Source organism: Thunnus maccoyii, chromosome 18 (genome assembly GCF_910596095.1).
Source record: "Thunnus maccoyii chromosome 18, fThuMac1.1, whole genome shotgun sequence".
NCBI classification, from domain to species: Eukaryota; Metazoa; Chordata; class Actinopteri; order Scombriformes; family Scombridae; genus Thunnus; species Thunnus maccoyii.
Genome location: NC_056550.1, coordinates 20685748 through 20929540, shown reverse-complemented (window position 1 = coordinate 20929540; position 243793 = coordinate 20685748). Strand labels below are relative to the sequence as shown.

Here is a 243793-nt window from a genome sequence, read left to right as displayed (position 1 = left end):
GGGGAAGGTATAGGCTCATGAGTTGCCCATCATTCTTCTCGCTATTTCCGTTTGTTAGGTTGACAGGTTGCAGAAGCAGTTTTATCAAACTCCATCTATGAGAATCTTTTTTATGAAACCTCTCACTCGTTATGGTTTTGATTTGTCGTAAAAAAAAGAAAAAGGGGGCAACTCATGTTTCTCAAGACTGTGAATACAAGATTCATACTGCACTAGATGTCTTCCTGATGCCTTTAAACACATACATTCATTAGGAAACTATGTTTCCTCTGCATTTCTTAGCAGAATAAGAGTTAAGAAATATGAACAGTCAGCAGATGCTGTATTTATGTACCATTACACAATCAGAAAGTGATCTTTCTTAAACATTTAACTGCTCAAACCAATGCAACTTTTCATCTCTGCCGTGGTGTGGGTTGAGGTAATCCAATTGCAGCCAAGGAGTCATTGATGAGCTGAAGTGAGTGTAAATACTGTGGTATGGCCTGAGGCTGATTGAAGTTTTTACTCCACCCTGAGAGGCCAGAGCAAGCCCAAAGTCAATTTCTGGAAGTTCAGTCCAGAGGTTGCAATAGATCAATAAAGCTGACCATTGAGCTGCCGGAGCACTCCAACAACAAACTCCCTCAGCGTCTAGTAAAGAACAAAAGAAGCACACAAATTATAATTACCTCAACATCAAGAACTCAATAGTGTCTGATCTGCTGACCACAATAAATCAAATATATTCCTTACTTGGGGCTTGCAGTGCTCCTCAATCCAGCTGAAAACACAGGCTGAGAGTTCTTGGAAGCTGCTCACTGAAACAGAACTGCTGAAAGACTGGAACAGGGAGTCCATGATGCTCTGAAAGATGTTGAACTTGACCTGGTCAGACACCTGATCCTCTCCCTGCTGCGGGTTGTTCTGGTGGGCCTTCACTATGTGCTCATAGTTCCTGTTAAGAAAAACAAACACCATTTATTAAGATGGTGCAAAATATACAATTAATCAATGGCCATGACTCATTCAGGAAGAAATAATGAACTTGAGCTATTCTTTCCGTACTGTGGATGGATTGATTTACCTTCACACTTGCACTTCCTTAAATTTCTTGATTTAAGATGCGAGTTTAGAATTGAGATAAGAGTTTTCTCTCTTTGTCTGTGATCAATATTTCTTTTAAAATCCTGCTTTCAATTTGTTTGGATGCAAAACATTCATGACTTTAGAATGCAAATGAAGGAAACATCTTGACAGGGTTTGCCCTAAATGTAGGAAGATATTGGTTTGCTAACAAGTGGGACTGTGGAGTAAATTATGGGGGGGAAAAAACGCTTGGCTGAAAAAGTTTTTCGACCACTATCTCACGTTTTCATGATCTTCAGGGCCATCACTTCTTTCCTTAGTACGGAAACTTCCTCCTCTTGCTTCTTCTTTTCTTTATGAAGAAAATGAATGTAGTCAATTGCTGGAAAAAATAAAATACAGAAATGCATCAGTCAGGGATTCAATGCACACAGATTACAGACGGTTTTAAGTTTCCATATATATAGATATCCCACAACAACCATCTACCATAATGCTGAAACTCTGCAAGTTCCTCTTTTTCCCCTTGTAAAGAAACAAAGTGTAGATATCTCTGTGCTGTGTGACAGTTTGTCTCCAACATCTTTCTGTTGAACTCTGGTGATCTGAATATATATGTAAATATATATTTATGTAATTCATGTCTTTTGTTCTTTTCCATTATGGTCTTTATTCTTGGCTCACTTTTCATAATGTGAGCATGTGAGACTGTTACCTGTGATTGGGCGCTGACATGTGGCACAAGTGAGAGATAAACCAGTGACCCTGCCAGTTTTTGTGCCATGTTCAATCAGGACTCTATTGGATACTCTGTTTAGATAACTAGATTATAATGCCAGTGTTGGAAGTTGGACAGAATAACCTGACCTTTACTGATTTCCTCCTATTTACTCTGTTATGTCCTGACAGACATGTTGAGATGTCAAATGATGTTCGAACTATTCCGAATACATTCATTAGCATGTGTGGCCTTTAAGTGTTCATCCACAATGACAAAACGGTTTACTCCAAAATACACTCACTGGCCACTTTATTAGGTACACTGTTCAACTGCTCCTTAATGCTAATATCTAAATCAGCCAATCATGTGTCCACGTGATTGGCTGATTAGTCCATTCACACTTAGCGTTACTGTAATACTAGTATCGGTGACACTACTGCAGCTCTGTTGTAGTTCCTGTTTGAATATGAATACTGTCAACAGCCCTCAGTCTTTTGTGTTGCGGTCATTTAATCTCGCATTTTATCACAGCCAGAAGTCACACTCAATTCTGGAGTGGGGTGTGGGGAGCAGCAGCTCATTTGAGTAGAAACAGAAACAGCCCATAGAGAAAAGGACTGAAACAGAGGGGTATAGAGGCTAGAATCCATAATCTCAGTGGCACTTTCAGCAAAAAACTCCGAATACATGTTTTAGGGACCTCAGAGATCTATTTTAACTTGTTGAAAATGAGTATAATATGTGACCTGTCAGGTTAAAGCTGAATAAATATATTTAAAATGTAATGTAAGCTATAGCCTAATACACAGTCAGATTCCATTTTATCGTTCATTAAGGAAGTATGAGTCTGGTAAATGATGAATTAATGGACAACACTGAATAAAACTTTATTGTGCATTAATATCTCTACATCCAATAGATTAAAATGGAGGCTCTGCCTTTTATTTACCTGTTGCCATGGTGACTCATAGTATCAGAGCTCCACTGATAATGTCTTTTTTTTATATTCACCATGCACAAGCTTAACTCAGAGTGAACATGCTCAGAATTGACTGAACTGACTCTGATCAGCTAAACTCTGAGTTTCCCATCTCAGAGTTCAGAGTTTGGGCTCAGTGTTTGTCTGCTTTCTGGAATAGACCCCAGCTGTCAGACTAAAAACTGCTCTATTTAAAGTTCTATTTAAATTATAAATAGTGGGGAGAGGCGGGTGAAGCTCGCCTTGGACACCAAATGTGCTAGAGCCGACCCTGGGTGGAACGGGAGATTTGAATTGTGGATGTGCAGCCGACAAATCTGCAGCAACTGCATGATGCTATCATGTCAATATGGACCAAAATCTCTGACGAATGTTTTCAGCACCTTGCTGAATCTATGCCACAAAGAATTAAGGCAGTTCTGAAGGCAAAAGTGGGTCCAACCAGGTACTAGCAAGGTGTACCTAATAAAGTGGCCAGTGAGTGTAAATCTGAAAGATTTCACTCTAACCTTAAAGTCAAAGTTATTTGAATAACGATGGTAATCCTTGTGTTTACAAAACTGCCTTTATGCAGAGAGCAACTGTAGATCACGTCTTACTTTTCTGCAGTATAGTAGCCTTGCTGATCTTCTGTGCTCCCACTGCAAATTCAGACTGCTGCTGGCAGGTCGGTACTATTGACTGGAGGTCATCATAGCCTTTCTGCAGTTAAAAAAAAAAAGAAAGTTGTTATTAACAAGTGAAAAAAATAAAAATCTAAAAATAATTCTCAGAGACCTACATCCTACTGCAGTCTACTATATAACAGTCTTACCTTGATAGCATCCCTACGCTTCTGCTCAGCCTGTGTGTGCGCTTGTCTCCGCCGATCTTTATATGAGTCCTTATATGACGTCTCATGCCTGTAGTCACTGTCTTCATCATCTATTTGAGAATATATTAAGACTCTGATGAAGAAACATGCCTTTAACAGTGACAGAGTACCTTTAAATAAGATTTATAACCATGGAGACTGTCTTTATCCAACCCTGGGCCACTTTTTCATCTCAGCGGGACGCAGAAAAGCTGATTCATGCTTCTGTCAAGTCATGTCGACTGCTGTAATACACTTAAAAATGCGGAAACAATTATAACAGTATATGGTCCTGTTAATTTTTTTAAAGCCCTCCATTAGAATTATTGTCCTTTTATATCCTATTAGAGAAACCTGTTTTCCTGTGAGCCTCTACTGAATCCGACCAAAAGTACAGTAACTCACATGAGTAGAAAGACATGAAAGGTAATATAATATTCTATAAATTCCAAATATTCTATTATATATTCTACAGAATTAAGACTACAAATATATGCATTTCAGGAAAGTCATTCAATGAGAGGCACAGTTAAAGAAGCATAAATTCTCTCTTTAACCTCGTCAGCAATGTCAGATCCCATCTGCTAGAAACAACAATACCTGTATTTGGTACTGAAGAGGCACTTGTCGAGCCGATGCTGTTAGCCCTGGACACAACGGTACCCTTTCTGGCAGTTTCAGCAAAGAAACCTGCGGAGCAAGACAGCAGACATAAAATATCTTTCACTGCAAGAGCAGAAATAGATTGACATACTAATCTCAAAGACCAGAAACAAAACTTCACCATCACATAGCCTGAATATCAGGACAAACAACGGGATATGAACTGACTGAATACTCACTGGGGTCAAAGCCACTGTCGCTGAAAGCCCCGTCTGTCTGCCGAGCCATCACCAAACAACAGAAGATGGAGAAATGAGAAAATAGAGGCTGAGAGGCTGGAATGACAGGGGGGAAAATTGTGCTGCCCCAAATACGCTGACAATGGGCCAACAGCTTGCCTGCTTGATAGATAGTCTACACCCCCACTGAGCATTGCCCTTATTTGTCCAATTCATGTATGCAGGAGGATAAAGAGCTGCACCAAATTAGTACTTCCATCACAGATCCACTGTTTGATCTAGGGCACCACGACCCAATTATTACTTAAAGTTGTGGCTCCAAAGTTGGGTCCAGTTATCTCTGGGGGTCTGTAAGTGGTTCGACCTGTAAAAACTCTTAAAACTGTGTTTAATTTCAGCACTGAGTCGTGATAGATGTTTAGTATTTGACAATGTCTATTCTGACCAAATGTTTTATTCTCTCCACCTGGAGCAGAAACATATATTTATAAATGAGGATTTCTGATAACAACTATATCAGATGCTGCCCTCCTAAAAGAGTTTGATATGTTTCAACAGCTTTATTTAGGAGTCCCTGATATGAGGAAGATTGAGACCTATATCTTTGTTGATAACTTTTTATCACAAACGTATTCACACGCAGCTTTGGCATGATTGACAGCTAAGTAAATCATAATCAGATGCAACATTAAGACATTTATTCACCGTTTTGAGGAGCAGTCAATACTTCTGACAATGGAATGTGGACCAAGTCATTTCTTAATCACATACAGTATATATACAATGTTGTGAAGCAGTGTTTCTCACAGGTTCAATTATCATGTGATTGTGATGCAAACAGAAATGAACACAAGCTTGGTAACTTAATGGCACATTCTGGCAGACTCTTCAACAAATTTAAACTTTGCTTTCGCATGGAAGTTTAAAATAAATGCACAAACAGAAACATAATATATTTTCCACACAAACAAATTCTATTTGGGGAACATGATTTTGTTTACTTAACCAGCCAACCGCTATAGCTCTGCAACGTTACCATACGTCAGCTAGCTAACGTTAGCAGTCGAGCTAACAATGCACAGCTAAACTGTAATGTTAGCAAAACGTCATCTTTTAGACGAAAACGAGGTTCGTTAGTCAACTATGGTGTCACACAGCAGAGGTGCAAATCAATTTCACACAAAAAGGTTGACGTTAGCTAACATCAGTTAAACATACTTACTTTCCAGTGGTCCTCTGGCGACGTTGTCGGGTCCGTCATTTTGGAATGCTAAATAACTGATAGCGCTGCTGCCTTCGCGTACTTGTCGTAAATTTGTAATTTCTTCTTTTAAAAAGTTGCAGCAGATTAAACGTTTACTTCCAGATATCCAAATCCGCAAAAAGACCCAGCTGGATCAGGCGTAAAAATTTTAGTAATTCGTGAACCCTCGAATTACACACTTGCGTCCACAACTAACTCGATAATCATTTTCCTAAAGTGAACTAATTCGTATGTAAGATTTACCAAAAGCAAGTAGGCTTCGCACGACGACAACTGGTGATAATTTTTATATATTTATTATCATACATACATATAAATATATTGAACCAAATTGTATTACAGGGTCCGTGTCCACCGTTCTCATTTAGCCTCAAAATCTCGAACGTAGCTATGTTTTCTGAAGGTTATTGATAAGTTTCCGGGGACACGCGAATGCAGCAGCGATGTATGCAGTAATTGGCTTCAAGCACAGAGGGTCGCTGTTGGACAATCATCACTACCTTGTCACACTGGATCCCCCTTTACCTGAGTGCCACAAACAATCTGGACTCAGGTGAAGGGAAATGACCAAAAAAAATGTAATCCTGATGTAACCCCTGACCCATGCAGGTTTAGCTGGCATCAAGAGAATGACTGTCTGCCCTGTAGTACAGGTGGATTCATGGTAAAGTGGGAGAAAGTGTCTGGTTAATTGCTCGTTAATTTTACATCTTCACCTGCCTGGTTAGCATTTGGTTACTCATCTTTGGACATTGTGCTTTTTGTAATTCCTGCACTACCTTATCTTCAATTCATCAATCACCCTCTGACTTTATGATGTGCCTAACGGTTACCATATCCTCCACCCCTATGTTCTGCTGCTGTCATACACAGGAAGTTACTCTGCTGCTTCTGCTTTTGATGCTTCTGCGGTTTCTGTCTGTGTTAGAATGTGTCACACACTCCCCTCTCCTTCCTCTCACACGCAGTCCTATACCAAACTCACCAGAGGAGTTTTCGATCAACTAGCGTAGAGAATAGTGAGTAATAGATAGGTGCTACTTTCTTGGTGCCCTAACAAGCCCAATCAAGGCTTGTTGCCTTATCCTCAAAGATACTTGTAGACAGAGAGAGACAGGTTGAAGAGAAGACAGACATGAGGACGAACTGCCTTCTTTCATCATCCACCCTGTCCTCAGGACCAAGACGGATGCAGTAAACAAGTGGCTTGATGTTCCTCTCGCTGAAGGCCCAAAGACTCAGTTTGATATAGGCCTGCTTGATCTTGTCATTTGGAGTGAGCGCCTTTTGTCACTCTGTGGAATATACTGATTTTTCAGCAAAAATAGTGTTTGTGTAAAGCTTTCCTCCTGGATTACTTGTGGAGATTAGTGATGGGGAATGCGGCTGCAGGGGGCTTGGAGCAGGAACCGGCTGAGGGGCGAGAGGCCAGGAACTCAGTTGGGGCAGCTACAGGTATGAGTGACCCCACACCAGCCTTGCAGAAGAAGCAGCCGGCTCCCCCCAAACTGCCCATGCCTCCAGAGGAGGAGCTGGAGGCACGCTTCAACGTGGTGCTGGTGAGTGGCTGCACAGGAGAAGGGAAGGCAACACCCTTACTACACATGAAAACACAGATATTATGCATTTGCTGTATTTCCAGTGTAATAATGCCAGTTAGATTTTTAGATATATATGAAAAGGCTGGGAGAACTATGCAGATACATATGATTCAGAGGCACAGAAAAAAACAAATCACACTAATTTATCAGAGAATTTAAAGTTTTTATAAGTTGCAAGTGTTTTGAGTCTTGTTTTGAGCAGTTACACTCTGTCTAATGTGTGCTGCTAAAAACAATTTAAGCTGTATACAGACTTGATGTGTCTGATGTTGATGTTGCAAAGTATCTGCTTCAAATTTGATCTAGCAAAGCATCATTTGACCTGTCCATTTTGTCCAGTAATAATACCACAAAGGTTAACAGCAAATTACTGGTTTATCACAAATAAACCAGTGCCATTAACAAGTGTTCAGACTGATCAGTACTTATTTCCTTTACTGTGTGATTTGAAAATGGCAGGCTAGGAACAGGGTGATTAGTGCATGCATGGGCAGCTGGCCCCAAGGGGAAGTTGAGAAACACATTTACATGAGAGAGACCATAAGACCGGAAAGCAACTGTTTCACCATTCTTTCAACAGTCTTACAAGACCTTGGAAAACATAAAATCTCATGATGAATATTTAAAGTGTTTGGGACATAATAAAACCATAAGACATCAAAACAAGGGACAGTAAAGCAACTGTATCTTTGATTAGTTTTGCTATATATTTGTAGCAGAAAAAAACAAACAAATATCAAATGAAAGATACAAAGATATAACTCAGTTTAAAGCTCTGATTTGAATTTCTTGGGCAGGTCTATGTTAATAAACATCAAAAGCTTCAAAAGTGAACAGAAGAGATGTCATGCTGACACACAGCAGCCTGCAGTGTGTCCATTAACATCAATAAGGAGTTTGACTTTGTCAACCTGTACGGGTTGTCTCAAGTTTTCTACCTTTTTTTAAAAAAGAAACTTCTTGACTACTTTTTTCCCCTTTTTTGTTTTTTCCCCTCTCTGTTTGTGCATGTTTATTAGTAATGCTTTATATACAGTATATAGTTGTCCATGGCTATATGTATATACAGATGGGTGACAAATTAAAGGAAAAACCAACATAAAGTGTTAGTGTTAGTAAGGTTTTGGGTCACCACATGCTGCCAGAACAGCTTCAATGCACCTTGGCATAGATTGTACAAGTCTCTGAACTCTTCTGGAGGGATGAACAAATGGTAAATGGATTGTACTTGTGTTGCATCTTTCTAGTCTTCCGACCACTCAAAACAATTTTAACACTACAAGTCACATTCACCCTTTCACACACTTATTGCAGGGGCTACCATGCAAGGTCCCAACCTGCACATCAGAGGAAATCTAATCATTCACACACATGCACACAGCCATCAGGAGCAATTTGGGGTTCAGTATCTTGCCCAAGGACACTTCCACATGTGGACTGGAGGAGCCGGGAATTGAACCGCTGATCTTCTGATTAGTAGACAACCCGCTCTACCCCCTGAGCCTCAGCCGCCCCGACACCATTCTTCCAAAAGATATTCCCTCATTTGGTGTTTTGATGATGGTGGTGGAGAACGCTGCCTAACACGTCGGTCCAAAATCTCCCATAGGTGCTCAATTATGTTGAGATCTGGTGACTGTGAAGGCAATACCATATGATTCACATCATTTTCATACTCATCAAACCATTCAGTGACCTCTCATGCCCTGTGAATTGGGGCATTGTCATCCTGGAAGAGACCACTCCCATCAGGATGGAAATGTTTCATCAAGATCAAGATAAAGGTGATCACTCTAAACAACTTTGTATTGATTTGCAGTGATCCTTCCCTCTAAGGGGACAAGTGGACCCAAACCATGCCAGCAAAATGCCCCCCACAGCATAACGGAGCCATCAGATCCCCTCACTGTAGGGATCAAGCATTCAGACCTTTACCGGTTTTTCTTTTAATTTGTCACCCATCTGTATATGTGTGTAAACATAATTTTAAGAAATAGAAAAAAAAGTTTTACACCATAATGGTTAAAGTTTTGGTCTCTGCTCCCCAAAATATTTTTTATTTTTCTTCTTATGATGCTCCACATATGTGTGACATCATGTGTTAAGTGATGGGCCAAAATCTTTTCTTTTGCCTCTGGATGAACAGCATCCAGGTACTCTGTGGATGTGTAAAGAGATGAGTAAAAACTCACGTTGGAAAGTCAAACTATGTATCTAAGGAATCTTTTTTTTTTCACTTGAAACCAGTTTACTTGTTTTATTCAAGGCACAGGTGAAGCGCCGCCTATATTATTATATGTAACTTTATTTATTTATGCATTATACTGATATTTATTTTAAAATTCACATATGATTATTTCACATAAGTTGACAAAACGTCTTGTTAGAATTCCAATGTCGTCATACTTGAAGATACAACAAAGCATGAAGACGTTGTGTGGCTTTAGGGTTAACCATTTCACAATGTCTGTGTGACATATTTTGCTCACTCGGAAAAATTAACAAAGGAGGCAATAAAAGAGAGAATGACCTCACTTCCTCTTTCAGCAAAATACTTCCTAAGTAAACTTTAGAGAGACGCCATTCTGTACCTTCCTTAAGTGTGTGTAACTAAATCTACAAGGAAATGAGAAGTGGGCCTTCTTCTTCTTTTCTGCACAGTTTCTAAACTTGGGGGAATTTATACTTGTTGTGTGTGTACGTTCAGGCACACAAACGCTTATATGTGTCATTAAAAAGTGTTTTGATGTAAGTATTTTGCCACAAAACCCACAGTGAGACCCCTCCCTTTACCCTGCCAGAAACAAACCGCCAACTCCCCGGCAAAACAGCGGGGCATTTTCGATTTTGCTTCTCTTTTTTTTTTTGGGGTGTGGAAAAGAAACTACTAGGCACCGTTTGAATGTACAAACTGGTATATTCTAGATCACCACCCAGTTTCAACTGAAATGTTTAGTCTAGTAAGTCATTATTGTGTCTGGAGTCTTGGGTCAGGTGCACAACAAGTGATGGGGTTGGTGTAGATTGATGCAGTGTTGTGAAACTAAAAGAGAATTGTGCAAAAAGAGAAATGTAATTAATCACTGACCAAAGACAGGCTTTGCAACTCTCCAATTCTTTAGATCTGTTCAGGCATCTTGCCCTTTAAAACTGTCCTTTTTTTTCTACACAAACTCCCTTATTTGGTTTTGTCATAAAAGTTAATTTGGGATGAGGTCTGGTGACTTGGACATTCGTGTCACAGTCATTCATTAAACCTTTCAGTTCTTCTGTCATCTAAATGTCAGACATTTCACTGTAGACTGGGGGTGATAACTCAAATTGAAACGGCACTTTTTAGGCACCAATATGTCAACTCCGTATATGGTTGAGTCAACGTTACTGAAATGTTGTGGAGGTGGGGGGGGGTTCTTGATTTATGTGAAACTTCTCCGTGAGGTTGGGAAGATTATAGACATATTATACACAGTTTCTGACAGGAAGGCATCTAAATAATGATCTAATCATGTCTATATATAAACAGCTGACACAGATCATATTTTAAATCTGGTCATATAAATAAATAAGTAAATAAACAAAGAAATAAATAAAATTGGGAAGTGGAGTGGGTTTTCTTAAATGAGGATGATGAGGACAAACATCTTTTGTACAGGTTGCATTGTAGTGCAAAACTAGTGTAAAATTTTACTTTCTCTGACGTACATGTAACCTGACAACCATCAATACATACACATGTAAACACTGAGTCATCCGGCATTCAGTGTACACCCTTCCGTTTTACACTGAAAGTGCACCTGTGGTTTTATAAATTTGAAAATGGTTGCATAAGCAGGCAGGGTGAAGAAATCACAAAATGTAAAATTTGCGTGCTAAATTATCGTGCAGTTGTTATGATGAACTGACTTGTTCTCACTCTCTTCCAGAGCTACATGAATCTGCCCCCAGATAAACTGAAGCTTTTGAGTAATTACGATAACGAAAAGAAGTGGGAGCTAGTCTGTGATCAGGTAAGAGCTTTTTTTTTTCTATCCACACATTGAAAGATTGACAACAAGTTACTTCCACAATTACACCTCAACATAGAAGACATCAAACATAGCAAACTTCTTGCACCAGCGGCTTCACTAAGACAGTGAGTTGACACGCAGTGCATAAACACCCAGAGTGGATATGTGGTAAAGAGCAGAGTGCAGTGTATAAACCTTGCAGCACAGTTTCTGTGGTGGCAAGTGATAAAGGCGTCGGCATGGAAACAGAGAGCGGTTTGTGTCTGTTGTGTTTACCAGTGCGAGCAATTATAGCTTCAGATGCTGCACTCTGGTGAATGTGTGTCCAGACATCTTTTGCGGTTGTTGATAAAATTACTGTAAAAAGCTCATTTTCACTCAGCTCTCTGTGATCCCTTCTCTCCCAGGAGCGTTTCCAAGTAAAGAGCCCCCCATCCACCTACCTGACTAAGATCAAGAGCTTCTACCAAGATCAAGGAGGGGTGACTCGCAGGGTCAGTGTGAAGCATCATCTTCTTTTCATATTTGACGCATCTTTAGTTTTTATACCTGTACAGTGGTGTCTTGACTGTCACCTCTACTGCTTCTTTAGCAGAAGAAACGGATCCAAGAAGCCACCCAGGTCCTTAAAGATTTGGAGATTTCCCTTCGCACCAATCACATTGGGTGAGTATGTTAACTTTAACTTTCCTACCTGATGTTTATTGATTATTTGTGTAATGTGATTTATTATAGCTTTTTGTCGGGGCCCTTTTATTAATTTTCAAATATTTCATCTTATAATTTGTCATATTTTAGCACATTCCGTCTAAAACTCTTTGTGGAAGCATTCATTAAGATAGATAAAGTTAACAATTATAATGATTAGTGGTCAGTTGGAGTCCACTGAGCACCAATCTGAACGCAGAATCTGTGGCTCATAATTATTAAATATTATTCTTTGACTGTTTTCTGCCTGTGCTCTGTTAATTTTACACTTTTTTTTACTTTGGGTCTTTTTGTAGATGGGCACAAGAGTTTCTCAATGATGATAACAAAGGTTTGGATATCTTGGTGGAATACCTGTCCCATGCACAGTGTGACGTCTCGTGAGTACCGGCAGGCTGTGAAAACTCTCTCAGAAACTGATGGTGCAAGACAATGAAGTAATTTATCATCACAGATGCTTATTTTGTATCTCTAAACTGTGAAGGTTTGATGTGGAGAGTGTTGAAAATGGCAGCCTCGCATCAGACAAAGGAAAGCCAGCAGAGAGGTCAATGGAAGACTTGACCAAGAGCTCCAGCAGCTCCCACTCGCATGGGATGACCAGAGCTGCTCGAGCGCTGACTGTAAGGTAAGAAGCTAAGGATGTGAAAGAAGCAGAGTCTCAAACCCTGAGATGTTCTACAAATTATATGATCGGATTTTTATTAAAGAGGAACTTTCAGCGTATCTAGTTGCACATATAGTCAGAAAATAGAATCATGAAGGGAGTTGGTGTGATAGTGGCATATGGATGACCAGATGACATTTTCTCAGAAGGGCTGAGCTGTCTCAAACTAAACCTTATCTGTTTTTTCGTGAAATGATTTGCATATCTAGGTTTCGAATGCTCTCATAAATATTAACAACCCTGGTTGATTAACCAATTGCAGAAGATTTTTGTCTCTGTAAAATATGAAACAACTAAATGTCTTTTTAACTGAATCAATATGCCTTTTGGTGTGGTTCAGTATTGGGGATATTAAGTGTATAACACAGTGTTTTTTGCTGCCCATCTCATTAAATTTCATGGCTTTTTTATTGCTAGACAGAAGTTCCTCTTGAAGCTGATTTACCAACCATGACGGATACCTCACATTTCTCATATACTCATTCATTCATTTCCTTTGCTCTTTAGTTGAGTATTTTATTTATTTCTCTCACCTGATGCAACATTTCACTTGTCACACAGACACAGTGAGTGTCCAAAACACTGCCTGAAGTCTTGTTATAATTGGCCCGCTGCTAAGGGTGCACAAATCCTATTTGCATGTCAGTTCTGGTCCCTCGACTTCAAACCATTTGGACACAGCTCTCCTTCTCTTTAAGTATTTGTTCATGTGTCCATACACTTGTTATCACTTTACAGAATAAGCAACACTCTGGGAAACAAGATGCATAAAAAGTCCCACTCATCCAGCCAGAGAGATGATGTACATGTGTGCATAATGTGCCTGCGGGCCATCATGAACTACCAGGTAGAGTCTCAATATACTCTGCTTCCCTTACAGTGCAGAAACAGTTCATATTCTGTCATAAAATGTGTTCTCAAAGTAAGAAATGTTTGCCAGTGATATACGTAATTCCACTTGTTTCCATTGCTGTTTGTTTAGTGCTCTGCTTGTTGGATGAAAAACAGTGTTATTTAATATTTAATATTTAATATTCTGCAATGTGGTTTCCTCTCTTAAACACAAACACATTTCCTGCAACTTTTGGGGGCAGCTGTTTATGTTTTCCTTCTGCTTTCAGTCTGGTTTTAACCTGGTGATGACTCACCCACGCTGTGTGAATGCGATCACCCTCAGTCTCAACAGCAAGAATCCCAGGTGAGTGCCTTTGTATGTGAGAGAACACATGTGTTATCTGTCTGCCTGCATCCATATCTAACTCCTCCTCTGCTGCGACAGGACCAAAGCCCTTGTGTTGGAGTTGCTGGCTGCAGTGTGTCTTGTCAGGGGAGGACATGACATCATTCTCTCTGCTTTTGACAACTTCAAAGAGGTTAATGAATTTTGTATTATTAATTTCCCCATAATACAATGGCCTCATTTGACCTTGACTGTTGCTCATTCAGTCACGCCATTGTTCATGACTTCCTTTCTTTGATTACTCATCTTGTGACTGACACAAGCACTGTGGGGTTTTTAGCACATGTAGAACAGTCACACATGTGTTTATACTGGTACTTTTAAGTGGAAGTACAATGCAAGATTAAGAAATACATCCTACTTATGTTGACTGAGATAAGCTACTGCATGTCATGATATATGTGACCTTTCAGAAAAAGACTCATTTTGCTTTTATGCCCCCTTACGCCCCCGTGTGGGGAAGAGTTATAATGCATATTCCTGTGCACATCCAGATCAGGTTTTTTTTTTTTTTTTCCTCAGGTGAGCAAAGAAAGGAACCGCTTTGAGAAGTTGATGGAGTACTTCATCAATGATGACAGCAACATTGACTTCATGGTGGGTCCACAAATGTTTACCTATACCACAGGATGACTATTCAACAAATATTCCAAGAAACTGTGGATGTATTTGAGATCTAACTGTCCTTGTGTCTGTGTCCAGGTGGCATGCATGCAGTTCATAAACATCGTGGTCCACTCAGTGGAGAACATGAACTTCCGTGTCCATCTACAGTATGAGTTCACTCACCTCGGATTAGACAAGTATTTGGAGGTGAGTTGGATTTTTTGATATGTAGTTTTGGGTTAGGGATCAGTGTAGTCCACTGGAAAAACAAAAAAACCCCCCAAAAAAACAAATGATCAAATATAATCAACATCTATCATTTTTCAATGAGTCATGTGAAAAATGAAAAAACAAAGTGAAAGAAATTATTCCCCTTGGACTGCTTTCAGACAACTTAGAAACAGATGTACATCCATGGTGAGGAAAGACAGATCTGAGTATTTTCCTGATTAATCTTTAGCTATTACTCAACTCTGTAAAGTCCAATAAAATAACAACTTTCCCTCAGTTCCTACAAGGTCAAGGTCAATGACTGTTTATTGTCTGACCATAAAGAGATTAGTTTAGCTTTTAGTAAACATTTTGTAGCTGCCAGAAGTCCTTGAATCTCTAGTTAATGCTCAATTGAAGGTATTTCTGTCCAGAACTTCCATCTTGAACCCATTTCAGCCTGGTTTTAGAGTGGGGTATAGTACTGTAACTGCTGTTACTTTGGTCCTAAATAACATTGTATCAGCTTTGGATTAAAAAAAAGCACTGTGCAGCACTTTTTGTTGATTTAACCAAAGCATCTGATACTTTAGACCATTGCCTCCTCTTGCAGAGGCTACATAATATTGGATTTGATATTAATGCATGTAATTGGTTCAGGAACTACCTATCAGAGAGACAACAATCTGTTAAATTGGGAGGCTATCGTTCTGAGTTATTATCAATAACAAAAGGTGTTCCACAGGGTTCAATTTCAGATCCAGTTCTTTTCACTATTTACATCAACAATATCGTTTCACCTTTGACAAACTGTCATACCCATCTGTATGCGGATGACACAGTACTGTATTATGTTGCTGATTCTGTACATCGACAGCAGTCGAAAAACAGTGTTCCTTTAGTGTTCTGCAAGGTGCTCTCAAAGACCTAAGACTTGTACTGAATGCTGATAAAACAAAGTTCATGCTATTTTCCAGAGTCAGAGCTATAGACTATGATGACCTTAATATTTCTACTATGAACAGATTTATGATTGAGAGTCACAGAATATAAATATCTTGGCGTCTGGATCAATGAAAAACTCACACTGAAATTTGGTGAGGCAGTTTTGGACTAAAGTGACGTGATTTATAGACACACATACTCCTCCACTCTTAAACCTCTGAACACTGTCTATCACTCTGCCTTGAGATTTATTACTGGTGATGTCTATGAAACACATCCTTGTATTTTATATGATAAGGTTGGGTGGTCTTCTCTCCAAGGGAGACATGATACTCACTGGTACTTTTTTATCTATAAAAGCCCTTATTGGAAAATTACCATATTACCTTTCAGAACTGCTTTGTTACTCAGATGGGCTCTATCAGACCCTCTCTACTGACTGGCTCTTGCTTCATGTTCCACGAGTCAGGTCTGAACTTGGAAAGACTGCTTTTGATTCCTGGAACAAAATACAGCACCTCCTCAAAATGAATACACTCATACCTTTTAGACACTTAAGAAACTTGATCTTTAACCTCCTATCCTCTACTTGCAATTGTTTTACATAACTGAATTATCTTATTTTATCTTAAGCTATCAAATTATCTTCCCTAATCGGTATGTTTTAATGGCTTTTTATGAGCTAATTGTGGTATTACCTTTTCTCTGTTAGTGTATTTCTTTGTTGTTGTTTTCCTTTTCTTTGTTTTTGTAATTGACTCAATGTAAATGAGGGTCTCTTGAGTATAAATAAAGATTGAATGAATGAATGAATGAATTTGACAAAACAATTTCCTTTTAATCATTATAGTACAGAAGGATTTGCATTGGTATACTATGTGCCTATGTACATTATCACTTTAAACATGCCATGGATACTTATCACTTAAACTGCATGTCGTAGCTCATTACTATATGTGTTTTGTGTGTTAGAGCCTGAAGCAAACAGAGAGCGAGAAGCTGCAGGTCCAGATACAGGCCTACCTGGACAATGTCTTAGATGTAGGAGCACTGCTGGAGGATGCTGAGAACAGAGGAGGGGTGCTGGAGCATGTGGATGAACTGCAAGAGCATAACACACAGGTAAGTCGCAAAAATAAAGAAAAAGAGGAATCATGGTGAATAAAAGGAGACTTTGATGTTGGAAAGTATTGTATAAGGTGATATTAAAGTAACGTTGTCTACATGTTGTGTTGCAGCTGAGTGCCCGGCTTCAGGAAATTGACAGTCAGGCCACAGAGAGAATATCCGAACTCGAGACTCAGCTCATGCAGGCCACCAAGGAGACTGAGCTGCTCAAAGTAAGTGCTGCTCCATTACATGTACAATGTTTAATAAGATTAATTAGCCAAGTAAGGTGTGCCATCTTCACAGTTATTAGGTAGAATAAGGTCACGAGTGGCAGTTCACTTTAATGATACTTTTAATAATCCTCATTGTACTTATCAAATAAACCTGAATAAACTTGCATTTTTAAGCATATATGTGCTTAACATATATACACATGTAAAGCCTGAAGAAAGATTCTATATGCTCTTTGTGGTGATAAGTTGTGTGTCTATATTTGTGTTTGTATCTTATAGGAAAGTCTGCGAGAGTCCTGTTCCCAGGTTAGTGGCTTGCAGCAAAGAGAAAGGGAGCGGGAGCTGGACAGGGAGAGGGAGAAGGATAGGGAGCGTCTGAGCACCTCCACCCCACAGACGACTTCAGAGTTGGAGCAGAAGATCCAGGAGTTGCAGGACAAGGGGCTGATCCGACTGGGACGCAGTGCCTCGGGTGGTCTGGACATCCAGGTTGTGCCTGTCAAAGTGGTCGAATATGTTCAAGTCCCAGCCCCAGCCGCCCAGCCCAGCACTCCGGACTCTGTCAGTGATTCTCCCTCCCCAGCATCTAGCGGCCCTGACTCTGCCGTTCCGCCCCCTCCTCCTCCTCCCCCTCCTCCTCCTGGTGGTCCAGGTGCCTCTCCTCCACCGCCTCCTCCACCTCCACCTCCACCCATAGCTGGAGGTAGTGCTGTGCCCCCTCCTCCTCCACCACCTCCTCCTGCTCCTGGAGGAGGCCCACCACCTCCTCCTCCCCCACCTGGTGCTGGACCCCCGCCCCCGCCTCCCCCACCTGGTGGTGGACCCCCACCCCCTCCTGGAGCACCAAACACTCAATCTGGTAAGGACGTTGTCTCAGAGGTAAACGCTTGACAGTAGGATTTGAAAAATACTGAAAACTGTCATAAATTAGAAGGGATGGAACAGTAAATATCTAACCTGTTTGATTATTCCTCTTCTTTTCCTCACTCTGACTGACTCTTCCTCTGCATCACGGCATGTTTCACAGGGCTTAAGGGTAAGAAGACCATTCAGACCAAGTTCAGGATGCCGTTGCTTAACTGGCAGGCTTTAAAACCAAACCAGGTGAAAGGCACCGTCTTTAATGACCTGGATGATGAGCAGGTCTTAGAGGTAAGAAGTGCAGATTTTCCACATACACTGTACAGGATAATCTGACAGATAACTGCAGTTTTATGTGAGTTTTAAAAAAAAAAAAAAATCATCACCTTCTCTGCTTCCTATCTCTGCCTCTCGTTCCGTCCTCAGGAGTTGAACATGGAGATGTTTGAGGAGCACTTTAAGACTAAGGCCCAGGGTAATCCTACAGACCTGTCGGCTGTGAAGAAGAAGGTTCAGAAGGCCCCCAGCAAGACGTCCCTGATTGACCCCAACAAGGCAAAGAATCTGGCTATCACTCTACGCAAGGGGGGAATGAGCCCATCTAAAATCTGCACCGCCATAGAGACGTATGTCCTTTAGTGACCTGTTTGAACTATCTTCCTCATAAACAGACTCATCCTGCCCTTCCAGTACCCTTCCTCTCCTACACTAACTGTTACTACTATTTTGTGCAGGTATGACCAGGAGTCTTTGTCCATAGACTTCCTTGAATTGCTCGAGCACTTCATACCATCAGATTTTGAGATGAAGCTGCTGCTTAACTACGAGAAGGACGGCCGCCCGCTCGATGATCTGACTGACGAAGACCAATTTATTTTACGCTTTGGGAAGATTCCTCGTCTGAGCCAGCGAATTAACACTCTCACTTTCATGGGCAACTTCCCGGAGACTGTGAAACGTCTGCAGCCGGTCAGTGTATAAAGTTCATTATATTTTGGACTAGAAGAGAATTGGAAATAACTTTCCTCAACAGATGTATTGAGTTTGTTTTTTATTTCATCCACAGCAACTGAACTCGATCATTGCTGCGTCCATGTCCATCAAGTCTTCAACCAAATTGAAAAAGATCTTAGAAGTAAGTAAAAGAGAAAACAACACATTGATGTAGCTTTCCAAATGTGTGTTTTTGCATAAGTCATCTCATATGTTCCCCTTTAGATTGTTCTCGCCTTTGGCAACTATATGAACAGCAGTAAGAGGGGCTCAGCTTACGGTTTTCGGCTGCAGAGTCTGGACCTTGTAAGTAGCTTTTGTTCGTACATTTACTTTTTCACTGCAAGAAAACTTTATTAAACTAATCAACTATATCACTGTCTTTACTTTTCAGCTGTTGGAGACCAAGTCCACTGACCGCTCACAGACTCTGCTTCACTTCATCACCAACATCATCCTGGAAAAATATGCCGACTTGGCCAACTTCCACACCGAGCTACACTTTGTGGACAAGGCAGCACTTGGTACGTTCACACAAACGCCTATCAGCCTATCCAGTTTTGTAACTGGTTATATAAATCAGGAATGGTAATAAACTAATTTCTGTTTCTTCGCCAGTGTCTCTGGATGGTATTCTTCAAGATATCCGCTCATTAGAACGAGGAATGGAGATGACCAAGAAGGAGTTCCTGGTGCAGGATGACAGCCCAGTGTTGAAGGAATTCATCAAAAAAAACAGCGAGCAGCTGGATTCTTTGATCAAAGACAGCAAGACAGCACAGGTTTGCCTATAATTCATGTAACACTTTCACACAATTGGAAACCCACCTCATCATATGCATTTACACGTACGCTTCATGTTGTTCTCTCGCTCTGTCTGGCTCCCTCCAGGAGGCTTACTGCTCTGTGGTGGAGTATTTTGGAGAGAACTCAAAAACCACACAGCCTTCAATGTTTTTCCCGATGTTTGGACGCTTCATAAAGGCCTATAAGGTGAGGATGTGTGGTAGGTTTCTGATATTTATCAATTATGATGTGTTGCATTGCAAGTTAATTCTTTTTGTCCTTGATTGAACACAGAAAGCAGAGGAAGAGATTCAGCAGAAAAAGAAAATGGAGAGTCAGGCCAACGATGTAAGAGACTCTCCATCTCCCAACAAGGCTGGAGCACAAAAGGTAAGAAATTTAAGGTCCAATGATATGAAATTATATTTCAGAAATTTGTATTGACTGTTAATCTGTTTTAATGTATTTTGTGTTATTTTAAAGATGCAGTTTTCTCAGAAATACTCCATTCAGCATAAACGATCATATATTTCATTTTATTTTTAACTTTTTCTAGGGGCCTATGATGCCCAAGATGCCTCAGATGGACCTGATAGCGGAGCTGAAGAAAAGGCAGGTGAAACCCCAAGTACGTGAGGGGAAAGACGGTGCTTTGGAGGACATCATCACAGGTACAGTAACATAATGCCTCCTGGAGGAGTCACACAGGGATATTTCAACATGTACGTGCTGTTGAAATTCTACCTTCATCTCATTATGCCTGTCTTTCCTCTGCCTCAGATTTGAGGAACACACCATACAGGCGGACAGATGGTCGACGGCCAGCTCAGCGCCAGGAGACTTGAGCCATTTCTGGACCAAGACATTTTGCAAATGTAACTGGAATCACACTCAGGCATACACACAAAAGAACCTGCTTCAAAATGTTCTGTATATAATCTATGTCAAAGTACATGTTCATGTACATGTTCAAAATAGCCACATGGTAGTGTGTGTTTGCCTACATTTTAGTATGAATTTGCTCTGTACATAGAATTAAGTTTGAATTATTTGTATTTTTTAATTAAATGAATTTGGTTCCAAATATCACTGAACATTTTTCTGTAGGTCCTCATGGATTTGTATGTTTCAAACTTGTACTGTTATTACCTATTACATATCGAGAAATAAAAAAAAAATCATGAACATTTTAAAATAAGCCTGTTTTTTAACCATTGTTCCTGTAATTTTAATTTTTCTACAAAACAAGAGCTTTGACCTGATGTCGGATGCAACATCCAGGTTGTATCCACGTTTTCTGATGCTAAAGAAATGCAGTCGTTTTCTGACAGGACGACACACAGTGAGTCAGTATAAAGCAAGATCAGACGCCACGACTGTACAAGAGAGCTGCACTTTATTGGACACACAATCACAGCAAATTATGTACAAAAGAAGGCAGGTTCAACTGCCTACTGTCTTCTCACAGGAAAAACACACACATTTCTCACAGAATATCATGGCATCCACACTGATAAATTAGTATCTCCAGTATCAGTAGGCTTTAAAATTTATATATCATTGTATTATAGATCTATTTTCTGTATTATTTTTGTTCTTATATCACACTACTCTACAAATGGGAGAATCACTCTGTGGAAAGAGTACACCATCACTGGTGACTATTCTGGTTGGGGTGCGTTCAAGCATTCTGAATCCTTCTGGACATTCAATACTCTCAGCCACTACATCATCATCATCATCATCATCATCTTCATTGCCACATAACGTCACAGTAAGACTGAACATGCCTGTGTCACAGATACCAAAATAATGTCTCATTCTTCGTGTTTGTAAACCTCTAACATGGAACTGTCTCCTATTTCTCTCTTTCTCATTTTTTTGAGAAAACATGTAGACAACATTTTTTCGACTGCACCGTGCGATTGCTTGAGACTATACATGCATTGTTTTTGTATATACCTTTGTACCCATCATCATAGTTAATCATATTAATAAAACATTTTCTTTTGGACATAACAATTTGTTGAACTCGCTAGGAATGACTCGGCCTATTTACAAGTCAATTTTGTTTTTCTACGTTTGATGCCAAGATTTTTGAACATCCACACATTCATGTAAAAATCTCATATACAGTACATACTATAGAATGTAGGTTCATTATAAAAAAAAGATACAATGACAAAGAAAGAGTTAAAACTTTAAATCCATACGACTCCACACAGTTCCCTTATTGTTCCATCTTGGTGGTTTTACTTAACTTTCGTGGTTTAGCTTAACTGCTACTTAAAGCTACTCAACAACTGGAGTAGAATAAGCAACAAGATTTACTTCCACCTGTCGTGATGATTAAGAGCCTCTGAATGCTTTTGCACATTCACATTGCTACCATTCCTGTTAACATGCAAACATGACACAGAGGAATATTAAAGCCATGTAACTTCATTTTTTGTCAAAGCAGCAAGGCTCTATATGAAGCCTTTGGGCCCATAAACTGACCTTTCACAGTAGTTACCACAATATCTGTGTTTCTCATCTCCAACAGCACTAATACCAGCTGAATCACAAATACAGGATGGGGTGAAACCAAAAAAAAAAAACAACAGACCACAGGTACAGAAAACAACCCCCCCCAAAAAACAAAATAAAAAAAGATAGTAGCAAAATAAGCCCCTAAGCACAGGCACTGGTCCAGCCTCTTACACCTTGAAGTGACCTTTCACGTAAGGAGGCAAAGGTGCAGATGAGCTGGACAAGCGTTTTCAGGGACAAGCTTTTCATAAATGAAAATTACATAAAATCTGACCAAGTGTTCATAAAGAAAATCCTAGAATTTAAAAATGAACTTCAGTGTATATTACAGAGGCTAACTGTTATCTATACAGATATTCTTAAACAAATATAAAAATGTTCTGCATATGAATAAATAATCTCAGTGTGAAATGTAATATCTCTCTCAATGAATTAAAAAAGAAAAATCTGTACAAAATGATCACTAATATATAAAACTGAAGAGATGATGACATTTTACAGTATATAATTTAATCTAGGCCTATATATATCACACTTTTCTTCACAATTATAATATCATACACAAACATCTCACTTAGATATATTTATATATGTATATTTCTTCTATGTTTGATTTCAAGTTTGCATGAGTTTTTCTGATTGCCAGGGGCATCCACTGTGAGTGTCTTCGACATGCCCTCTAAGCCTCCAGCCATGTTGAAATCACAGTCCACTAACACTTGTCTTAAAAATCATTCCAGAGAGCACTGTCACGCGATTCTGGGGGGTTTCATCTCAGACTTAACTTGGGGAAAGCAGCCAAGCATGAATACTTCCTCCCCAACGCTCACCAGACGCAAATGCAGCAAATTTAACTCGGAGAGTTATGGATTTGAGTGTGGAACAGCATGAGTAAGTGAATTTCTTTCATTTGACTTCACTCAATATGAAACCCAGGGCTTGAACCTGCCTGGCAGAGCTACAGAGCACCCAGGGTGAGGCTTAATTCGCTGTGCTGTGAGCCTGCAGTTTTACACATTGTTAGAGCTGGGGGAGTGTTTAGTCAAATGCCACTGCTGCAACCTGACACACTCTGCATTTCAAGTGCGATTTTTCTTTTTTTTTTTTCTGCGAAAAATGGGAACATGCCAAATTTCGCAGCCTCTTCTTTGGGTAAACGTGCTTTTCTGTCATTGTTGCTGATCTAATACTGTAATACAAGATCAACCGGGGATTTTCTGGAAAGTCTTAGAGGCACTGGGAAAAAACATGGTTACAGATCCTTGCAGACAAACAGGCAGGAGTATCTCAAAGGCAAAGAGCACTGCCTTGGTAAAATTGCCAGAGTGCTAATTACATATTGCACACATTGTTCATAATAGAGGCCCATTAACGTTTGTCCTGGGATAACATCAAATGAGTGGCTTTTAATTCACAGATGCACCACCCCAAAGACAAAGCAAAGTGAAAGGGGCAGGGAAAGAAGAGCCGCTTAACGGCTCTCTCTCTGTCAAACCCTTCCTCTCATCTCTATGAGTCTTTTATATCACAAGCACTCTCGACAGAGACAAGGCAAGTCAAAGCTGACCTTATTAAAGTAGCCTTCACATGTCCCCAAACTAATCCCCTCTCCTCAAGCTGCCTACTCTTTGACACGAGCCTCCTTTGCACATGTTTTAATCTCAATGCCACAAAGAATCGATTTCACACAGTCGTTCTGGTGAACAACTGAAAAAAAAAAATAAAAAAAAAATCACTTTGTCTATGACTGTCCGTTCGCCCTCGTCACCTCCCCAGTGAGCAGCCTTGAGGCAACAACACAGGACAGGGAGCTTCAAAATGGTTCCTTGTGCAGGGTTCGCATTTAAGGAATCACTGGCAGGCCTTTGATGTGCTTTAAAAGATCATTTCAACCACTGTCATTGAGGCACACCAAAGGCCTAACATTCATAAATGTTTCTTATTTCAACATGCAGGTAATAAAATCAAATGAGGCAACATTAATATTGGTAATCTAATGTCCATTATTTTAAAAATGCAGGTATGAGGGGGATTTTTTTTTTTGCCTGCAAGAAACATTTGTAGCATTGTGCTTGTCATAGTTTCAGATTCAAAAAGTCGAAATTAGAAGAAAGGGTCATGTGTTTGAGAGGAAACTGTGCTCGCTTTATATTTATAAATTCTCCTCTCAGTCCATTCAAGGGTCAAACTGTAGTTGAAGTCTCTAAATATGTGCTGGTTAACATTCTTTCTCTTTTAAACACTGCTCAGAGTTGAGACACTGTCATAGATGTTGAAGTGTGATCAACTCTCTGCAGTGAGAAGACGCATTTCTTTTTTTTTTTTCTTTTTCAAAGAAGGTATTATGTTCTACAATAAGGCCAGCAAATTGCTGAAACTTTGGAAGCTGCTTCCCAGCAGATTAACTTTGAAGTTCAAAAGAAACAAGTCTCCCAAAGGAAAATCTATCATTCTGCAGATCAGATTCCTTAAAGGGTAAAATCATGTTCTGGTTGATATGGCATATTTTACCAGTAGTGCTCATAATCAGCGGTGCAACAGATGTGACTGAAAAATGAAGCATCACACAAGATTGCTGAAACAAAAAAAAAAAATTGGCAGAGTCTGTGCTTCTGCAAACAGCTTGGCTTTACAAGTGCATGTGTGACAGAACGTGTATGTGTAATGTATTATTCATCACTGTGTGTGCTCGAGTCTTTGGGAAGGTTTGTGATGTCAGGCGCCACAATGCCGGAGCAACCTGTAAGATGCTACTGCAGAAACATCCTGATTGTCATAATTAACTAGTTCATACACATATACAGAAATTCAACATTTGTACACAATTCATCATACGTATTTTCCCTTCTGTCTGGGTAATCTTACCTCATATTTTAAATAGAGATGTGCTGTTGTAAGACCGCTCCCTACAATGTGCTTTTGTCAATATATACTGTCATCTTCAAATGAAATTGAAATTTAAAATTGTCTGTAATTGTTCTTAATTTTAGATGCACTGATTTCTTTTTGTAGGGATGCATATAAACATTTAAATATTGTGACATGAAATCAATGCAGACTGTCAGTGCAGTGGAATGTACAGTTAAAACAAAGCACAGGTTTAAGATCGGGGAGTGAGGACAATCATGTAAACTCTTTACACAGTGTGTACGAACAGAGGGGAAAATATAGCACCAGTTCAGAGTTTAAAACACAGGTGATGCAAAAAAAAATAAGAGCCACAAATGTCCTTTTAACACAAAACAGCTTGAAATCACAATCATCACCTTGATCTTCTGCATGTTTTTTTTTTTTTTTTTCTCTTCTGAGCAGACTCACATTCTGCCAGGTGATGCAGGTAAGTGAGAGCAATATTATCCTGAACACACACAACTACTGGACTCACTTGGTGATTATTGCAGCTCTATCTTCTATGATAAAAGTCACAGTCTAGATATTATTATCTACTCCACTAACAGCCCATTGAGTGAGGGTAAATATGAGACTGGTATCGTCCGGTAAATCCATCCAGACCACATCAGCTTATAACAGGCAGCTTGTGGGAGGGGGAGGCCCATTTGTGTACTCTCTATCTGGGAAACTGGCAGTATGACTGTGTGGGAGATCTGCAGAGGAACTATGGAACCAGATCAGACTAGGAAAATTGTCCAAGAAGAAGATTGTGACTCCGTTTACAGTCAGTAGTTCTTGCCATGGAAACATGAAGATTGCGCACACTGGACTGAGGCCAAAAGTAGAGAGGAAAAAGAAGAAAAAGTTGCGAAAGAAAATATGAAACTAAAAAAAATGCTGGATTTTTCCATAATGAAGCGGTTTTCTTTTAATGTTTTTTCATTGGGTGATGGTGCTTGCATTCTCCCATGTTCCTCTTCCTCCTCTTCATCACTGAGAGTTGCCAGGGGTGAGGTCTTTATTCACAGGCTCATTGCCACCCTCCTTGCAGTTGTTGAGGCTGGAGCTATCAAGGCTACGACCGCCGGGCTTAACAACCACAGAGGAGAGGGTGTGGGGATTCGAAGGAGTGGGAGAAGAGGGAGACAGGGAAGGAGCAGGGGTGGTGGGTGAAGAGGAAGAGGAGGAGGTAGCAGTGGGAGTAGGGGAGGAGGACTCGCTGCTGGGCAAGGGCAAGGAGGAGGCTCGCTGCTCACGTAGACGCCGGTGATGACGGAGGGTAGAGGAGAGGAGCAGGGCCTCTGCGCTCAAGCCAGAGGCAGACAGGCTTGCCAGCAGGGCCTTCGCTTGGCTGGGGGAGGCTGTCAGGGAGGGTATTGCCCCCTCCTGGGGGTACTTCCTCAGGCCAGGGGCAAACGCTGCTGCAGGAGAGGGCACTCGGCCTGACAAAATGCCTGTTTTGATACCAGAGAGGTATGGCTCAATACTGCCACTGAAGCTGTTGGTCCCCGAGGTCTTCAGGAAGAGCAGGGACACAGAAGACAGGAAGGTGGGGAGGAACGCAAAGAGATGAGGTTTTCAGGGATCAAAGGGGAAATAATGAAAAATTAAAGACTTAAAAATTGGTTGTGGCTGGGCACTGTCCCCTGCAGCACCTTCCCTTACCATTACAGTCAACCGTGCATCTGTGCACGCATGCTTGTGCGCACACACACACAAACACACACACTCACACACATCAACAAATGCACACAGATTGGTGTTCAGAGTAGATTTTGCAGTAAACACCAGAGATGTGAAGGTCTCAGCCTGATCCTTACAGGGACAGAATGAGGGACTGATTATATAAGGGGGCAGACAGATGTGTGTAGCTCTCTAGTCAGGTGATGCTGAACAGGAGGAGAAGGAAGAAGCTGAAGAGGCTGGACATGGACAGGTCGCTCACTGCTGCAGGGTCACAGAGGCACAGGGAGAGTCAGGGAGAGTAGGTGCGCAGGCCAGGAGGTGCAGGTTTTCACACAGGGTGACGGGGTGGGTGAGGTTGCGCCGCAGGAACAAGTGCCAGACGAAACATGTAGTGGAAGGGTAAGGGGGAGTGAGGGTGAGGGAAAGGTAAAAAAAATAGAACAAGAGACAAACACAGGAGACCATTATTCAAGTTGATATCAGCATGTGTGATGCAAGCCGTGAGACAGGCAGCCATCTCCACATGATGACCAACACCACTGAAACACACCTTCTGTCATAGGGCGCAACACTAAGTGTGAATTACACCTTTATTTTGACACTTGTTTTAATGACTGTTACTCATTAAAAAATGCAAAATAATCAAATTGACAGACAGCATCACACCTTTAGTCCCTTTTGTGTAATGCTGGGATGAGTCACTAGATGGCACTGTTCCAGCAGTATGAAACTTATGGGTAACATTCATAACATGTATTTGTCTCCGTTTCAAAGGTGGAGCCTGGGTGAAAAAATCTAAGTAAAAACAGTCACTGCATGTTTGATGTGCAGGAGATACCAGAGTGATGAAAAGGTTTATTCTTACATGGAGTTTTATTTAAGCTTTTACTGAAAAGCAACAGGAGAAAAGTTTTGCTGTGGCACTAAAAGTTTTAAAAGACATTTGTTTAGAGATTACGGGGATTAGTTCTATATGAAAGGAGAGCAGGTGTGCTAGTCTAGACTGCGCTGCTGGGAGGCTTTCACCTGCTCTGTTGCAGCTCCAGAGCCTGTGCTGCCAACCGTCCCCAGAGAGCGGGGCTGTTCCTTCTGCTCGAGGAACTCCTCTCAAGCCTGGCCGACACATTTATTCTGGTCTGTGAGTGCGGCAGAGCAGCCTCCCTTCATCTCACGCGCTCAAAGCTGCCTGCCAAACGACAGCCTCCCAGGATAGGTCTTCACAACCCCCACCTCTTGCCCAGCACCTTTAACTAGCCTGTTTTACTGCCAGAAGTAATAAGCGGCCAAATGGGAAATGGAAACAGGGTTTTGCAGTGTGAAAGTGATTCACATTGTCATGCCCTCCTTGATCTGTGCCAAAGCAAACGGAGCGAAATTGTGGCTTTGAACTGTCTGTTCTTATCCAGCACACTGATTTGAAGGATTCTCATGCCTGGAATGCCCTAATACCTCTGAGTAGTGAGCAGACAGCCCGAGCACAGCGGCACAGAGCACCATCAGAAAGGCTCTGTTAATTATTACACCTGCAACTAACACACACGCAGATAATATCAGAGGCGAAACTAAGAAAGAACCTGATGCTCTGCAAAAACCCTAATACTGATGCAACCACATCATTTGCATGGGCATGGCCAGGAAGGAGGCAGGGGTAGCATGAGAAAACCCCTGAAATCTGATCGACCTTTTCAGGTGCTTGAAGGCCACAATAGAGTATAGAGGAGATAGATCATAGCTCATTCAACCAGCATATTTTATCTTGATGAGAAAAAAACACTGAAATTGGCAGGACCCCCATAAAACCAAAAAGTGGTGCCAGTGCATCTTGTTTTAGTTGATTGCAGATGGTACACAGTTATGTCTTAAAAATGTTAAACTGTCCCTCCATCTGGCTTTCATGACATGTTAATATGCACCAACTGCCTTTCATCTGAACTGGTGGGATTTGTCATTGTGTGTATAGTGTCACTGATTCCTAAGGTATTTATAGATTCAGATCTTTTCATGGATTAGCTAGGGGTGGGGGGTATTAGACCACTGGGAGACTGCCAAAGTGCCGCGCTCATTCCTCGTGTTGGTGCCCCATTCGAAATGCCCCAGAAATGTCACTTATCATTTGGCCAGAGAAAAGAAAATAGAACATCTAAACATCAAATGGGAAATGGAAGAAGGGTAAAAGTTTGGGGTCACATTCAGGGAGTTATGCCCAGGAAAGGTTTAAGAGAAGAAACACCTTTACCTTTAGCTGTGGGGCAAGAAGAGAAGTCACCCAAGGTGGGCACGTCTAATTGTCAAAACAACAACATCAGTCAAAAGTGTGACCGGCGAGTGTGAGTTGGAGGGTGAAATGTGGGTGAGAGGAATGACTGTGGTCATTTTTAGGTTACAAATCAATTGTAAGGCATAATATGGGAATCCTGGAAATACAGACACTGGAAGACAGTGACTGTTTTGCACTTGACATATTCTGCACAAATATATTCTTCTAAAAGCACCTGCTTATGTTTTAGTTGTCAAAAAGTAGCACGATGCATCACCTTTTATTCTTAAGTGGCTATAATTAGGATTTCTCTTGAGAAAGATCATGAGCCAAAAGTCAGTGACAGGTAAAAAAAAAAAAAAAACACCGGGTAAAGTAAACATAGAGCAGGCAAAAGTTCTTAATTAGCTCTTAAAGGCTGTTATGCAAATCAGCCAGCCGCCTTGATAATTTGATGAGATGAGCTGCAGATAATCAGCGTGTTTTTCAGCATAGTCCATGCTCAGCTGTTTCATTATACTGAATTTAAAATGATTTAGTAGACAGATTTTTCTCCATCCATCTGGGAGTGTACTTGCCAGGATCTGTGCCGTGTTTTCTTGGTTTGACATAAAAGACACCAAGATATCCGACCAAAGAGAAGTCATTTCAAAATGTAACAGCTTGTGGAATCCAACAACACTATGCTAGACTCTCAGCATCGTGGCTTCATCACAGTTTAAAAAAGGGTGTTAAAATATTTGTTGTTGTTTTCACCCAACCTAATGCTACTACTGTACATGGCACTGCACGGTTAGCGGAGTTAGCATTTAAAGTTTGGATTGTGTATCTGCTTATATAGTACTATTTAGGCAAGTGGGACCACATTGTTTGGCAGTTGGCAGTTTTTCTCTACCTACTGGTGTACTAATGGAGGACATGACCTCTCATTAACTGGCTGCACATCATATGTCAAAATGCCACAAATTCCGGGTTATTAGCCATTGTGAACACTGCCACAGCTGACAGACTATTTATTCTCTTGGTATAAGTCAGCTGGTTCTTTGTTTCCTTTTGTTATTTGTCATGCAGTTGTGGTATATTGCCACCCTAAACGGCTTGGCACCGACTTCCCACGCTGACAATTAGCTTTGAGTATCCACTGTCCCTCTGAGGATAGCGCTTTCACACATACAGCTTTTCACAATGACTGTTTTGAAGTTTGTGGACAAAGAGCGTACTGTGTGCGAGTGTCATACTGAAATAATGGGATTAATTTTGCTTTCATTAGACAAGTGTAGGAATGCACTTTAGCTTCCGAATCACAGGGAATGAAAGAGACTGACAGGGAAAGAGCAAAAAGGAGAAAGGGGCATCGCGCCTAAATTGCAGAGTATAGAAAGCGGAAGAGGGAAAGAAAGGAAACGTGAAAGACTAAATGGTGGGGAAAGATAACTGCCCTCCTCATATTGAATCATCAGTGATTGCCAGTGTGACTCAAGGGGCGATTATTACACAGCACTGCAGAGATTCCTCCCAATCTTCTCTCAGTCTGAGGCGACCAAAGTATCATTACTCTTGCGATCTCGCCAATCTCTCTCTCTCTCTCTCTAACACATTCATTTTTTCTGCAATCCTCAAGACTGAATGTGTGTCTGAAAGCTCTGTCAAATTCTGTGGGGTATAGCGGTTTAGGTGCACTTCACTGCTCCTGTTATTTTTGAAATGACATTGACATTAAGCTTTTTTTTTTTTTTTTTCTCCTGTGCACAGGCAAGGTGCAAAAATCTTCATTTGGCTTTACTAGACTGACATGCTTCAGCAGTTCAATTTCCTTGCCTTCAGAGGCCATTTAGCATCTAGTTTAGCGTCTAGTCCCTCGCATTACTTTAAGACACCAAAATGCAAACTAATTAAACCTGCAAAAATGTAGAGCCGGCTATCAGTCAAGTGTATAACAATAAATATATAGAAAGAAGCTCCAGTAAGGTTTAGTAAGTTTTATAAAAATCAAAAGTTTTTTTATGCTTGTTAGAAATAAATATAATAGGTTCCAGACTTCATTCTACAGACAAGACCATTAAAACAGAATTTGAGACTTAAACTGGTATATCATGGTAATACATAACACTAAATGAAGGTGTTTTCTACTTTTTAATGAATTTTGCTACTATAATTAGAGATAGCTTAAGAATTTCAAACATAAAAACACTGTTTAGGTAATTGAAGCGCTAACCCTCCACTAATTTAACCTGCCTAACACACATCTCTCTGTGGGACACAGAGCACGCAGAGGATTCTTTGATCTATTTCAACAAACCCACGATAATGAGACTGTGACAATAATTTGACTTTGCCATCAAAGAATTTTTGATCATTAGCTAAACTGTTTTCAAATTCAATTAATCATTGCAGTTGTCTCTCTAAAAACAGAAAAAAAATGAGGTAATGTCTCGAATGTTAGAAAGAGTGCCACACATAGTGTGATGAATGTAAGCTACGCAGGGGGGGCAATGATGGGAACATGCAATAATGCTGCGGGACCAGGAGAGGACTGAGTGGAGGTGAGGCGTGTCGGAGTTGGAGGCGCTTGATTTGGTGTGTAAAATACAGAGGGGCTGCATGGCAATTCTGGATATTGTGCTTTGAAGGGGTTGCTCGAGACAGATTATGTTTCTATATGAAGAGCAAGGTCATCCTAGCATAGCTTGTATATGTGGAAACATTTTTAATACTGTTCCACATCCAAAGAATTCTCTGTCCCATCTGTATTGATTTATAGCAGGCACAGATCATTGCCTCTCTTTGCCCCAATTTCAGACTGAAGGCATAGTAAAATACAATATGTTTTCATAAAGATCATCATCCTCACTTTTATGATATGTTATGATGAAAATATATTAAAAAAATGGTTATGGCCTAGGTCATCACCACCAGAAAAGACAACCATTATTGAGAGAATCCGGAAAGTACCACACAGTCCGTCTGCACAGATGCTGCCAGGTCAAGCGTGCCTTGACAGAGCTAAATATAAAAGATGATACTGCACCTGCTGCTGGCCCTGGATCTTCAGGAAGTCATCTCTTTTGCCACTTTTATACTTGTCTGTGCTGTTCTGCTGCAGGTGCTTCAGTTTGGAGGCAGCTGAGGAGTGGAGAACCTTACCAACAGTGGAACTATTCCCTCCCTGCGAGGAAAGGAGAGGAGAGAGTGTGAATAAGACCTTGGACACGCGGTACACGGTTGTACATGTCATTTCTCCTCTTCAGTGCCTTTAGTGTATACGTCTCAGACACACATCAACTCGGTACAGTCTTATTTCGGCAAGCAAGTCTATCTCCTGAGACCACTGAGGTTTTTTTAAGATCATAGCATGTAGCTGATGTAACTGAACTATCCACTTCACAGAGTTCCACATCAATAGAAAATGACAAAGAGAAGAATATAGAAATGGGGCATCAAAATTGACGTTGCGTAGCCTCGCTTCTCCGTAGGATCCACGAGACAGTGTGCTTAATGATCTTTCCCGCTGAGTTACACTGTCGGCTGTCTCAAATACGCACAAAAAACAAATACAGATTCATTCAAATCTCCATCAAACTGTGCTTCCTCTGCACACAGAGACATTAGCTGACAGGAAAACTAATAAAAGATTAACTGTAAAAGTGTCAAAGAGCCAAGGCAAAAAGACTGGCAACTGCTCGTCTTCCCTCTTAGCCCACCCTTCTCTTGATATGAAGCAGACATAAAATATACAGTATACTTGGTGCTTGATGGATAAACCCTTATTCTAATGTGCTAATTAAAATCTGAACTGCAGTGGGGCTAGAAAGGGGATGTGTCAATGTGAATTTGGTTAGTACTTTAGCAAACGTTGGACAAGATTAGGAAGAAGGGTCATGTAGAAATGATGAACATGGTTGAAGTTGTGAGTGATGAAATAATGTGTGAAGACTCTGTAATCCTCAGCCATGCCCATGGGAATGCTCCCTGGCTCTATATCAGAGGGCTGAAACTCACCGTGACAGTGTGACTGTCAAGTATTGCAGCCCTGCCCTGAGTGGGAGGCTACACGCTACAGGGAATACTACGCGAGCTGTCAAGACACCTCACTATAGTGGCAGTTGACACGGGAACGCAGTAAGTCTTCTGATAATTACTAATCTTTGCTGTGTTGCGGTCAACTGGAGGTGAGTTGAAAGCAGGCTACTCGCAATGTCTGGTAATAGAGTTCAACATGTGGTCATTAGTGCATTTGAAGTGATATTTGTCTTGTTTATTGTCTGTACTAATACTACTTTTTTGTACTTATTTGCTTTTTTACTCTTTTTTTTGCTTTTTCTGTTTGACATTTTGTGCTTTTGTGTAAGTACAGCACAAGTAACGGTGTACATAAAACCATTATTACTTTGTTTAAAACAATTTCTGAAGGAAAGAGAGCTGATTTCAAGGCAGGGCAAAGATGAGAAGACAGATTCATCTGATCGAGCTGACAAGTGAAGAAGAGAAAAAAATAAGAAATTAGAAATGTTGTATTATCTATGCATTTATTTTTTTTTTTATTGTATGCTCAGAGTAACAAAAGGTGAAATTGGCTAGATTTAATGACAAAAAAACAGATGCCAGGACAGATTGATAAAGAAACAATTAACAACACAGCTCAGCAGGATAGCAGCTCCAGCACTAATCACAGAGCATACATGTCTGCTGTCTGTCCCCTTTGCATGTTTTCAATTTCAAATACAATTAGATGCCAATTTCATCAGGGAGCAGACATCAGAAGAATTTGAAAAGCAAATTCCAACAGTCACCCAGAAAAAAGTGAAGAAAGAAAATAGAGCATGCTGCTTCAGAGCAGGAATCTGCACAGCAGGTGTAAGTAATGAACCTGGATCGATGCTGGGCTCACAGAGGATGGCTTGGGTGGGACTGGAGGCTTCTTGGTCTCTGAGGTCGGACTGCCAGTCATCTGTACAGGAGAGCTTTTGGAGATTGTCTCAGTGTAGAACTGCTCCGAAGTGGGATGGCCACCGATCTCTATCAAGGTGTTCTCCAGCTCACGAATGGTCTCCTCCAAACTATTTAGCCTGTTGTAGGTGCTGTGTCGAACATCTTCTCTTGCTTTCCTCTCGCTCTGTTCGGCTTGACTGTCCACAGAGCGAGTTGATCCACTGGACTCGGGAGTAGTGTTTACTGAACTCTGCTGTACCTCGGGAGTCATCTTAATTTCAGTGTTGTGCTGAAGTGTTAGTATCCTCTCCCCTGTCTCGATCCCTCTCCTCAGAACCTTCACCAGAGAGCTCTGCTGGCCCAGATGGAGGGAGGATTTCATTCTGGGTTTGGGCACCGGCTTAGACAACTCCAAAAGAGAATACAGCAGCCTGTAGGCCTCTCTGACTGTTTTTTCCTCCCTGAAAAACACTAGGAGTGGCCTGTCGCTCAGCTGGACGTCAGAGACTTCTTTAGTGTGTGGTGAGATGGTCAGAGTCTGCAGAATCCCTCCCATAGTCCTGCTGAGCTCGTGGGCCTCAAGGGGAGACAACACCCTCACCTCCAGCTCTGTCAACAGCAGGACCAACTCTTCTTTTATTTCTATATCCTCCTCAAAACAATGCTGAGACCTCAACTCTCGCTGTGCAGAGCTTCCAAATGAATCCCTTCCAGTCCAGTCATGTGATGGACTCTCCTCTACGGAGTCATTTGCTGTATCTCTGACAGGATCCTCAGAGGCAGTAGGTGAAACTGGCAAACACTCTGTCAACACAATGTGGGGGACAGGAGACAAGCGCCTTCCCTATAAATGAGGAAAGCACTTGAAGTTTAAATTTAAACACTTTGCTTTAGCACAATCCAACAACTTTCTGCGTGAAATTGAAGATTGCTGCATAAAAAGTTTTTTTTTAAAAAAAGCACAACTAAGAAATACAACAAGATACATTGTGATTAAGTGATGTTATTGACTTGTAATGTATTTCTAGATTAACTTCCTCTTTACGTATGTATCAGTAAACATGTGTGGGCTTCTTACTGTTGCATCTGATTTCAAAATGCTGCCTGTGTGGTCTGTCTCATGCAGCTCCCTCTAAAGTATAGAGCAGTCCAGTAAGGCACAGCTGGACAGCTGTTTCATACAGTGTTTAAGTTGCTGGTCACACGTACAAATTGGCTCCCACACACACAAAAAACACTGCAACATCAACCGTAAACCCACTGCAACAACACTCACAGAATGTTCTTTATGTGGTTGTGAAGGGGTGATGCATTCATTATGTGTATAAAGGAACTAATTGTGTGAGTGGGTTTGTGTCCAAAATGTAATACCCATGTGCCGAGGAGGGTTATAGAGAAGGTAGCTAATTAAAACTGTGGTTCATTACTTTCTGTGAAGTGAAACTTGTATTAATCAGTATGTTTGGTGTTCACATTGACTCAAATGACTTTGATGAGAAAAGTTTATTGCTCACAGAGTCAAAACCACAGAAAATTCTCTGCGGAGCCTTTTTTAAAGCCTCTTTTTTCCATTTGCTATAAGGCTCAATCACCATCATCAACACAGGCAGCTGCATTCACAGCAAAAAAATTCTGTACCCTACCTGCCTAGTGACAGACACAAATAGCAATTAACTAGTGAATAAACTTGAACAGCTGCAACAACAACAGCAGCGACAAATATTAATCTTAGACTCCAGATGCTTAATTTGTTCCTTTTCTCTGCTGGATGTGTACTTAGGTAATTGTTTGCTAACATGTTTGCCAGAACAACTAAATGGTAGTGTTGATATGGTAGTGTCTGTTGTATGTGTGTCGGGTGATTTCAATGTTTTTCTGCCGCTGAGTGGCAAAAAAAAAGTTAATTCCATTGTATATGGTAACACAGTCCCCGAGCCAGTTTAAGCCACAGAATGCAATCAAATAACTGCATAAATTGTGTGAAAATAAGACCTTGCTTTGGTTTATTCTGCCTATTTGTGGTTGGGATTCTTTCAACACAGCATGCATGCACATCAGCAACAAAAAGAGACACTGGTGAGCATTAATATCTGCCGAAGGGAGACTTTGTATTAATTTCAGCTTGAGGAGACGAGAGGAGTGCATGAGCGGATGTGGCTAGTGGCCGAGCAGTAGCTGGTGATTTCTGTGTGTGTGATAGAGGGGTTAAAGGAATAGACACAGAGGCCTAATAGGGCAGCAATCCACAGCACTCAGGTTCAACCAGAGTGTTACCTCACTGCCTGGGGCCTCAGAGGGCCACAGGTCCAGTCTGCGGGGGGGTGCGCCTTTCCTGGTGTGAGGGCTAACAGGCAGGGAAAGGGGAGAGGGCAGAGCGAGCCTGAGCGGGGCTCTCTCAAATAGCTGGGAGGGGAAAAGGGAGGTTCAAAAATGGTTGTAAATGTTTGGACAAAAACACAACAGCCACTGAATAATCAAAATCTGCTTTTGTTGTCTCTGTGTTCCATCAAATTTCAGGCAAGCCATCTCAAACACAGTCCAAGCTGCCATTAGGGTCCATCTGTCTGGCTGTGATCTGTGAGCCCTGGGTGATGATGTGTGTGACTGAGCAGTATGTGATCTTTGGGCTCTCCCAGTGCCAGGGGCAGGAGGACATATGGCACCTGCTGCTTGAACATGTGGTAATGATGGTGAGCATCTCTGCTCGTGAGTATGTGTGCGCACAAAACCCAGTGGCAGATTGTAGTTGTAACATAAATAATAAAAAGGGTGCAGTTTTCCCGCTCATTGAACATCTTATTGAGGATATACTCAATGTAATGCACAATCAATGTTTTAGTTTACCTCCAATTCAGCAGCAATTTTCTCCTCCTCTCCTTCTTCCTTGTCCCCAGATGCTAGTGTGGGAGGTGTTGATGCAGGACGAGGGTTTTCAGACACTGTCCTCCTCAGTTTTACATGAGGCTTCTGCCCTTCAGTCTCTTCAGATTCAGTCTTCTGCAAATACAAAATGTTAACGATTCTGAAGCCATGTCCGAAGAGAATATTCTTTAGGTCTACAAAAGGTCTACAAAAGAGCTTAGCTTCCATTACCGCCTCTCTATAAGGTTGGATAAAGATGTTGTCAATTTGTCAATAAAATGTTTTAATAGCAGAATACTTACTTTATACAATGCGGCGAACATGTGAAAACTGCATGACTGTGTTACCTTTATGCATTTTCCGGGAATAAGGGTCTCTCCACTGCGGGTGGTCAGGCCTGGAGAAGATGGGAAACTGCGTCTAGGTGGTGGAGGAGGAGGAGACTTGGAGGGTTTCTCTGTGCGATATCGAGGGACTGTAAGCTCGTCTGGAAAGGGAAGTATTACGATCTTAGAAAGGAGTCAGTAATACGTTAACAGTGATTTTAGAACAAGCAAAAAGGCATTTATGAGTAGTGTGGGAAACCTACTTTACTCAATACTGAATGCTGATATTGAGTGACTTATTTCATTTACTTTTTTTTTAAAATTCCTACAGTATCTACTCACTTTTGATGTTTTTCATAATTTATCTAAGTTTTATCTAACATCTGTTCTTGAGAAAATCTGATGACCTGCAGGGCTTGTAAAGATATTTTAAAACCAACTGGATTAAATAAAAAATACATGGCGGTTACCATGGTAACCAAGGTTTTTTTTTTTAGTTCTTGAAAAGTTGACAATTTGAAGAAGCTTTTTTTTTTTTTGCTTGACAATGATGCATGATAATGCTGTAGACTGAGGACCTGAACTCTCCATCTTACCAGAGCCACGCCTCGATCCTCCCTCTTTCCCAGAAATCTTGTTGTGCTGAGGCTTGTTGACACGGTGCTCTGGGGTTGCCACCCCAGTCTGGGGGTTCTGGGGGGATGGTGTGTTGGAGGAGGGCTTGATCTGTTTGGCAGCAAACTCCAGGTCTGGAATAGCCTTCATTAGCTCGGCCTGGGTCTCCTGCAGCAGCCGGTTGATGTCCTGGGCGCTGTACTGGGTCAAACTGGCCCGCTTCTCCTCCCAGTCCCGTTCTGCTGCCTGAGGAGTGAAGAGATAAACACTTTATGAAAACACAGCCACTGTGGTGTTGCAGTACTGTTGTGATATGATTCGTAATCCAGACCACGCACATGTTGAAAAGAGAGAAGAAAAAATGTGAAGAGTAGCACAAATCATTCCTACCAGTCGGACTTCCACGGACAAAGCTTTGTCAGCAGCAGCACGGCGTTCCAGCTCCTCCAGGGCTTTGCCCTTGTGGGGAACAGGTGGGTGATTGTCCTTGTGCGGGCCGGATGGATTCCCATGGCTACGGCTGAGGCTGGAGTGAGGGCTCCAGTTGGACAGGCTGTTTCCTCCACCAAGGTCATTGATGGTGAGGGGTGGACTGGTGGGGATGTCAAAGTCTGCAAACTTTCGCAAATCCTCATTGTGCTTTGATGTAGGACTAGAAAAGTCCTCCTGCTTCTTCCACACGCCCTCATTTGCTTGCCTTGGTAAGAGATGGGAGATTAATTAATTAATCAACTCTGTGAAACTATTGTAAAATATGACTAATCCATGACTTGAAGTGAAAACAGTTACACTCTAAACAGTGCAAACCTCCACCAAAACTGAATAAATCTCCAATTTGCTACTTGCTAACTTACAAAATATGAGAGTAAAAGCATAATTTGATGAGCTCTTTTGATCATTGAGGTTAATTAAACCAGAATGTGAGATGCTTTTTGGACAAAAGGCTGATGATGAGATGGAAGACAGAATGCTGAAAGGCACATTTTAAGTTCAAGTCTGTACTCACTATACAATTAAAAAACCTTTATTCTTGTGACTGAAATGAGTCACTTTCATCAGGGTGTCACCAATAATGACATTTGGTCATATTAACTGCTTGAATGCACTTTTCAGGACTTTTCTACATACACTAAGTTGATCATCTTTGCTAGTTTCAGAGCTTTCGGCTTAAAAACAATAAACATTTAATGGCGGAAATCTCTGATCTGGATCAACAACAACATCCAATCAATTTTCCTCAGTCCACGGCCAGTCTGCCCCCCACATTTTATAAAAATCCATAATGTTCTGCTGACACACAAACAAAGAGGGGTGAAAACATAATCTCTTTGGCCGAGGTACAAATGGAAAAGCCTTCCTCAAATTGAATACAAATGGGTAAGCTGTTATTATTTTTCGTGTCAGCTAATGTTGGACATATTTCTCTACACGTGTCACTATGTAAGAATTTATTGGACAAATGCTGTTCCATCAGTATTTACAGGATTATTAAAATTGTATAATAGACTAAGTCTCTGTAAGGACAGCTCATCAGTATTTTCTTTACATTTAGCTCTTTTAATTCAACACATACAGGGCTGTAAGATTAAAGCAGGTACTCATATACTGTTGCTGTCAGTCAGAGCAGGTTCATACTTGCGCATGGTTGCGAGGGTGTCTGTTATAGTCTTGCAGCGTTTTAACAGGGCATCGAGCCTGTGTGGCTCCTCTTTCAGGAATTTGACGGCTTCCACTTCCACCCTGAGCACCACTCGCATCTTACTCTGCAGGCCTGGGAACTGATCTGCAGGAGAAAGCGGAGGAGTATCACAGGAAGCAACAAGGCAACTGGTCAAAGATGTTGAAAGCCTTTTGTGGTAATCAAACAAAACATTTTTGAACTACAGTAAATGGTCAGGGAGTTCATTAAGACAATGTGCAATCTGAGCAATTTGAGACTGATTAAATGTTTTACAGACTGGCTGCGGGTGACTAAAAGATAATCAATGCCTTGGTGAGTAATTAAAGCATTATAAACTGTCTGCCAGAGTAAAAGACTGTGTTTTCTGTTTTTTTGCCTGTGCACATAATATGAAATGCGCCAGCATGACTCACTTTTCAGCTCTGTGAGGGTTTCTCCCAGTTTTCTCAGAACAGTAGCCTTCTCCTCCAGCTCCTGCACTGTCACCAGTTTGTGGTTGACAGACGACTCCTTCTGGATCTCCTCCACTGACTTCTCCAGGTCGCTGAAATGGAACAGACACCAGGCTTTCCTCTGTTACAATTAAATTTGACTGAATATTTATCTCAGATTTATGCTATTCAAGTTCAGTAGAACCTCTGCCAATAAACTGTCTCAATCATCTGGTAGCTAGCTCAACAGCTCTAGACAGCTGAGCTGGAGGAGTGTGGGTGGGTATTTAAAGGTTTCATGCAACAACTGAGGTAAAAGTGGTACTTTTAGAGTAGCTGTATATAACATTTTCAGGAGCATGGACAGTAACAGAAAATCTTTACAAATATAAGTTTGCTCAGCCCCAATGTGTATCTGGTCTGTTCAAACTTAGGTCAAATAAATCTGCTTTAAGTTATGAAATGAATCAAAGTTCTATGTATAATTAACAAAAATAAATTGGCCATTAGCCAGGCAGAATAACACACATTGATTAGCAGAGATCATCTAACAGTTCAACCAATTAGTCTGCAATCAAAATGCCGCTTAGAGTGAGATTCAGGAGCTGTTATGCTGCTCACAGAGAGACTCAGGAATTACTGAAGCAAGTTATCTGATTATTAAATGTCAAGGTAGCTCTCTGCTCTGGTTCTGCAGTCACTTCAATTAGATGCTGGACCGTCTCATACCTCAGATCTTAATAAGCATCTTGCTCTATGCCGGGCTTAATTACAGTTACAATTCCATCCTATCACTGTGTTACAGTGTGAGTCATCTAATTATAAAGCAGATACGAACTTTGTCATGTTTGAAGCAATTATGAAATATGTGATAAAAAAAACTCCCCTTAAAGCGTATAACTATGTAATGAATACACTAATCAAAAACCACTCATACTAGTACTAATTGGAGCTGAACACATTTTGGTTATTACTCATTAAAAAAACTAAAGATTTACTGAGAGATTGGGGATTTCAACAACCATGTACTCCTCTACAGTAACTCTAAAGCCATCTCATTATTGCTCAATACTCTTAATACTTTTATCCTGTTACTGACTGGAGCTGTTGGATGATCAGTTCCTCCTCATTTAGGTACTTGAGTCTCTCCTCCTCCACCAGGAGGCGCTGTCTCTGCAGAGGATCCTCCTGCTTCCTCAAAGCATCAGCCACGCGCACGTTCAACTCTGCTTCTGTCCGCTTCAACAGAGTTCGCACCGAGTCCTGGTTATCCATCTGTGCACACACACATTCAAACAGAACGTTACAGTAACATATATTGCTCTTACGAAGCAGGGGCATGTTGTTCACTTGTAAATGTATTTGATCAATGTTAGCCCTTCTGGCCTCAAGAGAATAGCCTTTTGAAGTCATGAAATCTCCCATTGCTGCCACTGCAACATAACAGCTGGACAACGAGGAGGAGAAATGGAGCCAAGACTTTTCAAAATAGATCTCAGTGATTTATAGATATTGCACATTTTGTTTTGCCACATCCTTGAGGGGTTCAGCCTGTGGCCTCTTGTTTTACAGAGCGACCTTCTCTGCTTTGTTAAGCGAGAAGAACATTTCGCTCTGTCCTTGACTGCTTAGGTGTTCTTTCAGTCACTGCTTTTCAGTTTTAGCCTTCATACCGAACGCTTTGTTCTTGAAGGTAATGCAAAATGCAGCAAGTAGTTTAGTTGTGAAGATTAGGAGCTGTCTGTGGTCTCCCTGTGTGCATTAGCATGAGCAAATAATATTTCCCCTAACATTCAAAGCCGGGATGCCCTAAGGAGAACCAAGGATGTCCATGACAGAAGCACTGAGCGTGAACTCAGCTCCCTCTCAGTGTTATGAAAGGAATATTCTACAGGAGTGCGCCATGTAATACAACTCCCTGAGATGAAAGCACCTGGTAAGCAAGAAAAATTAATAATTGATTAGCCTTATGTTCCAGGAAGTAAAACAAGACAACAATATGACTAACATTTAAAATTACCCAGTATTCCCCATTATACTGCCATGAATGATGATGCAGCTGGCCAAACACAGAGATTATTACAACATATTAAAAATATACATTATTTATATCTAGAAAAACACATTTTTAGATTTTTTTTTAAAAATCTTACAGCGCTGTTCTCTCCAAGCTGCTTGTCTCTCCTGCACGCTGCCTGTATAATTTATGAGCCACATGTAAAATTTAAGCTGCCGGCCATCGCCATGGGCAACAACACTGTCCAGGTGCAAGGGTCACACTTGGGCACACAGGCAGGTAAACAGCAAACTGTCCTCTATGGGTTTGCCTCTCCGTCTCACTACTTTGCCAGTTCAAGAAGCCCTCGTGACTGCTGTTATGGAACGAATAAAAGCTCTGCATACCTATCCTTTGTCACTCCCATTACTCCTTTCTCTTTTTCAGCTGCAAGAGACATGAATCCTCTCCTCTGCCACTGAAAGCATCCAACTTGTCATCGCTACCTGACTCCTCCTACAGTAACCATGGCACCACTCGCATCAGAGATAAATGGAATAAATGAGGACCTCATCTCTCCATTTCTGTTAACCCTTCCTTCTGACATTTCATTTTATTCTGAATCCATTATGACTTTCCATATCTTCATAAAATAACAGGTGACGTGAACTGAACCTGAGCTTTTTATCTTTCATACATTCTGTTTCATTATTAATCCTCAAAGGATACAATGCCCTCAATGTGTCACGCATCACTGCTATATGAACCTACAGGTGTTATTTACAGTAGATACGTCATTGAAGTCGAGATCAAATAAACAACAAAATCAGTGCTCCTGTGTACATGTGTGTTGAAATATAGCATACATTCTACATCATAAACGTATGTGGAAATACTTCAAATACTAGAGACTAATTTAGCCATTTCCTACAACTCCAAGGCAATCTGTGGACCTCTGCGCCAAAAGGAGATCACATGTAAGCTGCATAATGTGGTTTCACATTGTGTATGACTTGCATGTCATCTACAGAGAGAGAGGAGGGAGCATGCAAAGAATTTAGTGCATCATTCAGACAAATCGAGATAATGACATTTGTATGTTTTTGCTCATAATTTGCGAGAAAGGACTGTTTAAGAATCATCAGAACAATGTTTTTATGATGGATAAAATATACCTGTATCTTGCGCAGCTGGGTGAGCTGTTTGCGCAGGTCGGTGGCGTTTTGCTGCAGACCGTGCAGGTGGAGCTGCATCTGCAAGCGGCCGACGCTGTTCACCGGGGTCGTGTTAGAAGGTGGCGGCGGCATGAGAGCTAGAGGTGCCGACGGTGTATGAGCTGCCAATCACAGAGCAGGACATGGGGGTCACCGGGAGGTCGTTGGGAAACAAATTAGTTAGTTTGCTGGGCTGCGCTCCGGTGAGATTTGCAGTCAGCCTGCATGACACACAATACAAACAGTAACACACACACACACACACACACAGCATACAGGCCCAAACAAATGTACATACACACACACAAAAAAAATCTGGACACACACTCATATGTGCACACACTGGATCAAGTAAGTGTGTGAATGCAAAAAAAGCCATATTCACAAAACTCTAATGGCCCACTAGGGGAAATGGGTACTCATGCTATTAGTAACCCATACAGAAGTGCAATTTGTCAGTTCAGTAGTGACACATGGGGGGATAACCATGCTCTTATCACATAGGGCTTTGTGAGTATGGCCATTAACTCTCCCGGTCATTGTCACACACACATATGCCTCCTCAACACACACACACAATCTCATACACACTCACAAAGGAGTGCCTTATCTATGACAAAACAACCCTTTGAAATTTCCAAAAGCATAAAGAAGCAGAAATTCAAAAAGTAGAGACAGGGACAGGACGAGGGAAGGGGCGGTCCGCACTCCGGGAAACCAACCAGTAGAAAGACGGGAGGATAGACAACGCCAGCTACCCAGCAACACCACACACCCATACAGAGGGCAGAGAGCCATGAGAGATGTCTGACAGGAGAAATAAAAAAGGGCGATAAGAGTAGGAGATGGCAACTACCTTTCTTCTTCAGCCGTCCAGCTAGAATATAGAAAGAGTGCGCTTGTTACCGAGAAATTAATGAGAGGGCGATACAGAGACAAAGAGGGAGAGGAAAGGAAGGTCTTAAAGGTTCATATTTACAGAATGATGATCCTGGAGAACATTTTTATTGACTACTGCAGAGAAAATGACTCCTTAGTCTTTTGGCAGTGCAGACAAAGACAACTATATCCTTGTATTGGCCCTGTGAAGGTTTGCCTTTGTGAGCCAAAACTGCGCTAAAAAATATCAACAGCGTAGAACAAAAAAGAGAACAGAAACAGGGAAAAGAAAGAAGATATCAAAGGGTTGTTCAGTATACTGTATATACAGTTTTGAAAAATGATTCCTTCCTAAGTTTCATATCAGTATTTCAAAAATTCTGTCCTTAAAAAAACATTTGTTTTGTAAGTTAAAGTAACAGTTGGATATTTTGAGAAATACACTTATGTAAAGAAATCCAATCTCTGTGTATCCAGAATTATTGCAAAGCTGTCTGTCTTATTACTTTGCCAAGGAGGTTATGTTTACAGTCTTGTATGTTTGTTTGTTTAACACCTTTCAACAGCTCTGAGGCTGTTGGAGGGTATCAGTTCTCTTCTCTTGACAGAGCTTTACCAGCGTTTTCCCCTGGCTTCCTGTATTTGTGCTTAGTGAGGATAAAGACTTCTCTACACTGGAAAAATTCAGATGAAATTAACACTGAATTTATCATCTGGGTAGAGCAATTATCAAGTATCTTTAACAAAAACTTAATCTGTCCCTTTAAAAGCCTCTACCTTGAGCAATTTAATAAAGCCATAAAAGCCTATAAAGCCAGCCATCATTTTTATTATCAGCGTTTTTCAAATTTGGAATGAAACACTTCAATGTTAACAGAGAGAGACAAAGAAAGTGAAACTCAGAAAAGGAGCCAGAAAAGTCAGAAAAAGAGATGAATGAGGTAAAAATCTCCCTTAATTCCAGGGCTGATGTCCTCCCTCCCATTGTTAAATCAGACTTAAACCACAAGGTCATCATCATTGCTCGTTTGTGTCCATCATCCTTGGCTAAATTCTGGGGCATTGTTAGTAGGAAAATAAAACATCAACGGTGTTAGTAACAAGTAGACTATTGCGTTAACAGTTCAGTACACAAGTCACCATTACGCTGCTGTACTCACTTCCAGTGGCGGAGCCGTCGCTGTTGGTTTCGGTCTTCTCGCTGGAAGAGAAAGGTAATGGCCGTGAGAACTCCGTCCCTTGGTCCGGAGGGCAGCCCGCCATCATGCAGAGACGCAGCAGGCCGCATCTGAGGATCAACGGCCACAGGGCAAGGCAATTACAGTGCTAACGCTAACAGCACCACTACTGGACACTATCAGACTGATTACATCAACAAGTTATCTTCTTGTTAATGAGCCCCTGTTGTGTTCATAAGGGTAAAGTGCCGTGATAACAATGTACGATATGAATGAGGAACTCAAAATCTAGAGAAAGGCTATCTTACACATCTCTATGTATCAATGTATAAATCAATAGCACTGTGCCTTGCGGCTAATGTTTAGTGCTCTTTACTTGTGCTGTGCTCACACAAAGTAGTGTACCACTTCACTGCTATGGAGCTGATAATGGCCCTGATAATAGCACGCTGCCGTTCCTGTCGATAATCCTGCCTATGTGTTCAAGCTGAAGCTGTATCTGTGACTTTTAGAGGGTTAATGGGGTATAATGGAGAGTCTTACGTGCTATCACTGTCTGGTGCTCTGGTCAGTACACTCTGGACTAGGCCAGTCAGGCTGGCTATTTGCTTCTCCATGGCCTCCATGCGCTCCAGACGATGGTCCCTAGAATAGTAAACACCACAACTGTATCACAAAACACTGAATGCACTAACGCAGATGTGTGTTTTTTTAAACTGTAATGTAAGCTGTAAAACTTTTCAAAGCTTCAAATTAAGTATTTTTCTATAATATTAAGTATTTGTGACAAAATAAGCAACAATCAAAGTTGAAGTTACAAAAAAAGTATATTCAGATATGAATTAATCCTTAAAGCTCTTGTGTGAATTGTACAATAGGACAACCGGATACCTCAATAAACCTAATCACACAGACTCATACTGACCTGCTACTGTCAGGGTCTGGTCCAGATAATGAAGAACCAAAACCAGGCGTGGCCCTGCCACCCTCCCCAGGCCCAGCTGTCAGACACAGAGGCTCTGAACTGGAGCTAGGCCTTGACTTTGGGCTCTCCACAAACACAGAGGAGGAGGCCGAGTCCTTGCGGAAGGTCTGTCTGACCGGAGAGGCTCTGCTGGGTGAGCTGGAATATGAGTCCCTGTCCCTCAGCTGCATGTCAGGGATTTTCTGTGGGGATGAGGGTGGCATGCGAAAACCCATGCCCAGGGTGGCTGAGGAATATGTGTCAGAGTAGAGCGAACCTCCAGGCTTGTAGAGAGAGTCCTCCAGGTCCCCCTGAAGAGCAGCTGCTGAATATGTGCTGAGGGATCGCACAGAGCCCCGGCGGTACAGGCCAGTGGAAACGGGGAAGCTAAAGGGGTCTCCGATGGTAGCTAACGACTGCGTGGAGGCAATGCTGAGGCGGCCCTCGTGCATCAAGCTGTAGGGATCTGCGTACAGCCCCTCGTTCTTCATCAGTGCCATGTTTTTCGCAGAAACCTCTTCGTCAGGCTTGACGTCGCGGCGCTCCAGGATGGCGCTGGGTGAGGGAGACAGGCCTGCGTTGGCGCCATGGCCGGCTGAGGGATGGTGGGGATGTCGCGGCTGTTCATGCTGGGGGTGGGACCCGGCGAAGGATGGAGGACGGCCCCCACTGTAGGAGAGACGTGAACGGGATGGAGAGCCAGAGGATGCTGAGGCCGTGGAGGAGGGGAGGGTATTGAGACGGCGAGTTGGGGAGGAATCGCGAGAGGAGTACACCATCTCCCTCTGAAATGAAAAAGCAGGGATGCAAGTTACCATGGAGACCTACAGATGAGAGCGCTGTGCTCCCCTTGTGTCAGTTTGACATGAAGACCACTGAGATCTGAGTGACACTGGACGGGCTGTCACAGTCTGAGGATGCCAACAGATTATGATGAAATTCAAAAGACCAATTAATCGTCCCACTGGCAGAATTTAGTCTCTAAATGTTTTCTTGATTTTTTAATCTGGCAGAATCAAAGAAAATGGATTGTGTCTGGCCAAAATGGAAATTTTTCAGTAGGTCACACACGCCCAATTCCAGCCTTGTTGTCCTGTATTCCTTTCTCTTCTGTCCTCTGCTAAAGCTTTTGGTACATCATGAAATTAATCTGATCAGGTATTCAGGGCAATCCTCTATCTGAAAATAAGAATTTATTCTCTGGAGTAGAATGGTGACAAAGCTACTTAATCATGTCCACCATTTTCAATTTAGCTTTCATTTTCTCTACCTGCTTTTTTTTGTACAGCATCGTTAAATATGCCCAGATGCGTTTTTCAAATCACTGCTGCCTGTTTTCATGCTGTGGATGTATTCCTGTTGTGATTTTTCTCATTTCTGCACCTTTCAAAAACTAAATACTCTCCTTTCCCTTGTCACAGAACTACTTTTGTTGCTTAACTCATCCCTGTTTTTCGTCTTTTCATTTGCTCCTCAGCATCCTAGCTAACCTTGTCATGTGGCACAGTGTAATACACAGAAAATATTGGAGCGTGACAAAGGAATTTGTGCCGCTGAGCCTTTATGCCTTGGGACAAATTCATATACATATATTCACACAGCTATATGAGGTAGTCTGGTTCGTACAAACTGTGTGGACACAGTTTAAACAAGCAATGAAATAGATAAAAAACACAGCTTAAACCTGAAATTGCTCGACAAATTAGCAGCAGTCGCAGGAGCAAAAAATGCTTGTTGAGATGCAGCCCATGTTTAGTCTCCAACAGTTATTAAAAGAGATGACTTGTGCATAGGTGGTAACTTGATGATGATTATCGTTTTTCTTTAATAACAGTCTTAAATCATTCCTGGTATCAAACTTAGCTTAAGGGTGTATTTAAATGTAGATATGCTTCTGCAGTTTATGGGTGCTGGTCAGCTGTCTCTTTACCACTTTTTCCTTTTCTGATTCTTATACACAAAGGCACAAACTCACATAAGCGTGAACAAACACGAGCACAACACATATGGTACAGCACAGTATATGCACACACAAGATACACAGGCACAGTTGTCATATATTCCCTGCCTGCTTGCATGGTTAATAGTTGTATTCTCAGAATTTTGTGAATAATGCAGATGGTAAGCAGGGTTTTGTAAAAAATAATTAAAAAAGGTTTCCCCCAGGCTTCCTTGATCTTCACTGAAGCAGAAATAGCTTTGGATGTTAAAATATGCTCATTTTACAGAGGAACATTGTTCTCTAGTGTCTGCATAGCAACAGATGGCCTACTTGAAGATAAGAAAATACACTTCCAGAAGGAATACCTGTTAAATTACTAACCCACATACACCGCAATAGCCTGTCAAAGTTACCATTGAAATATAAAAAAAACACTATTACCTTGCCAAAGAAGCACCTTTTTTTTGAGGCACAGAGCAGTTCTCACTGACGGCTCAGTTGTCATGCATCAGACTTACAGGAGATCAGACAGCATTCTTTGTCAAATAACTCAGTTTTCCCTCTTCAAATCCCCACTCCCACATCTCCCTTCTCCTCACCCTCAGGTCTCCGTTAGCCAGGTGTGCAGCAGCAGGGTAGGAGGCGTAGATGGGCTCTTTACGGTAAATCTTGATGATACTGCGGTCCTGGATGTCCCGGACGTCCTCCAGCTCATAGAAGACGTTGCGCGCCTCATCCTTGATCAATATGGCCGTGTTGGGTGACTTCAGCATACCTGCTGTCAACTTCTGAGGGAACATGTGCACGATGAGGGCGTGCAGCGTGTCCAGGCTGCTCAGCTCATGGGTTATGTGCACCCGACGTGTCTCATCCCCGTACTGCAGGAACAGCACGCCTACAAAAAAAAAAAAAAAGAGTGATATGAAGAGAAAAAAAGTTTAGTCAGAAGGCAACGGCTACAGTGGATGGAAAGAACAAGTAGCAAAGTAGTTCTGTCAATGTGTGGCGTGTTTTGCCATGTTGAACGTTACAGTTTTGTCAATTAAGATCAAAATGTTCTGCCTTTTGGTATACAAGATCCATATAATGATTTTTATCATCAGATGTCTGCATGAATAATCGGTGACAGATTAAACACCAGTTCTTTCTTTCTGAATGTAACAATAGGATTGCGGGAGCTGTGTGAGAATTCACAGCTAAGGTGCAAAGAGGCAGATTGAACTACTTTTTAAAAAAAAAAAAACTTTTCATCAATAATTTCATCTAGTAATACTAGATATTTAATGAATTACCCAATAAATTGCCACACTTCATAAAAAAACTTGCTCCAACCCTTGATTTTATAGGTAATAATGAGTCTGACGCCTGACTAACCTGAATATTCATCTTCTTACACCGGGGGACAAACAAAAAGAACACACAAAGCAAAGAAAGACCAGTGATTAAAAGTCAGGAAAAATAAATAAGATATTGTAGACGAGTTGTGGAGAGAAGAAAACAAAGACAGTGGTTAGTATAAAGACATGGAAAGGACAGATTGGCAGCTCCGCTGTTCTACTTCTGTCTGACCTCCTCTATAATGGCCCTCATCAGTCACTGCCTCTTTAGTTTTACAGCCACTTTTTCATCTCACCATACTTGACGAAACACTACACCTTGGTCTTTATGAGTCTGGACCAGTCTCACACTAAACTTGTTCTCTTACCATTCAAAAAAGCTGTGTTATCTCAAGACTGACTACTCTCCAGTTCTCTTATGCAGAGCAAATAGATTAAAATAAACCTGTTACAGTAAATGAGGTGAGAGTGTAACACTTTCTCCCATTCTGCTACCTCTGTAAACATTATTGTGCACATCACCGGCTTCATGAGGTTAAACAGACAGCTGCAAATCTGCTTCAAGTCCAACCAGCATGTTGTGACATATCCTGCCTGCAGTGCTTCAAATCTTAACCTGGAGATCGTAGCTTATTCTGGCTGGCAGAGCGGGACAGTGGCAAGCTCTGGCGAAATCGGTTCATCCGGTTGAATCCGAGGGGGATGTCGGCTTCTGACATGGTCTCCAAAGATTCAGCGGAGGCAAAGGAGAGCTTGGCGGCCTGGTCGGCAAGCCCAGACTGGGTAGACTGGGAATGCCTTGGACTGCGGCTCTGCAGGGGGTTAACACACATGGAGACACACAGTCATTTACTGAGAAGTGAAATCGAGGCAGAGAGAATGGATTGGACAGGGCCAATGGAGTAAGACCAACCAGAAAAGAGACAGTGAACACACAATGAGACAGAACACAATGAACCACATAACAAGATTAACAAGACCTTGACAATGGTTTAGCTACCAGCCATTCACTAAGTATTACTAGCGTCACAGTATCTGACATCAGCTCAATACTGCAGTACAACACAAAACACACACAGTACAGTTGTACTCAAGTGGCCCAGCACTCCGGGGCATCAACATACCTGAATCACCTATGGTGGGTAATGAGGAAAATTAAGGCAGAAACTGTGCTTCAGCTTAGCATAAGTTCAGTCATGTTTCCTTGACTTTGCACACCTCCCACATGCTCTTATCCAAACTCTCGTCCCTGCACTGCTATGAACTTTAAATGAGTGCTTGTGGGATGGGAGGAGAAGCTCATGTAAATCCCGGGCTGTCACTGTGGGTTTATCCTGCTGGCCTATGCCCAGGCGTTTCTCACTGAAAGACTGTTAGTGCAGCTGGGGCTGAGCTCAGTGAACTGGCTCCCTGATCCCCCTACGCTGTAGCGTCTCCTCCAGCTCAGAGGATGCTGTAATGAGCTCCCAGAATGCTGTCTGCTGATTGTTTGGACGGCAAAGGCAGAAACATCCTTAGCCACAGTACAGTAGCTGTGCCTGTCTCCTCCTCCTTGCACCATGACACTACAACAGTTTTTTTTCCTCACTTTTCCAGGACTTTGCCTTCTCTGCCTGAGTCAAACTGCTGCATAGATCTACTGTGGCTTTTATTAATGTGGTATTTAATTAATGTGAAACTCTGACAGAAGCTACACAGAGGGCCATCTCCGTGCTCATTGACTCTCAGCAGTGAGCTGTTTGAATTCATTCATAAACACACAATACTACACAGAGTACACTCAAACATCCATTAAGATTTTGTTAATTGGGCAATAAGCCAGGAGGTAATGCTGCACAGTAAACAAAGGCTGCCACTAATGATATATTTTTCGTGAAGTAATTGATTAATCATTCAATAAAATGTCAAAACATGTGCCTCAGAGCCCAAATTGCTGCTTTCAAATCGGTTGTTTTGTATAACCAATAGTCCAAAGGTTACCCAAATTTGTTCAATTTACAATTATTAATTAGAGAAAAGCAGCAAATTGTCACACTGGACAACCTAAAACTGGCAAATGTTTTACATTTTTCTTGATAAATGCGTATAAATTTAAATAAATATAAATTGTCTAACTCATTTATAAATTAGTTCATAGCAGCTAATTGTTGCTGCACTTAAGTCAACAGTAACTTAACTACAAGGGACGTAGCCACATGTAACTATTACCAATATTTGTCATTTGCTGTTCAAATGAACTGCTATGCTGTCACATGTGTGTTCACTTGGCGAATTACAAACCTTCATCACTGAGAACCAGAACAACCCTTTTTTATAATGTATGTTCCTTCTGTCACTATCATACATAATTCAGTCACACCCACACAGAATGATAGTGGTGGTGTCCAGTGATAGTGGTGGCAGACAGTGTCTGAGCACGCAGAGGGACAGCGATGCTGACAGATAACCCCCACCGTGTTTTCTAATAGGGTCATTTATCTAAACTGTGACCACACTGAACAACAACACAGCCAGCAGCACCACAGAGAAGCAGCACGTACTCCTGAAATAAAGTAGGAGGTTAATTCAAAATGAACATACTATACTATACTTAGTAGGGTTGGGGTTCCAAAGCATTTTATCTGATCTGAATCCAGTGCTGAATTCTCAATTAATTAGATTCCCTTTGAATCCCATAAATTTCATTTAGGTTTCAGCAATTTTAGGTAGCAAAAGTTATGGATGCAGTAACTTCATATTCAAAGGAATAGTTCAACACTTTGGGAAATATACTTATTCTCTTTCTTACCAAGAGTTAGACGAGAAGATTGATGCCACTTTGACTGTGGAGTAAATATGAAGCTACTGCTAGCAGACAGTTAGCTTAGCATAGCACACAGACTGGAAACTGAGGGAAATCGACTACATCTTGGCCCTGAGCAGTTGCCAGGCAACCAGCTTAGACTCCAGGAAGTTACTGGTCTCGACAAAGAAACAGTCTGGCACATAACCCACCGTGAGACAGCAAAGCTTTTTTGTATGGATTAAACAAACTAGACATGTTTATTAGGGACCTTTACATGTGCTGGTAAGTGGATTTTGTTACAGACAGAGCCATGCTAGCTGTTTCCCCCTGTTTTCAGTCGTTGTGCTAAGCTAAGCTAATGGCTGCTTGCAATAGCTTTATATTTACTATACAGACCTGTGAATGGTGTCAATCTTCTCATATAAAAATGTCAAACTATTCCTTTAAGAACAAAAAAAAAAAGTTATAGATAGTTTGTAGAGTAAATATCACTTCTCAGTCCTAATAAAAACAGGCAGCTGATGAAGGTTTTGATAAGACATGTATTACACTCTACACTTAACAAATACAGGTATTAAACCATCTGGGAACTGAATCTGTAATGTGTCACAACCTGGCTTGTAAGGCTGGTAAGGGTCGCCACAAATGGAACTAATTATCTGAAACCGACTCCATTTCGCAGTAAAAGTTACACCCAGCAATTGATTTGGCACAGTAATGCAATAACAGCTTTCAGGAGGAATCGGAACGACTGAGAAGACCACCACGTCTCAATCATGTCAAAGGGAATTTTTCCTGAGAGTATCTGTTCATTTTATTCTGCGCTGCTGAGAGTGAAAGACAGAGCACCTTTGTGTTTCGAACTCTTGCTGCATATGAGAATTTTATTTCAAGGCTAAATAACCTATTGGATCTTTCTATGAAAAGGGAAAAGGGAATTGAGACTACGGTGCTGGATGACTGAGCTCCCTTCTCACGATGTGTGCAGAGTCAAATTTCTGGACCAGCTGAAAAAAAAAAAAAAATCTGTGTAGGGTGAGTGAATGAGTAATGCTCCACTCTCTCAGCGACTACTATGAATGTACAACAACAAGACAATGAAACCCCATGTATGACTGTGTGTAAGCTCACCACAGCTGTTGTTATATATGCTCTTAGTCATCTTGCCTTGTTCCAACAGTCTCAAAACACTGACTTCCATATTGGTGGTTTATGTGATATGAAAACTGAAATCGTCTCACTGCGGTAATTTTACATTGTAAATATTATATGTGAATACACCATCTGGTCATGCATCTGGTCGTGCCAGACATGCCAATGCTATACATGATGGTGTTCAAAGTGTCCTTTGAGGGGAAACTGGTTCTACCTCCTTCTTATTTTCCTCAACAATCCTCCCTCTACCCCTCCCTCCATCCCTCCTTCCACCTAAACCTTTTCTTTTAGAGCGATCCAGACTTTTTCAATGGCACTCAATTACTGTCGAGAACTCTACACTGTTAGAAGGGCACGGCGAAAGAGGGGGAACAAGTAGGGAACAGGATGATCTTACACGGAACAGAAGCGAGTGGAGTGGAAAGCGGGACACGGCAGCCTGACAACAGACCTTAGGCTACAAACTGCATTAAACTCAACGCAACCTCCGACCACATCTTTTCTTGTTTCGTGTACTTGAACACACAAGCATAAGCGCATTCGCACACATATAAACACAAACACACACTCTTTTAAGGTCAAGGTAATGGAGGCCTTGGTGAATATATGACTTTTTATGTTTGGGAGAGCACATCCCAACACTTCAATGTTGTCTTACTTAGTCTGCAAACCTCGTAGCCTTGTACAATGGACTACAGAGATTTTTCAGTTGTTCTTCCATAAAATGTCAACTTTAAAAAAAAGAATGTTTTGACGGAAAAAAAGATGCAAAAAAATAAAAGGAAAACCAGGTTTTGACCAACTAAGTGTACATTTATCTGTAAATAGTCTAGAAAAGATCTTCTGTCATGTTCTAAGAGGAATGCATTTTGCCTGTGAGTAAGGGGAATTGAAGCTGCCAGATTCATGTGATATTGTGAAGATAAAGGCAGAATAGCAAATTCAATAGAATGATGTTGTCTTATAGTATACAACAAAGTCTGCTGTAACTGTGAAGGCTATGGACTAAAGAGAAAGCTTAACCCCAGAGATCTAGAGGTTGGCTCATCACACGGTGGCTGCTGCTAGGCTTTTCTTTCTTGCTCTTCTCCCCTGAGTGTAATAATTTTCCTGTTAAGTGATATGACATTCTCCCGGACTTGAGCGAGAGAATACATGCTAGCAACTGAAATGTCAGCTTGATGTGTGTGAAATGACAATGAATGAAGTGTTTGTCTCCAGGATAATACTCGAAAGACAGGTGTTAAATAGATAAAATCACAATCCTCGCACCTCATCCCTATTTCTTGATCCCTTCTTTTTTTCCTCCAGCTTCTCCATCATTTCTCCCGCTAATGATTTCTTTCTCTTGCTCAAAAGCTTGTGTCTGTCTTCCTCTCTTCACGTTTTATCCCCCCGTCACTCATTCGTCCTCTCCCACCAATCCCAAAGCTCACCTTTGATTCTGAGCTGCTTTATGTCAACATGTCTGCCTCTAACTCGGTCTCTCATGGCAGAGGCCAAAGCCGCATCCAGGTGCTTTTGCTGTTGCTGTCTGCATTTGAATCTGTATTTATTCCCCCCCCCCCCCCCCCTCCACCCATAACCTGGCTCTTTTTCCACACAAAAAAACAACTTCACACCTCTCATTTTCAGAAAATGGAAAGAGAAAACAGCTCCCTAAATCGATCCATCTCTCACATCTGTTTGTCTCTACTTGCTCTTCCCCCACTATCATTATTACTCTCCATCTTTTCCAACTCTCAGGACAATCTTCTGCTTGGGCACACAATCCCCAACCCCCACACCCCTCGAGTCCTGTCTCTTTATAATGCCAGGAGTCATCATGCATGGAACAAATTGCTTTGCCAAATTGCTGCGAATTGCACGAGTGTGCAATCGGTTTGCTCAGAAAGAAAGGAAGCAAAATGGCGTTCTCTTCGGGTGGGGAGATGATGCCTTAGAGTGCTGGTAGTGATTCTTTTTTTTTTTGATAGATAGGAGTGAAAGGAAGAACAGTGGCCTCAAAACATATTCCAGACAATCTCTCATTAGTTATCCATTTAACTGTGCATTGCTCGTTGTCCTATGTCTGTAATTGTAGCAAATAAGGTTTAAATGTCTGCTAAGATTGTGATAAGAGCTTTGATATAAATATTTTTTTTTAAAGGTAAAAGATGAGAGTAGTGTAGTAATAGATAGTAGCTGGATTTGGTGTTCATTTTCAGCAGGCAGGGGAATCCAGGGAGAGAGTTGAGCTTAGAGTAGAGCTAGTGGGATGAGGGAGTAGGATGGGGCTTTCAAAAGCTTTAGTGTGAAATTTGAGCAGGATGAGGTGTCAACATAAAAGGTGTCAACAGCAGTGTATATGCTGAAAGCAAATAGCTTTAGATCTGTTGCCACTTGGACCATTTGGTTGTTTCATTTTTCATTTTATTACCGATGTAGCACTTTGTGCAGCAAATAAATAAATTCTAACTCTCACTGTTCGGTGATATATCACTTAATGCATTTTTTAGCTGCTGCAAAGCAACATAGTGAGTGATTAACAGAACAGCAACTTACAGCAAAATAAGAAACACATTTTAAAGCTCAGCATTTAAAAGCCCATTATGTAACTTTTCCACATTAAAACGTCTAAAAATGACTAGACTTATGTTATATATTTTGTTGAGATGTGTACTTACATCACCCTAAATGTTTCCAACAATTTTCAAACCTACAGAAATCTGTAATTTAAGTCAAGATAATGATCTCTTTCATTTGGTTACCTGTCAATGGCATAATATCCCCTTTACCCCATCTTGTGTACATACGTGTGTTGTGGTTGTCCACCAGAAGGTCTGTGATAAATTGACTTTTTATCCAGTTTTAAGCCACATTTTTACGATTAGATCTCGGTCGTTTTTAACTATATATTTTAACTGTATGAAGGATTTCAGTCATCAGACATCTGGATCTTAAGTTATCAGAGAAGCAAGCTGAGCAAATGTTAGCTGCAGCTCGGCTCGCAGCCCCCCCAGTGTTTCGCTTTAATGAGAAACCGTGTTAACTGGAGACTTTCAGCAGGATGTGTCCGTGGTTGTCATACTGATGGCAGCTGAATGTTCAGTATATATTCATTTGCTCCTTTTTGTCTTACATTATGTAGATTAAAAGGTGTCGCCGACAAGAAGCATTCACATTTCTTCAGTTTTAAATGTTAGCTTGACAAGAGTAGTTAGAGAAAAGGCTGAATGTTGTTGCAGTATATTATTATTATTATTATTATGAATCCAAACTGATGGTCAAACCAGGTGACCACACAGTTTACACAATATCTAGCCACAAACTGAACATATTGTGTGCACACACTTTCCAATTGAGGATAACTGTATAAAATGCTATAGCTGCACTGCTATCTTATAGGCTACAGTTTGTTTCCAACATTATAAGAAAAGTTACAAAGTGAATGCTTCTTGCTGAGCACAATCTAACTTACCTAAATGGTTTACCTGGATAATAAACACAGATGTATATTGATTAATGTAAATTTGATAAGGCTTTCAGGAGCCAGCTGCCGTCACTATGAGCAACCAGCTGAGAGTCACCGGTTAACACGGTCACTAGTTATACCGAAACACTGGACGTCCTCTGTCCCCCGAACAGTGTCGGAGAAACAGATTTTTAACATGGAACTGCTTTATTCAGTGGTTTTACTGGTTTTAACCAGCTGACTGCAGCTGACTTCAGAGTACTGTCTGACAGAAGACTGGTGGTTGTTTAACAATGAAGACAACTCCCATGATCCCAGGCTACGTTATGAAATCATCAAACTCTGTCTTTTGTCACTGTTTTGATTGAAAGACCCCTAGCGGTACAATATTACATATTGTGTGTTAAATGTTTTGTAGTATTACTGGCAACATGACAGATTTTTTTCCCTCAAGATCTTTTATTAAAAAAACTCTAAAGAACTCTAAAAAGAATCTGTTTGTTTTGTGTTTGAAGCGTCATTTCTTCACATACCTACAAGGCCTTGCAACACACCTCAAAGTCCTCCAGGATTTAAAATCATTTGGTTGTGCGATGGATTTATGTGACAGGCAGGGCTCTAAATTCTATTTCATATCACTCTTGTTTGAGGTTAAAGTACTTGTGGGAGTGAGGGATAAATTGCTTAGCCTTCCCCATGGGTCAGGGCATATGGCTATTGATATTCAGTGATATTTCCACCCTGTCCAAATGATATTGTGAGCAGGGATTCAGGGAAGACTACACCACAGATATGCCCGGGGCTCTTTCCTCGTACACACGCCCGCCCACACACATCAATATGTTCTTTAACTTCCTGTTTAGATAGTATTGCTCCCTGCCAGCTGCTATGAGGTACAATGCCACACCAAAGTGATACACATTGCGAAGCATAACGGCGAACAAACATGATGCCGGCCTTCTCCAGTATACACAACCCGATTTTCCTCTATGCAACCTGTGGATAAAAACACATTCAGCAGCCCAGCCATGACTCAAGCCTCCGTGCTAATGTCACAGCATTATTTCAGTAATGTCTCAGCTGCACGTCTGAAATGTCTTCTTAATGTCTCAGTCAGTCTGAGTAATACATCACCAAGGTCACATGGCTTCTAGCCATTAATGCTAGCAGACTGAGGTATCATAAATCCCAAAAGAGCAGTCTTATGCAGATTAAATGGAGCTGGAGAAGTTTAAGCTGTCGCCACCCCTGACATCTCTGCCACCACAACGCGCGCACACACACACACACACACACACACACACACACATACACACATATATATACTTGAATAGCCTGGAGATGCCAAGTGAGTTAGGTGTTGCAGGAGCCAGCGGATCAGAGAGATAGGCTGGTGATGCCTGAGGAGTCTGACGTGATCCTACAGCACAGAACACATACACACACACACATATTCACACACACACACACACACAATAGATGGGGGAATGACAAACACACAGGGACACTTAGACACAGCACTGACCTTAAAGCTCCAGTAGTTAGGCTGTTGCTGTGGAGTTTCATGAAGGACAAAAGAGGGAAGAGAAGGAAACAATGGAACAAAGTTAGATATTGACCACTCTAATAATGGCTTATGTTTGCTGACAAAAAAATAAACCTTTGTAAAGAAGAATGGTGCATTGACCAAACTTGATTAAAGAGGAGGCAGAGTCTGACTGCAGGCCTTTCACACAAAATCCAATGCATCCTCCCAAAAAAGCATTATCAGCTGCATTTCCTGAATCGTTTTCGTGTGATGTGTTCCTTTTCTGACGGGCCATTTATGAAACTCATTAATATTGTTGACAGCTGCAACTAATGCAACTATCTAAACCAACAATCATTAAGTTTGATTGGAGTTAAGAGGGGGGGGGTGGCTGTGTTTTGCAGGCATCGGGTTACAGCACACCTGAAACAAGATTGCGCTGTTGGCTGTAACTAGTGAAGGGGAGGAAATGAAAAGAGTGAAATCGAATCACACAGCAGCCCACTCTGTTGTTCTGATGTTGGCCTCTCTCCCAGACTTCTCCACCACAGGCAAGGAACCGTTCTGTCTCGTCCCTTCGCTCTCTTCTGTCTCTTTCGCTCTCGATTCTCCTGCCGTGCTCTTTTCATCTGAACTCCACCACCTCGACTGCTTATTTTCAACATCTCGTGCTGTATCTCTCATTTGTTCCTTTGCTCTTCCCTCTGCTCTGCCATGTATGAAAAGGTGCTCACATGTTGGCCAAGGCCTCAGGAAGTGAGCTTTCCATTAAAACATAATCACCCCACAGTCAAAACCAGGCCAAGCTACTGATGGCCCAGAAATACCTCAAAATGACATGGAAAATTTAAAAAAGATTGGACAGAGTTCATGAATTTTAATTCTAATCCAAACTCTTATTTCAGTTCTTATTCTTATCTACAGGCAATTTTCAGTCTATTCAGCCTCCCTTCTGCAGAACCCATATTACTCTCCTGGCGCAGAAATAAAAAAAAACAGTGACAGGAAAGTTTTGATTTATGATAGTTGGAGGTTTTTCATTATCAGCCTTCCATTTTAATATGGTCTCAACAAAGACCTCGATTATTTCAGTAAACACTGGCATCAGAGAGAGCGTTTTCAACTGATTATTACCTTATTGTAATCTAATCTTTTACTTAATGTTCCCTCGTTTGGTCTTTTTCACTTGATGCTCCTCTCCCTCTCTCCATTTCTTGCTCTCTTTTCTTTCCGTATTTTTGGTGGAAATTCTTGCTTGGTCTTGATACAGTAATAAGTGTTATTATTCCAATAATCCTAAATCTCACAGAGTAACCATTTGCAGATTTTATACTGTATAGGCTAAATCTGTGTACCCATTCCAACATGTAGAATATACTAATTTACATATACTGCTATTCTTTGCAGTTAGTATGCAAGGAATCAATATAGGAAATTATACAAGGCATGTGCTGTCAATCAAACGATTTTCAGAACAAGACAGCAAATAAAACCTGGAGCTGTTTGACCACTCTCCTTAATTTGTTTAAATATTTTGTAGCTGTAAGTAGTCTTCTGTTTCTTTTGTACATTGAATTGTGGAGCAATAGTGTCCATCAAAAGCAGTCAAAAATCAAGCAGCTTTATTATGCATACTGGTGCTTTATCACTTGCTATGTTGTATGTGCTCTGCCCTGTAACGGGCTTCGCTACTGGGGGTAGCACCCTCTAAAGTGAGTGCTTCTTCATCAAGTGGGAACCTCCTGCGCTCCGTGCTGACCACCAGTGGCCGTTTCATGTCTCGTCAGCTGGCTATTATCTGCCATTCCACACTGCGTATGGCTCGAGTAGTGCATACGCGAGCTAACGGAAACCACCGCCATGTTGGCCCAGCTGCTTACATGTCTACATGTGAGGTCAGAGGTGGGAGCCGCGTACATGTTATCCCAACTAGCCTCGCAGCTCTGAGGAAAGATGGCGACCACCACAGGTGAGTGTTCTTTCTTCACTGAGTGTGCACACTGGACCTAAGCGAGAAGCGGGAGCTTTGCCTAGCCTCGAAAAGAAATCTTCCCCGCCGCCCCCCACAAGTGGCATGCTAGGGGATGAAGGAAGGGATGTAGCAGCATGTTTGTTAGCCATAGCCGCTTCCCGGCCCTTTCTGCCAGGGCCCCCCGTGTGCTCCCTCCAGAGATGGGAAGGTCGGGATGGGTAGGCCCGTTCTAGCTCTCCCCGCAGAGCCTGTCGCCCGGCCACTCACGGACTATCACTCGATGTGAATGTGGCTCTGTGGCCCTCTCTCTGCCTGGCTCTGTGGAGGGGCTATACTTTTCAGTTCTGCTGCCCTCTATTCAGCAGCATATTTCAGACCTCTCTCTCCATCCCTGCTGAGAGGGCGGCCTTGGAGGAGGAAATAGCCACACTCCTCCAAAAAGGAGCCATATCTTCAGTTCCCCACTTGGAGGTGCGGACAGGCTTCTTCCCCCCGTATTTCATGGTGCCGAAGAAATCAGGGGGCATGAGACCCATACTGGACCTGCACGTCCTCAATGACCACATTGTGCAGAGGCCCTTTTGCATGCTGATGGTCAGACAGCTTTTGAAGTGCAACCAGCAGGCGACTGGATGATATACATATACGTGACCAATGCGTACTTCCACATCCCCATTCTGCCGCACCACAAGAAGTACCTGCGCTTCACAGTGGGGGAATGGAGCTACCAATACTGCTGCCTCCTGTTCAGATACTCTCTGGCCCCATGCACATTCTCCAAATTCACCATCTTCACACTCTGTGTGTGGCTAACTCACTGGATCTGTGATGCGATCCGTAGAAGTTATGAGGCGATAGGCCGCCCTCTTCCAACAGGTCTGAAGGGGCACTCCACAAGGAGCATCATGCCCTCTATGGCGCTTTTCAGGGGTGTCTCAGTGGAAGAGATCTGTTTGGTCACCTCCTGGTCTTCCATTTTGACCTTTGTGCAGTCATATCTCTGGGACATGACTGCTGGTTCTGTGTCTTATTCAGTGCTTGGTGCACGGTCTGGGGGGACCTCATCTGGAGCAGAGGTGTTTTTTGATAAATTTTGATATCTTGCTGGTGTTTTTTCAATCCAGCACAAGACCCTCAGGCAAGCAGTGTGAGACCACTGGACTGCTGTTGTTTCTTGGTTGTGGCTGGATTTGGGTCCAGCTGGGGGTACATCTCATCCCTAACGGCCTTCACCTTAGGTGTTAACCAATAGCGAAGCCCATTAGAAGGTGGAGCATGCACAACATAGAAATAGTGGTTACCTGGATGTAACACCATTTCTATGATTAAATGCTTAGCCGTCTGACTACAAGCCCAGCTGGCCCCAGCTGTTTGTTGCTGAGTTTCAAAGGGAGAAGAGCGACAAGAGCACTGGGGCTTTATAGGGGTAGGGTGCTGCGTGTGTGCTGCCCCCCGATGAAGCAGTGAGTGCAAAGAAATTTTTATTAGGTACTGAAGCTGAGCCTCGTAGGTGTAAACCAATAGTGAAGCCAGTTATAGGGATACACATGTACTCATAGAACTGGAGTTACATCCAGGTAACTACTATTTATCTAGTGTTAACGCACTACATATTCAAACCCTGCTTAGAATTAATGGAAGTAGTCAGACACAATAACAGCAATGTCATGAAATCCATTACTCTGCAAACTATGACATCTTGTAAAAACAGTGTTGATAGAGTTCTCTGAATAAGAAAACTGAACATTATAACCTCAATTCTAAGAGGTAATAGTTATTGCAAGGCATTTTATTGTGCATTATTCTGTCCATCAAGTATTGTTTGGCTGGTGGAAAAGGGAAATGTGTTCTGTATAATTTCAAATGTTAGAAAACAGTGCCTATATCTGGAAGTGCCTAGCACTGGCACTGAGACAAGTGGGATTCAAAATGATGAGCATAATCGCAACCCACGCTTCCTTTTCCCCATAGCATATATATTTTCTACCAGCATATGTCAAAGCAGCTATTATTAAAGACAACTCTCTGATGTGTCGCTGAGCAGAATTTGTAATTCCTAGCTAGACTCAATATTGTCACTGTCCCATGAAGACCATGTATCCTCAAAGTCTGAAGGATTAAATGCTCCATTATGGGTTAATAAAAAAGAAACGCCTTTAAAAAACCTCTTGTATGATCTCAAAAAATGCATTATCACAAAGTTCAATACAAAGCTATTTGTCTTAGTTCATGAAGAGTTCATGTTTTCCACAGACCTCTGAAACTATAAACCATCTGCACCTCCTCTGGAGAAGAGCGGTCAGAGAGATGATTCTCAGTCAGGCTCAGGGGTGAGAGGTCATGGGTAAAGTGGGTCACTTTCAGGGAAAAGATAATACACAAGGTATTTTCAGTATTGGCCTTGACTATCTGATAATGTGTCAGTCACTCATTTAGTGTAACCAGCCAGTGAGCTTCGTCCTTGACGATCTGTTGAACTAACAGCAGCTCAGGAGCACTATTGGTGCTTCATAAATAATTCTGTTCACTTGTTCAGACATTAATGATTTTATTTTCCCACAAAGCTAAATGACTCTGAGGACTGGCTTTAATGGTGCAGAAGTGATTTGTGGTTTTGTGTGTCTTTCTCTGTCAGTGTTTTTCGGTTTGTTGCTTTAATGAGGCTTATTCACAGTTCTCAGGTAAACACATTCATTCTTCACCGCTTGGTGTTGTTTTAACTGTTGCTCCGCTGACAGTTGCAGAAATACTGAACTTGGACTTTGAGTTGCAAATATTGCACTGGGACGGTGTGAGAGCGAACTGAGGAGGGCCTATCTCAGTGTATGTTGTTTCCCATCCCCTTACCAATTCTCAATCCTGGTAATCATCACAGCAAGCTATGCAGAGAGCTTTGCTGAAATTATATGCAAGACATTGTTTTATACTGTCAATCTTTATAACACCAACTCCTTCAGCCCTGACAGACAAAACTCTTGACCCAGGCTCTACTACTTAGCTGAAATGTACATCTTGTCATTTTTAACCTCCTGTTGAATTAAATAAGCTTTAAGCCCCAAGAAGAAAGAGTTACTGATGTTTGAGATGTCAGATTAGAACTCTGAGCCGAAGGGATGAATGCATTCCTGACTGCTAAGTAAAGACACCCATATATGCATTTGCACACAGGCATGTGTATGTGCACTCACTTGATATGGCCACAGAGCTCCAACAGAAGGACGGAGCCTCGCTGAGTGGAGCGCTGTATTACCTGACCTGCATGTAAAGCAGGCTGTACTCACATCACCCCTCCTCCACCCCTGTCTCTTTTTCTGTCGTCATCCTCTTTGCACCCCCTCCCCATCTCAATCATTCTTACTCTTTTTCCCCTCTTACCTCCTCTTGTCCAGTTTGGCGTTTTAATGTTACCGCAGCATGTCCCCCTTTCTCTCTCTACTTACTAACACACTCTGGTCTGCACAGCAAATAAACGTTCACTCAGAGAGATGCACAAAAGGCTCTGTGTACAGTTTACAGTATCGTCCACTCAGCCTTCGTCTAGCCTGGGTTTCTGCCTGCTGAGCATATGCACAACGTCACCACAACAAACACAACAGGCGTGGAATCTAATCCCAGCTGGCACATCCTTATCCCACACATGCACACACACACACACACACACACACACACACACACACACCTCTCTACAACAGCCTCCAGCTTCCAGTTTCAAGCTTCCAGTCCCGTCTCACCTGCAGTGCACCTGTGCCTGTCCACAACTCCAGTCATCCCAGGCTGTCCGTCAGGTGCAGTGAATCCTCATCGCGTTTTTGCACGTCTCTCTCCCTCCCTTTGCTTCTCTAACCCTCCTCCCTCCCTCTCCCTCACTCAATCGCTCTCTGTCTCGCTCTCCAGTAGCACATGCGGCGGAAACTCTTTATTTAATTCATTACAACACCAGCCGATTAACTCATTCGCAGATTGGTGGCTGGCTCCTGCTGGTGCTGGCTAATTGAGCAGCGGGCTGCTTGACTGGCTGCTGCCCTACTCTCCAGCCCCTCCTTCTCCCCTCCCTCCTTCCTCGCTGTCCATGCTCTGCACATCCAGGAGATGACAAGAAATCCTGGGATTTGCTGCTTCCTCCCCCCATGCGCTGAAAATGCCCTGTCACTTCAGGATTTGTCCACTCTCCCGACTGCTGCTTACATTTTTTTTTTTAACTGTCTGCCTTCCACTCGTTATTTCTCTCTCCTTTCTTCTTCTTTATTATTGTACGATTCCTCCCTCTCTACACAACCTGACCTTTGCAATGCGATATCCCTACTTGCCATATATGGGAGAGGTTGCCACGGCAACTGCGGACTCCACCTGTCTTTCACCCACCCTCCCACGCTCACTGGCTCTCTCTCTCTCTCCCTTTCATTTTCTCCCATCTCCCCTGATGTGCTTTTCTGTCATGTCATTACACTGAATTTAACCTTTTTTAATTACACACACAGCAATGGTGTTGACACAAAAGAGAGCGTGTTTGTGTACAGCACAGTGTGCGCATGTGTTTGCATGTGTGTGAGAGACAGAGTGAAAAAGAGAAAGAGAGAAAGAGGTTGAGGCTGTGAAATTGGTCAAAGTATAAACTAGATTTGGAAGAAGCAAAAATTGTTGGAATTATGAAGAGCAAAAGAGAAACATACCCAAGTGTTACAAATTCCAGCAGAGAAACAAAGAAAAGCTTGGCTGTGATGGTTTAGTGAAGACCTCTAATAATAAAGATACAAAGACCACCTAACAGGCTTTTCTCATGTATTTTCTCTCCCTCAATGAGAAAAATGTTCAGCATTGTGCTGCTTTCACTCTGGATGCCATCTGTCAAGAGACTTTTTGTTGCCTGACGATACATATGACTCAACTCAACTCCACTGCACTGACGTCATCAGTATTGATCAGTTCGCTTGCCCAAAAAAACATAAACTGAGTAACAAATTAAATGCCAAACGTATTTCAAAATAATGTAGCAAGGCTAATAAAAATAATTTATTTGACAATGACATTAGTATGTTTATCTATAGCAATCACAATTTTGTTCAAGGGTAAGAAGGTGATGAACTGTGTACCTGTTCTCGTGCGGACCGCTCTGACGTGCCCCTCATGCTGGCGTGGGAGGGCGAGGGTGACGGTGGGTTGTGGTGTGGGCTGTGGTGTGGATGCTGCAGCTGCTGCTGCTGCTGCTGCTGGTACTTGCTCTTCAGATGATCCATGAAGGCGTCCCTCTTGCGTTCCATGTCAGCCTTGTGCAGGTTTGTAAGGGCCTCCAGACTCTGGGCGGCGCTGACGGTGTGGCGGTGCTCCGACGTGTGCACCAGGCCCACGTTGGAGAACCGCCGAGCGCTGTTCCCCAGTGTCCGGTACTCCCGTGGATACTCCAGATCATCTGTCGAGATCATGTGACTGCCACCACGCTCGGGATCTGAGGGACGATGACAGAAGAAGAGAGGAAGGGAGGATAAAGGAAAGAAAGGAAAGAAGGGAAGAAAGAAGGAAGGGGTGGAAAGTGTGCAAAGAGGAGGTGAATCACCACCCACACAAGCATGCAGAAAGATTTCAGGGTGGAGACGTACATACGCGCAGAGCAGGCACACATAGGTGGGAACAAATGAAGCAGAGAGAAGGAGAGTGGGAAAAATAAGGCGTAGAGGGGACAGGGGAGAGAGAGAGAGAGAGAGAGAAAGAAAGAAATGGGATGGGATGTTAGACTATTTGCCACCAGGACGGAACAGTTCCCTGCAGAAGTATTGATTTCAAGTTCTGAAGGGAAGAAAAATGAGAAAAGTAAAATGCTTCTGCAATAGATCAAAGGAAGACACTCAAACGGAATTTGTTTTGCTGGATATTCCATTGTGATATGTCTGCTTGTCATCTTAGGTGGCTTTCATAGTTTTCTATTGAAACAGAGTAAAAAAAAAAACTAAAAATTGAGGTTATTCAAGATCAGGTGGGAACACGAGGAAACAGTCCTGTTATTTCTGCCCTTGTTCTCGCTCTTTCTCACCAACTCTTGTCCATCTATCCGAGCTTTCCCCTCCATCCCTTGACACCCTCTGTCTCTTGTCTGGAGGTTACTGATTCTGATGTCCGTTTTTAAGGAGGCACATCACTTTGACAGCCCATGGCCTTTTTATCAGCGCTCTAACTGACAGACAACACAGCCTGAGGTGGAAGGCACACAGGACGGGAAGGGAGACAGCCAGGAGGAGACGGTATGGTTACACAAAAAATGTGTGACTGGAAAAACGAATGAACTTCAAGCGTGATAAAAGAGCAGGGAGGGAGCCGTTCGCCCGGTGAGTTACCTTGCTTGGGAAAACAGGCCCCGGCGTTGGCTAGAAGAAAAACATGCCAAGGGTTAATTAGTGTGTTTGTGCACAGATGTGCAAGCAAACACACCAGAGGAACATCAGATGACCATCAGAAAAGAGCTATCGTGAAATGATAGCACTTTCTCTGAATTACAATTAGTTAATGCATTATATATGCATTATAATGTATTCATAAGGGTTAACATACGTATGGGGAAATGAGTTGCTATGAATGCTAATAGTGTCTTACAATAACCTCCAGAATGGTAAATGTGCAATTTTACATAGAAATAGCTCATAACGATTCTTAAAATTGCTTAAAATCAGAACATATTTAATCATATTTGACCAAACTACTCATAAACCTCCCACTTTAAGCACGTAGAAAAAACAATCAATTTCAGAGATGGATAATAAATGAAAAGCACTAAACTAAAAGCATAAAAAGTAAAAAAGTGCCAAAGATTAATAGGGCTGAATGGATTGGACCATCTGTACATTAAAGGCTCATCAGCACCATTAAGATGAGCTGAGCAAGTGAGCGGCAGAGGAAGTCTCCTTGGGGCAGGAGCAACAAATGGACTGTTAACGAACACAGAGGAAGAGAGGAGAATGCCGGCCAGATGGAGGCCCAACAGAGCTGCAACGCTCTCCGCTGGACAAACCTTAACACAGAGGAAACCTGTTGAGGGCAGAAGGTCTGTGATCATTCCAACAGAGCTGCATTCAAACCGCGCACTCGTTGCGAACCCGTTTTTCACTCTATTCATTCTCTGAGAGATATCACACTCAAGTGTGATCAGCTGTTTCAACACCCTGCCCTTACGTCCAGCACATTATGAAGTGCTGATAAACTGAGCAGGGGTGAGGCGAAATGGACTGACCTCCTGGCTAATAGCATTAGCATTGAGCTCTCCGCTACACACCGGGGCCGCCGGCCATACTCATCTGGACCTCCTACCCTCCCAGATCTCTGGTTTACACTTCATTAGGCTGGCGCTTATTGTGCATCAGCTAACAAGGACCTGACTCAAGGGCCCCATTACAATGGCTGGCAAAGCCGGGCCTATGTACGATGGCTTATTATTGTGACTGAGCATCCACAACAGTGAAAAGCTGAGTAGGCTATGCTGTCTCTAGACAAAATGTGTAAAGAATACACTGTGCATCAACAAAACAATATTAATAACATTTATAGATATGACAGTTATCAGCTAAACAAGTTAATGGCTTGCAAAAATAATTTGACAAGGTTATTCTATTCAAAATTGCATCCCTCTGTATTCCACTGGCTTGGGATACAGCCCGGAAACTTTCCAAACTGCAGTTTGTGGATATACTTTGCAAAGCTGTCTATAAAGCCCTCATCTTGAACACAGCGAGAGTAAAAGTTGTGTGGGCAGGAGAGTAAGAATAGAAAATGGGAACAGGTTATTCATCTTTTCTTTCGTCATTCAGTGCCAATATATTTCCATATAAGCTGGCAGACAATACCCCTGACAGCCAAAACAATCTGTGCAAGCCCACGCAACGCCATCATCATTTAAACCTACATAAAAGAGCCATGATGGGGTGGGTTTCTGTTGAATGCTTTATCACAAGAAAGCAATGTCTGTCAGCAAGTCTGGGTCTGCAGCAGGCCAAATTGCAACTACAAAGATTCAGAGCCTTCTGGAAAAAGGTGCAGCGTGTTGGTCAAGTAAATAATAGACGTCCTGAATGACAGCGGGAGGACGCAATCAGAGCCGATACAATCTGTAAGCTCAGCCAATGAGGCCTGCGCTGCACTGCCTAAATAAAAAGAGCCTGCTGTTGTGGGCAATGAGAGATAAGACAAGACAAACAGGGGAGGAGAAATTACCTGTATGCAGAAAAAGATACTGCAAAGCAAAAAAAAAAAAAACTAGCTAGAAAACAAATTCTAACAAGCAATGCAGCCTGATTAGGCAGTCTGACTCCATTTGGTCTTTCTCTGCAAAAAAAGATCACGCCTAAAACCTCCTTTTAACAGAAAAGGTTGGTCCACAGATCACAGGAAGGATTTTTTTTATTTATTGTTTAATAGATTGTAATTAACAGTCATTTTTCCTCCACTTGACTGAGACATATTCTCATCAACTTTTCACTTTGAGTCACCAGTCTCCACCGCCTTCAGTATGTTATTTATACAGTATATGCAGGGAAATTCAGACCATGACATGAGGCATTAAGCCAACACACCCACAACAACTATCAACACACACGAACACAGAGAATATTATTATGCATCACCACAGCCAAAGCCTAGACCGCAAACTCCCAGAGTGGGAAAAGGAGTTTTCTTCTTTACAGCCACCTGCTGATTTGGACTTTCAACTCAGGGGAAAAGAAGGTGCTGCTCATTATATGCATGGACATATGGTATGGTAAGGAGAATCGGGAGGCGAGAGGGAAAAGTGGATTGGGTCTGCTTTTACGGATTTGCAAAAGGCAGGCGGTGTGGCTTTATATTTCGGGCATGTTAAACAAGTGGGTCAGAGGGAGCGGAGGGTGAAAGAGGCTTCGAGTCTCCCAGAATGATAAGAGGGTTGCAAACTGCACATATGCAAACACAGCTCTGGATTCTTTAAGACCTAAATTAAATCAAACATTTTGTAACAGCTTAAGGCTACATGAGTAACTCCTGTCTTAATGCTGTATTTACCCACGCATGTAAATATTATTTGGGTGGATACAAGTATAACTGTACTCCCTTCTCCTGCTATAAAAGGGGATGTGAGTTGGAAAATACAGTGTCAAATGTAATTAATGCATATATATATATATAAAAAACCCAACAAACTTCAAACGCTTTTGATAAAGTACTTTCCCAGATGCCAGACAGATTGTCTTTGTGGGCTCTGTAGCAGCGATATGTTAATTACTTATGTGTACTATTTGAAACGTAGCTCTTTGAATACTGTCTGTCTCACCTCGGTGGCACATACAAGGTCTTCTCTAGCTGTGATTTCAGTAGTGTTGATAGTGCACGGTTAGACAGCAGGGGAATTAAGTGACATGAGTTAATAAATAAGCAAGAGGGTAATAAATCCAAAACATGTCGTCAGTTTAAAGAAATCCCAGAAACAAAACTTTCTATCCAGAACATCGTGTCAAGACGACTTTGAAGTGTTTGCACTTTCACAGCTGCTAAAATTAATGATCTACAGTTGAAAATAGCACATTTGGTGTCATTTTACCAGTGAAACTATGTATTAATGAATGTGCTGAAACCTGCCACCAAAGTCCCACAGAAAGGCAGAATTATGTGTTTAGTGATCTGTGACTCACGGCTCTTTCAGAGTGGTTCTCATTACTCCTGGCAATATGCACTTCTTTACCTTTGCTTTTTAAACATATTGTTTGTCTCACTTGTAATGTATGTGTGCTAGAGATTGACATAAATAAAACATATTTATTCACATACTGTACAGGCAATATCCAGGGGAAATTGGTGTTTTATTTTTCTTCATTATCTCATATTCACATCTGTTTACCTTTTAATATTTCACTGTTTATTACACATGCAATTAAATCAAGCATTTGATCATCTTTGTGCCGTCAAATCTGTAGTTTTTCTGATGAAGGAAACATTACTTTTGGGGACTACTTTCTACTTTCCCATGTTGAATTATGTTATTAAAAAGGAGACAGTTTTTTCCAAGTTTCTCTGATAGTGCAGTGTCCTCCACAGAAGGTCTGTGGTTACGCAGATGGTCGGGGAAGGCAAGACAAGCTCTTCCCTCTGATACACAGGCTAATTTACTGCAAGCATGGCAGGGCTCCTTGTGGGATGCCGGCTGTGACAGCACAGGGCGGATAGGCTGGCTGAATATTAACCAGAGAAGAAGGAGGGAAGAGGTGAAACCAAGTAGAAGTAGGTGAAAACAGCAAACTGCAAATGCAGCACATCTCTTAAGTCTACAGGCAACAGGAAATAAGCCAATCAGCCAGGCCTACAGCTATTGGCAATTGTAACTCTATACGCTCCAGTGGGAACAGTTAACACAAATAACTAGAAGGAGAGAGAGGCATGGCAGGATTAAATATAACCTACCCACCAATCAGGTCTCTAAAAGCCTGCAGGTCACAACTCATGAACCAACTAAGGGGGTTGCAGTTCCACATGTACTAAACCTTAAAATGACAACTGAGGGCCATATAATCTGCCGAAACCAGCTCATCTACTGGCTGTTGAATTTCTATGACGTTGTTGCTACAATGACATCATTTCTAATCATTCAAATCTTAATGCTTGTCTTACTGATGGCGAGCTGTGACACAGACTTTGATATTTTCTACTGTGGATATATTAAGGCAGACATTTCAATGAATAGCCAGCAAAAAAGTGACTTTTGTTTCCATCTCTCTTATCTCTCTCTTTCAGCATCCTCCCTGGTTGTGCGTGCTATACAGTACGCTAAAAACAACAAGGCTCTGGGTAAAAAGACACATAACCCAGCAGGCATGTGCACTTCACTTTTTTCTCTCCATTAAGGTAATCTCCGAAAGCTCTGAAGCACTACTGTGTCAGGAGAGGAGAGTTAAAAGGGGTGAAATTGACGGCTAGGCAGCAAGAGCAAGCCATCAGAAGAATGTCAGCCGGCATGTCTGTGCTGCTGGACATAATAACGGGCCGAGACAATCAGAAGGCTCCAGGCAGCCTCGCGTAAAACTGACAGAGACAACTGCAATCTGTTGCTCCGCGCAAGGTGACGGGACCGCCCTCTAGATCATTAAAACACATACAATAAGAAGTGACGTGCCCATCTTTTCACCTATTGCTCCCCTCTGTCTATCCATCATCTGCTTCTTTACCCACCCACCAACCCTCCCACCTCCAAACTTTGTTTCCCTGGGCAACGATGGGGAGTACTGTGGAGACAGCCAAGTTAAAATTGCAGCAGTAATGTGTATCCACCAAAGCACCTGTTAATACACAGAGGCACGCATTCAAACAATTAGAGCATGCTTCAGCTCCACAGCAACATCTCTGGGGCCGTCTGTAACTGAAAACAACAAATGTGTGTGTATCCAACTGGAGGATGAATGCAAGAGATGATATGTAAGTGTGACAGAGAAACACAGGGGTAGGTGGGGACAAAGAGGTAGCATGCATAATGCACCTCTTTGTTTCACTTGTCATCCAGGTAAAAGCCAGCTGTTTTTTTTTTTTCCAGAAAAACAGGCAGTCCAGCAGCAGGTGAAAGACCCTCTTAATTACAGCCTGTTGTTGAACCACGGTAGCCAGCACACTGCTGCCACTGGGCACGAAGAAGAAGACACTCCAGCCACACCTCATTACATCAGTGCTGCTCAGTTTACCTCACTGGGGAGGTGGAAGCTACCTTCAATAAGAAGGTAGATGAAGACAGGCAGAGGTAATAGCATTTAAGTGATGGTAGATGGAAAATAAGGTGTTTGGAAAGCGAGGCTCCACGTCTACTTGCATACAGAGCTACTTCAAAGAGCTGCACCTCCACCTGACAGCGGTGCTTGGACCTCTGATCTCCGCAGGGCGCAACATTGAGTGGTAGTCACAGGTGGAGGGTACTCCAGTCAAAAACAACATAAATCAATCTTCAATGGATTTATGCATTGTAGCATGCCTGATCATTCATAACAAATCACATGTACTTTAAATCATTGCTGATGTCATTTCAAGTAATTTCATCATGTGATGAAAATCACTTTGCATGGACATGAATCTTTGAGATAGCTTATCCACCACAGTGAACATTGTTACGCAGTTGTATTGTTTGATTTGAAGTCTGCGCTCCATCATGCAAAATAAATGCAAACATGATGTTCCTTATAACAGACTACTGATCAAAACTAAGTTTCAGGGTTCTCATAGTAGATTCTCACACAATATCTGGAAACCAGCAGTCACTTGAAAAAAAGTCCTAAAACACTAAAGTATGATTTGGAATATGCAATCTAAAATATACATGTATCTTTGTGCTATAAATTCACATTACATATTCCACTAAGTAGCATGCAAATTTCTGAAAACATATGATGAAGAATGCAACCGAAATGAGCAAAAAAACAGAAAACACAGATTAACACTGAAATGGTAATATTATAGGCCCATAAAGTATTAAAGCGGGGACATTATACACTGCGAGTATGAATGACAGAGGCAGCAAACGTCAGGCCTGAGTCATCATAACATCACGACAAAGCTGTTGCTGACAATACAACCCATTTCAGTGAAATGTAATAAGCTTGGCCCACCGCCATCCAGTATGTACATAAATATCATGGATCATAAACACACTCGCACACAAAATGCATAAACATACAGAGCTTTGCAGACTGGAAGGAGGTGTAGAAATGTGCAAAGCACTCAAATATTTCCTTTAAACTACCTGCACATGAACATGCTAAATTACCACACATTATAATTATTGTTAATCTGATACCTTATTGATCCCCGTTTGAAATATCTCTTCCTGTCGGAGCCCTGTCCACATGCAGATCAGAGTGCAGTGTCAGTTACAGAACAGCCTCTGGTGCTGGTAAGTTATTAAGCGTCTTGCTCCAGACTTCAATACCGCAGATCCTTACTAAAGCAAAGGCTGAAATTGAAGAGCTATCTCACTCTACATAGTCTGCAGTATTTCTGTAACCACAGTGGAGCTACTGTATGCAGAGTGAAATGAAGCAAGGCTGAAAGAATAGCAACAGAAGGGCACACCAGACCTGGTTTGATAGAGGAGATGCTGCATTCATTTATCTCTACCTTATTTTCTCTTTTACTTTCCATCTACAAGTACCCCCTATAAACAAAAACTTTACTTGTTTCCTCTTCATATCCACAAAAAAATATTCACAGCACAACACACAGAAACAACAATCTGTAGCCACAAAGAAAGACAGAAAACACAGCAGTATCTTTCTGTACATGTTCTGCAGCTGTCGGAGATGGAGGCATTACTTCAATATGAAGTGCCCAGTGTGCTTTCAAGCTAATCTCAATGGATTCGGCAGAGCAGTACGATGCAGTGCACTGCTGAGCCACTGAGCTGAGTGATGAAAGCAGCAACAAAACAAAGCATAAAAAGCATAAAAGACTGATTTTGCAGTTGGGAAACAGCATCACCTATGTTACCATCCAACTGGCTTCTTGTCCTCACAAAATGACACACGAGACTCTGGCAAACAAAGACTTCTTTTAGGTATTTGTCTTGATTTGATACAATTTTGTAATTATCTGTACTGTGTTTTGAATTCCTTCACAATAGACCTCCATAAACAGTGGGCCAATAAATGACAATTAAATAACCAATTAAATAAAATTCAGAACAGTTTAGCAGTAGATTTCTCAAAAATAAAAACAGCAATTTATTTTGACTTAAAATGCAAAAACACCCAACAAGCAGATTTTTATTATAATTTAATAAGACTTTGGTAGAAAGACAGGGGACACAGAAATAGACCAAAGATAGAAAAGCCAGACTTTCCTGAGGCTTGGAACGTGACTGTTTATCATGCAAACAGGCCAGCTCTGGCTGATGCAGGTGGATGACAACATTCGCCCAATCAGAACCTGCCAGCTGTCCTTTTATCTTGCTCACACATCACCACATATCTTCCTCAGAACACACATGAACCACATGAAGGAACGCCCGGGAAGCACTGCAACTTGAAAGGAAAAGTGAACACATAAAAGGCCTTCCAGCTACTATACTGCACCATGTTGTCCAACAGACAGGGGGAGCCACTGGAAACAAGAAATTTGAAAAGAGGGCAGAAAAACACTCAAGTGGAGGTCACTGGTAATAGAGATACTCCTGTGATGGCTGCCAAGGACTCCATACTAACTGTCCCATAGCCCCTGTATTATTAACAGTAGAGCACATACATACCTGCACACACATGCACACACGCACACACACACAGATACATGTTGGTGCATATACTGCTGCAAAGCACCCGCTAACTGCAATATGACTGATGGGGTGAAATCTTGTCGAGTAGCTTAAGCGGCAAAGAAAATCTAAGGACATAAACGGAAGATTTAAGAAGCCGTCCCTATCAGTGCTGATACACAGAGCGTCTGCATATTCATGAGACGAGCACGGGTTATTATGAAGGAGGGAGCAACGCTGGAGGAAGAGGACGATAGGGGAGTTATAAATCTTTTCACACTTGTGCCTCTCTTTTGTGTGTGTAAAGCATAGGACTATGTTCCTGTGTGTCTAGCCTGAGATACATACTGTAGGCAATGGTGTAAAAAGTAATAAAAATGCATGCTTAAAGCCTCTCTTAAGTATGTTTTATATTAACAATGAATCAAATAACGATGGACCAAACAACCCTATGGCACTTATTAGCCACTATTAGTTTAGATTACTTCTTCATACGGCTGCTCCCATTAGGGGTCACCACAGCGGATCATCCATTTCCATATCTTCCTGTCCTCTGCATCTTCCTCTGTCGCACCAACCACCTGCATGTCCTCCCTCACCACATCCATAAACCTCTTTCTTTGGCCTTTCTCTTTTCCTGGCAGCTGCATCTTCAGCATCCTTCTCCCAATGTAACCAGCATCTCACCTCCGCACATGTCTAAACCATCTCAATCTCTCAACGTCTCTCACTTTGTCTCCAAACCGTCCAACCTGAGCTGTCCCTCTAATATACTCATTCCTAATCCTGTACATCCTCGTCACTCCCGATGAAAATCTTAGCATCTTCAACTGTGCCACCTCCAGCTCCGCCTCCTGTCTTTTCGTCAGTGCCACCGCCTCCAAACCGTACAGCACAGCTGGTCTCATTACCCTCTTGTAAACCTTTCCTTTCACTCTTGCTGGTACCTTTCTGTCGCAAATCACTCCTGACACACTTCTCCACCCACTCCACCCCTGCTCTCTCTTCTTCACCTGTCTTCTGCACTCCTTGTTACTCTGAACAGTGTATTTAAATTCATTCACCTTCGCCACCTCTACTCCTTTGCATCCTTACCATTCTGCTATCCTCCCTCCTGTTCACACATATGTATTCTGTCTTGCTCCTGCTGACTTTCATTCCTCTTCTCTCCAGTGCATGACCAACCTCACTATATAGATCACAATGTCATTCGCAAACATCATATTCCACGGAGACTCCTGCCTGATCTTGTCCGTCAACCTGTCCATCACCGTTGCAGACAAGAAAGGGCTCTGAGGCGGTCCTTAGTGTAATCCCACCTCCAACTTGAACCCGTCCTTCCCTCCAACCGCACACCTCACCACTGTCACACCACCCTCATACATATCCAGCACCACTCTTACATACTTCTGTACCACACATTCCTCATACAACACCACATCTCCTCTCTCGGCACCCTGTCATATGCTTTCTCTAGATCCACAAAGACACAATTCTTCTGACCTTCTCTATACTTCTCCATCAACATTCTCAAAGCATCTGTAGTGCTCTTTCCTGGCATGAAACTATACTGCTGCTCAGTAATCAGCTCTTAACCTAGCTTCCACTACTCTTTCCCTTAACTTCATGCTGTGGTTGATCAACTTTAAACCTCTGTAATTACTACAGCTCTGCACATCATCCTTATTCTTGAAAATTGGTACCGGTACACTACTTCTCCACTCCTCAGGCATCCTCTCACTTTCGAGGTCCAGTTAAGAACTCCACTGCTATCTCTCCTAAACATCTCCATGCCTCAACAAGTATGTCATATGGACCAACCACCTTTCCACTCTTCATCCTCTTCATAGCTGCCCTAACTTGCCAATCCACCGGACTTCCTGATTCACTATCCTCACATCATCCAACCTTCTCTCTCTCGTTTTCTTCATTCATCAGCCCCTAAGAGTACCTCCTTCCACCTTCTCAACACACTCGCCTTGCTAGTCAGTATATTTCCATCTCTATCCTTCATCACCCTAACCTGCTGCACATCCTTCCCAGCTTGGTCCCTCCGTCTAGCCAATCGGTACAAGTCCTTTTCTCCTTCATTAGTGTTCAACTTCTCATACAACTCACCATACGCCTTTTCCTCAGCCTTCGCCATCTCTCTCTTCGCCTTACGCTGCATCTCCTTGTACTCCTGTCTACTTTCTTTATCTCTCTGGCTATACCACTTCCTCTCCACCAACCTCTTCCTCTGTATACTTTCCTGTACTTCCTCATTCTTCCACCAAGTCTCCTTGTCTTCCTTCCTCTGTCCAGATGACACACCAAGTACCTTCCTAGCTGTCTCCCTCACCACTTCTGCAGTAGTTACCCAGCCATCCAGCAACTCTACACTACTACCTTTCCTCTCCTTGACACCATACCTACCCATTACCTCCTCACCACTTCTGGTCCGTTCACCAACACTGAAGGCACACAAATTGCTAAATATACTAAAAAAATATCAGTACAAGTAATCAGAGTACAAGTGATGAGAGAGGAATGACTAAGCAAAGAACAAATCCTTACAAATATATTTAAGTACAGTAAGACAGCATTTCCACTTTGTTACTGTACATCACTGACTGTAGGTTCATTAAACTTGCCTTGGACAGGTCAGGGCCTCTTTCTGTTTCTCTTCTACAGAGGCCAAAATACTGACAGCATCAGGCTGATTACACAACAGCCTTCTGCAGGCATGTTGCCAAGACTGTCGGCAGGAAATCCAAAGGTGTCAAAACAAACTGTATGTAGGAGAGTGAGAGCCAGGATGGCTTTTTAAAGATACTGCATGAACCAATGTTAGAGTTTTAAATCTCTTAAAATGCTCCTTTGGGTGAAACTAGCAAGTACATAATGAAACTAAAAGGAGACGTAACATGAAAAATCAAGACCTGTGTAAAGGGTGGAAGTGTTATGTGTTCCCTTCCCAGTGGTGGAAAGTAAATCATTGTACAGGGTAAATAATACATTAAATTAATTAGCAAGAGCTGAATCACTTTGTACGTTCAACTCCTACTCCAGCAAATACAACTCTGATCCTGTCAGATCTGTCAGGCCAGACAATAATCAGAGTATCTCTTAAGTAGATGACTACTGACATTAAAGACTTTACTAAATATGGGATTTTATCTATTTGTTTAATTATTACACCACTCAAACAGAAATAGAAGGTATTCAAACAGCATCTACTGTTGTTTTTTTTTGTTTTTCTTGTATCTAATTAAACACTTAGGCACCAAAATAATGCCTTTAACAAGATTATTATTATTCTAATATCATTTCGGTTGAATGAAAGCTGAAACTCTGATTTGTGCTGCGAAGATTGGGAGCCTAAGGTTTCTTAATGATCGTGTAATGATGTGTAATTTGCACTAAATCTTGTCATCGCTGCTGGTTAAATAAGGGGATCTCAGTTGCTGGTGGAGAAGCACCATTAACGTTACTTCTTTTACAGGGCAGGATTACTGAGCTGGCTCTGACATGTAGTTTGTTGCCTTCACTCCCTGCAGACCTGCTGACAAGCCTCTTGCAGTATTAGCACACTGCCATTCTCATTCTAGACAGAGCCAAGAGGCTAACCTAACAAGCACACTCCCACAGGAACACATCTGTTATCAGATTAGTTAGGCTCTGGCCATGGGTTATCAATCAAAGTGGTGAATTACATTACATACTGAAATTCATTCATCACTTACATCAGCTGATTAAATGATTTACCAGAACAGATGTAGGCAGGAGCGATGGAGAGGCACTGAAAGACAAGGGGAATGTTAAAGAGAGGTCGTATTCAGCTCCACGAGCCAAACAGAAGCAACTCTGTGAGCAGTGAAACAGAGAAAAATGAGTTTGGAGTTCATCTGCTGCTGTGACAAAAGCATGCCTGGCATCAAATTTGGCTGCATTTCTCTCATCAACATAATAATTTAATGGGCTTATGATATTAAATCTAAGCAGTAGCCTTGATATTTGACTTTTTAAACACCCAAATGTATAAAAGTTGCTGATTGCTGCCTTTGTAGCTGACCAATAAGGCATACAGAAAGGCTTTTGATGCACACAGTTGGTGCGTTTGTTGATGACAGGTGTGATGGGAAAGCTGGGCTGTAGAGGTAGCGGGCACCAGACGATTAAAACTCAAAACTATGCAGCACCAGCTGATGCCTTGGAAACAAAGCAACAGACGGGGACCTCAGGGAGAGTGGCAGAGGTTAAACAGAAGAGCATAAATTGGGGTGATACTTTGGTGAAACAGAGGCAATGAATGGCACTGACAGCCTCTGAACAAGCCCAAATTGCTAGAAGCAAAACATGAAGTTAACACCTCTGCTTTAGCACAGTCATTGTCAGGGTTTTTTAGCCCTTGGAGAAGAAGCTCTGTTCATATGATTAGTTTCTCCTGTCTGCTACCTAGAGTAGACGGGGAGACAAGGACAGCCACAGAAGTGCTTATTTTCTTCAAATCATAAAAATAACAGGACCAATTTTCCTCTTCGACCAGAATTACCCAGACAGTTTAATTGGAATGCGACTGCCAGAACTTTTTTTTTTAATTTCTTAAAAGAGCAGAAAGCAAAAAATTACCTCAAAAAAAAAAACTGAAAAAGAAATAAAAGGGATCAATCAAAACAGCCAGTCATTAGCTGAGACGAGTATGACTGCGGCTGTCACTGCAGATCGGTCGTCTTGGCAACAGGCCAGCTGTATCACAACACTAGTCTGCTGTTAGCTAGCCCCCACGTACACATGATACACACATTTCGCACACATTTGTCCGACACGCGTACAGTTTAAAAGGTTGCACACGCATGATGGTGAGAGACACAGCTAGTGACAGATGTGGCACAAGTAGGGCAGAGGAGATTACAAGTTGTCGAGTAAACATGGCACAGCTACCGTGTTATGATTCAAACAGTCATGTGTCATACTACAAACTGTTCTCTGTCGACCGGCATCAGAGAAAAGACAAATGGAGTATCAGAGGATAGGAGGTAGGTGGTGGGTTTTTAATACGACTGCCGTGCAGGAAACGGATTTTAAAAGGCTCAAGAATCAAAATTAGATACTCAGCTTTTATCTTCAAATCACATTTTCAAACCCGCTCTCTTTTGTGTTAAAGGAAAACTCTGATCTAAGAGTAAAGTTAGATCAGAAAAGACACATGTTGAAACGGTGTCACAAATACAAAGTTGCTGTCTATACTTGAAGTAGAGTAAAAACTGTGACACGGATCAAAGATGAAATCCCATATCTAGCATCCCAGCCCGTTTAGGAGGGTTTTGTCATGCCTGTTGTGATCCCAGAATGAGTGGGGGAGATGAGCGGCACACAGCAGTCCCTACTGGGGTGTTAGAGTAATTGCTTGTTTCACTACTCCCCAGAGGGTATCAGAAAGTGGGCTGCAGAGGAGCTTGGTAAAAAAAATTTTTAAAAAAATACCCTGCGAAACAGCTTCTGCCTCACATCTCCCATCATCCTCTGCTGCCTGCCTATATGTCTCTGTCACAGAAGAGAGGCCAAGAAAATGGCAATACCTGACAGACTAAGCTCTACCTTTGCTCTTTGCTACGTAGTGTCAGAATGACAGCCACTGAAAATAGATTTCTTATTATAATCATCGTCTGTTACAGTCATTATGAGAAACATGGTGCATGAAAACATTCAGTCATGTAGCCTATGTTTTGCAGTTTTTGTTTTCACACTCTTGGAGAATCCTGTATAAATATTTCAATTGCACACAGTTTTGTGATCCTTGTGGACACTGCCGTTTTTATATGTCTACATTTTTTCCTGAGTAGCAAAAATCAAACAAACAAACAGCAACAAAAAAAAAAAAAGCAAAAAGCTTTGCTTCATTACAACTCATGTATTTCAAGTTTGAAGTGTTTTGTTGCTGCAAGGATCCACATAGCAGCAGAGTAGCTTGTTTAGAGGGCATCTGGAACACATTTCCCATGATAAATAATTGCATCCTCTGTCGCTGGTGTTGCTTTTATTCAGTTTCACTTATAGTGTTGTGCTGAGATAATAGTATGCTGCATTTTCTGTATTCTGCACCATTATTTAATGTCCTTGTGCTTCTGAGATGCCTTTACATGCTAGATTTTACTGTTACCTTGACCCTGAGTGACTCGAATAAATACACAGTCTGCTCATACATCACTTCTTCCTCTTCTGTGTGTCATTGACTGGATGTCCTGTACACCACATTAGTCCAGACACTAATGGCCATGCGGTAATGTATGTCACATTGCAGAGTGTGCGCCTACGTTTGGATGCAAGTTTTTCCATCCACTGATCACACCTCCATTGATCTCGGCACACAAGCGTAAAGGGTATCAGCTGATTCTTCAGATGCTTAAAGCAACACTGTGTTTTTCTCCTTCTCCTCCCTGCAATGCCTGATTCTCTATCTATCTTGCCTTCACCGGTGCTCGGGATGAAGGGGCGGGGCAGCCGTACAGATGGATGCGTGGGTTTTTGTGGTGATGTACTGTAGGTGAGCGGGGAAGAGCAGCCAGTTGGCACGAAAGAGGAGGAGGAGATGACGAGTTAGACATTAACAAGCTGTCACTGCCAACACAACACAGCGCCCACTGCAGCAACAAAAACAACAAAGACAGCCCCCTGACAAGCCTGGTGTTATAAACAACAACCAAACAGCCGTACGCTCTGTTCCACCCACAGAGGAGAAGTACAAACTGCAGGTCAGTCTCAGACCAGTTAAATGAAAATGAATGTGTTTAGAGGAAAATGAAACCCAAGTATGTGTCAAAAGAGGGTTTTTTTTTTGCTGCAAATTGCAGTTACAGATGGTCAAAGAAAGAGCAGCAAAGTTTTCTGTCTCCTTTCAGACTAACCTTGATCCCTCAGCTCACTCAGAAATGGCTTACTGCAGCAGCCCAGGGATTAGCAAATGTTGCTGCCACCACAACAAAACTTTTCTTCAACTGCAGCAGTCAAAACCGATCAAACCAAATGAGAGAAGTTCGAATATATCCTGTGGCAATTTGGTTACTTTACTTTGTTTTTTTCACTTGAGCAATGTTGTTTTCAGCTTTTAAAAAATGCTTTCCTTTTCCTTTGGTTGATATAACTTACAGGAAACCAAATAGATGCATTCAAACATCAAGACAGGTTTGATCAAATGCACTACTTGATTCCAATGTTGTTAAATTTAAAATGATGTAACATTTTCAATCTCTGAATGAATACCATCTCCCCTGCAATCGTCCTGCTAGTTTATATTTAGTGTTACTGTATGGTATGATGGGATCAATAGCTGCGGGGCTTTGATGCAGACATGCTAACATTTCCCAATTCCCGACACTCAGAGCACCAAGTAACATTTAACTAAATAAAAGTGGCATTTGTGATGACTCCTGAGGGCAATCTGATTGGATGTTTTCCTTCATTCTTCGGGCCCCATGCTGCCAATCACACCCACAGGAAAGCTGCCTCTCTGGATACACAAACATAGACTGGCTATCACGCCTTTAGAGCTAAATGCTTTTGCACTACATGGAAAGGGAAATTGAAGCAGGACCCCTGTGGGGCCTAGCTCTTTAACAAGTGAGACTACCATTTATTATACATAGAGACATTGCAAAATGTCTCTATTTTAGTGATTGTTCCTCCCCTTTCTTTTTGCCACCTGCTGGCTGAATGAAACTGAAATCTGACAATTGCAAGTGTTCTGCCCCAGAGCCCCACAGCACTTGTCTAAGGAGCCCATAGCTAATCCAGTGAGCACTAGCACTGACTCACAAGTAGCTGAGAGACAGAGAGAGATTGAGATTGACAGAGAGGGAGACAGAGAGACAAAGGCAGCTAGTGGGAGAGCAAGGCTAAGAGTAGAGGTGGATGAAAACCCTAAAGAGCCACGGACGAGAATGGGTTTACAAGAAGTTGGTGAAGAGGAGACAGATTGATGGTTTGCGGAGAGTGCTGAAAGCAAGGTGAAAACTGGAGTAAAAACAGGAAGAAGTGAGCCAGGAGGAGGTTTGGACACAGGGAAGCAGGGTGAGAGAAAAACTAGAAATACCACCTCGCGGTTGTACGCCTCTGCCAACCAGTCGAGTTACTGTTTACATCCATGCCTGTCCAGACTCAAATAATATTTGTAGTGAAGACTTTGAAGGAATTTGATAAAAGGCATTAAGTGTATTTTCCTTGTATGTGTTCACATGCTTGGCCAATAAAGCTGTTTCTGATTGAACACAAAGTTGTTGCCATGACAACAGACAAAGCTTCAGATATGGATGTTGCTGCAAAGAAGCTACAAATTCTAAAACACGGATGGTTCACACACATCTTCAACCCGGCAGCACAGAATATCTATACAATAACCACAGCTTCAAGGTGGGAACTCAAGATTAGTGTCACTAATTCAGTATCCGACCAAATATGAAATATGATCACAATCTCCACTTCTGTTCCTGTTCTGTAATGGTGTTGAATTATGGCCAGAAAAGTGTTTTTTGTGGAACATTATGATTTCACAATGAAGGTGACCTTTGACCTTTTGGATATAAAACGTCATCACTTCATCATTTTATCCTATTAGACATTTGTTGTAATTAGCATATGAATTCTTGAGTTATGGCCAAAAACGTGCTTTGTGAGGTCATAGTGACCTTGACCTTTGACCACCAAATTCTAATCAGTTCATCCTTGAGTCCAAGTGGACGTTTGTGTCAAATTTGAAGAAATTCCCTCAAGGCATTCCTGAGATATCAAGCTCACGAGAATGGGACAGAGGGACAACCTGAAAACATAATGCCTCTGGCCACAGCTGTCGCAGGCGTGGAGGCATAAAAAAAACATTTAGGGAAGAAGCAGGCATTGGGGCCAGGGGCCAGATGTGGGATGGGAAAGGAGCGAGCAGAGAGGAGGAAGCAGAGGTGTGCAAGGTGTCCTCGAAATCCATTTCTCACCCAGAGACTCATTAGTGTTTGTGAGTGGGTGTCTGGTTATAAATAGGCTTTGGAGCGTGTGTTTGACAGGTGGGAGTCTAGGATTTGACGGTGGGACATTAATCTCACCGGAGAACTCCCGGAAGACAGATGGATAGACAACCAGAAGTGTCTCCCAAAAACAAGCGTGCTATTCTATCAGTCAGAAACTCCCAAAATCCTCTATCAACCTGTTTGACTGGCACATTTGCAACAATACTAGGTCGAAACCTAGTATATGGCTGGACCGTGTATGGTCAATGTGGCCAGTTTGTTACAGGCATAGTCAGTGGTAGTGTCTATAATGTGAATTCCTGGATATTAAATGTTCATCTGCAATGGTCTGTAGTGGTCCCGGTAATATTTCTACTGAAGTAGCAAAGTAGCATATCACATAATATGGTTAAGCTACGTTTGAGTTAAAAAAAAAAGGTTATAAATGTAGTTGCAAGAACAATACTGTCCACTCATAACTTAGGATATTTGAAAGAGATTAAAAGATTTGAAAGATAATTCATTTTAATTTTAATTATTCTAATTATCTTTTAACTCCCAATGCTTTTTCATCTGTTTCTATCTGTGGATGTCTGTAAACATATGGTCTCTTCCATAGGTTTACGTAGGATTAGCATGCTAGGCTAACAGTCTGTCAGCTATGTGACTTTATATCTGCACCGTGATGTCTTTCAGAGCACAAAAACCGTAAACACACCTGTCACCTGTCCAGCATGGTGATGTTAAACCGAAAACACTGCAGGTACACCTTATTTTTATACAGTCTATGGGCTACACACAGCATGGCACAGCTAACGATGCTAGCAATGCTGGTAAAATGGATCACGTCTCTTTATATTCGCGGGTTGGTGCTGCTGTCAGTGTCGGAGCCTCCGTTTGAGACAATTCGATCGAGCCAAAAATGACCTTGATTTGATTGATTCTGCAGAAGCAACTTTATCCTTTGACATTGCTGTTTTTTAACTTATCAAAAGCAAAACTTCCCTCCATTCTGTCTTATTGCACCCTCTTCTTTTTGGGAGCCTTTTCACTTTCCCTTTGAGTTCTGACTGTAGAGCTCTTCATGCTTCGCTTGATGCTTTTGAGATATTTCCAGTTCCCGCTTAAAAGCTTGTCAGTCACTAACGGCGTGCTCTCCAACTTCTTTGTCTCTCTTAGGCTGGCTTGGCTCTTATTTGCATCCCCTTCCTACAATCCCTTAGAATGCAACACTCTCACTGCCTTTAATTAAAAAAAAAATCTAACCACTCTCATCTCCTGCTTACATCTGAGTATATTCTGTTCGTGACCTGCTGTTCCTCTCACCCTCTGGCTAGTTGGAGCAGATGTGTACAAATGTTCCATTTTCTCTGTCTGTAGATGGTACCTCGCCCCCCCTCTACCAGCACCTCCTGTCAATTCAAGCTCCACAAATCCAGTCTCCCTAAGCATCGGCACGGATCATCCAAAACCTATGTCACGCAGGTGACCCCCCCGCTGACCTCAGCAAAGCCCTTTGGCCCCGCAACACTGTGGATCATCAGGACATAAAGCTGTCGCTGAGCCCAGGGAATGACGGAGGCCCAAAGCTACGGCTAAATCATGACCGGAAGCCATGGGTAAACAGCTAACACCAAGCTGATTTAAACAGACGGATCATTACTAATGAATGGTTTAATGATTCTGTCTGGTCCACTCATTCCTCACTGCCACCTTATCTTGTGATATCTGACTTCCCCTAGCAAGTGGCATAATCCATATAGACATAAAAATGTGCAATTTTCCATACAATAAACAAATACCAACAGTATCTTCAGTCTATAAAGTTACAGGCTGCAGATCGAGTTACTAAAGATCCTTGATACAATTGTATATAAATATTTATATAAATTTGATTTCATAAAGTAATGTAAAAGTCACTCTCACACCTCTGGTACAGTTCACCTGAAAAAGAGGCAGAAAAACGATATAATATTGCCATTTAGTTCTAGTCCGTTTCACACTCAAATCGATTTATCACAAACAAACCAACAAAGAAGAGTAAACATCATGTTATACAGGCCAATGACTGAAAGCAACTCATACTCCATTTTACTGCACTGTACATTTTCATTCACCCTCTCTGATGGTCACAAAGAGCGCATGACTAAATAATTATGAACATTATTAGTCAAGACTGCAACTAGACCTCATACAGTTTGTCACGAATAATGACAAAAAGGGCAGAAAAACATGACGGAGGTCATAAAAACATTGAGAAAGTCTCGGCAGGGTTCTTTTCTTCTTTGTTCTAATGAACAATTACCATGTCAAAATATTGGGTTTTTGCTTGTTTTGACAATACAGTCATGATTTTGTTGTAACTTTGAGAATAAAAGTCCTCAGATTCTATTATTGAGGCTAGCCAAACAGATTTTCACAATTCCCTGTTTTAGAAGGTTGGTAGATGTTTGTCTTTTTATATTGTATAATTTTTAGCAGCTTTTAGCAAGCAACTCCTTGTGTGGGTTCATGGAGTCACTATCAGCTCCAGTGATGGTCTTAATGCTGACCTTTGACCTTCTTTGCAAAGGAGTGGCAAGAGAAGAAAGCTTCCTGATAGAAATCAATGAAGTATCATATTTGTGTTACTATAATTAAATGAATATTGTATCATCACTACAGTACAGTATTCGGTTACATTATCATTTAACTCTAATGATGTTGTTTATGTGATTTTGTGCTGCAGTACATCCATTAGTGAGAACGTCGTACATTAGAATGCATGCGAGTGAGGCAGCAGAGGTAAAACAATTTTTCAATAAGATTGCTATTGCTGATAGACTGTAAATATAGTCTGAACACTTGTGGTGAGAACACAGGGAGCTGTGCCAGAGGTCCACTGTTGATGTCCTATCGATGTGAGTGCACAGGAAAAAGAAAATATATCAAAAGGAAACACCACTTTGAGTGTAAGATAGAGCTCTCAGAAATGCTGCCACAGCCCTTCATCATCTCCTCTCGCTTCACGACCAATTTCACTCTCACATCTCACTTCTCTTCTCTATGATAGTGACAAACAGTGCAGATCCTGAGTTTGAAGTTCAAACCGTGCATGGAGAAAAGTGAGGCTGAGGAAAACTGCATCTTTCAAAGTGCCTCACAGCTTGCTACCACACATATAACAATGCAAACTTCGATTTAGTGCACAACAATCTTTTAAGCTGAAATACTGTAAAGTGAATATCTTTGGATTTTGGAGTCTTGGTCGGACAAAAAAAGCAATCTGAAGATGTCACCTTTGGCTCTGGGAAACTGTGATAGTCATTTTCAAATATTTTCTGTAGACTATAGACCAACTATAATCAAAAATAGCTCTAGAGTCTGCATTTGAATCAAAAGTAGGTGGGGAGGTAGTAGTAAATTCAGCCACACAAGCTTCCTCACACACACACCAATTTACATACTGTCAATGATCCATCACAGTGATACACGCCTCCACTCCACAGACGTAAGAAATCCCAGCACAAACACAAATGTCAGCAGCTCACTTTTGATCTCCCACAGCCTATTCTCTAGCCGCCTTGCGTTCGGTAAACTCATTTGTGTGGGTGTGTTTAGAAGAGGTGGATGAGGAGAGTCATTTACGCAGGAAGAGTTCACCTTGTTTTAATCTCTGAAGCTGCTGCTTTGCTAAAAGTATGCACCTGCAAGCGTATGTCTGTGTTAGATAGTCCGACTCTGTGAACCCTGCATCCTTATGACATTGATCCTAAATGCGCACACGAGCGTGCACACGCACACACACACCCTTTTCAGTGATGGGATCGGACTGAGGGCATGATGAATAAATAATGGTTTAAACTCTGGAGGTTCTCTTGGCTAATTAACAGGGGAAGAAGATTCTTCTCAAGAAGCAACAAAGGCCAAGTAGTAAATCAAGGATCACTGCACAAGCTTCATACACACTCACACATGCACACTTCAAATATATATATATATATATATGCAGATGCACAGGTATACACACTGCAAACACACACTTAAGTAGACATCCTAATTTGTGATTCAGGGAAAAACATAACAGGGGAGGAGAGTTGTTGGCCTCTATTGACTAAAAACCCGGTAGGCTAATGAGAACTCCAACACACAGGCACACTAAAAAAAAACAACCATACACAAACCCATTACTGTCACATCACTGTGTTGGAGTGTGAGGGCGTTGAGTTAGCATCTCACCAGTCCTCTTCATCCAAAGGTTATCACGAAGGAATATCTAGTGAGAGAAATCCCAGTAGCTTGTCAGTGTGTCCTCGTCTCTCTGTGAGCATTCTGGTCACCCAACTACACACACACACCCACACACGCTGTCACTGAGGTCATTAGAGTGGTATAATTATGAAGAATAACCAGTCTAGCTGGCCCAGCTGTCCTGGAAACATCTTCCAACTAGTTCCATCGGATCATACACTGTCACCAAATATGAGCAGACAGCAGAGGGACAGGGAAATTAAAATGAGGCATAGTTGGAATAGGGAGTGGCAACACTGATTGACTGACTGTGGGCTTTTATCTTGCTATGCTGACATCTCCTTAGAAACAGGCGTGTTCAGTATACAAGCCAGAATAGCAAGAGTTCTCATAGAAAATGTAAGCGTAAAATCCAAATCAGCTTCAATAGCAACAAAAACATTTCTGCTCTTGCAAACATGCAAATACGATCAGTTAGTGGCAGCAGAAAAAGCAACAACAGATATCAAATGAACTAAAACTGACTGGCTACAAATGACTTAAAAAGTCCCAAAGGGTACAGGGGAAGCCATAAAAGAGTTTGTGAAGAAGCTCGTCATGAATGAGGCAGCAGCAGCAGCAGCAGCTTGAGTCCTGGAGGAGCCACCAAGCTCCACAGCCTTTGAACATACAGGAGGCAGGCAGAAGCAGACAGCAGAGCTACGTGACTCTCATGACAACCACCGCAAACACACTGTCACACATATACACATCCGGCGAGTCCCTCAATGCTGCAGGTTATCAAGATTAAATACCACAAGCATCCAAGCAAATGCATCAACTAAAAGGTTGCCCTAAAAACAAAGTGAGAACGGGGGGGGGGGGGGAGGGGGGGAGGATAGAAAATTGAGGGAAAAGATAAAAACAAATGGCACAGGGACACAAAAAAGGAGGATAGGGGACCGCTCCGAGTGCCCACCTGAGGGTTTCCCAGCATTCTCCATCCGCGCTCCTTTCAGCCCTCTATCCCTCACTCTCTTTTTTTCGTCTAGGTCATTCCATCCCTCCACTCATCTCCTCATTCATCCCCAGCCGTCGCCACCTCACTGGGACACTGGCTTAGGCGGAATATTGTGTTTAAAAAAAAAAAAAAAAAATCAAAGAGAGGAAAGGCAGGGAGGGACAAAAGGATTTTGAAAGTGGTGGGAAGAAGGAGGAGTGTGGGAAGAAACACAGGAAGAGAGACACAGAAAGCAATAGAGAGAGAGAGAGAGAGAGAAGTAAGGCTGCCAGTTCTGAACATTGTCTCTTTTCTCTCTGTCTGATTGTGTGTCCCTGGCTGTCTGTCTTGCTCGCTCCTCTCTATCTCTCTCCATTTCCCTCATTATGTCCATCTGAGTGGCTGTGCCAAGCTAGCAGGGCAGCAGGATAAAACATGGCTTGCTGTAGCCCTGAAACACCACGCCGACCGGCCACCTCCTGCTAGCCACTGACTGTGGACCTGTGTACACTGGTTGTGTGCTCGGGGCCACGGATTGAGCAGGAGTTTGTGTGTATGTGTGTGTGTGTATGACTGTCCTGTCAGCCATCCAGAGCAGCAGATTACTGACGCTCCACTGGCACGTCCCACTTCATCCTTCTCTCCTGTCACCCCGGCAACACCTCCGCTCCCTGCCTGCTTCCCCCGTCCTCTGCTCATCATCATCTCTCCCCACTCCCTTCTCCCTCCATCTGCCCCCACTTCTCCCTCCCCATCTCCTTTTTTCCCTTTCCCTTCTCTCGCTCTTGACGTAACCTGAGAAAGAGTCTTTAAATTTAATTTCATCCATCCCCGAAATCTATACCAGCGGAGCTAACTCTTGCCCACAGGAATAGTAAAGATCGTCAATCTCTGCATCTTGATCCTCTCTAATAAAAAGAGCCCCATCAAAGCTGTGTGTACACACATATGGCCCCCAGGGTGATTCCTCGCTCAGATAAAGATAGCCAATCACAGGCTGGGGAGGCGAGAGGAGCGGTGCGGTAATTAACACCAGTGGGCCTGGGCTTACTGTAGGTTCATGTCAACACTGCACACTAAAACTTGGCAAAGCTCAGGAACCACACTGACCAACAACGGGGGTTTGAAATTACAAGCTTGGCTCCCTGCTCCTTAGAGATAGCGATGATGTTAAATTAACATGTTAGATTCAGCCTTCATCTGCACCTGAGAGGCCTTCATAAAAGGAAGGGAGAGGTCAAGGCTGCCCTCGAGGTGAAGACCTCCTACAGAAAGCATAGCAGGGAACGAATCTTTGCAGTGGGAGAGAATCTGCTTTGAGTATGTAAGTGTGTGTGTGTGTGTGTGCGTGTGTGTGCATGTCTGCAAGGGCATGTTCATAGTTAACCGTAACTTTCTTTTTTTTCGTTTAAATCAATATCACTATATTATATATTTATCAGATTTAATATTTTATAACTTACCAATATTGATGAATATTGTAATACAGTATGGCTATGTTTGCCATACTTGTATTATTTAGTAAGTAAGTAACTGATTGAAGCTGAACCATTTTTCAGTGTTATTACTTTCAGGGAAAACTTCACAAACTTCATTAACTAATTAGCTCTTCTTAGTTACAGTTTGCTTAGAATCGCTAATTGGATCACACAGAAGTAATTAAATGAAATGACTGATGCCTTTGTTTGTTTATTTCGACATTAAAGTTGAGTTTTCTTGTAAGGCGAGTTTATTTCTGCAGCGCATTTCATACAAAAGAAAAATTCAAAGTGCTTTACATAATGCACAGCACATTGAAGTGTGAAGACAAAATTACATTTACATTCAGTGTTACTCATCAAAATGCACTTTGTCTACCCTTGAGTTCTAACAAATGTGTCAGACACATTCGTCATAAAGCATTTGCAGAGCCAGTTTCTGAAATATTTTTCAATCCTGCATTAACATCCATGTTTGTACAGAAGGTCCACTCATAAAAACATTGGTCTACAGTGCTACTAGTGGTCATTCATTGAAAAAAAATGATAGATGATCACTTGGATGAAACTGCCCCTTTTCTGAACATCTTCATCTGCAAAAAATCATAATGCACATCCCACTGAACGGTTGTAAAAGCTGCCTAAATTTTGAAACTGTTTAGACTGAGGTCACATTGTCACACATCAGATACAAATTCAAAAGCACATATTAAAGCGGCCTAAATAAGAAAATGTCGACGACAATGAAATTATCAATTCTGTTATTAAAAAACCTGTCATGAGCTGCAGTCTAATTGCAGCCCGAGTGTGTGTGTGTGTGTGTGTGTGTGTAATTGTGTGACAAAGGCTAGACTGAAGAGCACAGGATGACACCCACAGATATCTTACCCTATGCAGAGCTACACCTGCTGAGCGATGCAAGGTTAACAATGGCCTCATAGGGCTTGACAACTGCTGAACATGCAGCTTTACTCCCCACAGAGTTCACACACACACACACACACACACACACAAGTGTTCATGCAGACACACACACACATTCCCCTTCAACTAGTCACTGCATATAAGCCTGTAGACATGTACTGTAGCCTATGCGTTGTGTGGGATATGTGTGTCGATGCCTACGTTTGTGCATGTGTGCACGAAGAAAAAGCGTGTTGTTAAGCTAACGCGGTGGGCTAATGCTGCACAAGGACAAGTAAACAACAAGTAAACAAAACACCGTATCCTCTACCTTTGAAAACAACCCTCTACCCACCAAGCAATTTAGCACCTACAAATACATACAGATGAGATATTAATGGCTTACTGTGTCCTCTTTGACCTTTTAATTATTCTGATTTGTGTACAGAGCAAGCATGCTGTAATTGCATTAGCATCTCGGCAGGTTTACTTAATGTTCCAGTAAAGAGGGAATTGTGATTCAGCAAGCAGATAGGATAACACTCCCTTCTTTTTGTGTACACTAAATGATCCACGGTGAGTGTGTGTGAGGCGGTGTGTGTGCCTGTGTGGTTGCAGTAAATCATCTGAGATTTATTAGCTCAGTTACCACTAGTCAAACCCTCTGACGTGCAATTATGCTCTATCAGCAAATAAATGATTTGGCTATTACAGGCCATAATTGGTTATGGAACATAGGGTACAATATATTGTCCGTCTCTTTGCTGCTACTTAAGACCCCGTCCTGCTCTTTGCTGCTGCATTATGGGAGAACTTTACTTGCCCCCTGTTTGCCTCCTCTTCCTATTCCCCATTTCCTCTCCTCCTTCCTCTGAGCATTTCCCCGGAGAGACTTCTTTCCCTTTATCTTTAGCGTGAGGCATCTGGAAAACAGGCCGTCTCCGCCTCTCTCCGTCGCATTCAATCATCCCGATGTTTATTCAGCTCTCCGCCCTTTCCACCGGCCCTCCACCTTCCGTTTTCCCTCCTTCTGTCCCGCCTGCCTTCCTCTCTATGTTTGCCATGTCTCAGCTCTTAACCACAGCATCACTTATCACAGTCCCACATCTTTCCATTTCTATCTATCTCTCTCCAATTGTTTTTTTTTTTTCCCAACACCTTCTTGCCTCTGCCTGTCGCCTTTTCCTCTTACATTTGCTCTTTGCCTTGCAGTGTTTTTTGTCCTGGAAGATGCTGTATCATTTGTATTGTATGAGGATGGATAGGTGAAACCTGTGCATCCTCCACTCTATAGCTTATCTCCACCGTGCCTGATGTAGGAAAGTTATCATCATCAAATTGCAGGTGTTTACCACGATCGTCAGAAAACAATGTACCCTTTCTTGACATAGGTGGGAAAAATGTAGAATGTAGCACGACTAAAGGATTGCGATCATCTGTACAGACCTCAAAGAAGCACTCATCTTTGACTACCCTCCCAGATTTTCTAAACATGTAAGTAGGAATGGGCAATATGGATAAAATCTTTTATTACGGTAGTGTGAAAGGGCCAAAAGTCAAAAGATGGGGGACAGAGTGAGAGCAGCATCAATAAGCTGGTTGAGTAGATGTAACACCCATCTTACCTGTGATACTTATGTTGTTTCAATGAAATATGATCCACAAAGTCCAGTTTGAGAATCAGAGCCATTACTTTAAGAGACTGTCAGATGCCAAAATACTGTAGCAGCGGTTCAGATTACTAGGAAACAGGATGTCTTTATCTCTGACAAGTCATCACAGTGATGTGATCGTTGCGAGGTAAAGAAAAGCAGCGTTCATGTTCACAAATGTGAGCTTTCACTTATTTTACTGGCCAACCTCGAGCAAATGTTCAGACAAGTTTAACTTTTTTGCTGGAAGTCCCTGCATATTTTTCACGGTGCTAATGTCACTCTGAACATGGCCTTAGATGTAATACCTTTTTAGGAAGTTTCTCCTCTAACACTTTGATGGGTGAGTGCAATTGGTGTCTAGCTATGGGCTAAGTAGGAGCAGATCAGCCTGATGCAAAGAATCGCTCCCTCACTACAGCTAATTAATGCTGCCTTGTTCTGGTTCAACAACCTCTGTGCTGCTGTCTTCAAATGCAACATCCTGAGACGAGGCAGAAAGCAGAGAGAGAAACAGCACGGAAAAAGCGAGTGTGACCTTTTGAACCGCATCTTACTTTAACGCTGCACATAAACAGTCAGTGGCACACAGAGATAGAGAGAGACGGTGGAAGAGGGATGAAGGAGGTATCTTTGTGTGTGAGAGGGTGGCTGAGGAAGAAGCACCTGTCTCATTATACCCTGGCTTGGCCACACAGGACACAATTGTGTGGAAAATGTTGAGCAGAATAGAAGAAGAGCTCGACAGAAGTGCGAGAGGAAAGATAGTTAAGAGAGCTGAGAGAGGATGGATGGAATTGCTGAGTAAATGGCCGTGAGCTCATCATGACGCTAACAGTAATAGATAGGCAGGGCTGTCCAGATTGCCTCAAATAAGGGCACTTGAGTATCGTTTAGGTAATCTCTAGAAGCACTCACATGTGAGTCACAGAGATGGAGAGGTCTGTGCTGAGACAAATGATTAAAAAAAAAAGGCAACACATCCAACTTTACGGCAGACTTTTTCTGCTTTCTTATACAAGGTATTAAGTCACACACAACAACAAACTTCCACCTTTGTGTTACACTATTCTCTGCAATAGTAGTCAAAAAGCCTGACCTTAGGTTTACACCCAGGGAGATGTCGATGTGAGCGGTGTGTAAATACTGTAAGCTACATCCATCTCTGGGGGGAGTAGGAGAGTGAAGGCAGCACACAAAATCAGAGGCAACTCAAAATGTGTTTCCTGAGTTTTACCCTCCTTTGATCCCCAGCTGGAGGCAGACCACAAGAATGAACATCAGTGACCCTGAACAACCTTCAGTGAGATTTTCACTCATATACCCAACTACCCACACACACAAAACACCATTATTATTGACTTGGGTTTGGCCCTTTACACTCTGCTACTGTACAGTTGGCGCGCCAGCACCAACTTCTTTTCCCTCTTCTATATTTCTTGCTAATCTGTTTTTTTTATCTTCCCTGTTCCAGCAGCATCTACATATTGTATCTACCCTTGTCCCTCAGTACCTCTCAGAGGGTCTCTCAGAGGGGTTGTTGACTGTCGCCCACACTGCGGTAATCCAATGTTATTGGGGGTGCTATAACTCAGTTTATGTGATCAGGAGCCCCACAGGCCTGGCTGCCGCACCTCGTGACAAACGACTCAAGTCAGACATGGCATTAGTGAGTCAGACATCCTGACACGCTGTGATGAGACCAACTATTTAAACTGTTTGTATTTCTGTTTTTTTTTTCCAGGCATGGTGTTGAATGTGTGTCAGTCAGTGTTCGTCACTGTGTGGGTGAGTTTCTCCATCAATGAAGAGCTGGCGCCGCAGCATAGTATTAACATTAGATGTGATCAGTCCGCCAGGGATCCAAAACAGGCAACAGAGCCATGTTGGGACGTTAGCTTTTTTTTTAAATGTAAAAATGTGAGACCACGAGTGAATCACAGTGCTGTCTGTTTATTCTGCTCTTGCAAAGGGAAATTCCCTCTCACTTAACTAGGGGCTTCTACAACGGCACACACCAAAGCAAAAGGAAGAAGACATTTGAATGTTGTTTGTCGTTGCTTGTGCTTGTACTAAGCCCAGGATAAGAAGGGCTTGGTTTTTGTTTATTGGCATTTTCTAGCCTCATGAAAAATTCTCTGAGAGGCAAGCAAACAGCAGCTGTTATGATATTTGGAAAAAGGCAATGTGTTACCACCATTTATAAACTACCGAATCACAAGATTTGATCCTGCCATGGATGCATCATTGCAAGAATGAATCAGTATGTGGAAGGAGTGCAGGAGGATTCTCGCTTTTTTGCTTCACTTTGTCATTTTAAGAGAAGCTGTGGGTCTTCAGGAGAAATACCACAGAGCTGTCATGGTGTTCTGCAGCAGGGAGAACAACCATAATTAACCAATTATACACTGACACAAAAAATAAAATCAGCATCCCACATACTGTACTCCAAATGCTTAAGTCTTATTGATTTCAGTTTATACAATTTCATGTTGTTTTATTCATATAAACCAGAATTTGTTTCCTATTTCCAGTTGCAAGTGGACAGCAGATGAGGTCCACTGGCAATGTTTAAAACTCTACTTACTCCACTAATAGAGAGTATTTTTTACTTTCTATTAGTGGAGTAAGTAGAGTTTTAGAGAAAAATACAAATGAGCTGCTGATTATGCACCAGAGTCCCTCTAAGTAAGTGGAAAAACAAACTGTTAAACGAAAAAGTGCACTGCAAATGGTATTTTTAAAATATGATGTTCACACAGTTTTGTGTGATTGTTTTATTGATCCATTTTAAACTGCCAGAATAAACACTAACACATTCCTGGATGTTATTCTTTGAATCAAAAATAATAAGCTCTAAATATGCTGTATATAGAAAAAGGAACCTAATATATTCCATACAAAAGATCGCAAGTCCACCGTTGTTACATAGGCTTCCAAATATAGACAGGGCTTTACATTAATCATGTTGCTGTACTACGTCAGCAGTTCTGTGAAGCTGCCCTCTCAAGGTCTATCCATCAATCCTCCGTCCCTGATGACCGCCCAGTTATTTGACGAGGAGGAGGGGAGTCTTCATCCTTCAAAAACCCACTGAAGGCTTGTTCAGGGGATGGTCACACCAAATAGAGCCGTCATTGTGTCTTCTACAACTACATCAGCTTTTTTTTTTAATCGTAGAGTTGAAGAGTTGAAGATTTTATTCTCTACACCATATTTGTCACAATTCTCGCACAAAACCCCAAAGATGCATTAAACTTTATTAATTATGTAGATTGCGTTGCACGGAGGACTACAAATGCATCCAAATCAGCATCAACGAGGTTCAGAGAGAGAAAAAAGAACGGAGCGCAGTGTTCTGTGACGCCCTAAGCAGCTTTTAATGACTGTTAGAGAGCGCACATGGGCCCCTGGCACAGTGGACGAATTAGCATTCAGCACTGGAGGACACAAAGACTCAGTCAGGTCTGAAGGAGATCCAAAGGGAGTAGGCCGGCTTGTTCAACGGGAAGTTGGACAGGACTGTGTGACATATCGATCGGCTATTGGTTACGCAGTACTGCATTGTGGGCTCCATCACCGTCACGCCAACACTCTGTCACTCCCTCTTTTCAGCTGTTAATTTGTGGTACTCTGGATCTTAACATTCTGCCCTACACTCTGGCAGCCATCACATTCAGGAGAGGACCACTACATCAAACCGCTGCTATGACAACAGGAATTTTAACTATGGTGGAGGTTGGGGGGCGGGGGGGGGGGGAGATAGCAGAGCCCAAATCCACACTCTGAATGCTTTTGTGCATGAATGTGTGTGCACCTTCACTTGCCTCACCATACTGTATATGTCTGAAATCTGTCCTTCTATTATCACCCTCCATCCGCTTCTCCTGCTCTGTTATAATGTCGTACTTAAACACATTCATCTTAGCTTTAGCTTACACACTGATATTGATGTGCTGCATTATAGTATTAATATTTCCAGAGTGGCAAATTATGAGCGCTTCCTATTTAAGAGGCTTTGCAGCTTCAGCAAGCAGCTTTTTAACTGTTCTACTCTCAACCTTATCAGTGCAAATCCAGACGTCCTTGGAAGAAAAAGGAAATAAAAAAAAAACAAGGTTCTGCTGACAACGAGGCACCAGAAGAGAGTTTTACATTGTTAAAGTAAAGTTTCTGTTCAGTCTTTGTCTGCGCAGATGTTGACATGTATAATCTGTATGCGCAGAAAGAGACTGTATCGCTAGAACTGTATACACTAATTGGCTGCTTAATTGGCTGCAGTTAGAGACATCTGTATCAAACAGCAAGTTAAAATATCAGCAGTAATGAGCTGGAATCAGAGCAGGAATGTGTGTTTTATGGAGGGTATTGCACGGTTTATGCTCTGCTCTCTCTGAACAAGAGGGCAGCCCGGGCCTTCTGGGGGTCCTTGATGAAATTTAATTTGGGCTCTTCACTCCTGGCTCTGTGTCAACTATCAACACCCCCACAACACTGTATCTACCGAGCATGAGTCAGTTGCACTAAAACATATGTTGGTTAGCAAGGAATAAAATAAAACTGGAACGGGCTCAGCAAACAAAAAATAAAACGACTAAATGCATTTTTATATTGGTTGAATATAAAGCACCGGCATGTTTTTAAATTAATTGAATCTCATATGCCAAATTTGTTATCTTAATCAACACAGCTTGCTTTATGATTAAATTAGCTGTAAAACCTTCAGCTCTTTAATCATGTTTCTGTATGGCTTAATGATAACTGTCAACACTGGCATTATGTTGACCACCTTATACTTAAAATGTGTTGGGCGAATTGTCCCTTTAGATGTTACACAAGCCTAATGATTGCTAAGGTTGTCCAAATAGACGTGGGAGATGAAAGCCGCTGCCATACCTGCCAAAGCATCCTTAAGCAACAAACCTAAATCATATTGAGTGTGCAGCAGCCAAAAACAGTGTTTTCCCCTCAAATCAAATAACTTTACTATATAACTTCAATAAAACTAATGCAGAAACAGACATTTTATAACTTAATCACAGAGAACTCAAAATACCCATGTCATCATTTTTGCATTTCGCATTACACACAACAATCCAAATATCAGGATCTAGGGAGAAAATGTTGGTATTCAGGAAGAATTAGATTCAGCTATACTACATGCAGCCACATGCTCTGAGGGGAGGCAAAGCTTTAGAAAACAGCAACAACAGCATTAATACAGCAGCTCTGACTGATATATGGAGTCTATGTGTGTGTGTGTGTGTGTGTGTGTGTGTGTGTGTGTGTGTGTGTGTGTGTGTGTGTGTGTGTGTGTGTGTGTGTGTGTGGACTGGTAGGTCAGGTCTGCTGTTGCAGAAAGCCATGAGTGTGGGCGGAGAGTCTGTCTCTTGAGCTGGTAGCTGGCTGCAAGTATAGCCATCTGGGAGAGAAATCTGCATATAGGCTCGCTGCAGAAGAGTGCAGCTTGCAATTAAGGAACTGATGAAAAGTTTTTCAGATTTCAATGCTGCACTTTGCCCCCATAACAAAATGTGCTAAATACAAAACACAACAATATTCTGCTGACAAAATGGTCTGCCTTTTTTTTTTAAAACTCCAGCCTTTACAGTGCCCTCTGATGGCTACAGAGTGTTAGAAGATGCTCCAGGAGACCTTGAGTTCCTCAAACTTTGTTGCTGCCTTACTGGATTTGGTTAAGAAACAAAGCTAAATTACTACTAATGTTTCATTGCCTTCTTTTTTTCTTACACTACTCCTTAAGCCAGGAACATAGGATTTAACCTGTTGATTCTCATATTAGCATTGGAAGGATGTGAGGTACATTATAAGACAATTTTGTCCATTCTTTATATACCCAGAGTATTCATTCTTTTATTCATTTTGTGATAAAGAGTGACAATCACAGCTTTTCCACAGCAATCGCTGGCCGACATAAAATTATCCAAATGAGCTTCAGACAGTTTGGTACACAGATTAACTTGAGACAAAAAGGCATTTTGGCAGTTGAAGTATCATTTAAATTGGAGAGGAAAGATCCATTTCTGGACGTCTTTGTGTGTGCCTATAGGCATTTACATGAACCGAACACACACACACACGCACACACAAATCCATAAAAAGATGCACAAAAAGATCAACTACTTTTGTTCTTCTTGAGAGGCCGTTTTGGGCTCTCAGATCTGTTGCGTCTCAGGGGATTTCTGGAGCTTGTGTCTCGTCTTGCTACAGCTACAAATAGGTTCATCTACATGACAATGATCATAATGATTTGATCTTTTCTTTTTTTCATTTCTGACACCTCTAATTATTCTATACAGATACACAACTGGAGTCAACCAGCCTGTTATTCCTAAACAGCAAAGCAAACCAAAGCAAACTCTCCTGTTAACAGGTGGGTACAGAACAAGTAATCCTGGCCTCCGTCAAGGGAGATGTGTGGATTTATTACTTTAAGCCTGACAGATCCAAAAGGAACTCCCAGACTTTACCTAAAACCCTGCTTTCAGCCTTAGCCTAGCCCTGGAGTCGAGGTAATCATATGCCCTCCGTAAGCCTAACCACCCATGGTGAGTCTGTGCAGTATGAGAGGCACTGGTGTTTTCATTGTGATATAAATGGTGTTTGACTTACAATGCCCAGTCTTTCAAACAAACTCCATGTTACTGGTCCAAAATGAAACAAAGAGGATTACCTGACATACAGACTGTTTGGCAAACCAAGAGAAAAATCCATAGAAAACCTTTCAAAAAGAACTCAACTGTGTCTAGCCATGCTAACATTAGCCATCATTTAAAGCAGATCCTGGATTAATTCAGATTAGTCAGTGTTTTGAGGAGACAATGAAAGCACAAAGAATCGTGATTCTCTCACACTACATCCCCACACAACCAAAATCAGGTTGCAGAAAGGTTGTGTTTGTGTATTTTGCAGCTATCATGACTCTTAAATGTGAGCGAATCTCTTGCACGTTTCAAGGTTCACTGTCCTTCGGCCATCTAGACCTTCATCATATTTAATACACTCCAACCAAATGCTGCCATCTATCTTGCTTAATCCTGCTCTCTGCTGCTGTGATTCCTCATCTTTGTCCATAAACCTCATTGGTTTCCACAGTACTCTAGTGAACCCTGATAGGCTCCTTCACCAGAATGAATATCAAATAGGAGATCTGATTCCCAGGTTACTGCAGAGAAGCTATTGCCATGGAGCTGACACCTCTGCATGCATGTGATTAGGGCCTCCTCAGGAATAAGGAAGTACACGACGACAGCGTGTGTCTATGTGCCTGTGTGTTTACACCTGGAGCACTAAAGCGGGAATAATCAAGTCCCAATTCTTTAGGTCAGAGGAAAGGCTTGACATTTGCTTTGTTTGTCTCTCCTACCTGACTGCACATCAGTGTCACTGGCAGAACAAATTAGAGAGCATGCAGAGTGTGCCAAGTGTTAATAACTACTGAGTGAGGGAAATAAGAGGTAAACGGCGAGACATTAACATGGTTGAAAAGAGATGGAGAAGAAATCAAAAGAAAGATTTGTTACTGTGAAAGAGACAGATTTGCAGAATGAATAAAAAGAATGACGATGTGAACAGTGAGGGGGAAAGAATTGAGGGGAAACAGAGAGGCTAGGCTAGGTTTGGGCGCGACCCCTGTCATCTTTTGACAGACTCGAAATAGAGTGGGGCACATGCCCCTGTCATCTCAATATCACGTTGATGACAGCCTGTGTAGTGAACCACAGAATGACTTCAAGTTAAGGCTATTAGAGTGAGAATTCAGACAAATGAGAGCCTGCACTGACTAAGCCCTAAGAAGACCCGGTTCCACCAGTCCAACACAGAAGAAAACCAAGACATCATACACTCATCGCCTGACTGACTCCCCTGGCTCAGTGCTGTGATCTTATTATGTGTGTGCATCTACTCTTCTACTTTCAGGGATGATGGCAGAGTGAGAACGTGTTAAAGGGAGGCAGGAGCAGACACCCATGGGAGGAATGTCCAATCCTGTCGCCACACCAGAGGGAGAAAAGGGGGAAAAGCACTCTGTCTTCTTCCTCTCAATCAGCCCCTCCTCTCCACCCTCCCAGCACTTTGCAGCTCTTGGCCTTTCCCTTTTGTGTGTCTGAGTGGTGATAATGGCAGGCTGTCCGTCACGCAAGGTCTGACCCAGATTCACTCGGTGAGGAGAAGGACGAGGAGCGGGATGATGGGGATATCTCAGCCCTTCACCCATGAGACCAATCCTCCCTAGTCAAAACCGCTCGCCTCCCAGACGAGGTTCAGCAGGATGGAGTAAAGCCAAGGGCGCAGTCTAGTCAGCGTCTTCAGGCTGCATTACTGCAGGGGAAAAAGGCTGACTGGAGTGCAATGCAAACCAGCGGCAACCAGCTCATTAGGCTGGTAACCCACGGTAGGGTGCTGACTTATTCATGGCCAGCTCCACGGAATAAAGGCCACTGCGACGTAGTTAATTTGCTTACTGGCGTGTGCCAGGCAAAAATCACTGAACTTTGTAGTCCTCAGTCAGATCTGATCCTGGATCAAAAATACCAGCATCTACGCCAATCACAGAGAATCCCAGAGTGGCCATGCCCACACCTTTCTGCATAGCTACAGTAACCAAGGAAGGCGAGGAGGGAGCAGAGAGAGCAGCACTGAGAGAAGGCAGTAGAGAAGACATGCATGTGACACAGAAAAGGAGTCAAGACAATAAGTAAGGCTAAAATCTAAAGTCGCTATAGCGGACACACTGGGCTGCACTGCTCATTTCCTCACAAGTGAAGAAAATGGTGAGATGGGAATTGGAAAAATGGAGCCTACTGTGCTTTTTTGGTACCAACACTGGGGCAAATTCAGGTGGTTTTTCTGTTTGGCAATTAAATCATGGAGGGATATCTGCCACACTGGCGGATAAATGTTTGTACCAAAATAGTCATATAATAAAATATTTGGCATGATGGCGGAGAGGAACTTACTCATGTTTGTCGCTATACGGTGTAGATACGTGAACCATATGTGTTTTTTTACGCACGTCTAAACCATTTGAGTGCCATGAAACTGTAGCACTTGAGACGGTCCAAGGCAAAGGGACGTTTAATGTACAGGACGTCAGCTACCAAACATTAGAGCTCTTCACTAAACTGTCACTTGCTGCCACCTTATTATCTCATTGATATGTAATGGAACAAATGAATATGTGACACAAAAAGGAAATGTATTATTTTGGAAAGAGTTTGGTGCCAATGAAAGGCCACATGGTTATCTGAATAAAAAGGTCTTATCCTCTGTAATATGCATCAACTTTGTCATGTAAACTACGTAAGACAAAGATGCACTCAGATGCTTAGACCTGAACGCTATCACACTTGTCAATAAGTGTGTAAAAGACCCAAGATAGATGCTTCAATGTCATGTCACCTCCATGTCACAACTTGCTGTAAAAAAGTAACTTCCTGGAAGGTGTTTCAACACCTGGAAGGTGTTTCAACTGGAAAAGCATTAAGTTAAGAAGGTTATAAAGAAGGAATGTCAATTCAGTTAATCGATTCAATATTTAGAAATTTCAATCTGGACCAAAGTGTTGGACTGACTGACTGACACTGCGATCCCTGGAGTCGCACACGCTGCCCACATGGCTGAAAATAGTGAGGGGAAAAAAAAGGAAGAGTTGTTTGAGCAGCGACCCTGATGCAGTATTTCATCATCACATGGCCACTTAACAGGGATTCACAGTTTAGTCATGGTGAAGAGAACTAGCGAGAGCGATGCAGGAAAAGGGAAGGAGAAGGCGGGCGATGAGGAAGATTCACGCTCAGAAAAGCAGGAAGAGGCGGAGAAAGATTCACGCTGACCAAGATGCTTCGCTTACTCAGAATGAAGGTGTTTTGTTTATTTGATCCTCAAACATCACATCTAACCTGTTAATATAATATGCATGGTGGACAAAGTTATGTTATTATATTATAATTGGTATTTCTTTCAAACAGTCAAAGGTGGTTCAACTGTCACATTAAATCATTAGTGTGCATCAAATAAATGTACTGTATCAAATCTGAAACAGCTTTGGACCAATATTTCAATTTAATTCATTTAAGCATCTGAGTCACGATTACAAAACGCAGCTGCAGAGATGAGTATTCTTACAGAATACCAACTACGGCTAAAAACTCAAGGTCTGAGCAGATCTGAACATCACTAAAAAACATAACTGCGCCTTCTTTATCCCTTAAGGAACTGAAGACTTTCCATCTGGAAGAAAGACATCCCACTGCACCCTCCGTTAAGGATTTGTTTAAGGATTCAATCTGTTCTTGAGGCAGGGGGTGGCCTTCTTCCTTGACGTGATATTCTGATGTTAGGAGTTTCGATTGTTTCGTCCATCACAATGGTATTTATGAGGCATTACCAACCACAGTATGTGCCACTATTTATTTATAAGAAAGTGTAAAGTGCTTTTGTTCACTTCTTTAAAAAGAAAGTGGAATTACTTTTCAATTTGTCCTTTAAACTGAGCAATAACAGGTTTTCATGAGCTATAGTGCTATGAATCAGTGCAGGCAAAGCTCTGTCTTTTTCTCTCTCACTCAGTTTGAACGCTCTCTGCCACAGAGGTGCAGCCGTCCTCTCCCTCTCTCTCTCTCTCTCTCTCTCTCTCTCTCTGTCCTTCATATGTCCTTGCGTGACAGTGCGACTGCAGTGTGCTTCACCGTTTCTGTGGGAGGTATCTCTGGGATCCCAGTGTGTAGGAGAAGACTCGCGCCTGGCTCCCCATCTATCTGTCGCTTATCTCAATCATGCACACCCCTGCCATCCCTCCCACTGTCGCCCGGTCTCTCTTTTATGCTGTCACATGCAGCAAAATATCACTCTTTCATTTAGCTCTGCCCTGCTTCACTTTGTTTTTCACGAAACAAAGGGACATTTCTCAGTCTGTCACCAGGATGATGACTGACAGGGGACCGAGGCGTTTGTTGCCTTAATTCATCTGAGATCTCTTTGAAAATGAACCGTAGCTGCTTAGAGAGCAGGCCGGAGCGATGTTTGCTTGACAGTGCTTTGTCATGGAAATTAAGGTTTTTACACGGCTATGAAAGCGCTGTCATCTAAGTGGTGGGAAGGTTACTCAGGTTAATGTGAGAAAAAACCTGTCTCCACTCACGGGGAATCCTCTCACACCGATAATAGTTGCAATTAAATAAATAATTTCACGAAAAAAAAAAGATCTCAGGTTGTTGATATAAGCTACCTAAAGTACAGGATGAAATTCTGCTGCTAAAATCATCAAGACTTAATAATCATAATTAATAACAGTCATAATCATCATCTACCCAAATAATCAGGACCGTCACACACAAACACACACACACAAACACACACACACACACACTGCCGTTCTGTATCGCAGCTCATAGCTGCAGAGAATTTCTCCTGATTGAGACTGCCATAGTGCCAGAACTAATTAACAGCGTTTGATTGTCTTGCTGCAGAGGTGGAAGTCATTACCATCATATTTCCCCGTGTATGCAGAATATAGTGGTTAAAAACACTAGCAGATGTTAATTTTATGAATGCACCGTGGATGAGTTTAATTCATATCTACATTCCAAATCATATTGAGAAAGAAGTGATGTCAATGCTGGCGCTAATCATGAAGAGGCTCTTTTCTTTTTTTTTTTACCTATATAGCAGTTTTCACATTTATTATTATGATAGTGGGGAGAGATAATATAGTTGCCTTACAATCACTTGTCATTTTTCTAACAGATATTGGACTCTTTACTGTAGTCCGTGGTTTTTCATTTGCTTCAAAGAACATTTTGAATGGTTTGGAGTTGGCTAATTAGCCTCGCTGTCTATACAATCCCAGTATTTGAAAGGAAGGGAGGCAGACGGTGACGTTAAAAGGGAAGGGAGGAAAACAGTAAGTTACACATCCTTTTCCCATTCCTTCTCCAATGATCAATCGCAGCTTCAGATTTTTACAGAAGCTCATCCGTTCACCCCTTACTCAAGCCACAAAATTATTCTCGTGCACATCAAATGAGCTCCACAGCACACACACACACACACACACAGAAACCCTGCCAGAGACCACACCACATTTACACATACATACTGACACACCACAAACACTCAGTAATGACAGAGAGACAGAGAGGGGTATAAATACAGGAGCAAAGAGAATCCAAAAGCAAAAAAAAAGTGTTTCAAGCTGCTGTGTGAAATGTTCTCTAAGGCTCCACTTGGCAGACAAAGTAGGCCTAAATGATTTATGAGAGGCAACAAAGCTTGCCAGTTGTTTGCTTTAGATAAATGCTACACAAAGCAAAAACTAACAAACCTGATGATGGCAAACAAAGAAAGATGAAAGTTTTTGGCCCAAAAAAGAGCGCCTAGTTTTCCTGAGCTCCACGCTGACATTTCATGAGTGTCCCAAAGTTCAAACCTGCGGGCTACAAAAACCTTGGCTCAGACAGTGGTGTCTGTGACTGATTTTAAAAAGGTAGCTTTTGAAAATAAGAACTTGGCTTTGAATCTTAAGTGGGAATGGATCCCTGTGGCTGGACCTGCTTACCTCCTGCAGCAGGATCCCTGCGTCCCAGCACCCACACCTGGCCACCTGCCCGCCCATCAGATACGAACACCTGGTAGTCCTCACCAAACATCCCCTCCCCCTGCATGGCGAGCAAACACCCTCTATCCATCGGCTCAACCTGCACAGCTTTACTCAGCTCAGCACAGCAACGTCCCAACAGAAACCTGTGCAGCCGACTGAGTCATGCATAGCGCAGTACTGTACAATACTGTAATGTAATGCAATCTACTGTATTGAAACTGTACAACACTATTCCCCTCCCACAGTAACATTACGCCTCAATGATTATGTTTATAAGAGACACTGAAGTTAGAATATAGCACAGATTACACAGTGAACATCCACAATACGAGAGCTCCACTAACAGCACCTCTTGCTCTCTTCTTCTTCTTCTTCTTCTTCTTCACACACACACACTACTATACATTCTTTCAACATCTGCGCTCTTCATCAGCAGCGTGCTTATTCAGAGTCGGGATTGTAGACGAGCGCTCGGGGCTCCAGAAGCACTTCCCTTCTCCTTTCCTCTGCACTTTCTCTCTCCCTTGATCTCCCCTCTTTCCATCGCTCTCTTTCTCTGTCTGAAAGGTTTCTGTGAAAGGCCCGAGATGAAAGGCTGCCCTCAATGGGAGCATGATTGCAGAGACAGCGCTGGCGGCCCAAGGTGCTATCAGAATTGCTCGCTCAGAGAGTCGCTCCGCCCTACAAAGATGCGCGCGGCCATTGTCCACAGTTTGTGCATGTGCGACATCAGAAAGATGCTCAGTTCAACAGTCCCTTTCTGACACGTATTTATATTCCTGCAGTGTGCACACACAGTATTTGTACACAGGAAATCACACGAATATGCACGTCAGATCATATGGGGATGATGTAACGTGCGATGACACACACTGGAGGAGCACAATGAGATAAATACCAACTACAGACAGTAAAATGTAGTTACACCTACTGAATGATACCTGCTGTTTTTTTTTAGGATGCAATTCGTTTCAGCACACGTACACAAACACACACACTTTTTTCTAATCTCCTAATCTAACAGCAAAAGGTCCGGTGCAGAGAGAAGTCAGCAGGACACAAAAGTCTGCTTATGTGAAGTCGAGTCCTTGGAGAGAAAGCGGGACACGCTAGACGACAGGACGGACAAAACTGCCAAGAAGATGACACTTGACAGAAAATGGCCAGAAAACCAGACAGCAAAAAAAATCTATATCCACCTCTCTGTGGTGAGTGGAGATGTTCTTGAGAAATCAAGGATCACTTTAGTTTTCGTGAGCAAAAGCCACCGGGAAAGCAGAGTTTGAAATCAATGCAAAAGGTTGTGTGATCTGTGTCTTCATAGTCGGCCTGAAGCTGCCAAGAGTTTAAACACTGCACGTTGTGTTTGGTACAGGGAACAAGATGGCACTGAAACAATCCTTTATACATATAACTTGCAAATAATCAAAGGAATTCAGTGGAAGCATACATTTCTCTTGCTGTTATTGTGATATCTGATGCTCATATGTGTGGATGTCATAGCCACAGGGTCTTAACCAGTGAGAGACTCAGCGATGCCAAATCATACTTGACTAATGGTTTTCCCTAACTTCCATGTATGTACATCTCAGCTCTGTCTGAGATTTTAAAGATAAAAACTGAAATGTAAAAAGAACAAAACTAAAGAGCAAACGTTTAATTATATCCTGCAGTCATATAACAAAACCACACAGTAACACAGAGTCCCCCCTCAATACGTCTTGGTTACAATAACAGCACACCCTTGTCTGTTCTATAATAAGCAAAAGCTGCAGATCGATAATGCAGAGTGATGTTGCTGTAATCTAACCCCAAACCTACTTTTTGTTTTCCAGCTTTAAGATGAATACAAAAAAAAATGTAATCTGCCAAAGATACTGCAATGAAAAGCGATTAAAATCAATCAAATGTGACTGAAATGAATTGACCAGTGTGCTAGATTTACGGTACGAGTGTTTCTGTCATGAGACATGAGTTGTAGTGAATTAGATTTCCAGAAGCCGGTGATGGATGATAACATGAGAGAGAAATGAGTATTAAAACACCCCTGGCTCTGCTGATGTTACGCTGCACATGCACAAAATGGCTACAGAAAAAAAAGACTGCTGTCAAATCTACAGCAAGACAGACAATTACCCCTCTTAATCCCAGAGATAATATGCAAAAACACACATACACATAGAGATAACCCCTAAACCTACTCATATATTTGAGAAGAAACACAGGATTTCATCTCAATTCTTCCAAACGCCTCTCTTATCTCCTATCCATCATAAATTGCCTCATTTTTTTTTTAGCTTTAGTCCAATTAAAGTGATTATGTGTCAGAGAGGGAAGAGTAATATGATGGGTATGTTAATGACAGTGAAAGACAGACGTGACTCTTTGTGAATGAGGCACAGGTGCAAAACTAGACCCAGGCATCTCTATCCCAAGAGGAGGACTTTGCACACAAGAGCCAGAGACCGTGTAACCGTACCGGGGCAAAGAGACGGGATAAAAAGCCGACCCTTGAACTCCCAGTGACAGTAATATACACTTGATGCTGAAAGGAGATACAGGTGTCACAGCCCAATATCTCTTAATTGCTCTTACGCTGATTTACAACAGAAGCTGTGGGAATTGACACCAGCAGCTTCCGTTTAAGTGGTCTACAGGGTCTGAACAGTGCCTGGAATTCATTATGCTGGTTGACTGGTGTGCTATTAATTCAAGCAAAGCCAAGGAAATTAATAGTATGCTGAGAGAGTTGGCCTTACCAGTTGAATGAATCAGCTAAAAACCAGTTGTTATAGTCTCCGGTCGGTGTGAAAACTGTCTGATGTGTAATGAAATTTAAAATAGATTATTTTCATTATTGACTAATCTGTCCATCATTTTTTGTGCCTTTATTACAGCCGGTGGACAGATGACAGGAAATGAGGAAGAGAGAGAGAGAGTTTGTGGTTGGCATCTTAACCCCCTAACCACTGGAACGCTCCCCAGTACAGGTTTTCTATATAGCTGTTGATATTTTCGGGTGGTATAAATGTTGCTACATATAAGGTTGAGGAAATGCAAGAAAGTTATAATATCTTATTTTAGGATGATTAAATCTCATCAAACATCAATAATGTTGTCAAGCTCCATAATCCCTTGGTTATAAAACGTGTTACAAGTGGTCTTGACTTGTCCGTCAAGTCTGAGAAGTAGATCGCTTAGTTTTCACACCATAATGCCGCCGTCTCTGTTATGAGAAAACATATTTGCATATTTCAAGAATCAAACCACAACAAAATTGTTTAAAGATTATTAATTCCTATACTGAGCCGAATAAAAAAGACAAATATTCTCGTATTATTTCAACGTTTTAAGAACTATCTTTGTAGTCCTGTTTTATTATATGAACTCATGGTGCGTCCTGGTAGCCTACTGGTTAAGATGCACATCACATGACCGCAGCGCCTTGTCCTTAACCTGAAGCTGTTCTACTTCCTACTGAAGTCACACAAAACAGAAAAAAGCAGTCTCAATCTTCATAATTGACCAGATGGATCCAGCAAGTGTTCAGAATTTTGATATTGATCTGTCTATCTGTCGATTGACTGTACAGTTTCAGCATGTTTATGCTGAAAATGTATGAATGAAACTGTCATATGCTAAGCAGAAGCCCTTGATATCAATGTTTTTCTAAAGTAGGGGTAGAGAATATAAATTTTCCAAACTATTTTCTAGACTATACATTGATTGAACTACACACTTAAAGACCCTGAAAACCTATTTTCTCTATCAGCATCTTACTACGGGTCACAGGGTATATATGTACTGTTCATGCTCCCCTCCAGAGCTACCTAAAGTCTCAATCTTGCAGTGGTGAAAACATAGGGGTTTATAGCAATAAATAACACATTATACGTACTCTTGGCTCTAAACTCATATCAAGTAACTCTATCGACAGCCATTTTAAACTCCATTAGTCTGTCGAATTTCCACGTTTTCAAACTGTTTAATATACATGGATTTCCAAGGTGCTCTGGAATCAATCACTAGGATATTTTCTTCACCATTTAAAAGACTCCGCTGAGATTTCAGTGCATCCTGCTGCTTCACTGAAAAGTCACGCAGGCCCCGTGGGCTCTAGACTGTGACGCCAGTGGGGCCGCATTCAGAGGGCAAACTGTCAGGTGGGCGGCACACAGAGATAGAGCGTTTTTGTGATGTATGGATAGGCTGGACCGGAGTGGAAAAAGGGAACAAAGTGCCGCAACAAAGCCCCGTGTGTCCCTGAACTCCTGCGTCAAACACCCACCAACAGAGCAGCGGGAAGAGAAATCAATACCGACTCATGCTATGTTCAGGCAGCATCAGGTATATTCGACCGTGAAGAAAAAACAAGAAAAAAGGGAGAGAGAGCAAAGAAGGAGATGAAGAGAAGAAGAGAGCAATGAGGCCTTTTTTGAAGGCCAAAGCAGCTTCCTATTGTTATTAGACAGCTCCTTGGCCTCCCTCCACTGCACAATGCTGATGTTCTTCCTCCCTGTGACCTTCCTCTCTGATATTTTTGTTGTACTCTCTTCCCAAACAACTCATCTATTGTAGAGCATCTGCAGAAATGATTAATCTATTTTAATCTGGCCTTCATGTTGCTTTCAATCATGTACGCATTGTACAAGTGTCATGAAGTGCCATGACAGCACAGCACACGAAGTTAAAAAAAAGTTCAATCAGCGCTCCAACTTAATAGGAAATGTAAGAACTTGCTGTGTCAGTTGGCGTTTTCCATTAAGCTTGTGTTAGTATGGAGCCACAAAAGCGAGATGTGCAGGTGACCGGCATCCCCGAGGGCTGAGTGACACCTAAAGGGCACAGCATGGCTTTTCCAAGACATCTGCAGCATGTCTCATTAGCATTCAGCTATGAATCATTCAAACACAGCCGGCTGTCATTATCACAAACAGCTGAAGAGGGGGACACACACCAACACACCAACACACACACACATTGTCACACTTGGGGGCACGCACACAAAAAAATATACACAATACAAAATATTCATGCAAAAATATGCACTGTATACTGGCACTTGTATATGCTGAAATGATCAGGCACAAATGCCAGCTACACCACTGTGAGGAGACTTTTCTCTGTTTTATATCATTGTAAACTGAACATGTTTAAATTTTTTGACAAAAGAAACAATCTGAAGACATTACCCCGGGCCCTGGAAAATTGTTCACCATTTCCTGACATTTTACGGACTAAACAATCAATTCTAATTGATAACGAGACTTGAAACCCTCATTTATATATCCGCTAAGATTTTTTACAGAAGCTATGCTAACATTGGAGTACAATGAAAAAACATGTGCAAACACACAAAAGCTCTTTGTTTGCCTGCACAAGGTGAGACCTCTCTCCTACAGATCCCATTTGCATGCTGTGCAACAACTGTTTGTGTTTAACGTGCTTACACACACCACACCAGAACAGACTACTAATGCAGGAAGAAGCGACTTCAAATAAAGATACTCCTCGCCATCTCTCTCTCTCTCTCTCTTGGTTTGTGTGTGCATGTGCGTGTGTGTGTGAGTCAGAGCGCACGTGCTCAGTGGAGATGCAAAACTACAAAGGCACGACAACTTTGTGTCCTCAACATTTCATCTCCATACTTGACATCGATTGTCTTGCGTTATAACAAGCGCTGTGCTGTGACAAACAACGGGACGGTCAATGATAACCCAGTGAGCTACAACGGAATTGTCAATTTGTTCTCTGGACTCAGCTGGGAGTCAGAATTTATTAAACACATCACATCTAATATCTACTGAGGGCTCTATTTAATTTAAAACACGTCAATGTCCACAATGCAAGAGCGTCAAAGAGTGTTACTGTTGATTTATTGTATACAGTGTAACACACATGTGCCTTTTATATGCTGATGTCAACAGACGTGATTATTCTTTCTCCCGGCAACGCGTCAAACACTAACCATAGGTGATTTTCTCCACTGGAGATGTGCTCTCGTGTTGCACTTCACACAACGCAGGCGAGAGAGAGACAAAGTAAGCATGTGTGCAGTTTTAAAGACACAAAGCAATAAGTGAAGGTCCACAGTGACTTGAGCAACCTTTTTCTGGCATTTTCCACAGCTGAGAAACAGAATGTCTTTTAATGAAACCAGTAAAATACAAACTCATCCCTAGAACACACCATGCATTAACAATCCTACGAAGGTATGAATATTAAGAAGAGATGAGTGATATTGATTAAATGAGCTGATGCTCAGACATTGGCTGTATAATGTGAACAGACATCTGATATGGACAGAGAAACAATCTCGTAGGGAATAAATGCAAAACACAATAATCTTCATATGACTGTGACTTTATCTCTGACACCATCCCACATTTTTAGAAATTAAAATCCTGGCAATATTCAAATCAATGAACAAATATCATGGAGGTCTGAATGACAGGCAGCGACCCATCTGTGTACGCTCCTCCATCTCCAGAGCATCTGTTTGGCAGTAGGAGGGAGTGGGCCGGGCTGGATGAGCCCCGTTGCCAGACCCTGAAGCTTCTCGCTGCATCCGTTGATGCAGGATTCCTGCTGCCATCTAGAAGGTGGAGCTGATATTTTACCATGATGGCCTTTGGCTTCCTGGTGTGCCAAGAGGTAGCACGGGGACAGGACAGAAAGCTGTAACATTGGACAAACAGCCAAGCAGAAGCACATCAGCCAAACCGAAAGGAAGCAATACCGTCGTACCCACCCCTCTGCAGAGACTGAAATGATAGAACTAAAATCTTGTACTAAAACTACCTACACAAAAACAAAATAAAGGCAGGCAAATACACAAATAGACATGAGCTTGCATTAAACAGATACACATGGATGTGTGCCAAAACAATCTCTGCCATCCCTGCACTTTGTTTCCAAACACCTACTGGAAGATGGGTTGCTTGATGTATGGCCGGGTGATACAACATGCATGCACAATGAGGTTAACACATTGTTTATCAGTCTAAAAAGATCTGGTAAGTGGGGTCATTAGGAATGTAGACACATTTATCACACCAGAGATAACGTGAATTTACAATGTCGGACACTCTGAAGGTGTGTCTTTAGGGGACAAACTTCAGCAAACAAACAAGAAAATGTTCTGGTTGGCTGCTGAGTTTAGGTGCGGAGGAAGAAGAGGAGATAATGTATGAGCTGCTATGATATGTATTCACCATCACTGAACCAAGCTTAAGACCAAAACAGAGAGCGTGCAACACGTGCACGGGTGTCAGCGTACTGATGCCAACAAACTGGATGACACAGTGATCTTTTTAATCTATTCAGCATCTAGCATTTATACAGTGTTTAACCCCGGAGCCTCCCTCCTCATAATCACGTTACCCTCTCGCTGCCGGTCTGCTGCCTCGCCACACCTCCACAGCCTCAGCCAACCGCTCTGTGAGCCTCCTGTTTCCTAGTAACTGTGGGAGGAATGTAGGGCTCGGTGCACAGAGGAGCTTTTATATTTGTCAGGTGTCTGTCAGCTGTGTGCGTGCATGCATTGATTTGCAAATGATTAGCTGCATGTGTTCGTGTATGCACATATGATTTTCAGCGCGTCTGTGTGACATCGGAATATATTTAGGCTTTAATTCTAAAATATACAGGGTAGTGCTGAGAGGTTATCATTTAGCCTATCAATTCTGATGACTGATTCATGGTTTAAATCATTTATAAAATGAAAATGATCAAATATTTGCTGCTTCCAGCTTCTAAAAATGTTGAGGATTAGCTCCGTTTGTTTTATATAACTGAACTTGAATATTTTTGGGTCACCTTGGGCTCTCTCACTAATTTCTAACATTTTACAGACTAAGCAAGAGATTGATTAATCAAAAAAATAGCTGACAAAACAATCTAATGAAAATAATCATTAGTTGCGGTCTAAAAAAAATGCATAAAACAGAGAAATAAACAAAAAAACAGACCGAAAAGAAGGAATACGACCACACTCCTTGTTATAACCTGCAGGCTGAGCTCTGGCTTTGTGATTACCTCTGCATGCAGTCCTCGATAGAGCTCCTGTTATTGAACAAGGTCAAACATTAGAAGGCAACTCCTTGCTGCTGCAATTATGATCAATGAGTGACTCACTACCACCAGAAACAATAACCAGTCATCTTCAGCACAGCCATTTTCCTCCCTCTTTCTCTTTCTCACCTTCTGCTCGCCACAGTGAGAAATCCAATCCATTTTAACACCTTTCTCTGCTCATAATCTAAGAAAGTGTATATATCTCTCTCTCGCCTGTCTTTTATTCCTGTTGCAGGCTGGCTATGTTTCAAAAATGCCAATGTCATGCACTATGTTAGAGCTCCCGGTTTCCCATTAATGCCCCAGACTGAGGAGACGGATGCCAACCGGCTAATCGATCCGGAGACACAAAACACACGCAGCATCGGATGAACCGGAGGGATACAGGTCCGTCTCGGGGGAAAACAGATCTGACCTTTTCATTCTCGATGCTCTAATAGTTTCTGGCAGTGGGTTTGGGCTCATCCATGTATTTCAAATGCAATGTTTCTGCAACATCACGTTACACACAAAAAAAAAAAAAATCCTTCTTCTAAGGCTCGGCTGGACTACTGGATAATGCAAGTCGGTATCTGCTTCTCAGCTGGTTACAAGTCATTACATGTATATTAGCGGGCAATAACATTGGGAATTGGTTTCCTTGTGAGAAGGGTAGCTCCTAGTGGGGAAAATGAGGAAGGAAATGAGAAGTGATCCTAAAGGTTTCAGCAGAGCATTGCCATTCTTACTGCAGAGACTTGAAAGAAAGTGCAGCACAGAACACACACACACACACACGCACACACACACACACACACACACACACACACACAAGGATATGCACATGTTGAAATGAACTAGCATTTAAATTGGATGCCACACCAATCGGATTTAAGAGATTGAAACATAAATGACAGTAAATGTTACGGATGTTTAAATGTTGACTGGGACGGAGTAAAGATTGAAATCTAAATTGTAGCCAAGGGCAGTTCAAAACATGATGTTTCAATTTTTGCAAAGTGATACTAAATCTCTCTCTTTTCAGTTTACATCTTTTTAGTCTGAAAGAGGGTGAGAGTGAGAGTCAGGCGTGTCAAGCAGAGAGGAAGGGCAAAAGAGGGAGATGGTGAAGGAGTCTACTGAGACCAGGACCAGAATGAGATGAGGGATATTTGGATCCAGTCAGTAGCAGAAGGAGGCTAATCTGCCCAAAATCATCAGAGCCTACGCTGCCTGCTTTGTATTCCTGCCTGAGCATCTTGGGAATGAAAATCAGAAGTGATGGGAGGAGAACGTAGGAGGAAACGGTCTGAGTGAGAAGACGAGGGAGAAGAAAGAAGACTATTACTGCTTCTTCTAGCAACTCACTAACACCACCGGTTTCATTTCTTCTACCTCTCCCCCCCTTTTCTTCCTTTCTCCCTTTCTTCTGGGGGAAGTTTTAAGGAACGACTGAAGCGACTGAGAAACCTGAAAGAGGAAAAACGCAGTTCAGCACCATTTGTGATGTGACACAGATGCCAGAAATGAGTCTTTAGCCCAGAGGTATCTGAAATATGAAACGCACGCTCTTACCTACATGCGGAGGTAACATGTTCGTAAGTGATTCAGCTCAACTCGCTCTCAACGCTTTTAAACATTCACCTGGTTTTAAATGTTTAATAATAACCACAAAAACACGTCCCCCTGTAACAAAACACAACCTTGCGGGAAAGGTGAACATTGCAATATGATCTGCATTCCCCTATGTTTAGACTACTGCTATCTCGTGCAGGGAGGAAGCAGATGTATTTGAATCTGACAATGTGTGTCCCATTTCTACTGAATTTATTAAAAGCAGAGTCTATGCATGCTGCTATTTCAGGTATGCAAAAACACCAGGTGAGGCTCATATGGGATGTAAGACGTCTCTGTTACACAACAAGAGATTTGGTTCTGCAGATATAAATGTTCTCTTAATATTACATAAACAAAGTAGCATCCTGGTGCATAAATCTTGTCAAAAGGTTCACATGTCAACTTATTTTTCTACCTGCAGTAGTCTTTTATTTCTAGATTGAGGCCTACAAAGAGAGAAATATAAAAAGTTAATACTTTTATACGTACAAAAACCTTAATATCGCCCTGAGATCGTATTTGACGTTCCAGTCTTTACTGGGGTGATGTGCGTCTGTCTGCGAGTGGATATGAAAACACCAGAGAGGGCAAATGATTGTCTGACTGACTTCACAGCCCGTCTCCAATCTGACAGAGAAGACATATCTTAACTTGAAGGCTTACTTGTAGTAAATAATAAACAGATGGTTGTTTGACTGTGACATGGCTGCAAAGAAAAAATCGCAACATGCAAAAAACTGGATGAAGCAAAAGTATTGAATTGACAGTTAAAACTATTCAAGAGGAATATAGATTCTCAGCAAAATGGCTAAAAGTGTGTAAGAGTGTCAAGAGCCTCCGTTCTATACAGCAGGACTAAATCAGGAGGTTTATCCAGTGAATAAAGGTTTGAAATATCTGAGTACAAACCTAAAAATTCACACACACATACACACAGGCACACACTATCCAATGATTTTAAAATCGCCACAGGCTGATTTTATAATGATGCCTAAATTCTGCAAAACTAAACCGGATGAACATTAATGAGTAAGATGTCACCATCTTGAAAACACTGACTACAGCACACATCCAGTCAGTCATCTATGTGAACACACACATGGTGAAGTCTGTAGTCTGAGCAGCTTCACTTCATATTTCTGCAGAACAGAAAAGCTTTTCAAAGATCCAAAAAAAAAAAAAAGGCAAGAAGTGACCATTAAACGCTGCAAAAAAAAAAAAGTTGAGATCTGAAGCCAAACGATTGCCTTCTGCCTACTAAATTTGAATATTTATCTCATTATCTTCTAAATTCTCACAAATTGATTGCACTGTACCAACTGTCACTAAAGCAGCAAAGCAGATGCTGCCTTCAGATACTGTCAGGAAGTAATGTAATTACTGGAAGGGTACATTTCAACCGACTAATAAACTGTGAAATAGCCAACAAACGGAAAAGTAGTGGAAGTAATGACCTTATTTAGACACTCAGCATTGTTAAAGAGAATTATATTGCTGCCCTGCCACCGCTAGAACTTGGCATCGCAACTTACCGGTCCGTCTACGTGCCAACACTTTTTTTTTGTCTTTTGTTCTTTCAAACTTCCGTCTCTCATATCCTCTTTCTCAGTCTCTGGCTCCCCACTAGCTAACCAGACTGTCCCTAGGTGATAGGCAAGCATGCGATGAAGAGGACGGGAGGAAGAAATTAGGGAGAGAGAGGTGAGAGAGAATGAAGAGTTAGAGAGGGAAATGAAGGTGGATGAGTCCCCCGAGCTGTGCGGTGTTGCCCTTCTCTCTGAAAAATGAACATTAATCCCTTTCCCTTCTTCGTACTGGATGTGTTCCCTTTGTTGTCTGTCAGAGAAGCTTTTCCATCCCAGGAGTGATTCAACATGCCATGAGATCTATTTCCCTCAACCCTCCACACACACACACACACACACACAAACACACACTCTTTCCTTATCCATCGGTCTCTACATTTCCCCACACCCCCCTTCTCCTTGAAACACGTGTCACGCACGGACACAAATGCAAATGCACAGAATACGCTGCATGTAGAAATACAGTGTTTACATATCTAGACGTATTCCTGCCTCTCACCAGGAATCGCAGAGACCTTCAGTTAATATTCAAGCACAGCATGTTCAGGCTGCAAAGCTCACGACTGGTATTTCGCCCAGAGTGTGTGAAATAAAGAGATTAAGAGAAAGATAAAAAAAGAGGGATAAAAAAGAGATAGTGGCCAAAAGGGAACAGAATTTTGCATCCCTTATATGCAATGACATGGTACTCTCATTATCTGTAGTCTAACTTTTGTGTCACACATTACATTTTGCCAAGAACATCACAACCCCGCTTCTAAATGTGGATCTTCTTCCTCTTCTTTCTTTCCTTTCCTGCAGCACAAAGTAGCTCTGCACCACTCGGGTCTCTAAAATAGTCGTCACAAAGCTACTTTTGATTTAGGGTCCATTTTGTTATGTCTCACTACAGAACACCTGAATATACGACAAGTTGTTTTTATGACTCAGAGGCTGGAGCTTTCATGAAGCACACATCGCGGCGGACCGACTAGAGCTTTGTGAGTGGGGGGAAAAATTTAAAGGACAATGAAGTAAATATTGGACTGTTGGACCCACAGTGAAATCACTTCAGGATCGTGTTGTACAAGCTGCTATGGTTTGTTTTCATCTTCTGCTCTTTTTTTGGGATTCTAACCAACCAGCTGCAGCTACTACAGATGTTTAAGAGAAGGCTGACTAGGAGTTGTAGTAATACAGCTTCACTCAAGTTACCCATTTTATTCCATCTGTCTCTTACATTTTTAACTGCACCGAGCCAATCTATTCCTAAAGGTGAAATAGTCTACATGTGGCCAGAACAAACAGATCTTGTCATCAGGTAGGCGAAATGCTTAAATATTACTTAATAAAAGTGATGTTTATTTCCTTAATTACAGTAATTTACTACTAAATAATTTATTCGAGCACGACATGTTTGACTTAATATTTTTAGGTAGATAAGTGGGACAAATAACTTCACAATAACATTTAACAGAGCAACCAGAGGGCTTTCAGAGAACAGAAGGTCACAGACTGCTTAGCAACAGTAACCCGTCAATATCTCTCTTTTTCTGTTTTCTTTACTTTGTTATATTTTCCTCTGAAAAGGTCAAAATTAAATGAAACTGGAGATGTTTTATTTCCATTCTACAGAGGCTAAAATACTGTGATTTTACCATAACTTGGACACTTATCTTTTTTTTATAAAAAAAAAAAACAAGAATTTGCATGAACAGCTAATACTTATCTGTCCCATCATTGTGCACAGATATTAAACTCTGCCCCACACATAATTGTGGCATGGAAACAAGGAGATTTGAAAAATGCATGTAATATTTAAACTCTTGAATCATTAATGACCTTGAGAGCTTACTACAGTGCTCACCACTGCAACTATGGAGAGATTCATCATATAAGCCACAAACCCCAGGAGTAAAAAGCACAAACCATTCACAAAGAGTCTGATTTTTGACATACGGCGTCAGTTCACATTAAGGAATCCTGTCGAGTATGTGGAATCTGGGAAAACGCAAAGACTCAAGAATGGGATGTGAAGATAGTCCAAGCTCTGTAATGATCAATTTTTCATAGAACAATATATTCCATTGACACATGCCTCAATCAATTTCCTCCTACAATGCTCAAATGCTGCATGTATATCATTACCCCTCTGCCGTACACAAATGCAAAGTGCACATTTGCACACATGCATGTGGGGGCACATACATGATCTCAGGCCCTGGTGCATTTATGACCTGCTGTGACAAGGACGCTGTATGAAGCAAACGTAACATAAGGAACAGCTTGCTGGTTTGGACAGAGAAGTCTGGCAATTTCCCATCACACCATGATTATGTGCTCAACGTCATTTATGCAGAAGAGGTTGTGACCCAAAATGCGTGGAGTCTCTACATCATGTTAATATTTTGTTTAGCTGATTTACTTTCACATCAGTACAACTCCAGCAACACTATTCCCAGCAGGGTCAATTACTTCAGAAATGCCCTCAAAACATGCAGCTTCGCTGCCATAAAACATTGCATCATCATCAGCCAATCACGAGGCAGCATTCATGGAGCTTTGTGTGGCACAGACCTAGGGAATAAGCAGGTGCATAACTACAAAACAATGACTCCACAAACATACTGAGATATACACACGACTGCATGATGCTGTCAGTGACAGATGCTTTAAAGCTTAGAGCAATTGTGGATTTGGTGATGAACAAACATTTCTACCAAATACTCAAGGATATAATGTGGTTCATTCGAGGTTGTGTCCTTGCATGCTAGATAAATATCTGACAGGCACATGATGTCATGACTCAGTGCAGTCCAGCTGTCTATTGCTTGCAGTATTGTCCTCTGAAATGAAAGGATGGTAAACAGACCAACAGAGCCCAGCTGCCTTAAAAAAAAGATTTATTATACTTTCACAAAAACAATTATCTGCTTCTTTCCCTTACCAAATGTAATCATGAAGCTTACATCAGTTTGGTACTAATTATTATGATGTATATGGGAATTTATCGATGTCAGAAAGAAATATGAGTGAAATCACTCAGGAAAGTTTACAAAGGTTCATCCTCCCACATTCATACTCCTACAGTATATCAACTCAGCTGCACAGAGTGTGTCGTCATGTTGCCAATATGTCTGCACCACTATGAAGACAAAGTACACTGGATTTTAACAAATTAAAGAAAACTTGAAATATCGTCTCGAGGTTGTACGCCTCTGCCAACCAGTCGAGTTGCAGTTTACATCCATGTCTGTCCAGACTCATATAATAGCCTATTTGTAGTGAAGATTTTGAAGGAATTTAATAAAAAGTGTGAAGTGTATTTTCCATGTATGTGTTCACATGCTTGGCCGATAAAGCTGATTCTGATACAAAGTTGTATTCTTGAGTTATGGCCAAAAACATGTTTTGTGACGTCACAGTAACCTTGACCTTTGACCACCAAATTCTAATCAGTTCATCCTTGAGTCCAAGTGGACGTTTGTGCCAAATTTGAGAAATTCTCTCAAGGTGTTCCTGAGATATCGTATTTACGAGAATGGGATGGACAACCCGGAAAGATAATGTCTTTGGCCACGGCTGTTGTCGGAGGCATAAAAACGTGTTTAGTGAGGTCACAGTGACCTTGACCTTTGACCACCAAATTCTAATCAGTTCATCCTTGAGTCCAAGTGGACGTTTGTGTCAGATGTAATGAAATTCCCTACAGGTGTTCCTGAGATATCGCATTCACGAGAATGGGATGGATGTGAGGTTACAGTGACCTTGACCTTTGACCACCTAATCAGTTCACCCATGAGTCCAAGTGGACGTTTGTGCCAAATTTGAAGAAATTCAACAATGGGTGGCAACCCGCTGTATTCTGTACTGTACATTTACTGCCAGACTGACGACTTACTGCTAACCTTTTCCTCTGCTGCGTTCACCATCACTTTTCTGCCATTCACTGTTTCCCAACTGCTACGCACACATATTTCGCAGTGTCCTATTCCTTAACGGAGCTACACCACCAAGAGTTTCCCAGGCAACAGCACAGAGGTTGACTCACGTATCGGAGCAGCGCTGTATGGAGGCTCCCAAACGGTATTGATTTGGGTGAATGGACATTTGGCGTTACTTTTGGCATTAAAAAATATTTCTTTGGCCTGGCAGGGGTTCTCGTTGTTATAATTTTAGGAGAAACACTGATTCAGTAAATGTTTAGTACGCTCAGTAAACATTGAGTACAGTTAGACCTAGAAGTCTCCATTAGGTTGGTCTGTCCCTCACGCTGCAGGAAACAATGGATTAATCCTGGAAGGCTACTGATGCACTTTTCTCTTAATGAAAGTAACACAGCGATTATTCGACCAATGAGAATTTGGTCGGACGAGAGCATGTCAATTAGACCAGTCGACCAAGAGACTAATGCTCTACACATTACCTCACACTTTCATCCAAGTCCAGATGGTATTGGATTTGGTTTATATCCAGCATGTTACCATACAAATACATCCCCTCCTTCATCACATACAGTTCTCATCATATGTCATCATCAACCATGCCATGTTCACGTCTTGGCTCACATTCTCCTTTTATATAGTGTATCATCACTTCAGTATGCCGTATAACTCAGCATCTCAGCCACTGCAGGCCGCTCTAAGACACAACTCTGGCTTTGCCTCACTAGAGAGGATCAGCAGATAGACAGACATGCGTGTTGACATAAACCTAAGCTGAACATACTAGGTATAACATGAAAGCAAAAAGCTACCAGGATCTGCCGTCTCTGCACAATGGCAACATTATGATAAGCATTAGCTCTCCAGCAGGCTAATACTGGGCTTAATGCTTGACTCCGCTTAATCTATTCTTTACGGTTTAGTCTAGCTGTGTGAACTGGAACAACTCTAATGGGCTTATATTGGTGTTTCTATTTGCCATGATGGGCAGTGGTTAAATTGTGATTACCAAATGTGAATGCCATATTTGTTTACTGGCAAGCTCGGTAAAGCTAAGCCTGATCTGACAAATTGTTGGCTCACAGTTGGCTTGAATGCACATCCCAACCATTAGCATTGTTTGTGGCCGCATTAGGTTAAATTAGTGCCTTTAATTGCCACCGACAGCAATGATATTTCTGAATACTGCAGATCTATACAGCTGGAAATCTTTTGTTTCGGCAAATTATTCAATTATTGTTCAAAACAAAACAGCACCATTCAAACTGTTGTGCCTCTATGAAAAATAATGTAATTGCTCAAACACATTCAGCCGAATCTATTCTCTGTTTTAACATAAAAAGACACCCATGGCTCAGTATTCAGCCTAATCCATGTCAGTCCCTCTACGATAGATACTGACTGCAGACAGAAGTCCAAGGACAAGCTTTAAAGTGATAACGCAAAAAAAAAAAAAAATCCAATACACACTCAGACCTCTGTCCGGCGCAAAAGGTCTCATGACACTTAAATCTGCCTTCACCTGAGCCTGACCTGAGTGATTTCCCCTGCATTAAAAGAGACTGATAAGAGTGTCTGACAAGCGAATTCAAATATTAACTTGGAGAAATGAACCCTCACTAGAGCAAGGAACCTTTCAAAAGGTCATCTGCAAAAAAAGCAAAGCACAGCAGCAAAGAAACTGACCACACAAGTTGACAGCATCAATATTCTACACCAGTGCAGAAGAAGCTCACAAGCAAACGGGTTCAAAGAGCTGTTTGCTATTCCACTGTTGGGCCCTTGCAATCATTTGAAGTAATGACCTTATTTAGACACTGTTAAAGAGAATTACGTTGTTACTTTGCCACCGAAAGAACCTGGCATCGCAACTTACCTGTCCATCTACGTGCCAACCCTTTTTTTGTCTTTTGTTCTTTCAAACTTCCTTTCATTCTTTCCCCGTCTTTCATATCCTTTTTCTCGGTCTCTGGCTCTCCACTAGCTAACCAGACCGTCCCTGGGTGATAGGCAAGCACGGGATGAAGAGGAAGGGAGGAAGAAAATAGGGAGAAAGAGGTGAGAGAGAATGAAGAGTTAGGGAGGGAAATGAAGGTGGATGAATTCCCCGAGCTGTGCTGTGCTGCCTGTCTCTCAGAGAAGTGAGCGTTTATGCCTTTCCCCTTTTCTCTTTGCTTTATTTCTTTGCATCTTCATACTGGATGTACTCCCTTTGTTGCCTGTCAGAGAAGCTTTTCCATCCCAGGATTGTTTCTACATGCCATGTGATCTTTTTCCCTCAATTCCTCCTTATTTTAACCACCCTCCCCACACACACACACACACACCCTTTCCACACATCCTTTCCACTCTTTCTTTATCACTGGTCTCTACATTTCCCCACACGCCCTTCTCCTTGAAACACAGGTGGTCAAACATGGACACAAATGCAAATGCACAGAATATACTGCATGTAGAGTATCTAGACATATGCCTGCCTCTAACCAGGAATCAATGAGACCTTCAGTTAATATTCAAGCACAGCATGTTCAGGCTGTAAACCTCGCAACTGCTATTTCACCCCGTGTGTGACATAAAGAGATGAAAAGAAAGATAAAAAAGATTGAAAGAGGGAGAAGAAAAAGAGATAGTGGCCAAAAGGGAATAGAGAGAGCATCACATGAAGGGATTGACCCACCCGTTCATCCATTTACAGTACCATCCCCCATTCTCTCTAGGCAAAGCTGCCTAGTGCCTTCATTAAGCTATCATTACATCCACCGATTTTTTGATTGTTATTTGTCTTATTCTGCTTTGTTTCTTCTCCATCCATTCGTCTTTTGCACTCACACACACCCCTTGAAGCGCTTCACTTCCCAGAGGTCTTCCATGTGGTTGACAGCGGCAGTTGCAACCACCACTCCAACACACACACACACACACACACACACACGTACACACACAACCACGGTCACACTTTTCACACTTTGCGCTCAACTACACACCTGACAAAAATCTCTCTCACTAGTCACCTCCCTCTCTCTTATACACACACACATATACACACAGACTCACACCCACCAGCACCACCTGCTTCACTGATGGTACTTCTGCTCTACACCAGCCCCCTCCCATTTCTTGCTGCTCCCACACATGGTGCCTCCACCCAGTGTTTCCAGCACCTCTGCCCTCACATCCTCATATTCAACATCCCTGCAAGCCTCTCCCTAGGTGCCTCACTCCTAACCTACTACTCATTAACTGATGCTACCTTACAGCATCACTCTCCTCAAGTGATGCTTCTCTCCGTGAGCCCTCAGCCCAACCCCCATCCCCTGCTTTCACAGAATGTGACAGGAGGACAGCCAGCCGGTTGGACAGCACAACACACAGAATCAAAAAAATACCTGCTACACAAGTATGCATGGAGATAGGGTTGACATGCCTTGGGATGGTGCATTGCCCATGCTGCGACACGGACCGCTGCAGCTGAAAGTGATCGCGTTTCCTGTTCCCCCTCCTCTTTTTTTCCTCTCTCCTCCTCCCTCCTCCTGTCCCTCGCTTTCTGTTCTTCACAAAGCGCTAGGTCTCTCCTTCCTTGTGCCGGTTCCCCGCGCTCCTATTCGCTCCGCTCCTTCTACCGTCCTCCTTCCCTTTGTCTCGCTCTCGCTTTGGCTTTCTCTTCCCTCCTCTGGAACCTCCTGCGCGAGATGGCTGTGATCCAGCAGCGGCGCTCCTGACAGCACTGCGCGTGTGTGACTGCGAGCACGTGCGTGTGTGAGTGTGTGTGTGTATGCGTGTGTGATGGAGAGGGAGAGGTCGGGTGGGAGAGCCTGAGAGGGAGAGAGAGAGTGAGGGGCGTACTCTTCAGCAGTATGAGCCTTGGGAGACTGAGCATGCCGGTGCAGGGATGCTCAGCACACAGCTAAGAATGAAGCGCAAAATTTTGCCCGTGATAAATTCACACACCCTCTCCCACTCTCTCTCACTTGCTCGCTCCATGCCTTATTTCCCCCCCATTACACATTATACTCTCTCTCTCTCTTAAAGACACAGGCGGCACGCTGCATTGCTACATGCCTTAGGCGCATCTCATGATATGGTAATAAAGGGGAGTCCAGGGACATGGTCCTGCGTGGGGCTCAGCAGCTGAGCTAGCAGGGGGGCGGGTGGAGAAATGCTTGAAGCATCTACTGTACCAGGAATGGGGGAGGATGAGGGGGGAGGGTGATGCTGGTGATGCGAGAAAGAGTGAGTGGAAGGGAGAGAGAAGAGTGAACACTTGAAATATCCCCAAGTGACAACAGCAGCTAATGATGAAGCTGTGTTGGGCCCAAGGCGAGCTTGTAGTGGATTGGCATGGCAACCGGAGTGCAGTGGCAGGTGAGAATGACAAGGACGCCACGGGAGGGCAACTTCAGCATCAGTGTGGCCTGTGGCTCTGCCCTGCTGGATGTTTGTTTGCAAGCATAAATTATTACTCTTCTGAATCCTCTTCTATCACCTCCAGTCATCACAGCCTAGAACTAGGGCAGAGTCCAACGTTATGTCAGCTTTTCAAGAATGACCTTGAAAGCACAATGCAGGGGGGGAAAAAATCCGCACTGAAATTAATGAAGCACAATATTGTATCTGATGGAGGATAAAGGACAAAAAATGAGCAACAAGTGGCTAAAAAAAGCAAACAGATGCATTAAAATCAAGGACAAATAGTGAGGCAGTTGTAAACTATCAGTAATTGTGGATGAGAATAAGATTCGGTGCACTGCTGCCAAATGGAGAGAGGCTACTCTTTGTAAAGTTTGCTGTAGTGGATAATGGGTGCTGATGAAATAAGAAAGTACTGTAAGAGGGGGAACAAGAGAGAAGAGGAAGTGAAATGGCAGGAGATGGAGAGATAAAAGAGCGCCTCTTCATGATGAGAGCCATGAATAATGTATGCTGAGGCTGCACTTGACTTACACAACACACCGGCCTGTCCGTCATGTCCAGCTGGTTCACAGGCTCATGGGGAGGATACATCCGCCTTTCAACTCACGCCTGTCCACCCAATCTACAAACAAGACGACGAAACCACGAAACAGCACATTATTTCTCATATCAAGTTAAAGTAAAACTGATGTAAGTTTACAAGTCTTTCGCAAGTGCACCCTAGGTCACCAAAATGTGATCATATTTAGCAAAAACACATAAAATTCAGGTTTATTCGCACACAAAAAAACATCCATCTCTGGACAATTATACACAACAACAGCCATGGATTAATCTTTATAAAACAAATACACAGGAAAATACAAGGTCGTGCAGATTTACTGTTTACCATCAATAACTACACAAATGGTGAGAAGTATATTGCCAAGTTGGAGTTGGTTACTATTTATAGCAAATGATCCCATATTGAGATTGGAACATTACATTAGTTTTAAAGTGGCAATTCCAACTGTAGCACATGAATGAAATGTCTGCAGGGGGCTGATAGTTTTGCTGATCAGTACCTTAATTACATTACTAGATCTTATAGCAGTTTATAGTCTCTATGGCACCAAAACCCATTGAAATTTCATAACCCGAATGATGTAGAATTGAAGGCTACTATAATTTAAATACAGAGTATGATCTGAAGGAATCATACAGGCAATTAATTATTGACTGCAATTACATCTGCAACCAAGTATCTGTTCATCAACCCATTAAATATGTAAAATAAAGGTATTCATATTATCCTACAGTAGCACTCGTGCACTCTTGCTGCAATATGGGACTCAGCCTCATTACGGTTGACTTGGAGCGGCCTTGTTAACCATTTAAAATACATCCTTCAAAGGATACATGGCCCACAAAAGGTGTACCATTTGAAGGATTTGATGGGCAGGATGAGCCTGTGCCTCCAATTTCTCTATAATAAGCTATGATTAACAACATAAGCAGGCTGCTAACAAGAGCAAAAAGCTTCCGCTATTTACATCCCGCGGTGGCATTTTCATTGGTCCATTTCATGTGATATATGTTGACATGGAGTTCCTCACACCACACATATGCACTCGACAGGTAATATATATACAAGTGTCCTATGTTCGATTACTCCTTATATACCACTGCTGTGTGACTGTATTTCATGTTGTGTACTGTTAAACAAACAAACATAATGCATTATGCTCGTTTGTTTAATGGTACCTCTATTAGGCTATAGAGGATCAGCCCAAGGACACTGTAGTTGTCATATTGTGATAATTGCTACGATCTGCATCATTTGTGAAACAGATTACCATATTATTGTCTGATACATTGTTTAAGAAAGCGGTATAGGAGATTAGGTAAGGCTGATGAGATGTTTCGCCTCAGGGCTTTTACGCTGTATATTGGCTGCCTTGTTGGTCCCAAGAAGGAAGCAGCTTATTGCAGAGCTACAACTTGCTGAGTAAGTAACTCTGTGGAGTTGATGAGCACACTCTGCCACTGTTTTCTAATAAAGTGACATCTGCTGTTTTATTGTTGGCTCTGGAACTGAACATGGTGCAGAGTCAATTATGAGAATCAAAAATGACTTCCTGTTCTTTTTTAGATTATTATTTTACAAGTTTTATATGCATGACCCTAAAGAAAATTATGGTTGTCCTTAAGGAGTTAAAAAGATCCCAGTTTGTCCTGGTTGTCCTGTACGAGCTCATCGACCCAGAAACCCTTCAGTACATTCTGTGGCACAATAGATCTGCCCTCGCTTCAGTGGAAACTGGCCACCTGAGGTTATTGGGGGGAGGCTGAGAGAGAATGTCAATGAAAGCGTGTGACTCTGACATAGGAAGAAAAGACAATCCGGCCAGGCAGGAGGCAGAGGTGTTCTCACTGTATATGAGAGGAAGAGGTAGCTGTCATAACACATCAATCGTCTTTCAACCTTGCCTTCGCAACATGCACGCATAAACAGACCGTATGTATGCACATGCACTAATGCGCACAGCTGCATGTCTCACTGCAACCTTCAGAGCACTATCCAATGCCACTGTTCATTCAGAGCTAGCGGTGCTGTATGTGGCATCCTCTGGGTACAGGAGGGACATCTAAGAGGTATGGTGCTGGCCTAAATGTCAACCATGATGGATATCACTCCACCTTATGTCCCCTAAGTCTGCAGTCTACAGTGAAGACTGTTCCAGTTATATGACAAACATTTATCATCTAATCATTTTAAACAATGAGCCACATTCAGTCAGCCAGGTCACAAAGAGCAATAATAAAAATCATTATCTGTGGGCCAGGAGGCGTTCGCTGTACGGCAAGGCACCTCAGACCACGAGGGGAATATACTGTGTGTCACGACCGGGAACTAGCCGCCTATTGAGATTGATATAAAATCAGGAAACCACCTGAGATACAGCAGCAGGCTAAGGCACATCAGCTATGCAGCAGATAATTAACATATTAAACTCACAGAAATTCATGGCTAGGAACAGATAATCACTTTTTATTGGTAGGCAGCAGATGACCATCAGTGTAAACAGGAAAAAAAGAGAAAACATAAAGCTATACAAACTATACAATAGTCTGTGTGCAAGACAACAAGCGTTGTTACATCCCTGCAAAGAAACTCAAACAAAACACACGTCAAGCTACAGATACAATATGCTGCAATTAAACCCCATAACCTGGAGGGAAAGATAACAAAGTTCATTCAAGTGTTGTACTTAGATACAGATTTGAGGTACTTGAAAACTTGCCATATCTGTGATGATTATCGTACGTTAAGGCTGCAACATCTTAATTAACAGAATGGAAGAAAATATCAGGGTGCCAGGGTTTTTTTTTATGTTTATATGGCGGTCTATTGATGTTTTTTAAGTTATTTTTTTATTTGTTTTGTTGTTTGTTATTAAATTTATTTTTTAAAAGAATGACAAAATTTAAATATTCAAATATTTCCATTTTTTGCCAGTTTCTGCTTTTACTCCGCTACATTTCAGAGGGAAATATTTCACTCTTCACACCACTGCCATCTGCTTTAAATCTATAGTTTAGCTTCTTATTAAGATTTTATACAAAACATATTATTAATTTATAACATACGTTCACTTGTTATAAATCAAACTGACCAAGAGGGTAAAACTGTTAATATTAGCTCCATGTCAACCAACTACAACATTAAAATACTGCTTTCGTGTTTATGCATCTGTAATATAGTAATCTGTAACTAGAAAAGTTGTGCTGGCAACCTGGCGCGGCCGCCCCCAAAGCATGCGCTGCTGTAGGCAGATCACAGGCTGAAAGACCAAGATGAGTCAGAAGTCACAGCATGCCGTAAACAACCACAAGGTGGCGCAATCAGTCCCTCTTGTTTATATGTGGAGCGGATGGATGGGGGACACCTGTGAGTATCTGACGATGGGAGTAAATATTTACTCCCGTAGCTATTGATTTATTTTAATTTACCATCACAATGCTCTGTTTAAATGTAATTTTGATAACAGTAACAACAGAAAGATTTTAATGAAAAAATTGTCCAATTTAGTCTTTTTCAGATCATTTGCAATGTTTCAAACACTCACACAGTAAAATTATGTTCTGTAAAATGTAGGACTGCTCTGACATGAAGATGAGACCAATTCAAGGAGGCATAGGAGCTTCTACCGGGTTAAATTTAGAAAAGCAGACAAGCAAAATAAACATTATTTAAGTAATAGCAACTTTTACACAAAATAAAATTGCACTATGAAATCAACAAATCAAGTGCATATTTACTTGACAAGCAGAAGCAGGTCCATTGATCCAGATCTCCTGATGATGTCACAGAGTTATAGATGCATCCATCTGCTGTTATCACAGAGAATCCTTCTGTTCAGATCAGGCGGGGTCTCTGGTGACTGTAAAGAAAATATGCACAAGACAGTGAGATTACCAGCACTCTACAGATCAGCTTTGGAGAAAGCATGATGCAGAACTGAAACTGTGGTATCCTCATCCTGGAGCCACCAGACCTGCAGGATTAGAGGCCCAGGTGAAGGCCACTGCTGAGGGTCAGAGGTGATGACAAGAAGAAGGCTGAGCAGGTTATCTGCTGTTTCTGTAGCTCCAGCTGCAGCAACAGTTTGTGACTCAGCTTTTACCAAGAAGAAATATAAGCAAAATTATAAAATACATTAATACATTCACAAACATATCAATCAGTCTTGCTGCTCCACATCCTGCCTCATAGTTCTTCTGCAGCTGAATGGACCTGAACGGCACTGATTTAAGGCAGTGAAAGGCAGAACTAAAGAAATCTGGATTTACTGAACCTGCAGCCTGTTATCAAAACACAGAAGACAGATTTAGGGGGGTAGGTGTAAGCAAGAAAGAAACTGAATTAAAATAATACATTTCATGATAGAAGGTCAATAACTGGGAAATCTAAGTGTGCATGTGTACTAAAAAAAAAAAAAAACAAGCTAACGTAACTCTTCTGTTTTGTGTCAGTATCAGTCTGGAAAGATTCCGGATCAGTTTCTGACAGCTCAGACAACAACGTGCAGAATTCCTAAAGTCAGTCATTTATATAACTAACACTTAAAAAAGTCTTTTAGACTAACACAGTCTGAAAGTGTTGCGAGTTTCATTCAAACAAAAACACAGGAATATCTCATAGTTTGGCTAAAATTTTCAACGAATAGCCATTGAGTCGCTGCTTCTGCGGTCTTCACTTCGCATAGAACGAGCGGAAATACGAACAGCGCCACTCCGCCATTGCAGTCAACGCTGTGGTCGGAGGGAGAATTACACCCGTTGTGTTAATAACCATCATAGAGGATGATTGAAAAGTTAAAGGACCAGTGTGTAATATTTAGGGGGCTCCATTGGCAGAAATGGAATATAATATTCATAAGTATGTTTTTATTAGTGTATAATCACATGAAACTAAGAATTGTTGTGTTTTCGTTAGCTTAGAATGAGCCCCTTATATCTACATAGGGGGTATATCTCAAGTCTCTTATTTCATCTTTCCTCGCTCCTTGGTGGAACCAGAAGTCGTTCTGGTCTGCCATTTTGAAGGCCATCTCAAAACTCTTATTTCTTAGTTCTGTGAATTAAGAAGGATACACGACAGCAGCCTTCACGGAAGTCTTTTCAATATCAGTTATTGACTGGATGCTGCAGCTGATCGGACTGATCTGATACATCACAACATCACACTGAGTGGAGACAGATTACAGATTAAACTCAAGTGTGTCACTCCCAAGTTTTATATTTTCTTTGTTTTCCAATTCACCATCTAGTTAAACATCCGTTACTTTTTAGTCTGATCCACAAAAGAACCATGAACAACTTTCATCATTTATTAGAAAGATTTTTTAACTTTTATTCATGAGCATCAGGTTTGATATAAGTTACATAATTTAAATTTTTCCTGAAACATTTACCCTAATAAATAATTTCCAGTGTTCAAAAGACACCCTAATCATATTCTGGGTTGTTAAACAATTAATTCAGAATTAGAATATCAATAAATACAGAAGCAAATAATGAATAAATAATACAAACACATTCTGTCAGTAGAAATGGTTCATGTGTGTCTGAGTGGGACACAGTACACAATATAAATACTGAATGCAGGTTTTTATTCATGTGCAGGTGTTTGTTGAACAGGTAACAGGCTGCAGGGAGAAAACAGCTGCTGGCAGTGATAACTGTGCACCTTTATTAGTATTAGCACAGTGCACATGTGTGCAGACCTCCATCAGAAGTCACTACAGCTGTTAAAGCTGACTGACAGCTGATCCAGCTGTGATCAATTGCCGCCATCATCAGAAATGGATGTTGCTTCACATGACACTTCAGAGGAAAGGACGTCTCATGTCTCTAAAAACATATTTCCTCATGTCCTCTCTCCTCGCATGGCGGGAGGGACTAAGATGCAAGGAAAAGACACAAGGAAGAGGGTCCTCTCCCACAGTGCCCGCCATGTTGCACCACCATGTTTCTACAGTAGCCCAGAACAGACAAATCAGAAAAAATAAAATCAACAGACCAATGAAGACTCAAGCCAGCAGCTCCCATATGCCGAGCACCAACTTACCAAGCAGGCTATATTCTTGCTGGGATAACTTCAAGCACCTTGAAAATAAAGATACAATGTGGTTTGAGCCCAAATGGAGCATTTTTCCACATAATGTCCATTTTCTCTGAAACTATAAGCCTATAGAGCGAGATTCTTTTATTGTTAGAATCAGGACTTGGTGAAACATGGAATGTATTGTATATGATTATATGATTTTTGAATATGTCAGAGAGGAGAATCACAACGTTATTTGATGTAAAAATTGTTTATGTAGGTCAAAAAGTTTCAGATTTATCTTTGTTTTAGGTGAAATTTGCTTTGCTTTTTACAGACTGACTCAGCCTCTAACATCCTTTAGATCTCCCATTTTGACAGATCAAAACAACTTGTGATTAAAAAAAAGATTTTTGCAAATGATAGTTTATCAACACACTAAACTGATACGTTTAATAATATTTTTTTACTCAATTTATGTGCAGTGGTGGCAATTATTCATCAAATCATTTAACAAAGGGAAACAGTTGTGTCCATCTCACCAGCTGCTTAAAAGAGATGTGATAAGTGCATGATTGATCAATGTAAATCTAGCTTCTTCTTTTTTTATCAAAATGTTGCTGTATGTCGTTTCACCACATAGAGTACTGGTGAGTTGAGGTGTCTGCAAAACTAAAATTCTTCTCAGCAGGTGCAAAAGGAGAATGGCAAAACTGTGCAGAGCAGTGTGCATTGAGTTCCTCCACCGCAGAGTATGTAATGAATGAGTGTACAATTTGTCATTGTTAGTATTGGCAATATTTAAAATGTATGACAATCATGCTCTTGCTGCTATGTTGTCAACATTTTGCAGACAAGCTCAGAAGGGTAATTAGTCAAAGTACATGTAAATGACTGTCAACGAGGCAAATGTAACTAACTGGCTTCAGAGAGCAGAATGAAATCAACAATTTTTGAAACTGGTCCAGTATTTAGCGAGAGCGCTGCAGGCAGCCATTAAAAGGGCTGCAATGTAATCCTTTGGGGCAATAGTGCACCATCAATATACATCCACTAAAAGTGCTTGTTTTTGCTACTGACAGGCTCAGATTGGTATTGTAAGTGTCCGGTCTGTTATTGTGTGTAACCAAGTCTCGCTCTGAAATCTTGCGAGAGTTGAGTTGCTGTAGAAATCAGCTAAATATTCCGTCATACTGTATGAAAATGCCACATATTCTGTTGTATAAAAAAGGTCACATTCTGTGTCTTGCTAGTTGCAGCATTTCATTGAAGCTACATCATGTTGATAATGCTGTCATTTATATCAGATACAAACAATTTCCAGGTTACTGGAATGTACCCACTGATGCTCCTACAATATTAGATTTCATGTGTGATGTTAAGTGTATTATAGTGAAATATTCAAAGCCAAGATGCCATTGTTTTATGGCTGCTGCATTACATCAAATAGAAAAACAGATTTCTTGTGCATCATTTTGTACACATTTTCCTGTAATTCATATATTCTAGACACAAGACATTCAGCCAGGTGTGTCATCACTGTTAGACAGTGTAATGACTGTTGGATAGGAAGTTGTTGTCCTGCGGGCTGTCAAGCACTGGACACTGGAGCATGCAGAGGCGATGGAGGGTGCAGAGGCGTTGGAGGCTGCAGAGATGATGGAGGGTGCAGAGACACTAGAGGCTGCAGAGACAATGGAGGCTGCAGAGACAATGGAGGCTGCAGAGACGCTTGAGGCTGCAGAGACACTGGAGCGTGAAGACATGATAGAGGGTGCAAAGTTGCTGGAGGGTGCAGAGACGATGGAGCGTGAAGAGATGATGGTGGATGCAGAAACCCTGGAGGCTGCAGAGACGCTGGAGGCTGCAGAGACACTGGATGTTGCAGAGACGCTTGAGGCTGCAGAGGTGCTGGAGGCTGCAGAGAGGCTGGAGCGTGCAGAGACACTGGAAGGTACAGAGACATTGGAGGTGCAGAGATGTTGGAGGCTACAGAGTTGCTGGAGGCTGCAGAGACACTGGATGTTGCAGAGATGCTTAAGGCTGCAGAGGTGCTGGAGGCTGCAGAGAGGCTGGAGGGTACAGCGACACTGGAGGTGCAGAGATGTTGGAGGCTGCAGAGACACCAGAGGCTGCAGAGACATTGGACACTGCAGAGATGCTGGAGGGTGCAGAGACATTGGAGGGTGCAGAGACGCTGGAGGCTGCAGAGACAGTGGTAGCTAAAGAGGCGCCGGTAGGTGCAGAGGCACAGGGACCTGTTGATGGGTCAGCTAACCCACATTTCTGCACATGGCTCAAAAATAAATTTTGCCAGGTTATAATCCTTGCACAATAGCAGCAGCAATAATGGTGGCTTTTGACACATCCACATTTTATGTGCTGTCCTACAAACAAAGAGAAATCCGGTTTACAAACTATTCATACATACGTTATTCTTAAGGCAATGTTCAAAATTAAAACTTTATACAAATTAACTTTGGAAATATAATGCTTAATATTATTAGTGGACAATTTGTACATTTGTACACAAGATCTGCAACATTTATTTAAACTGAAACCTCCATGTTTAACAGCTGACTTCTCATGGGTCTGCATATGTGCCACAATATATGCTATATTACTACCGTATGAAAAATGACTTATACACTTCAATTTGAACAGTTATCTCAGGAAAATATTCTTACTGCTGTCTCTACACAATCTGACATCTTGCCGACAACATCTTGTATTGACATCTCGTGTGGTTCTGTGTGATTTGGACAACTTCAAGTTACACCCCCTGCTACATGTTACCCTGCCTTCATGTTACACCTCTGTCTTGCAGTCCGCAGACAAACCCTTCTCAGGCCGAAAGCCAAAGGCAAAAGTCAAATTGCATCATAAATGGCCACAAGGTGGTGCAATCAGTCTTTTGTGTTAATATGCGGAGAATGGACTGGGGGCACCTATGTTACAAGTACCAGCCCTGTAATGTTAATAGAAATTCAGTTATTCAAAAATTTGCATTAACTGTAGAGCCACCCAGTAGTGAAATTGCATAAGATTTTATATGCTCACTCAGGGCTCAGATGGACATTTGGTCCAATTTCGGTTGAAATTAGTCATTGCATTGAAGAGTTAAAGCCTTTTATTCCCATAAACCCTCCTGTAGCCCCAACCCACCCACCCCACCTCCCCCCACTGACGAAATTGAATGAAATTTTATAGGCTCGCTCAAGGGGCCTCTGTGCACATGTGACCCAATTTTGGTTGAAATTAGTCATTGCATTGAAGAGTGAGAGCCTTCTATTCCCAAAAAACCCTGCCCACTCCAATTTGGTAGCCAATCATCGGAAAACAGTAAAAGTGATTGAAGAACAAATGTGACTGTTGTACCTTGGTAGAATTACAATACTATTCAGCTTCCAGCAATGCAACTCAATCAATTTCAGCTTTCAGCAATCACACGCAATTTCTTCAGAAATTGCATTTTCTAATTTTACATTTCTTCTTTCTTTCATCAAATGAATAATTCAACCTTTGCACCGCACTTCATTCATTCATATTGTCAATGTTGTTGTTTGTGTGTGTGTGTGTGTGGGTGAGTATGCCTTAACTCACTTTTGGGGACACAAACACACTAGTTGATTGGGGACGGCTTGTGCAATCGGGGACAAAAGCCCTATCCCCAATTGGTAAAATGCTGATTTTCAGGTCAGTGGTGTGTGTGTGTGTGTGTGTGTGTGATGTGTGTGTGTTTTAATGAGCTTTCTGATGGGCCAAAGACACTTTTGTGCACAAAAAAGGTTTTTTTCTACACTATTCATTAAAGAAAATGTTTTTCTGCTGTATAAATTACAGTGTCACTCATGCTGTATTTTTGTGTGTGTTTTGTTAACTTGGTTAATTGATTGATTTGTTTATTTGAGTGCCATGCACCTTTTCTGGTGCCCAGCCTATACTGGTTTACAAGACACCAGACAATAAGCATGATGACCACATGTACAGTTCCACAAATAAAAGAGAGTATATTTCAGTTTACATGACAGTCATGTCCTGTTATGATGGGTACAGATTAAATAGGTTAAAACGGTATATCGATTGTATTAATAGGCTTTAGGCTCAGTGTCTTGCTCAAAGACATATCCACATGTTGACAAGGAGGAGTCGAGGATCAAACTACAGACCTTGTAATTAATGGTTGACCTGCTCTCCAAAGTTGGATCAAAATAATTCTTGTTAATATACAAAACCTTATCAAAAAGTTTGAATAGACATGCAATACATTTAACGGAGCGCACAACAGTGACTGCATTTACTGTAAGGTTTTAATCATAATAAATGATCTAGCTGACAGCAGCAGACATCTTTCTTTGACCACTAGATTACAGATTCAACTGTATTATGAAATGAAAGAGTTCTTAGCCTCGGTCAGTGTTAGTTCACAACCAATCAACTGAACAAATCCTGTGTTTCCATGGCAATGTGAAAGGCTAGAAATGACTTGTCTTTTATAGAAAGTATAGTATAGTCACTGGTGAACTCTGTTTCCCTTGGTCTGTGTGGGTGTATGGACAGGATATAAAATACTAGCCCAGCCACAGACACACCGCTGAGCGCCTTCTGTGACTTCTGCACGCCAAGAAATGCAAGTGACCATTAATGTTACACATACACGGTCTGAGCACGTAGATAGAAAATGTTGTGATGGAAAGAAAGATTTATCTGCACTGTCAGTGAACTTAATCACTGTAGTCCATAGTAAACACAACCTTTTACACCTCCTTTTCTGTTGTTTGTTGCTGCTCAACATTCACACAAAGCAAAGGTAAAAGTGATATGAGATACTGGACGACTACTTCTTCATTTACTCCCCCTACCCTTTACAGTTCACAACCAATATCCTTTGATTGATCTTCAAAGGTTGAACATTGATACAGCCGGTCGATGACAAACAACGGTGCAGTGCCTCTGCTCTCCTGGGATGAAGGTCAGGGAGAAGTAATAAATAGGGATGCTGAAAAGTCGTCATCATGTTAGGGTGAAGGAAGGGTTAATGTGCTGTGAAACAAAGGATTGTGATGTCATACATCCAGGTGAGACTTAGCGGATCCACAGAGCGCACCAGCCAAAGGTCAAATGCAGCTCAGAGTGTGATTCTACATAGCCTGTTTGAATTATTTCAGGTCATTTCAGCCTAATTTGATAGGCGGAGCATATGAGACTGAGGTAGATGTTGGCAGGAAAGATGAGATATATTTGAGGGCAGATGGCAAATGTGTTCAACCAGTGAAAGTGATCAGATCAAGTAATACCAATATAAAGGGCAAGCAGCAGCTACTGGAAGTGAGAAATGATGTGTCTACAAGGATGTGATCAGACATTAGTTCATCACTTCGGTATAGGCTTCCCTGTGCTAAGCTGCTGGTAAATTAAAGACAGTCTTAGCAAATGAAAAGTATAAATTCCCACCCCTCTTCGCACCTTCCTAACCCAGTGTGTGCGCTCCAAGCTAAATGAAAACCCGTACCAGAGTCCGTGTCTCTTGCTCTCCCTTCTCCATGTCTACTCAGTCGCTCTCTATAAATACATAAGGTGCTGTTTCCAAGGTAACAACTCTATGGAGAATTGGCCACCTGAAATCTAGACGGAGTGGGAGAGGAGGGTGAACAGTGGCCTGCAGGCTCTCCGATTGTCACGAAAATACCCTCAGCTTCAGTGCGTCACCATCTGTCCATCTCTGTCCTGCAGTGTGACCCTTGGGACCATCAATCAGCTATGCTTTAGGCTTGTGACAGAGAGGCATGGCTACAGATAATGCCCGCTAGTGTTAGGATATGTGTTTGGTGTTTGATTTGTAGCTGGGTGAATCATTTGTATATCTGTGTTGTCTAACTCTTGGACCAAATTATTGGAGGGCTCCAGTCCAAGAGCTATGGTGTAAAGAGCTGGAAATCACTGCAGTGCACTTTGGAGCCATGGAAAATTACTTATCAGCAAATTTGATCAGACAGATTCCCATACTGCGAATGATCAACTAAGTGGTGTGATTTTATAACAGCAATATATATATATATATATATATATATATATATATATATATAAAGGACATGTATTTATAAAGAATTATTTAAACAGTTTTGTGGTGCGGAGACAAGTTTATCTGCTTAAAGATGTTCCCACCGGTGTCAAGAACACGTAATAGCATACAAACACTTCTGGTGAGTACTTTCATTCTTTTTATTGCTGTATTTTTAAAGTTTTTACCAGAAGTATTACTATTAGTAAGGATTAGTATAGTATCGTGTCTGACTTGACCATAGCCAGATAGAGGACAATGGGCCCCTGGCCATGGATGCGTAAAAGGCCCACCCACCCCCCAGCAGGGCAGGTACACTGACTTGCAGCTAACAGCACAATAACTAAACTCACCTGTTCAACAGGATTAGGTATCATGATGGCTTCTTTCTTGTGACATCTCCAAAGTGAATGTTTAGGCTGTTCCTTCAGTTTTTCAGTAGGGCTTTTGGTGCTCTGTTATGAACATGAATGACTAAGCCCTTTGACTATGCAACAAAAAATGCAAAGTTAAAAACAGCAACTTCACTCAGAGGCTTTGGCTTAGGGGCCCCCTGAGCCCTAGGGCCCCTGGGCCTGGGCCTGGTAAACCCGTTCTGTAATCCACCCATGGACTTGACACTAGAGGAGTAACTATAATTGAGTGTATTTTAGATTTATGAGTGTTTTCTGCCCTCCAGTGGTCACAGTGGGAACTGCAATATTTCATTTAATTCCTGACTAACAGGAAGAGTGTTGTGATCAGTGTAATTATTATTGAATTGATTATTTGTGTGATTATGAACAGCAATATCAGCATTGAATGAATTGTAGCATGTTAACACTACCAGTGAATATTTTCAAAAGAAATAGATAAAATAAATGAAATATATATTTTTCTGTATCTATTTACTTACCACAATTTAAAATTCTTTCTTTTTTAATTTATTCATGATTTTAATATAAACATTTTATATTTAGTTGTAACATGATTGGACACAAAGCCTTGTTAGGTGAGTATCTCAACACATCTGTTATTTAGGTGTCCAAGCAAAGCAGACTCACACACTGAGCTGTTGGTAACGTCGGTGCTCAGCGTCCTACTGTTCAGACACTTCATATATGTTATTAATCTATCCCGTTTTTCCATGCTGTACTTCTGTAATTTGTTATCTGGTCTATTCTATACACACTTCTATTGCATGTCTGTCTCCTTTGTTGCTGTTTCTTTTTTCTTTTTCATTGTTAAAGGGGTTTTTGGGGGGGGGGGGATTTTCCATATCTAAATCGAGGGTCTAAGGATAGAGGATGTTGTACAGATTGTAAACCCCCCCTGAGGCAAATTTGTGATTTGTGATATGTGGATATACAAATAAAATCGCCTTCAATTCCAAATAGTGTCTTTGTTAGTGCGTGTGCAGTAGGCCTAAAGGGTATATTGGGAAAAATGGTATAAAAATATCCACTGATTCAGCCTGGCTTTTAGTTCATCACACTCTTCAGATGTGTTGGCATCTTTTGACTATAAGTCTAGTGTGCTATTATTGGAAAAAAACATGGTTGGAAACAGAATAGGCCCACTTCTTCAAGCCACATGTCCATTGTATATTCACTGTAAAGCATAATAAACTTTAATACTGCATAAAAGACACTAAATCATGACAATTAGTTCATAAGTCATTATAATATTTCTTCCTCATGGTACATTGGAAGGAAAGAAGGAAACATGCTGGCAGATTATTTTCACACCATCACTCTGATAAAAAAAACAAAAAAAAACCCTCATTAACAATTGCAAAGAGCTAACATGCTGTACAGAACTGTAATATTCTTTAATAAACAAATATCTTGACTGTCAGGGAAGGTTTCCAGATAGTTCTCGGGAACAGTTTTGTTGAATAAACATCATGTGGCTTGTAAAAATAACCCCAAGAGGACAGATCTGGGTTGTGATCCTGTTGATTGACAGGTTACACATTGAGGACGATGTGACAGATGGGAGTCTGTACATTTTACAGAACAGGGAAACAAGATCCAAAGGGCGACATGCATTCTTGACAGCTGTCATGTCTTCGATAACATCGAAAACATAAAAAACATATGTGAAGTTTTGACAGAAAATGGCTGACATGATCCGCGCGCAGAATATAAACATGCTAGTGGGTTAAAAAATAAAATGAATGATTAATATTTTTGTGTGCCAGCACACTGTGATTCAAGTCTTTTCCTAAATTCATAATGCATACACCTCCATTACTGTCATGTTCTTTATTTGACATTCAATTTTAATATTACATTTACCAACTAAACCATAGAGGAATTTAATCCATCATATCCATTATTATGCTGCATAAATTTCTCATATGAACGCCTTGAAATTCATTCATTCAATTCTAATGAAGAGGCCAGGGAAGCCGATGTACAATAGAGATCTCTTTAATGTAGTGCATTTATTGGCATCTATTATACATACAGGGGAAACACCATGAAGCCTGAAGCACTGAGGAGGCATCAAACAGTGCTGATTCATACAGTAGGCCAGAGCAAACACCTCCAATTCAAACTGTACCGTCTATTACACCGCTGACAATTTGGTTAAGAGCATGTGCGTCCTCTGGAAAACACAAGAGGAGGCGACCTCACACTCTGCAGGTGAGTCCAAAACTGAACCAAACACACAATGAGCCCTTTCTGAATCCAAACAAATTGGTCCTGCACACCTGGCACATCCGCCCATGCTAAAGTAAACCAGGTCATACACACATCAACAGTATAATCAAAAACTAAATAAAATAGACCCTAATCCAGAGAAATACTCACAAAAGAAAATAAGATAAAAGTGAGAAATTCTAAAAAACACTTAACCACATATATAAACATGTGCAAAACATTTGTTGCCTACTCTGCACATCATGATGGATCCTTTAATCCAATGTGTGCAAAAACAGGAACATAAATATCAGGGTCATAGCTATAAGAGTGATAACTGCCAGATGTGGGAATTAATTTAAACTTTTAAAATGAAGAAATTATTTAACAATGTGGTGTCTTTTCTACGGGAACAGATGCTGAATGTGAATACACTTTGACCATCAACATGACCCGCAGTATATAAACCTCTGAATTCAAATGACAATTATAGTTTAGTTCGCCCAAACATGACAAAGGTTACATGGTGATATACTGTGTGTCTTTCCAGGTTAAAATCATAAAGGCTCTAACATTACTAGCTGATGTAAAAGCTGAATGTTATACCTTTTGTTTTTTTCACATACACACACATACACACACAAAAAAAACATATGACTCAACATCCTGTGTCATTCTTTGCCTTGTGGAAACCAGCGGTTTTGGCTGTGCTGAAACTGGAGGAGGAGGATCTTGAGAGTTTACTGTGTTCAGGAATAGCAGGGCAGCTCCCACTCAGCTTATACATACACACATTCATTCATACAAAAATACTCATCCAAACACACAATGCAAGGGAGCACTTGCCAAAGATCCGACATTTCCGAGGAAGGAAAGCGAGAGAAAGAGAGGAGAGAGCAAGGCAATTACGCTGCAGACAGAGATGACAGACATGACGGTCCAGACGCTCATATAGTTGACCTCACCAGTTATGCTGGTGCACTGAGCGCAGGGCCAGCTTGTCTGCAACCTCAGTTGTGTTCATGGCATTGAGCACGTCCTCAAAGAGTAGAAAACACAACACTTAATACATGAAAAGTGGAAAAAGTCTAGTTACTTGAATTTCACAACCAGTAACTAACATTCCCTCTTAAGACGAGTTGCATACATCACGTTGAGGCCACACTGAGGTCCCTGCAATTACCAAGACAGAGGAAAAGCAGCTGTTAAGAGGTGCTGCACCAGCCATTTTTCTCATTTGTCATTATACATAGCTGATAAATGACTCCGGTTTACCAAGACTTTATGCCAAGAAGAGCTCATCATATGACAGATGATGATGGTCAGCTGAGAATAAGAATAAGAATAAGAATAAGAATAAGAATAAGAATAAGAATAAGAATAAGAATAAGAATAAGAATAAGAATAAGAATAAACTTTATTTGTATAGCACTTTTCAAAACATAGTTACAAAGTTCTTCACAACAGCAAAATAAAAGGCAGAATCCAATAAAATGGAAAAAGAACATAAAAGTAAGAATACACTAAAATAAAGAATACGATAAGATATTAAAAACAACAGAATAGATCATTAGACATACACAGCAAAGAATTGATTAAGTAAAAGCGCATTTTAAAAAGTGTGTTTTTAAAAGAGATTTAAAGGAGTACAAAGATGTGGTTTGCCTGATCTGAACCAGCAAGTCATTCCAGAGCGACGGGGCCCTGATAGCAAAGGACCAGTCGCCCCTGGTTTTCAATCTAGATCTTGAAATCTCTAAAAGAGACCCACCGGAGGATCTCAGGCTACACTTAGGCACATATGGGATTAAACATTTATATACTCAGAGGCCAGACCCATCCCTTAAAAGTTAAAATCTTAAAACAGATTATAAAATGCACAAGTAGCCAGTTTAATGAAGCTAAAATTGGGGTTTTATGTACTCGTTACGAATCTGGCAGCAGCATTTTGAATTAACTGAAGTCTGGAAAGGTTGTGTTTGCTTAAGCATGAGTAGAGTGAGTTACAGAAACCAAGATTTCTGCAGCTAATGGTGATACTGGTGGAGAATGAACCAAGTTGTGGTGAGATGTGATTACGTAGGGTGTCTGGGCCTTTGATAATGACCTTGGATTTGTCTGTATTCAGTTGAAGGAGATTATTCAACAGCCAGATTTGAATTTAATTTAGGCATGTATGGAGAGTAATTAACTGGTTATTACTAGTGGGGTCAAGAGAGAAATAATGCTGTGTCATCTGTGTAAAATCTGTGTAGATGGAGAAAAGCAGGGGGCCGAGGACTGACCCCTGAGGTACTCCACAAAACAGAGATTCTGTGGAAGATCTGCAATCACCAATAGCAACATTAAAAATCCTATTTTGCCATCCCGTTTTTTTAAGACGCTGAATTAAATTTGAATGACCTACAGTATCAAAGGCTGCGGTGAGATCTAAAAGGATTAAAACAGATGAATGGCCAGAGTCAGCTGCTAAAAGAAAATCATTGAGGAGTGCAGTCATGTCCTGTGGATAGGCTGATGGGTGCCTTTCTAACCAGTGTGACCAGTAGCTCGCTGTATTACTGCATCCTGTGAGTGCATCACTGTAGCATTATGTCACCCAAATAACCAAGCTGTGTCACTAACAATTATGGTTGAGCTGTTGTTAAAACAAAACATATGTCCTCTGATGTATCATGACGACATAAGGTTACATAAAAAAACATATAAAAGTGTAATTTAACATACTTTCTGGTGAAATGTGTTGGAAAATACTGACCTGACATCTATGATTGTTTTGGCAATTGATTTGTCACTGCAGACTTTGACCTGAGGCAGACAGCTGCTTTCTAGGCTTCATCTGATTCACAGTGACAACTACGGTTCTTATTCATTTAGCATCTCATCAGTTTTGGCTTACTGGTCTTACTTTGGTAAGCCAAAGTCATCCAATCATGTTACCATATTGAATCCACTAGATGGGGCTCCGTCCATGGTTGGTTTTTCTCAAAAGGACTTGTGTAGTTTGGAGGGACACAGCGTGTGTAGTTTGATTGGAAGAACAGGCTATAAGATCTTTAATAATATGTTTGCATCCTTTAATTTCAGACTTCATGGATCATTTCCTTCTCATCCACTGGGTTCTCTTGAATCCTGACTGCTGTGCTTTAATTAGCTTGTAATATTTGTGGATTTATGCTGCCTAATGGCAATGATTATAATGTAATAACTTATATGACCGAAAAAAGGGAAATTATCTTTTTGCCTTCTCTTCTCCAGTCAGGGTAATTGGGGGTCTGGAGTAATAGAAATTTATGCAAAAATAAAATCTGAGTGGCAAATTTGAAAGGATAGTTAAGTTGTTTGGAGTTGAGACAGACTGACCACAAATAAAAAACCTTTGACATCAAAGAAACCAATATGTTTAATTCCAAGAGTCTCTGCCCATAAAAAAATGGGCTGGATATTTGTGGTTTTGATTCCAGTTCATAACCAGGATGACTGGAGAACTGGACGTCCTATAGGTGGTACTGGGGTGTATTCGAGATTTATATGTTACAGCAGGTAAACCCAGTCATTTTGCAGCTCCGTCCACCTGGGTGGCGTTTCAGTGGGAGGGAACATACAGTAACAATATTGAGAAAATCCAATGAGGATGCGGCAAGACGATGCGTCCCCCCATCCCCCCTCCCCCCCTCAAAGGGCCCTGCCTCTCAGCGGACCACTGGGCCTGGCGTAGCGGATAGAAAGCCTGTGTGTGGGGCCCCTTAAAGAGGTGCGCCGACCAGACGGCACTGACTTTCTCCGTTGAAGAATCAGCGAGATGAAGAGCAGCGCCAACCCGGCACCATGCGCTCCAGGCTCCCACGGACCGCCTGCCTATTGCGACTCATTGCACTCTGCATCCTTCTCTCGCACACTGCAGCTTATTTTGGGTCAGACGATTTTCTTTTTACTTCTACCGCTCTCTTTAATTGATTGCTTTTGTTGTTTTAAAGCTTTGATGAGATCATAACAATAACTTTTACAGCCTTAGCCAAATTACGCACGCGTAATTATGCACAAACTATTGAGCCAAATTGTTATGGAAGTGTTCGAGACCTCTACAGTTTTGCTACTGCTAATTTGTGGTAATAAACCAAAAACATCATTTTAAGATGCATCCCAACCAAATTAATATTAATTATTTAGCTACTTTTACACGCTTTTCATGTATTTGTTGAATTAACTTTATTATTTCCTGTATATGGATTTCCAATTGTTTAGCCTACAATAGGACATCAGTCAGGAAAACTAAAACAACAACCATTTTTTGGATTAAAGTTACCATCTGAGAAATTACAATTTTCAAGTGGCAAGACTGCAGCGTAAATCAAAGTGACTACAACACGCAAATGTACTCATATCTTTTCATTTGGTCTGATAATAATGGCAGCGATATTATAATTATTGGAAGATATTTCACCATAATAGTATACGTGTATACTGTATTGTTTTGTTTTTTAAATTTAGAAAATGCATACCACTTGTTCAAGACTTGACAATTCCTCATGTGTTTATTTATTTATTTTTTTCTGCTCCAAGGCTGACAGGTCGGGAACCTTTGGTGTTTTTACCGGGTCCGTTCTCCAATGAAGCTCCTACAGGCAAGGCCCATCTGAAGCAGTGCGAGCAGATGACTCTGACCAAGCGGCAAAAGAGACTGTGTCGCAGGGAACCTGGTCTAGCCGAGACGCTGCGTGAGTCAGTGCGCCTCAGCCTGCTGGAGTGTCGATATCAGTTCAGGAATGAGCGCTGGAACTGCAGTCTGGACGGCCGCGGAAGCCTTCTGAAAAGAGGTAAACGCGTTATAAATTAGGCGCTTTGTTGATCCGACATCTAGAGTGATAGTAGTGATCAGGTTTTGCTTAGGAGCATTTCAGGAGGACGCGCGGCTACTGGGATCAAACCTGAGACCTTCAAGTTATGCACAGTCTCCTTTCTCGACAGAGAGACAGCTCTATAGCTGCCTGATATTTCCAGCTCCATCACTTACTTAGGTGTCATGCAGTGTGTTTTATATAAAAGCATCTGTCCTGCCAAAGTGTCTCTGAGCAGGACACCAAAATGGAGTGATAAACATCTGCCTGCATGGCACTAATGGCAACATCAGTTAATCCTGGTAAGAACATTATGTTAGAAAAAAAAAATGGTGAAGGGAAGAAAAATTGGACGAGCAAACTGTTTATCTCAAGCTGAGTGGTTACAAAAGTTGTTGGGTGAGTAATAACACATGATACTTGTTAATCTTAAAAATAAAATATTTATATATACAGTTCATATTAATGGTTTGACTCATAGGCCACATGTAAACACAGTCTAGCAGGAATGTAATGGAATTTAAGCATCTAAATTAGCATCTTATTTTTTAATATAAATTATTGTTATACATTATAGAGAATAGTATAAAATGAATATCAATTGATATTTTATGTGAATCTCTAAAAGAACAAAATTTTAAATTTTTGTGTGCATTTGTTGTTGCTGCCTTAGAATCATCACAAACCTTAAAGTCAGACTCAAATTTGTCCACAATTTTCTTAGTGCATCACTGATCTTTCAACATAGAAAATTAGCTTCAACTACTGACAAACAGCACTTATAGTTTCAAGTGTTTGACCATGGTGCCTTTGGAGAGATTGCTGCTTTAAGTGACTTTGTCATCATGAGCTCTGTGGTGCATTTTTATTAAAAGTCGCTCTCGTGCACTTCAGCAATTGTAGTACAAAGTATTGTAAGGATGACACTGGGTTTTCTGTTATTTAATATATTCCACGCGGTCTCTTGACTTGCTACGACTCTTGAAAGAAGTTTTCCTCAAGTTGCCTTCTTGAATATTTTTGCATGACCTGATAAAATCATTTATTAGCTACACTTGGGGAAAAATAGCTGTGCCTCTACTAAATCACCATATTGCATATAGCTCAAGTCCAGTGCAGGTCTAGCTGTGCACAGAAAATACTTCAGGATCTCCCAGGCCTTATGCATATGGATATCAGTGTGTGGGAGAACATGAACAGGTCAGCATGGAGGTAATGAGGGAGTAGAAAGCCAAGAAATGCGGTGTGGTGGAGAGTGCTCAAGCCCTGTGGTTATTTTTATCTCGGGAAAGCGCCCATTCCCAGAGGAAAAGGGTGGCGTGATTACCCACTTTCATCTGGGAAAATCCTTCCTAGTCAAAATAATAATTAATTGGATCAAAATATACCCTGGTGACGGCTCTTGGTGAAGCAAATAACAGTGCGTAACCATAAGGAAGGGTCAGAAAATGATTTATGACACAACAAAACTCGCAGAATAATGCTGAGGTTGTATTAACCATGACAACGTGGTGAGCTCTTTGTAAACATTTCGGCTTAAAGGTTTACTTAATGGCACAAACGACATTCCGATGATTGTGAACTATGAATAAATCCCATGGGCTTTACACAGTTTGCACTCAGATCACGTTTTTGATGCCACAATTAGCTCTTGCATTCAAAGCTCTGTAAATTCAGCTCTCTAAACTTTTCTCAGATAAAAATGGACTGAAACATTTATTTATTTATTCATTTTTACACAAAGTTATTCTACTTCCTCTGATGTCTTTTACATCTATTCCCAGCATTCAAGGAGACCGCCTTCCTCCTGGCAGTGTCCTCTGCCGCGTTGACCCATGCCCTCGCCAAAGCGTGCAGCTCAGGTCGAATGGAGAGGTGCACATGTGACGATTCCCCTGGCATCCAGCATCGAGAAGCGTGGCAGTGGGGGGTCTGCGGCGACAACCTGAAATACAGCACCAAGTTCCTCAAGAAGTTCCTCGGCCAAAAGAGGGTCAGCAAGGACCTGAGGGCTCAGGTCGACACCCACAACATCAACGTCGGAATTCGGGTGAGTTGCCTCTCAAGTCCAAGGCGTCGAAAACATCACCTATACCTGAGCCGCACTCGGTTCAATTAGTCGGGCTGCAATTTTACGCGACAATTATACCTCTGACACGCTCCTGTGCCATCAGAGGATACAGAATTGTAATCTTCACCTGCATATTTTTCATGCTGCCAGCCAGACAAACGCCCCTTTATTTGCTGCAGTCGTTGGCCTTGGTGGATAATACGGAGGCAGTGGGTGAGGCAGGGAGACAAGACGGCTGTGGGATCGTTGGAGCCAGGTGTTCTCAGGCATGATAAAGCTTGCTGTGCGGGCCTACAGAAAATTAAAGGTCTCATGTCGGAGAGAACGATTATAACCGTGGCCTCTTTTTAATATATGAGCGAGCATTTTTTTCCACTTACTAAATCACCGTGCTCTTCATAAATCCCCCTAATGTTCATAACCACCACCGTGTAGCTCTGAAATAGCAGGCCCCAGGGTCCTAACCCTGCAGCTCACACCTAAGGAAGGGCCAGAGTTGGTGGAGACTGAGGAACAGAAAAAAAAAAGAAAAAACACAACAAGAAGAACTATCTTATCTCATCTTCACTGAGTTAAATGTTTTCCTCACTTTACACTGATGTGGCTGAGAAGAGACCAGGAGCCGTGTTAACAATAACATGAAGTGGCTAGAGTCCCCTCATCTCTCAGTAATAGTACTCTGAAGCCCCCCGAGGGGTTCATACCTGCAAAGGGAGGAACTGAGCAGAACTTTTCAACCCAGAAGTACCCTCTGGCCCGCCCCTCCCTCTCAGACTAACCCCTGTGCTATCTGACCTGTCTCTGGCCCCCACCAAGAGAGAAGCTCTCAGGCTGAGTGATCGCGCTCTCATCACTGACCATCAACCTCAGTGAACTATTAACCTGAATCAGGGGCACTATCACAAACCACCGCTACATTTTTTGGCACTTCTTGTGCAAAAATTCTAATCAATGTTTTCCATGAGCAGGCATGTACAAAGAACAGGGTGGAGAGATTCCACTGTCTGTACTGTTTGTCACCTATGCCTCGGGCTTTAGAAAAGAGAGACAGGAACGAGGCAGACAGAGCTAGTTTCAACACATTGAGACAAAAAAAAAAAAAGAATCTGCCAGAGCTGTCCAAGTGAGCAATGTAAGTTAAATGAAATACGACATGCTGAGCAGTTCCCCTCAATCCATTATTTTAAAATTTTGACTGAGGTGAGCTAAAGGCGTACTAACTGCAGACCACCACCCCTAACCCCCCTACCCACCCTGCAGGAAACTGGCTGACTCTGTACAGATAGACCTCCCAGATAAGAGGCCAGGTAATGAATCAAACTGAGAGAACTGACATCTCCCCTTTTTCCCTCCCATGCTTTCTTTTCTCCCATCGCAGGCAGTGAAGAGCGGTCTGAAGACAACCTGCAAGTGTCACGGTGTCTCCGGTTCTTGTGCCGTACGGACTTGCTGGAAACAGCTCTCTCCGTTCCATGACACCGGGCGGCTGCTGAAGTACCGGTATGACACCGCAGTGCGAGTGCTGAGTGTCACCAACACAGCCACCGGGGAGACAGAGCTGGCGGGGCCCCGTCGCCACGGCCAGAGCCTGCGCACTACTGACCTGGTCTACCTGGAGGACTCCCCCAGCTTCTGCAGACCCTCCCGATACTCTCCGGGTACAGGCGGCCGCTCGTGCGCCAAAGACACCAGCTGTCAGAGTCTGTGCTGCGGGCGCGGTTACAACACAGCCATGCGCCTCACTAGCCTGTCCTGCCACTGCCAGGTACGCTGGTGCTGCCAAGTGGAGTGTCAGACATGTGTCAGAGAGGAGGAGGTGTACACCTGCAAAAACGCATAAGCAGGGGACAGAAATGATGTAGTATGTGAAGACTTGCAAAAAAAAAAGAAAAGAAACGAATGATCCATTGAGTCAGTGGAAAATGTGTGAGAGACAAAGCGTTTTGAGGTGATCGTCATTGATCTTCATTTTCATCATTCACATATCAACATGGCTGACCTTTAATCTCCTATAGACACTGAGGGATCTCACATCAGAGACGTGTCGTCACAGATTCTGAGTTGCATGTTATTTTGACAGGAATATAGAATTGTAACATTATAATATCGCTGGTTATTTGCTAATCATCACCGATTTGATATGCAGCAGCTTAGGTGAGCTACTCTGCTTTTTCCTCACTGGATGCACTGAAATCCCACTCTTCTCGGGAAGGAGGGAAACGAGCTCTTAAAACAGGTACTGGACTGGACGTCACCAGCAGTACGACGCCGACCCCGTCTGCAGGAGTCCTCTGACAGTGACTTTGTTGTATTGTAATTGTGTTGGCCCCTTCCACTTTTTATTATTTTTACTATTTATTGTATCATTCATTGTGTCTGTCGTACTGCTGCTTTATACTTTAACCCTCTTGTAACCGAGTGGTGCCACTAAGGCTAAAAAGGCCTTAAAAGGAATCAACCTGTCTGTCTTTCTGTCTGCTGTGTTGCATTTTCTGCTGTGGAGAATGTTTATGAGTAAAAAGCACTTACATTGCTCTTGCTACATATGATACATAGTGTGTAATTAATCATAGAAATTAGAAAAAAGCGTTAAATGTATGTTTAAATGTCTAAATTTAATCACTGGAAGCCTTGAGGGGTGGTTGATGCCACTAATATACATTGTAACTACTTGCATTAACAGGATTACTGTGTAAAGAAACAAGCTGGGTTTCAGTTGCTCTTATGGAAATGTCTATGGAAATCTCTACATGTAGCCTAATGTGTGCTTAGCAGAACAAAGAGAAACAGTCAGGGGTAATAGTGGGGGAAACACCAAACAACGTCTGCTAAAAAGAATGAAGAAAACGTTAATTTCTAAACATACCAGTCCTCTTCTTCTATTCCTTCTATTTATAGAGGCACACACTATGCTACACTTTCAAGTTTAAAATTGCCCTGACTGAATCATTTGGTCTTCAAAGTCTAATTAAGCCACATCTTTGTTCTAAATGCCTTTGAAGTGGGCTAATCATGCTCCTTATTTTCCCCAAATTGCTAATCAAAGAAAATCACTGTGTTTACTCCCTTATCCTCATACCCAAGACGACTCTATGCGTCCAAGAATGCAGGTCAAAAGTGCACGTTGGACCCAAAAGCTTTATTTTATTGGCCAGTTTGTGTTTTGTTTAAGTGGTTCTGAACTGTATATATGATATGAATATAACTCATGTCAGGGCTCCAGGCGTATGACAATGTGGAATCATAATTTTCTACCTCACTTCATCTTTTGGCAAATATCAGCAAGATTTATGACCTGTGCGGAGTTATTCTCTCTGTAGATACATGTCTTTTCCTCTGCATTTGTTTTAAAGACAAGATCATATTTCAGATTTTTTTGTACAGTCCTTTTGAATTTGGTAATATATCTCCGTATCTCAAAAGTAAATGTTTTTTTTTAAATCTTGTTGCATTATATTCTTATTTAAAACAAATAAGATGAATAAATGGACAATACATTTGTAAGAGCTATGTGTTTGTTGTGTCTTGTTCAGTCGCTGCAGGCGGTTGCCCTCAACCGTGCTTTCGCAATTCGCACACATGCACGCACTCCACACGCAACAGGAAAGCGAGCGCAGTACACCTGCCTGAAACTCTGCGACCTGCACCTATCCAGCAAAAACCACTTCCTGCTGATACCGCCCTGCCTCTCCTTTTCATCTGAGAGCATTGTGGTCTCGCTGCATCACCCTTTAACCGACCGGTTAAAAGGCGAGGGGGGTGGGTGGGACACACGTTTTACAGGTGTTGTGCCTCTGGCCAGCACACCAGCCACGATGACAATCATAATGATGACGATGACATAGATGATGACTCAGAAGAATGCTGTCTACAACTGTAAACAGAGCGTTTGACCCCCGATTCGCCATTAGAAAGTTACACTTAGCTGCCCCAGAATGACGATGAGAGCATTTTACGTGCTATTAACCGTGAATCATAACTTTCCACTTATTTGCAAGGCATCAGTGAACCTACAGCACACAGAGGGCTATTGTATGAGGTATTTATAGTGTGTGCTATGGTGCTTTTGATGTTGCTCTCTAATTACGATGATTACACATTATTATTCCTTATTAGAACATCAACTTGAGACCCCAAGCATTGCAGTGAATTAAAAGAAAATTTCAAAATTACATTGCATTGTTGGAGAAAATGATCTCTCAGAGTAATGAAATACTGCATGTCTTGGGGGCAAGCATTTTTTTTATGTAACTTTTAGAAAAATCTTGCAAAAAAAAAAACAAAACACTGTTGAGCCTCGATGACAACACTAAGAGATGGATAAATGTTACTCACTAATCTGAGCCATATGACAAAGGGTAATAAACAAGTAAGGGGAAAGGGTTTTCCTCATGTCAAAGAGTAAATTGCAGAAAAAAAATGCATCTTGAACCTTTCTTCTTTCTTTCTGCATTCATTTTGAAATCAAACATTGTCAATTAAGGCCAGACAACACTTTTTTAACAAGTTTTTAAATCCCTAAAACATAGTTCAGCACTGAAGATCTTATTTTTCCAGGCTTCTTCCTGTTTTTAATCTATCTAATAACACAATGCATGTATTTTGTTGATACAAAATGAATTTCCCCTCTTTGACAATAAAAATGAAAACTTCACTTCAACAATACATAAATGCATCAACCTTGTTTCTGATGACTGAGGTCAAACAAGTTCATATGGCGAGACTACTGACTCACCATATTAACTCACCATATTATAATATTGTGGATCAATATTTAACTTTATCCAACATGAATGCTGTATTTTAAAAAGCTGTGTTCTTCTCAGCGGAGCCGTGTGATAAGGAACGAGACAGAGGAGTGTGTCGCAGGCAGAGCGGGGTGGACCGGGGTTGAGATATTGTGGGACATAAAGGAAAAAGATGAGGATGGAGGGATGAGAAGGGATAGTTTGTGGCCCCAGGAGGCCTATCCCCTGCTGCTGCTGTTGTTGTTTTATAATGAACTCCTAAAGCCTTCATTTCCCTCACTACCCTGAGTGGAGGGGGTGCAGCGATGGGGGCTGCTGAGTCCACAGCCGGATTCGCACGCACAAGCCCCGAGGGTGGCTGCTTTGAGCAGGGTGGGGGGTTGGATGGAGCAGGGGTGCAATATGCAAGCTCCTGTGTCTGTGTGTGTGTGTGTGTGTGTGTGTGTGTGTGTTTGAAACAGTCCTGACAGGTGAAGGCAGAGAAAGGTTTTTGCATATGTGTGTGTGCATACTTGCCGTGTGTGCACACCTGTGGTCACTTCAGCGGGAGTGATATGTGAGCGTGTGTTTGTAGTCAGGTTTTCCTGTGCGGGTGTGGGCTACAGTCGGCCTGCTGTATGCTGGAGCTGCTGGAGCTTCTGTCTGTCACTCTGAGACACTGAATGACACAGATAATGTAGGGTGACGCTGCTGGTAACACTATCTCTTGTGTCGGCATTGGCCTGGTTCAGGTAGAGGTTACTATGCCGGGCTGGGCTGCGGTAGTGGTCTGTCCTCTGATAGATGAAGATGAATTGGCATACTGGGGCTCGGGCATTTTTGAGATATGTATTATATTTGCGTTGCTTAGCAAAAAGATATTTTCCATAGCAACTTACATAGCTTTCAGGTTTATACATCACTCATTTGTGTACGAACAGTAGACGTTAACTGAAGCGTAGAAGGCTTGGTTGATACTTTGCTCAAGGACACAAAGCGCAGTCCCGTCCTGTAATCGGAACCTCTGAGCCCCAGGTCAAACACACCTAAACCCTTCCAGACTTCCGCCTCTGAGGACAGGGTACTTAGATAGCATCAGTGCTGGCCCTAATCCCCACACCCTGACATCTCACAGTGGAAGGAGAATTAAATGATGATGATGATTAGGATAGAAATGGATTTGGTGCAGAAAAAAAAAGAGGGACGAAAGAGAGAGACAGAGAGTTGTGAATACAGCATGGGGTAGGAATTTGGAATGTGAAATGAGTAATGCAATTGCTCAACCCACAACAAGAACATGCACTGCCTAGAGCTATGACAAGGCTGAGTGCATACCTCTATGGGGGGGCCTAACTCCGAGGCTGGGGTGGACCGGGACGGTGGCTGAGTTCCTCACAGTGGGTGATGAGTCGCATGGGTGTAGGGAAGGTGTATACATGTGTGATGGTCAATTGAGCGGGCGGCAGAGTTGAAATGATGGATATTCACCTGATGACAGAGAAAAAAAAAAAGAACAGAGTAGAATAGACGTTTCTTACTATATGAACATTCAATAGACAACATTTAAACAGACAAAAAAAGAGAGATTAAAACTGATAAAACCAACTGCCTGTAAAATAAATCCTGTGGCTTCCAACCAAAGTTTTGCCTTTCAAACCTGGAGAAGAGGGGACATGAAGATTCCTCCATGAGGCACAGAGCCTTTGTTGTCACCCAACAACTACTCATTTAATCAATTAGTTAATTGACAGAAAATGAATAGACAATCACTTTGATAATTGATCAACTGGCTAAGTCTCTTTTTTTTAAGCAAAATGCCCCAAATTTTCTGCTTCTAGCCTCTAAAATATGAATATTTTCTGTGTCTTCTATGATATTGAAAGGAAAATCTTTGAGTTTTGGACTGTTGGTCGAACAAAACAAGCAGGTTGAATATGTCAACTTTTTCTTCACTAGTTTCTGACATTTTATAAACCAAGAAATGAATCCACCAATTAATCAAAAATAATTGTTAGTGCCCAAAGACCTCTCTGACTGTCTCTGTGGCTTTCTTCTTAGTTTACTGATCACAGTGATATAACTCATCAGCTTGCTGTGTTAAGCAATAGTGTGCAATATTAATATATTCGACTAATGTATTCAACAAATAAGCTTGCCAGGTGAAGAAATGACAAAAAAAGCAAACTGTGAAAAGTGGACTTAGCTTGCACAAGGCAAGAGGCTTGAGAATGTGGCTAACACCAGCAAGACAAAGCATAACACAGCAGATAGGGCAGCTTGTAAATTCATTTCACACAGTGTTGATGCCCTGCAAATGTTTACTGGTGTCTCCCTTGACCAGTCCACAACAAGCACCCCCTCTCCCCCCTCTGGGGAACTCCTGGGGGAGGCCGTTCCCATGAGCGCTGCTGCAGCCGCTGTGATATGACACGATAAGAACTCGTGCACCTTCATAACTCCATGACTCCCTCCGCTCAATATATGGCACTCCTCTGGCATTCTCTCAGCTGCACACACTCACACACACCCTGACCTCCATTACAACCGAAACAAAACTTTCCCAGATCAACAATGTCCAAGAGAGAAAAACACAGATAAAAAAGGAGAGCCTAGTGTTCTCTCAACAAGCAACATCTCTGAAAAATAAGTCTGGAATGTTGTCTGTGATTATTTGTAATATCTGCAGCCACACAATTATACTGTCTATTGGCTTTATTTCCATGAGCACTCAAACTTATTAAACCATCACTGACATTAAAAGATTCAGATACACATAATGTCCCATAAAAATCTATTATCTTCTGAGCTCTAAGAACCACACACTTCGCCCCGCTGACACATATGACTTGATCATGAGAGTGTGGTTGAGATTGGGTGTATGACTGTGGGTAGGAAGCTGTCAGTCTGTGTAATAGGCCAGGCAGGGGAAGCCCGGTGTAGCGCTCTGTGCCATGTTGCTGTTTTTATTCCCATCCAAGCTGAGCTGTCATCCAACCACAGGGGTGGACAGCATCTCTCATCCTGAGAGGTCTTGGTGTCACAGGTGGTATGGCCACAGGGCTGTGTCTGTTTGAGTGGGTATGAGTGGTTGACAGCTGTATGATCACTCTATGCTCTTTGAGGTCAGAAGAAAAAGTGCAAGAGAGTGAAACAATAAGGCTGAACACCTTCTCTCATTCAGAAAAAGGCAGTCCTTTCTCCACGCTAGACCCCTTTCCCAGCAGAATCCACCGAGACACTGGGAGCTTATGAGTTTCTCCTGTCGTCTCTGACAGGCCCTCCTTTGCTTTCATTCAGCGTCTCATCACGGCTTCAAAGTCTAGTGGATCATCTCCCTCGGGGGGAGTGAGAAGATCAGTGTGCCGTCAAAAAATGACTGGTATCCAAAAATTGTTGACCCAAGGCAATTTTGCTCCTCATAATTGGCTTCTTCACTCTGTCTGTCTTGAGCAATAATTGTAGAGTTATGATGTGTTATATTGCCTGGAAAACATCATTAAGTATATTGTATAGAAGTGACTCAATAACACATAATTTTCCTTGGTGAACAAAACAGTGTTATAAGGGTGGGGTGTGGGGGTAATCACACTGAGTACACTGAGCGCTTTCTTCCTCTAATGAACAATAACTCTGCTGCCATGTTGTCTAACCGGGACAGGGAGACTGATCCAGCACTAAATTTTGCCCCCAAAGGAGCAAAGCCTGGCACCAGGAAATAGCATTCTTTGATGATCCAGTGAAGAGTCCATGCACGCACACACAAAGGCACACATTTTCTCAATATATATATATACACTCCACTTAAATTTTGTGTTCAGATAAATCTAATACCTCTGCCAACGTATGGGATTAGATTTGTTTCATAATATTTGAGCAAAATCTCCCAAGATTCCCCAAGTGAGTAACAATAATTTGAAACCAAAAAATGACCTCAAAGGCAAAACTGACAATAAAAGTATTCAAGATATTTGATTATAATATTCTCTTTCACTGATCGTGATTTCCTGCGGCCATTTCCTTTCAGTTTAACTGCTGAATTTTTTAAGTTCTTAAACAAAGCTCTCATTTAAGCAGGAGTTACAGGGCTGCATCCCCAATGGCTACTTACTTCTAGAGTAACAGGTCAGTGGTCTGGAGTGAAAACTGAAAAATTCAGCAGTGAAACTGGAGAAAATGAAAATAAATTCCTATCAGTGAAAGAAAATTGGAGAGTTATGAAGTGATGCATAGTGAAATGTTATTATAAGTTTTCTTTGGGGTCTTTTTTGGTTTCAAATTCTTTTTATTGACTTTAAATCATTATTTTTTGTTTGATTCTTGGGAAATTTTGTTCATTTACTATGAAACAAATCGGATCCCATTGCCGAGGCTGTGAAATCTTCTAAATATGTTAGAATTGCAGTGATAGAAAATACATCGTTAAATAGTTAATACATAGCTAAAATACATATTTATTAGCTTCTCTATGGAAGCCCTGAAGGCAAGTTTGGGGAAAAAAATTCTGGTGATCCATTTACTAAGTCTGATCTAAATTGTTTTCTCTCCTGTGTCAGGTTAATCTTTCTAAGTTCTTAATTTTTTTTCATCTGTGAAACAGGTGGGAAAAAGTTTTGCCTATTGAAAAAAAAGTTTTGCCAAGATCATTTTTCTAAGTTACTTTTTTTCATCTGTGAAAACGGGTGAACAAAAAAGTTTTGGCAGGTTATTTTTTATTTTTTTGTCAGGATCATTTTTCTAAGAGTTTGTTGTTGTGAGAGGCTGAAGTGCACCACTACCCTATGTTCAATATAGGAGTAAAAGCATTCATGTTTTCTTCCAGGTGAGTTTTAATTTCTCCATGCACTCTAAACACAAGGTACATATATTGTGTATTAGCAAGTTATGTCACATTACTGTGATGTATGTCTTTCTTTTGGCTAGAAATGTATTTTAATCGGCACTTACAGTGCATGGAGAAATGAAAACTCACCTGGAAGAAAACATGAATGTTTTTAGGCCTATTTAGAACATGGGGTAATGGTGCACCTCAGCCTCTTGTGGCCAAAATGAGTATTACAACAACAAATGCTTAGAAAAATGACACTGATAAAAAATTATAATAATAATTCCCCTGCCAAATTTTTTTTCCCAACCCATTTTCACAGATGAAAAAAAAACTTTAAAAAACGATCTTGGCAAAACTTTTTCTTTCACTTGGCAAAACTTTTTTTCCCCACTGGTTTCACAGATGAAAATAACAAAAGGAACTTAGACAGATTATCCTGCCAAAACCTTTTTTCACTTGTTCTTAAGTCATAAACACAGGAGCAGAAACAATTTAGATCAGACTTAGAAAATGGATCACCAGAATTTTTTTTTCTCACTTGCCTCTCAGGACTTCCGTACTAGTCTAGTAATTCATGAGAAAACAGCTAAAGTCTAAAATCTTCAAAAATACCATATCTCAAAATCCTGGATCCACACCACAACTAATTACTTGAGTTATGCCTAACTTAACCTGTTAAAAAGCTTTTGATATATACTGATAACTAACAAATAAGACACAACAAACAAACAGGACCTAAGACAAACAAACAAAGAACGACCCTAACTTTACACTTTGAATGTGCATTAAGGTATGGTAGTCAAACCACATGTGATCTCCCGGTCAGTCAGAGTAGCGTGATCATGCTCCACACCTGGAGTCTGGATTCCAGTTTGTGCCCGTGGTGCTCAGGTGTGGAGGAAAACCAGTAAGCTCATCTCATCCTTTCCTCGGGGCTGAAAGATAAAGGACAGACAGAGAGAACCCCACGACCTTGAGAGAGAGGTAAATGTGCCTCATGTAACTGCTCAGAGATGGTTTGGGGGGGCTTATTTCTCCCTTTTTTCTACTTCTTCTCTATTCTGACTAACAGGTTAAAGCCGTGCACATCCAACCACTGCCCTGGGGATGTGTTATGACAACCGAAAACGGTGAACAGCAAGAGCAAGAAGTGGCATGAACAGATCTCAACATTTCTGACATGTGGGGATGGGTAAAAAAGACCTCTGTTGAGAAGTGTCTAGCCTGAAGATACAGCCATCAACTCAAGTACCATCAGGCAGCTACGGAAAACTGTCTGGGCAGACTGTTGATTGCTGCGCTGAATGAGGTAAACAAATACGGCTATCATTGGCAAACAGGAGCTTGTAACAGCTCATTGCACCAATTCGGCAAAGGATGCTTGAATTAGCTTTGCTTGCTCCTGTACTCATTGATTCTCCCCTCCTAAATTAGTAGACCGTGATGGAGAGTTGGAGCAAGGTGACTGAAATGCAGGTTTGTTTAGGTGACAGGCATAGCCGCACGATGATTTTCCTCCCACCAAATCACCAAGGAACTGTTGTGAAATTTTCACCGCCTGTTCTGGGAAATCCAATCATTGCACTTTCACACACTCCTCCGTGACAGTCAGTCCGTGACGGGCAACTTCACAAACAAACCTGTCTGCCTACGCAGACATCTTCTCCACAGTGATTTGTGACTATATAAAGTTTGATATCATTAGTTTTGGTGTCTCTGTCCGCAGGCTAGAAGGAAGCCTCTGGATGGACAGACAGGAATATTCTGACACATATCTGTGGAAAAAGAGGATAGCCTAATTAGACTGAGTCAGGGTGAACTGAAAAAAGCTAGCCCTAGGACATGTTTCACAGAGTCTTTGCTGTCACATGTCTACATGTCAACAGATTATGCTATATGCTCTCAGAGGTTGACTTACTAGGGGAAAAGATCTCTGCTATCGCACCTGTCAGCTATTACGTTTAAGGGAATATCAAATATAATGCAACATGTAGCCTACAGCTTAGAGTTACATTTGGGAAGTGTATGGGGATTTTGAACAACCACACAGGATTCAGTGTATGTGTGACATTGAATTTGATGTCTTATTTAATAATAGGATAATAATAATACATTTAATTTGCACTGCATTCTCAGTGAATCTCAAAGTGCTACATGCTACAGCGTTAAAAAGAAATATATTTCACCACAGTATAAATAATTTAAAACCATGATGGACAATTCATAAATTTGAACTAACAATTTATTTTTTTAGTAGAATTCTTGCACGTTTGTCTGCTGGTGAATGGTACTGACACTAGGTGGTGTTTCTTCAGCATGTTGTGTAAAGCCAAATATGGTTAATTGAATAAATATTGACATACTGTGTGTATATATAAGTGGGTGCTAACCATGGTATTAACTATGGGCAATAAACCTAAGAAGGTTTACCTCACAGAAAAGTGACAGATATAGCCATTAACAAAGCAAAAGCTGAAGTACAGGTCTGCGGTGTTCAAAACTCGAGGCAGAGTGAGCGCTCTTCTTTTTTTCTCCTCTCTGAGATGACGTAGAGGAGCTTCCGCTTTCCTATTTCCGTACACAAATGCTCGGCTGATGACGTGTACACTCCACTACCGTTAGCTAGCTGGCTAGCTTAGCTACCTGCCAGAGTAAAGGTGTTAAAATAAAGCCACGTTATTTGAAAGCAAAGGGAAGCAAAGTGTCTCATCAGACCGGGGGGAAAAATGGAGACGCTTTACCATCAGACAAACAAGTGAGTGCGTCTGTCGTCTCTAGACTCTCTTATCTTGCTAACAAGTGTTATCAAACTAGCCATTTAACTACATTCGCAGCTGTACTGAACCAGTATAAACACATTGGGTCATTAAAAATGTTTCCGTTGTTGTTCTTTGACGATGAGAAATGTTTATAAACTCACTGAAATTGCCTTTCTTGACTTCATGTTTTGGTTGATGCCTCCACTAACGATTAACTGTTTGCTTAATTTAGGCAAATCCAGGAGGTTCAGTCTCTTATGGGCAACCTGGAGAAGACAGACCGTCAGTCAGTACACTGTAAGTAGTGAGCTGAACATTCAGTCACATCCAGCTGTTCCACTGCGCTGTACATGAGTGCTCTTATTGTTTAAGTGCATCACTGCTTAGTGATTATCCTTTGAATGGGATCTTAATTTCCATTCAGTGCAGGCTCTTCTTGTTGTGACTGCGTGTCACCCTTCTCTGGTGTATAGACAAGGGGGGGTGGGGTCTGGTGTCTCCCTGGTTGATCAGCTCGGGGCCAGGCTGGTGCCAGGACAGGAAGCAGCAGGGGTGGGTGCAGTGACAGAGGCTGGGAGGGCTTCTTCTAGATAATGGTGGGAGCCAGGCTGCACACAAGCTCCCCTCCTCTTCCCAAATTATGACATCAACGTGTATTTTAACCAAGTTGAGGGCATGCTAAGCCTACACAGTTACTAATGAGATAGGATCATTCCACTGAAGAATGCCATTGCCGTCACTCTGGGATAAACAAATACCCACACAATGAATGAAGTTATAAAAGTAGTAAGTCCTTATTGCAAACAAAGATGATTTACCTTCAACAACATTTTTGCCAGGTTGTGGCACATTTTCCTTTTAGGTCTAAAAGGAAAATATGATGTAGTATCTTCCTTCTTGTAATTATACCAATTTAATTGTTTTGTTTTTTGTGTTCTCATTTTTTTATTCTTCTTTCTCCCAATATACAAGTGTTAGAGAATGAACTGCAGGCCAGAATCGACCAGATCTTCAATCACTTAGAGCGCCTCGAGATCCTGGCCAGCAAGGAACCACCAAACCGCCGCCAGAATGCCAAATTGTGAGTTTGGAGTGAGTCAGTTGATGGTGACCCTAAAGCCCCAGAGCTGGCAGGGTGAACCATATCTCATAAAGTCATGGGGAGGGTGTAGGAGATGAGACAGGCAGCCCTGTCCTGCCCTGTGGCGACGTGGCTCTATGAAAACATTTCCTCAGAAGCCCTGTCATCACCAGCATTCCTGCTGCATTGGGCAAAGACTCATTTCTGAGCTGGGTAAACAGGCCTAAGGGGACACAGTACACCTCGTCCCACAGCACTCCTCTGATCTTAGTAGATCTCTAGTGGGGCCTGAGTGAAGCTCAGGAGAGGGCGAGACTGTGCCCTCAGTTGTCTCTTCTTCATTCCAAATGTATTAGAGATTTGACGGAAAAGAAATGTTCTCATCATTCAGAACGATTATGAACAGCATGAATTATATGATGAAGTGCAATGTCAAACATTATATCATATCATATATATATTCCCTCAGGCGAGTGGACCAGCTCAAGTATGATGTTCAACACCTCCGGACCGCTCTGCAAAATTTCCAGCATCGACGCTACGCTAGAGAGGCGCAGGACAGAGAGAGGGAGGAACTCATGAGCCGCACCTTTACAACCAATGCAAGTCAAATGTATCTTATACAGGGTGGGGAATAAACACCAGCAACCTGATGATGATAGCTACCAAGCTCAGGTTGTGGCTAGTGAAGTTTGCAATCACTTTATTGGAAATGAATCCAGCATTCAGACCTTTTTGCTCAGACAGCTAGTTTCCTGACCTACATAAAATGTGTTAGTCTCAAGTTGAATGTGGAATTAAAAAGTGTTTGTTCTTGTTCGACAGGACGCAGATACCTCCATCCCCATAGATGAGACCCTACAGTTAAACTCCAACTTGCACAATGCACACAGAGGCATGGATGACCTCCTGGGCAGCGGCAGTAGCATCCTCAACGGCCTCAGAGATCAAAGATCTACGCTGAAGGTGTGTGCGTATGACCTCATTCACAAGAAAAATGTGTATCTGTTACAGAGAACTTTACTTTAAATAAAAAGGTTTTCTAGTGAAGGGAAAGGACGTTCACTGGAAACATACAGGTTAAAATTTGTAGTCCCTGACTCAGTTTCTGGTGTTCACATTGATCACAATAGTCTTATTGTTAGTGTGTATATGCACGGCTAGATTGTGAGTCTTTGTTTCCAGGGAGGAGATGGTCTTCCTGGTTTTGCTTTAGGCCTCCTCTTATCAGGGTGTGTCTGTTGATCAGCACTGACAGCCTTGTTGTCTAGCCATGAGAGACTTCCGACAGAACGGCGCGTCAAGGAGGGTGTTGGCACTCAATGTCTCCCAAAATCAGATGAATTAGTGTTGATAATTACAATGCAGTCATGCGATGTCTAGATTTTCCCAAATATTTTGTGTATTTCTGGCTGTTTAAGTCAAATCTAATACATGTGATTGTTGCTTTTTCACACGAGCGTGTTTTGACTCTGCACAGGGGACCCATAAGAAGATGCTGGATGTGGCCAACATGTTAGGGCTCTCCAACACGGTGATGAGACTCATAGAAAGGCGAGCTACTCAAGATAAGTTCATCATGATCGGAGGCATGCTGTTGACCTGCGTCTTCATGTTCCTGGTAATCAGATACCTGGGCTGACCTCCATACATCCACAATGGCGGTCTTTGATCAGTCGTGGACATTTTCTGCAGCATCATCCCTCATGATATGAAAAGTGGCAGAACTGAATTTTTAACATCAGATTAAAGTAATTTTTTTGAATTAAATTGTGCCATTATATTTTTTCCAACATTTAAATTTTTGTGGCACCTGCAAAATTGTGAGGCTGAAAAACTTAATTACGTTCAGTATTTTATTTCATTTGCAGCTCCAAGGGAGCAATGAACATTTTGATAAGTCTGCTGCTTCCCTCAGATTATGTCTTTTTCTTTTTATCAAAACCACTCTGAAACTGTAAATCACTCTGACCTTACCCAGATGGCTTTCTAAAAATACATCAACTTACTTTTACCTCCTGTGAAAAGCTGTTTATGTTCCATAATGTCAGTAATGTTGTCATGTTGTCATTCTGCTTAGCTAAAAACACGGTTCATTGAGAAATAGCTCATAATGCTCCATGTTTCATTACATTACAATTCAAAAATACTCCCTGGAGAATCATTTGTTTGTGTTAATATGTATGTGTATCTAGCATTATACACCAGAGTTAAATGAGGTGGCAACTAGGATCTGTTAAGGAAGAAAAAAACAAACAATGGAAGTTATTTTGTAATTGTTGAATACTTTTTCTTGGTTTCATGCTTGGGTCTAGTCTCACTATGTGAGTGATTTAATTCTCTTAAAAGAATAAAACGTTTCATTTGTTAGATATATCTTCATCTAATGACTGCTGGTAACTAACAGGATTCAATTAAAACTGTTTTTTTGTCATCTTCTGTCAGTCTTCTTTTTCACTGTAATCAGGATTACTGGTAGTTTATTCATTTATGCACTTGAAGGCTGCGGCATTCCCTGTTAATTTGCCCTTTTGTGGATTTACTGTTTTTGTAGGTCTATTCAAGGCAACTAGGACACCATCTAGTGTTTCATGTGTGACACTAAGTGTTGCTCGATTGTCTGACCCAAATGAGTTATGAGAGTGTAATCTGAAAAAGTGACGGCAGTGTTTTTATTGCTGTAACTGCTGAGTGGTTCAAAGATCAAGTGTTTGCGTGTTAATTTCATTAACCCCTCCATATTATAGAAAAACACAGATGAACTCAAGATTTTATTGGCTGAAACAGAGTAAGTTTTCAAAAAATACAGAGTTGCTACTGTTTGACAGATCACCGTCCTTTGCCGTCCCTGCCCATCTTAGCAGGGGGAAATTAGAAACAACCTTGCTAAAATACATAAACGTGTCCATCTTCCATCGAACTTGTCGTTCTGCTTTTCCAGTAGCAGTCTAAAACCTCTAGAATGTTAATTGGTTGATCTACAGCAGTTTTATTTACAAAATTACACAAAAGCAAAACACAGCCCTTCTTCTGAAGAGCATTTTGGAAAATAATTTAAAAACATAAAAATACAATTATTGGAGTATACTACAATCTTATTGTTACATGATGCAAAAAGCACCATCTCGATGTACAGATTTCAGTGCAATTCATTCAGGTGTACCCTCAGCACAGGGAACATGAGCTTTGCCTCAGAGCATCAGGGATGTTAAAACCCCTACATCACATTTCCCCCTCCTTTAGAAAGGGGGGGGTCCTTATGTGACAATGTCATACCGATTTGGACACCATAGCTGTAATTTCATATGGTCATCATTGGTGGGATTCTTCACATTACACACTGATATATGTACAAGTTACTGCATTACAAATTATTTTTGAGACCAAGGATCCAATAGAGAGCAAGTAGTCATATGAGAATATAAACAGAGTATCAGTAATTATGAAACAGTTTGTCTCTGAAGGTTACATTACAGAAGCGCAGAATGTTTGTCTCTAGAACAACACCTTCCTCCTACTCATCTTCCTCTCCTCCTTATATGATTCTGCGTATAGCTTCAGCCATTACGTCTCTCTTTGGCTGCCAAAATGAGCAGAAACTGAGAATAATATTTTTATATGGAAAACAAAAAAAACTCCAGTGGTTTCTCTGACTTGTCATTCAGAAACAAATGGATGTTGTTAATATACACCACGGTAGACCATAACCCAGTGTCTTTAAATCTACACCCTGTCTTAAAAAAAAAACCAGGGCAAAACATGAAAGAAAAACCCTCACATGAGCCAGAAGAAAATGCTAGTGTCAATTTTGAGCCCAACACAGGCAGCACCACTTTGTGGTTACAACTTGCTGCGCTGTGTAGGCCAGTAAAATGGCCGTGTGTTGACTAGCTTCCTGTCACACTGCCTGCGTGTTGTTGCAAAGACTTCATCTAAAATCCTAAACCAAGCCGGTTCAGGTTAAGTCTTTCCTCCAGTGGTTTGGTGCTGTGAATTTAATCCTTCACTTGCATCATTACTCAAGAGCCATGGTTAGGAGGATGCTGGAGGTCCTGCCCTGAGAAGATTGGGTGTAGGAGAGGGTGCAGCTGGAGAGCTGCTGCAGCAGCAGCCTGTGAGGGCCGGGGTGTGAAAAGTGTGGGGTAGAGGGCTGTATGTGGGACATGGTGGAGAGCTAAGGGTGTGTGGTGAAGTGCAGATGCTGGGATAATATGAATAGGCTGACCAGAGAGGAAGGCTGTGTGGTGGGCTGGAATCAGCCCAGCATGTCCCAGTGAGTGTCCCAGAGAATGACCAAGGGAGGGGCCCAAAGGAGAAAGGGAGATGGGGGTAAGGTGGTGTTGGGGAATGTGGTGTACCTGGGCCAACTGTGCATGGGCAGGGTGTGGGTGGTGTGGATGCGCTGGGTGGATGCCCATGGCTGCAGCAGTGGCAGCATGGTGCTGCAGGATGGCATGTTGCACTGTAGTGATCGACGTGCCAGAGGCTACGGATACAGTGGGCTGTTGAATGTGGATCTGTTGCAGGGCTGGGGGAGGAGGAGCTGGGGCCAAGTTGGCTGCTGCTGCAGCAGCGGCGGCGGCTGCAGCTGCAGAAGGAAATGTCTTGACCTGCTTTGCCAAAAGCTGCTGCTGGATGTGTTGCTGTGCAGCCTGTTGCAGCTTGCTGTATTTCTCCATCTCCTCTGGTGTGAACGTAATGGGCTGACTCTCCAAAGGAGCCAATCCATCCTCTTCTGCCTCCATGCCATCCTCCTCCAGGTTAGGTGGTGGGTAAGCAGGATAGGCATGCATTGGAGGCTGCTGTTGCATTTCTGGCATGAGGGATTCCATCATGGGGTTCTGAGAGGGGTCCTGTCCTGATTCTCCTTGGTACTGCGGCATCATTATGGAAGGCTCCTGTTCAAACAGTGGTCGGGGTTCTTGGTGGACTGGGGCTTCTGCAGTGGGGTGCGTTGTCTCTTCTTGCACCACTGTGCTCTGTGGGGCCTCCTCAACTTTCTGGACCGGTGGAGCTGGAGGTGGTGGTGGAGGAGGGAACTCCCTTATAGGCTCTACCAGGATAACCTCTCCCTCTGCCTCAGAGCCCTTCCCTGCTCCTGATTTCTCCCCCTCATCAGGTCTGGTTAGGGGAATCACTGGTGGTTTCTTTCCTGCCTGAAGTTTACCGAATAGTGGCAGCAGGGCTTTGTTTCCCAGGGCTGGGGGTAGTTTGGGACCAAAGTATCCCTGTGGTGGGTCCTTAATCTTAATCCCAGATTTTGTTCCTGTGGCAGAATCATCAGAGCTTTTTTTAGACTGAACCTTCTCCAGCAGCTGGCGTGCAGTAAGGGTGTTTTTCTGTTCCCCTGCATCCCGGGACCCTCCTGGCCTCAGAGCCTGTGAGCTAGATGAATGGGTATTACGATTAAGGCCTCGTGACGAAGATGAACGTGGAGACTGGGAGCGATAGATGCGAGAGCGGTTGAAGTCTCTGCGGTGTGAGTCACTGTCCGCTCGACTCCTGGGGCCTCTCCGGTGAGGGGAGCCTTTGGTGGAACTGGAGGAGCGGCTGGCGGAGCTGTGGCTACGACTGTAGCTGCGCCTCCACGATCTTGCACTGGTGCTGCGGCTCCAGCTACTGGAGCTTCTTGAACTACTCCGGTGGTGCCGCCGGTGCCTCTTCCTGCGGCTGTAGCTGCGTGAACGTGAGCGGGAGTCTTCTGAGGAGGAAGAGGAGTACTGATGTCTCCTGGATCGTCTACGTCCTCGGCTACCCCTCCTCTCATACTCAGAGTCTGACGAGCGTTTGGAGTGCCTCCGTCTCCGACCCTCTGTGCTGTAGTCGCTGTAGCTGTCTGAGTAGCTGCGGCTATGGTGGCTGTAGGCACTGCTGCCTGCTGAGGAGCGCTCAGAGCTGCTAGAGTATGAGTGACTTCGTGAGGTTTTGCTACGATGGTGCCGACGACGACTGCTACCCCGTCTTTCCCCTCGTCTTGATGAGCGGCTGCAGGACCGTCTTGACTCCTCACTATGGTGGCGGCGTTGTTCCCGAGGACTCGACCTGTGATGACGTGAACGCTGTGTAGTAGAGCCCCCTTCTTCTTCACTGTCGCTGCTAGGAGGTCTTCCAGGACCAGGACTCTTTTGGGCTGAGCTGGAACAGGAGGCACTTTGAGGTGCACTAGAGTCAGTCTTTTGTCGCTTGGTGCCACTGTGCTCCTCTGAGGAGTTAGCCTTGTCCGTGCCTTTCCCGGTGCCACCTTCCTCGACTCCAGACTTGCAAGGCACTTCCTTAGTAGCACGTTTCCTCTTCCCCATTTCTACTCCTGTATTTCCGGGAGTTCCTCCTCCTCCAGGTGTCAGCTGAACAGAAGAGGCGACAGTTTTATCTTCAGACTTTGGTTTTGCTTTCTCTTTGTCATCACCGGTTGCCTCTTCTTGATCCGGAGCCTTGTTTTTGCTCTTCTTCCGTTTGTGTTTTTTCTTTTTTTTGGGCTTCTCTTGTGTTAACTCAGTGTCTCCCTCTGCGTCTTCTGCTGCTCCCTTTTCTTTTCCTTTGCGTTTTGAGTGCTTCGAAGACTTCTTATGCTTCTTCTTTTTCTTTTTTTTCTTGGCACTACTGCTGCCAGTTGCAAGTTTTTGCTCATCACCTTCTGATTGGCCAGACTCCCCCTTCATCGTTTGCTTATCTTTATCGGTGCTGGTCCCGGGTTTAGTAGTTGTATCTACTTTAGTTGTTGAAGCAGCTATTTCTTGTCCCTTGTCATCAGACTCTTCACAAGGCTTAGAGGTCTTGACTGCTTTTCCACCACGCACTCCTTTGTTACGGGACAGCTTGAAGTCAAAGTAGAGGGGATTACAGCTGTAAGACAGGGACGGCTGAGCTTTTGTAAATTCGAGGAGTTCAGAGGGCCACTGCAGGGTAGTGCTCTCATCTTTGCTCAGGACAGGGAAGAAGGGACCTGTGGGAATTTTAGGGCCCAAGTTGGAATCCGGGGTGTCCTGTGTGCTCTCTTCTTTTTGTGTAGGAGAAGTGGGTACAGTGGAAGATGTGTCTGCTGCGCATGAAGAGACTTCCTCCGTCTTCACTTTAGGTGATGGAGGAGTTGGCTCTGGGTCAGGGGTCGAAGTGACAATATCTTGTTCTTTTTCAGTCTTACACTCTGTAACGTTGGTCTCTGTCTGTTCTGAACTATCTTCAACCTTTTTCTCCTCCTGCCCTTCTTCCTCGTCTTCCTCTTCTTTGCTCTGACACTGATCAGTTGCCTTCATGAACAGCAAAAACTGGAAGTGAGGCTTTACCCGGCAGTGAGCTGGAGGTATATAGTGATAGTACTGAGGTTCCTGTCCAGCATATCCTTCCTCCTTTTTCATCATCATCTTCAGTTTGTTGAGAGTGGAGGCTAGAGAGCCTCCATCATCAGGCTGTTGTACCTCCTCTGTCCCTGCCACACTAGTGCCCTCTCCTCCTTCACCTTCACCTCCACCTGATCCTCCTTTGGGGCTGTCTGTGCTACAGACGGAGGTCTCCTCTTGTCCTCCAGCTCTTTCTCCCTCCTGGCTCTCCTCTTCCTCCATAGCCTCCTCTCCATGATCAGCAAACACTGCAGCTGCTGTCTCCAGCTTAACTGGGGCTTTCTTGGCAAAAGAGAAGGACACGCTGACTTTGGATCCACCACTAGGCGTTGGGGAGGAGGAATTGTTTTTCCCCAGAGAGAAGCTAATAGTTGGGCCAGGCTTTGGGGAGGCCTGCCCAGTTTTATCTGCCAGTGATCCTTCCAGGGTACCATCTGTCAAAGCAGGGTTCTCGGGCGTCATGTTGTCGCCATCTTCTGTCTTCTCTCCATCCACAGCCACTGTGGTAGTTTTGAACATGGGCCCACTTCCTGGAGTACTGAGACACAAAAAGAACGATAATAATGTGATGTGGGATAAATGTTTCCAACTGAAGAAATACCAAACATAATTGCAGTAACAGTTTACCAGGAATTGCATGCTTGTTGTGTTTGTTTCTCACCACAAAAGGTCATAACAGGGTCCTGATAGTCTTAAGTATCAAAAAAAGGCATTCCAGGGATTTCGAGGCTGTTATAGTAGGGTCATTTTGGAAATAATGTCCTCCAGACAAGACTCAAATGTAAATTCTACAATGTTTTAACCTATCTTGAAATTAAATTGTTACAATAATGTGATATCTATGTTTTTGTTTTAGTATGTGGACTTTGTTTGGCTAAACAAGTTGTACAATGATCATTCAAAACACAACAGAAATGCAGTTGTGCTACCAATAGGTATATGTTAAAATCCTACCAGCAGAGGGCACTCTAGGAAAAAAAAATCTTACCAGTCCTGCTGTTTTCTCTGCTCAGCCAGCTCATGCAATCTGCGCAGCATCTTTTCTTGCTTCTTTCCACCTTTCCGGGAACGAGATGATACATTACGAGCAAACTCTCTCTGCTTTAGCTCTTTAAGCCTCTGTTTTACACAAAAGAAACAATGCATGTCAGGATCTCTGCTCTCACAGAAAAAAAAATAATTTCTTCAGATCACCGTTAAGAATGCAAAAAATTTGATAGTAAGCAGTACCTGTTTATGAGCGTGGTCATAAGAGTTAATGTGGTTGTCGAATTCCTGGTGTTTAGTGTACTGTTTGTCACAAAGCTCACAGTAGAAATTGGCTCTCAGGTCTTCCAGCGCCTTTGCGATGGCTTTCTCCTTTTCCATCTGGTCCTATTGTTCATGGTAAATACACAGGGGAATGAGTGAATTAATCTTAGACTGTGTTCAGAGTGTAAAAGGGTTTGCCATAGCAGCCTTACTAGTATAGGTTATAGAATTTAATCATAAGAATGAAACGAGGCTGAAAGGCTTTACCTTGTATTTTTGCCGCAGTTCTTCTGTATCCTCCTTCTCCACTTCAAGCACTCTTCTCTTCTCTGTGGCGTCTTCTGCATAGTCAAGCTAAGGAGGACAAACACAGCAGTTACAACACTCATGTAGCATGTGATTAGCTAAATGTTAAATGAGAATTTGGATATGAAGACCAGATGTGTGTAAATTCCAGTGAAACCACAGGTAAGCTTTAAATCATGTATTGCAATAATGCCAAAAAACAAATGAATACAAAAGACAAAGCTTTCAGGAAACAAAACACACCTGAGTGAACAGCAGCAGCCCAAATTAAGCTTTATGTGCCAAGTAAATTTGAAGCATCTGCATCTTTAACAAGGTAGCCGATGTTATTGTATCATATAAAATTTCCAGTTTCAAGACCTGTCCATCTCAAAGGTGTTTGATGGGATTTGAGGTCATGCCTCTGCACGCAGCAAAGATCTTTAACAGACATCTTGACAAACGACTTCTGCACGGACTCTGCTTTGTGCACAGAATCACTGTTATGCTTAAACTGTCATCACAAAAGAGATTAGCACAGGATGTAGCATTGATACTTCCCTTCAGTGGAACTAAAGGGCCTAACCCATGCCATAAATTGACCTCCACTGACAGACTTTTGCAGTTGGCACTACTCATTCGGGCAGGTAGTGCGCTCCTGGCATTCGCCACACTTCTGTCACACTGCCAGTTTGTGAAGCGTGATTGATAACTTCTGAGAATGCTTTCGTTGCTCCACGATCTAACGCTGCTGAGTTTTACATGACTCCAGCTGAAACTTGGCACCTGGCCCTGCGCATGGTGCTCTTAGGATCATGTTTGTAGTTTCTGCCCTGGAAATAGATTTAAAGATTCTTCCAGAGGCTGTCTGAAAGCTTCACCTCCTGTTCTGTGAGTGTGTGTAGCCAAGTGTCCTGCTGTAACTCCTGGTTGTTTCCACTGATCATTGATGGTGCTCACACTTCACCAGGGCGGCTCTATCCCAGTTCCATGCTCAAAACCACTGAGCTCTTCAATATTATTCCTACTACCTAGTTGTGTTACGACATGACTCCTTGACTTTTCTGACTTTCTTTTTTTCAGCAAAATGAGGTTCAAAGATGATTACATTAAGGTTTAAAGATTATACTGGATTTGGTCCAATAGCAAAAGAGCAGGTTTGTCAAAATGCCTTTAACCACTGCTGGACACTCAGTGTGCTGAGCTGTTACATGTCCTCATCAAATACAACAATACAAACAAGTGTAGGGAATAAAATAAACAAAGCATCTCACCTCCATCTCCATTCTTCCCATCCCCATGACATCATATTTGAGGATGATGGGCACAGGGTCGGTGCGTCCTGAGGGAAAAGAGACAGAGAGATGACTAGGTGAGTTTTTGAAACTGAGAAGGAGGGCCAGCTCGGAGACAGCCTGCTTTTAGAGCATAGGGTGCTGGGGTTAGAGAAATTTGCCTTTAAGTGCAAAGAGACCAGAAAGCTACAGTGAACCAAACACCAGCCATTCTCACAGCTTACTGCAGCCACTAAGTTCAGATTTATCTAGACTTCCTGTTACATTTTTGACCAGGCTGCTGATTTGGATTTTGAATGAGTCAAATTTTTTTGCACCTATTATATCCTGGTGGATTAAATGAAGTCAAGGGCATCAGGGTCATTGATATGTCTTGCTAGAGAAAACCAATCTGTTTCTATATCTATCACGTTTTAATGTCGTTGTGCTGTCAATGCCAACAACCCCTCCTCCACCCGTTCACTGCTGCAGTCCTGTTAAACCAGAATGCCAAGTTTATCAAGGACGCTACAGCTTGAGGGACTGCATGTGGTGTGTGTGTGTGTGTGTGTGTGTGTGTGTGTGTAGGGAGTTGCAACAGGCCTGCGCAGCTGCTGCCACTGCTCACTGAGCGACACTGCGACACTCTCCATGGAGGAGAACAAAGCCTCTCAATATTATCTAAGGCCTATTGCATCATCTCTTTCTGAACTGTATGCAGGCTGGCTGACCCTTGAAAGCCCCTTTCACTGTCCTGAGGTCCAAATCTGGTCCCTTGTCCCAGGCCCCTTTCCTCATCATGACTGCAGCTGAAAGATTATTTTCTTCTATCTACTTAAGCTATGTTACGTAAGCTGTGAAAAGAGCTAGATCAGAAGGAAATTAACTGTAGAAAAATAAACAAACCAAAGACAACCAAAAACAAAACAGAATGAAACATTAAAAAAAAAGATATAAAATATATAAAAATCAAAACTACTTTGGAGATTGACACAGAATTGCTTAATCCACTCATAATCAGCCAAACAAAGCAGAGAGAAAGACAGTAAAAATTAAAAAAGGACACAAGCACTGAACTACAGCAGAGTGACGTCACAGGCCAGGTATCGCCATGGTGACAGTGCAAGGGATGGGGATACTTACCTGGTAAAACATGGGTATGGGTAGAAGGAGAAGGGAGGACAGACAGACAGATAGACAGGGGAATCTCAAAACAAAAGGCATAAAAAGAATTTGGACTAGTCTGCTGCTCCTGTTGCCAGCCAGATACAATAATCGATCTTACTGATAGTGATTATCAATTCAGTTTGGTTTCAGTTTTTTCCTCACACATAATCAAGTGTTTTGTTTTTTTTTCTCAATTAATCAATTTTTACATGTATACCATTGGGCATATGGAATAGCTACAGGCACTGGGTTTGGGAATGTACAATCCCAGTGTCGTTGTTGTGAGACTTTTAATTAAAAACTCCAAATTAAGGGGCTTCTCTTACAAACAACCCAGAATTCTAATACTAATGCATTTCCACTGTCTTGCAAAAGTAATACTTTGAGCCAAAAAGAGCCCAGAGACGACATGCATAATGTATTAAATACTAATGCATTTCAAGGCTTTTGGCTTTCCCTAGAATATGAATTTATTAATTTAAAACTGTAGGCGTAGCTACTCCCTGAGACATTCTTACCTTCCTGGACAGAGGAGGGTAAGAATATATATATATTTATGTAAATATCTGAGTCATTCCTGTGATTTTCTTGAGTAATTTAGTCATCACAGCCCAATGACATATTAATTCTGAAATCATAGATGCATGGGCATTGTAACATATAATGGCCTGCCTGGACTCCCAGTCCCACTGCAGTGTCTGTCAGCGGGGTGGGTTTTTTAAACTCAAAACCTGACTCTGATTGCGTTACTGTACAGGCCTTAATCCATCGAGGAAATGGGAGCAGAGGACTGATTGTGTGATATCTCGATCACAAGACTATCTACTGATAAACATGTGTGTTCATGCTCTTTGCCTGACAGCGGTAAGGAAGTGAAACCAAAACAGGGTTGGTCTGTTAAGCCAGACCACTGCAGTGGTCTGTCTGAATGGAGTCACAAGCCAGGCCCAGAATTAAAGATTAATGAACAATTACAGTCATCCCAAACCTATCACCAATCTTTAAAAACACAGTGACAATACTTCCACATTACCCATTCCAGTGGAAAAGAAAGGGACCAGACAAAAACAATGTGCATCTAAAATCACAGGGTGTGAATCACAAGGTTTAAAAAAACTGAAAACAAACAAAATGACAATGTTCTAAGAGTAATACATATGCATGATAATATACAAGCAGCAGAATGAGGACTAATACAGGGAGAATTGAAAGCCTATGTAGCATTGGTGCTCTGATGACAGGAAAATGAAAATGGGAGAAATTAAAAACAAAATAAACAATTCAATTGGGGGATAAAATAACATTTACCACTAAGTTTACCATCAGCACAACATGGGCAGGATCAAATCGCTGTAAAAAAGAAACACCAATTGGTTAAGCAGGAAGATTGAGGCACATAGAGAAGGGAGGGTGGGGTTGGGAGTGTGGTTGTGGGGTTTAGGGGGGTTCATTACCAGAGGGGCTTCAGTGTGTCACCCCCCCACCCCCCTCATCCCTTCACTCAAGGGCTAGGTGCTTACAGGGATTTGCTCTCACCACTCTCTCCCAACCTCTCGTCCCAGTCCCCAGGCTCCTAGTCTGGTTTCATCTTTCTCTCTCAACCAGAATATGCCCCAAAAGGTACCAGACTACCACCCCTAACAAAAGTATGCCAAAAGTCCTGTATCCCTGTGTCACTTTCACCTTAGCCAAGCAGGACGAAATTTGAAACCCCATCAGATAAAGTACTTTTGGAGGAGCTGTTACTGGGTGAGGGAATGATTTTAAAAACTGCTGAGTCTTAAGGCTTATCAACTCTGACAGGTAAAGGGAAAAAAAAAAGAAGCATACTGTCTATCAAGAGCTGCTTTGGTCACGAATCAAAAGTAACATCTACTTTTGAAGTGTCTGGTACAGAGAAATGATTGTGGCTTTTTTGAACATGTGGTCAAATATCTAGACTGAGATGACAGATGCCTCTAGGGACAACCACCATTTTCCCCCTTTGAGCTTTTTGCCTCGCTGACGCTTGTCAGCCCAGTTAGCAAATCTCCCTGAGATTCTTTCATTTCCTCACTAGCCTACAGCCAGCAAGCTCGTTTTTTGGGATGTGCTTAACCCCGGAACAGTGAACACATGACACACATAAAATGTACCTGAGGAAATAGCCAGCAAGGCTTTGAGCAGTGCTTAGAGCGGGTTCTGCATTGCTATGGAACAGCAATTTTTTTTTTCTTTAACCAAAGTACACTTAAAAATGTGAACTGTGCACCCGACTGGAGTGTTACATTTCACTCTATCATGTGAAACCACCTTCAGTGTATTACCTCCAACACTGCTTAAAGCCCCAGGTGAGTGTGACAGTTTGAGGCAGGCAGGAGTGCACCTCTGGGACAAAACATGCTGTGCAGGAGGGGCAAAGAAAGAGGGGGAGGATGGGAGCGTGTAACCATGGGGACAGAGACATTCGGGGTGTAGAGGGGTGGTGAGGTTTTCCCTGTAAGTTGACTCTATGGCCCGGTCAGTAACAGACATACACACACACACACATCTCAGTCCCACATAATGACCACACACACACACATACACAAGTTTCACAGGTTTGGAGGTTGAAACAGGCAAACAAGCAGAGGGGGAAAACTTGTCTACTCTGCAAGCCATTCAAAGTCTGAGCCGTGGTTACAGCCAATCAGATACCCGACAGCAGCCACGGAAACTCAAAGAGGAAAAAAAAAATCTAAAATACGTGGAGATGATGATTCTAAGGGATGTGATGGAATCACGGCTTCCTAAATCTACCTTGATTTCAAATGGATTTTTTTGTTCTTTGTTCAAATCGAAGCACTTTTACTCTTGAGCAGATTGAAATAAAGGTTTAGTGATTATGAAGCAAAGAGGAGGAAGCTGATAGAGGCCATTAGCCTACAGTACACTGTAAAAGGGGTGTTACATTGAGGTCAACTGCCGAGTGGGAGAAAGAAAACACACCCACACACACACACATACTGACATACAGAGGGGATCCAACAAACCTTACCTAAAAAGGGGCAAAAAGGACAAAAGAAGAATAAGAACAAAGTCAATACAGTGAAAAACTTAAAAAGGGGACACAATGCTTTCACTTCAAAATTCAATAACCTTCTCTTCTGTCAAGTAGGACAGGAAAGGAGAGTAAGATTATAATGATTATCCAGCAGACTTCAATGTGATGCAATGGTGCAATTGTGTTGCAAGTCTACTCCTAAGTACATTAGCAAATTTGAAAGCAGATAGTGGGCTCAAACACTGGGCCGTTAATTCCTACACAACAACTGGACACACTTTGCCGCAGTCTCATCTGCCCACAAAGCAGGATGCTTACATAACCACACATCAGTGATGCCAGCGGCAAAAAACAAGAGCACAGTCAGCCCCTGCAACTTGTTCTCTCCTCCACACAAAGCACACATCCTTATCACGTTAAATAGATTGGTATTCAGCTGTTAAAGGCCAGATGGAAATAAACAACGGACACTGAATGCTAAGCTCAGGAATTGCTGCTATGTTGTTCGCCTTCATACACTTGACAGCCTGCCCAGAATGCAGCAGCTTCCTTGTCTACTCTGGTCCCTGGCTATGGTCCGGCTGAGAATACCTATTAGACGACACAGTGAATGAAGGCCATATATGTACATGCACAAGAGGTGCAAGGGCAGCACAGGCGAAGCTCAACGACCAGTCATGAGATCAGTGTGTCTCTGGAAGCGAACCAATACAAACAATGTATATTTTAATGTCTTAATGTCAGACCGCAATACATCATGGCTCTTCAGTCAGACATAGATAGTCAACAGTTAAGATAATAATGATTTATATCCATATCTGCCTGTAAGAGCTGTAATTTCCAAATGAATCTGATAACAACATGTATATGTGAAAATGACAAGTGCTTTCAAGTTGTTTGTGAAAAGTTCTCCAAACATACTAAAACACCAAGTAAGGGCTACATTCTCTTGTTCCTCTCCGTCTTTTGATGGGTAAACAACATTCAGCATCACAGCCGTCGTCTGGTAACGCAGACACAGCCTGGTTAAACAGGTTTAACCTCCTTTCTGTTACCAACCGGGGCCTCATTTATAACCATTGTGTACAAGGCTTGAAAGATACGTGCGTCATTTCCCACAAAAAAAGTTGGGATTTATAAATACAAACTTGATGGGAGAATGTGCGCACCTGTACGGAAACTTTGAGCCATGCGTACAAATGTTTTAGAGACAGGGGAAACTGGCGAAGCAGATGGTGAGGTGGTGAACTGAAGTTGGATTGTATAATGATTCCTCACACACATTTAATTTCACTTCATATCAAATGTTAATTATAAATCCACTTTATTATAAACATAGAAGCCATCAGTGTTACTTCTGCTCGTGCTAGTAAGCCATAATTATTCCATAAGTACCTTTCAATGTTAAAAGATACAAACCAACTGGACCCAATTAGATCTGTAATATACGACTGAATTTGAAACATTGAGCTCAATGTGCTGTCTCACCATCACATTCCCAAACCCCAGAGAGCAGAGGAGAGGGCCTGCCTGTAGAGTGCTCACACTCACATGGTCAGTTGTGGAGCAGCACAGCTGCTGAAACACGAGGATGATGCCAGGATGTGGCAGGTGGCAAGAAAGTCTGGCTCTCCTTTCCCCGATATTAAGCTTAAATATACTGATTCCTTTTCACCTCAACTGCATTAACTAGCTGATTAAATTATCATCATCGTATGTAGAAATCCAAGATTACAACAAATCACTTATTGTAGAACAGAGCGCTGATAGATTTTTAATAATATAATCTAATACTGTGCATATATCATCAAGCGCACTGGAGACACTGCGGCAGCTGCCACAGACACTCGGCTTTCTCCAGTCACCTCACCCTGCACATCTTCACCACCTGCACTCATCTATGGATCATGTAAATTAGAGAAACACCTGTATACAGTGTTGATTGTATTTTAGATATTAAGTGTGTGGTCTCATCAGTCATGTATGTGTCTGTATACAGTAGATGCTTAACAAATTAAAAGCAGTAAGCTTCGGTGTCCCTGTGTCTCCATAAGTCCGTACACTGACAGTGTGCACCAATGTGCTTCTAGGCACCTCCATGTCTGACCATTTTGTTTAATTTCGTGAATTGTCTTCGTTTGTTGCGCCGACCGCATTACCAGCTGCTGCAGCTGTCAGCCTCTCGCACTTTCTTCAGTTTTTAATACTGCTGCTGTTCTCCACAGGAACAACATGTACATAAATATTCATGAGGTGTTTTGCATTGCCCATTTATGGTTAACTGTGGGAGTTACAGGGGTGGGATATGAGTTTCGTCCACGTGTGCACATTTTCAAGTTGACTGTGATTTATGAAGGGGAAAATATGTGCATTCGTGCGTGCTCACAGTTTTATAAATCTGTTTATTTTTTGGCGCACGCCACTTTTGGCTTTTGTGTGCACGTGCACTTTTTGGTATGGATCCTACGCACACTCTTTTATAAATGAGGCCCCTGCTCTGTTTCTGATGTCAGAGAACCACACGAAGTTCAGAATCATATTCCCAGAAGCATCAACACGAGGAATGCACGGACTTGGTGGCAGTAATTTCAATAATCTAACTATGCTGCCTACAAATTGAGTTAAGCAGCACAAGTCTGGACACAAATAACTCTGTATCTTATGATTTACATTCTGAATTTAAGTGACTCACTTCCTTAAATAGCTGTGCAAGGGTAAACTTGTCTATATTTTTGGGGTGGGTCAGTTTCTCAGAATGAGTGGTGCTTCTTGTTAAGATGCTGATACCAAGCATGACTGTTACTGCTGACTTTACTGGGAGGGCAAAATCACTTGAGCAACAGTTGCAATTGTGCAAAAGAGAGAAATTAACATGTCAGAAGTAACTGCTGATGAGAAATGTCGAAATTAAAAACGGTAGATCTGGTGTTAAAATGCTACAGACCCAGAGGATAGAAAGGAACATGGATGAGTAAACTAGACTAAATGCCAGAAGTCATGTGGAAAAACAAGCTCCATTCTTAGCAGACTGCAAAGGCCTAATTGGCCTGCCAGTGATGACATCACTCATGAACAATGATATACATCATCCTCTTTGGAGAGAGTACAGGGAAGGGTGAGGCTATGGAGTGAGAGTTAAAGTAAGAAAGATAGGGGGAAAAAAAAAATGAAGAAACTGATTAAGAGAGGAAAGAGGGTGAGGAGACAGGATGGGGCTCGGTAAAAACATGCCAGGGTTCTGCACCACTGCCTCTGAGCCTATGAGCACAGCCGGGTTGAACTAATAAGGTGCTGACGTCAGCCAGGACCAACCCACACATTCAGCTGTGTTCAGCCTGCTCCCTCTTACAGCAAGTCAATATCGACTAGGCCACCCAGTGACAGTTGTCTTCAGATAGTGAACCTCCTTAATGCAGCTTTCTACGTCTTACAAAATTAATGTGCAAAGCTTGACGGTGTTTTCTATAGTACAGCTTTCACTACACTCAAAAATGACAATTCTCTGATGTTACAGTGCACACATTTTCAGAAAACACTACAGAAAATCTTGTACCAAAAATGAATCTCAGAAGAACGAGACCAGTATTGAGATTCTTTTAAAACCTTAGGACACAATCCGAGCATCTCAAACCCAGACTCTCTGGTATACCTTGAGTCTGGATTGGATCCAATTTCATTGCCACAGGGACTTGGTCTGTAATTGGAAAATACAACTAGCCCAGACAAGACCCGAGAACAGTCTTGTATTTTACTCATTAATTCAAGTGCTTTATGTTCAAGCAAAGAGGCTGCCATGTTGGATAGAGTTTGGGCAAACAAGTTTGCTGGCGCGAGTTTTCACACCTTCCCTGATGTGCGTCACTACCACAAAAGAAAATAAATTTCCCACCTTTGAAAGAGCAACAACATTTAGCTCCTGTAACCAAGATACAGCAATGTAAGATGATCAAAGCAGGGGTGCTGCACAAGATCTACAGAAAGTGAGAGACTTATGTGCTCTTAAGGCAACAAACAAACTGGCAATCCATAAGTACTTTTTTCCAAGCTGGTTAGCTGAAACAACTGGATGTGAACTAAACCGTGTTAGAAGGGGAAAAGTCCACTTCAAACTGAATTGCTGTAAACTAAATACATCACGGGAAGACAAGCACTATTCACTTCCATCTCCCAACCCTGCCTGAGGGTCCCTGCCTCAGTCTTCATCCATCACAAGGCCTCAGGAACTTTTTCCTCCTTCTTCAAGTTTGAGGGAACAGCAGCATGAGAGCGACAGGAATAACTGGAATGACGTTTAATCCATTTTACCCAGTAACAGACATAAAGAGAAGAGAGAAAGGATGTGAAGAAGAGAAAAGAAAACTAAATTTGCTGGTACCAAAAAACCTGGAAATATGAGGGGAAAGAAAATGATAGAAGATAGTGGCGAGTGCCACCAGCATACATTGAACATTAAGTGTACAGAGGAGTGAGTCCTTACCCTGCATGGTTTTGCCAAGCCCTTGCCCCAACTTCCAGCCATGTTTCTGAAGCAGCCGGTGCCCGATGTTATCCTAGCAGAGAGAACAGAGGAGAAAAAAACCAAAAATATTCCAATAATAAGAGGAGCTTTTCCCCGTGGGCATGGGTTCAAAAAAACAAATAAAAAACAAACAAACAAAATAAAAACAAAACAAAACACTCAGATCACGCTATCATCATCAGCACAACCACCACCACCATCACCATCATCATTATCGTCATCCACATCACCTATAGCGTGTAACATCAGTGTCTTCCAGCACAAGGAGTGGTAAGGGCGGTTGGGGGGTTGGGAGGGAGGAGAGGTTTGGAGACTGAGAGGACGAGTAGGTTTTCAACTATGATGAATACATGAGGCTATGTGTAGTCTGTAAAATACAGGATACCCTCCTACAGTAGGAGTGCAGTTTAAAAAAACCTTTTTAAGGCAAAAAGAAATTGAGCATGAGCGTTTATATATATTTATATATATAAATATCTGTATTTTTTTTTAGGATGATTAAGATAACACATCAAGTCACATCTACTAACTGAGAAGTTGAGAGGAGGAGGAGGAGGAGGAGGAGGAGGAGGAGGAGGAAGGAGGAGAGGGCAATATATGTATCACACGCATACATATATGAACCGCTACAGAGCAAGATCTTAGTACACAAAGAAAAGTGACACAGAACAGGTATGGAAATCTTGCATTAACAAAACGAAGACCAGAAACTCCAAGCTTGCTGTGATTCCGTAACCATGACAAGGGGGAGCACCATGAAACATATGCAGCTGTCACAAAAAAAAATAAAATAAAAATAAATATATATATATATATATATAGAGCGAGAGGAAGAGACAGAAGTGGAACTAGTGGGCCTTGGATTACCATTACAAGGCCCAGGGTAGACAGCATATGCATGTGTGAGGGAATATGTGGGTGTGCAGGTGAAGAGAGGGAGACAATGTGTGCATGTAGCCCCATTAGATATACTAGAAATAGCTATTGTGTGTGTTCTTAGACACCTCCAGCATCTCTGGTCTGGTCCCAACCACATTCACACTTTTGATTTTTATAGCCATTATTAGAAAAAAAATAAATGTATGTGTTTGTGTGCCTCTAATTTGATCATTCTCATAGATATCATTAGAATTAATAAACTAGAAAATATACTTTACAGACTAGATGGCCTTTACCAAAATGCAAGGTAATGGTGAGCTAGCATAAATGTACTTACAAGTGGCTTTATAACGAGCTCATTAGAAGATTTTCACAGTGTATCCCTAAAAGTGTGCAATTGCAGTGAGGCCATCTACTTTTCTTTTAATACTAATGATTGCTATGACGAAAGTATGCAAACGTTATTCAACAAGCAACGTGGACAAGATCAGGCAAATGATAATGAATCAAAGACGCCTGAGAGAAGTGTGAGAACACGCACAACAGGAATTCCTAACGCACTGTAGGGGCCAAATGTGCATGTCTGAGACCGTTATATCACTAGTATGGGTCAGCAAGAAAAACAAAAACATTAAGTGAAATGCAAGACCATCCCACCACTACACACTACAGTACATCCTCAAGCACAAATAAACAGGAAACAATGAGATTTCTTAATAAGCAGTGTTTTTCTGTTGTGATTATGACTATTCCAAGCTTGTCTAACATTCACCAGAGTGCTGCATTCTATCAAAAAACATACAAACCAAACAAACAAACAAAAAAAAAAGGATATTTATAATCACAAAGAGATTGACATCAACTTTCACAAACAGAAGGTGAAGAGGTTGAAACAAAAAACAGAAAAAAAAAAAAACTGCATGCAGCTTTTTGTTAAAGAGCTTTAACAAAAAGAATCGTCGGTGTTAGTAGCGCACTGTGAATGGTACACATACAGAGGGGTGGGGCGGGCTGGGGGTGGAGGGCGGGTTAAACAGAACTCCAACTGTGTTAGTCTCAGGTGGATCAGGCACAGAGAAGAAGGTGATGGCTCAACAGGGCTCAATTAGTTCGATTTTTTTTTTTTTTTTTTTTTTTTGGAAAAAGAGGAGGTCAGGACAGGGGGGGGCAGAACAGAGCAGGCTGAGCCATGGTGTGGATGAGTTTCTAGGGTGGTGGAGGTGAGCTGGGCTTGTATGGGTTAGTGCATGTGAAGGGGAGTGGTAGTCACACACACAGCACACACTGCATCTCCGCCCACAAGGTCTCAATTGGCATACATTTGGCGTAATCCTTTTCTCAACCACTATTGGTATTTCAGAGCAACCTGTTGCCTTCTTTTTCCTTATTTATTATTTCCAAAAGAAAAAAAAAAAAAACTAAATTGTAAAAACCGTTTAAAGCCACCATGACTAAAATAAATATATCCGACACATCTTGCTGGTGTTTGCCTGCAATACCCGAGAGAGAGGCTAAACTGCACCACTTCCTGTTTTTGTTAGGGTTTTGATATTTTCTCTTCCATTTCATGGATGTGTGAGCTGCGCTTACTCTGTGCGACTGTCAGATCCCTTCCGTTGTGGGATGAGATAAGACAGGAATCTCTGCTAGGCCTCACATGGTAGGAAGAGAACTGGAGACAGTTTGCTTATATCAACTCACAACTAGGACATTTAAAGGCTACATTAACATGCCATCAGTGTGTAGAACATGTTCCTGCCTCGCAGGTCCTGGACATGTCCGAGGATACAGAATTCGAGGCTGTGTGGAGTGTCTTTCCTCCCGCTTGGTGGACAACATGTCCTCCGACAGGGAAACACTGCAGAATTTGCTGCAGTGAACACCTCCCCTCCCACCGACATCGGGCATGCTTCTGTCCCTTACTGCAGTATTATGGTGCAACAATACTACACATGAACATTGATATTGATTTGGGGGATTAAGCTGATATCTGAGGCTTGGAGCAAGAGAGAAAATAAAATGCACCCTAAGCTAGTAGCCTAAGAAATAAACTCTTGCTCAGGCTCTACACAATTCCTGTCAGCTGGTTTGTTTTAGTCAGAAGTCCCACTGAGGGCTGGACATTGAAATGTAACAAACATAAGCCTACCTACCTTAAAATTAGACGTGTGTCCTCTCAAATACCCTTCACATTTCGTATTTTCTCTCGGATTTGAAAACAAAATAAAAACAGGAAGGGCAGGTTGGATGAGGCACCGGTCGCAACTGCTGACACTAATAAAGAGATTAGTTCAAAATGGGCTCAGCAAAGGTTAGAGGGCGGAGATGAGGTGCAGACTGCGTGTTAACAACAGATGAGTGCACCAAAAGAATAGACAGACAGACGGATGAAAGCAAAGACGGCGAGTCCAACAGCAGTGCAAGTGGAGTGAAGGCATTTCCATACGAACCTGGCTTTAAAATACTGGGCTGTCAAAAAAACAGTCACACGTGACACAACGTAAGAAACCGGCCAAACGCTTTCAACTGCAATTCTGCTAGCTTCTCTAGTTCTTAAAAATGCAAATCTCTCTCTGCTTTTTAAACAAACATAATACTGTATACAAACAGAAAAGGTAGGCATGTCAATAAATCCACCAACTGACTGTTAATACAGGAGAAAGAAAAATAGAAAATGTTATCCAAACAAAAGAGATCTACAAAAGGGGGTGTTTTTAAAGTGTGCATTGTGCTGTCATCGGCACAGTGCATGGCAAAAGATATGGGAGAGGGAAGTGATATGCAGGGGACCCCACCTAGAGGCCTCAGAGTATGAAGGAGTCTTCGATCTATGCAGTCATTTATATGTGTACAGTGTGGATGTGTGTGTGTCCATGTCTAGGTATGAGAAATTGCTCTGGTTCAGATTACTCTGGGTTTTCCAGAGGAGTTATCATTTTAATCACTCAAGAGGATATAACACAGAACAGGCATACTAATCCATATAAGTGACCAAATGAAACTATACTAAATCAAACCCTCATATTTAATTCAATTGTCCTTAGATGACTGTTCTCAACAACTGATCTGAGATTTTTCACATTCGGAAAAGAAAACTGAGAAAGACCCTTAAGGGATATATGTCTTACAAAAAGTGGGCTGCTGCAGATAAGTCATCCTCCTCTCTTGTGACCCTATTGAATGTCTTTTGGCAAGTGCTGGTGGTGGAAAAAAGTCTGCTGTTTGTTGCTCCTTATTAACTCTTGCAGCTCCACGTGTTTGGTGCTCTGTAAATTCATGGCCAAGTCTTGGCCGCTGAGGGTGTGACTAAACGGAAACAACTGTCTTGATGCATTAAGAGTGAAAATACTAAAAACAGAAGGAATCCTACTACCCAGTAAAACGGAGGTTAGTGTAGATGTGTCAAAGTGATTATGGAGGGATTAAATCAGCTACGTGATGGGGGGGGGGGAAATCATAAAACAGCAGAGTCCAATTAATATAAAGTTGAAAGTATAGTAATTTAACATACATACTTACCTCATAATTCATCAACTGGAAGTTTAGCAAAGTTAAGTAAAGACACTGAAGGCCAAAGGTTGAGGAAGTCTCCAACATTTTTGAACAGAGATTTGCAGTCCATTTGAGATTTAAATTAGGTGGAAGCAGTCAGCAAAAATTGTTGACTCGTTTACAGATTATTTTGGGGCTTGGTTATTGTTGTTTTTTTTAAAAATCCCTAATATTCCTCTATTTCTGACTTCAAAAACAGTTTGAGGGCCTCAGCAATGACCTTGAACTCATTAACCCTGCTGCTCACTGAGTTAGGACTAATGCTAAATGGGAGAGCCTGTGTTTGTTGTAAAAAAAAAAAGAAAGAAAGAAAAAAAAAGTGGGTCAGGACTTCTAAAGTGTTGGGTTTGACCTTGTTCGTCTTCTCACCTAATAGGTGATAATAGTCAGTTTACAGGGATAAACAGCTGTGTCAAATTAGATCTGGCTATAATGCAAAAGGCCACACACTTCATCGACCAGAATTGACAGCTCATGTGTTCAAGATTCAGTTACAGTTAATTCACTAACACTTTGCCATTTAACTGTATGTAGCCAAAGTCCTAACGGGCCTCATTTACTGTATTAGATATATTTAAGGATGAAAATATTTTTTAAAATCTTTATACTGAGAAATTAATATTTCTGCGGCCTGTATACATGTGTTTATTAGATTAGCAGCGTCTATATTTGTTTTCTGTGGCTCTGAGGCTGCCCGCTGCATATCGCTCTGGGACGGGGGGGACAGGTAAGGGGAGGAGGGAGGAGGAGGGGGGGTGGTTTGAGGACTGGAAGGGGGCAGGAGACGTGGGAGGAATGAGTCTGGGAGGAAAACTGTAGTAGTGATTAGGACAGAATGTTGAGAGGAAATAGTACTGAATGCTACCAAGTTAACACATGCAATGCAAAAACAATGTTAGAGAGAAAGAGCAAAGACCAAAGGGGAAAGACAGAAAGAGAAAAAAGATCCCAATAAAGTACCACAGACCTCTAGCTGCCTATAGATCACACACAATAAGTGGCAGGGGAGGGGCTCCGAGAAGCTGGGCCGAAGCATTCACTGACAGCTCCAAAATATAACAACAACGCCACAAATCCTACCACCTTAGAGGGGAAGGCAGGGACAGACCTGTGTACCCAAAAAACATGGTTACACACTGTATGCCAGGTTATGCATTTTACCATTTAAAATAACATGTGAAGTATTCATTTAAGTGTACGTATAAAACATATTTTGAGGCCTAGCGGGTAGGAACTTGTGCTATGAAATCATGCCTTATGTCACAACAGGTGTTAACAAATTCACTTAGATGAAAAAACAAAAAGTCTGGCTGCTTTTTTTTTTTTGGGTGTGCACTTTCGAAACATCAAGTGTGTAAGTATTAGCACTGGTGACTAAGTGACAGTTGACAGCCCCTCTAATGTGGCCATTTTTTTCCATGGATGTGTGAAGAACTGTGTGATGCTGCAGCGCAGCCCTCAGCGCCCCTCCACAAATAATAGCGCAGGAGCAAAAAGAGCCACTCAAGCCAGGTGAGCAGGCCACCTCTCTCCCTTTCTTTTCTCCCTCTCCACCTCCCACACACAACGGGATGTTTGTGCGCCTGTGAGAAAGTGCGTCATACCTAAAACTCGTCCAGAATAAAAAAAAAAAAAAAAAATTTTAATGTTCTTGGTTCACTAGATTCTGATATGGAAAACACATGTTGAGGCTACAAATAATGTTCATACATATGGGGAAATAAGAAAAACATATGTAAATGGTGCCTTTACTTTCCAGAAGGACATGAATATCTCCTTGGTCAACAATGACTGAATTTCCTCCTGCTGTGGCTCAAAAAACTCAAAATGGTAAATTGGTAACATTCATTGGTAGCCTACAGCTCTTTTCATTGATATAACAATGAGGTGGCCTTTTCTAAAGTACCCTGCATGTTAAGCTTATCTAATTTATCCTCCAGAAAATCCAGTAAACTGCATAGAACTATTATGTTTCATGTTTGGAATGAGTTATTTGTTATTAATTTGTTATTTTGTTTTATTTATTATACTAAGAATTCACTTGTTTTAACTCATGAGTCCAATATCTGCAAAAATAGTATATATATATCTTTTATAACGGATAAACGCCCATTTTGTATATTATAAAAGATTAATGATTAATCAATTATTGGTCATTTACATAGCTTACGACTGATAAAGGGAACTGAAATTTGCATGCCTGTTAGATATGCATGAATGTTCAATATATCTATTTCAGACCAGGAAAAAAAAAACCAATAAGCACACCATTATTTTGATGTATACTTGGTTCCTATCTGATTGGCTCACAAAGCAAATGTATAATATTGAGGAGAGATGGCCTGTGACACTGTGGAGCTAAGAGGAGTTCGGGCCTGCTCACCACAATGCTTCAGAGACAGAAGAGGGGATGGAGAGAGTTGGAAAGACAGAAAGGAGAGAGCTGCCTGCGCTATTATCTATGTGCCTCTTCAGCGAAAAATGCAGTCCCAGTTGCACAAGCACCATGCCAGCACAGAATGACAGAGGGTACTGTACACCGAATCACTGTGTAGTAGGGAGGGAGCAAGATAGAAATAGAGAGAGAGAGAGAGAGAGAGAGAGCGAGAGAGAGAGAATAGATATAGAGTGTAACAGAAGTGAAACAGAAAGAGAGAGAAAGACAGTCAGAGAAGCGTTACAAGGACCCTAAAGATAGGAGTAAGAAAGCAGAGCGTGCAAATACAAACCGGGTCATTGCTGCTTAGCTAATAGGGGCCAATTCGCTGCAGGAGAGAAATGTCGAACACCCCAAGTTGTGTACAATAAGATAACTGTCCTATAGACACAAACATAAATTCTAAGCTACATACACACACACTCACTCAAACACAAATGTAGCCATTCATACCATCTAATGTGCACTCTCTTGTTTTCTAAATGGAGTGGAATAAGCACTGCCGATATCTAATAAATATAATTTGGGCACTGCAATAAAAATCTACTTTAAACTGTAAACTCTATCTGATCGAGCCGTTTTTAAACTCCAAATCTTCTCTGCAACATCTATTGTGTTTTTCTAATGTAAAAAGGACTCCATTTATGATTCCCCTCCCTTCCCTCCAGAATAACTTTTGAATCAAAGAGTAGTTGAATAGGTAGATCACCGATGGATCATAGAAATATAACACTACAAGGCTCAGTATACCAAAGCAGCTTTATCAAATAGCCCTGAATAAAATCTGGTCATTACCAAATCTGTTGTTTTCTTCTGAATGAGTTTAAAATGAATAAACAGCTAGAGTATTTAAGAGAGCAGTCGTTAACGACAGTGCTTTATCCACTCCATACTTTCAGTGTCATCTCATCTCATAGTGCAAAGATGACAAACAATGACTAATGGGAGACTGATACAAAAAATCAAACATTTATCTGTAAGCTTTACGTAAAAAACAGGAAGATCTAGCATATACATCATAATTTTTAAACTGTCACACAGGAAATGGAATAGGCAGAGGACATGAGAAGTGGGAGGGACTTTTAAGGGTATTAATGGACACGAGACAAATGATTCTACAGGTTAGGTGGCAAAAATGTGTTCAAGAAAACACTGGATGCATCTACATGGACAGAATGAATGGAGTAAAAAAAGGTGTGTTTTTTTTTTATTTCTCCCTGGACCAATCATCCATTCTCACAGCTGGTCCAATGGTGTGGGATGATGGATGCAGCCTTACCGATTCGATGGGCTTGTCCAGGGACGCCTGCTCCAGCTCCAACTGTCCCTCTTCATACTGGTCAAAGTGATTCCCACCCTGAGTGACACACATTTAAAAGCTTCTTTTAGAAATATATCCGGGAACAGTCTTGCTTGAGGCACCAAATACCATCAAAATCAGAGTTTATTTTCATCTCCAGCTTGCACGGTGCTGTCTCTCCAGGCTGCACTGTGCAAGCTGGCATGTCTCCTACCTGTCATTCACGCTGAATAATAATAATAATAATAGTCATACACATTAAATAATAGTCAATCACACAAACTGAATAGTAGGATTGGAATAATATTGTAGAGGGTATCCACAGCACAAGTTAATGTTCATCAAGGGCCAAATTCAGCTCAACCAGTGCTAAGTAGGTAAAGCTTTGCAACAAGTGATGTCATCCTTGAAGTAGACAAGTCTCAAAGTAAGTTTTATCATGTCATATCTTGAAAATCATCCCTAAATATGCTTTCTTGATAGTAATTAATTATAAGATTAAGATAGAACATACATGAAACATACACAGTAACATACATGAAACATATACTGTTTAGTGTAATAGAGAAATACACAGTTTATCAAGAATATATATGCAAGTCAGATGCTAGGCTTCATGCACCAGAGGAAAAGGTTACACACAGCAGGTTCATGCTATGAGAAAGTTCACACTGTGTCGACACCGTTGTTGCCTGTTCCATTTTCAAGTCCTTTTTTTATTCAATTCAATCTGTGGTTGTTATTATTATTATCACTTCTATATTTTAGTTAGCCCATGCTTCAGTTTCATAGCTATGGCTAAAAAACAGAACTTGACATGGTTGAGCTCTGTTTCTTCATTTACTGGTAAATTTATTTCAAGCAGTGACAACAGCGTATAGTGAGGTAAGACCTTGTTTTTTTTACTTATACCAACTGAGCATTTATATTTAAAGTCCATGCCCTGGGTGGGACAGAGAATGAGTGATGGACTTGCTGCCCTTACCAAAAGGAGTGTGTTTACAGAGCAGTTTCTGCTCTGAGACAGATGGCTTCCTCTCTTTAGCGGCAGAGGAGAGATGAAGGTCATGTTTGTGAGTCTGTTTTCTCCTGACCTTCACACTCACACCAGCAGAAAACAGAGAGATTCCAAAAAATTGTCCATCATATTATATTATTTACTAGCTGCTTGCAGCTAAACAATAGGGCATGTGTAGACATCTCTAACGTAACCATACAACATACAGAGATTTTATTACCCCAGTATAATTGAGGAATGGAACATACAGAAGGATATTTACTTTGCCTGTCTATCATTGAGGACTTGTGACATTGGAAGAACACTGTCTACAGCGTTTTCTAATTATTTTGTGGAACTGTGAAGTAACGTTTCTGTAAAAAAAAAAACACAATGCTAACATGGGCTGGGCCATGCAAGAGGCTTTACCCGCCACGTTCTCTGGGGAATCTGGCTTTGCAAAGATAAGCAACTGCTCAACCCAGCCTACAATAATGAGGTGATTTGATGCCACATTGGCAGTCATTAATTCTGATGAAACAGGACCCTGCATCAGCATGAGTGAGGCCGGGGGATTATGAGAAAGGGAGATGCCGTGGAAGAGGAAAGGATTTATTTATGAATAAATCGATGGCTCCCTGCCCCCCCCCCCCCCCCCCCACCATCTCTCTTCCTCCTGACCACTTAATATGCCATCAGCTCAGCCCCCACCCACCTCAACTGACTTCTTATTTTCATTGCCGCTTGCTTCCTCATTGCCCCTACTGTGGCACACAACACCGCAGCAATGTATAACATGGAAATGATCTTCGCTCTGCCCTCCGATGTGCATTACAAGAGTAAATTTCCATTTGTTCTACACAAGTGAAATAGATGCTTCTCTCCACACCGCCGCACATTAGGAAATGAGAGAGCTACTGCCGGCAAGCTCTGTGAACCCATATAAATTGCTTGATCTGTTTCTGCAAGTCCAGATTAGCCGCATGCTAAAGCACCGACGACAATGTAAATCAATAGAGCAGACGGGGCTGTTGGACTGGTTGCGCTGTAGATATTAGGTAGACCATCTGTGGGTGTTTCCTGCGCTGTGTTGCTCGGCAGCAGGCTTCAGTTCATGGAGTCATGGAGAAACTTTCTGAATACTGAGCATATGAATGCCTTCACAGCAGATCTCACACACAGAGATCCACTGTGCTGAGCTGGAGCTCCCCTCAACAGACTCATTCAGACCACACAGCCATTCACCTCTCACTAACAAAATAGCAGAATACTGAGTTCCCACTGGACACCAACACACAGAAGACAAAACACAAGCAATTTCACAAACCATCCCTTCCACACATGCTTAAACTTGTCCTGAGTCGCACTGCATGATGACTTGATATGCTTGATGTACTGATATATTTGACGGTAACTATTTCGTCACAACATTGCTGCAGCGAATAGTAAAATACTTGTAAATTTCAGTACAACAAGAACAACAACAACAACAAAAAAAACAAATACACAAAGATGAGAAAAAGTAGAAAAGTTCTGAGCAGAGGCACCGAGTTTGGTCATCATTAATGGGACAAATCCATGTGTGAAAACATGCTACCCAGATGAATGTTTTGACAGGTAAATGAAATCTGAGCGTGATTGGGGGAGGCAAAACTGCTCCCTTGTACTCCCAAAACTCTTTGCATTAGTGTCAGGATTGTTTTGCTTGACAAACACAGTTTATAGTTACTTTCTAACACATTAAGTTGCTTCCTAGCCAACATATGTAGCAGAGCAACACTTGGGGTTCAAGCTCCCGCAGTGGCATTCATCCACCCTCAAGTGTCTTTCTTAAGTGTTCATCAGCAGGACACTAAATCCAAAATTAAAACATATGTCTGATAAAACTGTTGTTTGGGATTATACACATATGGCTATAGTCACTTCTACCAAACAACAGTCAATGAGTGGGAAGTTCTCAAGAAATGAAAACCAGTTATGCGGCTTTAAAAAAAAAAAAAGAAAAAAAAAAAAAGGTGTTTACAGTGAATGACTGATTCTTTGTACAGCAGGGAGATTCTAATGAAATCTGTGGTTTACAAAAGTAATTACTATGATGAATGACAGCATGTTCATGATGACAAAAATATCAGGTGACAATCTATAAATATGGATTAAGATAATTCTGTAGTCCAGCCAGTAATGTTGTGTTTGTTTGGCTTTTACTGGGTGCGGTCATGAAGCAGGCAAGTAAAAGACTAAAAGCTCATCTGTAGGTTGTTAAATTCAGCAAACAGCTTTGTCACTATTGTAATACATGCAGCGTAAAACCTGTCACAAAAATAGTTCAATCAATGTGTAGTAATGGGTTGTGTCTATTAATATAACTGATAAATAACTTCACACAACTACAGCAAAATAAGGAACTCTTATTGCCATCTCACTGTGGTCAGCCTACGTTGTTTCCATTTAAGATTGCATATTATTTGAATAAACAAACAAAATCCAGGTGGAGTAACTGGACCGACCAACGTCACAACAGCATAAACAACACTGAAATAGCATCATATTTACAAATGGAAAATGCAAATACACAAACAAGTTATACACTGTTTGATTAGGAGAAAAACAGCAGATTAATAACCTGAGACATGTCGCTAGATGTAGAAATCTATCTATAACTGCCTGCCACGCACTTGTACGCTTTTGAATCGCTAGCAGATGTAAATTCGTGTAATGTCATTATCTGGACCAACAGATAGCAGACTGTAACTAGGTTATTTACAAAGTGCTAAATAGCGGGGATGGATGTGTTCTAGTTGTCTAAATGACACAGCTATTGCTTGCTAGTGCTACAATCCCCCTATAAGCGCAACTTAACAGTTAGCTATCTGCTAGCTAGCTATATATCGTTAGCATATGTCGATAAATAACCAAGGTCACTAAGTAGCTAGTTGGTGCTGAATATCTAGTGTGCTGTAGTATGGTTAAGGGGGTTAATGTAGCATGCATAGACTGTGTCACAGTCCGTAACCCATGATAGATGTCGCAGCCAAACACGGAGACGTAAGTTAAGGGAAATAAAATTCAGAAGAGCCGCAGTGCACTAGCGTTAGCCTGGCTAGCTTGCAGCGCTAGCGAGCGACATCTACGCCGAAATGCACGATGCTGTTTGCAATATGTATTTTCTGTCCCTGACGTTTTGAGCCGTGTTTATGTGCTAAAACGTCTGAGCATGGTCAAAATCGATTGCAAATATTCAACCGTATAGCACGCATTACCTGGAAATCACGCTCTTCGTTGAACCTAGAAAATCTGTCGGCCATTTTCTGAACACAGCAGCAGTTTCTCTGCTCGCTCCGTCTGTGTCCGACAGAAGCGCGCTGTGCGGAGGATGTGCACTTCACAAACGATTCACTCTCTGTGAATTGACCTTTCAGTTGTTACACTGTTACCCAGGCAATGTAGTGAGGCCATATTAAAAAACTAATGCCTGTAGTTAATCCGTATCCAGAGATAATTTGCATTTAAGCATATTTGACTTTACACAAAGGTTTGTATTCAATCTTAATCTGCTGACAGAGCGGAAAATTTTATAGTAATAATAGTAATGGATGAGGGGATTTCAGGGGCGCCCTAAAAGTACATATTTCACTGTGTTTGATAGTTATTTAATTTAATTAATTGCACATTTGTTTGGAATTTGCACCAATTAAGTGATCTACAGTATCATTAATTTAAGCCCTGCATATTAGGTCATGTGAAATTTTACCCACATAACTCAAAATGGGTCATGACTGGGAACATTTCAAACTCAAACTGAAACAGTTTTTAAAGAGGGATCAGTCATGTAGTCATCAGTGAACTGGTTGCTTGTTGTTTTATGTAACTTATATGGTATGTTTGTGAGTTGGTTGTGTTCTGTGCTGCTTTGCATGTGCCGTGTTGTTGAGTTTCATGTTGTAATGTGTGCATATGTATTGTTGACTTTTGTGTTTTGTGCTAAAAATGTGTGTACATGTATTGTTGACTTTTGTATTTTGTGCTAAAAATGTGTGTACATGTATTGTTGAGCTTTGTGTGTTTGTGCTTAAACGTATGTTTTGTGCAGTTTCATATGTATCTTACTGCTGAGTTTTATGTATGTTTTAACAATATATTTATTGACTTTCACTTTTACAACAAGTAAAAGACGTATACATTATGAAATCCACAGGAAAATGAGAAAAAAACACAAAAAATAAATAATAAGAACAAACAAACCAAAAACACAAAACATCAGCTCAGTTTCATATACATAACATCATAGGTTACAGTGCTAATGTGCAATAAGGGCAATCAAGAAAAGCATCAGGCTCGACATAGTTCCCAAATTTTATAGAATTGGCCTGTTTTCTAATGCAGTATACATGTGAGGTGCTCTAGTGGCACTCAATCAAACAGTATTCCTTTACAGTTGGTGCTTTCCCATTAATCCACTGCAATAAAATGTTTTTCCTCACAGCGTAGGTAAGAATACAATACAGTCTCTCATTGTTTTTTGAGGTTATGTATCTGCTTGGGAGGCCCAGGATGACGGACACTGGCTCCATCTCTAGTTCCAAACATAATATTTTTTCTATTTCAGATAAGACATTCGACCTTTGCAGTTCACAGCATGACCAAAGACAGTGAGTCAGAGCACAGATTTCTGTTCTGTCTGTATTTAAGGCACATGGGTGAGAGAATAGGGTCAAAATGATGTCAACGATTGGAGGATATATGTATTCTGTGTATAATCTTAAACTGTATTGCTTTGACACGATTGAAAACTGAAATTGATTTAGCATGTCTCCAAATATCTTTCCACTCTTCGTCATCAATTGTGACAGACAGCTCTTTCTCCCATGTGCCCTCAAGCCCCCATAAAGTGACAGGGGGTGCAAAACTCATAGCTTCAGCTGTTAGAAACAACAGTTTCTCAACAGGAGATCTTTCAGCATTGTCCATAAATGTAGTGCTGTGCATTATATAGTTCCTTATCTACAGGTAATGAAAGAAGTACTGTCTGGGGACACCATATTTCTCAATCATTTGTTCAAATGTCATTACTGTATTACCAGAAAATAAGTCCTTCGGCCTACTAATGCCTCTATTACCCCACCGGCTAAAACCAGTATTGGATAGTGTTTAATTTCTTAAAAAGCAATAAGTCCCTGAGTGGATATTTTGAAAGGGAATCTTCAACGTTTATGACCCAGTCATAAACACATCGCGTGAGAGTTTTATGTATCTTAAAAGCCCGTCTAGGGATGGGCATTTCAAAGTAGGCTATAAATGCTTTGGTATGTGCATAAGTTCATGCTATATACTTGTCCCTACACAAATAAACAGTAAATCAATTTTGTTGCCCTATGTTGTAGAGGGCCCATGTTTCAAAAAAACAATTTTTATTTTTTTATATATTGTGCTCATGTTGTACATTTCTAAATAAACTTGTGTTAAATCAAACCAAAAAAAACAGGTTGTGTTAAGTTGTGTTGTGTTTTCTGGCATTTATTTATTCTACAGTATTTGTTATAGGGGCCTGTACAATATAGTAAACATTATAGTTCAGACAATTCAGTTTATATTGTACAGGAACAGGGAAGTCATACTTGATCAGTACTTGATAGAGTACATAAGCATTGAACAGTGGACAGATGTTGGCAGGTGGGGACAGTATAGGGGCCCAACTGTAGATTTTTGTCCCAATGCCTCCAAACAAGTTAATCCAGAGATAAAACTATCAACATATGTCAACAAAAATGTATGCTAACAATTTCTGGATGATGGAGTGTTTGACAGTTTTGCAATTTACAAGTAGCCTATACATTTCTAGTGTACATGACATAAGTGAGGACATTGTTTACTTGTTGGGTGCTCTTTCTTGAGAGATTGGGCAGTGGTTCAGTGAGTGAGTTTGTTCATCCGTTGATCTTCCCCTAACATTTCTCTATGCTAAATGAGTTCAAATTTGCCTAATCAAACATGAGTTAAATTTTACTTTCTGGTTGACCTGGGGGATCAGATCAGCTGTAATGGTATCACTATAAGAGAATGAATCTCCTCAGAACCAATATACCACATCTAAGATATAGGCCCAGATCAGTTTATTTTAATGCTTTTTATACTTTACAAACACAAAACAATGACACAATTCACACAGTACTTAAAACCCAATAATGTCCTCAACCCAAATAACATGATGCTGCAAAAAAAGCAAATAAAACAGAAAACCCCCTAAAGAAAAAATCAATAGAAAGGTTCCCAGATTTCCCAGAATTTGTATGACGTTTAAGGTCATATGTCAGTCTCCAAAGGAAGTAGAGAGGAAATCTGGGATAGCCACATTTCCACTGAAGCAGCATGAGAGCTGGACCACAACTACAAGATATATTTCTTGGCCAAGAAAAAAAGGATGGTTTTTGCATCAAAGCCCTTATCAGTAATATAATTTAACAGAAGACATTACAAATTGCTTCCCAATGATGTACTGGATTACAGAGTGAATGTTTTTTTTATGTAATTTACACTTGTAACACAAATTTGAAGTGTTCAGGAACATCCTCTGAAGACGAACCAGAGTAAAATAAATCTGTGGAAAAACTAAAAATTTTGCTTGTGCACAGCGATAGATGTACATTTGGGAGTAATCTTATTGCAAATATTGTCCCAGTCTTGTGGGTTAAACCTCACCTCCAGATCATGCTCCCACACTGGTTTCAATGAGTCATTTGATGAAGAAAACACATGGAACAATAAGGTGTTTTTGACATTTTACCTTCAAGCTGAAAGGAGAAAATTTTCAAACTCTGATAAGTGGACTTTATTTTCTTTCAAAAGAGAATCAATAAAATGAAAAAAATAGAATAAAAAGCTTATTTTTTCAAAAGACATCAGAGAGTCTTGATTAAATAAATCAGAAAGGTCTGACATACCTTTTGATGTCCAGTCTGATAGTCCAGAATGTTCCTGATCTGGAGAAGGAAGTTAGGATTGTTTAAAATTGGTGATCGCAAAGAAATAAAATTAGGAATATTTGATTTAATTTATTTATTTATTTATTTTTTTTACATCTTTCCATACCAAAAGTGTGCTATAGATGATTTGATTTTTAGTTAAAGATTTTCAAGGTTATAGATAAATCAAAGCGATTTGAGTGATCTTGGGTCACAAGCAAATGATTCCAAATCGATCCACAAGGATTCTCGTCCTGGAACCAGCTAATAATATTTTTAATTTTGGCTGACAAATAATAAATTTGTAGGTCTGGCAGGGAGGCTCCCTCTAACTTTTTTGGTTTAGTGAACATAGAGAATTTCACTCTTTAATGTTTGTTACTCCATATGTATATACAAATATGGGCATTTATGGATTTGAAAAAGGCAAGTATGAGATCGCATGGGAGGTTCTGGAATAAGTAGTTTCTTAATTGCATTGATTCTCCCTAGAAATGAAGTTGGTAAAGGTGACCATGTTGACAAATCCTCTCTGATTTTTTGTATTAATGGGGAGTAGTTTGATTGGAAAAGGTTATGAAGACACCAAATCGTTTTAACATTTCAGTAATTTCTTCCATCTGCTCACATGGCAGCTGCTTTGTGTCAGAATCCGTACAATCTGCAGACATGAAAAAATGCTTGCATTTCTTGTTTTCATATTTTCTGCTCCAAACAAGTGCTTAGGACCAAATGGCTGAGTGAAATCTTCTCTTCTGCTTGCCTTTTTTCAAACAAAATACTTCCATGGTTTGCTTTAATTTGAGAATCATTTGGCTTTTGTTTACATGAGTGTCACAATAGGAAGATATCCTGGGATTTTCCTGGTCTTGAAAAGGGGAAATTACCAGATCATCAATATCCTCTTTGGCATCCACTCACACATGAAACGGACACAGAACATTTCTGGATGAAGCTGATTAAGGGGCTCAGTATTACTATTTAAAATCTGCTTTTAGTCAAACTGTCATACCAGTTAGGGTACTGGAGGACTAACATGGCAATGGTTGTTAAAATAAAACCCTGGTAGTTAGTAGTGAGAGATTTGTGAAGATTTTCACATGTTTTTGAAACCTACATTGAACATCCTGTTAAACAATCAGGATCAGAATCAGCTTTATAGGCCAAGTATGTTTACATATAGAGGGAATTTGACTCCGACTTCTGGTTTCTCTCAATGTACTAACCCAGTTCCAAGAGCGATGCTCAGGGAAACACATAGTCATACAGCCAGTATAAGGAGAACAAAGCTTAACAAAATAAGCAAACATAATAGCTTTATGTACCTACTATATGCAGGTCTGTAAGTTGTAGACAAGTACACAAATGGTATAAGACTGTGTAAAAGTGCAAGGAGTGCTAAGTTTATATAGTAGGTGATTATGTACATTATACATGTATACATGATCTGTTCGCTGGTTTTACCCCTAAATCAGACCACACTATGCCTTTATTAAAAGTTATATTGATGTGAATGGGAATGCCATTGACAATGTGTCATTGTCCTACACCTGAACATTTTGGTCATATCTTACTCAAAAAAATCACAATATCATGATCAACACCACTGCTAGACTCAACAATTAATTGAAATGAAAATTGTTGCATATGAAAGACACATCTCAATATCCTCATTAATTACATTTCATTACTGTAAATTACCTTAGATGGCACATCAGTCAGCCTAAATATAGGCTATATTAATGAAGCAGAATCGCCTTCAAGTAAGAAGTTCATAACGCCATCTTGTGGTATATATGTGTCAATACAGCTACCCCTTTTGAAAATAGGTATTTGTGCACATGAATATAATGTAGTATTAGCCTATGTGGCCTACTCACCTTGGTAAATCTTTGGCTTTATCTATGGTAAGGAATCTTTATCATTATAGGAAAGTCAAGCAACACATAGGAAATTGAACATAAATAAGAGATTGGGATTGGATAGAAAACAAATAAATAACAAACAAAGAAAGATTATATCAATAAAAAAGTAAAACAGCAAGAAGAAAGACTAGAATATCGCAACTTTAAAATTTAACATGGGATTAAAAGGGGAAATGCAACACCAATGAAACGTAATGAGAAACATCTCATTAACCCTAGTTTTCCTTTAAATATGTGACATCTTTAATATGAGGACAGTACAGATGTGACATGCATTCGTGCGTTTTCTCACAACACTGTGGCTTGAAATGTCATTTCTGTTTTCACACCTCACGACCATTTCCTTCTCTTAAGCATCTCCAGGGAGCTGCTGCACCGCCGCGTTATGACTCATTACAAAACAGGAAGCACCGATATGTGTTCTACAGATTAAAAGTATCATTCAAATTTACATAGCATGTAAAAATACTACTAGAGCGCAAGAAACAATACAATTGTATCAAAAAATTCAATGAATGATAATAATAGCACTAACCCGAGTCAGCATCACGGCACTTTATATGTCTTTATTGTAAAAATCAAAAGAACATAGTAGTACTTTGAAATACATAACCGGAAAACCATAATTTCATTCAAACTTGACAGTGCCCAACCGCCGCCACCGGCCGACGCCTATAGGAAGACCTGTAAGTTAATAATTTACTGTATATTAGCTATAAAATGAATTTTTTAAACCGGGTAAATGGTTTTATGAGCCCAATCTCTTCTGCTGTCTTCGAGAAAAAAATTTCTAATGACTACTTATAGACTTTACAAGACGTAACTACACTTCGGCCCTAGGTTGAAATGGCGTGGCTAGAAGGAAGTTATTATTTTAATACACTGAGAGCGCTTATATGTAGTCTCAAACAACCAAACGGGTATATATTACATATTTATAGGCTATATATAGTCAAATTGTGACAATAGCTGAAAACAACAAAAGTTAGAAGTTTAAAATATAGGTATTAAACTGGTGTTACTGGAAGTTTGGCAGTTAGGTCATCAAAGTTATTCAAAACCGCACATACGCCTATTGAATACAGCTGTCTATGATTAAAACAACTTCTGAACTCCAAGTTGTACTTTTTCAGTGCCACTGCTGACTTTTGTTGGATGCTTTTGTCTATCATGGAAGCCCTATGAAAGGACTTCCTTATATTAGGCTACCTCTAAGACAAAGAAATAGGCCTACAATCTCAAAATAAGAAGCATATCTTTAGGGCCATAACCATACACAGTGTATATAATACATACAAAGGTGTGATATATGCATTTGTCATTATAACTTTATTAATAGTATCTTAGTCTTAATAAGAAGAGACATTATGTTCATTCCAGGTTGTCCTCTGTATTGAATGTTATGACATCATTACCTCTTATCTCATCTGTATTGAAATATTAAACATTATGCCATTACAATCTCATATTTACCAGACTGGATGCTTTACATTAGTCACACTGACAGGTACTGTTTGATGGGCCCCAGTTCTGATGCTTCTCCACACTGCACAACAACACACCGGACCTTTGTTGGCCTTGAGTCAAACTCCTGGCCTGCATTTACTGCTAGGCAGCACTGGCCTGGATCCATCTTTGAATGAGAAACCAATGGTGTCCTGTCAGTCTGAATGTCTTTTCTCTTTTCCTGTACAAAATAGAAAGAAAGTGCAGAAAAGACTTTCTAGAAATCTGTTCACAATATACATAATCCTAATAAAAAGTAGTACTTGCAGTTGCCTTGGATTGAAATATCACTTATGTAACTTAATGTAAAGTGAATTTTCAGCCCACTTATGTTCAGTTTTTATTTAGTTTTTGATCTGTTCTCTGTGTTTAAGAAAGCATATGACATAATATCCTGAAATTCACAATAGTGATATTAGAGGGGATGCATACTTTTGATGAATTTTCAAATTGGTACGTTGACTGTACGGCTACAACCAATGAGTATTTTCATCATCAATTCATCTGGAGATTATTTTCTCAATGAATTGAATATTCTTTTTTTCTGTAGACTGGCAGAAAAAAAGTAAAATGAAAATGCTCATTATAATTTCAAATTTAAGCTGACATCTTAAAATGTCTCGTTTGTCTCACCAACAATTCAAAACCCAAAGATATTCACTTAACAATTATATAAAACAGAGAAAAACACCAACATGAACAAACTGTGATATCGTCTCCTATATTTTCTGACCTAATGCAGAATTGCTCATCGTTTTTTAATTCATTTTATTTTCACATATCCACAATTAATTTACAGATTATCCGTTGAATAAAAAAATAGTTGCAGCACACACTGTTGTGTGTAGTGATGAAGTGAAAGGAAAAATGGAAGCTGATAGAAGAGACGCAGGAGGTGTGACTGAACAGTGTGAGTCGCACATAAACTGTTGCCTGCAGGCGTTGTCTGCAGTTGTAGCATGCAGGCGGTTTTCTCTGATGCTGTGTGTAGTTCAGGACTCGGGACGTTTTCATGAGAAGCGGCCTGCGTTTCCCTTAAGGAATGCTTGGCTGTGTGTATTCAGGTTGAGTCCCTTTTCACTGTCCTTACTAAAGGCTTTGGAATTTCATTAATCTGTGTGGGTGTACAGCAGCGAGTCAGCTCAATATAGCCACCGTCTGTATGCGGAGTTCAGCTCTCTGCAAAATTTCAAATTACAATGCAGCAGCCCTGCAATAACGTCTGTCTTTGTGAAGCTTATAGTGTTATTTTTTGACACTGTCAGAAAAATGTTGGTTCGGCTTGATTGTAAATTTGGAGGCAGTAGTCAGTGGTTGTTTTGCATTGGATTGCATTTAGAGTTGAAACAATTAATCCATTAATTGACGTCAATCAAAAGAAAAGTAATCAACTGTTTTCATAATCTGATTCAATTTATAAGTCAGTTTTTCTTGCAAAAATGCCAAGCATTCATTGGTACCAGTTTCTCAGTTGGGAGGATTTGCTACTTCTTTCTGTTTCTATCACTGTAAATTAAACAGACTGTTGGTCAGACAAAACAAATATTTGAGGTTGTCGACTTAGGTTTTAGTGACAAGCATTTTTTTTTTTTTTTTTTTTTTGCCATTTTCTGACATTTCATAGACCAAACCATTAATTGAGAGAGAAATTGGCAGATTAAACGATGATAAAATAATCCTTAGTTGCAACCATAAGTGCATTACATCATTTTCATATGCTTTATAGGCCTATATCTTTTAATGAAGTTTGAGATTTAAGAGCTGTCTACGTTCAGCCATGTCGACTATCGCTGCTAATACTCATAATCCAGGTCTCGTTCTGTTGATTGAAAATGAATCACTACTGCTGGAAATATAAAACATGACTTTTTCCCCTGTAAAATTCAAAAGTTTAAAAATAGTTGGCAGCTAATAAAGTCACAAAAAACTCAACTCATGACAATGTCCACAGTCCTAATTCTAACCATTTTTCTAAGATATTGTTGTCATGACATTTAAACAGTGTCTTTGTCACCAAGGAGGCAGAAAGCAACTGCTTACTTGGTTTTTGGCGGAGCCTCTCAAGTGGTATTCTGAATTTCCTGTGTTCTGTACCAGTTTTTATATGAGTAAGTTGTTTTGCTGCTGCATAGAAAAGCAAGTGAGATTAGTTATTTCAGATAGAAATAGAAGACCAACCTTTTCCCACTCTGACACCTCACCATTTAAGTGACAGCTCATACGCTTGCTCCAAACTCTCTTAGTGGCGAATAGTTTCCAGAAGAAAATCCTCATAATATCAGATAACAGATTGTCAATTTTTTTTTTTTTTTTTTTTTTTTTTTTTTTTGAGAGGAGAGTGAGTAGTCTTCTGTCTCTTGCTGCTGTTAGTTTTTATGACATGACAAGCGAGTGGGAAGTGTGTGGGTTGTGACATGACTTTGACAAGCTCATATACAGTATATTAGCTAGCTACGGGCCACATGATCATTAGGATATCAGAGCACATAAAAGGTTACAAAACTCCTCACATTTCACTTCATATTGTGGTTCACAGCAGATGAGTACACATTAGTACAAATCACTTAAAAAATGCACAGAGTAACCGTTTTAGGGACATGAGATCAACATGACGATTCTGCAGTGTTTATTTAACTGGTCTGCTTTCAATTTGTCTTTGACTTTATGCTGCAGTGATCAAATCCATCATTTCATCATGGAATAAAAGTTGACGTTATCTTGATAGGTGCAGGCCTGCTTATTTTCTGCTTATATCACTGTTCAAAGTCCAGTAGGTCATCAAAAGCATAACCAAACATGTTATCCTTTTTATACAAGTTAGAGGGAAGAGCAAGCAAGCCAGCCCTGTTGGAGAGAGCAGAGGGAGGGGGGAATATGGGGAAGTGGAGATGCATTTCCCATAAGTCACTGTCAGCCAGCTCCTCCCCCCGGTTGGCGGAGAGCCAGCATCAAGCAGAGCAGAAGAAGTGCGGCAGAGACTGAGCAGAGAGTGAGAATCAGAACACGAAGGAAGAGGCAGACTAACAGAGCGCCTAGTTTTGCTAATGTAGATGACAGCCCGTTCAGAGTGGATACAGGGGAGAGAGATAGCAGTTCAGATTGGCATCTGTCGGTACGTCTACACGCCCCTCAGCCTCACACATACACCGAGTTGTTTTTGTGGTTGTGTTTATTGCAGTGGGTTTTTCTCTATTTCCTTTCCACGTAAATTCATTTGGGGTGTGGTGTTGCGCCGTGCTTTCAGAGCACCGGCAGAGTCTTAAGAAGGAAGTGACAGTTGAATTGCTTTGTTCTACATATGTCTTGGAGTGCGTGAAGTCGGCACACAAGGTAATGACATTGCTAAAGCCTAAACTTTTGCATTAGCTTTGATTGAAATTTAAATACATTTGCCAGCATATGTTTTGATGTCAGCTTTTCTTTAGTATTACTTGTAATGGTATCGTCTTGTTTGAGATCTCAGGATTAACCCTGGTACGACCTCTATCAAGAATATCTACGTTTATATGTGCAGAAAATGTCCAAAGCTGAGTGACAGGGAGAAGCTGTGGTTAAGTGTAATGGATACACTGATGCAACAAGCTGCAACTGTAGTCCTAATTCTCAGTTTGTGGCTTTCAAACTGCATTTAATGCACATAATAAGCAACGCTGAGATGAAATGAGTGTGCCGATTATACAGTCATACGTGTTTCGACGACGGTGACCTCCGAGCCATTGGCGGTCAGTCATGCAAGCTTTTATTGGAAATTCAGCCTGGCCATGCCTAATGTGCTGTAGTGTACTTCCTCTGACTGAAAAAGAGTACTTGCTTTCAACGACACAGTTGCAACTGTCAAAACAAGGCCAGGGTTGAATTTCCTGTCTCATCTGCCCACCGCAAACTTTCAAAGTTTCAGTACATTTCCGATGCTCAAGTGATCAGTATGATACTGAACTTACACGGCAAATAAAAGGCTGTTAAGAGGCTGATTGTCATGTAGTTAACTACAGTAAAAAGCCTATGGTATTGCATTGAAGTGGATGCACATTTCTGTGGTGAAGGGTAAGTATCTCATCTTCACTTGAGTCAAGTGGATGAACTCCTCCACCTTACTTGATCACTACTGAAGGTCGTGGAAATGACAAAACAAAAAAATTCAGGCCTGGTGATACAAACAGAACATAAATAATTACATTAAAAATCAAATGAACAAAAATAAACAAATACAAATTATAGATACACTTGACTTGTCTTAAAGAAAAAAAGAGATATACATACTTGGTTGTCATAATCCAGTTTTTTTTTTATCATGTTAGTTGATAGTAAAGTCCTTTGTTACATTATGGGGAACCAGTTCTCACAAGCACAAACCTAAAGGTCACTCTATTGATGGTAAGCAGCAACCATGTGATGTACTGTATAGACATGGCATTATGTTGCATTATAGAGGCATTGTGTTGCATTACAGAAGCAACCTCTTCAACTAAATCACTTCCGTGTAATACCCTTGAAAGTGCAGATTGTAAAGGAGACAAATTGGCATTGCAGTTCCACAGTAAAAATAAAAAAATATATATAAATTTGCTAAATATATAAATTTGAGACACTTGAAAAGTCTCAGGGAAACACAGCCGATATGTCAGTCAACTACACTAATCTACAAACACTTACAATTGGTTCTAGCCAGCCAGTTTGCAGCCCCAGGCATATATGATTATTAGTTTTTGCAATTTTTACTTATTTACTTACTTATTTGACCAATATTTTCATTGACCTGGCAGCATGCCTGGCCTGTACAAGTGCATAGACAACACTTATAGACTTATAGACTTCATATGATGTTCTGTCTTTCAAGGTCCAGCAGATGAGATGGCGGTGAGGCAGAGGATTTTCAACTCTACAGCACCGTTCTCCGGGTCACCCCAGGCTGAGCTGAAGGGGTCATACCCAGCCTGCTCAGCCACGGACCAGGAGACGGAGGAAGAGGAAGAGGAAGGGAAGGACAGCAAAATGGAGTACCTGCACCAGTTAAACCATCATTTGAATAAAGTGATGACACATGGAACTGCAGAGCAAGTTGGAGAAACACCATTGAAGACCTCAACCATCATTGCCCAAGAATGTAAGTATGCCCTTCAGAATTTCTTATAATAAATCGAATAACTGCCAGAACAGAGAAAGTTCAACATCACCACTGTGCTCTCCCCAGGTGTACCCCAGGAATCTCAAGCGTTTAGTCCATCCTGCTCTGAACGTTCCTTTGTTCCCTCTCCCCATTGTTTCAACGTAAGGTATGAGATAACTTTGACATCACCGCCTCTACATTTCACTTCTCATATTTGTGTGTTTGTGAAATTTTCTATTTCCATATGTGGAATTCACACTGTTCCTTTTGCCTCAGTCGTCACTCAGAACACAACAACGTGGCGTGCCCGACCTCAGCGTCCATCCAGGAGCTGAGCCGCTCCTCGACGCAGCTCACCCCAAGAAGGAGGACCCGCAAAAGACAGAAGCGCAAGGGGAAGAAAAAATTGGAGAAGAAGGAGAAGCAGCGACACAGACATCGTGTGCCTTCTGGAGTCCCTGAACAGGAGAGCGGAAGTTCTCTGGTCCGGATCCTGGTAAGAACTGTACATCAAATTGAGTCTAGATATTAAAACCACTGTTAAAAGGTTGGTTAGTGCACTCTATACTCTTGTATTCTTAAAAGAGCTGAGAGTGCTTGCAGTGTTTTTCTTGTGAATCATCTTCAAGGATATTTTGCCACATTCTTTGGCAGTCTGAGGCTCGATCCCTAGACGCTAACATGCAAACACTAGCCTTCCTGTGTTGTGGAAGTGAATCACTGAATTCAAACAAAGCTGCCTCTCACGGCCTTGAACATTCAACCCCTGAGCAAACTCACCTGAGAATGTAAACATCTTCTAGTCTGATCAGCCGTGCTTTTTGTTCTCCTCCTGTAGGAAGAGTCATCTCTCGGAGGGATAAGCAACCTCAGTTCTTCTTGCTGTAGCAGCATCGAAAGATCAGAAGAACAGGACAGAGGGCCTCCTCTTTACAACCGACAGATCTACAACACAGGGTCCAGCTGCTCTCCTCTGGCCTGGGGAGAACCGGTCTGTAACCTCCTCTCCAGCGTCCATTCCTATGGGCAGGACAGCGAGTCCCTCAGCAGTGTGGGAGACTATTCGCTGGCTTTAGCTGGCCTCAGGGGCAGCGTCAGTCAGGGGGACCCGTGCTACGCAGGGCCTCTTTTCAAAGATGTGGAGAGGGATGCAAGGGAGGAGGAAGATGATTTCTCAGCTGATGACTCAGTCAGCAACGAGGGAATAATCTTTTACAATGAGGTAGGTTCTGCTTTCTTCTCTCTCTATTTGTCTAAATAAGATTCATTATGCTCAAGTTTAAGTTACCAAACTAACTCGTTACTCTCTTTTCTTATCAGAAAATCCAGCCTGTGGACTCCGAATACAAGGAAGGAAAGGAGTATAATCTCACACAGTTCATTAAGGAAGGCTCCTATGGCGAAGTACACATTGCTGAAGATGTCAACACAGGCTTCAGATTCGCTGTCAAGAAGGTAACACAGAGCACATCTCCCTCTTTTGTTCTTTTTCAGTGCCTAGTTTAGAGTGTTTTTGTGTGATTGCTGACTGTTTTTTTCCTTTCTTTCTTCACAGATCGCCCTGAAGAGGTTCAACAGTGAGGAGGTGGGTGCGTGGAGTGCCCTCAGATCTCCCCGTGTGTTGGAACTCTTTGGAGTGGTCAGAGAGGGGCCTATTGTTATCCTTTTGATGGACCACAAATCTGGTAAACAAACCTCTTTTATGCCTTTTACACACAGCACAATCTATCACTACTCACTGCTGCTGTTGAGATAGAGCATGAGATTTAAAATTGTTGGGTGAGATGTGATGAATAAGTGCAAACACATGTACAGTAGGTACAACATGAGGATAATGTTCAAGTGTTCAGAAATACGGATGTGATTAGTGTCGAGATGTGGAAGTGGGTGGTTCTGGGACGCTAGAAATGACTATTGAGCTTCATTGAAGTGTCGCGGTCCAAATTACACCAAACATCTGGAATAGGAGACGCCAGCTTGACACACCTTGGAAATTTTTTCCTGTCATCAAAGTTAGGTTTCTTCACAGGCCGTAACAGCAGAGGGAACAGTTGAATCAGATGGTGTGTATTGGTAAATATTAACAAGACATAGTCATTGTCCTGGTCTGACCGTATTTGTTATTCCAGGCTCTCTGGGCCAGCTGATAGCAGAGCGGGGACGACTGCCAGAGGACCTAAGTCTCCACTACCACTCACAAGTTTTAACAGCGCTGGAGTACTTGGTGAAGAAAAAAGTGGCGCATCTTGATATAAAAGGTACGCTATGCCAAGGGCTATTATGGCAATTTCATTTTCTCAAATATACCAAATCTCACAACAGTCAGACTAATGTTAACGTTTTAGCTGAGTTATTCTAAAGAAGAAGAAGAAAATCAAAACATGAGAATGCTCTGTTGAAAATTGATTTTCATATCTTGAAACTGTATCCTTTTGGCACATGGTAGCTTAAGTTTGACATATCTATCACAACTAAAATCCTTCAAACAGATTTATAAAGACATACAGTACTTATACATCAGTTTGGCCTTAACCCGTTTAACCATCATTATTAGTTTTTTAAAGGCGTGGAAGAGAGAAAGATTCCAAAAAATGTTAAAATGTTTTGCCAAAAAATGTTTTTTTACAATCACTGATTTTGTATATGTTGTTTTTTATACAGCCTTGAACTTTGAAGTTTGGTAGGATATGAATGTCAGTCAGTTACCTAAAATCTGAATGTTAAGACAAAAATATTAACAGCAGAGATTACACCTAAACATACCCATCAGATATTGGCATCGGCCCATAAACACTTTCAAGATGAATTTTAAGACAGATCAAAGTAACTCAATAGTAATAACAGTAAAACAAAATGTGTCAGCTTGACTTTTACTTGTTATGGTACCTGGTGGAAAACAAAAACAGACCGAGAGAATAAGTCAGATTTCTAATTAGTTCTCATCGGAGGATTTTGTGTCTTTTTGTGCAGCTGTTGTGTGGAACACAAGTGTCATAGATACAGTCTAGATTTGATCTTCAGCACCTGTGTTGTGAAACCAGACTACCACAGAGAAGACGGCAAGCTGGGAATTTCCCACAGTGTGACTCACCGCTGCTCTTTAGAAACGGCGCATGTGCGCAGAATAAGGAGAGCAAGAAAGCAAGGGAGAATGAAACAGAGAGGGGGGATGGGACGAGGAGCAGGAAGTAGTCAGTGTGAGAACACGGGGAGGATAAGTACAACGACAAAGAGAAGGAAGAAGATGAAGATAAAGTGGGGGAAAAGTATTAAAAAGATTAAAAAAGGAAAAACTCAGAGGAACGGAGTTAAAGGAAGGGCAAAAAAACTGACAAAATCTTGAGGAAGCACAAACAGCATGATTGTGGCTCAGGCGCCACCTGGTGTTTGTAATGCTTTAGGAACAACAAGGAAGTAAAGCCAAATCTCTATCTGCTGTCTGTTTGTTACCAGTCTCCACATTCATTCCACATTAAAGTGTTTTCTACAGCAGCTGTCCCTCAATGACTTCATATTTCCCCTTTATTCTGCTCCTTTGTCTGGGGGCTGTTTTATGTCTGTGCAGCTGCTCTGTTTCTAATTATGTCGTCCATAAACCCCACTGTACGAGTTCTGAGCAGCGTTGAGATAAATACAGTGGATTGACTCTGCTTGTGTCCCACAGCTGACAACGTGTTGCTGTCGGAGGACGGTAGAGACACCTTCCTGTGTGACTTTGGACATGCAGAAAGACTTGACAATCAGGGACAGAGCCTCAGTGTGTCCAAAGGTAAAAAAACTACCTTCAGCCTTTCTGTTAGGAAGATGTGTAACGTATCCGCTTTCCTGCCTTAATTGACTGTTTTCCCAATGTAATTCAATGCAGATCTGAAAGGCACAGAGACCCACATGGCCCCCGAAATTGTGAAAGGGGATCCCCGTGGAGCCAAAGCAGATGTGTGGAGCAGCTGCTGTATGTTACTGCACATGCTCAATGGGTGTCAACCGTGGACGCGATACTACACCTGTATTCTTTACCTGAAGGTATCCTTCACAGAGACAAACAGACCACTACACCCTGCTGTTTCATTACAGACGTTCAATGTGCTCTTCACAGTATTCACATCAGAGCCTGATCGAGTTCATTTTGTCACGGTTAACAGATCGCTAACGAGCCTCCACCTCTGCGAGAGATCCCACCTGACTGTAGCCTTCTTACGGCTGAAGTTATCAAGGCAGGCCTCCAGAAGGATCCAATCAAGAGAGCATCAGCTTTCGACCTCAAAGAAAAAACCGACAGAGCTCTGAAAGAAGGTAACAAAAGCTGTGCTACATTTTGACATCAATGCCAGCAAAGCATTAACACTTAGAGTTTGTAAATGGTTAACGTATTTGTGTGATTGCAGTTGGAGGACTCACCAGCCCAGTGAAGGGACCCTACACAGAGCCCCTGTATACTTCCAACAAACCTCCTGACTCCCTGCGACTCATCAACAGCAGTGTTTCCTATGAGGATGAAGAACATCAAGAGTCTGTTGAGAAAGTGATAACAGCCTGGAGTGTGAAGGAATCGGATGACGACAATGAGGAGGAGGAGGCTGATTCAGATAAGTTAGAGCGAGGGAAACCTCTCTGTCTACAAAGACTTGTCCCTGAGCCAAACCACAAGATCACCACTGTGTCTGAACTTGACCTGGATTGGAGTAAACTGGAGCGAGGTGAGGTTTCTCTCAGTTTTCTGCTTATTTTTCTTGTGCCAGATGTACTGTACATTTCAAGTCCTCCTCATTGTTTTTTTTTCTGTTTGTGTGCAGATTTCTACCTGACCAGCCTGTCCCAGCTTCATTCTGCTGAGAAGCAGGAGCAACTCCTGTCTTGTCTCAGCAGTGACCCTTTCTCCAATCGGGAACCATGGGACAAAAAGGTACACACTGAAGTTTATGATAGAGTACATCTCTGAATTACTTCATGATATGAAGAAGTGAGAGTAGGAACAGTACAATACAGTCATACATTTTCAATCCAGGCCCAATTCATCACATTGTCTTATAACTGTCTGGCAGTTATACTTCCCAGTTTTGAAGTGGTGAGTCTTGGTTACTCAAAACCTTGTTTATTTGTTATCATTTACCCGAGGAAACCTTTTTTGTGGAACTAGTCGCAATTTTTGAGACACCTTCTCTTGCAAATTGGACATTAAAGCTTGTAACCATCAGAAACATCCAGAAAAAACTGTAAACCATGTTTGTATAATTTTAGAAGTATAAGAATTGTTCAATTCAAAATGAGTCATTTTGCTTAAAGGTTTGACAGGTCGGAATTGTTAAATTATTCTGAAACAGGGTCCATGTACACAATTAGTTTTTGGATGTTCATCCATTTTGGCCAAAGTATTAACAAACCTACTATTCTGCCTTATTCTTTTATCCGATATTCTAGGACTCTGGTCGCTGGTCTCTGAGCCCAGGAGATGACTTCAGCTCTGGTGTCTACTCCTACAACAGTCAGCCAGATGGGCAGGATTTCAGTATGGATTTGCTGGTTCACCCACAACTACCACAACCCTGCTGTTTTGAAGGTGAAATAAAAAAACATTAATGTCTCTCCTGTTTTTAACTACTTAATATAGTATCAAACTGTAACAGGTGATACCTTTTCTCTTACACCATGTGTATCTCTGTTCTGTGATTGGCTCAGGGGTGGATGTCTGCATCCGAGACTTCAACAGGAGAAGCATCCGGATCAGAGAGACTCGCCGGGTGAAGGTGGGCCACATCGCCACTGGAATCAGCGATCAGGTGAGACCTAATAGCCTTCGAGACCAGTTATTCATTCTGGTTGGTCTCAGTCTCCGTAAAGAGCAAGATTACGCTTGTTTAATGCTAACGTGTGTCTTCTCTTCTTTTTAGATCTCTGAGAGGGTTTTCACTTTGGAGACACAGCAGGGCCAGCACGTCACTCACGACGAGGAGGTGCAGGAGTCAGGTCTGGAGCTCTGCTGTGTTCCTGCTCCAGACTTCAGCCCTGCCTGGAGATGGAGGATCAGAGACGGAGTGCTTGAAACAAGATAGAGCCCCAAACACATCCATCAGCTGTAGTGTCACTTCAACTGTTGTACTACTGTTGAAGTCTTTGAAACTCTTTCATTTGTCTTTTTGCATAAGAGCCATGCTTTCATCAAGATGTTAAAAATTTACCAGAACTGCCTTTTTAACATACTTGTCTTAAGTTTTAAATGTATTTGTGTTGAGTGACTATATAGCCTTTTGTCTTTTACATGCATGTGACTCAAAGTACAGAGCTTTTTTGACCACTGTGATGTTTACATGTTGACATGTTGTCTTGTAACGTGTTTACATTGAGCCATTAAACAGTGTACTGAACTCTGCAAAATGTCTGATACATCATTGATCTCACTTATTCACAATCAAATCTGTAATATCAACATCATATTGATTAGTTAGTTTACATTCTACACAGTGACATTTCTGTGTGGTCTAAATAAATTATATGGGGTTTATTTACTTTACTTATAGAAAGGTAGATCAAAACAGCAATTGTCATTTCCAGGCTTTGAATGCTGTTTGAACACTATCAGGCTGTTTGCTTAGGTGGTGTTCCTGTACATCTGCCCAAAACTTTGATCTGAGCAAAATGACTAACTAACCAGATTTTCATTAAATTTGGTCCCCAGTGAACAATTTGTGACGATTTGATGATCCTTTCACTTTCCTCGTTTGCGCAACAACAGTTTAGTCTTTGTAGATCTCGCTTGAAATGACTTGAAAAGCACTGTAATGCCTACATATCCATGACATTTGTTGTGGATATTCATGAGCCCTAGAGGTTGAATCTGAGGTTTTGTCACCCAATGACTTTTCTTTGAGCACCATCATCAGGCAAAATATTAATGTAATGGATAGATTACTGGAAATCTTAGTAAGAACATTTACTGTTTGATGGCCTCTCAGGCACTGCATGGCTGGGTTCAGGAGGTATAGGGTGAATAAATTACCAACTAAGTAAACAAATATTAACCCTGGTGAATGAGAGTACAGCCTGAATGAGTCACTGCTAAACTCCACAGACAACAACTAGCTGAACTGTTACCGTAATCCACAAGGATCCCTGCTACAACGTAGAGATAGGCACTTGAGTTACTTATTTTTCAATAACACACACAACTTTTAGAGGCAGAACAGAGTCCTTTACTTACTCATATTCAGTATTTTTTAATAACCCAATGGCCTATCCTTCAATAGCTCCCATAAGACTAAATTTATATTTTTTCTTCAAATACTATTAATATAGTTAGAATAGCAAAATTGTGCATATGTTCTGAAGCTCTTGGAATCAACTCTGGTAAATTATTTATGTATGTATCACTGTAAGACGGTTCAATATAAGCCCCTATAAGCCTTTATTCATTAATACATATCAAAAGTAAGCGTGTAAAGATTTTATTTATTCCAACATACAAGGTCACTGCAAAGACTTTGAGGGAAAATTGAAACAAATTTCAGCTTTACAAATGTAATAGAAAAAGGTGAAAAAATCAGTGTCTTCATAGTAAAAAATGAACACAAAGGCACTAACAAACAAGAATATATAAAAACATGTTTTTTTCTGTTGCAGTTTGAAAAACTCACGTTAAAAATACAGTACTTGTAAAGTGAGGTAAGCATCTGTGAGTCCAGTGCTTTCTGTGTCTGCAGAACAACATCTTTCTTAGACCACAGGAAATGTCAGTTCATGACATATGGCTCCAATCACAAGGAAGGTTCCTCTTTGTGGGAGCCACATTAAGGTCACAATTCTGGTCAAAATGTCAAATTGCAGCCTATGATTAAATGTGACATTAAAAAAGTAGTAGTATATTGTTTACTGTCAAGTTTGCTGAGGTCATATGCCTTTTTTTTTTTTTTTTTTTTTTTTTACACATGAGAAGATGCAGGACATGTCTAAACATGGATACACATATTGCTTTGGAGACAAGTTCCTGCTGTGGCACTTCAAATTGTTATCCGGTGAAATAAGGTTATAGAACGCATTCACAGGAAAAAAACGGGAGGAATTATCTGGGTATGTTTGAGCCCATATTATTATTTGAGATGTAATTTGTCTCTATCTTCATTATCTTCTTGGCAAATTAAATAATTGTTTGTAAAAATCTCTCTCTTTTTTTTTTTTTTTTAAACTTGATTTTAACTTGATGTGACCACCCTCAAGTCAGCAGATCATTACAGAGTTACACCAGTAAATACTCACAAATACATATGAAGATGTATTCTCAAGCATACACAAACCATGATGAAATTGATAAGAGAAAGTGGGGAGATCAGAAAAGCGAGTCAAGTGGAACGAAAGTAAAACTACAATGAAAACAATGCAAAGAGGAGACCCCTAATTCCATCAAAAAAAAAAGAAAAAAAAAAAAGATTTCAGTCCGTAGATGTTTCGGCAATTAGGGCAGAAAACAGAATGCAGTGACTTGTTTTAATCTGTACCAAGTAAAAAATAAATTACTTATAATACGTTCCCTGTTCAAGTCTGACAACCTCTCCCCTCCCTCCCATGTTGTGCATATAATCATGCACCGCTCACTTCCACAGCGGCATAGGGATTATGGGTACGACAGCGCATTCAGTCCAACTCCCAATTCTGAGTAATGAATGGGAGACAGAAATGGAGCGTGTTTCCTCGCATCCAAATACAAGTTCTTCCTGTTCAACTTGTTCACTATGCCATAGCTTCTTTCTGTTGTCCTGGTTGTCTTCCTGCTTCCATGTTCCCCATTGTTGCAGTTATTCTCATCTTTCCACTGTCAGCTCTTCACAGACCCCTCACATCTTGCGAATGACTAGAACAGTGGTGAGGACACCCGCAAGGAAAACCCCCACCGTTTGCCATGTGGGAGTGCCGAAGTGGGAGCGAATGCCCTCCTAAAAGTCAGGAACAACAGACATGAATATTAACATATGTCATACAAGTAACTAATCAATTAATGATAATTAATGATTTATTTTGAACTGCATTTGTTATTTAGCTCCTTACCCAGCCACCTTGATCCCTGATCCAGTTGATCACATGTTCCCGGAGGTAGTCCATGGTCCAAGTGATTATTGTTCTGATGATATCAGGGACATTAGTCACAAGAGCCTAAGAAGGTGTGAAGGGAGGATATGTTAGACTTTATTATTCAACAGTGATCAACATTTTTCACCTTTTTCTGACATTTAATCGACCAAACAACTAATTTAGTAATTGAGAAAACAATCAAGAGATTAATTGATAATGAAAATAATCATTAGTTCCATAATACAGCACAGAAGTGGGATACGAGGGAGCTGCTACACTCACTTTGATGACGAGTCGACAGGCAAAGTAGAACAGCGCAACCACCCTGCCCCAGTTGAATTTTCCATCCGAGAAGATCTCGACGGCGACTCTCATAAACATCTCTTTCGTGGGACTGAGTGAAGTGTCGTTTATCATCCTGGGGAAAACAACATTTAGCAATTAGGGACAAGCTAATTTTACAGTTATTAATGGTGAAATCTGGTGAATTCATGATTCTTTGGGTGTGGAATTTGATGGGACTACCACACAAGACAAGTAGCCTACCTTTGGAGCTCTACATTTCCATCCAACTCATCTCCAATCTGCTGCAGGCACTGGGCAAGCTTCTTGTGGTTTGGGTCACACAGCTCTCCTCCACCCAGCTGTGCCCTTGTCACTTTAGTATTGTCGTCTCCATGCCGCTGGACACGCTCGTAGATGAAGCTACACAGGGGGACAAAGACGGACAATAAGTATGATCTCACTCTTTTGCCCAATTCTATAATGAGAGGGCAGAGTGTACAGTATGAACTTACTCCTTTAACAAAACAGCTCCTACTTCCAGTATCTGCTCTTTGCTGTTTCCTGAGAGACAAAGGTCGGTGTTAAATCATCCAAGATACAACAGTTTTACAACCACAATTTCCTCATATTATACACAAATTAAGGAATAATATGACTGTATGTGTAGTGTCACACTCAACAATGAGTTGATTAAGATTAAACAAACTTAAAATAACGGATAAAAAAATGAAAACACTTTAAAAAAAAAAATTCGTCAGTATATTTCGATTGATCTCTGTGCTCTCCTCTTTATATCTGTTGTTTTTATATATAAAACAACCACGCGAGAGACATTTAAAGTATACCAAGGCAACACATATACCTACAGTCTGTTATTTGTTTGCTAACGTTAAGTTAATTTGCCGAAGTTTGACACTGTTGCGGCTACATATAATACTGGACATCTACCTTGACATTTTCAATGTCAAAAGATGAAGTCTGCTGATAAGTATGTTTCGGTTTTCGTTCAGTTCTGCTTATTCACAGCTGTCTAACTGTGACCAAGCCATCTATAAAAAACGCAAAGTGCTCGCGTACGTTGGGCTAACGTTTAGCTATCATGCTAACTTCAGTTCAGCTAATGTCAATGCTAGCAAGCAAACGAGCAACAACCACAAAACAAGATTTAACAGTTAAAGTGACAAATGGTCTATGTCTACCACGCTGTTGTCAACACTGTCACCGTGAAATTAATTTCATAATATTACCGTTGCTACCTTGATCACCTCCTCCCGGGTGCGATGCCATCTTGTTGTTCTGTTTAGATCTGCTTCCGTACCGTCATGTGACCACATTTTATTTGTTTGTTGCAACCGAAACCGGATGGCGCCTGAATCAGATTTGCTAATCTCCTCTGGAGCTGATGGGACTGATGTGATACCACGATGTTAAACGAATGGGGCGATGAGCTCATGCGCTGTTGATGTTTTATAGATCTATTCACCGCATTTGTCACTATTATGAACGACGCTTTGTGAAAGATTGTACTGCAAATGAACTATACATTATTTAAAGGGTGTTTTTACAGCTCTTTGGTTCCATTAGTAAAACTTATAAAACAATAAAAAACATTTATGTCCGGATTTTTTTTTTTTTTAGCCTCGCCTTTTCACCAACGTCATTTCCCGTGTCTTGTGCTCTTCCGTCCGTCGCGCGAGTCTACAGGCCTCTTTACGACTCGGCAGGCAAAGATGGCGGATGCACAAGTACGTTCAGAGAAACGGCGTGGTTAATTTAAGTCGATATATTTACATTTAATAAACAGTTTAGTCAGTTAATATTGATTATGTGTCTTTAGTTTGTCCTTATACACGATTCTGAGCCATTTCAAATCACATTCAGGCATTCATAACAGAAATATGTTGTCGTTCAGCGAACCCTCGTGTAGCGTTGCATAGGACTAGCCGGGATGCTAACTGTGTTAGCTTAGCTTGCGGTGTCGTTAACGATTCACATTAACGGCGCCTTGCTTTGTATAGTTGTGTTCTTGACAATTGTTACAACTCCCATTTAAAATGCCCTTTTTTAAAATTAAGTTAAAGAGGTATTGGTTCAGCTAAGGGCAATTTTTGCGTCCCAATAAGAGGAAATCATTATTCATGATATAGCTAGCGAGGCCGGAAAATGAGTTAACGTGGTTTCTGTGCTACACAGTGTTAACGTATAACCCCTTGTTGTTCCACAGACCGAGAGGGCTTATCAGAAACAGCCCACCATCTTCCAGAACAAGAAGCGTGTTCTGGTCGCTGATGGTGGCAAGGAGACTAAGGAAAAGCTCCCCCGCTACCACAAAAGTGTCGGGCTTGGCTTCAAAACCCCAAGAGAGGTAACTTTGAACTGTCCAGAAACTTATCCAGAGTAATGAAAACACTGTGTATAGTTTTAAGTTGCAAGTGTTTTTTTGTTTCCCTCTTTCTGGTCTTCCAAGCCTATATTGGTTCTGAAGATAGTGCCTATTTGGCAAAGCCGATGAAGTCCTTCCTACTGTCACTATCCTGCAAATGATGTTTTTCTCACGATGGTCTTCCAAGCCCTCTGGGTTCTGACGACAATGCCTAATGGCAACACTGATGTAGTGTAGTGACAGTCTTTAATTAAAAAAAAAAAAGTTTTCGAAACCTCAAGAGAGGTAACTTTGAACTGTCCAGAAACTTGTGCAGCGTAATGAAAAGAGTTTCGACTTGACCTAACAGTTGGGGATTATGTATATGATGATAATACTAACAAAACTTTCTTGTTTTTTTCCAGGCTATTGATGGCACTTACATTGACAAGAAATGCCCCTTCACTGGAAATGTCTCCATCCGTGGCCGTATCCTCTCTGGTCAGTTAAACACTTGAACACTGTCTTGTTGGCACTTGTTTGGGGTGCTGCAGCAATGTTTGTATGGTTTCCTGTGGACTTGCTGTCTTAGAAAACACACCGTGCTCTATAATCAAACTGCACACATGGTGACCCTTAAATGCTAAAAAGTATATAAAACTGTACTATGGTTATTCTGTCGTGCAATAATCTTGTATGTAATCCAGAAACATTGTGTTCAAGAACACAATTACAGATTACTTAACAAGACCAGGCAGTGGAGGGTTCCTCATCATGGAGACTAAAAGCCTTATGAATGTAAGTTGAATATAGTGTGGTAACTCCTACAACTTGTGGGAAATTAATATCCACCCTTGGTTACAGTTTGTGTACTTTTAGCATTGACACCTCAGTTTTGGCTCTGTTGTGTGCAGTTTTCCGGTCAGCAAGTCAACAGATCTCTGTACAGATGCAGCTAAAGCAACCCAAACCAGAATTGATGTCTTTACAAGCTAACTTGGCTGCAAACTCCATATCGATTCCTTCCTCCTGTCACTGTTCTACAAATGATGTTTTTCTCACGATGGTCTTCCAAGCCCTCTGGGTTCTGACGACAGTGCCTAATGGCAACACTGATGTAGCGACAGTTTTATTAAAAGAAGCCTCCTAGTGTTTTGATCTTGATGCAATGTCCATGAAAAGATGTTCAGCACTCCTGGGAAAGTCTAATTCTGATCTGTGTTTGTGGTCTAAAGGTGTGGTGACCAAAATGAAGATGCAGAGGACCATCGTTATCAGACGTGACTACCTGCATTACATCCGCAAGTACAACCGCTTTGAGAAGAGGCACAAGAACCTCTCTGTCCATCTGTCACCTTGCTTCAGGTACTAAACCTCTCACATGTTGTGAATTTAGGGTTCTTACAGTCATAGCAGACATGACAGTCAGAAATTCATATTTTAGTTTCCAGACATGGATATTTAACAAGAATTGTATATGAAAAATGGAAAATAGTGCAGTAATTTGTTTCCACTTAGCCAGATGTAATGTTGGGCTTAATTTCACAATGGTTTGTGCACCTAATGACCTATAACCTTTTTTTTTTTTTTTTAAATTTCTGTGCAATGTAATTTTCCCTAATGGGTCACAGAAAAGATTATCAGTAAATCAACTCCAGTCTGTTTTAAATCTCAGTTCAGTTGATTGTTTTGTTATTGACATTTAGCTGCAAATGATGTTTATCTCACGATGGTCTTCCAAGCTCAGAGCTTTGACGACAATGCCTTATGGCAACACTGATGCAGCTTTCTTCATTATACTAAGGCATAGTTGAATCTTGATCTTAAGTTGGTCTCGTACAGATAGAAGTTCTTTCCTCTCTGATTGTGGTCTTTTTTCTGCAGAGACGTCACAGTTGGAGACATTGTGACCGTCGGAGAGTGCCGACCACTCAGCAAGACTGTGAGGTTCAACGTCCTCAAAGTGACAAAGGCTGCTGGAGCCAAGAAGCAGTTCCAGAAGTTTTAAGTGTGCAAGATGACTGTGAACAGGAAGGCTGCCATTGGCTGACTTGTCTCACTGTCAAATAAAGAAAACCTTGTTTAAATTGCCTTTTCTGCTGTTTGACTTTCTTAGTCCAACTCTCATTTCCTTTGGCTTTTGAACTAAATCATACATGAGCACAATCTGTTTTACTTGTCTGTAGTTTATTTTTTATCCCCAAGTATATCCAGTGGTTCGCTAGTGTATAATGAACAGATGTGGTGGTACAGTGAGTATTACCAATTGGTGTGTGACAAGTTGAGATGGATCCATCCATGAAATAAAGAGAATTTATGTGCTTAACTTGAGCTGGAGATAATTTTGAACATCAGATTATTCAGACTTGCTGAAAATGGGCGGTACCTTAATCAATCTGAAGATTCAGAATAAAATCTAAAATTGGTCAATTTAGAAAACTTTAAATATTTATGAAGGTGATTTCAGATCATGTGGGCCACCTAAAAGCAAGTTCAAAATTTTTGTTTTTTCAAAATAGTGTATGTTAAACTTCATAGTAAACTGACATCTTAAGACTAAGTCTATAGGTACACAAGCTTGGCAATTTAGTATGTTCTCATAGGTTGTCAACTCCATAAGGGTAAAAAGAAACGGCAATTGTCAATTTTATCAGTCCTACAACAAGACCAATGACTCATGGAAACTGAATCCCAGACTACTATGAAAGGCAGAAGGGACTCTCTCCCACCCTCGGCTTAAAATGACAGAGTGCTCAAGAACACCTGTGGTCAGTTTTTACATAATAAACTACCAATTGAAGAAATTCTCAAACCCTGGATGTAAATACATTTTTTTTTTTTGCAGAAAAGGCAACTAGCAAATGGGAATAATGTGACAGTTCAATCAGAATTATTTAAACTGGCAGCAAAGCTTTCTGAGATATAAAAACAAGACTTGTGCTTTATAAGGAAGGGTGAATATACACACTACGAAGATATTATAAGGTTGGAATTTACAACTTCAAGAATGTACAAGGTGTTCAACCAATGTGCTTATTCACATGTGAGGAGCAACTCCCAAGTTTATAAATGTACAGAGAACATACAGAGATGACTGGAGCATGTGCAGTAAAGTGGAGGCACCAAATGTATAAAGATATTAGTATAATGCAAAGATATTATTATCTATACTTATATATTATATAGTATTTAGTATAGTATTTTAAAGTATTTTTTTTTCTCTATTGAAAACTTTACAGTGTACATACAGACAGCTGACAAATTAACAGAAAAACTGGTACAAGTCTGAATGCTTGACCCTTACAGTGAGGGGATCTGGTGACTCTGTTATGCTTTGGGAGGCATTTTGCTGGCATGGTTTGGGTCCAGTTGTCCCCTCAGAGAGGGAAGGGTCACTGCAAATCAATACAAAGTTGTTCTGAGTGATCACCTTTATTTTGTGATGAAACATTTCTATCCTGATGGGAGTGGTCTCTTCCAGGATGACAATGCCTCAGTTCACCAGGCCTCACTGAATGATTTGGTGAGTATGAAAATGATGTGAATCATATGCTATGGCCCCCACAGTCACCAGATCTAAACCCAAATGAGCACCTATGGGAGATATTGGACTGACGTGTTAGGCAGCGCTCTCCATCACTATCATTAAAACAACAAATGAGGGAATATCTTTTTGAATTGTGTTCCTCAGCCTGGGAATTGATTCTACAAGCATCTGGAACTCTTCTGGAGGGATTACACCATTCAGGTCAGTCCAAAATCTCCCATAGGTGCTCAGTTGGATTGAAATCTGGTGACTGTGAAGGCCATAGCATATGATTCACATCATTTTCATACTCACCAAACCATTCAGTGAGGCCTGATGAACTGGGGCATTGTCATCCTGGAAGAGATCACTCCCATCAGGATGGAAATGTTTCATCACAAAATAAAGGTGATGACTCCGAACAACTTTATATTGATTTGCAGTGACCCTCCCCTCTCTAAGGGGACAACTGGACCCAAACCATGCCAGTAAAATGCCCCCCACAGCATAACAGAGCCACCAGATCCCCTCACTATAGGGGTCAAGCATTCAGACCTGGACCAGTTTTTCTTTACTTTGACACCCATCTGTATATTCCTGTACGCTGCAGCGTCCCCTAGTGGTTCACAACATGTTAGTCACATTGAACAAATTAGGCCAGCAGAGGGCGACAGATGACTGTTTTATGTTGGTAAGCGATCAAAACGAGTCCAACACATCTATGATGACACTGTAATGGAGCTACTCAGTTGTCTCAGCTGGTTACAGTGTTTTAAATGAACTTCTGCACACTTCTGTATTCTATGACTTAATTTATGCATTGACAGTGCTGGTTTTGTAGAAGAGTCACTCATTTACAAAAGTACTGCAATGTAGGCTTATTAAAAACCTACAATTACACAATTTCCTAAAAGCAACCAATATAACTAACTGATTGAATTTCCAGTCAGGGAATTGATTGGATGAAAAACATCCAGTATTTATAACATCAGCAAATACGTTTGGATAATTAGAAATAATTAGTCCTTCCATAATTTCTGGACTATGAGATGAATTTCATAAAGATACACAAGGAGGAATTTGGCAAAACCTTCCTATAACTTAGTGACAAATTGTGAAAAAAGCAGGATTTTTTTTTGCAGTGTGGTTACAACTTTGAATAGCATGGAAACCTAAAATAATGCACCTCACGTTTCACCTCATATGAGCAGCAGCAACTTTAAATCTCTTCAGTGTCAGTGAAAAAAAGAAAATGCCATTTCAAATTTGAAGCTGCATCAGGTTGCGTGATGTGTCATTTTTGCACATGCTGTAACTGTTATATGATGGCTTCAGCATCACTCTAATGACGTTATGGCCAATATGACCTCCTTCCTTTGTACGATTACAAGCGTGATGATGCTCTATAGTGTCTGAGATCCAGATAAACACATGCAAATACATACACTCAACAAGCATAGATGTCAGTGTATTCATGGCCTGTCTGCATCAGCTGAGTCATTTGCATGTGTCCTTATTTCTGCTTGAGAAGATGATAGTTTTTTCTGTATGGGAATCAGTGAGCGCCCCCCCTCACCCACCCTCCTCTCTGCCCGGCCTTCTGTCTGCTAAGTGCCACAGCAGAGGCGTCACCATTAACATAATGATGCCGTACATGTTTTTTTCCCAATGCTGCAGTGAATGTGGACCATATGGTGATGACGTGAAGAGGAGAAAGTGGTTAATGTGAGCTCAGCCATGCAAGTAGTTCCGTCGTTTAATGATGGTTTTGCTATAAAGAAAGAAAAAAAACCCCTCAATCACAGTTTTCACTTTTGTTTCTGTTGTGCTAACAAAAATCCCAGCTCTCCGCCCATGCTACAATATTTACCTAAACAGCAGTGTTTCAGCTTCAAACCACAATTTGTTCTCTCTTGTACCGGGGCTTTCCCAGCTCCTGCTCTCTGCAGGCGCAGACACTACGGGAGGGTGGGAGGGCCTCAGGATGTTCTCCGAATAACAGGCCCTCTCACGAGCAGACACCCCAGGGAGCAAGAAAGCCCAGCAGGCCACCCAGCCCACATGAGTACATGCTCCCACAGAGTGTTTGTTTGAGGGCAGAGGTCTGATCTCCCGAAAAGTCCGGCAACCATAATAAACCCAAGCTTGACAGTGTTGCACTGTGATGAATATGCGCTGTTAGAGAAGTCTGTTAGTATAGCTGCTGGTTGTCTGCTGATCTGTGTGCATTTTCACATTTTTGTTTAGATAAAACCATTGAACAATAAAACTGAAGAAATTGGTTTACAGTTTTAATGAAATTGCACATAGAACCTTAAAACAAAAGTCATATTTTCATGATCCACACATTTATTGTGTATCACAGGCAAAGAATTGTCGTATAGAAGCGATGTAAGGATTTGGTTTTCAGTGTTTTCAGAGTGAACACAAAATCCGTGTTACCAGGCAATGAAACAAATGTTTGGCTCTAATAAATCTGAACTGCTACCACATGATAAAGTGATACAGTGGCATTGTTATACTCTATATTCCAAGCTACATGACTTTTTATGGTACTATTTCTAGTCTTTTGATTTTCTGCCACCCCTGCAATAAAAATCTCCTTCTTGGTTTCATTATACATAATCTTATCTGCAAGTGTGGTTCATGGCCGCATTTGTTCTTGGCTTGTTGTAAGTTAGTCCCAACATGTGACTTGAAGCTCATGATACCACAAGATGAGCTATGAAACCCTTCAAAGAAAACATTTTCTGCCTCAGTGTCTTAAAAGGTTCTCCAGGTGGTGATGTGAGCTTCTGTGATGGAGAAGCCAGCTTCTTTCCATCTCATGCTTCTGCAAAACAACCTAGTTTTCCATTTGGAGGCATCGCCAAAAGGCGAAGGTGAACAATGTAGAGTGAGATTTAGTGCTTCATCCGTCACAAGCCGACGACTCATCCAGACTGGCAAGGTCAGAGCAGATGGTGCTCGAAATAATCTATTCAATTAAGAGAGAATGAATCCAGACGTTATAAGGACTTTTTTTTATCTTCACATCTGAATAAAAAACATCACCACATTTTACTGTTAAACCACAAAATGTTGTGAAAATTGCCACCCATATAGTTACTTTATATGGGCGTCCCTCCTCTGTCTGTGGCAGTAGACATAAAGTTATTTGAACTGTCGTACTTCCCTCATTTCACATTCCTCCAGTCTGCCAACATGTTTACCCAGTGTCATGGAGCATACTTGCGGTCGTGCTTACTTGTGTATCTAATGGCAGGGATGTTAGCTCAGAGGGTCAGCCCAATGAGGGTAATGACCACTATCAAAACAGAGGCCTTCTGGTGGCCCAGCAGGAGTTTGGGCAGGAGGGGGGTCGTAAGTCCCATGCTGGACCCCTTGTTCAGGGTTGTTCGGAGGCTGTCAGCAGCACCTAAACTGTTTTCCAACAGAAAAGGCAGCAGTAGACCAGATCTGATGGGCTGAACAGATGGAGGCCACGTTATGTGGTAGAGCCGGAGCTGGAACAGATAAAGCCCTTCATCCTCTGGTCTGCTCTGTCAACACTGAAAACAGGCCTCATCTCAGGCTGTGCTAGATACACAACTAGTCTTGTGCACAAAGACGAGGTTGAAGTTGTTAAAATATCTGATTTTAAATTTTTATTATTTAATATGTCTCAGGTATTGATCTGAAATAAAATTAACAGATGCACTGACTGGCTAATTCATTGATTACAGACAGTCATTCAAACAGTCATTAAGTATGAATAATTGATTTAATTTTACTGTCCAGTAACACAAAATGTTAAGAAGTCAAACAATTTTTCAACAATTTCTAATAGATCCCTGCTGTAAAAAAAAAAAAACATTACTTGTGTAAACTACTGGCCAACATAAGCTGCTACAAAAACCTGCTGATACAGAGCAGTTATTGTACAATTCATTGATTGACAAAATGGATAATGATCAAATTTGTTCCTGATTTAGATTGATTAGGATTGAGGATGAAGCTTTAATTGAACAGCTTTTTGGTAACGTCTTTGTGTTTTCTGAATATAAGTGTAAAATAGGATGAGAAAAATAACTACAAAACATACTTTCTTCATATGGATAATTACAGAGTATTTATCCATGAATTGAATCAGATATACAGTGTTGTAATTGGCATAAACTGATGCATAAATTTAGATTTTAGTTTGGGTTATGTTATACAATATATCATGTTTATACTTGTAAGACTGTGTGTGTATATATTCATTCAATTTATCTCCTGAGACATTATATGTAGGCCATTTATATTTATATGAGGTCATATTGTGCTGTTAGATGCTGGTCAGAATACATAACGGTTGATTAATGAGTTGGAATAATTCCATGAATGATGGGTCATGTAAATGTCCAGATGTGAAAATAAAACTATTCATTTGTTACAGTACAAGCTGTAAATGTTAATGTAGTCTACCCTTCAAGAGGAAAACTTATGCTAGTGTTGCTGCTTACTTTGTCATTGCTAGTTTTTTACTGCAATATAATATGCAACCATTAATCCCAGCAGTTTTCAGCAGCTTGCTGCAGGGGTGCACAGCAGGAACACTGTGGGCTCCACTATGGGTCATCGCGGGGTCAAACTCCACATCTGGACATGTCATCACAGCCCTCCGGATCTGCACAAAGACACAAAGACAGCCAATGTTCTGGGTTCAAAGACAGACTGATGTCTGACAACATCCTATTAAAAAAATATGCGCTATTATATTTAGCCACAAATAAATGCTCATATGAATAGCATGTAAATTGTACTTGTACATATTAGATGTGGGTCAGGGTGGCCTGCCGTTGGGGTTTGATGTCAGTGAAAGTAGATATATGGGCATGTCAGGATCTATTACTTAAAGGTTAGAGGTTCTGGTCACAGTTATCAGTGTCTGATATCTCCAACAGCACCGTGAGCTTCTTAACTGATTTTAAGTGATTTAACAGATGTGGTTGCTGCTCTTCGCTCGCACATTTCTGTTATCTCATCAAGACCGCTGAGATTATTCTGTCTCTGAAAATGTGTGTGTCAGAGTTTTCTGAAAACATTGGTTATATACTCGTCATTCTTATTTTTCATGTGAGTGAAAACTACACGACGGGTAAAGATTTGATCCTGCTCCTTATTTCCTGCAGAGCTCTATATCAAAGAGTATCCATTACAAAACTTTGATTGATCGTCGCTCACCTGGCCTGTCTGGTAAGCTGAGAGCTTTACAACCACAACATATAGATTTGCACGACAGCTCCTAATTCAATATTCTCATGTTAAGCCGTCTTCATGCCTGTCTGTCAGACAGACTACATGTCTGGCATGTGTGAGTGCGGTTGGCATCTCCAATTTTACACCATGTTGTCAGATCAAAGTGGGAGCTGGCGCTGGCAGGTCACAGGACAGGGTGTTGCGTGCAGCAGCGCTCTTAGGTCATGTGTGAACCATCCAGCATGGCTGTCATCAGAGCATCCCTGGGGTGTGCTCTCACTGACTGATGGCCTCACACTGGAGCCCCAAAAACCTATAGTCCAGAAAACTGGTAGGATCTGGACTATATATCTGACAAATGCTATTTTCAGTGCTTCATGGGCAATGCCAGGTGACTTGGGTCTGCAGCTGGAAGACATTTATATACATGGATATGCTCTGTTATACACACAAAGCAGGATTTCTAATTTTAAAGCACAGCAGATAGAGCCAGATTATTATTAATGCATGCAAAAAGCAAAAAAGAATTACTACACAAAAATCAGAAGTTGCAGTCTTTTTTTTGCAAGGATTTCTTACATTCTTTGAGCTTATGTTTGAGTCTGCAACAAAAGAACTGTAAAGTGTAACACTTCTCTCTAGAAAAGGTAACAGGAGAAACTCAAAGCAACGCCCCACAGCAACAGTTTGTGCTGTTATTGAGCGGTTCCTCTACAGCAGGAGGAATTCACCCTGGCAGATGGTGGGGCCGAGGCCCCTGAGACCCGAGGCAACGCTACACCCTGGGACCCGGATACCTAATCATGCCCTGTTGAGCCTCTCACCTGCTGCTCCACTGCTCACAATGTTATCTCATCTCCCTGACCTATTGTGGCTCCCATCGGTGATAATGACAGTTGAGAGACCCACGCAGTGCCGGAGCGGGAGCTCGCTCTCCCTCGAGAGAGGCAGGATCATGGGAAACCTCACAGTAATCGATCTCTCCATCTTGCCTCCTCTGGTGGATCTCATTTCTTATCACGGCCTGCAGACAGCTACCGTTTTGTTTGTGGTTACAGTCAGGCGTAGATTATTTTGATTGTCAGGGCAGCTAATGATATATGTTGCTGTTTAGGTTTTTTTTGATGAAGTGTGGTTGTTTGGTCTACCTCTGTGCCCTGTGAACGTAAAGAAGAAGTAAGTTTGAGGGCAGAGGACATTCCTGTTCCTGTTCTAGTTACTGTACTGAGCATGTTCACTACTTTTTATACACATACAAGACAACACTTCAAGAAAATATCAGTATTTCATTAAGAGGGGATATTTATTATATATAATAATGTACACTCTGATGTAAATATGTGCCACCAACAATTATTTTCTTTTTTCAACACTCTTTTTCTTTTTTCAAGTGTAATTTCACAGTGAGAGCACATTTACACTCTGTCAGACCATCAATTTGCTGCCGTGGGTAACCGCAGTTGGTTGCATTTTGAAAGTTGCATTACTTGCAACCTGCTTAGCCAAACCACAGTGTTGTGGAGAATCTCGTTGTTGTTTTCTCCGTTTTTCTTGCTTCTCACTGTTTTAATTTTCCCTGTGAAACCCCCCCCCCACCACCCGGTTCCTGTGTGACCTCAGTTCTCACCATCTCGGTCAGATATTGTCAAAGTGGCTCAGTTCTCACTGAGCTCTGCTGAAACATTAATTAGACTTTCATTGCTTCATCCTGAATGTGTAGCTCTTCATCATGCAATACATTTGTTTATTACAGGGATGGAAAAGTGACCTGCTTTGACAAAAATAACAAAAATTGTGCAGCACGCTCCTGTATGTTTAAGGGAGGATCCATCTGTGGATGTCCACAGAAAATCAGTCCTACACCTGATGAGTATTTGAAGGTATGGAAGGAATGTTCTGCTTTAGTTCATAAGGACACTAATGTACTTATTTGTTAACAAAGCATAGAAGGCGTCCTTGTGCCTATGGGAGGATTCTGACAGAACATTTGACAGTTTCTAGTCTTGTGCTACCTGCAAAAACTTCACTGAAACATGTGCAATTTTCTTAAAGCAGAGTGCTCTGACACTCATACAAGCAGAATTATCCCACCCAGCTGGCAGAAATGATTTGTTGTTTTAAAGGATAAGGTTGTCAATATTCTAGACTTTTGTTAATAACAAACAAATCCCATAAAAATACCAAAACCAACAATGAGTGCACTCATTTTCAAGCCAAAATGAAGATGCAAATCTTTAAAAAATGAGTTACCAATAAAGTAATAATAGGCTAAATAATTTTCTTGGCCACTGTAGTTTTTAGCAGATGTTACTCAAACAGCAGTACATTGTGCATTTATTGGGGAATATTTTCAGCTTCTGACTTCATGTGTTACTGAGTATTTATGGCAGACATTACTACATTTGCCCATGTTCCTCTTAATGAAGAAGCTTGGCACACAATGTTGCACACAGTGCAACTTTGTGACCCAATAATGTGTTCTGAACAACAATGAAGGTTTATAAGCTATATCAGGCTTTGGCTCTACAGGCAATATTTGTAGTAGGTTTTGGTGTCTTCTTGAGATTCGTTGGCAGTAATAATAATACAGTATCAACAGACTTATCCTTTGAGGAGTCTTTAGGCTGAATAAGACACCAAAAGTAATGACTGTTTTTTTTCTCTCTAATATGGGAATAATCACCCTAATTACTCCTCACCATTGAGAATGAAATAAAATTTATAGTTGCTGGTGGTTCAGGCTTTGTTGGAGTCTGTTTAAGTCCAACTTAAAATAATTTCAACATGGCCCAACCCAAGAAAAGACCCATTAATAGTAAAACATTTTGTTGTGTCTCTACTATGTGCAATTAAACATATATAGGCTACGTATCACATTTATAGCTTCACACCTCTGACAGGGTAGCTTGATGAGGATGTATTTCAAGTTCTGCTTATGTGCTACAAACATAAAGGGAAGGAAGTGAAGAGAGTTTCACAATGAGTTGTTTCATTTTCTATATGGACAAAAACAGCAGTATCATTGCCTCAGTAAATTGCAGCTGAAGAGAGGACAAAAGAGATCAGATAGAAAGAGCACACCCTATCACTGCCGTGTTCCCTTTGTAGTCGCACAATCAATATGTAACGAGGACAAAGGAAATTGAGTTCTATATGTCTCAGACAATGCAGAGAGAAACAGTGTGCTCAGTTCTCACACAAAATCTCTCACAGATATGACTTCATCAAACATTAAAGGTCACCGGAACTGTCAACTTTTCCACATCAACTTCTGTGAAGTGAAACATTCTCAGATCCTATACGGTTTGACATCAGACTTTTGGTTTCGATGTATGAACTTCGTGATTCATAGCTCAGAAAATCTGGAAGACATTTTGTTTTCTTTTTCTGTCCAACAAAAACACGCCCTAAATCAAGTTTACATATGTTATCTGTAATGTTAAGAGTCTTCATATCATCATGAGATTACAAAGTTTAAAAACAGTTTGGACAAGACTCAAATTCAGAAAACCAAGACTGTCTTGATGTTGGGTGGATCCTGAAACTTCTCTACTAATAGAAGGGGAACTGAAATAATGACAGACATCACAGACATCACAGATACATGGTCGTAGTAGCTCTGTAAGAAAACTCACAAATTCACAATCAAAGGAAAATGTCTTCATGATGCCATCTTAGTTTATAATTTAGTCCTCTAATTTGAAGACGTGGGAACAAGTTGTTAAAACCGGCGGGAACGTTTTGAAATAACATTTGTAGTTTTTTTGGTTGTGGAAGCATTTTCTTACTGAGAGAGTGATAATGCTGCTCGGGCTGATTTGAAGACACAAATCACCCTTAGAGGTCTGAATACTTGAGAGGAATGTTCCCTCTATCCTCCTCCTCTAAATGGTGTCTTTGTGTGAAAAATGGAAATTACAAAAAGAAAATTACAACAAGCATGACCTCCATGTCCTCAGCAATAGTTATGGCTCCGGTTGACATGCTTTTTCTCCAGACAAACAGGACCCCCTCCCTGAGAAACAGAGGGGGAGTTTCACTGAGAGAAGCCAAAGTGACACAACTGATAACCCTGTGCCATTGTGTGCCTGGCTGCCAGAACATCTCTGTTTCACTGCAGTGTGTAAGACACGATGGAGATAACAGCAAATCCCAAACATTCCCCAAAAGAAAAAACAAATCCCACATTTTCCCTTCACACTAAAGCAAACAGCAAATCTCCTTATCTTAAGATAGACTGGATCTTTAAGACCACCACAATTCAAAGAGAGGAAATTCTGATGTTTTGTAATATTCCTCCGGGGACAAAATGGCATTTTGTAACTTAAATGAAAATATACTTTGTTAAAAGAAAGCACTTACTGAGAAGTGTATGTGTTTACAGACTTAATACAGCTTGACTTTATAAAAATAGTGGACGTAGCCACTGTGACGTCACCCATTGGTTTGTGGACTCGTGTTTTGAAGCCTCTAGTTCAGCATTTTATTGTTGGGTTTTTGGAGCCAGAAGTGATAAGAAGTGACCATATTTGGACGAGAGGATGGAGCTGACCCAAACTTTAGCTGCTAGCTTTGTTAACACAGTGCATTTACATCTGTCTGTGGTTAACTGTGATAATGCTAATGCTAATTTTCGCTGGTGAAAAACAGGCTTAAAACCATTGAAACAAAATGTACTTACTAGAAAAATTGAACATCCGACTCCTTGGTCTTTTAGTACAAATGCTGAATAAGACTTTTTTATGTGACTTAAATGTTACAATTAACTTTCATGAAATGAAAACACATTGAAATAGCAAATGTTACGGCTACGCCTATACTCTGTGAATATGGGGTTACGTCATGGTTATGTTATCTAACCAATGTTGTCGCTGTGGTAGAGACTTATCAATCACAATGTAGCCATGCCCTAAAGCATACCCTGCCTTATCATCAAATTTGAATGAATTTATATTAACATCATGCTGTGTTGATGAAGGCTTGAAACTAGATATTGAGACCATAAATGCATTAGGGAAGTGTTTACTGAGGTAATAAATCAAGTGAGAAGTAGGGTAATTTTCCCATAGACGTCTATACAATTGAACTTCTTTTTGGAGCCAGCAGAGTTGCCCCGTGCTGGCCATTAGAGAGAATGCAGGTTTAAGGCGCTTCCACATTGGCTTCACTTTGATTTTACTTCATAAATCACTTTAACGGGCATTTAAAGGTTGATTCCAGCAGAGCAATAAGTTTGCTGATTTTAAATTCCCTGCACAAAATATATGACTTCTAAACACTGATTTATCTTTCCGATGTGACATACTGTACCTTTCTGCTGTGACTGCCTAATCATAGCTTAGCAACTGTTAATAGGCACAACAGGCTTTATATTTCTTCTCAAGCCAAAGTGGTGTGCATGTGGTGCCAATTTTTTTTTTCCTAGGAAATGTAGGGAACTGATAAAAGCAGCTGTAATCAATATTTTTTGAACATATTTGCTCACATTTGAACACACTCCTCATCCCAAGCCTTTTAATAATTGGCATAGGTAACACCTAGTTACACATTCCCAACCCAATTGCCAGAATAAAACCTTGCCATTGTACGTTTCTGCAAACCATGTTGAATGTCTATGTTTCAGTGTTGGCCATTATCAGTTGAATAATGATGTTTTATGATGTGACAATGCTGTGTCAGGTCTGGTTAGGTTTAAGCTCAAAAAACACTTAGTTAGGGTTAGGGAAAGATCATGGTTTGGATTAAAATTAAAAAAAAAAATTAAAAAAAAGGCTGCAAATGTCCTGACATCTCGCTAAAAACACTCAGCTTTGTTGATTGAAATGGGAAGTGTGCATTGGTTTCGAGGTGGTTTCGAACCGTGCTCTCTGCTGATTTCCAACTTTCTGCCTTTCCAAACTTCCTAGCCATCCACTGACCTTCTCCTCCTAATAAGACAGTCAATGCATATAGATCTCATGTGAACTATGTCACTTGAGAAATGTTGATGTGATACATATTTTGGAAATGTTGATACATTACATATTGTGGAAATGTTGATATGCTACGTATTACACATGTTGAAACATAGATATTCAACATATTCATGATTTGCAGAAATGTACAATGCCAACGTTTTATTCTGGCGACCAGGCTGACATTCCCCACCTAGTATAACCAGGTTTACTTTTGTCCTAAATCCACCAACAGTAACCTCACATGCTGCCAGGTCACATCCCTTATTGCCGTCATTCATTTATCAGCCCTTCTGTGAATTATGGTCCCTTGTTAGCTTGCCAATTTGTAACTAGCTGGTTATCAACAGAGCTCAGCAAAAGTCACGCAGTCGTGCTTTAATGTCAATACTTTATTTTTGTTGAGAGACAGTTCTTTCAGTCAGTGCTTGCTTTGTGTATGGCTCAAAACAGGTTCAAGCTGTTAAATTATCACTTTCAGATGCTAATCACCTTGCTGCATGCTAAAGGTGTAGTCAGCACACTGGATCTTTTAGAGACACAACTGACAGTCCTCAGTTAACCCAAAGACAGTGTATCATTGCAGGAAAGGGAACTAATTGTGTCAACACTGGCTTGAGACAACACTGATGTAACATCAAACCCATCTCAGAGGCTTATCACAGAGCTGCATCTTGCGCTCTATCAATAACAACACAATCAATTTGTTTGCTTTTAACTTATCATGTGGAAAAAAGTGACTTGTTTAATGACACACTCATGGAAAAAAAATCAAAGCTGCTCTGCATCCTAGCGAGGTGGCCCCAACATAAACAGGGATCTGTTGAGCAGCAGAGTAAACTTCCTCTGCTTGCACTGGTGCACACACTTCCTGAGGGGATTGAGCGATGCATCAGATTGAACCCCGTTCTCCATAAAGGCTGGAAGTGTTTCACGCTGCTGGCAAACAGGCCAACCAGGCAAATTCAAGCCACATGGTGATCTAGTTTGTCTCCATTTCCTCATGTTACTGCAGGTAAAAAACAAAATAGATGGGAGATGTGCAAAGTCTCCTGAAACAAATAATGAGGGGGGTTGCAGAATCTCTGCCAGATGTCCAATGTTTAATTTAAACAAGCATTACTGTCGTGGGAAATTCTCAGTTTTAACCCCCAAATTTCAGCAAATTACACCTTAAGATTTTCTATATTTTAATCTATTCCATGATACTGTTTGCTTAAATTACAGCAGGAAATAAAACACAGCCATAGTTCACTTTCCCACAAAGTCTTGTTTTAAGATGATTTCCCTTTCTTGTAGATGATCTCAGCGCTAAGATGTTTTCTCAGAAACATGTTTGTTACTTGATTGTTATGGAGAAACTGGATTAACTAGCTGTTTCCACTAATTCAGAGTGTTCTACAGCTTATTTTTGATTTCCTGCTCCATGACTGCAGATTAATATCTCTGGTGGCAGCAGCCCAACTGCAACAAACCCCTGACTACAAGGGTCCCTAACCTCAGCACCCTGAGAAACTCTATAGCCAGTGAAAAGGCATAACACCGCATAATTGGAGACATGATTAGGGAACAGTAGATATGTGTGAGTTTTAGGGGCCTGGAGGGGCCGGAGTCCCACCCAGGGAGACTGGAGAGGAAGCTGTGTGGATGGAGGTCAAAGTTGGGTGGCTCACATCCTACTCAATATTTGTCCTGTTATTCCAATCTCCGCCAACACACAGACAGGATCCTGATTGGGGATAATGTCCATGGGGAATCATCTCAAGCCCGTTTTTTCCCCAGCTCTGCTTCACAGAGGTTTTTTTTTTAAAGTCAACACAACTAACTCATGAACATGTAAGCATGAAATGGTACTATTATATTATAAAATGTGGTCACTGTGTTGAATTTGCCATACAATCTTGTAAAAGTTACATGAAGCAGGATATAATTAGACAGATTTTTTGTTCTAAATTAGTGTTTGTCATCTACAAAGGACCCCATATGCAACATTACAGCATGAACTGGCAAGTGTAACATCCTCAAAGGCTTTGAAGACCCTCCAACTGATGTTCTTCATTTCCATACATGATACCCCTCTGTGAATTCTTTGCAGGACTTGTATTATGTTATTTCCAGGCTGTTGCTGGATTTGGCATGATGTCATGTTTTTCATGGCTTACACAGGGAAAGATCATCCTCAGATGTTAAATATATCTGGAACGAGCAGAGATCTTTAACAGTGCCGTCTTGAGACAGGTCAAGAATAGTAAAAGAACAATGTTGAGGTCAGATCGTAATGATTATTGACACTTGAGTTATATCTGCTATTTGCTGTCCTGGTATGTCATCACATCCCTAAAGTATTTTGGGTATGTTACAGGAAAAAATATGGATGGTATTTACGGCATGCAGAGTACAAAGGCGAAATCACAATGAGGACTCTTCCTGGAGATGTGACCGCGCTCACGTTGTGTTGTCGGAGGTCGTGGTGATCCGGGTCAGGCAAACTTTGGCCAAGACTGGCGAAGCAGTGGCGGTGACCTAGGAAATCAGGATCTTTTCCGTCAATACTACAGAGACAAAGAGATGTCAGAGGGGGTGATGACCCTTTCCTGCTAATCAGGGGGAGATTCGCGAAGAGGAAAGTACTCCTCCCTCCACCTTTGCTCAGACAGTGATGGGGTTTCCATGTTTGTGTTGGCTCATTGAGGTATGAAGGTACCTGTATCCTTTTTGGCAGAAGAAAGGGAGTCTGATCTCCTGGCTTTTTATGGAAAAGACACTCCAAAGTTTGTTTATCATCCTCTAAATTTTAAGTCAATTTCCTTTCTGTTGGTGATGTTTGACTTGTTTAGGCATGGTGCTCAGAGAGTTGTCAAAGTATAAAGAGTACTGTAATAATTTTGCTTCCTTTTACATTGTTTTGCACTTGTCCTTGTATAATATAGTCCATAAACAAAGTTCTTGTTAAGCCACAACTAAACTCCACTTACACAAGCAACCCAGTCCCAAATTTATCTGTCTCCCTGTCATTTCCTTTCCTCTTGAGTCTATTTCTTCATCCAGGACAAAAAGGCATCCAAGTGAGGATCACAGGATAGCCGGGGGTTTTTTTTTTGTTTTTTTTTTACCACCCATGCCCTCTACACTCTGAATATTCAAACTAATACAAATTGGTTTGTACTTGAGTATTTTCATGGCACAAAAAGAAAATTAATTCAACACATGCTCATAGTCTTTTGAATCCTTTGATGGATATACAGATATGATATGAAACTCTTTGTGTTTTCTTCAGAAGAAGTTCCTTCAACTTTCTGAACAATAGCTCTATAGAAACATGACCGGGCACTTCAGGATCAGCCTCTCAGAGCTCTTTTCAAACATTATGGCCGAGCACTGGCTGCAGATGCATATCTAAGTATGATTTGACCTGTGCTTTCTTTATGCCGCCTTGAAGTTCAAGACTTGTCCAGAGCCCTGGCCCACTCTCTGTCGTTCACCCACATCATCTTGACCAAAGGCTGTGACCCCGATAATGTTATACAAATGTCATGCGTCACGGGACTGACAGCTTGGTATAAGAGGCGAACTTCTGGCCTGTGAGCATTGTCTGAGGGTTCTTTGTGTATGGACAGAGACCCCTGGACCCTGGTTTTACAGACAAGGTCAGGAAAAAAAGAAACACTGAGGCTGTGAGGCAATGTTTTCTATCCAAAGACTTGTCTTAAAAGTGCTTCTGCAGAAAATTTCGAAAGTTCCTCAAGTTATTTATTACTCGAGCTGGCTCCTCCTTTGAGCAATGCTGGAGAGGAACAAAGTTCTTAGTGTTGCAGTGTAGTGGGGTTTATTAATTATACAACACTGCAAGAGTTTTGAGATTTGGAACATGCTTTTTATGGCCATCAAGGTTAGATGTCGACAATGTGTAATGTGTAAAGCTCTGTGTCGTGTATTATCTTTAACAAGCTAGGCAGTAACATGTTATAGGACACATTGGCTCTAAAATGATGGATTTCAGCTACATTACGTTACATTATATTGAATAAAAACTTTCTGTAACACCCCCCTGAAATTTTCTTGCAACAAGGATGTGATCAGCTCACCAGAGTCAGTGGGCTGTCTTCCAGCCAATTGAAGTGAATGGTTTATTGCCCATTTAGTGCATGCTGAGATAACCTGATGCAGCCAGGGTTTGATGAAAGACCTCAGCAGAAAGTCACATTCCTCTGCAGCCATTGCCTCAAAGGAAATGACTCACAGTCCAGCTACAGTAAACAGCCAGGACAACAAGCTGTGCTTTTTATCTCTGTCTTATTTCTGCTGCACCCTGTGGCTTTGAAACGCCGCAGCTGAAACCATCCCCACAATAAAATTTCTTATTATAGTCACTGTTTATTGGTTGAGATTTAGCATTATGTTTGTCTGGTCTGCAGAGAAATAGATGAGAAAAACACAAGGAAAGATGCACAAATAGTTTGCTTAAAAAAACAGTGTATCATGTGCAGTGCCAAGTATGATTTTGAAATATTTGTACTTTATTTCCATTTATACAATTTATACTTCTACTCTGCTGTATTTTAGAGGAATTGTTGTAATATTTACTTACTTACTATTTACGTTATTAGTTATTTTGTAGATTTTCCATATGATCAGTTTATAAAATATGCTTTGTTGCATTGAACATCGTAATAATTAACTCCCTTTCATCCAGCTTATATTTTAATGCATCAGTAATAGTAATAAAATAATATTATATGCAATAATATACCACTCATAGAAGTTATTTTCCTGCATTTGAGTACTTTTGATAGTTTACATTTTGCTGATGATGCTTATGATCTTGAATACAGGAATTTTTACTTGTAATGGAATATTTTTACATTTTGATACTTTAAACAAGCCCTACAGGATGTATGAGGACATGGCGAACTGAAAAATAGATACTGAGAAGATTAACTCAAATAAAAACTGAACAACTTAATACGTGTGAAATTTTTAATTTAAGTGACTCCATGGATCTTCGTTGCTGCCGGCTCTTTTGACCACTTCCTTGTCGCTGCAAATTAACTTGATGGAACCAAATCTAATTGAGATTCTGGATATTAGAAGCTGAATAAAAGTTTTGTCTGTGATCCCGGAGCCTAAAGTCCTATTTTATGTCTCAGAGAACAGACGGCTTAGTGATGCAGCCTGCTGCCGTGGAAACCGGAGTTGTCTGTTGTGTTGGCTGCAGAGATCCGCCCTTTTGCCCTGACCCCTTCCCCTGGTGGCGGCACACTTTCCCTCGGGGATTTCACATACAACATCTGCCCTGTCTCCCCCCCCCTTCATCTGACCCACCCACTCCAAAAGCTTCTGGACTGGCTTTTCTCAATAAAGGCCATCCACACACACCTGCTGAGAGGGTTAGAGGTCATACTCTAAGCATGGACACACTACAATGACGTGGCAGAGCTCCAGCCTACACTCATTCTCATACAACATAGCAAAGGAGAAAAATGATTATTGACATCGCCCACAGAGTGACCTGGATTTTATAAAACATGACATCAGCTTCTTGAAACACTTTCCCTTTTCATTTTCCCAGGTTTTAGCGTCTAGCTGCTCCGTCATGTGACTGGGGAATGTGGAGACAGCAGGATAGGGAGTTCCCTGTGGTGTCTATTCGGCTTGCTGCGCTGCCTGCTGCCTTGCCAGGCCCTAAAGGAATCACCCGGCCCTCATCAATCTGCCTCCACATTCCACAATAGCTGACAAAGGGACTCCACTCTCTCCGCAGCAGATGGCTGTGCCTCAGGCTGTCCACGCCAAGCTCCCATTGTTTAGGCTCCGGGGTTTGATGCTGAGACCTTTGCTCCTCCTCCTTCAGTGTCACAGAAGTATACTGGGGTGCAGAAGTTGAATTCAAAGCTCTCTGTATGCGCTGAAATAAACTTTGTTTCTAATATTTCATGTATGTTTTAGTGTAAGCTGCATTGCATACGTTTATAAGCACGTTTAACCTGATGTAAGGTTTTTCTTTAAAATAAAATTTGAGACAAAATGCTGTGATCTCTCTGGATTATCCTCAGCTTTAATTCCCAGAGGAATACAGAAGGTAAGCGTGGCCCCGGCAGGCAAACAGCAACAGGATCCCACAGTTTGCTATCATACAAGCAGCCGTGTTTTTTTTTTTTATTGTTGTCTGCAACCAAGAAGCATTGAGCCAAAAATAAAGCTGTTTTGAGGAAACAGATTACAAAATTATATTTGATATTGAAACAATTCAAACATTGTTGGAAACACAGTCTAGTTTTACACCCGGATACAGTTACTTAGCAGGTCTTTGTGGGATCTAAAGGTGCAGCTTGGTTATAAGCCTTGTAACTATTTTACGGCCTGGGCGAAAGCCTTTTCTTTGCATCTCTATTCCCTTCCTGAAAGTGGAAGACTTCTTTATGATGTGGGATTCCTTGAACGTGCTCACCGAATGCATGCAGCAGCTTTGACTGACTCCATTCAGCAATTAACACAAAGCTGCCTCTCCATTAGAGAGCATGCAACCCCAACTCTTTCTGCTTTTTGTGAGGGAGCTGGCGACGTTTAACACATCTGTTGTCTCCCATGTCTGAGCAACCCACAGACAGGTCTGTTCACAGTGATCCTTTTATTCAGCTCTGAAAGGACCTATAGGGGCTCCTGATAGATGGCCTTCATTCCAATGGAAATGGCAAGCCGGATAATGGGAAGAATGGGGAGCCACCACTCCAGCACACCCCCTGCCCCAAGCCCCTAAACATCCCTTTAAAGGGCTTCTCTTAAACAGGCTGATGCTGAGCCTAATCATATTGAAAAGAGGAACCATGTCTAAGCAAGTTTTATTTCCTTTAACATCTCAACAATTTCAAAGAAAATGGTGAAACGCCTATCTAAAAAGGATCTATGCCATCAGAGCTATAACATAGAAAAAGATCAAACGTACAAAAGAAAAAAAAAACTTCTCTAAACTAACAGTTAACTCAAAATTCATACATTTTGAAATGTTTGTAAAACACATATGTCATAGAATCAACTCTGGATGTGGTTACGTACATTTCTGGTTCCAATAAGAACCACATTTTTCTGTCACTTTTTTTTAAAACATAGAGGTCTGCGTAGTGCAACTGAGGATTAGGAGCAGGGAGGTCAGAGTTTCATCCATGGGAGTGGTGGGTTAGGAGGGTCAGAGGATGTTTACCGCAGGGCTTCAGCATCAGTGATCAGGACAGAGCAGGGATGGAAAGACAATAGACAAAACAATGTCCTATTTACAGATGGGTCACTGCTATTTATAAAGCAGTCAAGAGGCCAGGAGGAGAGGAGATGGAACGGAACTTGAGGACAACGTGCAGCCTCCAAATATATCACGATCAAAATGTATCACAAATTAAATATTCAGGTGATTTCATGACATTTATCAGGCCTGCATGGCTGCGTTGTGTGTCAGCCTCTCACTTACTAATGACTGGTCTAATGCTGTTATCAGGATAATTCCAGGGATCTGGTGGTGTCATCCATTTATCATACTAAGCTCTTATTTTGACAACTGTAAGAGGCCCAATAGAGGCCTGTTACATAAGATAAAAACAGACATAAATTCAACTTGTCAGAAAAGTTGCATAGGGCATTACTCTGCAGCTCAGGCGGCTGATGATATCTTTCCTACTTTGATATCAGCTCCGGTGGAATCGGGTTCTTTCGTAAAAGCGTGCAGCGTCTCTTATCTTGAGGACGATGCTGACATCCAGGGCTTGTTAATTTTCTGGTGGTGTGCCGTAACCGTCCTGTGTGTTATTCCTGTGTTTCGATGATACTCTCTCTTCATTGTCTATCTGCTTGTGAGATCCCCTTTTAAATCAAAACAGACACTTGTGGCCGGACACAATGGGCACCATTGTTTCTCGGTGAAAGGAGAGCATGTGCTTTGCTAATGCCGCACTTGCAGCAGCCAACCTCCGGGACAACTTCTGCATTCAGCCTTTGATTAAGGAGCACAGTTTAGCATGGATGACTTCCTCCAAGGTGCCTGGAGGTTGTGGGAAAGGCCCAGCGAGTAAGTGTGGCCTCAATTGGGGGCCAGTCGGGCCTCAGTGAATGGACTACACAGACCATAATGATACTGAATCCAGCTGAGCCAGGGGGTTCACTGTAGATCACGTGACTAAGACTTTTGGGACCTGATGGCATAGATGTACAGTAACTCAGTGTGTGTGTGAGAGAGAGAGTTAGCATTACATACTTCTAGGATCTCTCCTGTGCTTATTTTTTAAGCCAACACCATCCTTTTCAGAACATTTTCATAAGGGGCAGGTTCCACACGGAGACACCAAAACAATAGCAAAATCTCAAGTCAAGATTCCCCTAAAATTCACATAACAATTCAAGGCTCTGTTCTTCTTGTCTGCGCTACAGTGAGAGACTTGTGTTTCTGATCGCACAGGGATTTTGAAAAGCTTCAGTGATCCAAATCACTGCAATACAAAGGAAAAAATGATAAAAAATGGTTCAAATTTTATCTGCAGTAGTGTGAATATAGCCTTTAAAGCAGGGCTATAAGTGCAGTTTTAAAAACACTCCGGATGTACTCGATCATTGATTACAGATCCCCTCCAGACATGTTTTAAGCGTATAAAAATACTCTGAATACTTAAAATACATCTACGTATTCTCCGTCATTGAAAAATCCAGAATATGAATATGCAAAAATATGTTTCATTTCAAAAGTTTAACTGCTAGAAACAAGATATCTCCTACTGCACTGTAAAGTCCATTCTCAGTGTATGTGCACTGGAGGCTTCATGTTTCCACATCACACTTGTTTAAATTGCATACTGAACCACAATTGGCTCCAATACAGTTGTGATGTCACAAATCATGCTGATAGGAACATGCTGATCACAGACAAACTTTCCCCCTTCAGTAAATGAATGTGAAAACAGTCTTTTAGTATCAAACTCATGCGCGTACATCACACACACACACACATAAATGAAGTAAAAATAAACCACAGACATTTTTGAGTGGGAGGGGGCAACAAATCACAGTAATAAGCCCGATGGGAAAAATAATTCCTGTCTGCAGCAACATTGTTGTGAAGCTCCATGCTAAGGCTGTTGGTCAGAAACTAATACAAGCTTAACAGTGCAAGGCAGAGGACTGGAGCAAGGGACGGGGGTCTGATCTGGGGTCAGGGCTGCCCAGCCAGATCTCAGCACATCTGTGATGGTGTGAGGGTTCGGCCACAGACGTGATTAGTGTGGCGCCTGTATGGGAGCCTGCAACGGTGAGGGGTGTCTGCCTTCTGAAGGAGATTAATATCAGAGCAGGCAGGGAGGAGCACCTGCCATCCGTCTACTCAAAGACTGGCAGAGGATGAGATCTAACGTTATCTGTGTTTGAAGTGTAGTCTTCCAGGAGTGCAAATGACATTAAATAACTTGATAAATTCATGGCTCATGCTTGTGAAGCGCAGCAAAAAGAAGCGTGTGAGTAAATCCAGTCTGATGTGTAGTTGATGTTCAGGGTGAACCTTACACCCTTCATGTGATTTTTCCTGATATCAGTAACTTGATCTGTTCTATCCCGGTCATGCTATGCAGCATTTGGGTCCCAATCTAACCTGGTCCTGTCATGGATGTCTCCCATGGGAAATCAAAAAGGCTTGTAAGCAGGGCTAATGCTACAGTTTCCCACGGATACTACAAGAGCTAAACGCGGCTGATACTCACAGAGGTCAGCGAAGAATCATGTTTCTGACAGTCTGCGGAAATACATTTGAGAAAATAACATAGCCCCAGTGTGCGCAGATTGGATGATTTGTTTTCAGCGACTATAAATGTTTTACATTTGCTGTTTAAAATTTTGTCAGAAAAAAAAAAGCCAACATGCTAAGTCCCTATTCTTTTCATGAGCTCCTGACAGTAGAACAAGGCCTCTGCTAATCCATTTAATATGAGAGGATCAGCCCAGTTGGACCCACCACAAGGGATAAACCGCTGCTCTGTGAGCTGGAAGCTGCTCTTGTTCCCTGGCTGGAGGTGGGCCAACGGCTGGTGCCAGGAATTAATCCCAATAACACACAGAAAGGATTCCCTCAGCTGACCCAGGTTGGACAGTCTGGGAAGAAGGTGCGTTTGTGTTTATGTGTGTGTTTGCGGAGTCCATAATGATGTATTATTTCCTGACAGGTGTCATGCTTAATATATGCCATGTGGAAACCCCTGCTTGGCCCTGATACCCGTTATCCTTTAATACTCAGTCCTCCTGTTGTCATTTAACACCAGATTCTCTGATTTTAATAGCAATTAACGGATCAGGAAAATAAATAACAGCTTTCAAGGCTGGAAATACGATGAGAGATCCCAGAATCCCAGCATTTTTTCAACATTTCAACGCTCAACGTTTTTTTTTTCTTGCTGTAATCATTCCTCCTGTTCATACAGGCCTTAAAAAGAGAATTTTGTACTAAAAATACTTTATTTGACTAACTCAGACTGCTGACGCCTCATATAAGATTCAGATAAACTTTTAATACATTTTTGCACAAATCAAGACCTGTTGATTTTGTCCCTCATCTTGGATTGAAGGGGCATTACAGTAGGAAATGATCCTCTAATGGTCAGTATGAACAACAGGAATGATTACAGCAAAAATAAAAACAATGTACGTATGGATACCTGACTTTTGTTTAAGACATAATTGAAAATGAACCTGAGAAAAGGAAAAACATCTCTTTCAACGTCTATAAAGCATTGCGTGTTCAACCAATTACCAGTGTGTCTTCGACAATTAGTCAGCATTCACTATATTGTCTCTCACTGTTTTCACATGTCAATAAAGTCATATAACTGCCCCTACAGTCACATCTGCTTTTCATTGTCATGGCTCCCTAATTTGTCTGGCCTCTCATATTGCTGCATTTCACCCCTCTCTCCCTGCTGAGTTCGCTCTTGGTAAACAATAAACCATGACTGAACTTTGCTTCTCTGCATTACAAAAACACAAACTGAAACCCACATGAGTCTCAAAAATAACAAGTTAAAGGTTGAAATCTCGTAGGCTGTAAAATTGAAGGGGGTAATTAATCATTCACGTTGCTAATAGACCTCTGGGTGCAGAGCAAACATGCATTAAACTCCTAAATAGCAACAGATGTAGTATATTGTAGAGATGAGTGACCCTGAAATTCTGTCACCATCTGTCTCTCTGGGGTGCCGCAGCATCAGAGGAGAATATTGCGATAAAGCTCAGGAGGCACAAAGCATCTCAGAAATATTCAGACCTTTTTCTGATGGGGGAAAGTTCGTGGTAGTTTCCTTTCAGCCCGCTGGGAGATACCACAAAGCCCCGAGACCTGGGAAGAGGGGAGGTCGCAGAGGTTTGGTCATTTCCAAACAGATCAAGTAACAGGACTCTCTGAAGTGTGAGACCCAAGGGAGTCCCTTCAACTTTTTACCTGTGATCACATGGAAACCAGTAGTCCCATTTTAACTGCAGGAGCTTTTTAGCAGCAATTAATAATGCAACGGTGCTTTTCTGGCCTTTAAATAACAAAAATAGTGTCAGTTGCTTTAGAGATGATCTATAAGTTGTATTTGAGAAAGAAGTATTTCTAATTTCAGCTAGGTTGCCAATAGGAGCATCTTTATTCAGTGTTTCCGCTCATAACTCTGTTCCCAGGACATTATTTCTGTAAACTTTTGACTCCTAAATTGGGAAATAGAGCATCTGGACTTGAACCAGAGACCTCTTGATCTGCAGTCAAATGCTCCACTACTGAGCTACACCCCCATATAACGTAACTGGTGATAAGCAAAGTTGAATAATGACAAATTGTCTGTTTAAGAGGAAAGGAACAGATTGTTCATAGAAACCAGTTTTATCCAAATGTGGATGTTAAGAAATGGTGATAAGCACTTAAGATATTAGTTTATTTCTGACACATTTCTGTGCATATTCTAATATCTAACTCCAGTCATTTTCACTGAAGCTGTTACTACTAAACCCACAAGCCTCTAGCCACTCAGATCTCCCTCTGGAAAACAAAAGAGAAAGTACACAATGCGCGTAACACCCACAGAGTGTAACCTCAGCAGTTTCCCACCGGAGCTTCCCGCTGCTGCTCCACTCTGCCTGCCGTCCCGTGAGAGTCTGACACATCAGACTGCTCTGTCATTTTCTCAGTATCAGATCCCACAGCCCTATTCTTCCACCATAATACACACACACACACAAACAGATCATATCTCTGCACCTCTTCATGTTCCACAACATAAAGCCCTCCCTGTAACACATGGTGAGAAAAAAGAGAGACAACAAACAGGAAACCATGCTAACCTCCCCCCATCATTCATAATTCGGGCCCTCCCACTAAACACATTTCTGTTTGGAGCTACAGTTTTTGAGGCTGTAAAGACTAGACAAGACTAGAGTCCTCCCAATTTAAAGTGTCGATCATTTGATGTTCCCAGAACAACAAGGGCTGACACAAAGAGAAAGTGCTGGGAAGCATTAGGCTGACAGGGTGGAAGTAGGGCAGGAGCAGGGGGTGACGAGCAGATCTGAACAGTTATGCAAATAGCTTGTGTTATGCCTGGTTATGTGGAGGATAGTGAAAAGAGAACAATTATGATGGGAGCACCACTTTAAAATAGGACATCAACCACCAGACGTGAGATTTCTGTTTTCACTGCATCCACAGAGTTGTGTTTTTCATATACTTTGTTCTTCTGCCATCCCATCACACTGGTGAAATGTTCCCTAATTACCATGATTACAGCCACTTTAGTTTATTTTGAGCCAATCCTGCTGCCGTAAATACTATTTACGTTATTTACTCCTGTTTGAGTGACATTTGCTAAAATCTACAGTGCCCAGCTGTTCAAGGAAAGAATTTTGCATTTTTAAATGTGAAACTCTTTGCATCAATGATACATTCACCTTTAGAGTGCATATACTGTAGTATTTAACGTATTACTGTAATATAATAAACTGAGGGTTGAAGTAGAACTACAAAAATCAGATCTAGCAGATATGGAACTGTGGAAGAAAATTTTCTCTCCTAGTCCTTAATTATGGTGATGTTCAAATGTGATGGTTATTGTCAATAAATTCAATGAAATTCAGACTTTTGACTCTCATATAAACTCTTGATAGCGTCTGATACAGTGTCAATGCAGGTAGACAAGCAATCAATCAATCAAACTTTATTTGCATAGCACCTTTCATACAGGTTCATGCAATTCAAAGTGCTTCACAGATGACTGACGAGTTGATAATAAGAGCAAATGTAGACAGTACAGTAATTTGAGACCAATGTACACAAG

General features: G+C 41.4%; 9 protein-coding genes, 2 long non-coding RNA genes and 3 other non-coding genes across 31 annotated transcripts; 8 read left to right on the top strand and 6 right to left on the bottom strand.

The window, feature by feature from the left end:
- Positions 1 to 305: 305 nt before the first annotated feature.
- On the bottom strand, positions 306 to 5813 carry mlx (MAX dimerization protein MLX). The gene is made up of 8 exons (XM_042393747.1): positions 5686 to 5813; positions 4464 to 4500; positions 4222 to 4311; positions 3583 to 3692; positions 3368 to 3470; positions 1351 to 1450; positions 736 to 937; positions 306 to 633 (listed from the first exon to the last, which is right to left on the bottom strand). The coding sequence occupies exons 1-8, from the start codon at positions 5722 to 5724 to the stop codon at positions 577 to 579; spliced, it is 738 nt and encodes a 245-aa protein (XP_042249681.1). The 5' UTR covers positions 5725 to 5813; the 3' UTR covers positions 306 to 576.
- A 206-nt stretch (positions 5814 to 6019) lies between these two features.
- fmnl1a (formin-like 1a) lies at positions 6020 to 20986 on the top strand. Of its 2 annotated transcripts, none has more exons than XM_042393746.1 (25): positions 6020 to 7286; positions 11252 to 11335; positions 11743 to 11829; positions 11931 to 12001; positions 12340 to 12423; positions 12528 to 12671; positions 13449 to 13557; positions 13832 to 13908; positions 13990 to 14083; positions 14473 to 14547; positions 14653 to 14763; positions 16684 to 16833; positions 16950 to 17051; positions 17334 to 17913; positions 18082 to 18206; positions 18342 to 18541; positions 18650 to 18884; positions 18982 to 19050; positions 19134 to 19214; positions 19303 to 19432; positions 19527 to 19690; positions 19800 to 19901; positions 19989 to 20084; positions 20251 to 20365; positions 20475 to 20986. In XM_042393746.1, exons 1-25 carry the CDS (start codon positions 7101 to 7103, stop codon positions 20537 to 20539), a joined length of 3336 nt encoding a protein of 1111 aa, XP_042249680.1. In that variant the 5' UTR covers positions 6020 to 7100; the 3' UTR covers positions 20540 to 20986. The 2 variants fall into 2 exon arrangements, with proteins under 2 accessions (XP_042249680.1, XP_042249679.1); XM_042393745.1 differs by having other exon boundaries at positions 11928 to 12001.
- An 85-nt stretch (positions 20987 to 21071) lies between these two features.
- Positions 21072 to 125582, bottom strand: si:ch211-278a6.1 (SRC kinase signaling inhibitor 1). 11 transcript variants are annotated; one of them, XM_042393734.1, is made up of 22 exons: positions 125498 to 125582; positions 65400 to 65752; positions 58335 to 58361; positions 50032 to 50227; positions 49453 to 49464; positions 48678 to 48973; positions 46098 to 46921; positions 45716 to 45817; positions 45155 to 45282; positions 43972 to 43992; positions 43077 to 43237; positions 41005 to 41180; positions 39888 to 40018; positions 39429 to 39576; positions 38184 to 38490; positions 37775 to 38039; positions 37200 to 37339; positions 36835 to 36987; positions 36265 to 36393; positions 33929 to 34834; positions 32090 to 32227; positions 21072 to 27065 (listed from the first exon to the last, which is right to left on the bottom strand). In XM_042393734.1, exons 2-22 carry the CDS (start codon positions 65727 to 65729, stop codon positions 27060 to 27062), a joined length of 4596 nt encoding a protein of 1531 aa, XP_042249668.1. In that variant the 5' UTR covers positions 65730 to 65752; positions 125498 to 125582; the 3' UTR covers positions 21072 to 27059. The 11 variants fall into 11 exon arrangements, with proteins under 11 accessions (XP_042249668.1, XP_042249670.1, XP_042249673.1 ...); XM_042393736.1 differs by having other exon boundaries at positions 21072 to 27062; XM_042393739.1 differs by having other exon boundaries at positions 45155 to 45195.
- A 2810-nt stretch (positions 125583 to 128392) lies between these two features.
- On the bottom strand, positions 128393 to 130196 carry LOC121884418. The gene is made up of 3 exons (XR_006092345.1): positions 129505 to 130196; positions 129269 to 129390; positions 128393 to 129153 (listed from the first exon to the last, which is right to left on the bottom strand). It is a non-coding gene; the product is annotated as an uncharacterized LOC121884418 (long non-coding RNA).
- A 13793-nt stretch (positions 130197 to 143989) lies between these two features.
- On the top strand, positions 143990 to 150654 carry wnt9b (wingless-type MMTV integration site family, member 9B). Its single transcript, XM_042394164.1, has 4 exons — positions 143990 to 144157; positions 144807 to 145060; positions 146866 to 147131; positions 148531 to 150654. Exons 1-4 carry the CDS (start codon positions 144072 to 144074, stop codon positions 148990 to 148992), a joined length of 1068 nt encoding a protein of 355 aa, XP_042250098.1. The 5' UTR covers positions 143990 to 144071; the 3' UTR covers positions 148993 to 150654.
- A 2570-nt stretch (positions 150655 to 153224) lies between these two features.
- Positions 153225 to 159712, bottom strand: LOC121884797. The gene is made up of 3 exons (XR_006092411.1): positions 159625 to 159712; positions 157558 to 157639; positions 153225 to 153367 (listed from the first exon to the last, which is right to left on the bottom strand). It is a non-coding gene; the product is annotated as an uncharacterized LOC121884797 (long non-coding RNA).
- On the top strand, positions 159262 to 162978 carry gosr2 (golgi SNAP receptor complex member 2). The gene is made up of 6 exons (XM_042393799.1): positions 159262 to 159459; positions 159696 to 159760; positions 160436 to 160544; positions 161014 to 161146; positions 161370 to 161510; positions 162025 to 162978. Exons 1-6 carry the CDS (start codon positions 159431 to 159433, stop codon positions 162184 to 162186), a joined length of 639 nt encoding a protein of 212 aa, XP_042249733.1. The 5' UTR covers positions 159262 to 159430; the 3' UTR covers positions 162187 to 162978.
- A 324-nt stretch (positions 162979 to 163302) lies between these two features.
- On the bottom strand, positions 163303 to 191950 carry gpatch8 (G patch domain containing 8). Of its 4 annotated transcripts, none has more exons than XM_042393793.1 (8): positions 191825 to 191950; positions 187547 to 187624; positions 179358 to 179430; positions 170692 to 170759; positions 169400 to 169486; positions 169112 to 169255; positions 168870 to 169000; positions 163303 to 168419 (listed from the first exon to the last, which is right to left on the bottom strand). In XM_042393793.1, exons 1-8 carry the CDS (start codon positions 191867 to 191869, stop codon positions 164564 to 164566), a joined length of 4482 nt encoding a protein of 1493 aa, XP_042249727.1. In that variant the 5' UTR covers positions 191870 to 191950; the 3' UTR covers positions 163303 to 164563. The 4 variants fall into 4 exon arrangements, with proteins under 4 accessions (XP_042249727.1, XP_042249728.1, XP_042249731.1 ...); XM_042393794.1 differs by lacking the exon at positions 191825 to 191950 and adding an exon at positions 186560 to 186595 and having other exon boundaries at positions 187547 to 187600; XM_042393797.1 differs by lacking the exon at positions 191825 to 191950 and adding an exon at positions 182729 to 182747 and having other exon boundaries at positions 187547 to 187595.
- Positions 191951 to 198091: 6141 nt separating this feature from the next.
- On the top strand, positions 198092 to 210433 carry map3k14a (mitogen-activated protein kinase kinase kinase 14a). 3 transcript variants are annotated; one of them, XM_042394111.1, is made up of 16 exons: positions 198092 to 198134; positions 203792 to 204058; positions 204146 to 204227; positions 204338 to 204557; positions 204900 to 205283; positions 205382 to 205516; positions 205617 to 205746; positions 206191 to 206319; positions 207726 to 207830; positions 207927 to 208084; positions 208204 to 208354; positions 208447 to 208758; positions 208855 to 208964; positions 209480 to 209618; positions 209738 to 209838; positions 209950 to 210433. In XM_042394111.1, the coding sequence occupies exons 2-16, from the start codon at positions 203806 to 203808 to the stop codon at positions 210109 to 210111; spliced, it is 2571 nt and encodes an 856-aa protein (XP_042250045.1). In that variant the 5' UTR covers positions 198092 to 198134; positions 203792 to 203805; the 3' UTR covers positions 210112 to 210433. The 3 variants fall into 3 exon arrangements, with proteins under 3 accessions (XP_042250045.1, XP_042250046.1, XP_042250047.1); XM_042394112.1 differs by lacking the exon at positions 198092 to 198134 and adding an exon at positions 201793 to 202066; XM_042394113.1 differs by lacking the exon at positions 198092 to 198134 and adding an exon at positions 202214 to 202284.
- Positions 210434 to 211484: 1051 nt separating this feature from the next.
- LOC121884400 (apoptosis regulator BAX-like) lies at positions 211485 to 214949 on the bottom strand. 2 transcript variants are annotated; one of them, XM_042393195.1, is made up of 6 exons: positions 214660 to 214949; positions 213916 to 213964; positions 213665 to 213823; positions 213401 to 213536; positions 213095 to 213199; positions 211485 to 212982 (listed from the first exon to the last, which is right to left on the bottom strand). In XM_042393195.1, the coding sequence occupies exons 1-6, from the start codon at positions 214688 to 214690 to the stop codon at positions 212884 to 212886; spliced, it is 579 nt and encodes a 192-aa protein (XP_042249129.1). In that variant the 5' UTR covers positions 214691 to 214949; the 3' UTR covers positions 211485 to 212883. The 2 variants fall into 2 exon arrangements, with proteins under 2 accessions (XP_042249129.1, XP_042249128.1); XM_042393194.1 differs by having other exon boundaries at positions 214651 to 214947.
- A 92-nt stretch (positions 214950 to 215041) lies between these two features.
- Positions 215042 to 217852, top strand: rps11 (ribosomal protein S11). The gene is made up of 5 exons (XM_042393193.1): positions 215042 to 215148; positions 215628 to 215768; positions 216191 to 216266; positions 217001 to 217130; positions 217650 to 217852. The coding sequence occupies exons 1-5, from the start codon at positions 215134 to 215136 to the stop codon at positions 217771 to 217773; spliced, it is 486 nt and encodes a 161-aa protein (XP_042249127.1). The 5' UTR covers positions 215042 to 215133; the 3' UTR covers positions 217774 to 217852.
- On the top strand, positions 215939 to 216022 carry LOC121885050. Its single transcript, XR_006092459.1, has one exon. It is a non-coding gene; the product is annotated as a small nucleolar RNA SNORD35 (small nucleolar RNA).
- LOC121885051 lies at positions 216807 to 216890 on the top strand. Its single transcript, XR_006092460.1, has one exon. It is a non-coding gene; the product is annotated as a small nucleolar RNA SNORD35 (small nucleolar RNA).
- LOC121885052 lies at positions 217473 to 217554 on the top strand. The gene has a single exon (XR_006092461.1). It is a non-coding gene; the product is annotated as a small nucleolar RNA SNORD35 (small nucleolar RNA).
- Positions 217853 to 243793: the final 25941 nt, after the last annotated feature.

Excerpts from the sequence above, each read along its gene's own strand:
- gpatch8 (XM_042393793.1), bottom strand. The coding sequence starts at position 191,869 with ATGGCCGACAGATTTTCTAGGTTCAACGAAGAGCGTGATTTCCAG. Across the intron at positions 179,431-187,546 it reads TGGACAAGCCCATCGAATCG|GATAACATCGGGCACCGGCT; the intron begins GTAAGGCTGCAT and ends TCTCTCTGCTAG. Across the intron at positions 170,760-179,357 it reads GCTTGGCAAAACCATGCAGG|GACGCACCGACCCTGTGCCC; the intron begins GTAAGGACTCAC and ends CTTTTCCCTCAG.
- rps11 (XM_042393193.1), top strand. Across the intron at positions 216,267-217,000 it reads CCGTGGCCGTATCCTCTCTG|GTGTGGTGACCAAAATGAAG; the intron begins GTCAGTTAAACA and ends TGTGGTCTAAAG. Across the intron at positions 217,131-217,649 it reads CATCTGTCACCTTGCTTCAG|AGACGTCACAGTTGGAGACA; the intron begins GTACTAAACCTC and ends TTTTTTCTGCAG.
- si:ch211-278a6.1 (XM_042393734.1), bottom strand. The coding sequence starts at position 65,729 with ATGATCTCGACAGATGATCTGGAGTATCCACGGGAGTACCGGACACTG. Across the intron at positions 39,577-39,887 it reads AACCCTCACAGAGCTGAAAA|ATCAGTTCCCAGGCCTGCAG; the intron begins GTGAGTCATGCT and ends TTTCTCCTGCAG. Across the intron at positions 36,394-36,834 it reads AAATTGCTGCTGAATTGGAG|CTATTTGAGAGAGCCCCGCT; the intron begins GTAAACTAAAAC and ends TTCCCCTCCCAG.
- gosr2 (XM_042393799.1), top strand. The coding sequence starts at position 159,431 with ATGGAGACGCTTTACCATCAGACAAACAA. Across the intron at positions 159,460-159,695 it reads CTTTACCATCAGACAAACAA|GCAAATCCAGGAGGTTCAGT; the intron begins GTGAGTGCGTCT and ends TGCTTAATTTAG. Across the intron at positions 161,147-161,369 it reads GCCGCACCTTTACAACCAAT|GACGCAGATACCTCCATCCC; the intron begins GCAAGTCAAATG and ends CTTGTTCGACAG.
- wnt9b (XM_042394164.1), top strand. The coding sequence starts at position 144,072 with ATGCGCTCCAGGCTCCCACGGACCGCCTGCCTATTGCGACTCATTGCA. Across the intron at positions 145,061-146,865 it reads CGGAAGCCTTCTGAAAAGAG|CATTCAAGGAGACCGCCTTC; the intron begins GTAAACGCGTTA and ends ATCTATTCCCAG. Across the intron at positions 147,132-148,530 it reads ACATCAACGTCGGAATTCGG|GCAGTGAAGAGCGGTCTGAA; the intron begins GTGAGTTGCCTC and ends CTCCCATCGCAG.
- mlx (XM_042393747.1), bottom strand. The coding sequence starts at position 5,724 with ATGACGGACCCGACAACGTCGCCAGAGGACCACTGGAAA. Across the intron at positions 1,451-3,367 it reads GGCTACTATACTGCAGAAAA|CAATTGACTACATTCATTTT; the intron begins GTAAGACGTGAT and ends TATTTTTTCCAG. Across the intron at positions 634-735 it reads AGGAGCACTGCAAGCCCCAA|ACGCTGAGGGAGTTTGTTGT; the intron begins GTAAGGAATATA and ends GTTCTTTACTAG.
- fmnl1a (XM_042393745.1), top strand. The coding sequence starts at position 7,101 with ATGGGGAATGCGGCTGCAGGGGGCTTGGAGCAGGAACCGGCTGAGGGG. Across the intron at positions 14,548-14,652 it reads ACAGCAACATTGACTTCATG|GTGGCATGCATGCAGTTCAT; the intron begins GTGGGTCCACAA and ends GTCTGTGTCCAG. Across the intron at positions 19,902-19,988 it reads GCTTCATAAAGGCCTATAAG|AAAGCAGAGGAAGAGATTCA; the intron begins GTGAGGATGTGT and ends GATTGAACACAG.
- LOC121884400 (XM_042393194.1), bottom strand. The coding sequence starts at position 214,690 with ATGGCATCGCACCCGGGAGGAGGTGATCAAGGTAGCAACG. Across the intron at positions 213,537-213,664 it reads GGAAATGTAGAGCTCCAAAG|GATGATAAACGACACTTCAC; the intron begins GTAGGCTACTTG and ends TGTTTTCCCCAG. Across the intron at positions 213,200-213,400 it reads CCTGTCGACTCGTCATCAAA|GCTCTTGTGACTAATGTCCC; the intron begins GTGAGTGTAGCA and ends ACACCTTCTTAG.
- map3k14a (XM_042394111.1), top strand. The coding sequence starts at position 203,806 with ATGGCGGTGAGGCAGAGGATTTTCAACTCTACAGCACCGTTCTCCGGG. Across the intron at positions 204,228-204,337 it reads CCCCATTGTTTCAACGTAAG|TCGTCACTCAGAACACAACA; the intron begins GTATGAGATAAC and ends CTTTTGCCTCAG. Across the intron at positions 206,320-207,725 it reads GGCGCATCTTGATATAAAAG|CTGACAACGTGTTGCTGTCG; the intron begins GTACGCTATGCC and ends TGTGTCCCACAG.